The following is a 206,159-nucleotide window of genomic DNA, read 5'->3' on the forward strand; positions in this document are numbered from 1 at the left end:
ATGCTAAACATGCTAACACACCGCGTGGCTAATCTCAACAAGCGCACGGCGGATATCAATTCCACCTCATCGCCGTGTCATCTTTCCCTTCTCATTGATGATGACAAAAGCCTTGAAGTGTGGCCGCTGATAAAAGCGGGATGTGTTCAGGGGAGGGAGCCCATTTTACTCCTGAGGGAATGAAGATATTAATTCATCCCACTCAAAGAACCTCAGTGCGCCAAGTCAAGGCAGCCTATGGCAAGACAGGAATAGATTGCTTCATCTCCTTTTCCTGTCTTCCTCTCAAGCATCCTTACTCATGAAACACATCAAGTGGGAAAATAGTTTCAGATCGCAATACAGTGCAATGTTTCCCTGAACAAATGAAGGTGTGCACGGAATGTGATGCGCTCATTTATTCTCTGTGCCAACGCCACGAGATAATTTCATCCACAAAACATAACCATTATTTAAAAGGAGATATGCTCATTTCCCAAAGGTCAACTTCAGCCCTATCCTGTTTGCAGAATCATATTTTCTTCATTTATTTTTGCTATTCCCACCATGTGTTATAAATCGCTCCTGCTCCAATGTGTGCCTGATATGTGGATTAGATGCAAAGGACAAATTAAGATGTGTGTAAAAAAAATTGCAATCAAGGACAAAAATGATTCTTTCCTCCCGAGTGTGTTGTCATACAATATTGGGAATTTAGCTATCTGTGACTGTGTGCAAGGTTTTGGCCAATTCCACGGTTAGTTAGGATTTATTTTAATCATGGGACATGTTTCTATATGATTTATGGATTTAATAGCCAACCCTCTGATGAAGTATTTGAAAATAATCAACACATACAGAAGACATTTCAGCCCAATAAACATTTTTGTGTTGAATCTTAGAAGAGAGAAAAAAACACACACATGGAATTAAAAAATGTTTCTCATATTGAAACATTTCAAAAGTAAGCTCATTGGCAAAAAAAAATCACACCCGTTCTCGGAAATAAATCGGATGTCCTTAATCCGAACCTTGCCTCAAGTTCGAGTTTGCAATTGTTTGTTATGTTTGAGTCAAAACCCTTCGCCGGTTTTGTTTCTTTTTCAGTCATGAATCACATTTACTGTATATTGCTTCCTTTTTATGGAAACCAAAATAATGTCTGACTCATTTGTTCTCAGAGCCTTTTCTTTGCATCTATGGGGAAGGGCACATCTTGCAAATGGGAACGTCATGTGGAGTGCTGCCAGTTACATTGAGGAGAACCCTGGGGCCAAGTGATGAGCAGCCAAGCAGAAGGTGGAAGTGAGGGGAAGCCATTTTTGGCCAGAGAGGTCTGGTTGGTCGCAAGGCCAAGATGGACAGACAAGAAGAAGCAATCCTGGCACCTTGAAAATGCTGATCTGTTTTAAAGATGCGAGTTTTAATCAATAATTATAAACTGGCAGCAGGGAGAATGTCTTCAGCTAAGCTAAGGTTTAGCCCGTGATTGGATACTCCCAAGGTAGCCAAGCGTAGCAGCGGGGAACAAGCATGAGATTTCAAATTAGAGAAAATAGCAAAATGAGGATAAGCGTGAAAAGAATTCACAATGAGCGGAGGCGGAGACAAAGGAAAGTCACTTGAAAGGAAGAAACTTTTAATCATGACTCTAACAAAGCAGATGGTTCGGAAACTGGCAAAAGTCTCCTCGGCATCGGCATCGAAACTGAAGACTGGCAACTGAAAAGTTATGAACGTAGGTGACATTGGAAAAAAAAAAAAGTACACTTCATCCAACAACACCATATTAGGAGTAAGGCAACTTCCAGTTTTCATCTAATTGAAAACCGACATCTTCCCTCACTGGGCCTGCAGCATGTAAAAAAAAAAAAGCACAATCTTGCAGTAAAGATCAAACAAGCTCGAAAGTCAGACAGCATTTGCGAAGAATCTGGCCGATTTGGAAACTTAAGAGCTGGCTAGAAGACGGGAAATATTTTCTCTTGCTCTGCTTTATCATCAAACCCGAGGGTCAGTTCTGCTTGAGCCAAACATTTTTTTTTTTTGGACGACCGCATTTTCCGGACTATAAGGTGCACCGGACTATAAGGCGCACCTTCAATGAATGGCCCATTTTAAAACTTTGTCCTTATATAAGGCGCACCATTAATGCATCATGTCAGATTTTTAATCCAAATCAAACCATTCTCCATTTTATCTTTTTTATTTCAACTTCAGACGCAACAAATTACTTTATAATCACAAAATAATGATCCATAGTCTTTTTGATTCATGATTCATAGTCTTCAGCGGGCCATTTATGATTGATTTCATGACACAATGCTTCCGGCCAGTTTAAATTTAGGAATTTGGTCCATATATAAGCCACACCGGACTATAAGGTGCACTGTCGGCTTTTGAGAAAATGTTAGGTCTTTAGGTGCGCCTTATAGTCCGGAAAATACGGTAAGAAGCAAGGACAATTCTTTTGCTATAATTCCACATTGACTCCAAGATGTTTTTGTAGCTGTGGGTGGTGAACATCTTCAACAGCCTCTTATTTAAACCCGTCTGTGTTTATATTTGACTTTGACCGTGCTGTCCTCAGTCTCAAGCTGCTGACACGGCAGGCCACAAAGCAGCTCATCACTCGGCACCGATGTGACTCCAAAAGCGTGTTTACCGACAACAGGTGAGCTCGCTCCGGTCTCTAAATCCTCGCTGGAACACAGAGAGCCGTGTCCTGCGGGAGTTAAGTGTTGATCAATGCACCGAGTCCGTGTGGGAGGACAGAGGGAAGGGAGCCAAAAGAGAGAGAAAGGCCACTGCCATCGCTCTTCCAAGATGCTCAGGATCTGGATCCGCTGGGCTCCCAGGCTAAATTAAAACAACCGGCGTCTCATTGATTCTAGCGCTGACAGCGACCATACATCACCTCATACATAGCCAGGAAGAGGGGACAAGAAAGGTTGGAAGATGAAGGGGGGGGGAGTAACGGGTGAGGAACAACCAAATCATACAGGAGGACAAAGTAATACCGGGAGAAAGGGAAAAGAGGGACTTATTGAAAAAAATGATGGGGAACAAAGTCCGTCAAGCGTGGCGAAGGAAAAGATGGGTTGGTAGAGAATGATGAGGGGAGTGGAAATTCATACCTCTCTATATGGAAAAAATAAAAGCTAGGATTTCAGAGAAATGGAACGTAAAAGCTATTTGGAAGCTAAGCCAAACATTTTGATTGCGTTTTGTCAAGTCGCTGCTTTCAGACATGATGGGTTGTTGTTTTTGTTTTTTTGGAAAGCAATCAAAATTTGACTTTATCTCCTCCTACAACAAATCCAGCTTATTAATAAATTTACATCTGATTTTGATCACATCCTTCAGCCTTATCATTATCCCGTTATCGAAAATATAATTCTTCACTTTGGAGCCACAGATTAGAAGAATCCGCAGCTGCCGCGTGAAATCTCAATGGCCTCAAAAGTGCTGCCTTAGACAGCATTAGCTAAATGGCGCCATTACAGCACTTCCTTTTCCCAGTTGCCGAACATTTACTAGCCCTGAAAGAAACTGAGCGGGTGGAGAAAATGTTGCCTGATTCTTTTCACAATCAGCGCAGTAAAATGAAAGCTGCAATTTAGACTTAATAAAGCGTGACACTTGTTAACGCCGTGCTAAAGTGTTTATTTACAGATAGTCAAGTACTGCTTGTTGACATTTTCCAAAACACCTCTGTGTGTTGATATTAGGTTACTCTCATTATACACTTAAAAATATATCAATACTTTTGTCACAAGATTAAGACACGCGCTTTAACTAAGACATACCTACCGTATTTTCCGGACTATAAGGCGCACCTAAAAACCTAAAATTTTCTCAAAAGCCGACAGTGCGCCTTATAGTCCGGTGCGCCTTATATGTGGACCAAATTCCTAAATTTAAACTGGCCCCCGAAGCATTGTGTCATGAAATCAATCATAAGTGGCCCGCTGAAGACTATGAATCATGAATCAAAAAGACTATGGATCATTATTTTGTGATTATAAAGTAATTTGTAGCGTCTGAAGTTGAAATAAAAAAGATAATGATTTGATTTGGATTAAAAATCTGACATGATGCATTAATGGTGCGCCTTATAGTCCGGTGCGCCTTATATAAGGACAAAGTTTTAAAATGGGCCATTCATTGAAGGTGCGCCTTATAGTGCGGAAAATACGGTAGATATTGGTTCTGTGAAAATGTGCAAATTGTACCAAGCGAATCCAGACATGGCATATTGTTGCACTCCTATTGAAAATGTCCAGCTTTTGAAACAATGCATTTATTTACATGCCTATTGACTATGTATTGTTTACACCGCAGCCACTTAAGGCGAAAATCCCCGCAATTGTGAGTTCAGGCTTAAACCTTTACCCCCGTGGCATTTTCTAGTTTGCTGGAAATGGAACGCTGCCATCGGTCATCAGCATGAAAGCTATTCCAAGGCGGTTGGATGAGACTCTGGGGTGAAACAACAGCAAGCCGAGCCCTCCTTTCCCACCTGTCCCGGTTCTTTCTGAGAGACAAGCGATATGGTAATAAGGTGGATGCATATTTTGTGTGTGTGTGTGTGAGTGTGTATATCTGTGTGTCCAGCTGGTCTCCTGGCCACTGTGGCCATTAATGAGGAGTAGCAAGCGGCAGAGCATGACACACACCAGCTGGATGTGTGCATACCTCCGCTGAGAGAGGAGTGCCGTGCCAATGAGACGGGAAGAGAAAGCTATAAAGGACGAGAAGCGCTTATTTACAATACATATGGCGATGTAAGTTTATCCAACTTGACTTGGATTGTCATCACAAAAAGTTTTGCATTAGGTATAATGAAAGAATACTACGGTAGTTTTGATGTTGATTTTATTTTGTTGCCGCCATTGCAAAAAATGATAAATAAATAATAAAAAAACAATAATAATTAATTAGTATTTTTTAATATTAATAATAATAATATACCGTATTGGCCCGGATATAAGACGGTGTTTTTTGCATTGAAATAAGACTGAAAAAGTGGGGGTCGTCTGACATTCGGGGTCTCGACATTATACCCATTCATAACGCTAGATGGCGCCAGATATCTTTAAAGCGAATGCTTAACTTAACTCCCCAGTCCAAAGCGAACCCCTGTCATGAAGAAGAAAAATAAAAATAGCGGTAGCAGTTTGCATTATTTTATTGTATTATTATTATTATTATATTGTAATCATTTGTTTCAGATGTACTGTAATTATTTTCTGTATGAAAATTCAATTTGCTGTTCAAAAAGTCTTTTTTCAAACTTGCGTCATAAAAAAGAGGGCGTCGTCTTATAATCAGGGTCGTCCTATATTTCGGGCCAATACGGTATTTCTTCAATAATAATTAATATTATTATTATTGGATTAGTAAACAAGCCACAAACCGTTCAGACAAATGAAGTTGTCATTTGGATTTGAGTGGGTTTGATTTTCTTCACCGTGGCCGTGTTGTCGGATTGCCCGTGTGCCGTTTGTCTATGTTGTTTGGCTCACATTGACGGGTGGGGGGGTCTTTTCCCCTGGTGGCAGATCTTATTGGATTTTGATCCACATTTGAGCTAGGCTGAGGGAATCCAATCACATTTTTTCTCAAGCATAACCCAGTTGTGCCACATGGAGCAATTCGTCCATTGTTATGATTTTGCACACATTCCAGTCAGTGGACTGTCGGTTGGCAGCTTCGTGGTTAAAAAATGATTACAGTAGTGTCATGGTTACCGTGGCAAGATCTATAAATATAAAATGTGACATGCAGATGTATTGAATGAACCGTTTCTATGAGGCCCACTGAGGTTGTTGGATCATATCTGTGTGGCCTTTTGCTTTACTTTTTTTTCTTCTTTTCATTCCATGGTCACGCTTATATATTTTTTTTATAGATACACTGAAAAATATGGTGGAATATTAGAGCCACATTTCTTTTCTCAAACTTGACGCATTAGATTCAGTGTCTCATCTTTAAGAGAACAAACAGAAAAGCAAACAAGGCACGTAGAATCAATAAATATCAAAAAGCACAACTCCTACTTACAAACATTGGGTCAGACTCAACACCACATGACTTGTGACAATTGAGAAAAAACACAAACAATGAACCGAAACCAAAAAACGAGCAATTGACGAACTAACGAGAAAATCACGGAAAGGTAAACACTCAGAAGCGGCTTGGCGAGCACAGGTGGACCCAAAAACGTAACATGGACAAAAAAACAACAAAAGGAAAACACAGCAAAACAAGAAGCCAACATAACATTCACAAATGGCTTTTAAAAGCTGTTCCTTTTTCAGCGTTTTATCAACTAAGAGCATTCCAAAAGCACTCGGCTTGGCTCTAACAAAATCGTAGCCATTATCCAACCTAAAACCTCGCTATTCAAAAATTCATCACTATTGTGCAGCTAACAGCTCCTATTATCAACTCAATAGGCTCCACCGAGACGTAGCTCAGATCTACTCTCAAGTCCGAATCCCGGCTCCACCTTTCCAGATCAATGCTCACTGCTATCACCATTCATAATCTGACTCCTACTTCTCCATCTTTTTGCTCAGTCCAACTACAATTCATGCAAAGTCACAATCCCGTTCATTGCCGCTATCGTCTTTCTCTCCCTCATCTGTTTATCTGTCTGCTCCCTGAAACCCTCGAGGGCTCTCAATCAATGGCGATTCATCGCACCTCCTCCTAAAGTCACCTGAGGTGGACCAGGTTAATACTCTGGCAGTTTGAGATATGCTTGTGACATTTCAATCTGGCATCTGTTTTATCGTAGCTGATTTAAGGGATGGTGGAATGGACGATACGCTAATCATGCTAGGGATTGTGGAATACTGGGCGAGGCTCAAAAACCTGTTTGCTGTTGCATGCAAGAACGAAAGCATAAGGCCACAACGCCCCCAAGTGGAAGCTTGAGGAACTTTTAATCCAGTGATCAACTGCAGCAATGCAAAAAAATAAAAAATAAAACAGCTTTTGTGAGTTTGAAATGCGTGGGTAGTGTAAAAAAGGGAATCAGCTGCTTGGCTCAAATATGACCTTTGCGAGGATTATTAAAAACCGAATAGAAATCATAAAAAAAGAGGTAATGAGAATGTTGGATTTAGAGGCAATTACTGGAGAAATGAGCTGGAGAATGTAGTGTGTGAAAAATAGCAAGTGACAGAGCGGGAGGAGAAAAGCAGAGCCGTGTTACAGATGCAACGGAGGCAGCGTCGTGCAGTTTCCTTGAGAGGATGGAGAGTGTGTGAGGAAGGGAGGGGGGGATTGTAAGGGTCCATGATTGCCAGAGATAGCATTCTCTGGTTAAAAAAAATACAGTAAAGTGGAATCACAATTTTTCAATATTAAAAGACGAAATGAGGGGATGAAAGAGGAAGAGCGTCTGGCACTTTTCTCCTCCAGTTTGGTATGAATTCAATAAGAAGAGCTGTGTCTAATTACCTGCAGAACAGCGGGAGCTTTGTGAGCTTTGCTGCCGCCCGCCTAAACCCTCGCTCGCTTCCAGGTCAGCAAAGATCTGGTGTGAAAATGTCAATTATCAACTTACAGCCTGTCAAGGAGAAACGACAGGACGAAGCGGAGGTGAGGGCAGGTTAGTGATTGACAAGTCTTGACATCTTAAAGATGATGTCAGATTCGCAAGTCTTTGTTGATCCCTTCGGAAACGTATCTGCAAAATTAATTTATGATTTGTGCTCCTTGTACGCTTCCATCCACCCAAGCATCCATCACCAAATGTCCCTCCAGCTCTCCCTCCACCAATGTTTCCTACCACCCCCCTCGCCCCCTCCCCTCTAGTGCCTGCCAGTGGGAGTGGCCTGCCCTTGATCTGCTCTCGGAACAAACAGGCTGGTAAACATCATGAAACATTTAGAGGAGGCAGAGAAGCCTTCGCTCTAATTCGCACTGGCAAAGCAGAGATGCAACACAGACGCTGCTCCCTCAGCTCCAGAAGACAGATGGGTGATGGAGAAGAACCTACGAGTCTTGACCGCAACCCCTCCCAAAAAAAAAAAAAACCAAAAACTTGGAATCTTCAGCCTAATTTGATAAGGATTCATAAAAAGATGCCACATCAAATTTGCTCACCTGTTTCCTTCGGCAGAAAAAAACAAGCTCCCCTGAAATGTTCTCTTCAACTCAGCAGGCTGCCTCGTGCCTCATATAGAGCTATTTATGAATTTGGATTACCATCGAGGTTGTTTAAATGGAGCAGAGCTGCTTTGGGATCTAACCTGCATGTAAACACCTTGCCGCAAATGTTCTTATCCCTGCCAAGATATTTATGTCAAAAATGTGATTTCCCAAAGAAATGTTCCTCAGCGTGTTTCCGTGAGTTAATTAGCTCCGAGGAGGTTATGTTTTTCCGTGTCGTTTGTCTGTAGTGTCAACGAGATGATTTTGGAAGGAGGAGGGTGTTGCACGGATTTAAATTGGATCTGAATATTTGCTCTTTTATTGGTCGAAAAGCCGATCGGCCTTGGCTTAAGTTTGCAAATACACAATCCACGTTGTCCAAGGTTTTCTTTTCCGAGTCAATATGTTAATTACCTTGAAATAAATGTTTTCTTTGGCTTGGATTGAATGTTGGCCAGCTGGCTGATTTTCAGCTTTTTTCGAAATATCCACTCGAATCAATAAGTTAAGAATCCGGTCAAGGAGTTTATCTGCAGCTAATTAGGCTTGTTGCCATCATTGCTTTCATATAGAAATCAATTTTTTCTCCCTCCTGGAGCGTCATTGATTCACAGCTATGATCATGTTTATGCTGAGTAGAAATAAAAATCCTCTCAAAAGGCCAACCTAGTAAATAATAATAATACATTTCATTTGACAACGCCTTTCTGACATTCAAGGTCACCTTACATGGAGTCAAATAAAACAATATAGTGATAAAACAATAAAATCAGTAGATACCTAATAATGAAAAAAAATAATAATAATAATAAAATAAAATAATAATAATAATGAGTTGCAGGCAGATCTAAAAATATAAGTTTTGAGACCAAACCTAAAATGTAAAATAAAGTCAGAGTTTCTTAAGTCAGTGACAAATACAGCAAACTTCTGGTTTACTCTGCAGGGATGCACTGATAGATTTGCTGACAAGATGGCCGCAATGTCCAAACTTTTCTAGTCACTTAGCCTTGGCCTCCGATGGCGAGCGACACAGCGCCCCCTTCATCGGCCCCATGTAAACGAGCCATTGATTTCATGAAAGCCTCCAGCATCAATTGCAAAGGGTGCTGTGATCTTCTTGTGCACTTGGCATCCCTGTGGCAAGGCAGTTTGATTAGCCTCAAAGTGTGTTTAGGGATACCGAACTAGGATTAAAGTACTCCAGGAAGCACGCTGATTTACTTTGCAATCAATACGCTTGTAAAATTCATACAGATTGTAAGTAGGTTTTAGTTTAAGCTGAAAGGCTTGCCCCGAGCTTTGCCCCCCCTCTCCTCCCTTTCCTTATTTACTGGCAAGCTATTAGACGCCCGCTGCGAGCGGGTTAATGACAAACCTCACCGTGAAGTTCCACTAATGTGATGCAGAGCTCTGATTTTTGCTCCAATCGCTTTTGGCTCCGGCGTGCGTGTTTGCGGTTCAACGTTTCGTTTTATTCTGCTGTGTTGTGTAAGTGTTTTATGTACTGAGGGAATTAGCTCCAGAGCCACTTGAGGACACGCGTTCGCTTCGTATATTCTCTTTATATTGACTTACAAAGCTCCTTGTCAAAGCGGGTTGTTCATACCCAAGCATCTTATTTTTTTGCATATTTTCTATGTGTGTTTTAGCAATCTTCTAAAGTGCATTTTTACATTTGAAAGCATTTTGCTTTCCCATGCATATGCAATTAAGGCCAAAGGAGTCACTCCTCATACTCTTCTGGTTGTCGCCAGCCTTTTGAATGAAATACATTACTTCTTGAATCCACAATGTGAGAAGGGACTTTTTATTATCTATTTAGTTATTATTTTTAATCATTACGGTTTGCCTTTCTTTCTCAACTGCAATGCTGAATATTCAGTTTGCTACTAAGGCTCTGATTGGATAGTCAAGTTCTTAACTATTATAACTAAAGTCACTAACCTTAAAATAAATTTTAAAACCGAAATAATTAAATTAATCAAATATAAATAACTTTTAAAACCTAAATAAATAAATTAATCAAGTATAAATAATATACAAAATATATATAAAATAGAATAGAAAAATATATAAATATGAATATAATAACATTTAAAAAAATAATATTTTTTAACACATATAGACTTATATTAGGGTACCCAGCATTATGCCTACTACAAGATGGAGGAAAGAAAGAAACAGAGGCGGAGGGGAATAAAAAAAATAAGAGCCAGAAACTACATCAATGCTTCCCAGTCTTGAAATGGAAAAATACTGCTACTGTATTTCCGTTAGTCTTTTGTGTCTTTCATTTTCTTATTCACATCTAGTCAGCATGTTCCATTCACCCTCCCACCTTTCAAATGTTTTCTGTGGTTGGAAAGAATGAGACGGGGGAGAAATTATTACTGTGTTTGGGAATATGGGTCAGTTGGCAAAATCAGGTCCACGTGGCCCAAGTCTACAATGTGCGTTTTTTTTGTTGTCTTTCACGCACACTAAACAATTGTCCTCCTCTTTTACGAACGCTTACCCTTGTATTTTGCAGAACTCTATTTTTAACACCATCTATATGTCACCACAATCAAATGAGACTTTAATAAAATAACACGCCATCTTGCCACAGCCTTAAATCCACAGTGCGTGATTTCGGCGTACTGGTGCGATTATGTTGTAACTTCGAATGCTGCTTTGCTGCAGCAGTGGGAGTCTTTCAGCTCACCGCTTGGCATTTCAACTTTATTCCGTGTCTTATTGCTGTAATAATGTCGACCAGCAAGGCGAGCAGCGGTAGACACACAAACACATTTTTATTGATGCATGTCTTGCTTACACTCAGTCAACGAGGGTTGATGGGAGAAAATTAAGTCAATTTATCGGGTGCACGTATTTTACGCTGGCGCTAATAAAAACGGAGGTCCCTGGCGTTAATTCAAGGGTAAGATGGCTTGCACCTATGTGGTTATTTACTTTATCTTCTTCATTTCTTCCTGCATTTGTTTTTTCTGCTAGCGGGTTAAGCAGATCTACTTTGTATTTGCTTGCAAGAGTACGTAGGCCTTCACAAACTAAATTACCGTATTTTCCCCACTATAAGGCGCACCGGATTATAAGGCGCACCTTCAATGAATGGCCCATTTTAAAACTTTGTCCATATATAAAGCACACCGGATTATAAGGCGCATTTTTTAGAAAATTGGAGGTTTTTAGGTGCGCCTTATAGTGCGGAAAATACGGTCGCGAGATTTTGTGAAATTGTTACCATGGCAACGCAGTTTCCCAATAAAATAATTCTGACTTTGCACATACACTAAAACACAAAAAAACTAACAGGAAGTCCGCCGTTTTGTTTTTCATTCGACCCTTTTATAGAGATAAAAACCTCATCTGTCAATGTTTCAGAGTTTAAAAGCTGAAATAAATGGATGGCGGAGAGAACAACAAGCAACAAAAACTCTTTTTTTTTTAAAATCTTAACACAAATCCCTTGTCAGCAAACCTTAGCAGCGTTTGGCCCGCGGATAATATCCCCTGCCCTCTTTCATCGCTCCCTTGCGCTCTCATCCTTCATCCCCTTAGCGGAGCACGAGAGCATGCAGTGGAAATAACGGAGCCAATAAAGACAATGCCAGGATCCATCCCCTCCCTGCGCTTCAGATAGTTACTAAAGAAACGAGCGGGTACGGATGTTGAACGCCGACGACACTCGAGGAGGGACCCCTTGATATCATGAACGCTACACATGGTTGGCCATGTGACCGAGGTTAATATGATGGAGGAGTCGACTTGGGAGGAGACAAACCAGACAGAAGAGGCGAAAAGTTGAAAAGGAAAACGTTACCACTATTTTTTCCCCCCCAATTTAGCTGATATGCATTATGTTAGAAATTTAGAAATATATTTATCTGGTTGGATCATAGGTGTAACTCAAGGCCCGGGGGCTAGATGTGGCCCGCCACATAATTTTATGTGGCCCGCGAAGACAACTTTGTCATTACTAAAATTACTAATTGTCTTTAAAAAAATAGAGACTATGCTAGCAAATTTAGAAATATATTTATCTGGTTAGATCATAGGTATCAAACTCAAGGCCCGGGGGCTAGATATGGCCCACCACATCATTTCATGTGGCCCACGAAGACAACTTTGTCATTACTAAAATTACAAATTGTCTTTAAAAAATAGAGACAATGCTAGCAATTTTTATTACCATTAGTCTTTTTGAAATATTTGAACATATTTGACAGTCATAATGGCCTTCGGAGGGAAACTATGACTACGATGCGGCCTGTGACAAAAATTTGTTTGACACCCCTAGCTTAGATCATTAACACTGATGACCCCAACAGCAAACATTGAGAATGTTTTGAGATATTCCTTGGCCCAATTAGGCCACACCCACCCTTCTCACAGTGGGCGTGTCATGTATTATGGATCATACAGATACGCACAACTCAAAACCCAGCATGTCAGATTCTTGCAATCCCGGTACAGAGAGTGAATTTCATCATGTCCAATTTTCACCGCACCATGTCTCCTTCAAGCTTCTCACATCTCAGCCCTCCATGTTTTTTTTTTTCAAAATTATTTTCTCTTTTTCTTGATGATGTTCATGCGCCTGCATTACAAGTGTGAGGTCAAGAGAGGGCACAGGCCTGGAGGAAAGATCTTCAAAAGATTAGGAACAACCCCCCCAGCCTCCCCCCCGGTGATGTCATCGAGGGATCTCCCTCTTGAGAAACTCAGACAAGAGAAACAGACGGAAGGGAGAAAAAAAAAAAAGAGAGGCAGCGATTTGGGAATTAGCCGAGAGGGGAGGGGAAAAAAGTTGGACACCCACTCTCGCCGTGACTTTTTCTCCTCTTCCCTTTCTCAGTGGAAGACGCCTCAAGACAAAAAGTCACAAAAAGGATCAAACACTGGATTACTTTTGACGCACACCGGATCTTTACCAGCTAATATTTGTCTTCATTGCTGGATTCATGTAACTACAAGTTTGTGGATTTACTCAAAAGTTCAAGGTATGTATGGTATTAATGCGTGCGTAGAAAACGGAGCAGCAATGGAAGTCTTGGGGAACTGTTTTCTTGCAGCAAGTCCAACTTCTAAGTAAAGTTTCAAGGAAAGTGCAACTTAAGTTCACAACAACTTATTTTATGGCTGACTCAGCATTTTGCAACTAATAACAATGTAAATTTGGAGATTTCCATAATACTGCTTTTTTTTTTCTCCACATAATTTAGGGACATACCTGCTGTGCAAATCATTTTAAAAGTTGAAAGCACAACATGTGGGTCAGCTTTGATTGAGTCTTACAATTCTTTTTGTGGAGCTGTTGGGTAAAGTGACGTGGGTGGATGCTTTTTCTCCTACTCTTTCACAAAAGCCGCATTTGATGAAGCCAAGATGCATGTGGGCTGTTGCTGACTAAGGCTTGCAACCAGGCCATGCAAACATGGAAAAAGAGACACTCATGCTGTGGTATAGTCACACTACTCTTCCAATGGAATCCAAAACTACATTGTAAAAAAAAAAAAGTGAAGGTCACATCTGCTTTCTTCTTCAGTCAGCCTCCTCCATGTTTGCTTTTGCATCAATTTCTATGCAACCTATGAAAAAAAAAAAATCCAATATCTCCAGGTATCATGAGAACATTTGGAGTCATGAATTTAAAATTACATATGTGCACAGCAAATGTAGAAACCGCCTCCGTAGCTTCTCGCAGAAAAGTCTATTACCCGGTTGACTCATTGTTTATCCGGGTCAGTAGCGAATATATCATGAGAAATCAAAACTGATGCATATTATGGGCTGTGGGCCAAGCATCTTATGTCATGAGAGTATTTTTTTTCCTCTGCTCATACTGGAAAGTGTCTTTGGTAACTTGAGACAACGTGGAGTAGACTCCCACTGCCTGCGATTAACTGTCCAGCCTCTTTCTTTTTTTTCCTCTCTTCCCCTGCAACTGTTTCTCATTAGAGAATATTCAAGCACTTGGACACTACCCAGAATGTAAGACTCGTGAAAACTTGCCTCAGCTTATCCTGAGTACAGAAGACTTTAGAATATTGCCTCAGCTAGTTTCTACTGCTCCTCGTTATTATTGCTTATGAATTACCATATCATAGCTTGGAGGTATCTTTGTTAGCGTTAAATCTTGCTTTCTTTTTAGTGAGACCCTCAAATAAAGACGTCTTCTGCAGAACCAGCTGCAAAATATGTTACCTGACTGACAGCCACTTTAATTTTATAAATAGATTTTTTTTTTCCTCTCCTGCAGTGACCTAAACATTTGCTTGCTTTCTTAATGTGCTAAGGGACAGTGTGGCAGCAAAAGTCCAGTGGCCCAACTTTATCTCCTCTGGTCAGAAAGTATGGCTAGAAAAATAATCTCATTTGCAACACATAACAAGAAGCTTTTACATTTATTTGGATTGTAGCCAGGAAATTATAGCAAAGAGCTGTTTCATATGCATCAGTTTCCGGAACATGATGCATTATGTATTGTGTGAACTTATTTTTATGACGATGTGCTATCTGACCGTCTATAATGGCTGCAGGTTTTTTTTTTCTTCGAGTGCTCAAACAGCCATCTGAGGTTTTGATTAACCTTCTGCCCATCCAGCCGGTGGCGGAAATGTAGTTTCATGATGTTTCCCTTCACTGTTATTTTACAATAAAATTGTTTTGCACATGGCTGAAATGTGCCTGTAGAAATAAAATACCGCAAACAAACATTTTTATCAGGAATCATAAATAGAAAGCTCCTTTTTTTAACAACATACAAACAAGGCAATAAAGTACTCCTGAGTTAGCAGATGTCAAAATTAAATACACAAAATGTCATCGCTAGCCGCATTGCAGTAAAGAGGGCAGCTCATGCTAAATGCTATTCACGTGTGTGGCCTCAGGAGGCACAGAGGTCAAAGGTCATAGCTCTCGGAAGACAGTACAGGTGTGTCGACGGGAAGCGTGTTGCCTTCCGGGCACGACTGTACCTGTAAGCAGCGTTATGAGCTTTCCACATATGCTGAGGGCAAATATGGGTCAGTGGGTGATGTGTTTATGGGAGTGTGTCAACGTGGATGGATGGTGTGTTTATGTGAGCGCATTGTCATGTTTATTGTGAAGAAAAAGTACTGAGGATGGTGAATATAAATTGTTTTGTGCAAATGGCACGAGTGGATCTGGTTTGTGTTGAAAGCATCTGATTTAACAATTCCAAATGTTTTTTTTGTTTTGTGATTTGACATCTGTGAGACATAGAGCGTCCCTGTAGGTCATTAAAAAGCATTAAAAAAAATTGCTAAAATTCTTCTTTTCCACTTATCTCGCCTCATTTTCCAGCTAAATTGCTCGTAATTTAAAAAGAAAAACGTTTTCACCACTTTTACCGTATTTTCCGCACTATAAGGCGCACCGGATTATAAGGCGCACCTTCAATGAATGGCCCATTTTAAAACTTTGTCCATATATAAGATATATACATTTGGCCCGCGGGACGGACTTTGGACACGCCTGCTGTAGTGGCTCAATATTGGTCCATATATAAGGCGCACCTGATTATAAGGCGCACTGTCGGCTTTTGAGAAAATTGGAGGTTTTTAGGTGCGCCTTATAGTGCCGAAAATACGTTATATTATAAAATCTGAAAAAATTCCATCAACACAAATCTGACTCAATATTTCACACTCCTTTGAACTAGAATAGATTTTTAAATGTCAATTTCTTCCTCTACCACCCTACAGATGCATTCTTGTGTTTTTTTTATGTCACATATGCACAGTGAAAGGCCAACCAGATGGATGAGATAATGACGATAATGCGACTTGATAGACTCGCAATCCCTTATGCACAACATTCTGGCTAATTCATATGCGCCTAACAAAGGCTGCATCATAGTACATCATTAACACACTGACTGTGACCGGCTCATAAATAAACAACATCTATTTGAGTCTGACAGTGTTCGGCATCATTCATTTTGCAACTGATAACAAAATACTGGCAGAATACTGGGAGGAGTTTGATGTTTTTGTGTCTGCTCATTCATCAGGTGGTGAGGCGAGCTGCGTGAAACCATGTGGCTTCTTTGCTCCTGCCTGACTCTGCTGGCCATCAGCCTCGGATCATGTGAATCACTTCAAGGTGAGACTCCTATTCTTTTTTTGGACTTTAAAAAATGATGAGATGGTTCTAATGGTTCAAACAAAGTTGGCCACGCCCCTTTTTGCCAACATTGTCCAAATATGCCACAAAAAGGTGCGCCTTATAATCCGGTGCGCCTTATAGTGCGGAAAATACGGTAGCAACAAGTACACTAAGTTTTGTTCCAATCAAAATCATTTTGGTTGAACACACTGAGTCACCATGGCAAAATATAAACTGAGGTCTCAAGCATCTCTGCAAAGCTCATTGAGAAGACAAACTTGAACCAAAGTATTGCTTGAACAACTAGTTGAGCTTTACGATCTCTGAGGGCATTGCGGCTTCGTTATATAGAGCATGATTATGGCTTACTTTGTTTCACTTGCTGGCTCAGAGTGGCAGAGTGGTCAGCCTGTGGCTGAAATAAGCAGTTACGTTTCTTTAAAGGAGCCCTCAATCATTCCCGCAGAGTCCTGATTGACAGCTTTTTTTTTTTTTTAAATACAATAGACATCCGCTCTTTATACTGCAAAGCTAATGGAGCTCCATAAGAAGCTCTGAAGAGTCCCTCTTGGGAGCCCCTCATCATTGGTTAGTCAGACGAGACTGCGCCAGCTTGCAGTTCCCTCGAGTCTTTTTGCCGCAGTGGTTTGAGAGACTACGGCGAGCTACACAAAAACAACTGTTCTTCTGACTCATCCAAAATCTCAATTTACTGGTAATTTGCTGACTTTACTTCAGGGAGCAGGTTTAATTAAAAGTGGTGTTGAGAAATGGTGCCGCAGAACAGCCTAAGAGACTGGTCCACTCGGGCAAATCAAATTGCTTGGGTAAGGCGATATGTTTTTGTGCACGGCGGAACTCTCGGCAATCTCAAGTTATGATTTATGTTGGAATTATGCCTTTTGTCACTGTCTAAACTGCAAAGTCGCTGCTGTGTGTGTGCCAAACATTGCATTACCAATAAAGATATAAAAGTCATGATCTTCACAAAATGCTGCATTTCCTCCTCTTATGGAGGGTTTTTTTTCTTCCATTCAACAGCTGCTCCATAATGTGACTGAGTTAGGAAAAGCTGCTTATTTGGATCTAGGATATTTGAAGAATGTTTAATTTCCGTGCATGAACGGGTGACGGTTTGCCTCGCCAGCATTTTTCGGATCCTTATCAGTCTTTGGCTGAATGTGAGCTCTGGACACTTTTCATTCCAATACTCGTAAACATTAGTGATAGTTATCCACTGGCAGTCATACATGCCCGACTGAGTCAGACGTGAGAACAATACTTTTGAATGATCTTCTCCATAATCTTCTCTCATTTTGGTTCAAGGTCATCATGGTTTAAATTCTCCATAGAATGGCTTAAAAAAAAAAAAGTCAGACCAAATCTAATCCAGTCTTTCCATTCTCCAGCGTGACCACTGACCAATACTTTGAACTTTGGATGACTTTACTGTTCCACGGTACCAGAAGGCTTCGTGAGAGAAAGACTTTATGCTGATCAGCAGTCTCAGTCCAATTATCTGTGAATGCCACACTGTAAAGCACATTCAATAACTTCCCTATTAAAAAGCACACCGTGAGAGCCCACTTCTGACCTCTTCTCCCTAATGAACATCGAATTACCAAGTATCGAAAGGAAGCTCAAAGAACCCAGTGGGTTTCAGTGACCCCCTGCCACAAGTCGACAGAAAAGATAAGACCACTCTTACACCTTTGCACAAACTATTTTTAGCTGTTTGACAGATATTTTCCGAGTCCAGGTGGTTGCAGTGTTGTCATAAAAATTTCTTGGAATGTTTGTTTGATTAATAAAATAAAATAAAATAAATAATAATGAATTTTACTTATAATACATTTTAAATTTGAAAGCAAATAGAAAGTGTGAAATTATATTCTCTTGTTTTCATGAATACATGCACAACTACAAAATAAAATAAAAATAATAATAATGAATTTGATTTATAATACACTTTAAATTTGAAAGCAAATAGAAAGTGTGAAATAATATTCTCTTGTTTTCATGAATACATGCACAACTACAAAAGTTCTCGAGCAGAGCAAAAACTTTCTTGCCTCACTAACAAATTAGAACTCCGTATTTGTGTTCTTTTGTCTACTAACCTTATCGGTGTCTGCAGTCAGCAGAAAGCGTGCTGACAAGATATTGAGAGGAGAACATGACTACTAAAGCAGAAAGTTCTAACGACCTCAAATGTTTTGAGCAGCTGTGTGTTGTATAATTGCAAGTATTTTATTACCTACTTTGGCAAGACTCAAGCACAACTCTTTCAAGAAGACGGAAAAAGCAGCCAAGTCCGGTCCCATCCATTTAATGCCGCATGCTGATACTTGTAAGAGGGGAGCGCCCTTCCTAATTTCCACAAATAAACTCATCAGCGGGCAACTTGAATGCAAAGTTATGACGCATGCCATCTACCAATTTACAAAGCCTATAAATAAATTGTATTTTCTTTCAATAACATTTAGTCACTGTATTGTTGGACAAAACCTTGTGCTTGCAAAATAATAAATCAAAACCCCATTAAAAATAAGAATCTGGCAGAGAGTTGGTCACATGTCAAGACAATCAGGTGACACAAGATAAACAATTACTACAAAATAAAAGCAGACATGACAACATTGGAAGACCCATAACCTCCCTCCCCAACCTTTCCACTTTTTAATCTATTCTTATGTGACATCTTTTATCCACACCTCAATTTGTGCACGGAGGCTGCAATGCGCCACGCTTTAAATCATTGTCTTACGGCTTGGCAACGACTTGAGCAGATGCTTCAGGGCGTCAAGTTGAATAGGTGATGACTTATTCTCTTTTCCCTCACCAGCGGGCTTTTGTGTGAAATTAAATCCCTCCATCTTAATTAGGCTATAATTTCCCTCCTAGTTTTAGCCCCCCTGACACAACTGACATATTTGAAAGCAGCCTTAGCCTGCGTTTGCTTATTTCACCCAAACTCTCAATTACATTCAAGTCCATTAAATTGGAGAAACAAGAAATGAAATAGGTGCATATTTATTCACAGGGCCTAATAAAGCAAGTTATTTCTTCAAGCTCCACTCTGTCTTCTTGCATTTATTAGTCCCTTCATAATAAACCTCGGTACCGGCCTTATGTTTGATTTAGCATCATAAAGAAAAACACATTAGGAAAAGAGATACTTTGAGTTCAATTTCCCCACTGAGTGGCAATTTGTTAGCAGCTTTAACTACAGGACCCCGATTCCATTTTCATTTTATTTGCGCAATGTGAGCTCCATTTCCCTATCAGAAGAATGACAAAAGAGATATTTTTCCCAAAATGAAAGTGGGCTCGGTATACTGCCTTGCTATGATCCCCGGCCCCAAAGAGATCAATTAACTACACATCACAGTGATTCACAAGGTCCATGTCTGTCTCTAATAGCCCTGTTTTTCCACACATCTCACATAACCTCCCACCCCGGCCCCTTTTTAGACTGTCAGGCTGAATTGACAAGCACCAGTTTTCTTCTGTTACCCCCCTCCCTTCCCTTGACAAGGTGAGAACATGTCCATGTGAGACAACCTGTCAAATGGAGATGTGATCCTCACAGCTTTGACCTCATTTTATCGAGCTCAGCGTGTTTTTGGGACTTCATTTTCTCCCCCTTTAGATCTGGATCGATATTGTTTGCGCATCTCGAGTATATTGTAAATCATCTTCAGGCATTCTCAAATTACATTCCTCGCCTTCATCTTATAATTTGTCTCCCCAGATGTGCAGTGTCCATCTTTACAAGTAGAAGAATGGAAATTTCCACATTCGGATCGGAATAATATCACAGGTGATGCAACCTCACTTTAAAGTTTTTTTCCTATTTTTTTTTTGTTGACAAAGGTCAATGTCATTCGCAGGCTTTAATCTGGTGAGGCGCTTTTCTCTTCTCAAGAATCAAGACGTCAAGAAGATCCGTAACCCTCGCGGGCCCGTCATCCTCCGCTTGGGCAAGACTGCCCTCATTCGTCCCACCGAGTAAGCAAACGAACATTTTTTTTTTTTTCTTCCTCTGGCTTTATGTTTGCATGCTTTCGTGCTAAATCGCTCTCAGCAGGCCCAAATCGTATAACACATGGCACGCTGTCACTCAAGCGGCTTTTTAATTCATCCGCAACAAGGCCAACTAAAGTCTGAGATGGTTTACTTTTGTATTAGAAGCTAATCGACTCATGAATGAATGACAGCCAAATAAAGCCACTTATTTCTTGGAGGTCTCATTTGTTCATTGCCAGTGAAATTGGGCATTGCTCAGCAAAACAGGATTTGATTGCTTGAGGCTATTTTTTTTCTAATGTTGCTGGAGTGAAATCAAAAGAGAGGGGGGAAGCCATTTTCTGATATTATGGCTTGCTGTCCAGATTAGAATCGAAGAATGTCACATGTAGGGGGCGGGGGAAAAAAGCCTTGAGGCTAACGGATACTGCCTAGCATTTTATTTTATTTTTTACATTAAATGCATTAGTGAGGCTAATTAGGCAGAATTATTCAATCCATTTCTAGAACTTGTACAAAAATCTCCTCAACTTTTGACTTCAATTGGCTTTTCCTTCAGTCATAAATCACTTCACAGGGTAGAAAACCAACTGGCAGCATGGGTTAGTCAGTGTGTACGTGTGAATATTTCACAGTCGTTGCCATCTGAGTGAGCATACATTTCACCGAGGTTGTTTGTGAAGCCTTCATCGCTTGATACACCTTCATGCAATGAAGAATTGTCTGCGTGTTTCGATGCCCTTGACCAAAACGGAGAGATGCGGCTTGCTGGGCTGTATCTGCTATGAAAATGAGTGCCGAAGGGTTACGGATTTTTTTTTGGTGTGCTTTGCATTGTAATGTTGGCTCCATCCGCAAGGAATTTATGTCAATTAATTTTTTTTAGGATTCACATATGAACCTATTTATGTCCATGATGCTCTCTTGACTTAATTCAAGAGAAAAAAAAAGATATTTTAGTTTAACATGGAGCTCCTCAAAGAAGGCTTTGACATTTTAATGGCGCGATCCTTGTGGAATAAAATTAAATGTGAAATGCGATCCAAACAGGAGCTGCTACGGGCAATTGTTTTTCATGCTTTGTGAACATTTTGGATCGTTTCAGTAGATTGTTGCCAAACGCTGTCAGTTCATGTCACAGGTCGTCAAATAAAAGCAGGATGTGAATTTGAGTTACCGTCACAGTTGTCTTTAATTTCTTATTTAGCTTGTTTATGGTCTCCTGGTCAATTGTAAACCTTTCACCTTAGCTTTCTTATACTGCACATTCCCGTGAGAATCATTTTGAAATATTCATCCAGTCCAAACTTTGGTAGAAGTTTTAAGTTACACAAAAAAAACAATTGTCCCGCAGCTAAAATTAAAAATCAGCTGCTGCCAATCTCATTTTGCCATGAGAGACTAAAGTAGCTTCTTCCTTGAATAGTAATTAAATTCCAAAATGAAGATTTCATTTTATGGGATGTCAAGGTTATGCGTTGGCGTCGCATCATCAAGCATTCCGATTTTTGTCTGTGTTGTAGCGAGGTGTTTCCTGATGGCCTTCCTGAGGAATTCACTCTGATATTCACCCTTACATTAAAGAAGGCCGCCCTGAGGGACACCACCTACCTCCTTCAGATATCTGACAAGCAGGGATACCCTCAGGTATTTTTTTCTCTTCTTCGAGTACAATCTTTGTAGTCAGCCTTGCATCGACATTCCCTCGACAGCCTTACGTTCAGATTTTCCTGTCACTCTATCTGCCTTCTACCGCATATTTTCTCTTAGCGTCCTTTCTGATACCTTTGCTAACATTTTTTAAAAAACTCCTCGGAGTAGCTATAATCACCAGAAGCCAAATTTAAATACTCAATATGTATGATGAATGGAGGCCAGGTCCCCTCATTAGGAATGATTTATCGGCTCCACCGCTCGTGTGTGTAATTAATGTCTTCCTTTTTAAATCATCCCTGCGTGTGTGTGTGTGTTCTACACCTCCGTCAAGTGGTTGCCGTGTGTACATATTACTCTTTGGTGACACTGATTCCTGTCATATTCCTATTTAATCGTCCAGCTCATGTCATTTTTGAAGATTCATATTCTGGCTTCTATTCTGTGTTCTGAATATAGCTCTCGGTGGACCTCAACGGCCAAGATGGCACCCTGTCGTTGAGAACCAGACAGGCAGACGTCACGGGCGATCTAGCGAGCTATGTGTTTGCTAACGAGGCTGTGGAATCTCTGCTGGATTTACGCTGGCATAAGGTGGCCCTTAGCGTACAACGAGATTCCGCCTCGCTCCTGGTGGACTGCAACCATGTCGAGACGCAGACGCTGGAGCCCCGTGGGAATCTACCCACTGATGGACATACGCTTCTGGGCATTCGGGCTACGGACGCTGGGCCTGTACAGGTACGACAAGACGTTCAGTAAAAGTCTTTAAATGCTAATAGCTTCTGAAATGTCCACCATAAATATATATGGTGATCATGAACTTTATTCTAGGGATTGGTTTTCTACTAAAGTTTGATAGATTCTTAAATCCTTCGTCGAAAAGACGGCTAACTCCACCGTCATTGAATATTTTGTGGCTTGGTGGTTCTTAGAAGAACACACCCCTGGAAAACTCATATTTGAAGTCTTCAGACTAGCTATATGATGAGTACGAATGAAAGAATATCATGTTTGCACTGTTCCGAGGAATCTTTCTCCCCGTGTATTTGTGACCGCATGTTCCGGACCGCTTCCGAAAACTCCCGGGTGCTGTTTTTCGATGAGGCAATCTTTTTCAGTCATGATTAAAAAGAAGCAGACTACCTGGGAGAATGAGCCTGCCGTGAGCCAGGCCCATTACGGTTGAATAGATCCAGTAATCCCGGCATTTATATTAGTTTAAAGATCAATTAACTTCATTAGTCTGAAAGCATGCCGGGTATTTGGTTAACACGGGAAATGGGGATTCATACACACACACGCACGCATGCACAAAAGGCTCCCAACTTTGCAAACACTTGATCTAAATGAGCACTTAATTGGCTCTCGACTTTGTTTACCACCTAATTTACACTTCGATTATTTATCTTCCTCTCTCAGATGGACATTCAGCAGGTGGTGCTCTATTGTGATCCATCTCTAGCCAGCCAAGAGACCTGCTGTGAAATTCCAGGAGCTCGAGTAAGATTTATATTTTTGGTGGCTTGAATATTATTCGTGCTATAAGCCAAGTAGGCTTAAATGATTTTGGTTACAGTGCCCTCCCGATGCCTCCAAGAGTCGACGGGCCGCAGAGAATGACCTGGAAAATGCTTTTAGTCAGGTAACAATTTGAATGGCTTGCATAAATGGCTGCTGTCCCTAAGAAATTCTTCTTGGATATAAATTGCAATTGTTCAGAACCCGCAGGCCAAAAGTGCCTGATGCAACCTGAGGGAGTTATTTTTTCATGGTGGATTTTATACCTGTCAAATGCTGATATACGTTTTTTCCTTGACAACTTAAGGGGCAGTTTATTTCTGTTGCACTTGTTTCATCACTCTTATTAATTTAAGTTGGCTGATTGAACTTTCCATATAAGGTCGTATCTTGTTTTTATGACCTAAACCTAACCCTAACTCTCTACAACTTTTTTGTCACTAAAAGGAGATCTTCTCATCCAAAGATCTGGAAGAGAAAGTAAGTCTTACATTCATCAAAGTCTTCATTACTAAATCTTCTCTGTGGCTTCTGGCAATTTTTTATTTTTTTTTTAGACATATGCAGGTTAGGGTTTATATTTGTGTCCGCTTTTATTTAGTACTAGATGCATGTGGTTGGGGAAAAAAAAACCATTTTGTTTCTCTCCTCCCTCTCACCTTTTTTGACTGACTGAGGACTGATTTTCACCTCATTACGCGACTCACTCGGGAGTTGCGCCCGCTTGATAAATTTTGTCATTCACCTACAATGGGCATGTTCTTTTTCACAAATAGAAACACAAAACTCGAGATGCTTCATTATGTCGCTCTCGCCTGGCCACCTTCGCCGACTTCCTCAATGTAGGTTATTAGGGTTGGGCCCCTGCTACTGAGGGAGAAAGTCCTTGCAAAGACACACAAGTGAACAAATGTGGGACAAATTGTGCAAGCAACTGTTTTCCAGGGCATAAATATAAACTGCACCCACAGGAATCCAAGTTTCATATCTAAAAATTTGTTTTAATCTCATCTGAAGGTCGATTTGGCTTCTATCCATCTGCCTTAAATGAAATCAATTTTCGTCACATTGTTCCACTAACAACCGACTTCATTATGAAAGGCAAAAAAAAAAAAAAGTTTGAGGCTCAAAATTGGCATTAAATTGAATCTGAAAAGAAGACTCATATGAAAAATGGAGACACACTTTGAAGAGGCTTAACAGACTTGCGTAGATTTTTTTTTTTTTGCCTGTGAGGTTTAAACTGCAAGGGCTTGACTTCATCCACTATCAGAGACAAGAGCTTGGAAACAGTGAGTCATCACTGCTTCAGCTTTCAAAACAGCGCTAGGGGGGATTACGATACGTCTGTGCAAACTGGCCCGCGTGCAGAAACACATTTGCCGTCCTTTACCGTGTGTAAAATCTCACAGGTGGAAGTCGTGCTTTATTTTCCCCAAAATACTTGCGCTTTATTTTTTAATGGCTATCCACTTTGAGGTGTGTTACAGAACATCTGCTGAGGGAATCAAAAATTCCGAGTGATCGGAGTCTCCCATGGGTGCGATGTGGTCATGTACAGTACACACCTCACATCATTTTTTTACGATTACAGCCATCGCCTGTTTATTTTTAAGAAATAGTGCCACCACCTGGTAACAGCTGAAACTGAAAAAAAATAATATTTCAAAATTGGTAGCTACTGTCGTTTTTAAGTTACACGGGATGTATTTTGACGTGTTGGGATTTGTGTGTTTATTCCAGGTCATAAATCTTGCTCGTATTTCTGGGATGAAAGGGGAAAAAGGCAACCGGGTGAGTCATATTTTGTATGTACAGAAAGGTTAATATCAGCGGAATGTATCATGACCCGACATGCCTTGCGCTAGAAAATGGAACATGGAAAGTAAAACAATTATTTGTATTTTGCCTTCTAGGGTGACGACTGCTCTGGCGTACATTCAAGTCCGGTAGGCAACTTTCCCGGCAGCAACAAACATTGCCTATTATTTGCTTGCTGTTTGAAAATTGGCCAAAAATGGCCTCCAAGAATCAAACACGCCAACTGTGTGTCTCTAACCTCAGTGTTCAGCGGGAGCCAAGGGAGAGAAAGGAGAGAAGGGCGAGATGGTGAGTGCCAAGAGTACCAATTCTCCGCTACAGGTCACTGCGTCACCTCCTAGCGCATCCAAAAAACTCTTCCCCGACTTATCTCCAAACTACTTTTAAACTTTTTTTTCTTTGCTGGTGATTCAGCGTGTCGGCACTGCAAGTGTCAGTCCGGTTATGCTTGAGTAAGATTTTACTGCATCTAAATTGTAAAATATACTTCAGTGTCCTGCCCCGTGTTTGGTCTGCATTATGGATGCACCCTCTCGGCTCGTGTGTGTATATGTGTGTGTTGTGGAGCATGACTAGTCGCTGTGTTGTTTTGCTTTGCACCAGCGGTGTGTGTGATATGCACTTTTTTAGAATCAGGTCATTGATTTGAGCTGTTTCTTCTCTCCGTAGGCACTGCCTGCCAACTGGGCTGAAGCAGCTGGGTTCAAGGTGAAAGGATTTAAGAAGCGAATCAGACCACACATTTTTCTGACCGGTTTGTTTAGACTATTAAATTGTGTTTCTCATCCTATCTTCCTCTCATTAGGGACTCAAAGGTCAGAAAGGTGAAATTGGTCTACAGGGTCTCACGGGCACTCCAGGGAAGGATGTAGGTGTTTTTTGGTTTCTTAATTTGTTCTCAAGAGATTTTGTCCAACTGAATATTGACCTGCATTTAAATTGGTTTCCAAGAACATCTCCATAAATCCTCTAAGTGTGTTGTGTTTACAAAGTCATATTTTAGCACATATCAAGTATCAACACTTAATCTTCAAGCTCTGACATTGATACCCCCCCCCCCCTTTCTGCCACATCTTGAAGTCAGTCTAATAATGCCGCTTAGATTAGACTAGAGCAACAAAGCTTGCAGAATCAATGCCGCCTCATTGACCGGCCTCTCAGTCTGGCACGCATTGCAAGCAGCTCCCTATTCAGAAAGATTTAAACCTTTTAATCTTCCCTGTTCAGAGCGGTGATCCCGCAATGGAAAGTTTTGAGGAACAAATTACAACGTGTACGTTTGCTCTGAGATATTCCCTCGCTTCCAGCATCAGACACTCGCATTCGGTCGTTCACCGGGCTAAGTGGTTTTTGCGACAGATGGATTTGGTCGAGGATAGATTCTTCTTAAGCCTCCATCCATCTGACATAGTGAATATAAATGAGCTTGCTGATGTGACTTGAATTAGGCGAGGAGGAATTATCGCGAATGCAGAAGATAATGCTTCTTACACACCGGAATATTCATCTCGTGAAGGTTTTAAGATGTCTAAGCAAATGCACAATTTTCCGAGATACGACTGTCATCGATTGTCTTGCCGACCCGTACTGACGCCGTCGCATTTCTTTCTGTCTGTTATCATTTTTTAGGGCCGAGCAGGCTCCATCTGTGTTGTGGGCCCCAAGGGACAGAAGGTCCGTGTGCAATCCTAGACCCGTGTCTCGTATCCACATTCGTATGAACTAGTAAATCTGCACTGACCTTTTTACAGGGTGCCTCAGGTTTCGTGGGTCCTGAAGGCTTGGCAGGGGATCCGGGGTGGCCCGGACCTCCGGGTCCTCCTGGAGTTGGAAAACCAGGTCCAGCTGTGAGTAAATCAATGCGGATTTTCGTATCGTCAGCATATTTCTGAAAAAGACAAACATTGTATTGAGAGGGTGGATTGAACTTCATATGAGGTTAAATAATGTTCTTCTTTAGGGTCCTCCTGGTCAGCCTGGGGGTGCAAAGGGAGACACGGTGGGTTTAGGATTTTTTTTTTTTGCTTTCTATGTGCTTTTTTTGTTTTTAACTGGATAATGCTGTATTTCGAACAGGGTGACCCTGGGACGGAAGGAGTTGACGGATTGCCTGGAGATCCAGTGAGGAAGCCATTAGACTAGTTGCATGGGTTCTAAAGAGATTAATTAATTATATTTCACCCAAAATTCAATAACATCTTCCCCAGCACATTTGCATTCAATACATTTTGCATTAACTAAATTGTTGCCCAATACTTAGGGACCAAGAGGACCAGCAGGACATAAAGGAGAAAAGGTAGATAACAAACCTCTTTCTTTTGCCGTCTGTGTGATTTTTCTTCACAATAACGTGTGGTTGATTTTAATTTTCAGGGAGACCCATGTGAAGTGTGCCCCACGTTGCCCCTGGATATCGGCAACACGGTGGCTTTGCAAGGTGGGAAGGGCCCGAAAGGAGAGCCCGGACTCCCGGGAATTGGCGAGAGAGGACCCCCTGTAAGTTAAAAATACAAGATATAAAAAAAAACAGTGTTCTGAACATGGCCCTTTCTAATACTTTTCAAATTATTCCAGCCTTGCCGCATTTTTTTTATTACACGTACGGCCATCCGAGAAACCGAATCTTGTCTTTGCAGCGTATGCATTTCATTTTTCTCCCAATTCCGCAGAATGATATTGGCCTTGAGGTACTACCTGTCACTGTAACTTATCCCAAAGTATTGCAAAGACTCTAAGGAAAGCACTTTCTCATTCTGCTCATTTAGTAGCTTTTCAAATAGAATCAGAAATGATAGGAATGTGGGAATATGAAATTCTCTGCAAGAATTTTTCGGATTGCAAGTAGCCTGTCACCTGTAGTTACTAAAGTTGGACACTTTGGAGCAGCAGAGTAGCAAAATGGGATGTGACCTCACTCCTTGACAAATAACTTCCTTATCTCAATATTCACCAGGGACTTCAAGGTGTGGATGGAAAGAGCGGCCAGAAGGTATCGAGTTTTTACTTCTTCATTGACCGCAAGTGCTGCTCAAACACACCAATTCAGATATGCAGAGGGGGTCTGGGCAGATGGAAATGGGAATGCATTTCCTTTGAGTACTCTCACACATGGCCGACTCGCTTGATCTATGCCCGCATGTGCGCAAAACCCACCCGAGCACTTTGTCATGCTCACACATCCCGCATCTGCCTAATTACATTGACCCGTATGCTTTCCAAGCTGTGTCTAGACACCACATCTCCAAAGCCAAAAAAACTGGGATTATGATTTTTTTTTTCCTACAGGGAAATGCCGGATCAGATGGTGTTAAAGGAGAAAAGGTCAGAGTTGAGAGAATAGTTTGACTATTTCATCAGAGACATCCCTGACCCATATTTTTTTTCATTCAGGGTGAGGCCTGTTCTGTGTGCCCCACCTTGGGCGAGCTCGCCCCAAACCTGCTCTCTGGTGTCGCTGCTCAAACCCTGCAAGTGAAAGGCCAAAAAGGCGAACCGGGTTTTGGAATTCAAGGAAAACAAGTAGGTCTACCCGTAAAAGTTGGGTAATAATTACTCTTGCTTGTTATAGAACTTTCCGGGAAAGCAAGCAGAGATATGGTAGCATGAAATTGATTGGGTAATTGTCTTTCTTTGACTATACATGCATTTTTTTTTGTTTTTGTTTGCATCAGTGCTTTTCCTTGCATGTGTGAACCGCGATAAGGACCTTCATTAAAATGATGCATTGTTTCACTTTTTTTTCCTCCCCCATAGGGAGACGCTGGAAATGTAGGACCACCTGGCCTAAGAGGAGAGAAGGTAAGTAAGAAAGAAGAAACACGACTCGGAGTAGGTGACCTCAATAGCAGGCTTAAGAATTGTATGCGGGGAATTCATGCATTTTTATTTTTTTTTTAAATGAGACTTAACATAATCACTATGGTACACTAATTTTCATACGAGACAGTTTGACAGTTTTTGGAATTTTAGTTAGCAGGCAGGCTGTTGGTGAAAATGAAATAAATGCATTTGACACGCTTGTCTCCGAGGTGCATCAGAGGATGACCCGTGAATTACCAATTCAAAAGACACATCCCTTGTTATTAATTTGAAAAATTCATTTTTTTTGTCTGTAGGGTAATTCGGGGAGAAGAGGAGCTGACGGTAAGCCGGTGAGTTTGGATTCAATTCTTTCAAACAGAATGTTCTAATTCACATGATGATCCAGTCAAATCATAAAAAGATTATCGTCTGGAAAAACAGGGGAAAATTGGTGCCAAAGGATCGGATGGCAAGGATGGAGAAAAGGGTGAAAAGGTAGAAAATTGAATAAATACTTTCCTATTTAATATTATTTTTGGATCCACCAATGTTTTCTTTCATGCCATATATTTACAGGGAGAGATTGGACTGCCTGGTCTTAGTTTTCCCGGCCAGAAAGGGGAACCGGTAAGACAAGCTGTATGGACTCAACGCTTGTCAAGCCAACTAACCTTCTTTAAACTTTGACCTCCAAAGGGCAAGTGCGGCGTATGCGAGCCCTACGAGGTCGGCAGCGGACCTGCCAGCATCAAAATAGTCGAGGGAACGAGAGGCAACCCGGGCGAACCGGGCCCTCCGGGTAGCCCTGGACTCCCCGGGCTCGGAGCAGAAGGCAAACAGGTGCCGATGCTCACAACTCAACTAAATCCAAATAAATTGAAACGAGATAAATCTGTGAGGCTTTCAGAATGTGTCTTGGTACATGTTCACATCGCTGTGCTGCACTCACACAGGGCCCCACGGGAGCCGCCGGAGAGAAAGGAGATAAGGTAAGAATCCGAAAAGCTGTGCTGTGTATTCTAGGATATCCACCCAAGTCCCATCAACAGCTTCACACAACATTAAGCAGGCTTTGTCTCAGCCGAAAAAAGGAAAACACATAAATAAACCTGCTTTCTTCATAAGCTTCATAAAACAGGCTTCAAGGTCGTTAGACCATTGGAATTAATTAGATGTGATTAAGAAACTCTGTCCCCAAATTATCATCAGCTCCTTTTTGTGTCAGGGTGACCAAGGTGACAAAGGAGATTCTGGAGACGATGGTGTTCCTGGAGTTCCAGGTCTGCCTGGAGAGCCTGGTCGCGATGGACAAACGGGTCTCAAGGGAGAGAAGGTACTGGCAATTGATATATTACTTTAATTATGTGGTGTAAAATTCTTAAATGCTAAAAGGGGTCATCTTAACGGACTTGCTAACTGTAGCTTGGTCCTCAAGGTTTCTGCATCCAAATTTGACTTGATGTGTTTTGCCAGGGTGATGCTTGTACCAGCTGTTCATCTCTGGGCACTGCACTCGGTGATGGTGTGGCTGTGCCCGGGCCAAAAGGAGAGAGGGGAGAGCCCGGCACCCCGGGGACAGGCAAAACAGGCAAAAACGTAAGCAAAGCATCATGTCACTTGATAGTCGCTGAAGATTACATCACCAACCTCCTTTTTTAGGGTAAACCGGGCTTGCCAGGTGTGCAAGGCCATCCTGGTGTTAAAGGGAGCAAGGTATGGGTGTCCATTTACTGGCTGTGATATTTGAAAGTATTTGATTACATTGCTGTGCCCCATGCAGGGAGAACCTGGACTTGCAGGAGTTGGCCTACAAGGTATACAGGTAAGGCAGAATCAATGAAAGAGATGGATTTTTTTTTTAATATCACCCAAATATAATCATGCCCCAATCAATTCAATCGATTATTTGAGTACTTTTCTCAATGTACCTCAAAGGGCATCGAGGGTCCAAGAGGACTTCCTGGTATTGCTGTAAGTTTTTGCTTCATCGCATGAGTTATACTTTTTGATAATTCTAGAGTATAGTCTAAAACTGTTTTTTTCAGGGACCTCCCGGTTCCAGAGGAACACCTGGACCTGCAGGTCCAGTTGGGGAAAAGGTCAACTTTTCACAATCGGCTGCTATCCCTGATTTAGTTCTACAAACAAACAGAACCGTTGTTTTGCTATTCACAGGGTCTGATGGGAGAAGTCGGACCTCCAGGACCACAAGGACCAATGGGCTTTGGCGTAACTGGGCCAGCTGTATGATATGATTCTATATTTTCTAAAACCATTCATGTGCACATACTGTCGGCAGCCATTTTTAATTGTCACCCACAGGGTCGAGACGGTGCCCCGGGCTCCCGCGGATCTCCAGGAGCTGATGGTAGACATGTGAGTTTTCCCTCTTCATTTATTGTCTAACCTGACACGTCAGCTTCCTTGCGTCAGTGTCCTTTTGCTTATTTTCGGATCGTCCTTGATTTTAGGCAACCTTGATAACCAACATCTATCTAGAACAAAGACACTGTCTTCTACCATCACATCCAAGGGTCCCCCTGATCTGTGCTCAGCTCACGGCCCTGAGCTTTCTTCTTGATTAACAAACAAGTGTGTGTTTGTGTGTGTGTCCTCTTGCAGGGACTTGATGGAGCTAAGGGGGACAAGGTAAGTCGACCATTTTGTTTAGATGTAGTGATCTCTAAGGGGTTAGAATATGAGAGGGTGGAACAGATGCTAATTTCACACATACACACACACACATGGCTATGGGGCATAGCTAGAGAAGTAGCAGAGGTGACAAGTGTATTGTGGCTGGTAAACAAAAGTAGTTTTGGAGTCTTTTGTCAGGAATTGCCTTAAACTGTTACTTAGCATATTCATTAGATTGCCCAACCAAAAGTGTATGCAGTGTTGTTGACATGAGAGAATAGTCGTGATGTAGTTTTAAAAGTTAAATGGGTTTAATTTGCTGGGTAGTTGCTGTTGGAGAAAGTTTGGGTGAAGGATAATGTTATTTAATATAATTTGGGGAATTATTGGAGTGTTAACAATAATCAGATTTGTTTTATTTTATAATCCGATTTTTAGGGTGACCCTGGCGAATGCAACTGCATTACGCCAATGCAGTCTGGTGCAGGAGGACCCGTGAGTACCTGAATAAACGTTGCACCAAATTACCTCTACCCCGTGTAGTGTTTGTTGTTTTTCCACTCTTCAATTTATGATTGCTGTGTTTGATTTCAATTCCGCTCTCCTTCCAGGGAGCTCCTGGAGCTGCGATGGGGACGTGGCAGCCTGGCCCTCAGGTTTGATCTGTGTGCCAATAATCCTCATTGTTTTGGAATGTGCAATGTTTTGTTTTGATGTGACAGGGACCCCCTGGACCACCAGGCCCACCAGGCCCTCCTGGACCTCACGGTGCCAATGGACTTCAAGGACCTGAAGTAAGACACATAAGAATCAAGTGGTGGCGGTTTCTTTCTAAAGTTCAATTCAGCCGGAGATTTTGTTTTCCCTTTGAATTGAACTTGAAGCTATTTAAAGTTGAGGCTTTCAGCTTGCTTGGTTGGGCTCCTTAAGTGAGGATTTGACATGCTTATACAGCTGAGGGTTAATAAAATGCATGCTGGAAGTACTTTAGTAGATTGTAGCTATGCAACCCAAGCCATCAGGATTAAACTATAAAAATGCTTCTTGCTTTAATGCACATTGAAAGACTTTGGGGGAATGTCAGTCCAGACATGAACTGTTATTTGAAGGCAAGTTCATTGTTTCATTTAATTATAAAATACCTTCAAATAAAGTGTGCCAAGAGTCAAAGGTGTAAAAAAAAATAGTGGTGATGGGAGAGAAACTACTTTGTACTCCAAATTATTTTTTTGCTTTTTAATTGGATTCATTAAATATCAACAAGGAAGAGGCTTAATCATTTTTGGGATTCTCACCTTTTGACCTTGACCTCTGGTGGAGACGGGAGTGGTTATCCCTCAATTGGCAACAGATGGGTTCAACCTCAGTTCCTTCTTTCAGGGTATCCCCGGAAACGACGGGATACCAGGAAAACCGGGTTTGCCTGGAAAAAGTGTAAGTAAAAGTAGAAAGAGAGAGAGAAGGAGATGAGCTGGTATTTTTCTAACTGTATAAGTAACACAAGAACAATTTCCCCATGACAGGAGAAGACATTGTCGTGATATGCAGACCCCCTTAAGCTTTTTCGAGTATGTCTTGAAAACTCATACAAAGTCAATTTTTGCAGAGACACGACTCGCAGATGCCTCAAGATGCTTCTGACGAAACTACCGATGTGAGTCAATTTTTTATCTCGACGGTATCACGTTGAGAAATGCGATATAGATTTTGTTTTTGTCAAATTGCAGCAGCCCTGCGTTGGCGATTGTGCCCGAGGGATGCCAGGGGTGCCGGGTACGGCCGGTGCCAAAGGAGAAAAGGGAGACCAGGGCAAGCCTGGCGTAACCCCCGTGGATAATTGTGATACCGTAAGAACGATCATATTTTAACTTCTCCATCAAAATACGTCTCCGTTTTGATTATCGACGGCCAAACATAACTTTTTTTTGTTTTCTTGCAGTGTTTGGAGAAACTACAGGCAACAGAGCCAAGGGTCAGACAATTTACGGAATGAAATTGCGTTCCGGTTTCCTGGTATTCATTTCTTATCCATTATAGGATCCTTGCAGCTGTACGGGCTCGCCTGGAGTTCCCGGAGTGCCTGGCTCACAAGGAATACGCGGGGAGCCTGTGAGTATTTATTTGCGAGTTGACCGCCTGTGTGCTTTTCGGCTTTAGAAACATTCTTAATCTTTACGTCAGGGTTTGTCAGGAGATAGAGGACACGCTGGACTACCAGGAAGCTTGGTGAGGATTCAGTACAATCTAGATATGACTCATTGTAACTGTATTTAAAAGTATATATTTTTTGTTCACAGGGTCCTCCAGGTTTCCCGGGTCCTCCAGGCCCATCTGGTTCACCTGTAAGCGTCACCCATTTTTTATCCTTCATTTGACCCACATCTGTTGAATCGACTTAAAAAGTTTTGTTGTACTATTCGAGATGAAGGACTGATTCTGTTGTTGTTTTTTCCTGATGAGGTTGAGCCGCCCTCCTCTTCTCACTCAGCTGTTTTGTCATCCAATGTTGAGATGCTAAATGAATGAGCTGTGTTAGTGGAAGTCATTTGTGGTTTAGTAGCACTTCACGGCAGGTGCTCGTTCGATTCTTCCTGCATGTGTTGGTCTGTGCCGTTGGTGCGGCGCGGAGAAAAACAACACTTGAATACATTAGTCATCATAATTGCGCTGGAGATTGCGCACGTTGGCCAGCTGCCAATTTGTATTTCTCTTCAACAGTCATTTAGTAATCACTAATTCAGGGCCCTTGGTAATCACAATTATAGCCTACAATGCTAATTTTTTTCAACAGCCACGTTTGTTGTAATATCATTTCACCGTGCATCCTCAGGGTCCTCAAGGTGAGCAAGGGTCAGCTGGATTAACAGGACTCAAGGGTGAACAGGTCAGTATCTGCCTAGCAACATCTTCAAATGACATGTCCGAATGAAATGATTATTTTTCTTTATCTTGACCTCAGGGACCTTCAGGGACACCAGGCTATCCTGGATCCATGGGCCCTCCTGGACTCCCGGTAAGCTCCGAACAATGACAATGACGGAGATCTGATGGCTTGAATAGGAGCAAACTGTAGGTGGTCACCCACAATTGATTAACTGTTCTGCTTCTTTTCTTAGGGATTGAAGGGTGAACGCGGGAGCCCGGGGACGAGTGGTGAGAAAGGAGAACCGGTACAGAACAACGATATAGGTCAAATATAAACAATGAGTCACTCTGCCAGTGTTTTACAGTCCCTCTCTGTTGTAGGGTCCTTCTGGTGTCCCCGGATACCAAGGACAAGCGGGTGCACCGGTCAGTGTTAGCATTGTTTTTAGAAATTGAGTTGGCATTCAATATCTCATCGATAAATATATCAAAGTGAACCATTCTTTGTTTGAAGGGTGGTAAAGGAGAAACGGGACCAGCAGGACCCGTCGGACCAAAGGGTGATCAGGTCGATATGCTAACACACAGTATACAAAACTAAAGTCATATTTTTTCCAGAAAATGTTATATATTTATTTTCTGTTATCTTTGAAGGGCTTTCCAGGACCTCCAGGATTCCCTGGAACTCCAGTAAGATTTAAGATTTGCCTCGTCATGATACATTATTTTTTCAGACTATAAGGCTCAATTTAAAAAAAAAAAAAAATCAAGGATTTTAAAATGCACCTAGTAGTCTGAAAAATCGTCAATACTTTCTGTGTAACTATTAAATATTTCATTTGTACTCAGGGCCCACCTGGCCTTGTGGGCAAAAGTGGAAGAGAAGGATCCCCAGGACTCAAAGGTGAAAAGGTGAGAATATTAAATCCATTGAATCATGTATTATTAAAATATATAAATTGATTCTGTATTTTTTTTTTTTCTCAGGGCAATGATGGGGCCCAAGGTTCTCAAGGACGAACTGGACCCCCAGGTGCATCAGGCTCCCCAGGGCTGATGGTTGGAGCAATATTAATAACTTTTTAAATCTTAGCTCTTTTATTCCACTGTGAGATGTCAGCTGCTTGTTTTTGCAATCAAAGGGTCCTCCTGGCATTGAGGGAGTTGACGGAAAAGATGGAAAACCCGGCCTTCGCGTAAGTTATATGAAGACTTTATAGCCAGCAAAAGATATGGAAGAAAACATAAAACCAGTTTTGTATTTGCAGCTGTTCTGGGAAGCCTTTCTTTATTGTTGACATTTATTTTTTTGACTGTTGATTTTCTTGCCAGGGAGAGCTGGGCCCACCAGGACCAGCCGGTCCAAGAGGAATGCCAGTGAGTAGCACTTTTTGATTCCGATAATCTAATCAGGGTGATTTTGCTGTGTATATCAAAAATCCCGTTACGCTTAAATAACAGCGATCAAAGCACAACCGTAATTGAAGCTAATTTAAATGAGTAAATAAACACATTTGACTGTAGAAAACAGCTGTAAAAACAAGAAATAAAAAGAAAAACTATTTGCCAATCAAATTTAGCGAAGTGATCGCATATGCGCGGCACGCATTGTTCAATTTTCCGCTTGCTAAAAACAAATGAAGCATGTTGTGTACCGAATGCAAATAAGGGCGGTCGGATGATTAGCGCAATGTTTACAATTAGGGTGGAACGGCCTACGTTCTAATTCTCGTTAAACTGGAAAGTTTTACAGGAATTGAATTATGTTTAATTTAATGCTTTTGTTTGCATTACAAAAGTTATAACATGCATATATTTTCCGTATATTAAGTACCAGGAAAAATATTTGTAAGCAAGTCCTTAAATTGTGTATTGCATCCACAGACATGTTTGCGTCATTGCACTTCAATGTTTTCTCAGCAAAATAACCTCGTCAATTTTGTTTTATTACCAAATATTGTCCTAGCTAAGAAGATTTCCATCAGCCTCAGCTGCAAGGTGTTTTATAAGCAATTGTGCCAGCACAATTGAGATGATCATGATTTGGATCGTTATCAGCCAAGCATACAAGTATGCATGTTAAAAGTTGGCTTGTATGACCATTACTAGCTTAAGTGCTTCTGGCAATTTGTGATTAGCCATTTGACCGTATTTTCCTAAGCAGTCACCTCAGTCCCTGAGCAATACAATAAAGATTAGTATCAGCCTCTTCCTGATTTAATCATCCGTAGATTTTGTTTTATATAATTCTATCAGGTAGCGCACGACATGCACGACGGTAAGAAGAGCCAGAGGTATTAATTAAAATATAATCCATACCTAGCTGCCAATATCACATTTGTTAGTGTCTTTGCAAAGGCAAATTTTATTTTATCGAATCTCTTCGGATCAATTTTCCTCTTGACTAACTTTGAATTGCTTCGCAAAAAAATGGTACCATTGCTGAGATAACCTCATTTGAACCGAGCAGATGCATTTAGAATATGTAATTATAAATTGTCAGGTCTCATCTGGTTGTTAACTAGTATGCACAAATATGATTATTTTTTTCATACCAATTGTGTTTGCTAACAATTTTCCTCAGGGATTCAAAGGGAAAACTGGTCACACTGGATTTCCAGGAGCAAAGGTTGGCCCATATTTCATTACTCTGTCATCAGTCTTTTTTTTTGTCCTTAACAATGATAATAATCCAACACGATGCCAATATTATATAGTTTAAATTTCATTAATAATGCATGCTTTGTGTCCAAGTCATTATCACCATTCCTATTTTCACATTTTATTACCCTTTTGCTCTTCCAGGGTGAAGTTGGACTTGCAGGTCCACCTGGACCACCAGGTAGACCAGGACATGAGGTGAGTGTTTTTTTTTTTTCCCATTATCTATGCAGACAAAGCCCTCACAGTAATGACGGTGATCTCAATCTGTGACCTTTCCAGGGTGATCCCGGAACGCCGGGAGCTTTGGGACGACCCGGACCAGCGGGTCACATTGTACGATTATTTCTATTTTTGATTCCTTTTTGTGTGACTCCAAATGTGCTGCTATATTGTTTGATTTTTATCCAACAGGGTTCACCTGGTCCAGCTGGACCCCCAGGACCTCCCGGCCCAGCCGGATTGGTGAGCTTCTTTCAAGCTTGTTATCATGATGACCTGGATGACTCGATTTTTTTTGTGTTTGTGTGTGGGAAAAAAATAGACCATGAATTAGTATTCACCGTCTCTATGCAGGGTATAAAGGGAGACAAAGGTCAGAACGGAGAGAGAGGTGTCCCAGGAATGCCAGGAACCCCGGGTCCTCCTGGTCACCATGGATTAATGGTCAGTTCTGTTCAACAACCCAAAGCTACGTACATACAAATATGAGATTTTTTTTCCTGATTTTTAGGGAGAGCCAGGAAATGATGGCTCTGCTGGTAAAGACGTAAGTAATGACCTTAAGTTCTTACGTTCAATTCTTCTGTGGCTATTTCAGTTGTATTGTTTCTGTCTCTCTTCAGGGCGTGGCAGGCCTTCCTGGTGAGAACGGGAAGCCAGGTCAAAAGGTAAGCGCCATCTCAGCAAGTCCACATCTCAAAAAGCAGGATGATGATCCTTTTTTACTACTTTTAGAACTACTGGAGCTCAGGCCAATGTGCTGCACCGCTGAACATGCAGTGGTTCTCTCAGCATTTCTGTACTTTAATGCTCAGATCCTCCTCCCAAAATCTTCTTCACTCGTGACCTCACTTTACCCTTCTTCACACTGGCAGTCGGCCACCTGCGTCGAACAATCGCTTCTTAGACACGGGATTCCGGTCTGTGTGTACAGTGATATAGCTATTTTCCGTCTCTGGGCTAATACTATTAAGCATGAGAGAAGATGCTAGATGAGGCTATTTGTCACGCTGACAGGATGCCATTGTCAGGGTTTTAGCTGCACAGAGGAGAAAGACAAGAACTGACTCCTCATTTCTTCTCCTCACTCTCTGTTTCAAGAGACGCTTGTCTTCCCGTGACACGTAAACATTGCTTGTCCATTACGGGCAGCTTTGTCCTCGATAAATCACGATCACTAATGTGGCAAGTCTGTTTTTCCGTGTTTTTATGCAATCAGAGTGAAGGGTGCTGCTGAGAGGAAATTGATATAGTTCTGGCCGAATCTTTGTCTTTTCTTTCAAACGACATCCAGTTTGTGTTTATTTACTTGGAGCTGTTCGTATAAACACATTTATCCGTCTCTCTAAGGGTGAACAAGGAGCCACGGGTGAAAGAGGGTCTCCGGGGGAGAGAGGCAGACCAGGACCACCCGGTGGAGGTTTGGGATATCACTCCAAGGACGCACAGCCAATGGTTGGTCCAGCTGGGCCCAGAGGGGAGAGGGGTAACCCTGGCACAGCTGGCCCTCCTGGACAATCTGGAACTCCAGGATCACCAGGAAATGATGTAAGTTCTGGCAGACTCCAATTGGTTTGAACTTTTTAACCAATGTCCTCCGATATTTCACAGGCTGTTGTCAATTACGATGAAATCAAGAACTTCATCAGGCAGCAGGTCATCAAGATCTTTGATGGTGAGGAAAGACACTATCCACTATAAAGGATTAATATTTATTGTTCTTGAGAAATAATTTAATGCATCTCATCTCCCCAGAGAGAATGGCCTACTACTTGTCTCGTATGCAGACGCCCGTAGAAAGGGTGTCATCTCCCGGTCGGCCCGGGCCCCCAGGGAAAGACGGTATTCCCGGTAATCCAGGAGCCCCCGGCGCACCTGGCATGCCAGGGCAGATCGGTCGACTTGGTCGATCCGGACCCCAAGGTCCAGCTGGTGAGAGAATCACCCAACTTGAATCGTCATTTAAAAGTTTCCTGATTGTGCTTGAGATCATTCTTTCTTTCTAGGACCAAGAGGACCCATGGGACCCAAAGGAGATAAAGGTGTAGGTGAAATGGGAGACGCGGGACTGCCTGGAGCACCAGGTGATGTGTAGAACTGGTCTTCATACCATATTTTGAGATTATGGGGAAACAGAAAATATCATTTGTTTGTACGCAAATCTGGGACAATAGAAAGTTGAAAACAACACCTGACACTTTAATATGTTAATGCCTGAAACGTTTTAAGAGTTTGATATGTCCCTGATTAGAAATTGCCTACGTGATTATGCTCGTCATCATTCTGAAACGGTTATAATTACCATCGTGATTAAGTCAGGAATCAACATCTGGGCTACTTCACGCCGCATTGGCTCTGGTTACAAGTAGCCATCTGTAATCACATATTTGTGTTGTCTTATCCATTTCCAGCTTTTTGTTGACTGGGTTAAATCAAGTTTCTTTGCATTTCAGGTGTCCCAGGTTCCCCAGGCTATGGTAAAATGGGACCCCCGGGATCCGTTGGACAGCAAGGAGTTCCTGGAATCCCAGGTCCGCCTGGCCCGACCGGTTCAAAGGGAATCGACGGACGATGCAACCCTTCGGACTGCATGAGCCGTCAAGTAGAATATAGCCCCAAGGGACCGTCTGTCAAGGGCCCGTGGTAAATAAACGAAGGGCCAGAAGTGAGCTCGGGCAATCCGTTGAGAGGACAGACAGCTGGTATTTCTGACCACAATTTTCAATATGGCAACTTTCATGCTAATTTTAAAAGTGTAGTGTAAAAATATTCTTACCCCGACTTGGCCAAGACATAAGCAGTGAGTTTTGAGTGCGTCGTTTGTTCCTTATAAATTCCGCTTCCTTTTCATATTCTTCTTTGTTGTTCTTTTGTCATGCTTCATTCCTAAAAACAAACCACAGGGAAGTGAAAAGAGCCACGGTGATTTTTTTTTTCTTCGCAAGTTTAGAAAGCAGCAATATGTACTGTAGTGGTTTGCTTGCACGACCCCACCCCCCTAAATTTTATAACAAAAATCCTTCCTAAACCTTTACAATGACTTCGGTGCTATCCGGTACACCCTTTTTGGGGGGTTTACTGTTTTTGTAAATAATTCTATTTATATATAGCAGCTTTTTTTTTTACATTCAGAAAAATTTAATGAGCTATATAAGCCCTTAGCCATGAAAATATTGTATACCAAACATGCATAAAGCATTTCAAGCTATTTCAAGTGAAGAATTGTTTTAATTCTTTTTTATGTGGACACGGAATATATATAAAATATCTGGAATATTTGCAGCCATTTATCTTTATCTAAATACCACTTGACATTAAGAGTCGTCAAACCTTGAAAAGCAAAACTGTGGTCATACTTTGTCTCATCAAAAAAAAAAAAAAAATTAAACTGTGTTTTAAATGGCTGTACAATGTTACTCTCCATTCTTGCTGTGTATATGTTGTTGAAAGACATTGCTGTGCAACTCATGTTTTCATCCATAGGTTGTTTTATAAATCATTTGAGAGACAAGAAACGCAAAGCGAGGCTTGTTGTGTTTTCATTGCGGTATATTTATGCAATATTCATGCCCCCATGTGTATAAATTACAGTATATAAAGTATGTACGTGCGCTCTCATTTTGAAACGAGCGTTGACAAACTACCAACTGCATCGTGTTCACACACACAGACAAAAAAAAATGAAAGAAATTATAATAGGGGAACAGGTTTTTATACATAATAAAGAACATTGAATTTTACAAAAGGTTCCTTTTTATTGGTTTGACTTGAAAAAAAAAAGGATTTGACATTTGATTATGTTAAGAACAATAAATAACTTCATGACAATCGATCATTGAACTGCTGACACCCCGTTGAAGGTTGACAATGGTACAGGAAGCACATTCCAACTTTTCTGTAATCCTGAGATGTTATTAAACTCTGGATTTTTTTTTTTTTGTCGGCGCATATCGTAACCCATTTCTTTTTCGCTACATAATAATCAACACACATTTACAAAGATTTACAGCACTGCATTGTGGGAGATGGGAGTGCCCATTGGGATATGCCGTTGCCAGGCAACAAGAGGAAGAGATAAAGTAGTCGTTAGTTTCTAAAATGAGACTTGGGCAGAAAGCGGGTAATGGAGAAAGGATAGAATGAGGGATTTCACTCAAGCTGACAATTGGCAATAATACATGTTACAAAGGTTTTGTACTGAGAGTACATTTCAGAGATATTTATTAGACCTTTGTACATTTTTTTAAAGGCGAGTGGCCGTGATGTCGCATGAGAGGAAGGACATTTTTCACTAATCACAAAAAAAACATGGCGCAGATGTACCTTCTACTTTGCTGTCAGATCCTCTCGGAGATTCACACATGATCCGAAATACTGGAGAACATTTGAGAGGGATTGTCGGTGGGTGGCGCTGATTTGTCATTGTGATGTAAGGGATAAAGAAGAGAGAACGAACGTCCCATCAGGTTGTCTGAAAAAAAAGGGGTTGCAATACATCTAGTCAATGTACTTTTCCTCCCCGCTCCCTTGACGTTCAAGTGAGAAGAGTGGTCTCGGTCCTTCTCTCCCTCCCCGAACTGGTTACTCTAAATGCCGGGTCCTTTGATGGTTCCCGCCTCCTGTAGTCTCGGAGAAGTGTACGCCGAGGCGGCCAGACACGTCGCGGCCTCGCAGTAGCCCGGGAGACCTGGTGGACCCGCCTTACCGGGACGACCGTGCTCACCGGCTACTCCCTGAGGGCCTATTTCACCTGGCCTGCCGTTTCGGGCTACACCGTCAACACCGGGAGGACCTGAGAAGAAGACAATCAAGCACTTGGGTTAGCATGCTAAGTGTGCTCGTCAAACTATATTTAGAATTTTAATTACACAGGCACTGTATATACGCACATCGTTACATTGTGTGATGAGTGTGTTCGCCATAGTTTAAATTAGATTCTGCTGTTGAAATCCTATTACATTATCACTCAAGAGCATCTGTTCAATGGCTGAAGTTAATGATGCTTTTAAAACACTTTTAAGTAGGCTCTCCTGTGGCAAGAGCCGGCCCCCAGACTAAAAAAAAAAAAAAAAAGCCGTTTTATATTCACAGTTAAGCCAAGAGCACCACCACCATGGCTTTGACTCGCTTGCCTTGAATTCCTGGGGGTCCTGGTGGTCCCTGATGGGCTTTTCCGGGGTTTCCTCTCTCACCCTTCGCCCCTCTCTTTCCTGACAATGACAAGAAAGAAATTAAATGTGGATGTTCACGGGAAAAAATGCATTTTTTTCTTATCAACCTTTCAGCCCTGTGTTCCCAATCTGCCCGGCAGCTCCAATCATGCCAGGAATGCCCCTAGAACCAGGTACACCATGTGTTCCCTGGGGACCAGGTGCTCCTGCAGGTCCGGGAGGGCCTGGTGGTCCCATCACGCCAGCTCCACCAAGTACAGCTCTCTTGGCACTCACGGCAACTATTGCCAGCCTCTCTGTCATTAAAAAAAATAATTTAAGCTTAAAGTCATCGCAACAGCAAACTTCTGGATGCCCACCTTGCAACATCTTCAGCACCACTTCGATAATATGCTGGTCAGATGGGTCACGTCCCTGGAGGAGAGAAAATCCAGATGAGTCTTTACTCCTCAATCATTAGATTTTCCTTGACTCACCGGTCCCCCCTGAATGCCCGTCATGCCAGGCACACCTCGCACTCCATTCAATCCTCGGGGGCCAGGTAGTCCAGCAGGTCCAGGGTCACCTGGTTTACCGGGGTCTCCAGTTGGACCGTTGTGCCCGGGATCGCCCCTTACTCCTTGCTGTATGAAGACTATGTGTCATCTTATTGGTCATATTGAAAAAATATTCATGATCCAAAGCTCACCTGTCCTTTAGGTCCAGGTTCTCCAGACAAACCCTGAAAGCACAAGCAAGCATTTAATATTATGAGTCAATTTGTTTTCCCCACTAATATTCTTCAAATTTTTTTTTTACCTTTTCACCTTTCTCACCACCCAACCCCTCAACACCTGGATCACCCTTTAATAGAAAAAATGGAAGGGAATGTCAGACAATAGCAAATGTATTTTTTGAGGTTCAAACCATTAAAATAGCTACTCACAATATCTCCCTTTGGCCCACCTTTTCCTTGGAATCCCTACAAAAAGAAAGATATATTTATAAATTTGAATCTATGTAGTATCGATTTCACCACCGATACAAAACGCCAAGGTAAGAAGATGTGACCTAATTGTTAAGACAAGGACAATGAGGATGGATGTTGAGGTGATTAATAGTGCTGCCTCATGTTCTGATTTATTCTGGCATTATGACGACTCATGGATAAACACTGCCCTCTAGCGGATATAACTGATATGTGATGCAACTATTTCCCAGCTCACCTTATCTCCTTTGGTCCCGCTCAATCCCTGAGCACCCGGAACACCCATTGGCCCCCTCTCGCCCTTGCCTCCCTGAAATTCATAGATAATAAATCGTTACTTCAAAATTCAAAACAGATCACGCAAAGCAAACTTACAAATTTCCCGACGATTCCTTGAGGACCCACTGGGCCACGTTGACCTCGGTCTCCCTGCGGTCACACATAAGGTGAGTATCTTGGCGATTTTAAGATTAGGTTAAGTAGTTTTTACCTTAGGACCAGGAACTCCCACCATCCCAGCTTCGCCAGGAACACCAGGCTCACCCTAAAGACAAGTCATTTAATTAATACCACCAATAAAATGCATTAAAACATGTTTGTATTGTTACCAGAGGTCCGGAGGAACCGGGGTTGCCACTTTGACCCCTGGGTCCAAGCTCGCCCTATCAAGAGATGTTTGTTGAACATACAAGATGTTGGTGTGATATATGAGTTTCTAAAAGGTCTTACTTTAACTCCGGGGCCACCTTTGCTTCCTGGAGCACCAGGCAATCCCTGCAAATGAGAAAATTCCACATTATATCAATCAAAGGTTGTCGTAGAAATTAATTCAACTCTTTGACCCCCAAAATAAACTTGTGCCGATTGCTTTTATTTGTATTATCGTAAACCTTCAAGCAGGTTCCTCGCAGGGATTCTTCCGGCGCGGCTTATTATTCCGATATGCATCACGGCATTACATCACGGTGTTTGCGGCGGTGTCACCGTGACGACCACACGGCATCCCACGCTCCATTACCCCCGCGAGTCACAACGGCACACGCGCCGATGTGACTAGCTAGCGGTTTTTATTGTGATAAATCACTATGTCACGGCAAGGAGAAGGCTGTCTCGAGGTAGTTTAGATTCGAGAACAACTCAGGTCAAAAGGTCAGCGTTACCCTGGAGGAGAGCCCAGAAAATAAAATAGTCAAATATACCAGCTGCTTCCTGCTGGTATCCCCCCCGCTCGCGTTCTGTCCTTGTTGATTTGGGGAGGAAACATTGCCACAATTGCCTACGTGGCTCGAATGATAACGACCTTTTTCCAGACAATCTCGTTTGCGTGTGCCTTTCATGGCTTTGCTGTCATGAATCACTCACCGCTGTTCCCTGTGGCCCGGGGGGTCCTGGCATCCCGGCCTGGCCGGGCCCACCCTGTTGAAAGAGGAAAATGAGAACAGAAAAATCTTTCCCCGCGTCATAAAGCTTTCTATCATGATACCAGCGGGCTGGCCTCTTACTTTGATTCCAGGAATGCCAGGTGTGCCATCTTTTCCATCAATGCCAGGCAGGCCCTAAAAATGCAGATGACTTCAATTGGCACAGTCCGACTTGCAAAATAAAAAAAAAACTCACATCGTCTCCTTTTTTGCCGACTGCACCCTGTGGGCCCTGAATGCCGCGGCTGCCCTGCGGGAGAAAACCAAATGAATGTTAATATATTCAAATAACACATCAGGATTTTTTTTTTTCTTTTAAAAGCAAAAAAATATTCAGTGAAAAATACTAGAGGAAAAAAATACTTGCTTTATCTCCCTTGTCGCCTGCTTCTCCAGGTCCACCCCGAGGCCCCTCCTCACCCTGCAAATAAAATCAATAACCCAAAATGAGTGCGTCTACTTTTTCTGTCAACAAAATTCTGTGCTCGTGCGGGTTCTTACTGGAGGTCCGGGAATCCCTACAGGTCCGTTGATGCCCTTGTAACCGCGGGGTCCCTAAGGAAAGGTGTAAAAGGCGCTATTAGAGATTATGCTCACCTACTCTTCATTGTGATAAAGGGCCAATTAGAGTTTAGCTCAATCTACTAATGGGCGTTGCAAAAAAAAAAAAAGTGAGGGGTAGTTTGGCTTTGCCGCTAACTTAGCCAACACGGCTAATGTTAACTACAAGACAAATTGCTAGCGGGAATCATTAACAACATATGGAGACACCATGGACCCAGATAACCCCGACTCATTAGAGGAGGCGAGATATGTGCAGTGGCATCATTTCCATATGTCCCCATTGCTGGTAATGGATGATGTTTGCATAGAGGGGGCAGGTCCAACTGTGCCTACTTGGAGTTCATCGAAAAAAATGAGAACAGCCTTGCCTTGAAAGATAAAGTGGACAATAAAGATTATGTGAACATAAGAAGAAGTTATATTTCTCACCGCCTCTCCTTTGGGACCCATCATCCCTGGGTAACCTCTCACACCCATTGGACCCTTTAAAAAAAAAATAAAAAATTAAAATAAATAAATAAATCTAAAACAAAATAAAATAAAATAAAAAATAAAATTAATCATTGAACCAATTACTTGAATCAAAATAATTGATCTATTATTGTCGTCATACCGAAGGTCCTGGGATTCCTTGCTCTCCAGAGATGCCCACTTCTCCTTTGATTCCCTGCAGGATGAGAGTAAATCGTCAAGGCAACCTCAGAAGCTTAATCTCTAGGTCCGACTTGCTTCTCCTGAAGATTTCCTGGCGTGCTCATTAGATCTGCTTCACACAGCGAGGTGAGGCGAGCAGATGAACCGAGACTAGCTCGTACTCACATTTGACCTTTTATTCCGCTCGCCCTAATGCCGACTACACCGGCAGGCTCGACTACCACGGCCAGATTAGCGCCAGTCATGTGCCTCGTGGGACTTCATTAGAACTAATCCTCGCCTCTGCCGGTTCTGAATGTTGTCTGAGTAATTCCATAGGTTACCTGCTTTCCAATACTGCCGGGATCTCCAAGAACACCGGGACGTCCTTTGTGGCCCTAAAGAACAACCACAAAATGATCCAGCCAGTTTAATATCATGAAAATCCAATCAAGGGTGTAAATATGACAAATTGGATTATTTTTTCCGGCTCTTTGGAATCCCTCACTTTGACTCCCTGCATTCCCTGTGGGCCCTTTGGTCCTGCTGGACAGTTAAGAGGACACTGTTGTACAGAGAGGGACATTTGTCAATTATACTGAGTAAAAACATCATCAAGAATATATTTTCGGGTTCTACCTGGAAGTCGGCGCTTCCTTCTTCTCCACCGATGAACTTCCCCGGTGGGCCCTGGAAAGTTACAGACAAATGTGAGTTACAAAGTTGCCCAAGCAAGCCATTTTCTTTCCCTCCATTTATGGATTGCATCGGGAGGTAAAATATCTCTACGGAGGCCTGTGAGGGGGATGGGGGGGGGGGGGAGTATTTACCCTAAGATAGAACTAAAGCTAAACAAATACACTCCCCCGAGCTGGAAACATCACTCTCATTGAAGGCACCCCCGCCTGGATGCAAGCGGGGGAGTACATCAACCCCGAGAAAATATACTTGAAAGCCTCCTACTCAGAACTGTTGGTATTTCCGTGCTTTCTCCGCAGGGACACGTGCAAGATTCATGGGGGTCTTTGCCTGTATAGTGCATTTTAAAGATGGCGGTGATTCTGCTCAATGTGGGGGACATACAAGAACTTACTGGTTTGCCTGGTGTTCCAGGAAGTCCTGGAGGCCCAGGTGGTCCCATCAAACCCTATAAAAAAAAAAGATGATCCCAACTATTATTATTATTATTTTCTTAACAGTTTTGTGTTCATCATGCCAAGCGCTTACTTTCGTTCCAGTCAGTCCAATTTCACCAGGAAGTCCGATCGGCCCAGGAGCTCCCTAAATAATTCAGTGAGATAATCAAGTCTGCCCACCAAAAAAACAGTTGACATCCTAAAAGCCACAATAAACTTACTGCAAGTCCAGGGAGACCGGGTCCCTGCGTGAACAAGGACAAGAGGTCAAAACATTTCATGACAAGTGGCAACAAATTTCCGTTATAGCTTTTTGAAGAAGGAAGGCTGCTGTAATGTTTGTTTAGCTTTAAACAACGGAATTAAGTATGCAAGGACAGTCCATGGCACAAAATCTGTCAGATAGGTGGAGACAGCGCGCCCCCTACTGATTATAAACCGTGTTGCAGTTCAACTAGAGGAAAGCCTGGTTTTGATTTGGGGCACACTGATTGGATATATATATATATTTTTTTTTTTTGTGGATCATGAAATTAGGCTTCATCAGGAGAAACTTAACCCGAAAGGGAGGACAGCTGGTCGGGAATGATGTGTAAATGAGGACTTGAGAAGCTCCAATGTAATTTAAGTGACAACATTGCTAATTGCAGAGTTAATTGCCTTCTTCAAAAATGATCAGTATTATTAATGTAATTAATAATAAATGCATACTCACAGGTCTGCCAGGTTCGCCGCTTAACCCAACCTGACCCTGCAAATGAGAAAAAAAATAAAAATAAATAAATAAATAAACATATACGGTATATAGCAATGGAAACAAAACAGCCCAATGTTATATTGGAGCCGCATTCATAATGTAATCCTGCTACAAATGGAAAGCAGCAATCACCGTTTTCAATTTCCATCCCATAATGAATTAAGTAGAACACGGTAGCCACTATTTCACTTTAACGCCTCCTTATACTTCCACTCCATTACATTTCAGATGCTCTTTTTTTTTTTTTTTTTTTTTATGTTTCACAATGTTCTTCAACTGATTGATGTGTCAGCTATTCGGGTTACTTTGCAGATTGCTGTTATATATGGATATGAGCCGCTATAAATCCGATAACCCAGCGAGCAAAAGTTTCAAACACCTTAACGAGCATCATTAAACGTACCGCCGCTAAATCAGATCGGTAGTTATAATCAAATCCTCCAACAGGGAGACTTCTCCTATCATGACGACAAAATTATGAGTAATGGATTTTTATGAATGCAACAATAGTGGATAGCAACACTTGCCTTCGGGCCGGGGCTTCCCACTGGACCTCGGTCCCCCTTTGCCCCAATTAAACCCTGAAAAAAGGAAAGAAAATGCTAAAAAACATGCCTGGAGGTCAAAGTAAGGCTTGAATTCACATTGAAATAATCACAAATATGATTCGACTTGACACAGTCATTAGGAAACAAACAGGAGATTTAAGATTCCAAAGAGGATTACCGGCAGAAAGCTCCAAAGACGGCGTGTGGATGTGATCATGTGACCATTTGGCATGTAAACTTCAGACTTTTCAGTAAAGACGTTATTTCTTATAAAATATTTGTGTAATTTTTTTACGACATTTTTTTTACTACGGTCAACAACAAATACAACGACACATTAAAATATTTCACTGCAGTCATAAATGCAACTCATAATGTGCCTCCTCCCAAAAGACTCTTAAAAGATGCAAACATTGCGTTTTTCTCACATCAATGCCGTTATCTCCCGGTGCGCCATCAGGACCTGGCTCTCCTGGTTCTCCCTTTTGCCCCTACAAAAAGAACCCCACACACATGGCAAATTAAAATAAATGGAATTATAAATAAAATATTCATGATGGGAAAAAATGATGGCTTACTGGTGGACCTGGGGAACCAGGTGGACCTTTGTCTCCCTGCAAAATATAAAAATCTGTGTTATGCATGTAAGTGTTAAGACGATCATATTGAACATTCAAGATGAGCTCATTTTTGGAATTGCTGCTTTAATTTGCAGAACCTCTCCACTGCATTATATCTGAAATGTATCACATTACTGTGACACAAACCCCAGACTCCTTTCCACAGGTCTGCCAAGGGTCCCTTTCTCAAAGACACTTCTCTGCTAGGAAACAGAGCTCCTTTGTAGCACTAAATATTTGCATTTGCAGAGCCCTCTACTGGCTAAACTGGAGGACTGCACTCGAGATTGGTATTTGCCCAGCACAATGATGGTCTTTGTGGCAATAAGCGCCGGTGGGCAAACGCAGGGGGGGATACTCACATCAATGCCGTCTGAGCCAGGAGTGCCAGAAGGGCCTGGTGGGCCTGCCTGGCCCTGAGGTCCAGGTGGACCTCTCTGAAAGTGAAGAAGAAAAGTACGGAAAATTGATTAGAAAAATATTTCATTCAAAGGAGCCAATAAAGAGCATTTTCTTCATTTCTAACAACTCAATGAAAAAAAAAAAAGCGGTTATATAAATAGCATTAAAAGTACACTTGGGTTATTTATTCTAAGTGTATATTGCAACAAAATGATATTAAAATGTCCAAAATAATAATTATATGATACACAAGATAAATACATACGAGAAGGTTCTGTGCCATTGATGGCATTTTGTAAACACACAAAAACAAGATGCAACCATTCCATATAGAAAAACACAATTATATTTTAAATATAATTATTATAATATTAGGACAGAAAGAGGAATGTGGGAAAAACAGCAACCTTTGGGCCCCCCACCCAGATGAGACTTTTAAAAATCCCAAAATCCGATTCTTCAGGTATTCAAAAATAGAAAAAAGGAGCAAAATACATTTCCTTCCAATGCAACAACATCCAAGAGATTGCACGTAGGTGTCATTTTAAAGAAGGCCTTTCACACTTTGTAGTCAAAGTAAGTTTGGTTGTGTGCATGTTTGCCACTTAAGACTTCCATCCTCCATTTCCACAGAAAAAAATCTTCTTCGTTAGAAAAACGTACTTCTTGTGGAAAAACATCACCCAGGAAAACCCCAAATCCATCATGGTCTCTATTTAAAACCCCAGACAAGAAGCGAGTTCACACACGATAACAATCCAAAAGAAGAAAAGGCTCTTTCACTTTATGTCCACTGCTGAAAATCCATCAACTTTCTTTTCGACTCAAGATCAAGTGATGACTAAGCCTATCTCAAATATATCAGCATATCATTTCAATTTATAACTCTCCCAACGACCTAATAAAAGCCGCCCCCGCCCTTCCTCGGAATAAAGTTCTTGCAGGTGTTCCCTGTCCACTTACCACTTGGGCCAGAACCAAGCAGAGTGTCTGCAGAACTACCCAGGACTTCAGCACCACCGACAGAGAAGCCATGGTCCTTCTCCCCTGACGGTCTCTCTCCCCGCTTCACCAAATCCTCTCGTCTTGCTTCCCTATTGCGTCCCAGGCCGGCACAGTGAGAGACTGGTGGGGTAAAAAAAAAAAATGCCTCGGAGAAGGTGTGCAGGGGTGGGGGTTGTGGCTATGTGCACATTCATGAAAAAAGGGAGGGGGGGCAGCAGGCATAGGTTTGAAGATCACATCCTCGGAAGAAGCAAGGAAACACATATTGCATTTGTTGCTGTGATTGGTTACTTCATGGATATTTTTTTTTTTTCAAAGCAAAGCAAGCAAATCCACAGGAACTGGAGTACAGTAAAACTACTCAGAACTTTGGTCCAGTAAATTTTAAGAGGCGGGGAATACATCAGATCATGCAGGTAATAAATCTATTCTTCTATTCTAAAAAAGAACCTCAAGCATCAAGTGGTCATTTTTAAAATATAGTTAGTCTTTTTTTGCAAAATAGCAAGATTACTCAGAACCCGTGCAAACAAATTGGAACGTCAAAATGACCTTATAGTGACCCCTAAAGTCGTTATGTGAAATAACACAAAGTTCTTTTAAGATCCACTAGAGAGCAGCAAAGTCAAAAGATTCCAGCTTGGTGCTGTTGAGGTCTTCAGAGCAGACTGAGAAATAATTGCCCACATTATTAGAACCCATCAATCATCAGACAGTCAACTTTAAAAGTTTTAAAAGCTGCTTTGTGTTATCTTTCTTTTTTTTAATATAAAATACAGATCTTTATTTGGACATAATAGTGGTGAACTAATTGGAATAATTTGGCAGAATTGAGGACAATAAGGGAGGACAAGCAATAAATAGCATTGCATAATATAATAATATATATAAATATAAATAAACGGACAAGGCAATGAGTGACATCTGGATGAGGCCTAAATGACTGACATCTACAAAATTGTAGTTATAAAAAAAGATGTGAAAATTACAGAATTAAAATGCTGTTTAATTGAGACAAAAAAAAAGTGCAGAAAAGATATCCTCATAAAACTTGGCCGGGCTTATATACGGCACACGCTGAAGAATAACCGGATAAATATTAACCTCGAGTGTAGGTGGAAAGAGTCACGGCAAAGTGATAAAACAACCGGCCATTAGCAAATATGTCAGGCCCGAAAAGTAAACAATCAGTCAAGAGGCACAAAACGACATACGGATAAGGATATTTGTCCGTTTGCTATGAAATATTCATTAGGGGGTTTTCGTGCTTGCAATTCTGGTATGAAAATCACTTTGAGGGTTTTGTCTTCTTTGACATGGAAAATCAATGAGCGAATGAAAACACATGATTAGGTTGTCAGTCAAGCTGCTTGAAGGAGTCTAAGTACACTTCACTTGTTCGTGTAATTGTTTCCGTTGATACATATCATGTATGTATATTTCCATTTATCCTTTTTGGATTGTTCTTCTACGCTTCTTTTTTTTTTAAATTATGCATTTATATTTTTAGTGATGACACTTCAATCAAATTTAATTACAGTTGGGGTTATAAGGTCAGGTTTGGTAGACGTGGGCAAAAAAACAACATGCAGACATTAAACAAAATGAAAAAACTGTTATCAGTCTCTTAGAATTTTTTTTTTTTTTTTTTTACAGAGATCAAATACTGATTTCACCCGGAGAGGGAGAGGAAAAAATACTTATGAGGTGGTCCGGCTGAAAGCCGCGGTTGTAAAAGCCTTAAGAGCTCCCCGTGTGAGGCTCATCAGTTTCAAGCACCGATCCAAATAAAAGTTTTATTCTACCGTATTTTCCGCACTATAAGGCGCACCTAAAAACCTCCAATTTTCTCAAAGCGTCTTATAATCAGGTGCGCCTTATATATGGACCAATATTGAGCCACTACAGCAGGCGTGTCCAAAGTCTGGCCTGCGGGCCAAATGTATATATCTTATATATGGACAAAGTTTTAAAATGGGCCATTCATTGAAGGTGCGCCTTATAATCCGGTGCGCCTTATAGTGCGGAAAATACGGTACATCAAAAATAATTCAGTTCTATTTAGAGGACTTTTTTGAAGTAGATATCCTAGTATTAACTTCCAATTAAAGGTGAAACCTCATTTCCACTTTGACAAAATAGTCAGACTGTTGGATTTAAAAATAAATAAGTCGATAACAATTAATGGACTTTGTTCAGACTACTTTGTGTCTTCCATTGCATTGAGTAAATAGTTAAGTGGCGAGTAAATTAGTCTAAAACGATTGAATCGAATGCATATATTCAATCAAGACAGTTCAATCCAGAACCGAACCTTGACGTTAATGATTTGATCATTTTTCCCCTGAGGAAAAAATTTCTACACTTTGGATCCAGTCATGTGTCTTTCTGACAGGCGTAAGTTTTATTATTATTTCTTGGAATATGTTTTTAGTTTATCTGGCAAAAAATCATTCGACTAATGTGAAAATAATCACCCACGTATGTTTCGACAAAAGGTTTCGTCATCGTGTTGGCTGTTGATAAAATAGCACCAATCAGCGACGGCCATTTTGTTTGAAGACAAATATAAATAATCATTAAAACACATAAAAATCCATCTTTAGAGGTTTTTTTTTTTAGTCACATCAGGTCTCATGTGGAAATTCAAACCATACTTTCCAACACATGAACTCACTCAACAACATATTGTCAACATATTGCGCAATCCTAACATATCAATCTCTCGCCTCGCTCGTTCCCATCTGGAGGATTTTCCTTCATTCCCCCTCGGGGTGTTTGTGCACGACAACACTTCAACACCTCAATTCGTTGGTGTTGCTACAAAATAGGCCTTGTCCAAGTCACTTTTGTCCTTCTCGAAACTGCCTGAACTCTTTCTCTCACCTTCCCGCTTTGTCTTTGGGTGACTTATCTCCGACCGTTCCCCTTCTGTGACTGCTGTCCGGCTTCATCCATCTCTTTATCTTCCAATTTTCATCCCGTGTCATTCCGCCCTCAATAACCCTTGGAGGTCTTACGCTCAACATTTGTCAGTGACACTTTGGACACACCTTTTCCTCTCGCTTGATTGAAAACCTCGGCGCTGGTGTTCCGTACCGCTGACGGCGTTAGACGCCATCACCTAAACGACGCAGGTGGCTTACTGCATCACCGACCAACTCTATGTGAATTTACCTCCAGGTTGTTGACATCTTTTATTCTGGCCCGTTTAATATATCAGCTGTTCATGGACTTTTTTTTTTTTTTTTTAAGAGTCAAGCGATGTGCACGCCTCCAATTTCCCTCTCGATATCAAACATACTTTGAAGTTTCCATTTTTAGCATTATTCTTCCCTATTGTCGAGTTTTATTAGCATTAGCTTCTATTGTATCTAAATCTGCTTTGTCTTGCTTTTGCCATCAGGCTTTGCGATGATCATCCGCCGTCATCATTCATAACAGCTTCCTTCTCAGAACTGACGCTCGAGTACTAAAGCGGCAGCTGCTCTTTGTCAGCGTGGAATTGGGTCTCCTTTTTGTCCACATTTACATTTCATACAGAAACGACACATTCCATTCCACCTTCATGTTCATGGCTCTTGTCCATGAAGATATTGTTCTCCTTTTACAGATTTATTTGACGCCTTTGTGGTAACTGTGATGAACTAAAGGTAACTAGCAACCGGCAGCTGCTTCCAATATGTCTCCAATCCATAAAATGTGTTGTATGATCTAATCCCAGTGCACAACAAGCAACGTGTCCCCTAATTATAAACAGCTTGCTGTAGTTTGAAATCACATATGAAGTACCGTATTTTCCGGACTATAAGGCTCACTGGACTATAAGGCGCACCTTCAATGAATGGATTTCTAATCCAAATCAAATCATTCTCCATTTTATCTTTTTTATTTCAACTTCAGACGCAACAAACTACTTTATAATCACAAAATAATCATCCATAGTCTTTTGGATTCATGATTCATAGTCTTCAGCGGGCCACTTATGATTGATTTCATGACACAATGCTTCGGGGCAGTTTAAATTTAGGAATTTGGTCCATATATAAGGCGCACCGGACTATAAGGCTCACTGTCGGCTTTTGAGAAAATTTTAGGTTTTTAGGTGCGCCTTATAGTCCAGAAAATACGGTACATTAAAAGCTTTTATGGTCCCATTGGTCACCTGTAAGAAGAATGAAAACAGACATACTGAAGGGGCCCAAAATAATAATAGTGGTGAATGTAACAATGTTAATAATTCTGATTTCATCAAGAATCGGCATTAAATATTCACACACACAGAAAGAAAATCCCAGAGCAGCAGTGTTTGTTTTGCATCCATGGTCTGTAATCATTAAGCATCACATTTCACTTACAATTAGGATTTGGATGGTTTCACTCGTGTCATCTAAACATACCTTGATTAAACCGTGAGGGGGGGGGGGTGAGTTTAGTTGCCCTGAAGGTTTGAAATGAGCAGCATTCGTAAAGTTCACACAAGGTCATGTTTATTAGTCGCACAAATTAGTGGAGCTTGGCTTTGTTTTTTTCAGAACTCCCCCCACTGGGCTCTCTGTTGTCTTACTGACTGAGTAAACCACGGCAATAAAATTCTTGTGATTATAAATATCATCAATCTGGAAATAGTCAGCTTGAGCGAAATACTTTTTTACAAGGTTTACAGTGTGACGTTAAATGTTGGCTTCCCACCACAGGACGGATATTCCCGACCACTTGACTAGAATAGCAGATGGGTTCGCTGTGAACATTTGTTTCTGTGAAAGTAACTCTCTTTTTTTTTTTTTGTCTCCCGCCGGGATAGCCCACGTTGGATTTACGGTCACCGTACCAAACGTTTGTCAACTTCCCCGTTAGACACTGAGTGAGTAACAACACTTTAATTGGGCTTGCATCCACTCGTGGAATGCGTGAGAAAATCCAGACCATGTCCAGTGGGATGGACTGTGGTCATCCATGACCACGCGCAGTATTTCTCATCTTATCTTTAACATGTTTGAGTCCCATTTGCCTTTTATATTATTCCATGCATGCATAAAAAGCTCACATGTGGTTTCAAGCATGAATGAATATAAATTATCTCTGTGCGGGTGTTGTTTTGTTTTTCTTCAATCATTTTTGATGGGTATATTGAAGTTGCCAGATTTTTGTAGTTTTATGGATGACGAACCATTTAAATTTGAAAAAGTGGATGCAGGTATTGCTCAACTCTAATTGGTTGAATTTTGGCACATATTATTTAATGAAGTGGCCCGGGTCATTAAGCATTAACACAACAATGGCAGTGTGGAATGAGTGTTGACTGGAAATCCACTTCTGGAAACTTCCATGTTGTACCTTTGTCATATTATGTACAATTAGCATTCGCGAGAACCATAGCATGTTTGTTTGTTCTTCTTTGGGGAAACGCTAATGAAAGGATGCTAAAATGTTTGGCGGGCAACCATCAGTAACAAACACAAACACAGTTTCTCCAAGCTACTTTAGTTTTTTCAAGCAGGGAAAGCAAGAGTGGGAGGGGGCAACAAGTTGACAAAGTTCTGACTGGAGCTCTGCTGTTTCTTTTCCTACTTCTGTAAGCTGGACGAGTGGGTGAAAGTATCAGAGGACGGGTCACTGACCGAGTCTGAACGTTTGCAGCCAGGGAGACAGAAAGACTCCTCTTGAGACTTTAAGAACTTTACTGGCAGGAATATAAGAAGAACTCTGATCTTGTCCATACCAGCACATGGACAGAAGCAACTATTGTTTGTTCTGGATGGATTGAATAATTGCTTGTTATGTGGACCCCATCACGAGGAGAAGCAGGAACAAAGCAGAGAAGGGAAACATCTGGATGGAAGAGCAACCAGAAGAGGAGAGAAGAGTGAAGGAAACATGTGTGTTCTCTGAAGAAGACCCGATCCTGAGATGGGACGCATGCTGGGCCTGATGCTGGTCTACCTGGCCCACCTTGTGGCTGGCTCCGAGCGCCAGCAGCACCAAGTGCAGCACGGCCCCTGCCGCTACACTTTCATCCTCCCCGAGGTGGAACTTTGCCAGCCTCACAAAAACTTTGAGGTCTCGAACACGCTCCAGGGGGACTCCCCAGCCCAAGTTAAATCCAATCGCGGCAGGAACCAGAAGAGCAGATCCTCTTGGCAGGAAATTAAGAATCTGGAAAGTGCCACTGAGAATAATACCCTGTGGCTGCAGAAGGTACAATCCTTTGATTAGCTTCTAAATAAATTCGGTCTTCTACATGCCATGTGGAATGTTTATTCTTGTCTGCGGCGCTTTCAATATTTATTGTATGCATAGTTTTTAGATTGATCAAACATGTCCGCAGTTTTGAATTTTAAAATAGAATGTCATGAATACCACATATAAACATTCTCACCAGGTTTTTTTTTCCCCCGCCCGCCCTGTCTGTCCATCTCCATAAATTTTCCCAAGATTGTTGCATGCTTTGGAGATGCTTCTCATCTCACACCTTGTCTAACATCAGATCTCCTCTACTCTCTTTCTCTCGCTCCCTTTCCTGCAAATACATTTATAAAAACACACACACTAGCCACAATTCCCCCGTGCACTCTCTGAAGCTCAAGTGTGTGAACTGAGGACCTAACTTCCATGGCAAGCACCCCTTGAGACAGTTGCATGAGTCTGAGAGTCCAAAAAAGGTACAGATAGAAAGAAAGTGATTGTTCTTTGTGTGCTGTTGAAGAAAATGGCCACATTGATTTTTCTGTTGATGTAGAATGACTAATAAATAGTATCTTTGGGAAGACTGCCAAATATTGGTCATATATAAAAATCATATCCAACCAAGCCTAATGAAAAACAATGCAAAAAAAATAAAATACAATATGTCGTTTTGCTTCGGGATCAAAAAGTGAACACGTGCACCAAGGGGAACATTAACATTGCAAATTCCTTCTCTGCTGTTTTCTAAAAAGAAACTCATGTTTGTTTTTCTTTGTCCAAGCCCCTAAAGCAACCTTGCTTTCCCTCCTGCTGCTGAAGGTTTGCAGAGAAGATTGAGCATGCTTTTGTTTTTCTATTAATAGCCTCGACAGCTTATGCAAATATTGTACAGCTGATGACCTGGTGAAATACCACTTTCAAAAAGCGCCGCCGTGAACACACACAAAGGCGTATTAATATTGAGCGAGACATCAATTATGACCCAAACATGGCTAATAGCCACCCTGGTGTTCCTCTGCTGCTGTAATTACACGAACAAATGAGTGCAATGTCTCGACGAGTAACACACAAGATTCATTACGCTTCATCTCAAACGTGATTTTCACAATCCAGGGATCTTAAATTCTTCCGTCGGAGATTGCTTTAATCCGTGTGTTAATGGCTTTTTTTTTTTCAACCTTGGATTTAGATGAGGAAGGCTTTGATTGTTTAAAGTGGAAGATCAGAAGGACAGAATGGACTCAGTGAGAATTACTGCCATTATTCTACTCTCAATTATTCTTTCCTCAGCTGGAGAATTTCATCCAAGAGAACGTTCGCTCCGGCGTGGAAGAACTAAAAAGAACCGCCGTGCACACCCAAACGGCCGCCATGTTGGAAATGGGAACCAACCTTCTGAGCCAGTCAGCGGAGCAGACTCGAAAACTGACTGATGTTGAAACTCAGGTACGAGGAAAGTTAATATATTGTGATACATGACATAATTGTGTCGACACGCTCTAGGTATTAAACCAGACGAGTCGCCTGGAGATCCAACTACTTGAGTATTCACTTTTTACCAACCGTCTGGAGAAGCTCATCCTCCTGCAGACTCAGGAGATCTCACGTCTCGGTGACAAAAACAGGTGATTTTGTCTCGGGAGTTTAATCATTCAAAGTAGCTCAATGTAGTCCCGATCGTATCAGAAGTGGGAATAAAAGCCAGTCTAATCTGACCAAACATGGCATTCATAATATAATAAGCATTGTGAGAGCATGTGGAGGAAATGTGTGCAGTAAAATGGCTAGGAGGGGTTTCCTGTTCTTCTTACCAGAAACGCAGGAACACGAGGTCAGGTTTTGGTCAGCGTGGGTTAAAGGCGGGTCAACACGGCAGTCGGTATGAATAAAAAAATCTTACACCATAAGGATTTTTTTTTTTTATTCAGTGATCTCGAACAGAGACTTTTGGCACTGGAGGCTCGTTACGGGACGGAGCTGGAGAGCTCGCAAGGAGAAAAGCAACAGTTGCGGGAAATGATGCAAAGGCAGAGCCGATTAGTCGGCCAGCTCCAGGTCCAACTGGGTGCTGCAACTCTTAACAATACCTTGATGCAAAAACAACAAGCTCGTCTCACGGACACGGTCGAGCAACTACTAAACCACTGCAATGGTAAGACGCCAAACCAAAACATACAAAACCGTCAATTTAATCAATCTGCTGCATTTTTTTCCTCCTCCAGAAATTTCCAATTTCCCCAGACATGAGCCACCTAGTTTCAGGGATTGTGCAGAGATTCTACAATCAGGACAAAGATCGAGTGGGATATACAACATACATCTCGCAAACTCCTCCCACTCCATCAAGGTATTGCAACTTTAAAGGTCATTGATCTGATGATTGTGACAACGAATATATATTAAGGACATTGTGTTGGTGGAAATGCCATCGTGTGTTTGTTTCTTATTGTGGTGAGAATGTGTGTTGAATGTGATATCAGAATAAGTTCGGAGCTAGCTGTCAATCAACCGTAGTAACAAGCTCTTTTTAATTTGACTGTGGCCTCATGGTCCTGGTTTAAGATTCAAGTCTGGTGTCCTCACTGGTCTCAAGATAGCAGCATTTTTTATTCATCACTTCTACTTAGGTTTGCTGGCTGGCATTTAATCCTCAGCTTCTTTGTGTGTGTATTCTTCTTCAACCCTGGTGGGCAAAGCAGCCAGGTGTTAAGTTGTGCCATGTGTTTCCTGTCAACGGGGGCCAATGTTGGTGCTAGTTATAACACCCCAAATCACTACTGCTGCTTTCAATCTATGCCATGAATGAGGCTGGCAAGCTGGGTGGTTATAATAAAGTGGGCCAGATGCAGTTTTGTTCTATTTTTCAGAGATTTTGAGCTCTCTGTTGAACACGCTTCCAAAAGTTATAAAATGTGTCTCAATGATAGCGAGTAACTTTAGCAAAGACCTACATTTGAATCATTAACGCTGTGAGCAATGGGAAATATTTCAAACTAAATTACCGTATTTTTTAGGCTATAAGTTGGACTTAAAATCCTTGACTCATTTGCTGTACTGGTTTGTTATAGTCCTAAAAATACGGTACTGTATCTTACAAATGTGTACTCCTTAAAATTTCCTTTCTTGAGGTTTTCTGTGACATGGAGACCAGAGGTGGAGGGTGGACCGTGTTCCAACATCGGCGAAACGGCTCCGTGGATTTCCATCGCGAGTGGAAGGACTATAAATTGGTGGGTAGAGCCGATGGTTTGATTCGTATGTGTTTTAACATGGCGAGGCGTGGGATCGCCATCGTACTGTGTGATCGAGGGTGACCTGGCGGGTGTTATCTTTGGCGGCCCTCGTGTTTTCTCCCACCTCCCATGTTATTGCACCTGCTCCCGCTTTCTGTCAGACTCCCACACATCCAAGCATACACACGTGTGTTTTTCACTGACCCAGAAGGTAAGAATACTATCAAGTATGAAGATCTTAATGCTCGGTTAAACAAAATATTCCGAGTCCTTTCTTATCTGGCCCATTGAGTCAAAAATATTTTTCAACTTTAACTGAGTGAGCCTAGCCCAGATTTTTGAATGATTACCGAAGCAATTCATTTCTTAATTGCCACAACTTGGCCTGAAATCAGAAAAACAGAGATGGAAGGAGATTGAGGGAGCAAGAACAAAACAAATCCATGAAGATCCTTCAAGAATAATATTTTCACAAGATGGTAAATATTTGGCTCCAGTTGAGAGGCATGGGAGCAGAGAGACCCTGTTGGTGGCAGATAACATAAATGATTTGATCCAGTTTCCGAGCTCTTAATCCCACTGACTGCAATCAATATCACTAAACTGTTGTGCCCTGGTCTGCAGGTCACATGATAAATGGAACTGGGCTCTTACCTTATCTACAATATACTTGCACTAGCCTCAAAGCAATCTCTTGTAGGACAGTTTCATTATGTTTCCCATTAAAAGTGAGTCACACGTCCTTGTCTGTAGTGAACGAAGCAAGCGATTATTTAAATGCTGAGCTTCAAATATTAAAACAAATTTAAGCCTCAACTGAGTCATCACTAGGGCCACTTCCAGAACTGAGTATTTAGTCTTCCTGCCATCCGAATGATAAATGTGACTCTTAAATTTAGTTACATTATCGTATTAAGCACAAACACGCTTGGCAGGTTCTTGGCAAAAGCCACCCGCTCATTAGCTTCTTTGTCTTTGTGCCCGATCCAGGGATTTGGAGAGCCTTCTGGGGAACATTGGCTGGGAAATGACATCATCCATAAACTGACCATATCCGGGGAATATAGCCTGCATGTCCAGTTGAAGGACCGAGAGGGAAATGAGGCTTACTCACATTATCAGCGCTTCTACATAGAGGGGGGGGAGAATAATTACAGGTTTGAATCATGATGTACCGTATTTTCCGCACTATAAGGCGCACCTAAAAATCTCCAATTTTCTCAAAAGCCGACAGTGCGCCTTATAATCCAGTGCGCCTTATATATGGACCAATATGGATTCGTGGATGAGGACTAATTTATTAAACTAATTTTTACGCGTTTATTTTGTGTGTTGTGTGATATTAACGTTTGAGCAACGTTGAGTTATTGATATATTGTTATTGTTTTCACTATTTCGAGTGTTACTATATTGTGATTGCATTAACGTTTGAGCAACGTTGTTATTTATTCTATCCACTTTATAATCCGGTGCGCCTTATATACGGACAACGTTTTAAAATAGGCCATTCATTGAAGGTGCGCCTTATAATCCGGTGCGCCTTATAGTGCGGAAAATACGGTAATATTCCTGGAAGCAATTCTGATGTAAACCATACATGGATGACTCCACAATTTCAGCCTTCACGTTGAGGGGTTCAGCGGGACGGCCGGGCGGACAGACAGCATGGCACACAGCGGTACCCAATTCAGCACCAAGGACAGAGACAATGACCGCTGTACCTGCAAATGTGCACAGTTGGCGTCTGGAGGTACCCCAAAAAAATTCAAAATGTTCTCCCTGACTTATTCTTCACCATGTTTTGCTCCACAGGTTGGTGGTTTGAGGCTTGTGGACCTTCCAACCTGAATGGAATGCATTATCCCAGCTCATCCAACGTGGTTCGCTACAACGGAATAAAGTGGTACTATTGGAAAGGACCGAATCTGATGGCTACCATGGCGACCATGATGGTACGCCCAGCAAACTTCTGACTCTTCAGTTTATACCAGATTTCAACAAACATCAGCTCAATTGTTGCTCCTCAACTCACTTCAACATAGTTCCTTAGGCAACTCGATGGCATTTAAAACTTTACAAACAGCAAATTAAAGCATTCCTTTTCTTTCCTATCCTGGCTCTCATGAAATATTCATTTTTTGCTCATAAAATCCCATTACACATTCTTACTCGGGCAATTTATGGTACAAATAAAACATTTGTTACAACATCTTAGGACAGTTAAAAAAGAATATAGTACGTGTATTTTCTGTCGAGCCGGACTCGGGATATCTTTATTTCCGTCAGTAGATATTTTTCCACAAGAAACATCTATTTGCCGATAATGTAAAAATATGTTCTGCCCGGTGAGTTCCTCTGTAAATTGCCTTCCTTTGTAAGGCTTCACCGAGCCCGTGAAGGACTCAAGCAGACTTAACTGTCTTTGATTTACTACTCTATTAGGTCGGATGCTCAACACACTTGAATTGCTCCGAAGAATGCCGCGCTATTAAAATCGCCCGAGCATCGTCTTAATATACGATATGAGTGTAAATACACAAGAAAGTCATGTCATAATATGTATGGAAAATAAATGCACCACATATCGTCGCAAGCAGATGTGTGAATTGTGAATAGTGTTAAAATCAAGTTGTTAGTTTATTAGAGTCTCCAAGGACTGGACAAGCTATATATAGATCACAATGGGGGGGCAAAGCTGCGAATGAATCCATCAAAGTGACTTTAATAAAGTCTAGATTCGGCCGACTGGCTCAACAGATCAAATAGTTGCGTTCTGGTCCAGTGAAGATCATCAATCGTTTCTTATGAGGTGCAACATTATTCATAATCAATATCACAATATAAATACTCAAAATATTCCACTTTAAGATGAAGAGCCACTAAGAAATTCGCTTGTGAGTAAATGCATGTACTGTTGCACCGTATGTTTATCGATGACTCTCTGTTGCATGAGCAGTTTAGGCTTGACTGAGAAATGGTGCCGAGCTCTCATAAGTCTTTGTCTCTCCTCTTTTTCCTTCGCCGTCTTTGATTCATAACGGGTATTTTGGCCGACCGGGGCTCAACCCAGGTATGTGCTGGCAGGCGTGCAAAAGAGGAAGCGCTCGGGACTGATTTGTCCTAGTCATCTGTGCTACGTGGTTTACTGTGTCAGCATGCAGAGCATTTACCTATGGTCATCGAAAAAGCAATACGGGCCATATATCAGCCTGCCACTTCCAATACATCAGCTACTATTTCTTAGGCCTTTTTCTTTTCCCCAGACAAAAAGCATAACAGCACTTTACTATAGTGCTGAACAAAGCATGCAGGCATGTGATACCACTTGGGGGCGCTAGTGCACAGAGAATCTATTTGGAGGACCACCACAAATCTGCATTTTCTTCTATTTTAACTTATAGGTGGTAAACAAAGAACAGCACATAAAATTACAATAATATAATTTTGGAAAGAATTAAAGTTGCTGATCAGGCATTAAATATTTACTGTTAGTTTGAAACAAAAGAAACATTGTAAGAGTGGTACAATGATGGTGTGGAATATATAAAATGCTTATCAACAAAGAAATATAGTCTTGGATATGTATTATCTGCCAACAATTCTGCTGCCATAGTTGTTCGCTTAAACCGACAACCAAAACAGTTTAGCCTCACAGACTAAGTGGCGTGTAAAACCCAACCAGACATTGCGGTTTTCCCGAGATAACCAAATATAGCACACCTAGACAGCAGCAATTCTAGCGATTGATAATGCGTACATGCAACCAAAACAAAAGATGTCACTGAAAATGTACTGCAATATATACTTATGAAAGATTTTTTTTTTTTTAAATAGATCTCCTTATTCTCCTCTTTCAACACAATCTCATGCCCTCATTAATAACAATACATATTTTTCTCCGAGCTTCATCGATATATAATCGAAGGAATACTTCTTAGTGTTAACACAGTGATTAGTATAATAAGATCAAAATATGTCAAAAGTGTGTTCTACAAAGAGAATGACATCATTAGAACCTAAGATTCTATCCAATGAGTGTACATCATCATATACGTCCAAGCAAACAATAAACCGAGGTAACCTGTCATCTCCGGAGATCCCAAACGTCTCATGAGCTGATCTCTAAAATGTCACGGCCTAAGGGTTCAACTTGTTTCTGATGAGCAATTTTACTGGCGGAATCTGTCGAGGTTCAATGAGTGTGCTGCTGCCACTTGACGAGTGTATTTTGTGGCCCGTGAAAAGGACACGTCAGGTTGTCTCGGTCAATCAAGCTTCCCGAGGTGCGTTTGAATGCACAAAGTTTATTTCCCAGCTTCTCTTTTTGTTTCTTAGCTTAACAAAATCCTTTCTGTGCCAACACTCCCGCCCCCCCCGCTGAAGGCATCCATTTGCCCTTTCTCAACAAAACCGGGCCCGAGGGGACCCGAGTGCAAGCAAACACACAAACAAACAAACACTGGAAAGTAAAACACTAAGAACCATCGACGAGAAGCTTTTTTTTAATCTGTCTTCGGGCTACGCGGATGTGTGTTTGCCTGCGTGTGGGTGTTTGCCTTGCTTCCGTCGTCTGCCCGTGAAGGTAAAAGGTGTGCAGACTGAGACAATATGTGTCAGCGAGAGAGAGAGAAAGAGCGAGATGACTACTGAGGGAGAGTCGGTGGAAGTGAATGAAAAATTCATACGACTGCAGGTCCCAAAAGCCCTTCTGTCTTTGCCAGGAGTGCTCAGTTTCAAAGAGTCGGGCAGGAGCTTTGGGACTGTGCCAAAGAGATAGTAGGCACATGCATTCAAAAGGACGACGACCAGGGGATGTTCTTATCTTGGAATCGAGAGCGAACAGCACAACAACATCAGTACTTAGTGTTCCAAAACAGCTTTGCAAGACTCCCATGATTCGCTTTCTCGTATATCTTTAGTCACTCCAAAAAAGTCATGCAAAATTAATATGATTTTGCTCCTTGGCCTTTACACTGGATTGAATAGCGCAGATGAATACGTGCCGCATAGAAACCGCAGGAGCAGGCGCGGTAAATGAATAAAAGGATGCGCATTTGATTTCAAACAAAATGAAGGTGCAAACAGCCTTGAGATGAAAACAAAAACAAAGCGAGGGAGGATCCGCAGTGTTGCCATAGACACGGCTACAGACTTACAAGGTAGAAAGGGAGAGTAGGCTGAATTAAAAAAAAACTTTTACAGCTCTCCCGCACTGAGAAAAAGTGGGTCAGCAACATCCGAACGTCTCAGCTCAACTCGTCTGCATGCTGGGATCAAGCGCTCGGTAAAATGACGTCGTCAAAAACGGCGGATTTCGCCCAGGGCCTAAACAAACCACCAGAGAGACCAAAACACATGTCGTGTGTTTGCCAAACAATTACCAGATCCAAATTCACAGTGATTCCAATCAACACACTGTTTGGTAATCTAATTTCAATGGACTTAACCAAGCTTACTCTTTGGAATGCTCTCAGCAAACCTGGAACCTTTAAAGTTTGGAATCATCATAACCTCGTGTTGACATCTCACCCACCATGTTGGTTAAAAATAGGCCATTTACCAACACGAGTGTTGAGAGCATACCGCACGTCAAGAAAAAAATATCTCTAGCAATGAACGTGCGGCTAGATCCATCTCGGTGACACTGACGGGAGCTTCAGACTGAGTCATGGTCTCTTTGGGGGCAAGTGTGATGATCAAGAGGGGTCTTTGGGAGGTTCTTCGAGTCTTCTCAATTACCCTCTGGCAAACCGAGACTCATAAATCTGTGGAACCAAAGTACTCAAGTACATTAAGAAGTAAGAGTTATCATCACCACACTTCCACTTTGGCTGGAAAATAAGTTTCTTCTCACTACTGACCCTCCGTCCACAGTTGAGGCCAATGCCGGGAGATACAGCGACAGCAGCTGTGTTCTCCACAATCGCCCTTCTTTGCTTCATTTCATTCTCCTCACCCTTCATTTCACTGCATGCTCTGCCATTCCGCCATCCTCATTCCCCTTTGGCCCAAGTACCGTACCAATGCCAACAGGTAAAGCCACCAGAGCTTCTCTTGCCGTAAATCTACAGCTGCTTTTTCCTCCACATGGCTAAACTTCAACCACCAGAGACATCTGTCCCAAAAAGCCGCAAGCACGGTGAGAGGGAAGAACCCAACGAATCAAAGAAAGTATCTGGCAAGGGTGAGTTTGAGGAAGACTAAACTTCTCAAACTTTGATATATGTTGGGCAATCCAAAAATATTCATTTTCAATCCAGAAAGAAGCAAATAAAGACTGCTTCAGATAAATCAAACAAGCAGCCATTCAAATTTTGCTGAACCTTACACTATCAATTTCCAGTCCTGTTGAGTTTTACTTAAGATTCATACTTCTTTTTTTTGGGCTGGCAGGAGTTCCGATTTCACAGGTCAAGCAACCATTCAAATGGCTTTAATGAGCTTTCTAAAGCTAATGAGTTCCGGGGAACGATACAAATTGTTCTGTCAATGTTGACTTTGAGCCTACTTCAATTGTTTGGCTGTGAAGTCAAGAGTAAAAAAAAAAAAGAAAGGACTTTTTAATCATGTTCAGATTTATTACCCCCACCGAATTAGTCTAATTCTGCCCAATACGTGGACTCCGAGTTAAATCTTTGCTTATTGTTTTGGTAGAACTTCCATCATCATTAAATCGAGATGATTCTGGAGTAAAATGGAGCCCAGCAAAGAAGCTAAAAAGCAAATATGAGTTTTTTAAGATTAAGTGCAACCCCCCCAAAAATGTCTGTCGCGTAAACCGCTAACGGCGTTGTGCTGTAAGTGGTATTTTCAAAACCAGTTTCTGCGGAATTGAATTTGAGTCGTAGCAAATGAGAAGAGGATTTACGATGCTGTGCATAGGAAGAGGGGCAGCGGGACAGTTTGTCACATTGACAAAGACTGCATTAAGACTTTGACCCATTTCAAGCTGAGCCACCATGATGCCACCGCTCCCTTAATACTTCCATTATTGCCACTGTCAAATTCATTCTCACCGCTATTGTCATCATAGCCACAGTTAAATTTAGCTCCTCTATTATTAGCTTGTGAATACCGTCAATGTTTACTGGATACATGTGTCAGATTTCAAAATGGAAAAGTCATTTGGGGTTTTTTCTTCATCCTGCAAGAGCTCGGAGCAGCGCCACCCGCTGTCAAATCCGTACTAATAAAATCAACATTGTTGATGGATAAGCCGGGAGAAAATTTGTTGCCTGGGTACTGGAAGCCCTTCATCAACCTCTTTGTCGTATATGTGGCATTTATTTGACCTTTTTCCCCCTTCCGTCATTTCCGTATTACATATACCTGTAAATCGGCTTATATTTTTTTTCCGTGTCAGAAATATATAACAAATAAATCCACTTGAGAAAATTGAGTTTCAAGAGTTGCTCACGTTGTAGTTTTCATTAACACACGTGACCGTAGTTCAACAATCTGGACGTTTGAAATTGGTTTGGAATCTCATGTTTGAAGAGTAAAACATACAGTAAAGCTCAGGCTGTGACATTTACCTTTCACTGTTTGTAGAGCACAACAAGGCAGATGTTGGGATTGTGTTTAGGTTTTTAAAGGACCTTTACATGTGAGCCATAAAAAAATATTTTTGATTTTTAAACTAAATGATTAACCCTAACACTAAATAAAAAAATAAATATAAAAACAAATAGATAAAACATTCTTTTTGATTTTTAAACAAAATGATTAACCCTAACGCTAAATAAATCAAATCATGTAAAAAAAAAAAATCCTCCTGCTGCCGGGGATTCACGAGAAGGACCGTCGGTGCCAGTTTTGCTGATACCGTCTCATTTTCAGATTAAGGATCGGCACTTGTCTTGTTTGCAGCTCATTTAGCGACAGATGTACTGCACCCGTTTTCAAAGACTGATTTAATTTCCAAGACGCACACAGTTTACACACAACCGAGTGTTTCATACTTTGGTTACGTTAGCTCACAGTGCTACCCAGCTCCACTGGGCGCCACTGATGATCTATAAAGACAATGAAAAGAAATGAAGATGCTGGGGGGTAATTAAAAAAAAAAAAGCCTTGCTGGCTTTGTATAGTAACAGCTGCGCTCTATAAGCAACTCCACACGATTAGAATTCTAAAGCAAACAGGCAATCTACATCTTGGCTTGCTGAGCTTCACTTTATGTGACTTTGTGTCATCTGCAGATGAGACTGGGAGAATAATTAAAAAAATGACCGACTTCTAAATTGTGCTGACTGAATAGTATTTCAGGGGCTGCATCATACATTCTAAATCACAGGTGTCAAATTCAAGGCCCGGGGGCCAGATACGGCCCACCACATCATTTTATGTGGCCCGCAAAGACAAATTATGCATCAAATTTGTGTGTCATTACTAGAATTGCAAATTGTCTTCACTTTTAATATCTTTTTTTAAAATATTTGACCATTTTTACTCGTCTGATTTGAAAACGAGTTATTTGTCACTTTGTTTTGTAGCTTTTACTGTATAATATGAGGTGCTCATACATTTATTTGGGTTGACAGTCACAATGGCCCTCCGAAAGAAGCTATGACTACATTGTGGCCCGTGAAAAAAAATGAGTTTGACACTCCTGTTTTAAATAATCCCGGCACGATGCGTCACGTGAGATGTTTTCCTGTGCTGTTGTCTGCAAAGTGTTGTAGAAAGAAAAACAGAAATGACAGATCCACCATGTTCAGCAGTATTTCTCTCACTACAGTCATACAGTCCAAAAACATCCGTCCTCTCGCTCGCTGACGCAACACATTTCTCCTTGTTTACTTTGTTCTGACACAAATGGGACGTCTGACGGACGAGCGGCCCGATACGACGAGATTGCGCAAAGGGGCTGCCAGGTTAATTTGATTTTGACAGAAAAAGGAAAAGGCCCCGCCTCTTAAGATTCACCTACTTGTTTTCTCTTTGCCTCAATCATTTTATCATTTCTGACATTGTGTTATTTAGATTTGACCACATTCATCCTCACCTCAAACTGAACACTTCATTTAGAACCTGAACATTATAATTTTCCAAAGTTTCCAGACCGCTATGGGCAAAGTAAGAAAACAGCAAGAGAGCGCCTCACATATGCAAGATTCTTCTCGCAGCCTCGAGTAGGGTGAAACCTTGTCATGGAGTTCATCACGCTTCTTTCATTAACGCAAACGCTCCCAACGCACATATCTGACTCACATCCGAGATCCTTGACATATATTGAAGCACCCAGAAATACAGCCATTGAAATCGTGTTGAATGGGCATTTCAAACCTATTTGCAGTCATGGTTCGTTGTACTCTTAAGTAGTAACGATCTTCGTGTTGATCCAGAAAAATATTTTAAAGTAGTTTTTAAAGTGAAAAATATTCAACACTCCAAAATATGACAATCACCAAAGACGTGAAAGGAAATTGAGCTGGTCGTATTCGGCTAATTCTTAATTATCACTCGGCTTATTTACTCAGCATCCGAGCTTTTAAAGCCGTAGGGACTTTCCTGCCCTTAATCAAGAGCACTCCTCAGCAGGGTGCGGATCCGCCATTTGTCCTCACCCGGGTAATTGACTCCTGGTGTTCGTGAGTTGCGAGGCAATAAAAGTTTATGACGATTAAACATATCACGTTGTCGGTTATTTTAATTTATTTATTTGTTTAATTTATTTATTTAATTTATTTTAATAATTTTATTTATTTGCTTCTATTTTATTTATTTTAATTATTTTATTAAATTTTTTTTGTGAGGGGGCGATGGCATGTTGTGAACCAATAATGAAGTGCTTAGTCTAGGGATGACACCTAGGGTGTTTTAAGATTGACTTTTTTTTTATCCAACGAGTAGTTTTGCAGTGGAGAGTGTGTAAGATTGTTTTAAAAGTGATCCCAAAGTTGATAAAAAAGATTGTTTATTTTCCAAACAGTTCACACAGATAAAAAATGGTAGATATATTCTGACAGCGTATTACTTGTCACAGTCTTGTCACTTATTTTGAAATTCTTTATAGAGCACAATGTCACATTGAAGTCAAATAGATATATGTATGGTGGTGGTTTTTGCTTCTCTGTAGAATTGTGTGTATTTTTAGGGTATGGGGGGAAATTGATATGGGAGATAGGGGCGCTGCTCAGTGATCCATCCATTGGTGCCAACCTTGGGTTGGCAACAGTGACAAATTTAGACAAAGTGTTTCTATAAGCCAATTTAGATCGAGCCAATGGGCCGTGACAAACTTCTTTGGGAATAGGACAGCATTGAGAAAATTAAACCCAATAATAGCGCTCAGTTAGAAGAAACTATTTTACCATTCAATGCTTCACTTGACATGACTTCTTTGGCCAATGTTTGTCTTTGCTGGCATCTTGAAAAGCCGCCCGTAAACTACAAGTCCCAAGTCGGAAATATCAGATCCCGTCTAAGCCTTGGAGTCTCTGCAGAAAGCGGCGAGGCAAAGCCGTTCGAGCCACGACCCAGCTCGGTCTTGTTCAATTACCCTCAGCTTACGATCAATAAGACGGCCGAAGACACACGAGTGCAACTGGGCTGCCAACACCCATGCGTCCATTTTGAAGAAAGAAAAGCTGCTTCGTCAATAGATTTCCCCTTGTCCTCACATAGTCGGGTTAAACACATCAATGATTCTGAACAATACCTCCAAAAAAAAAAAAGAGTACCGTGACATAGGTACCAAGATATTCTGACAAGGACTACTTTCACAGTCTTCTTGTAATTTCGCAGACGGCAGAATCTGGTGGCGTGGCAGCTTTACAAGACCGGCGGCTCACTTTGCGTAGCACGGCAAGATGGAATCTCTGTCGAAAGCTTGTCAGCTCGTGAGACACGACCCGTCTCGCAAATGGTGTGTCGGCCGTGTGGGCAGATGTACTTGCCAGACGAGCCCTTGCAACCCGGCGTGAGTTACAGATGCGACGCTGAAGCCCAGAGCATCGGGAGGTCGCGATTTTAGAGTTGAGAATTGATGTATCTAGAGGGAATGAGAAGTCCGGATGTGTGTGTTGATGTTGGAGGTGGGAGACACGCAAAGCAAACACGGGTGCCACACATCAATCAAACTACTGTGTGTTGGAATCAAATATACAAAATAAGCAATCGAAACAGTCAGCAAACTGAAGATGAATCAGTTTATCCAAAAGGAGAAAGCCCCATCCTCCAAACGACTTTAATTACCGTATTTTCCACACTATAAGGCGCACTTAAAAACCTCCAATTTCCTCAAAAGCCGACAGTGAGCCTTATAATCAGGTGCGCCTAATATATGGACCAATATTGAGCCACTACAGCAGGCGTGTCCAAAGTCCGGCCCGCGGGCCAAATGTATATATCTTATATATGGACAAAGTTTTAAAATGGGCCATTCATTGAAGGTGCGCCTTATAATCCGGTGCGCCTTATATATGGAGAAAGTTTTAAAATGGGCCATTCATTGAAGGTGCGCCTTATAATCCGGTGCACCTTATAGTGCGGAAAATACGGTATATGTTGACTACACCCCCTCCGCATCATCCCTCGTGGATTCGCAAAGCACCATCGCTTGATGTCTTCCGTCGGGTATAACGGCGAGCTTTCTACCAGCGCAGCACCTTTGATATGTTAAAGCATTCTGACGAAGCAAGCGGCAGCGACGATTGAATTACATTGACTTTGCCGTGTACGAAGGAGGGTGGGGGAGTCATCAACGGAGGCAGAACGAGTGGGAGGAGAGGAAAGAAAGAGGAAGATGGAGGAAGACAGGTATCAGAAGAAGTGATGAAACCCAGACGACGGGGCGCTCGACATATACATATACTAAATCAGACCTATAAGACTGTCAGTGCTAGCGGCAAACACATTTGAAGGCACAGGTTGAGTCATCGAAATTGCTGCATTCCGGATCCTTCTCACTAGTTGAACTTATTTTGTTATTTATCAAAGTGTACTTTTCGCCGTGACTTTTCTCATCTACGGGAAATCGGGTGTTATCAGTCAATCGGCGAATCGTATTTTTCCATCTTTACACAAAAAGAGTCTATAAGGAACTTTTCTTTGCTAATACTAAAGATGGCAAAATGAGGAGACGTAATAAATGATCGCAAAGGCAAGTCGACCATCTGTTGGCCGATGCATTATTGATTCCGGGCTGTCGTCAGGGTGACAAGTCGAGCTTTCCGTGGGTGGACTATGCCGACCGTTCACAGTGACACATGGGCGGATCATTACAAGACTGCATCTCAGTCACCATCTTGCAAACACACAAAAGCTATTTCTGCTGTGATGTTGCACTTTTGTACCAAATAGCATCTGACATTGGAGACATCTGAAGATCTGCATTGAGCGTTTAAAATGAATCTCTCGGGAGATGTCTTTTATGACAAGTGATGGGATGTTACGATATACGCCGGGAGCGCTGGGGGCAAATTAGACAGCAGATTAATTACGTGGACGACGCGGCCATACCCCAACACACTATAAATGTGCTCATTTCCAGACTGTCTGCAGCAAACGGATGACTTCATAAAAAGACACCAGAGGACGATGCAAGAGAAAGAAAGTGGAACATGTATACAAAAAGCCAGAGCCTTACTGGATATCCATCCATTTTCTAAAGTGCTTGCCGTATTAGGGTCGTAGGTGAGCTCCAGCCAATTTCAGATGACTTCAGTCAAGAGGGTGCACCTGTGCGGTTACCAAACGTGGTATTCACACACACACACACACACACATTGCTTCTGTCATATTATATAATTTAATTATAAAGTACATTCTAATATTCAGCCAAACTAACATCCACTTTGAAACAAATTACTAAGAGAGTGTGTGTGTTTGTGTGTGTGTGTGTGTGTGTGTGTGTGAGAGGAAAAGAATAAAGGCACTTGACTTCTGCCAAAAATGTATTGAATTTTTCTTTGGCTGATCCTATACATCTCCAAAAGTTAATAATTAGTTTTGCGAAAACTTTGCTGGGAATCAATAAAAACAACAGAGTATGTATGTGGTTGAAGTTGCAGAACAGATGACAGCGATCCTAAAAGTTGATGGATAGAAGATATAGAGAACTTTTTTTATTTTTTTGGGTGAAAATATATATCAAATGAAAACCAGTGGGAAATATAAATTTAGAGTTCGTTTGAGAGCAGCCGCTTTGATATGAATTCAAATACAAATGTACCTCAATGGCCACTTTAAGCAGTCATAAGTATGAATCAGCCTCAGGCTACACTCCGAGATTTTTTTGCGGTCACACTCTGCCCTTCTTTTCATGCCAGATAATAGCAGAGAGGTGGACCATGTCATTGCAGTAATTTCATTGAAAATATCGTGGAATCGAATCCCGGTGAAACATTTACGGACACACCTGCAGCTTATAGCATTTCTGTAATGGAACTCTGTAAATAGCGGCTAGTTGGAGTTCAACAAGCTTCAAGATGAATAACACAATATGGGCTCCACGAGTCGACGCGTCCAAGAAATGGATTGGAGATTCATCTTTTCATTTTTCTGGCTTCCTCTTTCCTGTCTCACGAAGCTATGTAAGGTGACAGCGGTGGATTGGAGAGCTGCGAGGAAGGATTAGACGGACAAAAAGGGGTCCCGTGCTGTGAAGGATAATAAACTGTGTTTCTGTTGGGCCAGAGGAGAGATAACTTCGTCCTTGGCTCACTCATAACCTCATCAGAGTCGTTCAATGAAACACTGAGTGTCGTAACTCATGGCGGGGCATGGCAGGATCGGGAGTGAGCAAAAATTGATTTTTAAAATAATTACTTAAAGCTGCTAGTTACTTTCCCACCTAAAGCAATTTCATTACCGTATTTTCCGGACTATAAGGTGCACATTCAATGAATGGCCCATTTTAAAACTTTGTCCTTATATAAGGCGCACCGGACTATAAGGCGCACCATTAATGCATCATGTCAGATTTTTAATCCAAATCAAATCATTCTCCATTTTATCTTTTTTATTTCAACTTCAGATGCAACAAATTACTTTATAATCACAAAATAATGATCCATAGTCTTTTTGATTCATGATTCATAGTCTTCAGCGGGCCACTTATGATTGATTTCATGACACAATGCTTCGGGCCAGTTTAAATTTTGGGATTTGGTCCATATATAAGGCGCACCGGACTATAAGACGCACTGTTTTAGGTTTTTAGGTGCGCCTTATAGTCCGGAAAATACGGTACTCCTTCATTTATGTAATTATACCAGGAAAATTAATTACAGTGTGTGAAGACCCTTAAAAAATGCAAACAAAGTTTTTCATTTGATTTTTAAGTGCGCAATATACAATTTTAGAGTTCAGCTTATTAAAGCAAAAACAAAAACAATATATATTTTTGTTCAGCATGACGTTTGCTGTTTTGCTCGCCTGAAGTCATCCCATAGGGGACACGCCGCCTTACACTTTAGAAAAATACTGCTTTATTTATTTATATTTTTGATACAGATTAAGATCCCTCCAGGGGAAATTCGATTTAGACACTGCTGAATATTTTTGTTGCGCACCGCAGAGAGAAAATCAGACCTGAAAAAAAAAAAATGCAGGCTTCTAAGGAGAGATGTCACTCTGATGGAGCACACCGGGTGCTTGCCCTGGAGCTGATTTTCGAGAGGGTTCAGTGCCTTGAGTACTCATTGATTTTGTCCGTGAAATGGGGTTAGCTAACCCTAAGCAAAACTAGCCTTAACTGTGACCCAAATCAAAAAGCATTTGGCTAAAATTAAATTGGCTATCATCATCCTCAAAAAAATCTCTACACATGCCAAGTCTTTACAAATATATTTGGCGACGTTCCGTATTTTACCAAGTTTTGTATAAAGTATCAAATCGTCTCTCTTCCCCAGTGTAACATTTGTTCCAGTAAGTAAAACAACAAATGACCTGCAAAATTGCTGCAATAGTTTTTTTCCCAGACATTAAGGCTTACCAAATCTTTCATTATAGGTCCCATAAGAGCCAATTGTCGGCTTTTTCATAAAAATAGACGTGTTTTCACTGACAGATTTTCCCTCGCGTTGGATCGAGATGTACTTATTATAATGTCAACTGAATAACAACGTCTTTTCTGTGCCATGAGGGAGCCGCTATAAAAGTTGACGCTCGGTATAACATTGCTGTAAAATATTTGAAATATATGAATACAATAATAGTGAGACTTGACTGGCAAGGTTTGTAGACTACTTGAGCTGCAGTCATAGTTGGAATGTACCACCGTGTTAAATCTGCAAAGTAGCCTGTGAGCAACTTGGAAGAACCTCAGCAATTTTATTTCCCAAAACACGAAGGCTTAAAAAACGGTTGACTATTAAAATGAGGTTATTGATAGATCATTATAATAACGGAATTACAGCCTGATTGATTTTTTTTTTTTATTGCTCTAGCCGCAAAGATCCAACCTGGTCAATCACAATAACTTGTAATACTTTGGTAGAGCAAGCATATTGAAAAATGTATAAGTCTAAGAGCAAACACAAAAAAATACTGAATCTAATTGAAACAAATTCAACAACAACACAAATCACGGCGCACATAATTGGATAAAAATGTGAAAAATGCTGAGCAAGCTGATCTTAATGTTAATAGTTGCCCATCTCGAAGCAGCTGGACACTTAAAATAAACATTCTGTTCATTTCATCAGTTCATTTTAGCCATCCATGCAAAGCAGCCTAATTATATCCCGCTGCACTTTCATTGTTGGCAAAATAAAAACGTTCTTCTGCTGTCTGTTGTGTTTCAACTTTTATATACAAAAATTAACATCGAAACAGCATCTGCTTGCTTTATATATAAAAAAAAAAAAAACACTTCGGGGGGTTTACAGTGCAATTCTACTATTGAATCAGGGGCCAAAAATCCAAGTGACCAAATTGCCTGTTTAGAAAAGTACGATAACTTAAATTCTTGAGCGGTTTCTGCAGAGCGATAACCAGGTGTGGCTCTAAACACTCCCGGACAGACTCTTATCCCTCCGGCTTAACGTCCTTCCAGGCTGAGAGCAATGCACGAGATGGATGGCCCACCTCTTCCATCCCAGCTTGAGCAATTCATGATACTATCTACTATCTCTCAGTGTGTGACATTCAAATGGCCTACCGACCCCCCTTCCCTTCTCAAACCTACCTCCGACGAAACCTCTTGGATCGATTTATCTCAGCGAGTCAAATCCTTGGCCTCAGCAAAACACCGCCTACCCGACATCAGAGTTAGCGACACGTGTGTACAGACACACATCCCAATGACTGAGAATTCAAGCTAGTGCCAAATGATGGGCATAGACTGTATGCCAACTTTCCAGCTCGCATCACTCGCTCGCTCGTACACATCCTTGACATGCCATGATCAAATGGGTGCTTTCAGAGTTCAACAGTTGACCCAGACTTCAACAGGCCCCGATTCCATCATATCCTTGCCTGCATCCTTTAATCACTACACCCCTCCATCACATCCTTTCCTCCATCAACAAATCTAATCACTTCAGACTTTCATGTGAGGACCCCCCACCAAGTCTCCTGAAGTGATAACAAATGATTGGCAAAGTCGATAAACACCTTGAAATTCAAAACGCAACAAGCTGGTCTATTCGTTGGCGGTATTCGAGTCGACCGGCGTAAAATGCCGAGCTCAGTGTTAGCGATAAAAGAGATATTCATTGTAAATCTTCACCAGCCAACGAAGCAATAAACATCCCAAACACAATCAGCTGCTACTTTGCCGCTGCCTGCACATCTGTTTTTTCTCTTGGAGCAAGACACAGGAATTACTGCCTTGTTGTCGGATGCCTCAGCCAACACAACGTGCAGTTTAGATTCATGTCATCTCCAGTTCGTAATACATGTGCTGAGGACTTTGACGGAATGTGATTACATGAATTAAATATCAGCCTTCTGTTCACCAAGTCTGCCCTGGAAAGTATATCATAACATGTTGGAGTTGCAATTTTAAACATGTTGGCCAGTATACCGTATTTTCCGCACTATAAGGCGCACCTTCAATGAATGGCCCATTTTGAAATTTTGTCCATATATAAGATATATACATTTGGCCCGCGGGCCGGACTTTGGACACGCCTGCTGTAGTGGCTCAATATTGGTCCATAATAAGGCGCACCTGATTATAAAGCGCACTGTCGGCTTTTGAGAAAATTGGAGGTTTTTAGGTGCGCCTTATAGTGCGGAAAAATACGGTAAATTAAATTAAATATTTCTAATATTAAATTATTTTTAATTAAATGTAATTAATTAAATTAAATTTTGGTTAATCCTAATATTTCTTTTGATGGTATAATTGCCAATTTTTCATCTTAAAAAAAAAAAAAACTAATGCACAAATAATAAATCCACTTTATCCTGTCATATGGCAACAGTGCCAGCAAAAGAAGACTGATGACGTCGAGAACTTGACGAAGGTGAGAGCTTACCATCAGTGCCGCCTGCAATTTCTCACCTCACTGATCCACAGCACATTGACCCTTCTTCTCGCTCCTACCTATGACTTTCTCTCAGGCCTTCTCACATCCATCTGAAATACGCACACTTGGAGAACCATTCCACTGTACTCTGGCGGTGTGATAGGAGTCAATTTGTAGTTTGCTGAAATAACATGCTAGAGAAGCTGGATTTGAAATGGTGGATGGATTGAGAGGCAGAAGGAGTGCGAAGAAATTCGACAAGTGACCTTGATTCCAAGGGCTGCCCTACAATCAGCGATAAACATACCTTGGTGAAACAATGAATAGAGGACTCAGTGCCAGACGGAATGCTATCATGAGACAAAACCTGTCATCTAAGAGTGAGAAAGGAATGTCGAAGAGACTTATCTAGATCTCCTGTCATAGAGGAATTTAGATTATTATTGAATTAAATATTATGTTTGCAGATATCGCAAAGCAGCTTCGAATTTATCACCATAACTCACCAATCAGTTCGCGTTTGTTTTACACTTTTAAGTTGTGGCCGTCATTTCTGACATTGGAAGAAACATTGTTCAAGGGCAAATTGCGACAGATGAAGTTTGATGCAAGGTGGAATTATAATGGTGATGTTTTTGAAATGTACATTTTTTTATCACAGAGCCTTTCACAAAATAAGTTACCCTCATCAGGACATAAAATACTGACAAATTATTAATGGACTGATGATGAAATAGCATCCATTTACTCATCGGAATTGGCAAAAATCTGTAGCAAAGAGAAATGAATACTTTACCCAGCATGATCCAGTCATAGTAAATCAAAATTTTACAAGCATGTTTTTCAAAATCCAACTAATGAAAGCCTTTACAACGCCAGAGTATCGGAAAATGAGTTGCTATCTCAGCGGGTAGCTAAATCCTCAAGGTTATTCCCAAGCCTTGTTTTTCTTCAAGTACAATAATTGACTCTTAAATGAGGTATGACCGTGATTCATGTGGGAAGAGAATACATAATCCTCGCCATCTCGGCAGAGATTTATGACGCGATGTGGCCCAACTGATGGCCATTTCATCTGATTGAATGTCATGCAAAGTGCTCCATCAAGTCAAGCCCAATCAGTCACAGACTGTCCGAGCTGCAATGACAGCAGCTTTGTCCGTCCAAAATTCTTAACGGGAACTTATGACATGTCAACCTGGGTAAACGATGTGCTGCTAAATTGCACCCATTTCTGATCATGCACGAAACAGATGGACGGAATTATGTGAATGGAAATTGGAAACTGGAAAATAATGACTTGCTTTTATTTATTTATATTTTTTTATTTATTATTTTATACATTTTATTTTGTATTATTTTTTTGTATTATATATTTTTTTGATTATTTAATTTTTTATATTTATACTTACAATTTCGATGTTCAATTCCAAGCCTTCCTATTTTTAATCAAACTCCAGTTTCATACCAAGCTGTACGTTAACATGCTTCGGTTTCACTTCTCAGCGATTACATATTGATCATAATAATTCGGTGTCCTTACCCAGTCTTATTATCGTCTCCTGCTGAGCTGGAGCTTGAATGTTTTTTTCAGGGCATCTTACTCCCCCAAAACCTGAATAATGCATTTTGCCCCTTAAAAATAAATTCCACCTGCTATCATAGAGGGAATTATCATACCAAACCGATGTGATCTTCGCAATTGAGAATCATTTGAATAAATCTTCAGGTTGCTTTTAAAAAGCTGACACTACCTGGGGGGGTGACTAGCGCATATACCGTTTTTGCGTTCAGAGTGATCAGAGGAGTCAGCGCCGAGCTTGAAGCACTTGCCAAGTATTCCTTTAGTGGATTATGTGCAAAAAATGGAGGAATGTGATGAGAGTGGACTCGCGGGCTCTAACTGGATTTTTCAAAACTCTGGCCACAGGAGAAGTCTCATCTCAACATGGATTCAGACAGGTTATTTTTTTTTGCCCGCAGACACAAGTACTTGTAAGGAGTATCGGCTTTGGTCAGAGTCATGTGCTTGAAATAAATTGAATTATATTTTGGGTGTATTTTCTATAATAATTATTTTCTAAATATAATATAATATAATATAATATAATATAATATAATATAATATAATATAATATAATATAATATAATATAATATAATATAATATAATATAATAATCTATAATGTATCGAAACTTCAGGAGCATTATAGCCAGACATGCAAATCTAAATCCATCAATTTTAGTTGCTGTCCGACATCATGCTTGGCACTGTACTGCTCGAGTTTTTTTTTTTTTTTTTTCCATTCACTTTCTGAAATTGAGGGGAGACAAGATAATATCCCCATTTTCATGCACTGCTGGGGACAAGTGTGCTTGGCGAGACACATGACTACCGCTTTAAAAGATGTATTATACTCTAAGAGTGATGTGCTTTCATTCTCTGTAACATCGACGGAAACATCAGTCAAGTCACGACTACTTTTTATTTCATTCAGTCGACTGGTTACTGTTTGGTAGCAGATGGCTGGAAAATGGAACCAAAGGAAGCCAAACCAATAATCGCAATATCTCCAAATTGGACCTGCCATCCATCCATCCAATGAAATCCTACTCCCAAATAACTTCTGACAAAGTGAAAAAAAGTATCTGTGTGAGGTTTCCATTTTTTGGCCTCACTCCAATCCACCCCACCTCCATCCAAGTTGATACCAAGCCATCAATTCCATTAAGCACTGGCCTCAATCACAAAAACCAAAGCTTCCCATTAGAAGATGTCTCAGATGATGATAAGATTAAACCCAGAAATAATCCTGTAAACCACAATCTGTCACAAATTCAAACTTTGCTTGTCCACCTTTTCACTTAGTGATAACTCTTGACAGTTCTTCTTTGACACTTAATTATAGGCCGTGGTCCTGTTCAGATAAAGGAATTAAGCAGGTCATCATAAAAAAGCAAAGAATGGGATTTGGGTAACTTCAAATGTTGGAATACCATTTGCGTGACTGCTTTCGATTATATTTCTTTCATGATTTCCCAGGTGTCCTTTCGAAACTTATCCACTGATGCTTGTTTTATTGCTTCCCACTCAAGTCAGTAGATTCTTGTTTGTGTACTGACTCACTTCATAATGTCGAAGCCAAAATTCAAACACTCGGCAATCGACGTGGTTTTGTTGAATTAATTGGAGCTCATTTTTTGTTGACATTTTACCGCATAAGAAAGAATCTCTCCACTTCTATTGCGCTTTAATTTAAGAAGGTAAGATGATAAGTTAATTAGGTCACATCCCCTTGGGATAACCAATGCTAATATGAACTTTTATGCTAATTCTTAAAATTGCTTCTGGCCTATGTAATTGAAAAGCTAATACTAACATTTAACATTTCCAAAGGGAAAGTCAGTGAGCCACAAATGCAGTATAGGGTTTCCTCTGAGGACGAAAAAATCGTGTCTTCAATTGCAATCAAATTATCGAGAAATGCACTCTGGTGATGGAGTTCAGTTTAAATATGGACATTGGATGAATAGTGGTTAGAATATTGGAATAGTAGAATTGCAGTGTTGGAATTGGGAGAGTGGCTCAAATAGTAGTTGTTTGGGCCTCTCGACAAGATGATTCCCAAACAGCTCAAGATTATACAGCAAGGAGCTCCACTTTCTTATTTTGACTTTTTTTACATTCCCGGATTTTTGAAGCAGGTGATTATCAATGATGACGATGGAAGTGAAACTGTTAGGCAGCAAGTGGGGGGAAAAAATAGCAAACAGACTTTTAATTATGGCCGACTGAATTACAGTGCCCAGATTCAGTGGTGTCTATCGTTGATGGATTCCACTCACGCTAGCATTCTCTCGTCTGTCAACTCCCCAGTGCCCCTTGGCGGTGATTGTATTACTCATTTTTGTGGATCATCCGTCATTTCCAGTCACTGTGAAACATGGCCACATTTTACAACGAGAGAGAGAGCCAGGCGACATTTTCTATACACTCACCGGTCAGAAAATTAGGCACGACTGCACAAAGGCAAAAAAAAAAATGCTCATTGTAATTATTCAGGACTGAAATGTCGAAATATCCACGAGGAAAAAAAATCATTATTTCAGAATTTTTAATTCAGCGGGTTGATGAGCGTTTGGCTTTGGCAAGCATGGTGAAATGTTGTTTTAAACTGAGCGCTTGCCACAGACTTTGGGTCATCAGTGTGGTCATTAAGCAGACCGTAATGGGCCATGAGAGAGGCTGTTTTCCTCTGGCTTGGAGCCGGGTGACCTACGGATCAGACCGCTATTACCAGCTAACGGATCGCGCCATTATGTCTCTGATGGAGGGGAACATGACAAAATTTCCCAAGGAGAAGGGGGGAAAAAATGGTCCCTTTTCTGCAAAGTAGCATATGTCGTGCCAAACGTTTTGCATATTATTACCAGTAAATCCAATGATGCATCACAGTGAAAAAAATCCCATTATTGGATTGTAACTCATTTACTTAAGCTAATTTTCTACTTATTAAAATTCAATGAACGATAATGGCAAAATATGACAAACTTTGATCTTGGGTAGCAGGAAAACATTTATCTTGTGTTCTATTTTAGAATTAAGTCAATGTGACTAATGGCGTGTCAGCGACAGAGACATACTGAGGTGAAATGATCTTTCACCATGATGGGCCCACCATGCCCTTGCATTGTGACCTTTTGTCCAGTTCATCAATAACGCCAGCGCTTTTTCTCTCAAACTCATTTAGGGTGTACAGAACGCAGGATAGGCGACGCCACGAGGGCGCTCCCTCAGCCCATGCACGTCATGTACTCAGGTATATCCAGACATTTTGAATGATGAATGATCAGGTTGGAGTAGGTTCACCCGTCTATAGTATATGTCGCAATTCAACCTTGTACCGGCAGCCAACACACATAAGTTCAACTTATGTTGTCTGGGAATGAGAAAGATTGATTCAAGCATAGCTGCTCTTAACACCGCTGACTTTGGTCACACCATCACAACCGGGATCTCGACGTTGGCCATCACTCGAAAGTTGCAAGACTTACCGTAATTTTCGGACTATAAGTCGCGGTTTTTTTCATAGTTTGGGTGGGGGGGCGACTTATACTCAGGAGCGACTTATATACATATATATGTTTTTTTTCACTTTTTTGGGCATTTTATGGCTGGTGCGACTTATACTCCGGTGCGACTTATAGTCCGAAAATTACGGTATATAAAATTGCAAATAGCTCGCCTACATTTTCTGACAGGTACCTTGGAAAAAAAAACACTCAAAAAGCCTCAACCATTTGTATTGTACTGTGAAAAGAATTAAAAAGTCCATTTTTCAAAATATGTCACCTTTACGACATTTTTCAAGGACGGTAAAAATGTCGCAATAAACAGCCTTTCATCTTAACTGTATATGACTTTTCAAAAATTCAAAAGACACAAAAGAAGCAATGCCAAGCAGCTACAGAAAAAGTTTGCAATCCTTTTAACAGCACATCCAGTTAAGTCTGATTTTAAAATGTCACCCACAATTTTCCACTGGTGACTCATTTACAAGAGATGGAAAATTCTGGTGACTCACCAGCCTCCTTGGTTTATGTCAACGGTGTGTTACCACAGTTAACTAAGCATCTGGACTACCCCGCGGGAGTCATTAGCAGTGAAGCTCATCCTTTTTGTTACACAATCCAGTTTGTGTGCGACTCAACCCCGGGGCCTTTCGTGTTCCCTGCACACCTGGCTTTTCCCCTCCATCTTCCCCTTGGTTTATTTGTCCTCTATGACTGACTGCTCATAGCATCTACATACCAAGCAGAAGACCCTCAAGTCAGATCTGGAATTGGCTTATACACCCAATAACATCATTGCTCACAGCAAAAAAAATTCAAATTTGATCTTGATATTGATTAATATAAACTGGCCCATCTATCATCATTTTATATACCGTATTTTCCGCACTATAAGGCACACCGGATTATAATGCGCACCTTCAATGAATGGCCCATTTTAAAACTTTGTCCATATATAAGGCGCACCGGATTATGAGGCGCACCTTCAATGAATGGCCCATTTTAAAACTTTGTCCATATATAAGATATATACATTTGGCCCGCGGGCCGGACTTTGGACACGCCTGCTGTAGTGGCTCAATATTGGTCCATATATAAGGTGCACCTGATTATAAGACACACTGTCGGCTTTTGAGAAAATTGGAGGTTTTTAGGTGCGCCTTATAGTGCGGAAAATACGGTAATTTTCCTTTAGAGTGATTAGTAAAAATGAGACTTTCAAGGTTATGCCAGACTGTTAACTGAAAATCATATCTGCGGCATTTCTTTCAAAAAACAAACCGCTGGGATGAGATGGAAACTGATTTTCTCTTTTAAAGTCCATAATCATTCGCCATTATCTTCATGATCGCCTTCCTCAATTTGAGATAGATTTTCCCAGGCTAAAAATGAACTCCAAGTAAAGTCAGCTAGCATTAAATGCAATCCTCATTCTGGTGCAGTGCATACAATATTTAACAACTCTGTGCCGCGATGGACGTGATAAATATGTGAGAATGTACTTTTGATGAACCCCGAGTCTGCAATTTTCACACGTAATAGCTCTCCATTTTATGTAAGTGTACCTATTGTAATGTCCAACAAACGTTACTGCAAAGAGTGTCGCTACTACTCGGTAGCAAAGTACAATTAGGCAATTTATTCTCAGCCGCTGGAACATCAGCGAAAAAGCAAGAGTAGAATATAAATAGCACGCCACACACTAATGGAGCTCATTTTAGCCGAAGAATATGACCTACAGTATTTCAGAGAGAATCAAGGATAATCATTTAAGAGCTCCTTAAGTGAAGCCAGCGACTTTAATTACTCGGCGAATGTAATTATTCTCTCAATTGCGACCTAGCGCTCAAGAATCTGCAGATACTTGCAACATTAACATTGTTATCATGGATTAACTGAAGAAGAAGGTTAAAAACAGCCATGAGCGCCAGTCGGGATGAGTAAAATAGCTCGACAGATGGATGATATCCCCGTTGCCCACTTGACTGCATGTAATACGCAAAAGTGTCTATGAGTGTGTGTGTACACTATTTTCTAGACTAAGAAATCCACAGTGGGAGGGGCCAAGATCATATCAAACTCTTTGCTATTAGGAGCCAATCGGGAAAAAGGCTGACTAACTGTTCTGTAATGACCTTGCATCTGTTTTTTGGGATGTGTGTGTGTGGTGGTAATAAAGGTGCGGGCTTTAGAAGATGCTTAAGAGCTTTAAGGTTAATTGCTTGTGGTGGCAGTCAAACTCGATAGGCTGATCAATGGTCTGTGTATCCTCCAGGTTCATTTCCTCATAATTACAAGACATGTACTAGGCTGACGCATAAGTCTGTCATCGTTAAAATCTTGAGAATGGGCGGGGCGGATGGGAGGGGCGAGTGGCGAGTTACTGAAGGCAAAAAGAATCAGGAGGAATCAATAACGTTTCCTCACGTTGCACATTTAAGCGCTGTTTGATATTTGTTTGCGGTCGACTTGAAATCATGAAACGCAGGAATAATATATTTTCAATTGACCGATTTTTCCAGGTTTGACATTTTAATTAAAATGCATTTGTCGTCATGTATGGGAGCGTTCATCCAATTAATTTCAGTATAATTCTTTAGGTTGGTTTTTATCTTGACTGACCTGGGGTGTCATGTGACGGGTGTCTTCTAGTCACTATAATCCTTCGCCTTTATGATTTGCCTACAGGTCTTTCCAAAATGTCAAATTAAAAAAGAAGAGGGGGGGCAAATAGCTGTCTGCAGTTTGATTAGCGTGTTTTCACTCTGTGCAACAGTAAAAGAAGAGCGAAGGTCTGTGCAGCAAAGATAAATATTATAAAAGAGGCATAATTACATTAGCTGCATTATTTTTGTAATTACCAAAAGCCATTTCTACTGGGTGCTAATGGTCAAAGTATCAGAAAAATGAGAACAGATAGTGGACCAAACATCTAATCAGAATATATTGCCAAATGTATTTCATACGCCCCTCTAAAATACATTTTCATGCTACTGCTAGGGGAAAAAAATCTAAAAGGAAAAAAAAAAAAAAACTGTCAGAACACTCACAAAACTAGCCCCCCTTCCTGGTTGCTATGTCTGAGCTGCACATAAAGCACATTTTGTGGCTGCCATAGACCGAACATGTCAGAACCTCCTTCCGGAAATTCATTTCATGCCATTTTAGGGTCTTGCTAAAATGCCAAATGTCTTATACTTTCAAAAAAATATACATCAAACTGCATGTAACATTACAAAAAAAAATATGTTCAATTATATTTCTTTTTCATATTCTTTCAAAGTTCAGTTGTGCACATGTACACCGCCTTGACATCTGGAACATCTACAAATTAAGTTTGGGAATCCAACAGGAACACTTGATTATAAAGAGGAAGGAAAAGGTCAGGCAATTCATCAACTGCATACCTGGTCATTACAGCAACACCAATGGAACCCGTGACAAATGAACCCTTCTCACTTTAATGGACTTGGCCTTCTGCTATTCCGAGCACACCCTGCAGAGTGACTCTGAGTCAACAAGGCCCATTCACACGCTTGTAGAGACTCGGAAACACCTCTCGTAACCTCTTCAGCCAAGACCCGGGAATTAACAAGCACCCACTTGGAAACCGAGTGTACATCAGCTAATGGATGGAAATGTAGGAGGAACATGATCACTTACAGAATCTGTATTGTGTGACAAAATCGAAGATAATGGCATGTAATTTGCATCTGTAATATCCCGTACATTTATTGTACAACAACCCCAACACTACCTTTCTCATTGACTGCCCTCACTCTGTCCATAAGTGCAAAAACGAGACCCACAATATATGTATTTTCCACATCACTCAACAAAGAATGATAAATGAACAAATGTCACAAAAGCATGACCTGCAGTCGGAACAGTTTTCGCCTCACATGCATCGCGTAACACGATGCTCTCGGTTTGCGGGGGCGTTTGGAAAACTATAGAAAAGCAGCTCTGCGGATAAGCAGTGACAGGTGTGTGGAACATGGAAGCAGGGAATGAGACTGTCGGCAAAGCAGGTCGCCGTGTCCGGACTCGCCCAACACTAATTATAATGATGAAGTACTTTGGCTGTGTGTTATATGTTTATATGGCATCTGTGACTCAAGCCAACACTGTAGATGAAGGACTGTGAAGACAAGGACGAAAAAAAAATGGTCTCATTTGCCTTCACGGGGCACATAAAATGATGTCATGGGCCGAATCTGGCCCCCGTGCTTTAAGTTTGACACCTGTGGTTAAATCATGCGCATACAGTATGTAACTAAGGACAAAAATCTGTTGCAATTTTACATTTCTGCACAGCTGCCGTTTAGAAGCATCAGAAAGTGAGAAGATGAGCACTTCTATCAAACATCAAAGGGAGACACGGTGAGCTTGAGCACAATTAAGGATTCTCATCCTTGACACCACCGCAATCAAACAGGCCAGGAGAACGAGTTGAAATGAGGACATCAAATGCATCAGCACTTTTCTGCCATTTCGCAAGGGTAGAGTCGTGCAATATGTTGGAACTTTAAATTTAAGCTACCGTATTTTTCGCACTATAAGGCGCACCTAAAAACCTCCAATTTTCTCAAAAGCCAACAGTGCGCCTTATAATCCGGTGCGCCTTATATATGGACCAATATGGATTCGTGGATGAGGACTAATTTATTAAAGTAAGCTTTACGTGTTTATTTTGTGTGTTGTGTGATATTAATGTTTGAGCAACGTTGAGTTATTGATATATTGTTATTGTTTTCACTATTTCGAGTGTTACTATATTGTGATTGCATTAACGTTTGAGCAACGTTGAGTTATTTATTCTATGCGCCTTGTAATCCGGTGCGCCTTATATATGAACAACGTTTTAAAATGGGCCATTCATTGAAGGTGCGCCTTATAATCCGGTGCTCCTTATAGTGCGGAAAAAAACGGTACTTCTAAACAAAGTTCCTGGCACGCAATAAGATAAAAAATGGCTCTGAAGAAAAAAAAAAAGGCAAATACAAAATGATTTGTGGGACAATGGTGATCATTTTGCACAGACATGGAGTGAATAATTGATTTAAAAATTGAGATCTGGCAGCATATCGGGAAAGATTTTGGTGTAAAGAAAAATCATCCACATGGAGTTTTCAATTTCAGCAACACATCAACCGATTTGGAAGTGCAGTGAAAATATCAGCACATGGGAGAAGATGCGAGATTCACCGACCAAGCAAGAAATTAGGTTGGCACGCTAAAATCATACAAAATATGTTTGCTGTTCTTTTTTACAGGGAAATTATTCAGGGAGATTATTTCACCCTTTCTTCTTGTTAAAAGGATGTAATGGTGAATTTTTTGGTAACACAAGAAGAATTGACGCAGCACGTTGGGAAAAAAAAAAGTTTCTTAAAGGTCACATCTCAGGTCTGTAAAATAGCATGTAATAGTTTAAGAAAATGCGAAGCGGCATATTTTACTTTTTGACTAAAGTCTTTCTAACCTTTAATATGTTTGTGATTTTAATACATTTTTTAGGCTCAGTCAGTTTTTGCTCAATATCTTCTCATCTGATCCTCTCTGTTGCTGCCATGCAAAGGGGAGCCCTGTTGCCAGGCAACCACGTCGAGCATATGATTAAAACTTTGATTTCCAATCCATCACCTGAGATACCGATGGAGCTTCTTTTCCTGGATGATCTGCAAAGCGGCTGGGATGGACTCATGCATCTAACTGCTCGCTAAATGAATTCTTGAAATAAAACATTTGGTTCACGGAAAGTTAAACACCTCGACTCGTCTTGAAGTATGTAGTCAATTCCGGAGTCACCTTCAGACCTGAAGATGTCTGACTCTATTGTAAATGTTCTATTCTGAAGATCGGAAAAGGATTGAAGGGAAAATAAATGATTTTGGAGCAAAGTGTCTCAAGGGTCTGTAGCAATGAGCAGTCTCAAGTGTTGGAATTTTAGCCGCCGGGCATTATGGTGATAAACCGATGGCACATTTAGTCCTGACATGGGAGGGTGTGTATGTCCACAGGCTTCCATTTCAACTTCTTAGTCATAGCAGCAATCCAAGTTTCATCTAAATGGCCCCTTCTGGTATCCTTAGAGGAAGGAAGATTTCATCTAGAGGCCAAAGATTATAAAATGGTGGCACATAGGGGTTAAAATGAGATGTTGGGATAAGATAAGATGGGAGATGTCACAGACAGTAGATTGGGAGATAATATTTTGAACAAACGTTACAACGATGTATTTTCTGAACCGACGACATTCAGTCCAAAATGGCGACTGAGAATTTCTTAAAGACAGCAACAACACGAGGTCACCAAAGGGTTATTACAACACCCGAGGACATTCGTTTTCCCCCCATTTTTTATTTTCCTAAATATGCACGCTGACTGCTTCTACTTTCTTTTTAATCATCCCCTGCTGCCCTTGTTTTATTGCAATCACAGAATAAAGTCTTTGCTGCGGGGAAAGTCTTCCGAAATAACTCCATATCAGCTCGATCTAATTAGGGATGTCTTAAATACCCCCCCTTCCTAAATATACAAAAATAAGGACATCTTTTATAGATGATTATCCATAATTTATCTTCCGAACTGTGAGAGATCCTGTAAATAAGAACATCTCGCTCCATCAGCTCTACTGTTTCATGTGGTGAGTGAAATATTATTAGCATATATAACGCGACTTTATTTTCCATAAGAATAGCTTGAGACAAATGATTCAAGGCCGATTGTGTCAATACCTTCATTTGAGATTCCTGATACCGTATTTGAGAGATAGATGCAACTGTCGCCATGGCAACGTGGCTTACCAAATTGTGGTGAAGTGGGTCGTAGATTTTTCTGCCGGTGACTCTCTGTCGAGTGCTTATTACCTGTGTGAATGAACTAAGCCTCCCCGTGTCATACAAAAAAAAAAAACACTGAGACGGCGTTGAATCTATTCAAGGTTCTTCTGCAAAAGTGTCCACTACAAATATAAGCGGCAGGTGCCTGCTGAGTGTGCCATTTTTTTTAGTTTCTTACAAAAACTTGCCTTTATGTGATGTGAATATAAAAGTACACATGGAAAATAAGTGTGGGGGTTGTGGACACTATTTAACGACAAGAGTGGTTAGCCAGCAACAGAGGAATTTTGCGTTTCTATTTTTTCCAAGGGTCTCTTTTATGCTATTCATGGCAGGAGTCAGTCCTTGCCACGTGAACTGCAGCAAAGATTTGCAATCCTTAACAGGCTATTCATTTATTTGGTACAAAAAGTAGGAAGTTGCAAACTTCTCCTGAAAACTCTTTCTTTTTTTCAAAAGTGGCTGCTGCTTTTCAAAGTTGTTTACTTCATTCCTTTTTTTGTGTGCGCATTTTTTTAAGTGTTTGCCTCTTTGCCTTGATGTCATTTTAGTGAAAGGTAGCCAATATATTTTGTTGTTTTGAGTCTGCCTGATAAAAAGTATAAACCAGACTAAAAAGCCAAAGCTGAAAAACAGTTTTTTTTTTTAATAAAAATCACAAATGGCATCTTTGTTTCGCTTTATGCCTTATTTTACTGGGCCACTCTCGGACATGGAAGTAAACATCAGAGCAGGAGGTTTAACTCTCCCAAATCTCCCCCCGGCGAGCTCTGGCTAATATAAGTGCCATCCCAGAAGACATTGGAGAACGGATGAAGGGATTGTCTGATGAGACCAAGTATATATTTGCAGTGTCAGTTGAATTTGTCAACCAGGATCACCATTAGAGACCCAAGTGATTACCAATAAATCGCAGCTAGCCTTCAACACGTCTATGCGGCAGTGGGGACTCGCGGACAGTGCGGCATGCGAGTGTGGAGCCCCCGAGCAGACAGCCGACCACATCATCAACACCTGCCCCCTATATAGACCACCCTCAGAGGCCGGCCTCTTCGACCTGGGACCAGAGATGCTGGCGTGGCTCCACGACACCAAGTTGGAGCTCTGACGTTACACGAGAGAGAGAGAGAGAGAGAGAGAGAGAGAGAGAGAGAGAGAGAGAGAGAGAGAGAGAGAGAGAGAGCTAGCCTAAGCTTGTTTTTATCGGGACCAAACTATTTGATCTATTATTTGTCGTCATCATGAAGTTAATGTATCAATCAACAAAACTTTCTGCATTCAATGTGGTTTAATACATAACCAGAGAAATAACCGTTAATGACGTTTAATAAGCTCGCTGTGAGATAAACACTTAATTATCATACCTAATGAATGAGTCAAAAGAACAATCCAGACCTATGATAAGAGTCAACTATGAGTCTCTAATTACCATCTGTGGCAAAAAAAAATAAATAAGGAGCTGTCAGGACGATGACAGGGTAATAACAGCAGAAGCCTTTAAGATGCTTCTCCCCTGCTTTCATCTCCCTTTCAATTCATTTGAAAAGTGACGACTCTTTATCATTGCTGTCAAATTGATAAATTAGCATGTTTGCATCATTAGTAAGCTCCGATTATTGCTATCAATGGTTATGTTTTATTTTGAGTTTCAATTTTGATTGGCATACATGGAAAAAAAATCCTTTGCTTCACTAAAGGTAACAATTATGGAGAATGGAGAACTAAGTGTTGAATTGATCCGTTCCTCCTGTGAGTAACGTGCACACTTTACATCTCAAACATACAAATGCACCTTCGACGTGATCTCACAAATGGCTCACGTGGAGGATAAACCATTAGAAAGTGCATTTAAGCAAAATCAGATTCTAATCTGATGAAGAGGCAATTATAGAGAGCCTCAGATAGCAGTGCGTGTTTAATTTATCTGCCTGGAAATGAAATCAATAAGTTCTTTTTGTTCTGCATCATCAAGTTGGTCGAAAAAGCGGCGGGGTTGTTCGAAGAATAAGAACAGTGAGAAAGGGAAAGTGTGGATTTTTTTTTTTGAAGGCCGCCTTTTGGTTTGGATGTACAAATATTGTACATATGCATCATAATGAAGTTTCTTTCGGGAGGGCTGGTGCATCGTTGCAGCTAGCTACAGGATGGATCACGACTTTGGTCCCTGAGCAGCTTTCATGAGCACTTAAAAAGCAAGAATGCAGAGGAGGGCTTGTCTTCTTTTATGCTATGCGCATTATTGTTAACAGCTCCGGGAACTGCCTCCTCTTATCAGGCATGCATGTAAAGTTGATCTTCTATATAACAAGCACAGGAAGTTATGTCGGAAAAAAAAAAGATTTTGTCCAGTTTGTGGCTCCGAAGAAAGACTCAAACATGAATAAATAGTTAGTTTTTTAAGCGTTTTATTCCAAAAACCTTCAAAATAAGTTTCGAGTTCAAGAAAGTAGAATAAGCTTAGACACAATGCAAAGCATCATATACAGACGGATAAAATACATTTTATATATTGCAGACAAGCCATGGTGGGTCTTACATATGTACAATACTTATGTAAACTTTTATGTACACTCTTTTTACAAATACAAAAAGATTTGATTTAGTTTTCTTTGTATATATTTATATAGATTTATTTATAGAATTTTCATAGACTCCCCACTAGCATTTGTACTACAATGATGGGAAAATTATGTGTCAATTTCATTTTTTTTCCATTTTATATTACAAATGTATTTTCACAAAAATATATCTCTGTACAAAAATGATTTTTTTTTTAATTTGTTAATATTCTCTCGTTTTTTTTTAGCGACATTACATAGTTCTCTTGTCAGTGTTTCTCTCATTGCCCTTGGACCCGATCCATCAGTCCTTTAGACATTTTCTTAACTTTTGCAACAAAGAGGATTTTTTTTTTTTTTTGGCTGGTTGCAAAAGGAAAGCACACCGAAAAGTATTTTGTGCTAAAAAGCATTTCTTTTGACAATACCGGCAAACAGCGGATCTTGAATTCAGATACACAGTGAAATTAAACATATTCAAACAAATAACCGGTCCTTTACCAACTTAAAAGCTGGAGTCACTAATAATTTTTTTTTCTGAAAGCTGAAGATAAATTGCATTGAGTGGGACTGAATAACACAGCAGTGAAGCTTTGGCACGTTTGCCTACAACAAAATACGCTTTATATCTTGAATTTCATGATACGTACAGTACAAATTGTTAGATCGGAATTAGCAATAAAAATGGGGACAGCTCTTAATCGCATCCCCCACTGACAGGAAATTGAGCAAAGTCTACGGCAAGTACAGCAGAGGGTCTGCGAGATGTTGAGCTGAAGAGAGCTGTGCCTTGATGATAACAAAAATGTGTCAAGGATGGACGGAGTCTATATGTCTTTAAATATGCAAAGAGAACCAGGATGGTGCCAGATAGCTCTCAAACCATAACTCCTACTTCTTCACTTAACTCGAGTGCACTTTGTGAAAACTTTGCTGAATATTACCAAATCGCCCTACATAGAAAGTAGCTATCAAATTTCTTGGCCCCCGTCGTAAAAACATTATGAGTAGACGTGAAACAGAACAAAAAGCTTAACATGATCTTTGGTTGATACTTTGAAATCTCCCTCAAAACATGCAACGGCCAATCCAGCAAGCAAAATAACTATACACTAAAATGTCAATCGTTATGAAAAACTTTCACCTCCTTCATGTAACTGTGATTCATGCACATTATGACCCCCCCCCCCCCCCCGATTTATCCAATTTAGAATTCAGCCAACTGAAACTGTCAAAGCGCTATAATGAGGTCATGACAAGGCACTATGATGAACATAAAGTGCTTCTTGGAAAGAGGAGAGGGTAGAAAAATACGGAGGACAAAAGTTCGGTCTTTTCGACTGAGCCCTTGTGTTTACACACAAACAATCATTTGTATTTAATTCTAGTTGTCACGGTTGATTTAACGACTGTCAATCTAGAGTCCAAATGTTTCTCGTACTAGTTTAGTACAAACTCAATTAAGCTTATGAAAGGGCGTTATTATCTATTAAATATGTCACGGAAGAAATGTTAGGGGAAAAAAACTCAATTAAAAGGAACACAGACGATTTGAATGAATGAAAACATCCAAGATTCCGAACAATATGAAAAGAATAAATGAATATTCTAGACAACTTTGAGAAGTAAACGGCAATGAAGATAACGTAGACTTCCTGCGAAATCTCCAAGGTAATTCAATTGTTTCCTTTTCCATCAATTCACAAGTGAGCAGACCTGGCAAGGGGCAATATTCTATCTGTGGCGTTGCGATAAGTGAGGGCTGTAAAAGTAATAACATAGTAAAAGCAATTACCGGCCCACAGCCGCTCGGATTCAAGGAACATTACAGTGATTGGTTCTAAAGGGCGAGATTTTTGAGGGAAACTATGTACGTCGGTGATTATAAACATTGGGTTAAATGCCTTTTTGAATGGATGCTGATTTGTCAAAGTCAAACTTATTAAATCATTTTTTTTATGTGTACCGTTTTTTCCGCACTATAAGGCGCACCTAAAAACCTCAGATTTTCTCAAAAGCCGACAGTGCGCCTTATAATCCGGTGCGCCTTATATATAGACCAATATGGATTTGTGGATGAGGACTAATTTATTAAAGTAAGTTTTACGTGTTTATTTTGTGTGTTGTGTGATATTAACGTTTGAGCAACGTTGAGTTATTGATATATTGTTATTGGTTTCACTATTTCGAGTGTTACTATATTGCGATTGCATTAACGTTTGAGCAATGTTGAGTTATTTATTCTATGCGGCTTATAATCCGGTGCGCTTTATATATGGACAAAGTTTTAAAATGGGCCATTCGTTGAAGGTGCGTTTTATAATCCGGTGTGCCTTATAGTGCGGAAAATACGGTATATGTACTGTTTGTGTATATGCATGTACAAATATATGGAAAATTCAGTTTAGCATTTTTGCTAGCCGGGCAATTCTTTAGTTACAGATGTTGGTCTTCAATGAATTTGAGAAGACATTTTTAATATGATTTCCAGGAAGTATGAGACTATTCATTATGCTAGGAAATTGCTTGTTGTCAAATCCTTGCCCAAGCCTTCAGCAATGTATTCATGGAAAGTCAGGACAAAACAAATCATCTCAATGGTTTTTTTTTTTCGGAGCTGCCAGAAGTTAGCTTCGGGGAAAGATCACAAAGTAATCCGCCTGACGTTAATCACCGATTCATCCGCGTAATACCTTTTGTTGAACACGTCCATGTCAACTAGTATATGGTCTCAAAAAGAACAACGTGACATTAGCGCTTAGCATGTTGAGCTACATCCATGAGGACCAAAGAGAAAGTTGTGACTGATGTTTATGTAAAATCTGACTATTATTCCTTGAAGAATAAAGAGAACTCAGTACGCTAAATAAAAATACCGACTGGGGGTCAGGTTGCAGATACCAACAAAACACTAAGTGCTTTTTCTGCAGCCCTTTGCAGTCTCCACTGCCCAGCGTGGTGAACTCAACACAAAATTCCTCATCAAAGAATGCAAGCAGCGTAAAGGGCGAACGCAAATATAAACAAACAAATGAAAACAATGAATAATGTCTGTCTGCCGTTAGCTTGACTTGTATGTTATCTCAACAGTTTCAAGTCTTGAAATTCCCTTTGGGTTTAGGCGGTAGAGTGGTCACAGCTTTGCTTCCAGCATTTACTTTCTCTCGGAATGCACGTTGAGGTGCAAACGTTTCCTCAAGATGGGGTAAGAAGTTATCCAGTCACAATGAAGCATTTTGTTGTTGAAGAATTGCTGCGTTGTTTCATTTATAGGAGCATAGTTTCCTCCAACTGAGTTGTTTCCTGACTGTTTTTCAGTGACTAAAATATTTTTTGTCTTGCCCCCTTTGCTCAAGGAAGTACGGAGAGATGTCCAAGAAGATCGAGCACACCGCTCCTCCCTTGACTGGAAGATTGATTCAAAAGGGATGTGGAAATAATGGAATAAATATGATCAAAATAATGGGTAGGTGAAAATATAAATGGCATGGGAGGGATGAAAAAATCGGATATTTGAAATGATGCAAAGACATGACAAGAGAAAAACAGAGATTATTTTCTGAAATGTTCCACATCGGAGAATCTGTTTGTAGGTGGTGTGAGCAGTTTTGTAAAACCGTATAGCAGCAAAAGATTTCTTACCTTGAGTTGAAGCTGTCGCTATACAGCTGTGCACACTGTGCTAACTGTGAACTCCGCCTCGTTAGCCATGATGTCAGTAGGCTGAATGTTCCGATCGTACATGGGGTTCTCAAATGTAGCCCGTCCGTTGGTGTTCTCATGGCCCACGTAACCATTGAAAGGGACATTGGGTCTTCTTCTGGAACACCACAATGCCAAGAAGGCGATTCAATTAACAATACAACTGTAATTTGTTCACTCCCACAACGGCGCAAACGTCCTTCTCATCTTGAGTAAATATCATTTTGAGCGTACCTATGTTTGTAGAGGTACAGGGCGAAGCCTGCGATGATCATGGCTATAAAAGGCACTAATATGGCGGCTGCCACTGAACTGCTGTTGGAGGCAAAATTGTAGGCCGTGTTGTCTCTGCTGGGATCTAAACTCTCTGCAAAGAAGTGATGACATTAATTAATTAAGGCTGTCAATATAGAGAAACCCGAATGTCCTCTCAAAACTTTGTCAACAACCACTCAAAAATAAAAAAATAAAAATGAAACAAATATGGTCATTAATATAGTTGGAAGGGCGCTGGCAGCAATGTGGAATTTACATAATAGTTTGAGCAGACAAGTGACCTTTGAAAGTTTACCCCGCCGCTTTACTTTAATTCCCCCCTTTGGGAACGTCAAAATCCATTGTCGTAAAAATCACTCTCGGTTACAGGCATGTGTTACTTGTAAAGCATTTTCTAATTTAGAAAGGCGCGCGTGTGTGTCCGCGCCAATGCCAGCAGAACGACAGCCCACCTGTTGTTATTCAGCCCTTTTCCGAAATAAAAACAGGTGACAGGTTGAGAAGGAATTCAATTAGCGGCTCATGTTGTGCTTGCCAATCATCTCCCTTTGGATACGCCGAGCCGTGTCATTTGTCCGCAGTTGATTTCCAGTAAATTATGCGAGTTTTAACCAAGCTCTGCAAGACTATGAGCAGAACCCAACAATTGTTTTGTCCCGAGGCGACATATTTCTCCACCTGATCTTTTCTTGCGCCCTAAAGCCAGCAAGTAGAGCACTTCAGTCTTTCATCCAAACTGCAACAATCATTAATGGACTAATCATAAGTGGTGACCATCCATGACGGGATTGGATCAATGTGCCATTATCACAGTGGAAATTCAACTTTATGTCACATATTGGCCTGAGCACAGCTTGGCCACTGAGATGTGTCGGCTGCATTAAAAATTGATATATTATGTTTAATAAATTTAATAATTGTAATAAATATATATAGAAATATATATCGAAATTATTTCTCAAACTTTATCGAGTTAATAATGAAGAAACCCGTCAATATACTCTAATATGACCCCCCCCCCAATAGCTTTCTTCATCCTCTTAATGTGTCCAAAGAACAAACCAGGGTGTGGGAGGGACCGGAGGAATAAATCTTTCTTGTGTACACAGTGCACGACTGTAGCAGGCTTCCAGATTAATGGAGTGGAGCTGGAAGGATTTGTTGCGGCAAAAAAAAAAAAAAAAAAAACACGTCTTGGAGTATTTTAGGTGGTAGGCATGAAACAGAACACACGATTTAGGGGGATAAAGCTTCTTCACCTTGAAACTGCAAACTATATTTACAGTGTCAACTGTGAGATTACGCAACAGAGCCAAGAGAGAACACTGCAAACATATTCTGGCCTGCGGAGTAATTTTCAGCAGCTTTATTTGTGACCACATTATTGTAGATGTGGTTATATATTTGAAAACAAAAACTTGGGAATGCACGTTTGTTTTATAGAAGTGGGAAACTCACTTACCCAATCTCTGCAGACCAAACTGTCCAAAGCCTTTACCACGGACAAATCCTTGGTACACAAAGGAGTTGGATGAAGAGATGTAGGACACCTACCGAGGGAGAAGCAAAGAAAGACAGAAACATCCAATCATATCCAAGTGCTGCACAAAATGAAGTGCCGGCTGTCGAAAATATTTTACTTGTGCAACTTACGTGTCCATCCAAAGCCCAATTGTCGATTTTGAACTTGTTGACGAATATCTCCACGGGGCCTCGGATTTGGTGTACCTGAAGAAGTAGCTGGGCTTCTTCTCTTTTGTAAGTACCTTTAGAAAGAACCAATCAATAATGGACATTAATGAATAGATAACACATGCTGAATATTGCTTTAATCGTGTTCTGCCATCACTTAAGAGCTTCAACAACAGCCCCAATTTCAAATGCACGATTTTGTGTGTAGCGACAATATCAAGAAGCGAGAAGTGATGAGACCTAATGCAAATTTGCATTTTAATGATCACAGCTGCACAGCAAGTATGCCACGGGGAAAATGTTAAAGCTTTTCTATTTCATAACGGCGGCAATAATCCACATCATATAAGCGCCTTCAATGATTTCTTGCTCCTTGTCCACAAATGAAATAATCTGTTCAGTCTGTTAGGATGAGGTCAATGAGTTCAAAAACATTCTGCAAGCTTTGTGATTGCCACTTTTCATTTCTGGAGTACCAACCGGCGAGTTTGAGCTCCACGCCACTGTGGTCAAGTAATGTTCCGTTCACTCGGTTGCTAAAAGATTCAAAGGCAGTGATGCTGAGCATAGCTGGCTGCTTCTTCCCCAAATACTCATAGGATCCCCTCCAGAGAGAGTTCTTTGCAAATACCCCACCCGGTACTGAGAGAAGGAAATGACAAAGGTAGAAAGGTAAGTTTCATGTTGATAACCTGAAAAAGATTAGAAAGCAGCTTGTCTTACCTGGTAATTTGGAAGGAGGCTCCTGCACTGTCCCCACGGGGCTCTTACCACTCGGACGGTTATCAGCTGTGGAGCATAACAACATCATATCATGAAGAAGACATTTTGGGGCGAGCGTGCCAAAATAATATGACTTTGAAAACAATAAACTCAAAGGCAAGCCCATTAGCGGTGCATTCAGCGAGCGTCTAGAACTTGCGACCGAACCCGACGAAAGAGTCCCTGCTCAACTACGGAGCCATTAGGCCTTCCACAAAGGTCTCAACACTCACAAAGGGCTGCAGAAGTAAACATGTGAACTAAGTCTTTTCATCAGACGCCAGTATTTGATCCGCCCAGTCCATAATTGCACCCTACAGAAGTGTGAAACTCCCATTAGGGAGCAAATATTTTCAGCATACTTAGCCCTAACCACATTACTAGAAAGCTCAGGTTCTTAATATATAAAGCCGAGATGGAGTTTAATGCTATACCTCGAAAATTTACTCCTTTGCACATGTTTTCAGCAATTATCTCCAAACATGTATAATGTCTTTTGCAAAACAACTCTCTAATTTCACTTCACAAGGTCTTAAATTGGAAGTAGCAATCATCCGGACAGGGTTATTACTAGCAAGTTTTAATGGCTCTTATTTTCACTTTAATGTATTTAGGAAAACACTTAAGACGGTCAATTTGTCAGACGGAACTTGTTAACGCTTCCTCGCCATATATAAAAGAAGGAAAATCGATGGTAAACATTGTGCTTATCAGCTCATGTCCTCTTGGTAATGTTGCTAAGCCTACTTTGTATACATTAGATAGATTTCTACAATTTTCCCAAAAAGGTTATGAAACCTTTTGCATATTTAAGTAGGAATGAGAAGTATTCCACAATGGAAGCCTCATGAGATTATTTCTACCTGCACAGAGAGGTGGTTTCCCAGTCCAGCTCCCATCGGACTTGCAGGTCCTATGCTCTGATCCTTCGGCCAAGTAAAATCCGGGTTGGCACGTATAGATCAGCGTGTAGCCAAGGGATGGCAGTTCAATGGCTCGCACGTCCGATTGGGCTGGCAGCTCTGGCTGGCTGCAGTGGTGAGCTGGTAAGGTGTTTAAGCATGGAGATTGACAGAAGGTCAAAAAGAGCGATAGTTGACTATTAACACCAATGCATATATACCAATTACTGTATTTTCCGGACGATAAGGCGCACCTAAAAACCTAAAATCTTCTCAAAACCAGACAGTGCGCCTTATAGTCCGGTGCGCCTTATATATGGACCAAATTCCTAAATTTAAACTGGCCCGAAGCATTGTGTCATGAAATCAATCATAAGTGGCCCGCTGAAGACTATGAATCATGAATCAAAAAGACTATGGATCATTATTTTGTGATTATAATTTGGTGCGTCTGAAGTTGAAATAAAAAACATAAAATGGAGAATGATTTGATCTGGATTAAAAATCTGACATGATGCATTAATCGTGCGCTTTATAGTCCGGTGCGCCTTATTTAAGGACAAAGTTATAAAATGGGCCATTCATTGAAGGTGCGCCTTATAGTCCGGTGCGCCTTATAATCGGGAAAATACGGTAGCTTACCGATGCACTCAGGTTGAAATCCACTCCAAGTGAGGTTGGGCAGACACGTGCGAGAAATTGAACCCTGCAGCAAGTAACCTTTTCTGCAGCTGAAGAACACAGTGCTGCTGATCTGGAAGCAGCAAAACACAAGGACGTGAAAATATAATTTGGATAGAAGCCGCTCCAAATGATGCACAATAAATGCCATATAAAGCACACTATTTCTTTTTTAAAAGCAGACTATAAAAGTTGTTACTCTATCATTGGAGGCTATAAAGCAACACTCAATTGGACCCTGTTTTATAATTAAGACAGCATGAATCTGTTTTGGATTTGAAGAAAGTCTGAAAACTAGTACCAGATTAATGCTAATTCTGACCATTTACTGGATCACGATTAAATACCTAACATTGGATTTTTAATTAAGATTTTATCATACCTGATAGCCTTGACTGTTGTTTTGATTACCAAAGAGGGGGCTGCCCGGATCTGTGCAAGAGGTGTGAGTGGGATCTGCAACAAAGTTTTGTTTAATATTCATGACAGCCACAACAATCAAATGTTTCATCACAACAGAAATGATCTGTCTGCTGTGTTATGTTGGTCACGAATGATAATTTTACTGCAATTGTTGCTACAGTCACTAATAAAACTGAAGTTTGCAGCGGGTTGTAGTTTTTGTTTTACAGTTGCAGCGGATATATAAAAGTAAACACAAACCTCTTCAAGTGTAACTTTTTTGTGATATAAAAATGTGTTTACATCTACGTGAAATGTTATGTACCTATGCAAGAGGGCTGCGTTCCACTCCAGGTGCCATCATATTGGCAATACCTCCTGGTCGAGCCCACCAGGATCAGAGGGGCTATGCATGAAAAGGAGACCGAGGACAGATAGGTGAAACCTCGGTCTTCCCTCCTCCCTTGGGCAGGAAAGCCCGGGTCTCCACAAAACACGGCTGCAAAAACAAAGATCACGCTTAAAGAATGAAAGACATAATATTGCCATTGGATGTTGTGACTTACGGAAGCACTGTGGTTTCTCCCCACTCCAATTCCCATTGCCTTGGCAAGTTAGCACGGTGGGCAATGATAGCTGGTAACCTTGGTTACACGAGTAGCTAATGCTGGAGCCCCAGTTAAAATCCGTACCTACGACTTGTCCATTCGGAATGACTGGCGGAGAACCGCAGACTATTGCTACAAATGAGAGAGAACAAAATAATATCCGATATTCTTCCTCATGGAATCATTCACGTGGTGAGACAACAATACCTTTGCACAGAGGCTTGGTTCCATTCCAGGTTCGAGCCTTGGTGCAAATAAGGGTGGAGGCCCGATCAGCATCCATGGTGAACCCAGGAGAACACTGGTAACTAACGGTCTGATTGTAAATAAAATCACTTCCCAGTCTCACTCCATTAGCTGGAACTCCAGGGTCACCACAGTTGATTACTGAAAAAAAAAAAATTCAAGTTTAGCGTTGTAGTAACCGTCAAAGATATAAGGCCGGCATATGATTTTTGAGAAACTTTACTTGCTGGCTCTCCGGTCAGGGCAGTTAATTACCTGAGCACTCGGGCATGTTGCCGGTCCAGGTACCATTTATTGTACAGTGTCGGGTCAGCAGGCCAGTAGAGTAGTAGCCATCCCTGCAGGCGTAACTTATGGATCTGGAGAAGGTTAGCCCATCGTGGATCAGGATCTGGGCATTCCGAGGGGTTCCGGGGTTTCCACAGGATATGACTAAGATCGGAAAAAGAGAGAGAGATTTAATTGCTGGGCAACAATGACAGTTTTTAGATTTCATCCCATCCATCACGTCAACTCCAAATTTGCTTTCTGTTAATTAGGCCGGTAAAATGAGATCAGTCTATTGCCATATCCGACATTATTAGGAATTGAATCTGTTAATGTGATTCTTAATGGGATGTGTGACTTGAACTTTGGCGATCAGACACAAGCAGAGGTTCTTTGCATTGCAGTCACCAGCTTGCATCAGACTGTCAAAGCCCCGAGGGTCTAGGTCCTCCATAATGACCAGATGTGGTCCGGTCTTTGAAGCTGGCGCCAGCTAAGAACAGGTGGGTGACGCCGGCCGGCCGGCTCACATGTGCAAACCAAAATGGGAATGAGCCAAAAGGAGGCATAGCAGAGTGATGGTAGCAGAAGGAGACTGAGGTGAGCTGGAAATATTGAATTTCAGAAAAATAAAATAGAGCCCAAGAAGAGTAGTCAAAGGTAGGAAATATTTTAGGAATATATGTTCACTTTGCAAAATCAGATATCAATTAAAAATTCTCTCCCTATTCCCTTTCATTCAATTCCAATTTTAATTTTCATTGTTAGATGAGCACACACTGACTAACCTGATTTCTCAACCCGAGTTCAACATTTTCATGATAATGACATATCAGCAATGTAATTCGCTCCGGAGAGAAAATATTATTTTGCATATTTATTTTGCACAAGGCATCTAGTGAATATAATTTTCAACTTCAATAACCCCGCATCAACTCCCAAGCGTCTCCGTTAGAGACAGTGCTCATTAAAGACGACTTCTCCATCCGACACATTAATTTAATTTTACGCCACTTGTCAATATCTGCAGTGCAGTCGTCTCTTTTTTATTCCCGTTAGTGTCCTCCAGCTCTTTATTTTGAATCCCAAGGCATTTCCTGGCTGGTTGGGCTGTGTAATCACTCTATCGTCTTTTGGGACTGGCTCTGTGTCTCAAGTCAGATGTGTCCGGAATATCTTTGCAATGCGTGGAGGATTGCATGAGTAGATTGGCTATCGACCTCCAGTGTCTGCTTTGGGTGCAAAACGGGAAGTTGTTCTGCTCCATGCTCACAGATACCTAAAGTCGCCAGCTGTTTTTGTTTTCCTGCAGTAATATTAGAATTTTAAATTAACTTTCAGATTCCCACCAATCATTTAGCGTCTGCTTGGCCTGCGACATCAACATCTGCTGATCTAGTGACAAGAAATACAGTATCCATCTGTGTTCCTTACCATGGCACTCAGGTTGAGTACCAAGCCAAGTTCCGTTGGCCAGGCACGTTCGCTCTGGAGAACCTTTGAGCGTGTAACCCGGCTCACAGCTGAAGCGCACCGCACTGCCCACTGTAAATTCCTCCCCCAACCGGATGCCATGCACGGGAACACCTGGATCTCCACAAAGGCCTGCCGAGTCACCTAAGAAGCAAATAAATTGAGAAAAAAAATCCATAAAAATAAAGACCTAATGGGGAAAAAAGCAAAGGAACCACTTTTGGGTTTGAGTACTTTTTATGATGGCTATTTTCCGGACTTTATCTCTGTTGGTGCGTTGAAATTTGTGGATTTAAAGGGACTCCTCATATGTTCTTCCACAAAGTAGGAGTGCAAGGGTAAACATCTTTATTGAGCTTCATAAACAAGGGAGGAAACGGTATAGGTACCTCGCTCCTCCGTCTAATATAAGTTGAATGAAGTATTTTTATGGAGGGCACGTTTTGTCCTTGAGACCAGCAGCTATTGCTTCAGTCCACCTAAAGCACCACAAACTATTTACTTGGTGAGAAATGAAATATTTTGGGGGGAATTCAATCTACAATTTGAAGTTTGGACACATATGGTTCCAAAGTTGGTACCGGAGCAATGTGGTGGTGAGCCGCTCCATTGCGCATCCAGCTGGCACATACGGGTCGTGTTGCCAATGATGCTACGTTGGCCGATGCAGCTGTAGCGGATGACCGATCCGACGGTTCGCCGGTCGCCCGAGATCTGGGCGTAGGGTGGTATGCTCGGGCGCTCACACAACACCACTGTCAGAAATTGAGAAAGTACCGGTTAGCTTGGAAATATTAAATTCAGATGCTAATGGTACTCACAAAGGCACTTTGGGAGGGAGCGGTCCCAGGTACCGTCGCCTTGACAGGAAATAGAACTTGTCCCGAGTAGGTAGTAGCCCGGGTTGCAGCGGTACGTCACGGTGGTCTGGAAGCTGTAGCGATGTGGTCCACTGGGTAAGACTTGCCTAACGCTGTTTTCGACATGACCTGGCTCCGTGCAGTTCACAGCTTAAGGGAGATTGAGATGGAGGTTGACAGCACAAGTTGAACTCTACCAACAACAAAGCAGTCCCTTAACCACAGGTGTCAAACTCAAGGCCCGGGGGCCAGATACGGCCCGCCACATCATTTGATGTGGCCCGCAAAGACAAATTGTGCATCAAATTCGTGTGTCATTACTAGAATTGCAAATTGTCTTCACTTTTAATATCTTTTTTTTTTTTAAGTATTTGACCAGATTTTACTCGTCTGATTTGAAAACGAGTTATTTGTCAGTTTGTTTTGTAGATTTGACTGTATATAATATGAGGTGCTCATACTTTTATTTGGATTGACAGTCATAATGGCCCTCCGAAAGAAGCTATGACTACAATGCGGCTCGTGAAAAAAATGAGTTTGACACCCCTGTGCTAAACAGTTAAGCTTAGATGGGTTAGGTTTAGGGTTAGGTTTAGGGTTAGGCTTAGTCGGGCAGGGTATGGTGCAGATCGGCTGATCTTGTCAAATATTGATCAACATTAACTGCCTCGAACCATCGTGAGTTGCCTCCGTATTGTTTCGACAGTGTCAACAGTTCTAACATTTGGTGTTTAGTTGAAAATGCAAATTTAAATGAACTATGCAATGATGCCAAACCTCTAAATGGCTTTCTAAAAGACTGTCTACAACCTCCAGAGGAGCCATTATGCCCCACCATGCCCTATTTATTTGCCATATTCTCAATTGAGCTCATTGTATGCTAATAACCTCGCTCATTTCGACACTCCCAACATGCAGCAGAGTTGAATTACCCTAAACTTATTTTCCCTTACAGATTTCTGACCTGCATTATTTATAACCATAATAACTTTATGTTTAAATCACTTATAAAGAAACAGTTTGGGAACTTGAGTGTATTCATGTTTGTTTCACTTTATTTCTAAGACCTCACTAACAAAAGTTAATATCTTTTGTCTGACTGACTCACCTCCCGGAAAAGGAAAGCGCAAGGTTCACTGTGTAAACTGAGGAGAAATTAATCATGCCTGTATTTCTTTTTTCCCTTTTCAATCCCAGAGCAAGCACACAGCAGGGAGTCTACCTATAAAATTCGCCTGCAATGTTCTAATTAATGTGATATATCGAACTTACAGACCTCCAATCTTCTTATAGCCACACAAACAGTGAGAATAACAGAAACATCAACCCGATGTGAGATTTAAGAACATGGCACCATTGAAAATACAAACATTTTGAGATTTACTACACAATGAGAAATCTTTTTTCACCACAGCCAGGTTCATATTGCACTGCAGAGTGGAAAAGTCATGTCTAAAGCATTCTTGCTTGCCCGCTGCGGGTATGGAGCTTTCCCATTTTTTCGATCTCCCACTGAGTGTGATTTGAATCATTTCAAGTTGGACGGGCTTTATGTGGCCTACGCGGAAGGATGGAGGCCACAGGCGACTAACAGCCACCAGTTGCACAATCCTCTTGTACAATAGGAACCTCTTCACCTCCAGAAAAGTATGACCTCACCGATGCTTTCATAAATGTCCCAAAAGATTTTTTACCTTGAGCAAATGAAATGTACTCATCTAATTTTCTCCTTCATATTTTCGAGTAAAAACTCACAAGGGCCCTTTAACGGCTTTGCCATTCAGCTTTCAGTTAATACCAACTGTTTAGAAACTACTTCTTTATGCAACACACAACCCAATTAAACATTCTCGCCTTGGACAAAATTGAATTATTCAGAAAAGGATGAGACGTGGTTTTCAAAACGAAGCTGTCCTTCAAACAAGTGCAAAAAATGTTGATTGTTCTTGTCGCCTTTGCAATTGTGCCTTTGCTTAAATTTACATGGATCATGCCAATGCAAAATTTTATGAATTTAAAACTTTGTACTCACTTTTACATCGAGGGAGAGGATTACTCCACTGGCTATTGGACTGGCAGGTTGATTTAACAGCTCCCTGAAGAACATATCCGGTATTGCAGACAAAGCGGACGCCATCGTTTAAGCTAAACTGGCTTCCTTGCGTCATACCAAAAGTGGGATTACCGGATGACCGCAAGTTATAGCTGGAAAAAAAAATTAAAATGGTCAGTCAGTGTTGAGCTGAAGATGCTCAACAGTGCAAGTACTTACGAACACAAACTGGGGTTAGTCCTGACCAGCGATGATCCTGCTCACAGATCCGCACAGAAACCCCGATGAGACGAAATCCAGGGTTACACTGGTACACAACGCTACCTCTGTAATTGTAGTTTTCCCCATTTATTTGCCCGTTTACAATTGGCTCAGGGCTGCCACAGTGGCCAGCTATGGAAGAAAAAAAAAATGAAGGCCCATTTTCATTCTTTTTTGTAAATTAGCTCCACACATCAGCACTTTGTTAGCGGACTCACCCAGACACTGGACTTGTGTTCCGCTCCAAAGTCCATTGGACATGCACTCCCGAACACGGGAGCCGACTAAAGTGTAACCTGTATTGCAGGAAAAAATTGCAGTGGCTCCATACACAGTCAGCGTTCCTATCTTGTTACCATTTGGTGGAGTCCCCAAGTCACCACAGGAAATGACTGCAAGCAGAAGTACGTTGATGATTTTAGAATGTAAAACCTAAATATCCTTTAGAGCACAGGTGTCAAAGTCAAAGCCCGGGGGCCAGATACGGCCCGCCACACTATTTTAGGTGGCCCGCGAAGACAAATTGTGCCTCGAATTCCAAAATTTCAAATTGTTTTAACTTTTAAAAAATAGAAATATTGTTAGCAATTTTTATTACCATTCATTTTTTAAATATTTTTTATTTTTAAATGATTGATTTGATTTCAATATTCTATTTTTAAATATTCTAACAGTTTTTATTATTATTTTAAAATTGACAATTTTAATGGCCCTTTGAGGCAAACTATGACTATGATGCGGCCCGCGACAAAAATAAGTTTGACACCCCTGCTTTAGAGTATGTATGGTTGAAAACACAGCATGTCAACACTTACTATCACAGAAAGGTCGTGGATCTGGGTAGTTCCAAGTGCTATTAGCTTGACACTGAATGACCCTTTGCCCCCTGTAGTAATACCCCGGGTCACATATGAGCACCATGATAGCGTCATATTGGTTCTGGGATCCATAAATTAATCTCCATCGTCCGTGCTCTACCGCGGAGTGGCCGATATCAGGGCACGTCACCGCTAGTTGGAAAAAAACAGGAATTCATCGACAGGATTCACATTATTTTACTACTTGAATGTTTTACTTACGAACGCATCTGGGAGGGGCCTCGATGGGACTCCACCTTCCGGATTCCTGACAGATCATTGTCGTGGTGACCGGTCCTGCAAGCCGGAATCCGGGATTGCATTGATATTTCGCCCTGGCTCCTAAAGAGAAGTCCTGACCCACAATGCTACCGTTCACCGGAAGCACGGGCATTCCGCAGGATGTAACTGGCATGGAAGGAGAGAGCAAAAGATATCAAATATGTGTAAAACTTGCGAGGTGTATCACATTTGCATGTCAGATATTTTGCATCAAAATTAGATTTAGCTTTCTGAGCACCAACATTACAATCCATTTTCCATCTTTCTGAGCAATTTCCAAATCCACTTCATCAGCCCCTACCTTGGCAGAGTGGCACTGGTGCATTCCACTGATAGATCCCTTGGGCGTTGCGGGTGCAGGTGGCGCTGCTCTGGCCAATGAGTCGGAAGCCTTGGTCACAGTTGAAGCGGAGAGTACTTCCCAGTTTGGTGCCTGTCAGGCTGTGCACGCTGCCATTTACGGGGTTGTTGGGTGGGCTGCAGTAGGCCGCTAGGAGGAATTTCAAACACGCAATACATAAAATCAGCAAGAAAGCACACAATACAAATCTGTATACCGATAATCATATAATCCAATAACAATGTGAAATGATGCAAGTGCTTGCTGAGGGGGTGATGGATTAATGTGCAAAGACCCTCGGATTTCCTTTGCATCTGCCATCTCTGGATGGTGAAGTATATGAGGATACTACATATGGATATGAAATTGGGAAGGATGTTCTACTCAGACAGATTTGGATTTTGTCCAAAATGATTACCGTATTTTCGGGACTATAAGGCGCACCTAAAAACCTACAATTTTCTCAAAAGCCGCCTTATAGTCCGGTGCACCTTATATATGGGCCAGATTGCTAAATTTAAATTGGCCCGAAGCATTGTGTCATGAAATCAATCATAAGTGGCCCGCTGAAGACTATGAATCATGAATCAAAAAGACTATGTATCATTATTTTGTGATTATAAAGTAATTTGTTATGTCTGAAGTTGAAATAAAAAAGATAAAATGGAGAATGATTTGGATTAAAAATCTGACATGATGCAATAATGGTGCGCCTTATAGTCCGGTGCGCCTTATATAAGGACAAAGTTATAAAATGGGCCATTCATTGAAGGTGTGCCTTATAGTCCGGTGCGCCTTATAGTCCGGAAAATACGGTATAAAAATGGGCACACAATAATCGAAGCACTGCTTTTGTTTGTTTGCCTTATCGGGGGCCGCAATAATCGTACATGATTCAGGTCAGCAAAGAAAACTTCATAGACGGGCTATCTGCACATTATATTGGCCCTCTGTCACTCACCCTGAGTAAGGTCTTGGGATCTAATTTAAATTCTCCACTTCAATCATTGTCAATCTCATTTGCCTGCCTTTCTGTTATCCTGACTCCTCCTCCTCCTCTCCCTTTTGCCTTCCGAGAACACATCTTGTCTCTTTTCAATCATCCTTGCAGTCAAAGGACTCGGATCGACAGGGGCAGGTGAGAGGATAGGAATAGGTAATGGGGAGGGGGGGGGGGGGGGGTATGAAGCACAAAAGAGATAAGACCGGAGATAGTCAGGTGCATTATGAGGCGCCGGTGGCACAAAATGAAAGGTGACATGTTAAGAATGGAGGCCGTGATGGCAAAGTGCTCAAGGAGATGTTTGCCTCTTGCTAATGCAATAACTGACGGATTGCTAAAGAGGCGTGGAGGCCAAATCTGCCGGCGCCATCTGTTTCTCCCTCGCCACCACGATACTTTCATGTTGACTATTGCAAATTGCAGGTTCTTGGCAATCTATCTATCCATCTGTCATGGAACCTGCGATGGCAAAGTCAATCATCGGTGAGTAGAAATTGAAAGATGAGGTAAAGGGAGGGAGGGGGGAGTATAGGAATGATAGCACCAACACCCGGATGGGTAGCCGGAGAGCAAAAAATGAAAAAAATGATTAGTCAATCTGGCAGAATAGTGTTGATAAAGAGCTAAGGGAGTCTTTTAAATATTTAAAGTCACAATTCATTGCCAGTTATACAGGTGATATTGAATACGGCTCAACTTATTTCCAGCCATGCTCGGTTGCCATGGCGACATAGCTGTTGGGATCTAGTTGGATTCATTAAATGACATATAAACACAACTAACAAATCCAAATCTGACACTTCTTACCCGAGTAGCGTATGCGGAAACCTTTATGGCTTGTCGTGTGATCGAAGGACCAGTGAAGGTAGACTTTGTTATTGGAACTGGTGATGCTGAGGGGATTGGAGTAGTTTCCACTAAGTGTAATCAGAAGAGGACTCTGTCTTGAAGGACCTAAATTGAGAGACCGATCGACAAATTCAATTTCAGTTTTCTATATTTGACCAATTTCTTTTAACAGTCACATGTTGTACTCTATTTTCATGAGAGCAGGCACAGTTTTTTGTTTCACTAGTAATAAAATAAAAACATACTCCGCGTCTAATTGAAGAGGCGAAAAAGTACGTTCAGTAATTGGTTTGGCAGCCCCAAGGTTAGCAAATGTCCTCTGTTTTTTTTTTTTTGTTTTACAAAAAATAAATAAATAAAATGCACTAATCAGCAAGTCTTGCGTATACGACCACCATTTACTGCGAGAGGCCTGCCAGGCTTTGCTGACTGCCTTTGTAATTACAAGCAAATGCGCAAAGCAGATGTAGAGGAAAGACCATGTGAGTTCATTTCAAGCTTTAATTGCTTATGCTGTCAATTGCGTTAGGTAAACATTCAAAGTACATATGTCGGTCAAAAATGATCGTAATCTCACCGTCAAATATTTCAAGCTCATCAAATTGACGGCTGGTCTGGAAATGCTCGATGGTAAACGTGATGTTGTATCCGGGTTCCACTTTGATGACCCATGAACACGACTCAAAATGAGGGAAGCCGGTGCCTGGTGATTGGCTCATGATGACCCCTGTGGATGCTGTCAATACCTCATTCATGGGGCAGGTTACTGATGAGTCAAAACAAGACAAGAGGAAAAAAAAAGATTTAGACACAGGGAACATTCGAATGGATGTTTAGTCATTAGTAGTTTAACCGAATTGATCTTGAAGTACTAAATCGGGTGGATCCATAATACTGTTGGAGGGTGAATCAGTGTTGCCTGAAGTGCTATTGTAATTCAATAATTATTACAAACACAAATTTGTCTCCTAGGCAAGTGCAGAAATATCAGTTATTCTTTCTTATTCATGGAAAGCCTTAAGGAAAAATCTAGTCTTTTCTATTTAAACCGATGTCTAGTCAAGGCTGCCTGGAAGCAATATTTGTCGAGACAGGTCACATCAATTTGCTAATTGGTTTCCAAGTCCAATGTGTTTTTTATGGACCCTCTTTGTTACATGTGCTTGCTTTCAAATACACATAAGTATTAAAAGAAAATGCTGGACTGCTTTGGTTCAAAAGTGTTTACAAATTATTAAAAATGTTGGCTCTTATCATTCTTGGCGTGCCGACTAAGTGGGATTTATTGCATGAGGAAATCTTACAATGTCAAGTGTGTCGTTGGCTGAATTGCAAATGACTGCCAGTGTCATGGTGCTTTACCTTGAATACTCAATAGCTGCAAATCTCAAACCAGAGAAAGACGTGAAGATTATCATAAATTACGCAAATTGTTGATCTATGTATGTTTGAAGTGTTCACCCAGGGATATGTATAAAACATGATGGAAATTCATGTGTACAAAATATTTCTTTCACATTATCTGTGTCTGTCTGCATGTCTCAAAAGCTCCAAGGGGGGAAAGTGAGGAAAGGTCTTTGGAGGACAATTACGGCAACTCGCCAACCAACCGGGAGCTTCCAATCCAAGCATGAAAATCGGAATATTGGTTGATATTTATTTACCACTCTGAATAATAGCATTGAAGCAGAAGACATGTACTGCATTTTCCGCACTATAAGGCGCACCGGATTATAAAGCGCACCTTCAATGAATGGCCCATTTTAAAACTTTGTCCATATATAAGGCGCACCGGATTATAAGGCGCATAGAATAAATAACTCAACGTTGCTCAAACGTTAATGCAATCACAATATCGTAACACTCGAAATAGTGAAAACAATAACAATATATCAATAATTCAACGTTGCTCAAACGTTAATATCACACAACACACAAAATAAACACGTAAAGCTTACGTCCTCATCCACGAATCCATATTGGTCCATATATAAGGCGCACCGGATTATAAGGCGGCTTTTGAAAACATCGGAGGTTTTTAGGTGTCCCTTATAGTGTGGAAAATACGGTAATAAAATTGTAAGAAGACTACAAAAAAAACATGCAGCACACAGAGAGTGATTAAATACAACTCATATGTAGAATATAAAAAATACGCATTCATTACACGCTCAGTTAAGGTTTGCTCTCAGTGACCTCATTCATGCTAAAATTAAAGGATCCCCTTGTCTGCTCCGTTCCGCAAGCAAGCAAACGCTGCAGTTTGTATATTTATAGCCTCAGCACACAATTGCGGAATGAGCTCACACGTCCGGCAATCACGGGTATATTAAGCCTTTTAACCGCTGCGGTATTCTTGTCTCCTTTTTTTTCTAGAATTTAATTATCATATGCAGAAAGGTGATAAGGAGCTGATTGAAGGGAATGGACCACTACATGTGTATTAGCATGAATCAGGACCTAACTGCACAAAGTCATGGACGACAATGATGGACTGAGCAAGGGGCAGCTGTAATCCTTCCTTTGGGATTTAAAGAAAGGGGGCGGGGTTAAAAAAAGAATAATCTGTGGAATAAAAAGGGAGCCTGAAAGCTAAGTAGAGGGCAGATTGAATAATGTGCAAAGTGTTACTCAAAAGCCACTCATGTCTGGCAACGGTTCCCCTGGACTTAATACAAAGAAGAGAAGTGAATGTGTGTCACTGCATTTAGCTCAATCTCCCTCAAGTCGGACAAGAGCCCGCTGATAAATGTCAAAATAATGTAATTTAAAAAGAAAAAAATTGAGCACACGGGAGATTAACAGGTGCGTTACGCAACAAGAGTCGCAAAGTGTGATGCTGGTGAGTCGGCAGGAACTGCAAGAGGGGGATGGCGGGTTGGGTGGGACGGGGGGGGGGGCAATGCAGAGGATGAGAGACGATAGCGAGGGGCAAACAGCACTGCAGAACAGGAGGGAAGCTCTGGCATTTGTCTTTAGGGGACCACTGCAGTCATATCATCCATTACTTTGACTAGACACAAGGAGAGCTGGGTTCGTCATATATGTGCATGAATGTGCAATGGTGGGGTGGGGGGGTTGCGCTCATGAGAGCCAGAAGCGATGATTTGATAGGTGCAGCTGCAGCCGGAATGTCCCGTGCATTTCAATGAGCTATGCATTCCAAGCTCAGTCTCTCCTTGTCCTCTCCTTGGCTCCAAACTCCTTGTCCTGTTCTCAGTCATCCTCGTCAAACTGCTGCCAAAATTTATTTCGCCCAAATCCTGAAAAAAACTTGTCACTTGTCGAGTACTAAAAAAAAAATATGTAAAAAATGTGTGTTCATAATATTTTAAAGTGGAGGCACCAGTTTCTTCCTACCCTGAGGAAAAGGGATGAGTAGAATGAGTATGATAAGGGTGCAACTACAAGGTCCTTTGGGAGGATCATTCTCAGCACGGAGGGAGCGACACAGCAGCAATTCTAAGTCTCGCGGGAACCAAGCATCATCTGCGGAGATGAAAGGTCCCACCAAACCGGTATGAAGCTTTCCCATTATGACTGCAGGCTTGCTGCAAAACCCACGGGACTCGGAAATTTAACTCCCGACTGGAAGTGCGTCAATCCATTTTTTTTTTTTGTGTAGCCTTGATTCTGCCTATTGCTATTTTATTTATTTTTTTCCAACTGACTCACCATCACATGACGGTGGAGGTCCTTCAAACTCTAAGTGCGCCCCCAAGCGACAAGTGAGGATGTCATTGCCGCTTAGCTGGTAGCCTGGGATGCATCTGTAACGCACAATGTCACCTGGACAGACAGAGGTGGAGGACGAATTAATTTGTGGACCATACTTAAATTGACACTAAAATGATCACTGTGAAAAAGCAAATACCGTATTTTCCGGACTATAAGGCGCACCTTCAATGAATGGCCCTTTTTATAACTTTGTCCTTATATAAGGCGCACCAGACTACAAGGCGCACCATTAATGCATCATGTCAGATTTTAATCCAAATCAAATCATTATCTTTTTTATTTCAACTTCAGACGCAACAAATTACTTTATAATCACAAAATAATGATCCATAGCCTTTTTGATTCATGATTCACAGTCTTCAGCGGGCCACTTATGATTGATTTCATGACACAATGCTTTGGGCCAGTTTAAATTTAGGAATTTGGACCATATATAAGGCGGCTTTTGAGAAGATTTTAGGTTTTTAGGTGCGCCTTATAGTCCGGAAAATACGGTAATCAATAACAATGAACCATTACCTATTTTGAACTCTTTGCTAGCCATCAGGATCTCCGCATTGGGAATGATGGTCGGTGGCAGACAGAACTGCAGCCTATAAGCTTCATTGGTAAGAAAGAAAAATAATGAGTCACCATAAAAACAATGTACATTTCATAAAGAGCTCCCTACCTTGATAGTTGATGTGAAACAATCCACCTTTCTCCGTGTTGCTTCGAAAACGGATCAGGACTTGATTTGATGTGCTCCTCGGAGGATCATTGGACTCTCCATCAGTGAACACGCCGAGTTTCCTCGCCGATTCTTGTGGGCCGTCCCTAAAGACAACAAAGCTTTATCAGAGAGTGTGAAATATTACAAGCCACTGCAGGACCGCATCTGAGCATACAATGACTGATCTGAATTGGACTGCGGCTACTAACTAGCATCCGATGGGAACGCATTTGGAAACCGTAGCGCGATCTGAGCTGTCCCGAGACGCAAGGATGGCCGATTAAGACAGCTCCCGGAATTATACGGCGACCATTCAGTTTAAAAACCATCTGTCTTTGGCTGTCAGAGTGTGCATGGGAGATTACAAGCAGCTCTGGAAATGGTTGGCTCGGGACCGCTGCCTGACTGCACTCCGGCCAAGTTACCATTACGGGACCCATTTCCTTGGCTCGGTAATTCAGTGGCTTGATACACAGAGGAGGCGAGTTGAAACTGGGGAACATGATAGTCCACATCTTGGCTCTATGGGAGCCTACTGAAAAACATCCATTCAGTCGGGCCATTTATAAAAAAGTAACACAGTAGAAAAATGGTTTTCGACTCATTTTTGCCAGACAACTTGGCAAGAAAAAAAAGCTCAGTTGAGGTAAAATCTACACACTTGGTTAAATGAGCACCTGACGGAAAATTTAGCGAAAGCCATTGTCGTCATATTGCCAGGTTGGCTGGCAATGAAAATGAAACACGAGGTTTCTAGGGAGTGCAAAATCCCGTCTTTGATAATGTCAGCCGTGCAGACAGATGATTAAATGACCTTTTGCCCTTCAACACAGCCAAAACAAAACATGTGTTGCCACTGACGTTATTCCATACCAAACAGTTATGAAATCGTGCGGGCCGTGGACATGAAGTAGGGTGAAGTTGAGCTTGATTCCAAAACCAGGAGCTACGGTGATCAACCAGGAGCAATCGGCAGAGTTGAGGTATTGTTCTGGGTAGCGTGGAGAGAAGATGGTCCCGTTGTCCGATGTGATGTTTCCACCACAAGGCACTGAGATGTCGAAAAATTAAGAACTTTAATGACCCTGCATACATTCAAATAATTCTCATACTCCTACCTTCACAGCGAGGGAAAGGGTTGTCCCAATTCCGGGTCGTGCCGTGTTCGCAGGTTAGGATGGAATGTCCCACCAGCTGGTATCCGGGTAGACACTCGAAGGAAATGGACTGGCCCACGTTGAAGCCCGCCCCCACGACCACACCGTAGCGGAATGGCTCTGGATCCGGGCACTCCTGTAGTTCATAAGCTGTCGACAAGGCAAGGATATTCAAATTAAATTTTTATTCAGGGTTATTGTTTACTTCCAAAGTCTTTCTTCTGTGTTTGGCTTGAGCCGTTTAAAGTCGCTTTGGAGACAAATGTGGAGCAAGGGTTGAGTCTCAAAGAGCCAGGATGTAAATGTGACAGAAGAAATTGATTTCTACGCATCACAGATTCCCCATTGTAAGAGATATCTCATGCAAATGCTGCAAAGAGGGGTATTTGCAAATATAATGTTTGATTTATATGCTAATTTACACCGAGTTATGTAAATATGCATTGCTATTTTTCGACTTGCCAACGTTGTTAGAGTCAAACAAAAAAAACAAAAAGTGATCAACAGTCTGTTCTAAGGTGATTAAAAACCTAAAATGCAGATAGTTACTAAATTAACTTGACAGGGTGAGGGAAGAGAAATTATGACATGGCAGTCTGCCTTTACAAGTCATTACTCATCATTCCCTTTTATGACAATTTTATCATTTTCCAGGCAAATAGCTCAATATATTAAAAGTACTTGGGCAAAACTACGCTGAAGTGATTATGAGCTATATCGAGCTCGGCAGTAGAAATTAACTCTCAATACTGAGACCAAGTCGCTTCCACAATTAGCAAAAATTAATCCTAGTGATTATGTTCATTAAAATATGAAGTGCATATTAAATCAGACAGTTCAAAAAAATAACTCCAGGGCTCGGCTTTTAAAGTTCTTCAACCTCAAGGACACTTACCTTGGTACTCGAACCTGAACCCCGGCTTGTTCTGTGAATGGTCGCTATGGAAATAAACGGTGGTCTCATGCGAGGTGGTGAGAAGCGAGGAAGGAACATCCTGCCCGCTGAATCGTCCAATGACGGTACTCGTGTCCAGAGGTCCGTTGCGTATTTCCAGGAAATCGTGATTGGCTTCAGTAGAGAAATTGAGGAACTGTAAGTGGGCTCCTGGAAAGGACAGAACACAATTATTTTAATGAGTTTTAGTCCATTACGAATACTCTGAGTCATTTTAAAAGATTTTAGGGGTCATTGATTCTTACCGTAACCAACCGGCAGGTAGACTCTCCATGTACAGTCACTGTTGCTAGGGTAGTTGCCAGGGAAACCGGGGCTGAGTATCATGCCCTCCAGCTCCTCCCGAATTCCTCCACATTGGGCTGGTGGAAGGCAGAATTATATTAGCATTTATGTTACAATAAATGTGAATTTATTTCACAAAGTTCTTAAGCATTGTTGCATGCATTGCATTTTTTTTTTTTTTTCAATCTGGACGTCATAGTGGCGCATTCGTCAGCTATTTTGTCAGTGTTTCTTTCATCTTAAGCCACCGGTGGGTACAATTTCCTTGACTTGAATTCCAGGTTGAGGACTCACAATAGTTGGAAATAAAAAGTGATGATGGTATCAAGAAAGATGAAATGAGAGTAGCCCTGAAATAAGATGAAAGGGCGTTAAACTGATGTTAAAAGCATCAGCTGACGAAAGCAGAAAACAGTGAGTGGTGAGGGTGAAGGAAAAAAAAAAGAATTGTGAGGAGGAAGAAGAAAATAAATTAGAAAAACAGCCTACTTAAGACAAAGGAGAGTCACCCCGGAGGGAAAAAAATGCGGGCGATATAGCACTATTTTTCTCTCAGGAATAAATAACATCTCCGATTCGTATGCCGTATGGATGCTTGCAAACAGGAAATGCAGATATATGAATTCCCCAGACTTGACGCAATCGTTGTCTAAAATGGAATTTATTCGTCACGGCACTTTCGCATGATTCATTGGATTAATCAGTGATTTCCAACCGGGGCACAATTGTACGCCTTGAGAGGTCATCAGGAATGCCTGGAAATCACCTAATTTTGATTAATTAGTTCAGAATAATTCTTAATTATTAATCAAGGTTATGTCTGTTTTTTTTATAATATTTGTGACTGATTGTGAGAGGCGGAACAATTAATCATGGGTTACATTTTGCTTGGTGTTATGCCTCGGGATTTGTTCTCCACTGAAATGGATTAACACTGGATTAAATAACCTCAACTGCCCCGTTGTTTTATCTTTTGGGCTAACAAGAGTATCAACATTTTCATTTGCACTTCCCTGAGGGATAAGCATAAAACTAAAGTTGAATTTGAAGTGACAACGTAAAGCTGCAGCCAAGATCACAAGCCTTGAAAATGTTATTTTGGCCTTGTAGCGCTTTAAATAACGATCTGGAGAGCAAAGGGAGAGTGCGGTCCCTGAGGAAAACTTGTCAGTCCAAAGAAAAAGGCTAAAAGGACTCAATATGGATGCAAATAGGAATTCTTACCTATGCATAGAGGCGGAGGGTAGTTCCATCTTCGGACGGTTCCAGGCATACAGGTGATGTGCGAATTCCCCTTGAAGGTAGGCAGGCCATATGTAGCGGAGAAAATACAAGCGGCCGGCCGTGAATTAATTTGCACTCACTCACATCTGCTCCTCTAATTGTGTGAAGCAGCTGCCCGTTGTCTCCAAATGACTTCACGCAGCGACTAAATGACTAAATTTATCTGAAGTGACAAAAGATCGATGCAAGGGGGTAACTGCAACCATATTAAAACAAAAGAATGATTGGGAAGGTGCTGGGAGTTTGCCTTTTCCGTATTTTACCTTAAGCTGTAATGTGGATTTGGGGAAATTTATGGGTTTTAAGTGTGATTAGTGATTTTACCTGCAGCGTGTATCCGGGTTCACACTGAAAAGACACCACATTGTTCATTTGAAGACGCTCCCCGATTTTATTAGCGTTCATCGGAATGATCGGTTCAGGGCAGTTGGTCAGTGACACGGCTGAAGGGATGAAAGATAAAAAAAATGATTTCAGCGTTCATAAAATGTCACATTCTTGTCGATATTTTTAACTTACTTTTGTATTCCAGACGGAATCCGGCAGCAGAGACGCTAATATCGGAGAAAAAATGGAGGTACAGCTGGTTGGAAGTGCTGTTGAGGAGCGCTGGAACTGTCGTGCCTTGGGGAGAAAATAAATTACACGTATTTAGGGATCTTATCTCTTAGGTTGACCATGACTAAGTGCTTGAGTTAATTACAAAAAAAATAGGATAATAATGTGTCGCATATAACGGTCAACACAAAATCGATCACCCGTGCAATAAACAGAAAAAAAAAACATGGCTACAAGTCAATGCAAGTCATACCTGAGAAACTTCCAAGCAAGGTGTCAGTGTTGTCTCCTCCATCAAACACCTCCAATGAGTCCCAGTTCTGTTCTGTGACAAAACTGATGACCTGGATCTGAAAAAAGTAGAGTTGAAATGCATGAGTTTTGTCTTTTTAAAAAGTTATTTATTTATTTTTTAAATACATTAAGGAAATTAAACCAGTCCAGCAATTTTTTTTTTTCTTTAGAAAAATCAAATATTTTAAGAGTGGATTATAATCATAAAACTACGGCTTGTTGGTTCAATGTTTGTTTTGTTTGACAAACTTTAAGTAGCATAGACACACTTTCTAAACGTCTGACTCAATCCATGACTCTTGCATCAGCCCTATTGTGTTGTACAAATACACAAATGAAAACGTGCTTTTTTGTGTTTCCCCGTAAGACGTGAAAAACGTGACTGAGACAATGGAAACGGGGACAATGACTCGGGAACATAACAGAAGAGAGGATTACGTGAGACAGAATAGTAAACCCAATAAATTGGCACATCGCCTTTTCAAAGCAGAAATGGAGGCCTGTGGATGGAAAGGAAATACACACACAAACACACAACTGATGTGTGTACTACATTGATATTAAGGCTGTTGTGTCATATTTCTGACCCACAGATATTCAGGTGGGGTGGCGGGAGCTAATAGCTAAGGGACAGCACTGAGGTCATTAGCTCCAGCAGCTAAACTGTATGGCACGAAACTTTCCATCTGGCAAAACCCTAGCGGACGATGCGACAAACTAAAGACAAAGACGACTAAGTGAGGAGAAACGTGATGATACATTTATCACAGGTGCATTCGATACGACTATTTGCAAAATCAGCCTGTTTCGAGCTCCTTTGCATATAGAACTGCAATTGGAATTGTGTTAATTAGCTGTTAATTAGTGCTTAGTCAGCTAATTACATATTACCGTGCTTGTGCTGTTTTCTGGCCATTTACTGAAATTTTGTAAAACCAAGTCCAAATCTTATCCACATTTATTTCCTCTTCCTGAAGGTTAAGGAATTTTTTTTTTGCATTCTTTTTTTCTTTTCATGACCCTTAGCTCCGAATAAAAATAGAAATCAAACCTGGATTCCTGATCCCTCAGGAACGGTAATCTTCCAGACACAGTTGAGGCTGTTGAGGTAAGGCTCTGGAAACCCGGGTGATAAAATAGTCCCGGTACGATGGGTAAGATTAGCTCCACATGGAACTGCAGAAGAAAGCAGAAGAGAGCTCTACTTTTGGAAATTTCCCGATGGAGGAAGCATCAAGGTGCTTTTCAAATTTTATTCAAATTCAGTTTGACATCCATATATACAGTGCAACTTATTTTATGGCACATGGTGGATTTTTAAGTACCGTATTTTCCGAACTATAAGGCGCACCTTCAATGAATGGCCTATTTTAAAACGTTGTCCTTATATAAGGCGCACCGGACTATAAGGCGCACCATTAATGCATCATGTCAGATTTTTAATCCAAATCAAATCATTCTCCATTTTATCTTTTTTATTTCAACTTCAGACGCAACAAATTACTTTATAATGACAAAATAATGATCCATAGTCTTTTTGATTCATGATTCATAGTCTTCAGCGGGCCACTTGTGATTGATTTCATGACACAATGCTTCGGGCCAGTTTAAATTTAGGAATTTGGTCCACATATAAGGCGCACCGGACTATAAGGCGCTTGGTCGGCTTTTGAATTTTTTTTAGGTTTTTAGGTGCGCCTTATAGTCCGGAAAATACGGTACATTAAAAAAATATTATAATCCAAAAAATGCACAACTGTGAATATCTAATTTTAAGTGATACTTGCAGAATTATTAAATCACATCACACTGTCATCAAACAAACATCTGGTCAGGGCATCTGTTACAGCTTCCTGTTTGTGTGTGTTTGTGGGATGCCGTGTTTTTGAGCATGTGAACTCCTCCATATTTTTTTTTCTGCTGAGGTTTACTTCTAAACAGCCTGCCTGCATGCTGGATGGATTGATATTGGATTTACAGGCAATGGTTGTGTGTGTACAAGATCCATGTCCTACCTATGCAGCTAGGGATGGAGCTGTTCCACTGTGCCAGCGCGTTGGGCACTGTCAAACATTCAATGGCGGCCGATCCCTCGAGCACATAACCTGGGCTGCATTCAAAGCGAATCACAGCGCCAACGGCAAAATTATTGCCCATCCGTCTGCCATTCCGGGGCTCGGGGACCGAGCTGCACTGGGTTGCGCTGGTCCGTGGCACGGCTTTGTCGAGCAAAAGAAGGCACATTAAAGATTCCCGGTGTCATTTGAAAGAAACAATATTTCATATACACTCGCTCACCTTGGTAGACCAGGTGGAATCCCCTCGAGCTGGATTGACCTTTCGAGGTGAAGCGTATCAGGATTTGGTTGGACGTCGCCAACGGCAAAGACTCGCCTAAGATAGGGAGTGAACCAAAAAAAAAAAAACAATTTGCAATGTTATAAACTAAGTGCCCTCGGTGCATACTGTATATGCGTGAGTGCTGCACATTCTCATCTCTCCCGGTTTCACTCGGTTGAGTGTGAAATGCAGAATGCAATTCAGGCTCGGCTTTATCACCGATACCGTGCAAGGCTTTGGGCCATGTCGACATTATTTAAAGGACATTCGACACATTCAGGAGAGCGTTGAATGTCAGCACCTGAGCCATGGCTCACTAGAAGACCAAAATCGAGAGTGAACTAGAATGCGCTCAATCAATTGTCATCAAGTTAAGAGCAGAAATGAATAGTAACAATGATTCAAAAGTGTTACAATTTGACAATTTTTTCCCCTCGCCCCGCATCTTAATTACCTATTTTCCGGACTATAAGGCACACCTAAAAATCTAACATTTTCTCAAAAGCCTTATAGTCTGGTGCGCCGTATATATGGACCAAATTCCTAAATTTATAAGTGGCCCGCTGAAGACTATGAATCATGAATCAAAAAGACTATGGATCATTATTTTGTGATTATAAAGTAATTTGTTGCGTCTGAAGTTGAAATAAAAAAGTTAAAATGGAGAATGATTTGATTTGGATTAAAAATGTGACATGATGCATTAATGGTGCGCCTTATAGTCCGGTGCGCCTTATATAAGGACAAAGTTTTAAAATGGGCCATTCATTGAAGGTGTGCCTTATAGTCCGGTGCGCCTTATAGTCCGGAAAATACGGTAAATCCCTGTGATGTTTCTCACAGAGATGCAAGAACATGCTATCATGCTGGAGTATCAGTGCCTCTCAGGCTTTGGTGCTCAAGCTGCCGACTGCCTCTCAACGGAGGATCTCATTACACCCTGTCTGCTTGCTGTCACACTGTAGTGGGGAGGCAGACATGCTTAACCCCCTGAGGAAACATCACGCTATGTGTGTGTCTGTGTATCTCCCAAAACCCATGCCTGTCATTGTAGTCTGTGTTTAATATATCTGTTCCTGTATATCAGTTGCATCGTAAGAGAACTCCAGCCGCATATATTCTCGAGTGTCATGACGGCTCGGGTGCCACAGTTGAGACCCCAGGGGCATGCTGGGTAGTTAATTGCAAGAATGCTGTCATGATTTACATATGTTACCTGTGTGCGCTCCAGACAAGGAGCTAAGAACACGAGAAGACTGCGTCGACCCATCGAAAACCTCCACGACATCGTTCAAGGCTGTCTGGAAGAATGCAAACTGGCTGAAGACCACTAGAGAAAAATATACAGATGGCGGAATTAGAAATATGCATACTTTAAATCCACACTAGTTTGGTGTGACCAAAGGGAATATTAAAAAGGCTCGGTTGAGTGGTTTGTCAGCAGATTAAAGGTTTTCTGACAATGACAGCGAATATATCTATGTAACGTCGCCTTCATCCTTTAAACCTGTTGGAACATATTTAACCTCTCAGATTTAATCTGTCTCGGTTTTGCAAGAACAAAAAGGATATAGGAAACTGCAGGAGAGAATGAAAGGGCGCCAGAGGTCAGTGCCTTTCATCAATTGCCGGACCGGAATAATCGTGCTTCAGCAGACCCCATTAAATGATCGTCAATGGATTAGATCAAAACATCACTGACTACATTTTTTAAAAATCCCCCAATGAATAGCAGTAATAATTATTCTTAGGTCTTGGAGTCATTTCCTAGGAAGATGACAATGCTGAAGTGAGCGACAAGTGCCACAATATGATAAAAATGATCTTACCATAATCTTGAGGAACAACCACCGAGTAAAGACATGTCCTTGCACTGCTGTAGTTGCCAGGGTAACCAGGAGACAGGACCACTCCTTCCAAACCAGAATACTGTCCACCACAAAGTGCTAAAGCCAAAAGAATTTGATAAAGATCAACAATGATGAAATGGTAAGCAGAGAATAAAAGAGAATTTGTAACGTTTGATTAATTTCCTCTCTGCTTGCCCATCATGAATGACTTTTTCTTATCTGATTTGGCTTTAAGTGTAAAAATTGCCAGAGTGAAAAAAACATCGTCTTAAGTGAATGTTTACATGAGATAAATCTATACGAATTAGTAAGGAGTGTGTGCGCGTGTGTGTGTGTGCCACGGACTGTCTCCAGATGTCAGTGTTTACCAGTGCAGATGGGTTTGGGTTCGTTCCAGCTTGGCTTGCCATCTGGTCCCATGATGCATGTGAGGGTTTGTTCTCCCTCTAGCGTGTAGCCACTGTCGCAGCGGTAGTTTACGACGGAGCCCAGCTTGAGTTCGGTTCCCACCCGCGACCCGTTGCGTACCGCACCCGGCTCGAAGCAAGACTCCCTCGGGTTCTCTGTGTAGAACACGATGAAAAATCAGCCATGTTGAACACATAGGGTAAATGGAAAAGATTGGACTTATTCCTTTTTTTTAGCCCCTACACACGTTCCCTTTCTTCTGTTGCTTTTCCATTTTTCTATCTCAGCGGCTGTCTTTTGGCCTTTGACAAAACCGTCTCCTCTATTACTGCTGAAGGTATGTGTATGCCTTTGGAGATAGACAGTAAGCTGATTGAAAATGGCACTGGTCAGGGCCAAGGTCTGCTGAGTCACACAACAGCTTCTCTCCCGCACAGCTTTGTTGTGCATTTGAGTCGAGAAGACAATATCCACAAACATTCCCAACAATGTCACCACTTATAAGGGTGTGAAAAAGACTTACTGCTCAATCTGTTCTCAGGTGAAGGAGATCCAAGTGAGAAGCCAGAAGTCAGTTCTGCATAATTAGGTTTACTTCCATATCTGACTAATACATCTCAGCAAATTATGCCTGAGGCCCTGGCATTGGTTGTCTCCATCTTAGCAGGGCTTCTCTAGCAATTTCCTCTTATTCCACCACCACCTGCCATGGACTACGATGTTTCGATTCATTAAGTCTATATAGAATCCACCAAGCATTATGTCAACCATATACCGTATTTTCTGCACTATAAGGTGCACCTGTAAACCTCCAATTTTCTCAAAAGCCAACAGTGCGCCTTATAATCAGGTGCGCCTTATATATGGACCAATATTGAGCCACTACAGCAGGCGTGTCCAAAGTGCGGCCCGCGGGACAAAAATGTATATATCTTATATATGGATAAAGTTTTAAAATGGGCCATTCATTGAAGGTGCGCCCTATAATCCGGCGCGCTTTATATATGGACAAAGTTTTAAAATGGGCCATTCATTGAAGGTGCGCCTTATAATCCGGTGCGCCTTATAGTGCGGAAAATACGGTATTAACGTGTAATTTTCAGATTGTCCCTAAAGTAAATGCCATGATTGATTCTGATTATACTTGTAAATCTAAGAGTTGTAGTTGCGTACTAACTCAAGCAAACATTTTCCTGAGACATGCAAGAAAAAAATGGATGAGATCTTGTCTTACAACCAACCAAACAAAATATATTTTTTGTGATGTGATGCGAGGTGAAATGAGAATGAGCCCAAGAGTGAACGAAGGCAATGGATGAGACAAGCGCCAGGAGTGAAGATGCTTGTTTTGGTGTATGTCTGTTGATGTCAGTGTGCGTTATTCCAATGTCATCCAAACACGGAAGCATTTTTCCTACATAGATTTCCCCGGAGTGCCCCATCGGAAAAAAAAATAAAAATGCTTGATAAACAGAATGACAGCACCTCAGGCAGATTTTGCAATTTTTAACGACACCTTGACCAAACACTAACTGCTTGTTAGCTTGCTAGCTCTCCAAATACCCCGACCTGACCTTTTCTGTTTGCTTAAAACTAGGAAGCTAATTAATAACTTATCTTCTTATGCTTTCCTACTGTGGAAACAAGATTTTTTTATGGGTTTCATACTGGGTCCACCTGCCTGACCAGATTGTCCGTGCCTTATGACTCACTGTGTCACCTGATCCGAAAGAGGCAATTCTTGTGTGCTCCGTTAGAGAAAAGCAAATAACAAAAAAAAAGAGCTTAAGCACTACCCGCAGCCACCTTTTTGTCTTCTCAATCCATCGATTTAGTCAGCCTCCAAGGTAGGTAATGATCAATAATTCCTTCCGAGGAATCCCACTCACTCCACTCAACAGACCAAAAAGGAAGTGAGAAGAAACAATGTACACAAAGTGCAAACCTGTGTACTGAAGCACAAATCCATTGCTGCTGAGGGAGGCATCGCTGCGGAAGGCCAAGAAAAGCATGTTGGAGCTGCTCTCGATTCGCTCGGGAACATCCGTGCCATAAAAGCTTCCCAGCAAAGGGCTGAGGGAATTTGGCCCATCGTAGATATGCAAGAAGTCATAACTGGGCTCCAAACTGAATCTGTTAGAAGGAAAGAATATTATGATCATGTGGTTTAAAGTATCTCAATCTAGACAGTCAATTAATCTTACTGGTTGAAGCTGAGGGCGATGACATAGTCCTCCGTGACAGTAACAGTCCAGTCGCACTCCCTCCCATGAGGGTACGGTTCCGGATAATCCGGGGAAAGGATGAGCCCGCTTGGACCACTCAGGTTGCCTCCGCATGGAGCTTTGAAGAAATTCAAACAATTAGGTCAAACTCAAATCAAACTTTACTGAAGAAATATTAGGATTTTTGTTTTCTCCTCGAACAATCCCGAGACATTTATAGCTAATGTGAGGGTCTGTAACTTGCTAATCATACTCCTTCGGCATTATGAGCCACAGGTCACTTCTCATGCTTGAAGAGCGTAATACCGTTACAAGTCGGAGGGTCTGGTTGCCAGAAATAGCGGCCACTGATTTCAGTGCAGATGATTCTGTTGGCACCCTTCAGGATATAGCCGGGGTCACACTGGAAAACCACATGGTCTCCTGGTTCCCTACTGTCACCGCTGCGGGTTCCATTAGTCGGCATGCCCGGGTCATTGCATGAGGTGGCGGTAGAGACTGAAGAAGTAAAAAGGAACCTCAGTGAGATGAAAGCATCATTGCTATAAAAATGTTAACCAGTCGGGAGTCTGATCCAAATCCTCCTCTTTCATCATCACCATGAATGTCACGATCCTCACCAGAGAACTGCAGAGCAAAGCCTTGTTTGCTAGTGAAGAAGTCAGTGGTGAATTGCAGACTGATGGTATTAAAAGTGCTATGAGCATCTGGCGGTAATGCCGAGCCGCTCAACTCCCTCAGCAGAACCCCTCCGTCCTGGGGCCCATCCCAGATCCGAAGCACGTCGTGGATCTCTTCGGTGTGGAAAACCAAGAAATGGAGACTAGCGGAAGAAAAAGACACATTAAGATGAATCACGGCATAAAAAAAGTGGTTTAAAATAACCTTTAAAAGAGAATGGCAGGAATCAAACAGAGGGACAAATGTGATTTTTAAATATAATCACAGACACCAGACACGAAGCACTCAGTGGATGTTTTGCAGTGTCAGTCAAGAAGCTACTTCAGTCGCAGCATTTAATTTTCAGCCTCGACATAAGAAAGATGTTGTCAAAATATGGACTCTTCACTTTCACCAAAGACGGCTATCATCCAGCTGGATGTTACAAGCCAACAAGATGTGAACGTATTACAAAAGTAGGCCAGTCACAGCGCAGTGGATTTTCAATCACTTGCAGTCGTGAACATGCGTGAGAAAATATTTCACACAAACTAGCTTTCAATACTTTGTGTTCACATTTACTTAAGAATAAAACTTGGATCTTTTTTTTATCTATACAGCATGTCAGTCTTGATAACAATCCCAACTGTGCTGACTCATTCCCTTTCAAAATAAATCAATAAACATAAAATAAAATAAAAGGAGCTGTCCTGGGATAAGATGAGGAGGTGCAGGCAAATTATGTTGAGCTTGGCTGGTAGATGTAAATGAAATGCCAGTCAAGATGACACAACGTTCCCTCAACTGCTCTGCGGCATCTTGCTTGGATGTCGCAGATATAGTTGAACCAGCACTTTTTGTTCTTCTTCATGAAGATGCATTTGTAAATGTGGTCGTTCAAGACTATTATGTAAACATTGGGTCATTTTAATTGATGCCATTCTAAGGGAATAGTGGACACAAGCTATTTGGAGTGCTACTTCGAAATCCAACAACACATACATCGACACACAAGCAATGCCGAGGCTGAGCTGATGCATAGGAAAACCAGCAACCCGCTGATATGTTGACGTTTGGAAACAACTTCCCGCCGTGTTAGCATAATTGGTGTCAGAATCCGATTTGCACAAAGCGTGAGGCTCGGGCGGCAGCCAGCGGCTACTCCGCGATGCTCGGTGAAGGCCAATACGGCACCATTTGTCAAGTTGGGAACAAAACGCATATTCACGCTAATGGACATTAATGGGGAGCATTTAAAGCACAGGTGTCAAACTCAAGGCCCGGGGGCCCAGATACGGCCCGCCACATCATTTTATGTGGCCCGCGAAGACAAATTGTGCATCAAATTCGTGTCATTATTAGAATTGCAACTTGTCTTCACTTTTAATATCTTTTTTATTTAAATATTTGACCAGTTTTTACTTGTCTGATTTGAAAACGAGTTATTTGTCAGTTTGTTTTGTAGTGTTTACTGTATATAGTATTATTTGGGTTGACAGTCATAATGGCCCTCCGAAAGAAGCTATGACTACAATGTGGCCCGCGAATAAATTAGTTTGACACCTCTGATTTAAAGGGAAATAAAATTAATTAAATATTTTATAGGCTAATCCAAAAGTGTGAAATTAAGAGTAGTGGGATTGCATCACTTCTCTTTTAATTACATCAAGGCTCTGTTTACTAAACGTCAAAGATGAAAATAGGTTCTTCTCACATGCATTTAATTTGTTTTGAGCTGCTTGAGTGGTTCTCCAAAAAAGTAAGATGTGATATAGAAAAGCACCTTGGGGCGCTTTGCTAAGACGAGAGAGAGAAAAAGTGTGCCGGGCTTTTTGGAGTCATATTTGTACTAACTGGGTAAGGATGCGTTAGAGTCCAATTTGGTGTAAATGTTAGCTCTGGACACACGTAATTGGATGTGCTTGGGAGAAAGGCAACATATTTCGTCAAGGAAAAGGATTGCTCATCCAGTGTGCAAATTGCACAATAATAGAAAGTTGGATAATGAAGCCTTTATAGCGTGCGGTCTTATTCGTCAACTCTTGTCCACCTCTTAATTGGATAAAACGGGTCAATCAAGTGTCATGTGTTTGCACTGAGGAGAAGAAAGAGAGGCGAGGATGCAATTTATTGGCTCCCTTTTGATTCTTCTTTTACTGTTTTGTATTCATATGAGAGCAACAGAGAGAATTGGCGAGCGCTGTGAATACAAAATAGTCAAGGTGCAATCGCAAATTCTGTGGGGAGTGACATTTTTGTATTCATTTCATTGATTTACTCACCTTGACGTTATATGTGAACTTTTTTTTTCTAAGGTGTTGGTATTTTTTTATTGCTTGAGAGGGCATGCCACTCAATGCTAATTTCTTCTTTCTTTATAAACAAAAATGTTTTCCTACCATGCTACCTTCAGTAGCATTTGCTGCATGAGAAATACTTTGACAAATGCATTGCATATTTTTCTCAATAATAAATTCTGCACGATCAAAGGCATGTGCAGTATATAGAGGAGTCCTAGTATGTATGATGGCGGGGGGATGCCAGGGAATTAGAGGCGGCAAACTCACTAATGAACCTTTACAAAGAAGATGTGCAAAATATGCTTATATATGCTTATATATGTAATATAAATATATACATATATATATATATATACATATATATATATATATATATATATACAGGACTGTCTCAGAAAATTTGAATATTGTGATCAAGTTCTTTATTTTCTGTAATGCAATTAAAAAACAAAAATTTAATTAATAAAAGGATTGCAATATTTCAGTTGATTTGTAATGAACCCAGAATGTATGACATTTTTGGTTTTTTTAATTGCATTACAGAAAATAAAAAACGTTATCACAATATTCTAATTTTCTGAGACAGTACTATCTATTTATTTATTTATTTATTCAATTAATTAATTTATTTTTTCTTCCTAAGACAAGCAAATTCAATGTGGCAATTCTTCCACCTAGAAGGAAGTCAACGACAGGCCAATATCAGCTCGCCGGTGATTGATAACAGCGGGTGTGAGTGATGTGTGTGTACCACAGCACAAATGGAAGTACATTGAACAAAAGCCAAGAACGTAATCAAACGAGTAGCGAGTCCACCAAAGGAGCAAACCTAATGGTGCTTCCCGGAGCGGCCTCGATCGTCCACACGCAGTGCAGGTTGTGTTCATATGGGGCTGGGTAACCTGGAGACAGGATCCTACCGGTGGCCTCGTCCTTAATAGTCCCCCCACATTCAGCTAGAAAAAGAAAAATATATATATTTAAAATTGCAAGCAGTTTCTTCATATTTTCTGTGCCATCTCACCTGACAAGAGGAATACAAGTGTTACTTTGCTGAGAGCATAATAGCTCCTTACCGAGCACAAATGGCTCCGGAAGAATTATAACAATTGCGAAGGCGAACAGGAAAATTGTGCAGACCTACAACAGGCGGCTATGAGTGAGACACAAAGACCACAATAAAAAGCCCTGAGAGTGAAGCTAAAATAATAATAAAGGTAAAGAAACATCAGAGATTTAGAGAAATGTAAATGGAAAAACATTAGCAACATCACAATGAATGAATGAATGAACCAAAATAAATGAAAATGGATTTTCGCTGCATGCACTTCACTCCAGAGCCAGAGGGTACAAACACCGAATATCCGGCATTTTATAACCTCGACCATGAAATTATGACCAGACGTTTGCCTGAGGATCACCAGCTGTGCATATTAGCAAATAAAGCCAAAGATTTTCAAGCAGGACCGATCCGACTCACCGATACAAAGTGGCAAGGGGCTGTCCCATGCCCTCCTATCCCCCCTCAGGCAAGTGAGAACCTCGGGGCCTTTTAGAGTGTAGCCAGGGTCGCAGCTATACGACACGGTGCTCCCTGCAAAATGACCCTTGTCTTCTCGCTTGTAGCCAAATTGGGGGACGCCGGGATCTTCACATTTCACCAGCTCAAAGCCTGTGAAGAATTCAAACAAGGATTGTGGTTGGTTTCTTAAAGGTGCACTTAACATTGCGCCTTATCATCAGATTGTTGCTCACTGGTGAAGTGTAGCTCAAAGCCTTTGCTGGTATTATCTGCATTGGTGATGAACTCCAGCCACATGGAGCTCGAGGTGGAGTTCAGGGTTGTGTCAAGCATTTCATTGCCCGTAAACACTCCGAGCAGACGAGCCGAATTACTGCTGCCATCAAACACCTGTAAAAAAAATAATAATAAAGGAGGGGAGCTTTATTAAGATGATCAACAGTGAGCATGCTGTCCTCGCTAACATAGCTGGAAATACACAAAGAAGGGTGGGGGGGGGTCTCATGTCTCACTTTGAGTTGATCGTCCTCCTCCAGTCGAAAGTCTCGCGCTCGGAGCTGGATACCTTTCCCCGGTTGCGTCTGGATGGAGTAGATGCACTCGTGGTTGTTGCCGTAGTAACCGGGGTAGTTGGGGGAGAGCAGCACCCCTTGCATGCCGGTCACGGAGGAGCCGCATTCAGCTAGAGAGAAAGAGAGGCAACGGGGAGACCGACAGGACAGCGCAAAAGAAGAGTAGGAAGGGCGGGGGGGATTTGGGAGAGAGCAGAGAACATGTCAATCGCTATATGATTGTAACTCAATGCACGAAATGTGTGGAGTCACATTGTTGGCATGCAGATGTAAGGGAGATCTAAAATAAAGTTTGTGACCACCTACCAACACACCTTGGCAGAGGGGAGCTCCAGACCCGCCTCCGACCCCCTAAGCACACCACTCTTGCTGGACCCTCCAGTCTGTAACCCGGGAAACAGGAAAAGATGAGGGCGTCACCCACTCCATACTGAAGACCCTTTCTGGTACTGTAAGGCGGGATTCCCGGATCTTCACATGGTTCCAGATCATATTCTGGAAAAAAAACACAAATATTAATACAAACAAGATATCATCACATCTGCTGATTAGTGCAACAAAACTCACCAGAGAATGTGATGTTGAACCCCTCGTACGAAACGGAGAAATCCGAGAGGAAGCGAATCTGAGCCGTGTAGTTCCCAAAAAGTCCGGCGCTGAGAGGCGGAGGCAATGTGGAGCCTGTCAATCTCCAAAGAGGCTGCGAGAAGCTACTGTTCTCTGTCACCAATAAATGGTCGTGAGGGCTCTCCAGATGGAACGTGTGGAAGTTAAACTGGACACCTTCAAGGCACAAGAGGTAAAAAGTGATGTTCATTTAGTTTATATAAAAGAAAAAAAATGTCAGTTTAATGGTCATGCTATTCCGCCGGCGTTGTCGCCTTAGGCTAGCCTATCAGTGCTTCTCTTACATGACAGCTTGTTCGGCAACACATAAAGGACACTTAAGATGGAAGCGAGCTGACATTGTAATGGATTCCGACTGTCGACAGATTTCATCTGCTCACCTTTGCCGTGAGAGGTCTCGATTATCCAAGTGCAGTTGAGATTGTGCGGGTAAAAATCGGGGAAGCCCGGAGAAAGGATGGTACCAAAGTTGCCCTGGATGTAACCCCCGCAAAGAGCTGGTGTCAAAATGAGAATAAAATAAAACAAGTTGACTCCCTGGTGAGCAAATTGTCACTTGGGGTCAACATTTTGGACCGTACCATCGCAGCTAGGCAGTGGGCGGCTCCACTGAAAATTGGGTTCACATTCCAGAGGCTCCGGATCGCTGAGCGTATAGCCGGCGTCACAGCTAAAGGTCACCAGAGCTCCCACGTAGAAGTCATTTCCGTGGCGGAGTCCGTTGACGGGTATGCCCGGGTCCACGCAGTGATCTGACTGCAGCTGCAAAGCTAAAAAAATACCAAGGGACACGTGCAAAACAATTTTCTGAATTCGGTCAATCGAGGGACAGAGAATATTTAAATGCGGCACGATTTTTTTGAAAGCAGTCCAAATTAATTATTTAGCGTAGCATCCTTTTTCGACAAACCGATGAGAAGTTTTAGTCTTCTTTTTCCACTCTGCAATGTTTCCACATGAGTGAGCATAAATTATTCATACTTTGCAAAGATTTACCTACAGAGGAACTGCAAAGGGAAAATTACTGGGAGACCAACAAGATGGTCTCAGGGCGCCGATTTCAATTTACTAGGGCTTACTTTCGTAGCGTATTCGGAAACCGATGTCGGAGTGACTTTTGTCGGTGGAGAAGAGGAGATACAAGAAGCTGGAGGTGCTGATGAGGAACTGAGGAACTTGAGTGCCCTGGTAACTTCCAATCAGGGGTGAAGAGGGAAAGCGGCCATCGCGGACCTCGAGGACATCGTAGTTGACCTCAGTGCGGAACCTGAGGACGAGGAAAAAAACATTTAAATATCTGAATTATTTTTCCAGATTCATTGCACGCATTTGGTATGTTTCCCTGCGTGTGCTCATTCCCATTGTGTTTCTGGCTTTTTTTTCATGTCAAAGCACTTCATCTTCAAAAGACCCGAATAAATTGCAGTGACTCGGAGCTGCGTTATCTAAATGAAGTGTTTGGTGATATTTTATTGATGTGACATAAAAATGATAGACGAACAAACATTTATGTTGGATTCATTTTTCATGCCGTGCTATCAAGGCACGAGATGAGGACACGAGGATGAGCCTCGGTAAAACGCTAATGTTGCGTTTGATCCGACAACTCCCTCTCTCGCTCTCTCGCTGTCTCTCACTCTTGCACACAACCATCACAGCAGATTAGACCCCCCCCCATCTTCACAATGTCCCCTGACAGATACTTGCATAGAAAATGCCTGCATAACAACTTGCATGCGTGCACGCCGATTCCTGTTGGTGCAAGAACGTGGCGATCCCTCAGGGATTGAGTATCATATAAAGGGATCAAAAACTTATGAGGACTTATTCAATAAAATATGTCGTTGAGTGGCGGCGGGTGAGGGAGGGGGGGGGGGGGGGGGTTACACAATACTAGATCACTCAAAAAAAAGATGAAATGGCAACATTTGTATGACTGACTTGTCAAATATGATCTTGATGGGGTAGCCTGGAGGAGCTTCAATGATCCATTCACAGTTAAGAGCCTCCTTATAGAGTTCTGGCCAGCCGGGGGAGAGAATGATCCCAGTGGGAGCCTTCAACTCTCCTCCGCAGGGGGCTACAAGAACGAAAGACAAGACAGGAGATGGAAATGAGCTTCATCTCATTTCTTTTACTGCAAATGCAAATTGGTCACCTTAAGATGAACCGTATTTCCAAAGGAACATATGTGTTTCTCAATATATATTTCTCACCTTCACATCTGGGAAAAGCATTGTCCCAAACCACATTGCCATCCTTGAGGATGCACGATATAGTTTGCGAGCCGTGGGTTTTAACAAATCCCTCCTCGCAAAGGAATGTGATGGAACTTCCCAGCTGAAGACTCTCACCAAAGCGTTTCCCGTTAACTGGGACTCCCGGGTCGGGGCACTCATTGTGGCGAAATGCTGTAATAAAATCCAGAAGAGTGTCAGGCACAACAAACCTCCACTGACTATTTGAATCTTGCAAAAGTCTCATCCGAAACATTTGCTTGTTGCGAGGTTTAGATATTTGAGTCGAAACCTCGGAACAAAGGCGAGTTATCCAATACATCACCTGCGCTACTTTCACACTAACTTCGCAGCTAGGTGTTGATGAATCCCCACATGGATCCATTGAACCCAAACAAAGTGTGAGCCACACATCATCCATCATGCTGTTATTTATTAACACAGCCAAAATGGCCGCCATGCAGTTTGGCGTTTCCTTAATTAATGTGAATGATGGGCGGAAAAAAAACTGTCTCGTAGTCAGATGACATTGTCCTCTAGAACTCAACGGAAACCTTCAATTGACAGCTCCTGTCAGCGGGCTGTATTCGTTATATATTCACCTCGTACAACTTTCTCATTATAATTCATGAGCCGCCATGTGTTTTTCACAATTCCATTGGGGAGTCCCTTTCTGCGAAAAGGGGATTTGTGTTGCTTTGTGTCTTTGTAAAGGTCAGAATCATTTTTAAATTGTTGTTGAGAATATGACTTTGAATTGTTAAATTGACATACACACTATCAAACAAAAATGAAGTGAATTAAGTTTAAAGGCAATTTTGACAACAGAATATTTCGCAAATAATTCTGAGGTCAAAGTTGTCTTGCTTTCAGAAATTCAAATTCAAATAATTCCATAATAGTCCAATAAAATAAATATATAAATAATAAAATAGTAAATAATAAAATTCAAATAATTCCAATGAATTACACACTTGTGCATATGCAACAGCTGGAACAATCCTGCAGAAAAAAAAACAGACTACAGTAGAGTACATCCTGCTAACAGGTTTGCCAAAACCATCTGGATATTTCCTACCAAGTCAGCAGCGACGCAGAATAGAATATAATGAGCGCTGCTGCAATGTTTGTCGGCAAAGGATGCTTTGTCTTTGTTCTAGATTTATTTCGACGTCAAGCCTCTATATAGACAAAAAAGACAGCGAGTTTGTCATTTTCCTGGAGTCACTTGCAGTGTGTGAAAGCTTTGCCGCAGAGGTAGAGGAGTTTTGCAGATATGGGTGACTCATTGTTAGCTCACTTGATTTATGAGCTTCATTTGCATATGCATTGACAAGTATCTCGAATATTAAAATTCCAGCGAGGCTTTGATCAGCTTACTCGTAAAAGTGATGTTAAAGCCTCGGTTGGTATACGTGTGGTCGGTCAAGAACTCTAGGCGGGCGACGTGGGCACTGGTGGTCAATGGAGGTGGCAGAACGTCGCCCGAGAAGGTGCCCAGAATTGGAGACTCAGCCTGGCAAAAGACAAAGATTATCAGAATGATGAAAAGTTTTGAATTAAGGGTCAAATTACCTTTCCGCCATCTTTAATAGAGAGGAAGTCAAATTGTTTCTCCATGCTCAGGTCGTTGAAAGCCAAATTGATTCGACTTTCCGGGTTGGTTATGATCAACCAAACACAATGCATGTTGTTGCCGTACTCTTGCGGGTAGTTTGGGGATAGAAGAACTCCCGAGGGTGTGGTGAAGTTGAAGAAACAGGAAACTGCAAAGAGGGACGAGACAGACATTTTTAGCGCTGACGACATCGGGTTCATCAAGAGCATGTCTTGGTATTAGCTTGGAAAAAATTCAAGCCACGTTGCCTGAGAAACAGCATTAGCTAAGCTCTGTAGCGAATATTTCATGGCAGAAATGCCAACAGCGGGTTGCTTAAAATAGCAACAGCACTGGTGAAGATGACAATCCGTCAGTGTTCATTTGTGTTATTTCCAAAACTCAAATTTATTCAATAAACAAGATTTTGCTGAAGCTAATTTTAATCAACACTGTCATTTCTGTGTCAACTATAATTTGTGTTTATTTCCCCAAATTAAATGTTTATCTCCAGATTACAGCAATTGGAATTATTTACCTTTCCTTGACTTCCTCCATTTGTCTTTGCAATAATTGGGAAGCAAACCCAACGTATTGTTGGAAAATTCACATTGCTGCAAACTGCCGAGCTAATCCGACCATTTATTATGCAACAAGCCAGCGCTCATCCACAACCGTCATGCATATTAATGTAGACAAATTCATTGTGTTCCTGCGAAAACACGAACTTACAAACGCAGCTGGGTTTCTTGGCCGACCACTGGTTGTTCTTCTGGCAGGTAATGTTCTTCTTCCCCACCAGCTCAAAAGCAGGCAAGCATTCAAAGTACAGCCTGTCGCCGTGACGAAAACCTGTCCCCTCACGTTTACCGTAAGCGGGGATGCCGGGGTCACCGCAGCTGCCTTGGTCAATTTCTGGTGGAGACAAAACAAAACAAAAATTGTGTTGAAATGGGTTTTTTGGGGTAAATTATTTTGAGAGGATTTCAGGATGCAAATTAGACTTGCGAGTTGAAAGAATTCAAAGCATATCTTCTCCTTCATTAAGCAGAACTCATTGTTTTAATTACATTTGCTTTCTGCATACTGTTCCACTTTCTGGGTTATTTTTACTGAAGGAAAACAAACATCTTTGGGCCAGGGAGACGTCTTGCAATGCGGGGTAAGGTAAAAATTTATTCAGAAAGCAGCAGACACTTGAAAAACTTGCACAACTTGACCTTGATCACCCTTCAGTGAGTCGGCAAAATAAGCCATTTAGCTTCATTTGCATCAAACAATGAACACTTGACAATGCCGATATTGCAAGAACCTTTCAAGCAGCACTTACCTTCGTAAGAAACCTTGAAGCCCAGAGATCCGCTGGTATCATCCGTTTTGAAATTGAGCCACATCTGATGACTGGTACTGACCACCAGATCCGGAGTGGTGGTACCTGACAGACTAATAAAAAAATTTTTTTTAATATCCTTCATTATCTGACATTATAAAGTACGAAAGAGAAAATAAAATAGTTGAGGCTTAGTGAGTGGGAAATCAGTCAGTGGCTCCGAAGTAATTTGCCCCAATCTCAAAAGTAATTTCATTCAATTCTAATTAGGTAGGAATGCCAACATGAAGAGCAAGTAATTAAGGGTTCCAAATTCAGCGATGGCAATTGGAAGCTAGTCAGAATATAAAAAAGGTGCTGTATAATGGCGGTTACCTGCAATTTCCAATATGATATTTCCTAAATGGATTTTTGTTTTTTTTTGACAATACACAATGCCACACATGCGTCATTGCAGTGTTTGAAAAGGGGATGGAGGGAATTATTTTTGCCAAAATTAAAATGCTGCAAATAATAATAAAAACGACGGATTGCAGAATCCAACAAAGTTGTTTAGGAAGGGAGAAGTCAGAGTGGGTCAGAGTCGATACTCACACATGAAAGATGGTTTTCTGGTCCCCCACCACATCGCCATCCCCTACTGTCAGTGTGTCATAGCCTCGCTCCAGGTCAAAGTCCTCAAAGGTCAGCTTGATCACCTAGACAACATCAATGAGAATAAATTAAATAATAAATGCTGGACGATTTATTTCGATTGACTCCTACCTTAGACGTATCTGTCGCAGTGATGACCCAAGTGCAGTTAGCATTGTTGTCGTATTGGACCGGATAATTTGGAGACGTCATGACACCGCTCGGTCCTTTTAATTGACCTCCACACATTGGGGCTAAAATAATACAGATCATTATCACAGAGGAAACTGCAATGATCAGCATTAGATTAGAAATTTAGACTCCAATACTTCTTGACCCAAGTGCAGCCCAGATAAAGTTAATCATAAAAGCCTTTGGCTGATTCGCTGGTGATGAGGCCTGGAAGGCACATTTCGAAATTGGATTCCTTACATCCTTACAATCGTATTAGTACATCATTATCTGGTTCTCTTCGTTGAGTTAAATCAGCTGCATATGGACTCCCTCGAGGGTTAATTCTTAACCGTATATATTTTTTTTCCTGTTCATACTGATAATAATTGCAGCATGGACAAAATCTGGAACCTATTTTTTGTCTTTCTGTGTCTTGTCTGAAAATCCTTGAAGCCGTGCCAAAGTGTCCACTGTGATTTATGATTACAATCATAACTTTGAGGAAATAAAACTATGTGAAAGCGCAGAGACTTCCATTTATAATGTCAGACACAAGTAAGATGCTTCCCTTCACAGTGACGTTTCGAAAATGGAGCTTCAAGGTTTTGCACCAGTGATAATGCAGCTCAATATACTCAATATACAATACTCGCAGCTTCAGGGAAAAAAAAAAAAATGTCTATTTGGCTCCATAAATTCGTAAATAATATTTAATAATAATAAATCTTGTGAGCATTGCAGCGGCCAAATTTCCAGCTTTGGAAAATCGGCACATCCAGAGGGGAGCTTTGACATTTGTGGATATGCAAGAGAGTGATACGCAATCATAAGAAAGCCTAACTAACGTGTACACAACAAAGCAATCTGTTAGGGCAACAATGTGGCTCCTCAGTGCAGAGGGAGTGAAAACTTTGAAGCAGCCAATCCTTCAAAGGACAATGTGACTTTTGTTATCAAGGCCTGCGGGGATCTGCATAGAGGAGCTGTTAAACATCCTTTCAAATTAACGCAGAATTTCAATGAGTGCTCCAAGGCAAGTGTGTGCGTGGGTACCTTTAAAGTGCCGAAAATTATTTAAAAGGACTTGAACCAGTCCGGGTAAAACACTTAGTGAAGCCGCTACAAAGCAATTACCGTAATTGTCGGACTATAAGTCGCGTTTTTTTTCATAGTTTGGGTGGGGGGGCGACTTATACTCAGGAGCGACTTATATATGTTTTTTTTCACAAATTTTTACTTGATCATTAACACATCGCTTACTTACAAGTATAGTTGACCACTTCACATGTTATTTTTAGTATAGTTGATCACTTCACATGCTTTGATATCTTTATCTTGAACATATTCAAAACATGAAAAATAGAGAGAAAAAATCAAATAAAGTAATTAACACTTTAAAGCGCCATATCCTCTGGACATGTCCTCTGTCACCAGGATGACATAAAGGACGAGAAATTTGATCGATGGATTTAATGATTTGGAGTGACACAAATGGTTTGATAATATTGTTGTTTATATGATAGTTATTTAAAATATAGTTTATATATCGTTGTATGGGCCTGTGGAATAATTTGAACTGCGGCGCGGCACACGGCATTGTTGACAAAGGACGATCGATGGATTTAATGAATTGGAGTGACACAGATGGTTTTATAAACGTGTTAGTTTTTTTTAAATAACGGAATGTTACGTCAGGCCCGTTCTCAGCTCCTCGTTTGTGTTTGTCACGTTAGCATACCGTATCGTTTAGCCTGTTGTTGCTCGTTCATGTCTGTTCTTGGTGTTGGATTTTGTCGAATAAATTGCCCCCCAAAATGCGACTTATACTCCGGAGCGACTTATATATGTTTTTTTTCACATTTTTGGGCATTTTATGGCTGGTGCGACTTATACTCCGGAGCGACTTATAGTCCGAAAATGACGGTAATAATATTTGCTCTGACCTTGATGACCCTTATAAAAATAATACATGGCAAAAAAAGACTAGTCAGTCAAATGATGCAAACTTAGTAAGCAAATGACGTAAAACATGGAGCATATTGTGGTGACCTCCAGTTCTCCAGACACTTGCCTCTACAGATGGGCCGCTCGTCACTCCAGCCCACGTAGCTGTCAGTCACTCGCAGGCAACTGATGCTCTTGGAACCCTGCAGCTCATAACCCTCGTCACAGGAGAAATGCACGGTGGCACCCCGCCTGCGGCAGATGACGTACATTCAGGTGATATATTCATATTCCTATTTGAATATTCAACACGGTTTTTAGTTTTACCTAAAATCAGAGCCTTTTCTTTTGCCTCGATCTGGGACGCCAGGGTCGGGACACATGTTGTGTCCTTGTGCCACACCCATTTGAGACACTGGGGGAAAAAACAAAAATATGTCTTTATTTTGTATATTATTATTATTATTTTTATTATTAATTTTATTATTTTGTATTTTTTTTTATTATATATATTTTTTTATTATTGTTTATACTATTGTTTTATATATTTTAGTGAAAAACTTACAGACTGAGATCTTGTGATAGTTGTCTTTGCTCGGTAACATCTTGACACCCCGAGACTTCAGCTCAGTCATCTTCTTCACTGTAGAGGGGGGAAAAAAAAAATCCTGACATTATGAGTGGCATAATTTTTGCTTGAGGAGGGGGGGGAACCTGTTTAAATTTGCTCCGAAAACAAATGCTCATCGTCTGTCAATGAATATTTGCAGAGGAATTTCAAAAACCTTCATCAAACTCTCTCTGTTTCTTTTTTCATACTAATTCAGTTTGATGACTTTGTCAGTTCTTGACATCTAAAGTGTGTGCCTTTCTGATGACGCTGACAGAAAAAGAGAAAGAGAATAAAGACAGTGTCTTCATGAAACGTGCGCTGCTACCGGAGTCTCGTAAAACGCGGAACCGTGAAAGAGAGACATAATGAGTGCAAACATTAAGAAATGGAAGGATGGTATTTGGGCATTAGCATCCGTGTTTGTGCAATGTACAGAACATATAAAGTTAAAAATAGAAATAATTATGAAATCTACTGTGCACAGGTTGAAATGGAAAACAGGATTTAGAATGAAAAGCAGATTAAAAATGTATATGACAAGAACAGATAGAAAAAAAAATATTTTTGCTCATTTTCGCTGAAAATTAAAGCAAAAATGTTTTCCATCAGGTTTTTCTCCACTGGCCTTGACATCATCGTCTCTGTTCAGTGTCTTCTTGAGAGTAGGAAAATGAAAAGTAAGGTCATTAATATTTTATTTCCCTCGGAACACGCTCAGCAGATCTGTCGCCCTCTTATATTATGAATTATCTTTTGACACAAGTTCATAGGTTAAGATTTTGCTCTTGCAGCCACAAAGAGTCCAAAAATCTTAAATTGCTCATCAAAATCTACATGTGGACATTTTGATGCGATTCACATTATCCTACCTTGGTATTGAGCGCTGAAACCTTTCAGTTTGTGGTTGCCGTCCGATGTAAAATGCAGACGAAGCCAGTTCTTGCTGCTAATAATGGGAGAGGGGAGGTTCGGGCCAGTGAACCTGTAAGTACATCGAAACAGAACGGAGCTGAGTACCTTTGAGTATTATGTTGAGAGCTTTTTAAGCATGCCACAAACGGATTAGTTAGCACATCTTGTGCACCCGAATGCACTTAAATAAAAGACCCGGTGCTCACAGACACAGCAACAAAAGCACAAGTGCTTAAGTGCTTCGGGAAATCTTGGTAGACTCTTTCAAGCTGTATCATTTATTTATTTATTTATTTATTTAATATTTGTTTTAATATATTTAATAATAATTTATTTAATTTAATATATTTCATTTTTTCTATTTATTTATCCGTAGTGAAATTGAAATTTTAATTTATTTATTTTATAAATTTATTTTAATATATTTATTCATAATATATATTATTTATATAATACATAATATATTTTATGTAATACATTTTATTTTTTAGCATTTATTTATGCATGATAAAATTGAAAATCAGGTGTATGCATCATACGACAGTGGACTTGATAGATGATGCAATACTGATATGAACGGCCATATTTGTTCGGGGTGTGTGTTATATCGCCAAGGAGAATCGAAAAGAGTCAGATCATGATCACACTACTCACTCGCTTTAAATGATCCCCCACAGATCACTAACAGCTAGCAATATAATATTATATAAAAATGAAATATCATAAGAAAGAACGAACACATTGATTTGTCTCTCACGGCAGTTTGAGCACAAAATAACTTAAATAGAGTCTGACAAATAAAAAAAGCCAAAGACTCAGGTGACAACAAGCCTGTGCAACCCATAAAATGTGGCAGTAACGATAAAGTATATAACAAAGTGTTCATCCCATCATAACACCTAACAAATTTGGCAGTTTCTTCCCAGATTGCGCCACTTTTTTTTTTCCCATGTAACATAAGTGTGGAAATGAAGGGGACTACAGGGAGCTGTGCAGTTAGTGTGGAGCAGACTGTTGGAGGTCTTCTGAAGGATGGCGTGCTTCTTTGTGCTTTCTATGGTTCCATTGAACCTTCCCTGTATTAGTTTATTATTGTCTTGAGAGCACGGCGCTAAATCAGTTTTCTTTTGCGTGGTCCCGGAGCTCCAGTGTCTGAGACTTCTTTAATGATTTCTAGTCCAATAAAACATGTTTTGGTCCAGAGCAAGGTGAAAGACGAGGATGTTTTTTGATTGAAGGTGGATATTACACCATTATGGGACGCGACACGTTAAGGGTGCTTTCAGAAGTATAGCTCACTTTCTGTGGGTTTGATAGGGGTTGGTACCGTATTTTCCGCACTATAAGGCGCACCTAAAAACTTCCAATTTTCTCAAAAGCCGATAGTGCGCCTTATAATCAGGTGCGCTTTATATATGGACCAATATTGAGCCACTACAGCGGGCGTGTCCAAAGTCCGGCCCGCGGGCCTTATATATGGACAAGGTTTTAAAATGAGCCATTCATTGGAGGTGCGCCTTATAATTCGGTGCCCCTTATATATGGACAAAGTTTTAAAATGGGCCATATATTGAAGGTGCGCCTTATAATCCGGTGCGCCTTATAGTGCGAAAAATACGGTAGATAAAAATAGATCTGATCATTTTCATGCAGTCAAAATTTTCGCGTGGCGTTATTTTTGCATCATCTGTTCTCTATTCTCGGCAATCAAACTAAGCAGTGGGTGGAGTTTAGGTGTCAGAGGTGACTGGTTCCACAGCAGGATCAAACGTGTTAAATCTTAGGGGCATGACTGGATCTAATGAACCTGTTCACATGTGAGAGTTGCCATGGTTAGTTAAGTCGAGGGACCGTTCCTGGGCTGGACGTCGCTTATAATTGCAGCTACTTTGGAAGATCAATCAGATGTCTGCTCTGTATGCAAGTGTGTGTAGTGGAGTAGGGGTCACGGTGACTTTAAAGCAAAACTTTAGGCATTTTAATGATGTGTATTATAGCGCAGGACAGGCTAATCCAGATGAAGTATCGCGGATGCGGACACGCTGGAATGGCCGTATGCCACTGATAGTCACACAAAATCCCTTCAGTGAAAGTAATCAGTGTGAAAGTCTGGGGTGGCGGTTTTAGCGTGTTGGCTGTGACCTTGAGATGTAGCGGAAATGCACTATACACTCGAGGTTTTAACTTTCAACTGAACCGCCAATCAGTTCTTGATCGTGGTAAACAAAATCCATCAGCCGATAAAGTTTGCCGCGAAGCCCTCGAGGCAGTATTGTTTCATATAAGGCACTTTGGAACTTCATCATGCCAACATGTTCTCTTTTCTTACATCTCCCTTGGTCGGAAAGAAATAGAATAGCCGTTCTTCTATTTCAGTAGCTTTTGTATAATTTAAAAGCAGACTTCTGGTCCCAGCAGGGTGTCTTGTTAAATCTTCAGAGGGATTCCTGTGTTCCTCTTCTGGTCTAATTTTCTGCTTTCACTGAACATATGATATGGACACTGATTGAAAGAAATTTCCTTCCAGGGAGAGCAACACTCTTTGTTTCTTTTCTATCTGCTCTGCCTTAAATATGTCACATGAATTTAAAGTTAAATATATGCTGGACAGCGCATTGGGAATAAAAACCCCAAGATGGTGGAAAAAATAAATTTCTATGCGTAGCGCAGAAACATAAACCTCGAGCATCTCAATTCATGCAAGTCGAAGTTTCAATGCCACTTAATCGGCAATTGATTTCGCCACCAGTAAGATTCATGACTTGGGTTACAAAAATTTTAGGGTGTTATCAAGCAGTCCATGACGTGTTTCAGCCCAGTTGGCATCTAAAAGCCAATAAAGTTTGCAAGAGTGCGTATTATGCATGCTTGAGTTTTATACACTTCCCCTCTTTGGGTATACTTGGAAGAGGTTGCTCTGCACAATTGTTCTTTTACTATAATCCATTCCAGACTGATTATTTATAACTTGCGTAAAATAAATGCACCGAAAGAACAGAAATGTCACAAGTATTGTTTTCAGGTCCTTTTATCTAATGGTAACTTTCAAACAAATGTCATTTTCAAGGACTGATTAGCGCACCCCGGGTATTTAACTGACGGCTTATCAAGAACAAACAAATAAACCACCAGCGACAAATTGGCCGGCAATGAAAACATGCAGAGAAGCAAGGCAAACAAAAGAGAGCACATTGCCGAGATGAAAGCGTCTATTGAAACGGTTCAAGGTCAATGTTCTGATTTAAGTCGTTCCAAAATCCTTACAAAGACAGCTTGACATATTTTATTTGATGCGTGTTACTCAAACTTGTAAATACTAATATCGGTGTAAACGGATAATAGCCGACTTTTATAAGTCGTCTATTGTTGCGTTTGGTTGAACTCTGTAACGAATAGAAATAAATGAGAATCTCTTAAAAATCATTTTTGGAGGTTCCTGCGCTCATTAAACGTGTCCCTGATTTAACAACATCCCATTAGCAACGGTAACTTACTGACACTCGTAAAACTAAATGGCATATAAAACTGTTGCCATACAATCTGCTCATGTGCACTTTTTATAATGGACAAATAATGCCGAGTCAGAACCTTCCCTTTTAAAGAATAATTCCTGACAAGGAAGTCATGAAACAATATATAAAGGTCAAAATAATACAACGAAGCTAATCAACTTCAGGTGGGAGCATTCTAAAAAAAAAAATAATAGTCACCAGTTAAACCATCACCATTTATTTTCAGGGACTATTATTCATCCCGCCTTTTTCCATCAATGAAACAATACGGTCTTCTTTCACAGTCGGCCTCAATCTGCAGGGTGTGTGAAAATATGCGAAGCCTTAATCAATTTCCGACACTTTTATCGCCCAAAGTGCTTATAATTAAACATTTTTATTCTCCAAAGTCCAACATAGCTTCGGGATTTATATGGGATACAACCCTTAGGTTTTATTCTAAATCACGTAACTGCTGATATAACAAATACTACTTAAAACTAAGTAGGTTGGATAGAACAGAGAGAATTGTAGTTAAAGCATACAGAGTGGTAGTTTAAAGTATATTCTATCAATAAATGTGTCCGCCGTGTTCTAACGAGAATAATCTTCACCGTAGCAGCTCCAGCGCGAGAGACACAAGGGGATCGTTTACACTTCATATCAGGAGTTTATATTTGTGGATTCAAAGACAACAACTTGCTCAGAGGAACTAATGTGATTTTCGGCTGGCTCCCCACTCAGCCGCTTTTCACCTACGCAGAGAAGACTGTGTGCTCTCGCTGGCCTATTGTTTGATTTTCAGCATGACCGACTTTCAATGGATTGTTTTTGAAGCATTAGGGAGTAACTGGTAAGATGATTTGGAAACAGAAGCTGTGACGCGAGAGAAATGACACTAGCAGGCAGGTATAAAAAAAAATTACCGTTTGAACGCATCATCTGTGTTCCGCTGTTGTCCACCCACTTGTACGGCAGCATCGTGCACGTTCAATTTAATTGGTACGGGGGTCACACACAAAACCCTTCATGCATTCACTTTCATCCTGGAAGGTTTAACAGCAAAGGATGTAGTGCAAAAAAAAAAGTGCTTTGTTGTGTACACTACTAACCCTTTGTCGGACTTTCACAGACTTTTTAATGAGACTGATGATTCATTTTGCAGCCGGCCATTATTCGCCGCAATTCTTCAAAAGGATCCAATTTGTTTACATAACACTAGCCTAAATTTGAGTGAACAAAATATTATAGGGAATTTTCCTTTTCTTATTGTTGCAATTAAAATATTTGCAGTGGGAATTTCCAAAAATATACTGCATCATCTTATCTTGTGTCTTGAGTGAAAATGACTTTTTTTAAACTTCATTACAGACTGGGAACGTTCAACTTTGCCTTTTTTGTTCCATTAACCTTCAATTCACTCAGACCAAAAGTCATTTCAGAATGATAACATAGTGTTGGGCTTTTGGGATTATGTATAATATTTTATCCATCTATTTCAAGAAGTATATTAATATGTATTATTGTTCTACCCAATAGGGAGGAGAAAGTCATTTAAAAAAAAAATTTCACAACACCTGACTGTGGCCAATTTGTCACAAAAAAACCCCAATCCAATTAGAAGGAATCTTTCCATGTGCCAGAGTCAGCGCTGACCTTTCACCCCACCCCCTTAACCTTAACAGCTACCGCTTCTGCAGATGCGTGTCGATTCAGATGATAAGAAACCTCACATTTTAAAGCCTCCTAAAAATGGAACATTTGACAGCAGTAGCTTTTTTTATGTTACTTTGTGCGACTTCAAATAAAAAACACACAGTGTGTAGTTTACAAATTCAATGACGTGTAACTCCTGAGTGCTAAAATAGTTTCATGCATCACGTGCACTCCTGGCAGCTTTATTACAGTACACGTGAATATAAAGTAATTGGAAAGAGTTTTTTTTTTTTTTTGAGCCGCTGCTATTTTACCCGTCCATCCCCCAGTGACTTGAATTTCTTCAAACTATCACTTGATTAAATTGGGTGAGGCCCAATGAAGCCACAAGAGCATATTTCGGTACCACGGGGCACGGAATGAGATTTGTATCAAAATGAACTACTTCTTGCTCAGTACTCAAAAGCCCTTACTATTATCATTTCAGACATTTAATTATTTGAACAAGCTGTTCTAATATTAAAAATGTCTTTTCATAAGCCTATTTTACAAATAGTACTTCTGTTCCTTAAAATATTCTTTTTTAGAAGAAAAAAATTGGCAAGAACACATTTCTTAATGGGAACATTCCATTTTCAACCAGGGACATGTTTTGCTCGGCACACTTAGTCATTGTGTATATCCCACAAGTGTATTGTTCAAATATCAATAATTAATAGACCCTTGCTTGAATGTTGTACACTTTACACTCTGGGACTAACTAGGAAGATGGTGTAACAAGCCAAACCAATTTTTAGTCAAATTCCCGTAAGTAAAATTACCAATTGGTGTCATTAAAGACGTCAATCAGATTTGACAATGAGAATTTGCCACACAAATACAAATTGACCTTGCTGGAATCTTAATACACAAGCCATTAATTTCCTTATCATATCCACACATAAAAAAAAAAAAAAAATCTGAATCTTTCCTGCTGCTACACTTTTTGATATTCCGTCTGATTATTAGTGAGGGGAAATATTTGAAAAGTTGTGGCTGATAAACAACATGTGCACATCTTTAATTGGATCCCGCCGTTGCATTCGATGAATGTTGGTGGGGACAAAAGGATGAGCTCGATCCATATCGTCCATGCAAACAGCTCACTAATTAATCATGCAATGACAAATCACACAGCTTTACCCCAGTTCAGCGGACGCAGCACCTTCCGTAATCCGTCGCTATCACAGCGTCTGGGAGCATGATAGTCAAGCTAATAATGCCACAATATTAAACACTGATGTACAAAAAAGATAAAAGCTAGCCAGCAATAATTCTGCCTCTGTGTGTCCCCGAACCAGACTAATCCTTTTTTTTAATCATCCCTGCCACCCTACGAGCATTTTGCCAACTATTTAAAAATTCAATCAGCCAGAGAGATTTTTTGGTTAATTCTGTTCATATAAAAATCAATATATTTCTCCACAATCCAGAAAAAAAGTTTAAATCAGGATACACCCAACTGTCTTTTCCATTTAGGGTTGGCTGTCACCCTTGGGCTTCCCACGTTTATTGATGCAGTTGAAAAGAGTTTTTATGGGAGGCACATTGCCGTGCAGCGCCGGTAATTGCTGGTCAAGGCACGTTCACCCGAGTTCATAAAGGTTCCTCTGTAAATATATTCAGGTTGCCCTGAATGTCACCTCAAATAAAAAAAAAAAGTGATGAGTGGGAATATTTCACACGTAATTCACAGAGGACACTCAACTAACAACTTGTGGCTCTAAATATTCAGTTTGAAAAGATTTTTGGTATTATTTAAAAAGAAATAACATTGCGGAGGAGGATCAACTGAGTCATGCTGGCCTAAAAGGCACATTTGACGCATCCCTGCTCAATAAACCAAAAGTAGTTTAAGATTTATAGGCTCAATCTTTTTGACTCTTACAGTATAATATTATCCATGAACATTGCAGTCCTCAACTAATATATTCCTAATGTATGTTAATGTAAGTCAAGAAAATGATCTGAGTTGGCATGAAGGTGGGCAGTCTAGATGCTCTTGGCTGTTGCTGTCATTTTAAATTATTTGCCAACATGGTTAGTCTTGCAAAGATGTTGACTTTGCATGTGTTGCACATGTCTTTGTGCGTATGCTTTATCTTTTTGTGTGGATTGTATTATGAAAAAGCGGAGTCTCGAATATTTTTTGTGGAACTGGTTGTGGCTGAGCAGTGACCCGGAACAAAAAGCGACATGTTTGTGCTCTCGAGGGGGTTGCAAGTGGCAAGATGACATTGTTAGTGTAGCGACACAAAACCATGTAAACATTTAGTTGAACACGTTTGTCTGCTTTGAAAGACCAGTCGGAAATTTTCATTGAACTATTGCCACACATTAAATGTATTGTGTTTTGCTTATCTTTTAGAATACAACTAGATAATTTAGAACCTGGACCCAAATCTAATTCTAAAGGGATAAACATTTGTGATGTCTGTCTGTTAAGTAATCCACTCTTACAGTATTCCATCATCTATTTCCTATACAGCTTACCCTGCTCAAGGTCATGGTGAGCTGATGAAATAAGGAACCGATGGCACAGGGACAGACTACCATCCCTGAGATGAAATTGAATCCAAGGAAGTGAGACGAGTAAACCGTCAAACCAGTTTCCTAATTTCAATATCTAATAAAAATCTCCGGGCTTGGTATTGACTCCTGCGGGACGCCACAGGTAGTATTGCATTTCTGATGTTATTCTTGAGTTATATTTGTGCACACAAATCCGAAAGGAAAATACCTCAGTTGTTTCCTAGGCATCAGCATACTTGAAATAGATTTGTGTGTCGAGCTCATAGTGCATGCAAGGGATTGTTAAAAGTGACAGATTGGATCCCAGTGGTGCCGTGTAAACACAGCTAAGGAGACACCCAGTCAGGGTGCAGCGATGTGGCCCATTGCCTTTAACCTCTGCAAGTTCTGTTGCTCCCGCTGGAATAAGGTGTGACATGCTTACACAGGCACTTTGCTATAAGCAGCACACCTCCAGGGAGCCAGTTTGCCCGTTAGCCTAAACATTGTAAAGTCAATTCCCGCTCCTGCTGTTTCTTAACAAAACACAGATGATCAACAATAATTCACAATGTTAATCCGGTGTTGCATGTTTACATCGCTGTGAGAAACAAGCTAGAGGAACTTTGTAAAGTTCCACAAAAATGGCTTTCACTCATTTTTTGCTAACTTTGATTTCTATCCAACGCTCGGCTTCTGTACATCACCTTGCAGTTTTTAGTAAGAGCAATGAGACACGTGGGAGGATGGATTAAAGTGTTGGAGGTCTACGATGAGCCAATCTGCAACACGGCACAAGGTTTTTGGAGATAACATTGTTGATTGATGACACGTTGCAGATTGAGTCTTCAAGCAAGAGCTGCCGTTAATAAATCTTTAGGCAGACAAATAGGCTCGGAGGGGCATTGGTTGGCAGACTGGTGACGACAGCTATTGATCCATCGCTGCAGACTGATCGGCTAAACTTTTACAACTATGACGGCTAAATATTTCTAAAAAGTAAAACAAAGGTCTTCTCCAGTCAGGTTAGTCGTATCTGTAGACTTTGAAGGATATGATATCAAAGTCGACTGTGAACGACACATTTGACTTTCAAACACCTCTGCGAGGTCTGAAGTCATTTTATCCAGCGAGTGTGTAAGACTATCGAAGAAGAAGACGAGGAAAAAGATAATTGTATGATAACGTGGAATAGAAAGGGATTCAGATGCTGTGAGATGAGATCTTTGATAGCTAGTATATAACTCGGAGGTTGACGCAATGATCCTTGACATCCCTTTTTTTTAATCTTTAGATTACCTATGTAAAGTTGAAAGCCTCAAGCTGGAAAAAGATGATTTGTAGCACAAAATAAATTTCTAAGAAACTAAATAGAAACTTCCATTGCCCATAATATAATATAAAAAAGTATGATGGGAAATTTTTGTGATGGTTCAGAATGAAGTCACGCAAAAAAGAAATTGGAGGTGAGGCACAACTGCAGTCAGCAAAACTTTATCAAACACAACCAAACACAATTCACTATTAGTTCAGGTTTTTCTTGGATGATTCGTTTGCTTTTATGATGAGAGCACCACTTAGGCTAAATGACTATAGAATATGTAATGAAAGTGTATAGACTTTCATTAGACAATCAGACAAAACGATCTGCTCAAATGTTTTATGACTCGCGCTTGGTGGAGGGAGCGTAGGAGAAGGAGCAATGCCACAGTTGAGCCCCAAGGAGACGTGACCGGACTTATGATGCTGCAGTGAATTACCAGCAAAGCTCTGAAGCAAAGTGCACCCAATCCCGCCAGTCGGCGTTATGAGAAACAGGTCACAGCATAACAAACATTAACCCCGAAGAGCACGCAGCCAATCCACTACCAGGCTGAAGCCTCCATTTAGACACATTTGCGGCAAGTATCCGCCGTCTGCTAGGAATGGCTTATTGAAATACCGTATTTTCCGCACTATAAGGCGCACCTAAAACCTCCAATTTTCTCAAAAACCAACAGTGTGCCTTATAATCCCGTGCGCTTTATATATGGACCAATATTGAGCCACTACGGCAGGCGTGTCCAAATATATGAATTTATATATGGACAAAATTTTAAAATGGGCCATTCATTGAAGGCGCGCCTTATAATCCGGTGCGCCTTATATATGGACACCGTTTTAAAATGGGCATTCATTGAAGGTGCGCCTTATAATCCGGTGCGCCTTATAGTGCGGAAAATACGGTACTCTAAATAACTGCCTTTGTGTTGTTTTGTCATGACGAATCGTAAAACCATTTCAATAACTTTACCTGATTTACCAGAAGATGCTGCATTTAAATGTAAAGCTTGAATATTTACTGGATTGACTCAAATGGCAAGTTTGAGATGCAGTGGGTGGGCAATTCAGGGTCTTCCAGGGCTGCCATCCTGCCTAGATGTTTCCCTTTTCCATCATATTATTGTTGTAGATTTAAAGACATCAAACGCTGTCAGATCAACGCGACGCTGCGCTCGCTGTTTGATCGCATTTGACAGAGTTTAATTAACTTCCTGCACAAAGCACCTTTGCTCCAGTCATTTTTTCTTCTGAACGTCAGGATTTCCTGCATTAGCCACACATTTAGCCACACCAAGGTAACCCCATGAATCCGGTTTGTCTTTCTGCAAGACCTTTCCAGTGTGACGTTTAATCAGCATGCACATCTGCGCTACTGAAGGCAGCTTTCAAGGTTATCTTTTCTGTACTGCCTTTCAGAATCTTAACTCTGCAGGGCTGTCAATCAAAGTATGGGTTTGTGTGCGAAACAAGAAGGTACATAAGAGGATATGTTGTGAGTCTCAAATAATTACAGTCTGATGCGGGTAGAAGGTTATTCTGTCATAGGTTGGAACATTGTGTACGTTGTAATGTTCTGTCACATGGAGGTTGCTATTATATTTATCGATTGACGTGGGACAAGGGCATTTTTTTGACTATAAAGTGTACTTCAAACTTTTTCTTTTCTCCAAAATCAACAGTGTCACTTTCCTCCCACTAGTTTTCATTTAAGACAGTGAAGCAATTACACGGATCGACTCCAGATCACAACAACAGACTGATTCTGTCGAGATTTGTGTCTCGGTACAGCAACAGAGAACAAATCAAAGTCCGGGACAAGAGGCCAATGACATTGTATTGTCGGATGTACAAAAGAAGCACAGACTGCCACTTGAGGGAGTCTGCGAAGGGCTCAGCTTTCACTCAAGCAGGTCGTTATTCAGAGTCTTCTCATATGGAGCAGTTTTCTTTTGTTGGACAGTCCTAAGTCATCATTGTATGTTTTTTTCAGGGTTTATGCTGAACGACTTCATTATTCTTTGTGTTGACATATGCAGCTTTTAATTAAAAGTTTGGTTGAAGTGAACAGCTCATCGGGTAGATTATTCTTGACACCTAGCCGCTCCTGGTAGACCATATTGTATATTGTGCATGCTTTGTTGCTTGCATCTATACATAGTACCTCTCCTGTCTGCCCCGCTCACTAATTGCTTCCTGTGCTGAGAAAGTTGTCATTGCGAGTGGGAGCTGCCACAGATGGCGAGAAGACTACGCTGACATCATGATGTCCTACCTCCTCATCGTTAGAGCTGAACATGCGAGTTACCCAAGACCGACTAATTGAAAGGATAACAGTGTGTGTGTATGTGACAGACTTTAAAATATTAAGTACAGCCTCAGGATTTGAAGTGTGCCGTATAGTCCGAAAAATACGGTAATTGGTTATTCACAAAATGGCTTCGTTCTACTTGAAAATCACAACGCATCCTATGGTTTATGCTCTTTGCACAAATAAGCTGACTACTCACCACTGCGACGAGCCCTCGGTACCGCTGACCTCCAGCAGGTCGTAGTCATCCTCCAGATGAAAGTCAGAGAACACCAGGGCTATGGTGTCTCCTGGCTCGGCCAGGACGGTCCACGTGCAGTCAGCATTATTGTTGTACTCAGCGGGGTAATTGGGAGTGGTGATCACTCCACTCTGACCTCGGAGTGTCCCACCGCACCCGTCGTCCGCTGTGGGGAGTAGGACAGCAAATTGTTTTCCAAAATAAACTTTTGGAGCATACAAATAAACAGTTTCAAAGTCACACAAATACATTTTAGGGTTTTTTTCTTTTTTTTGGGTTAGATACACTAAACGTAAAATAGCGACCTGATTGTTCTCTCACTTTTATAATGCAAATGCAAACACTTCTCAAACTAGTTTTTGAATGAGAAAAAAAAATTACATCTGATTATTAAGTAGCTTAACAGTGGTGAGACAAGCTCAACATTGCAGTTTAAGATTTGCCTTGCTTTTTTTTCTTCACTGCTGGGAAAGCATCCTAATGGAAAACAAAGACGCACAGTGAGCATGTTCTTCCATCGTCCTCCATGATCAAGAGCCAGAAAGGATTAAATTGATTTTAAAACGTGCAAGTGGGGCAAAGAGTGCATGATGCAACATGATACAACTTGGAGAGACATAATTGCACCTTGATTAATTCATATTTATGTTAATCAAGGCAGATCTGTTTTAAAGTGATGCTCAAGAATGCTTTGAATGTGTTAAGCGGATTAATCGCCCGTCTGGTGACTGATATGTTCATCACTTCATGCAACATATCACTTCTCATGTGAGAATATACACAGTGTGTAAGGTACTGAAATGGACTAGTTGTGAATATGTCACTTCCCGGCTGATTTAAAGTGTGTGGCTTCGTCTCAGTCTAGTGTGCGACTCGTCAGTGTGTGGCCAACTCGAGCTGTCCGTCATCCATCCTACTTGTCACAACGGCGACTACCCCGCGGGAGAGCGAGAGAGTGTACAGACAAGCGGAAACCTGTGAGGTGTGAACTTAAATAGGAGGGAAACCAAGACAGAAGGGCAGCGAGAAGGAGAAGACAGGTGACGGAGAAAGAAGTGAAGGCTTGGGGGATGAAGAAAGGCAGAGATGGCGAGAGTGGTGATTGTTGCAGTGACAGTGGATGAGGGAGAGTATTAAAATTCCACACAAGCTGGCTTCTCCACCTTTGAAGGGCAGAATCTGGAACCAAACTTCACCTCGGTATTGTTTGCAGCATTCAGCAAGTGAATTTAAAATGTGGACGCCGTGAGCTTCGTGATACGCAGTCCAGCATCTTCTATCTAGGCCAGAATGTTATGTGGAATGTCATCAGAAAGGATTTCCTAAGTTGGAAGTCAGGGGCAGCATATACAATGAAAACAGTAGGGGACCTAAGATTGAACCCTGTGGAACGCCATACAGTATTACTGAACAAATATTTTGCAATTCTTAACTACAATAACCATGAATGCATTTTTAAACCCAATTATCATGGAGCATCTCATTTAATTGAGCAACCATACTTAATGTAGTGTCCAGCCACAAAACGCTAGTCATTTAATGCCACCGATAGATTACCCTCAATTATAGGTCAACTGGGCAAGAAGCATTTGGCAGCCGCGGCAAACAGCAGATTGTGAGTTCTGCACCAACACAAATGGGCAGCCATTGCCTGAAACTAGAGTATCATTAAAAATTCTCATACGCATTGTGAAGACGCCCGGAGGAGTACATGTTGAATTTCATGTGCGACTGGGAAACTTGAATTAATCACTAGGGAAATTGCCAGCTTCAACAACTTGTATGTAATTGTGGCTGAGTAGCTGACAGAATCACATCCTTGAGTACCCTGAGGAGTTTGGGTGAGCATTGTTGAGGAAAATGAAATAGCAGATTTGGGTTCTAAATGGCAAGCTGGTGCTGCATAATAAAACGTGCAAAAAAACAAAAAGAATTTTGAAGAAAATTCATTCCAGTATTGTTATTAAAATGCATGCATGCTAATTTTGCGTTGACCAGGCATGTAACTGCGTGTTCTGGCATGTGAGTGAGCCCAGCCATGTGTGCTCGCTCATGTGAGGACTTCCTGACTCCTGGCCTGGATGCAGATGGCACGGTGTCTCATCTCACGCTGACATAAACTCACATATTCAGGTGTAGCAAATCCTCAACATGTAAAGAACCTACATAGAGACTGACAACCTTTAATAACGGCTGATCACAGCTAATGAATTCTACAAAAATAATTGAATGATGCCATGTTACGTACCTCTGCAGTAGGGCAGAGGGAAATCCCACGCGGCAGTACCGGCTGAAGTGGCAAGACAAGACAAAGTTGTGTGACCCTCCAAAACATAACCCGGGTTGCAGCTGTAGCGGATTTTGTCTCCGATGTTGAACGTGGTCCCTTGCTGGTGTCCGTTGAGAAGCACTCCAGGATTGCCGCACGTGTAGCTAGGCAAAGCTGGAAGAAACAGACGAGTTTCGTCGAACATTGGGAAGGTGTCACGTGGAAACGTTAAAGACATGAATTACAAAGCCAAACCGTAATTAAATTATGCAAATTGCAGTGCTACAAATTAGCATCACGCCACCATTCATTCAGTCAAAATTGTCTCTTCTTGTTTATTCCTTCTCACGCAAGTCATCTCATTGTTGAGCTGGAAATTGTTCAGACAATCTTTACTTCCTGGGCCTATTTTGGCTTGGGCTGTTATAGTCTAGCAAAACAACAATAACAAAATCTGACTGCAGCTTTCTAAGCACCATTCAGTGGGCACATAATAGCAAAATGAATGTGCCTACGGTAAACATGCTATTCTAGAAGCGCCTTAGATTGCTGAGTCTTGAACAATAGGTCTTTAGAGCATGTGGATAAATCACTGTGCACATAAGCGTGTATTGTGACTTCGTGCTATAAGTCCTGTGCGCCTCCACAATAAGAGAGCAAGCTGGCCGGAGCATGTGCTGGACTTTGGATGCAACTCAGTATCTCTGCAGGGACTCGCTAGAGGACAGAATGGCTTTCATGCAGCTACATGATTTCCTGGCATCTCTCCATCATGCTTCACTTCCATTTCAAATGCATTTACCGTATTTTCCGCACTATAAGGCGCACCTAAAAACCTCAAATTTTCTCAAAAGTCGACAGTGCGCCTTATAATCCGGTGCGCCTTATATATGGACCAATATGGATTCGTGGATGAGGACTCATTTATTAGAGTAAGCTTTACGTGTTTATTTTGTGTGTTGGGTGATATTAACGTTACTATATTGTGATTGCATTAACGTTTGAGCAACGTTGAGTTATTTATTCTTTGCGCCTTATAATCCGGTGCGCCTTATATATGAACAAAGTTTTAAAATGGGCCATTCATAGAAGGTGCGCCTTATAATCCGGTGCGCCTTATAGTGCGGAAAATACGGTAGTTAGGATGTCGTGTCGCCTCGAAATCGTCCTTTTCAGTAATATTGTTTAAAAGGGCGGTGGGGCGTCACGGCAGCTCAATAAGTCACCAGGATGGGAGACAGAGACACAACTCGTCCCCGGGGTCAAGACGCTTTACGCTCTTCCCCTTGCTGAGACGGCAAATGATGCCCGTCGTCCATCAAGGCATCGCTGTCCGTGGAGCACGGAGCGGCCATGCAAAGGTGATCAAGTGCCCACAAAACTGGACGAACACACACATACACACAGACAAGTTGTGCGCACGCATGAACAAGCGCACCTTGCCATCCATCACCCTTTCTGCACTTCTTTATCCCTTCCCGTTTTCCTCTTATTTCTGGGGACTTGGACAGCATGAAACCAGTCCCAAAGGACAACCCCCGGACTTTACAAGAGTGATGGCGTCTTTCCGAAAGGCTTCCTTTGTTCCGCTTAATGTCGTAGCTATGTGGCCTTCAACTTTGAATGATTCCTCGGCTAATTGTGAAGGAGCGAAAGATTTTACGATATCAGAGGCACAGATGGCAATCGTAAAACGATTTACCAGTACCTTATTTTATTACCTTACCTTATGTTGTTTATGTATGTATGTGGATATATAGTTTTTTTTTTTCCAATGCATTTGACAGCAAATTCAATGAAAGAGTGGGTGCTTAGATGAGATGTAAAGATCATGCAGATATGATGTTTGCACAAGGAAATCACGTTCAATCCAATATGCTAGGGTTGATAGTGAAGCAAGGGAAGCCACAAGGGAAGTTCATGTCACGCCATCTGTGTGACATGATCTAATTTCAAAAAATTCCACAAACCTCATTTTATTTGCCGGCTGCAGCGATATATGTTGACTTAAAAATTGTTGCTGTGCAGAAATCAAGTTCTCTGATTATTAATAATAGGGACATATAAATACACGACATATAATTAGACACATATCAAATACGTCGGCAAACACTGACTTAATAAGCATGTTTGGATGAAATCTGCATGATCTTGCTTTCTTGCATTTTGTCCCGCTTTGCCCCTCCCTCAGCCAGACTTCTCTCCCTGGCTCGCCAGGTTGCCTTGGAAACAGTCAAGGCACACCAGAGAAGATTATATGAACAGGAAGTGCCAGACCGTAAACGTGCCGAGGCAAATGAAAATGCGCCCTGTTTGCTCAAAACGCTGGAAAACTGGAGCCCTCTAATTTGAACCAAAAAAAAAAATCTAATTTGCATTCTTCCATTCTACACCAGAACCATATTCCTTCCAATCACACCGAATATCACATTAACAGACACAGGAATGTCAATAAACAATGTTTTCGTAATTACGTTAAAAGCAGCAGTGGCTTGAGGTCGAAAACTCGCTGATCAATACCGTCGCTCAACCCTGTCCACCCCTTTAACATCCACAAGTTCTTGCTTCCCTTTCAACTCTTCCCTCTTCTCTCCCTTGTGGCTTAGTGGAGTGAATTTCCAGGTCCAGCCTATGCGCTTAAATCTTGTTGATTTGTGCGGGCATTTGTTATTAGGTGGGATGTTACGGCAAATTATTGAGGCTTTGCAAGCATCACAGCACTAAATTTGTATTGGATCTGGGATCAGTGATAACCAATACAATGTGATGTTGTTTATGACCACGTGTGGACACCTAGATTAAAGTCAAGCCGAGGTGACGGGAGGACATTACAGTTCAGATATTCATGTGGTTGTTTAATCAATCCGATAAAGAGTAGGTCCCGTTTTACTGATAAACACATTACCAACGCTCAACAATAATTAAAGTAGATGCATCGTCAAATTGTTTATTCCCAATTAATTTTCATGACCTTTTCCTGACATTTCCCATTTTTTTATTATTAAATTATTAAACTCACACATTATCAATGTCTGGATTTTGTTTTAATAAAAACTGCACATACTTAAAAGCGAAAAACTAATTATTTTTTCCTGGTATTGTTCAGAAACTCATAAAAAAATAACATTTATCCTTTCAACTTTTCTGCATATTATTTTTGCCGAATATGTACGCAAGATTATCGAATAAATGAATCAGTCTAAAAAAAAATGTAACCTATTGCGCTTTTTTACTTGAATACAATACAGAAAATGTAAAAAATCCAATCTAGTCAGCGAAATCAAATCAATCATCTCAATCCATATTCTATATCTTTTGTGAAAACCCCTTGACGATTCCCTCGACCTTCTGATTGACCTATGATATTTCGCCGGCTAACAAGTGACTATTCTCGAGTCAATATACCCTGAAAGGGACCAGAGAACGAAAGAGGCGATGTTTGATCGATAACTCTTTCCTGATGAACGACTACATATTAGACTCCAGCTCGTACACGGACAAATGATTAAACGGCGCGGCCGAGTAGGAGCTGGGTCGGTTGATATCAATTATAGAGCGGCTGAAAATACACACGTCCCTGTTCGTAAGCATCTGGGTATTTAATCAAAGTAGATAACACGTCTGAAATCTTAATTGGATTTATTGTGCAGCTTCGTAATTATAAGCAGGGGTTTACCGAAATTTGCCTACTTTGCTGTCTCTGACTATTAATGGTTACGTATTCTAATCAGTCTAACTGCGGAAATGACAACTTCGAAGACTATCGGAAACCGAAGCAGTGCTAAATTACTGTATTTTTCGGAGTATAAGTCGCACATTTTTTCATAGTACGTAGAACTGCAGAGATGGGGCATAGATGGTCAATAAAAGTTTAAAGTATGTGAACTTGAGCATTATATTATCCAATTAAGCCCACTTCTTATTTTTCATAGTCAGCCATTAATACAATTGAAATGAATGAATGATGGGAGGGTGGAGATTTTGAATTTGAGAGGTGGGTGGCGGGTTGGGGGTTGAGGGCTGTAATTACATCAAAGCCGACAATCCTGAAGCGCCGAGTAAGATTATTAATTATACACTCATGGAAAGTCGTAAATTTGATATTGTGAGCTGGTGAAAACAACAGACGAATAAATGCAAACATTTAACGAGGTCAAGAAATATACATGATGTCGAAATGTTGAAAAGAGGGCGATCATTTCGAGCACTTTTTGGGTGAGGGATGAATGAGAAAAAAAAAAGCATGGCTGCAGAGAATTCTAAGCACTGCGCAGGAATAATGATGCAGGAACAGTGCCGCTGGGCTTCCAACCTGCTCCCCTCCTAGCTGCATTGTCTCACGACTGTGAGTCATCCTTGTCTACTCTCGCTAAGCCTTTCACACCTTGGTTCTTTTAACTACTTCTTCTTCATTGCGGTTTACGGTGTAGATTTCACACCAGGCGATGACCTAACCTCACCACCGCCGAAATAAATTGCAGAAAATCTAATGTCGTCAAAATCCCGTAGCCTCGTGGCGTTCACACATGCCCGGATAACAGGATCCTCTTGCTTGTCAATCAAAATTTTAAACCTCACACGAAGGTTTTCCTTTGGCTGTGTGCAACGATCGTGCGGACTTAGACACATAGCGGAACAACAACACGTCTCGACATACCTGTCCAGCCACCCAGAAAACCAAAAAAAAGCCCAGAGGTCCAAATAATGATAAAAATGTCGTCAGTTCAAATTTGGATTCAATGCCCGCAAGTGAGACATTTAAGTAAACGTTAATCGCCACAAACAGAGATATCGCTGCCGTATAACAATAAGATTTCAAAAGAAGCATGAATGTACATTGTTATAGTGAAAACGAGAAGGGGCAGATGGCTGCTGGGTCGCGACTGACCTTTTTGGCTATATTATGCTAATTTATATCTTTTTATGAACTAATATGTCATGCTGCAGGGTAATGGTCAAATTTGATGTAGAGAAAGAAAATTAATTGATAAAAAAAACTATTTATTCTCTATAATTTCCCACTCCATAGGTCAGATTAAAAATTAAAATTAATTAAATTAAAAAAAATTATACAATTAATAATGAAATCAAAGTAACAAAATAAAATAAATAAAAATTAAAATTAGAGATATAAAAACATGACCTCCTTATACAGTAGGCTGCTTCAGTCGTGCAGAAATGTTTGTTTATTGATGCAATTTTCTCTTTGGCTGACCCAGTTGGGAGGCGCCGGTTCTCTACGCAGCTGATGAAAGACAAAGTCCGCAAGTAGATAATCATCCCTTTACTTCGGAGAGCGCTGTTTAGGAAAGAGTAATCTTGTGTCGGGAGGGTCCCAAGATGAGAGGGAAAATAAGAAATAGAGTGCACTCGGACAATAAAAAGTAATAAATTATACCCAAAAGACACTGGAAGAAATTTGCCAAATGTGCCAAATTCCCTTCTGTCCATTATCTAGTTTATTTGAAGCTAGTGATTAAACATGAGTAAATACTTTGTAAAAAGACGGAGGTGGGAGATGCCGAGAAAATGGGAATCTAGGGGTTGTCATGGTAACGGGAGATTCTCCAGCGGTAGGTAGTTTGGATTACATTTGTATTTCAATTTTATAACCTAATGAATTATAGACTGAAGTTCTGTGTTTTTCTGAAACGTTCGCAGCGGTTTTATGTGGCAACTAATCTCAATCGAGCAGAACAGAGGCTAAACTCCCTCTGGTCAAGCTGGTTTCGTGGAACTAAAGACACAAAGCGCCACTTCAACATCCCTCGTCTTATGGTGGGATTTACACTGCATTTCCAACTACTTAATTTCAAGCAACACGTCGGAATTACTTTCACCGAAACATTTCCTTTCTGTTTCGCGGTCTTAAAACCTCCCTTGGGAATCGACGCGGCTCCATCGAGCCACATGCCGATATTCGCCGTACCTCGAAAAGGCTGACAATCCCTCTGTCAGGTAATTAGCCTAATTAGTCGGCTGACTCATCTTCCCCAACCCCTTCCTGGGTTGGCTGCTCCACCAGCACAGGCCTGGGGAGTTCAGTCGTTAATATCATTAAAGCTCGGGTCATAAAATATCTCATGTCACTGTGATGAAGCTTCACATCCTTCGCTGTGAAGGAAACGATAATAACCTGGCTGGATGGAGTCTTCTGAAATGAAACTACGCAGGATGTTTTATCTAATCATGTCTGAATCGTCTCCGTCATGTCGGTCACCCTCGAAAGATGCTCAAGTGAAGGACAGCTCAGCTTAATGTTTTCCTTAACAAGCCATCTTGAGATAACATTTTTTTTCCCCGTCCTTGGAAAGCGTATTTTCTCCCTTTTAGCACCGTCTCTGGATGATATATAGCGTCATTTGGTGTCCTAATGGGAAACAATGAAGGAATGTTACCTTCGTAGGATGCTTTGAATCCCTGGCCGCTCACGGCGTAGTCGGACAGGAGCCACAAAGTCAGCCTGGAGCCCGTACTTACGATGGGCGATGGTAGCTGGAAACCGGTTAACCTAAAAAAACAAACCAACAGAGGGACGATAACAATCAGAATCAACGACATAGGTCACGTATTTGGCCAGCTGCTTCATGACGCATTCAAGGCAATTTTTTTTTTTTTTTCCGATGTGTCTGTGTTTAATGAGGCCCTGAATCATCGAGAAAGCAATTTAAAACGACAAGTCGTCGAGACAGAGGTGCTCGATAGATTCTTCTCCATCAGCACAGACTGAGGGACCGCAATCATGCGGTGAATCAGACACCGTGTAAGAACGAGCAAACAGTTGAGTAGACAAACATAAAACTGTCAGGCCCCGAGTCAACAAACATCTCTAATAACCACGCGGAACATTTTAGCCAGAATAGAAAATATGTTTGCTATTTATGGAGCAAAACAGAGGACAATTTTGGCGTCTCCTCCATCATGTCATGATTGCTTTCATATTCAACCATTGTTTTGGACCAAGTCAAGAGTTGCTGAATTTTAAAATAAAAAAAAACTAAATCTGATCTACAGCTGAGCCAGTGTTAAACCTTTAGGAAAAATAACCATAATTGATTTCCGCTTTGTCTCAAAAGATTCCTGTAATGAGCATCTCAAGTGGATAAAGCAAAAAATGTAGCTGCTCTAACAACGATAAATGTTGAATTCCTGCGTGTTTGTTTTGCTTGAGTTCCTCGAATAAATATATAACATTTATAAGTCCTTGCTGACTTCTTGTGCTTTTATTGAATTGTGCATAGCTTTGTTGTGCTAAAGATCCACTGTGTGTAATTTAGGGAGCAAAAATTGAATATTACACTTCGATAATTAGTTTTAATTAGAGTGCATTGTACTGGAAAAGGCAATCGGTGTGTTTTTACCGATCCCGTTCCCTTTATAGCGAGATTGGCCCATTTCGATTTAGCTCAGATTGTACATGATTGTACATATATTTATACAGTACACGACTGACATATCGTGACACATTAGCATCGTTATCTTAGTTGCGCAGCTCGTCTGTGAAAGGAGGCGGGAGCAGCATCTGTGCCAGCTGCATTCACAAAACCATCCACAAGGTCGAAACGTGGACGTGTTTCATTCAGGGAGGAGCAGGAGCTCAGCGCCCAAACAAACCGAGGTCCATCAAGGGCAATCCATCCCAAAGCTCTCTACGGGAAGGCAGATCTCATTTTCCAACACAGTCATCCAGCTCTGCTGTCGTAAATAACAGTGAGGGACATCATTCTTACCCCTTTCACTATAAAGCACTCACCTTTGTATGACAGGTGGACTCATCATTGCGTGCACACACAAACACACACACAAAATGTCTTAGCACACTTGGTTTATGTCCAGGTTAGAAGATGAATCCATACTAAAAAGACAAATTGCATAATTTTACTCTTCGCAGTGGTGGGACACATGTTCATGCAAATAGCCCCTTCACTGACCACAAATTGAATTGGAAGGCAGCCATCTTGATTCTGCAGCGCACTGCAGGGTATGAGGAGGGGTGATATGGAGCACGTTGGAGGAAACTGAAAGGAAGCCGCCGATTGTTACTGCATCAAAGTCGAGCTCATCTGGCCCAGGCTTGACACCAACCCCCGAATCATTTACAGCCAACAAACCAAAGTGGATACCACGGTGAAGCACAAAGAGGCTGGCTCGACAAAAGAAGGGAGATTAAAGACTGCGATGGGATTATTGGATTGCCTACATATGGGCCATGCTTACTGCGTGGTCCAGGTTTGCCTGATTCTGAGGGTGGAGATGTGAGAGCTACAAAATTTCTGCAGCTCGTCGGAGGAAAGGAATGGAGAAGCTCAGGCGATGATGATGATGAATCATCATCTCCTTCATTAAAAATGGAGGTCATTTGGATTCAACACCTCACAATCGTGCGTTCGCACTCACACGAAGGTTGACTCATTGGAACATCTCAGTTTGAGTGTGTTTATGATCTACCTTGTAAATATATGCGCGTTAGCGGCTGTAAACAGACAACGACTGAAGGGGGTCATTCATCCTTTAGTCGCATAGCTCAGCGTGTGCGTGCGTCTTTTCGGTGTGTGCGCCGGCTCTCGGGATAGAAGAGTGCTGAAGCAGCTGATTTCGAAGGAGGGGGAAACAAAAATGAAAAATAGATAGAGCAGCAGGATTTTGATGGCAAAGAGGAAGGGAGGTATTAGCCAAAATGATAGGTTGGATGAGACACAGACGTATTTTTATATTTTATTATTTGTTATATTTATTATTTATTTATTATTATATATATATATCATATTTTATATTTATTTGTTTATATTATATTTATTTATATTTTATTTATAATATGCAACAAAAAGAAATGCTGCACCAAAATATTTAAAAGCTTAGGTTCAGTTTGAGTGCATTTCTATGACCCATTGCAAGTAACTTAATTCTTGCAACTTAATTCCTAAAGCTTATAAGAGGAAATTCACAAGCAATTAGTCAGACTTCCTTACGTGCCAGTTGTATCTTTTCACGTCAAGCCAACTGTAATGTATAAAGTCACTTTGCTCAAGGCCAATATCATAGCTTTGATGTTACCACTGGGATTGAAGCGAGAATTCTTTTTATCGAATCCTTAAATAAAGCAAATATGCTAAGACTTGTGGTCCTGCAGGTTTCTAACACGTTTCCGTATTTAAAAGGTTTATTACCTTTAAGTTTCCCACTACTCATCAATGCACCCAAAAAGGGCAAGCGGTTCACACAGCAAAGGTGAATATGATTGTAGCTGGAGGCAAGGAGAATTTGTAATCCTCAGGCGCTGCTCCCTACCCATTCCACAACTCATCAACATTTCAAATAACTTTTCAAAAATGCATTCCTTTCTTCCTCTATCAAGAGGGCCCGACTCGTCAATATTCATAATTGCATGACATCGCAAGGTGTTTGCACGAGTGAGTCTCTCCCATGTCACTGATGCGGAGTGCTGATAGTGATAATCAAGCCCCCCCCCCCCCCGAGAGATGAACCACGGTGAAGTCATTAACAAAGCGGTTCCACCACAGTGACGAGGGGTGTTTCTGCTAAAAACAAATGTGCGAGAAAGCAAGCCAAGGTGTGAAATTAGACTGGAGCTCACCGACAAGTGGAGCTTCAGAAAAGACTGAATCATCGGCATTGTGGCAACACACTACTGAGTATTTTATCATTTGCTCAGCAGATTTGTAAAAGTCATCAGCGGGTCGAATTAATAGACTCATGCATGCGTGGGAATGGGTGGAGGAGTTACAGACGAATGCACACAAATGGCACAGCTTCACTCCAGATAACCTGCATGGAGTCTTTAATTTGGTGCCTGCTTTTGTTTCATCATTATTCTGCTAAATTAAGAGTCCATACATCTATTCATGCATTCATGCATTCATCCATCCATCCAATCCATCCATGCATTTAACTTCAGATTTGAGAAAGCCCTATCGTACAAATATGCATTATCAAACATCAACACCGAATCAATAAACATGCAGATTAAATCTCGCAGTGAAATAACTGCATTGAATCGTGTCCGCCCTTGTTCCGACATATCAATTAATCGTGCAGCAAATAAATAAAAGCTGGCAAATGAAATGAGATGGCGTTCGCATGTCTCTTGTTCCACACCAATCACCTTGCAATAATCCTTGGGGAGAAAACAATTAACGAGGAAAGAACATTGATTGTCTGTCGCATGACTCATATGAGCAGGTGAGCTTGTGATAGAGATACGTCGAGAGACATGCCATCTGTTTATTCGCTAGTGCTGAGGTGTCAGTCGGTGCAACAGGATTCATCAAGTGAACAAGGTGTGAAAATTAAGACAAAACAGAGTTGATTAAAAAATGAGAGGAGGAAGAAACGTAAAATCAGTGTTTTAACTCGTATCAGTGCGTTTGAACTACCGTATTTTCCGGACGATAAGGCGCACCGGACTATAAGGCGCACCTTGAATGAATTGCCCATTTTAAAACGTTGTCCTTATATAAGGCGCAGCGGACTATAAGACGCACCATTAATGCATCATGTCAGATTTTTAATCCTAATCAAATCATTATCTTTTTTATTTCAACTTCAGACGCAACAAATTACTTTATAATCACAAAATAATGATCCACAGTCTTTTTGATTCATGATTGATTCACTTATGATTGATTTCATGACACAACGCTTCGGGCCAGTTTAAATTTAGGAATTTGGTCCATACATAAGGCGCACCGAACTATAAGACGCACTGTCGGCTTTTGAGAAAGTTTTAGGTTTTTAGGTGCGCCTTATAGTCCGGAAAATACGGTAGTCTAAATATTCGGCGTCTCTGACTCAGCACCACACTTGCAATCTATATTTTGGATTCCACTATTAGGACGCCGCACACTGCAATGTTCAGTCTCACATCACAGGAGGGCCACCAATAATAAACTCCAAACAAGGTTGGGAATAAGATCCGATTATCCAGCGGGGATAACAGGGACACGGTGACCGATGGTGCGCCCGAGCAGGGCTATTTACTTTCAGAGCGGCGCACGTCTTTGCTTCCGCCGGCGTAGCTGATCAAACAGCAGCAGAAAATAAGGACATGGCAAAGAAAACGTGAGGAGAAGATAGGAATAAGGATGAATTTCACAGTATTTCCTTTCGTCTTTCTCTCTTTAGAGCTATTTGAATTATTTGTTGTCACATCAATCCAAATTCCGGTTATGTTGGCGACAAAATATGGCGTGTTCATCTTGACCTTGGTCACACTACAAGTGTCCTAATTACATGCCAGACAAATCATTTAGCCACAGTTAGGCTAGTGGGTGTATTGGCAGAGCTATTATACTTAAAATATTATCACATTTCACAAGGTACTTGGAATCACTAATTAAGGGGATATGCTTAATGTCTCAGAGAGCCCAGAAGGGCAAAAGGATGAAATCAAAGAGGGAAATAAATGTGACTGCTTCCGTGCAAAAGAGTAAAAATAAACAGATGCTAGAAATAATGGAGGTTTATATATAATTTAATTTAATTTAATTTAATTTAATTTAATTTAATTTAATTTAATTTAATTTAATTTAATTTAACAAAACAAAACAAAACAAAACAAAACAAAACAAAACATAACATAAAATAACGTAAAAATAAATACAGAGATATCAGCTAGAGTCGAAATCCATGCAGACCGCTGACGTGACAACTAAATTTGCTCAAAAGAATGTGAGCACCAAACTAGGGCAGAAACTCACTGCTGGACAGTTGCCACCTGTTGTGTCCTTTAATCTCTTCTAGAAAACACTTTTTTTTTTTCTCTTGCTATAGCTGACGTGCAGCAAAGACGCTTAATAGGCCTAAGGCTTGGAAGACGTCAATAGCAATACGCACAATGAGGAGCACCAGGGATGTGGCAAATAAATTCACGGCCATCTAGTTGATTATTTCTGTAATCTGAGCCCAGTAATTCTGTCTCACAAGTAAGCACCTGACACCCACAAATCCCTTCCGCGAGATGACGGAAAACAGACGATCACTCTTTCCCCGCCCCTCTGTTTTTAGTAGTCTGCTGTTAAAGCTGGCGTTGATAAGTGGTAGCCTTTCCATTAACAGCCCGAGCTCAAAGGAACCATAAATCCAATAGGCTGTGTGTGAGTGTTAATGTGTGTGCTGTTTTTCTTGTGTGGCCTCCACAACAATTGATTAACATGCAATTCAAGATGCGACCATATCGGTACCTGTATCGGTAAAAACATGCAGCAAGATTTTTCTCAAACACAATGGCTCTTAATGTAATTTGTTCTTGCAAGACACACAATGGGAACACACAACATGCAAACACAAGCAGTGTTTACAAACAGAGGTCAATTTCCAAAGTATGTGCTGTGGGAGATTAATGGCCAATGTAAATTATAGCAGCAGTCGGCAAGCGGCGTATGTCATCCCATTTCTTCACCCCAACTACATATATCGTGTTGTGTGGGCACACTTATGGGCACAAGTGTGAGTCACTGCTTCCGTTTGCCATGATACCAAACGTGAGGGTCACAGTGTGTCTGGTTGTGAAGTCGCCAGAGGGACAAGACCTCTGAAGTGACTGATAAAAGGTGTCGGAGACCTTCTTGCCTTTGTAGCGACAGTTGCTTTTGTTTGACTGTGATAGCTTCTGTCGCTCCAGATTTGCCATTGGCCTACTTTGCTGTACACTGAAGTATTTTCCTAGACTGCCTTTTTTTTCAATTGGGATTATGGCTTTAATGCTTAAAATTAAGAATCATACCCAAATTTGTATCTCTCTGCTATTCCCAGCCCCATGTCGCTTGCTATTTAATACAAATTCAACTTTCTATAATTTTAACATGAAGTGAGCCAGACAGTATTTAAAAGTGTGTTGGCTCAATTCAAATCAACAAACAACATGCACAACCCAGACCTGGAGCAGGTTTTAAAAAGAGCTTTAAAAGGATTGGATGGGGATCGGACTGAGAGTGTGACAGACAATTTCCAGAAAAGGACGCATGAGAGATGGAAGGAAAATTACATGTGGCACCAACAGGAAATGAGAGCACACGAAGGGCAGCTAAATTATCCAACTTGCGCATTTTTATATTACGGACGTGGACTGGCAGGGCGGGAGGGTGACGCCACTTCACCCTTGCTTATTTGTTTCCTACACATAACAAACATGTTGAATATGAAAAGAACCATAACATCCCAAACATTTGTTATACCATGTGCAGTACGAACTGACTAGACGCAATTAAGAGCATCGGTAAAATACCTTCTATGAATCAGGAAATGGACTCTAATTACAGATAATGGATGTGTGTGATGGAGTGCCAGATCTGCAGGCAATAACAGCTCAAATAGCATTAGCGTTGAATGCTAGGTTCGTGGGTGCATCTTAAAATGGCAGCTAATATGAATTAAACACAGGTAATGCACAAAAGGGGCTTGTCAGGTTTTTAACTTGTGGGTGTAATGATGTTTCAAATGTGAACCTCGTTTGGCACCGAGCTCAGTCTATCTGTGCTTTTAACATATTTGCATTGCATTGATTTTTATCAAACATCTCATTCCATTGACTTTGAATGCAGCATGGTTGTAATGATGTAATGATAGCTACCTTGTCCGCAGGTTCCCGGCACTGGATGGTCCATCATAAATGGACAAGATGTCAAAGTCTTCTTCCAGGGCAAAGCCTTGAAACACCAACTGTATCCGATTGTGCTCATCCGCCACAATCACCCACGTGCAGTTGGCGTAGTTGGGATAACCGTAAGGGTAGCCGGGGCTCTCTATCGTCCCGTTGGGACTGTGTAGTGTGTAGCTACAGTTCTGAGCTGGAAAGAGAAAAAGGAAAAGACTTTAATTGGGTTGGCTTAATTAATAGAGAAATGCAGAAAAAACACATCAAAGTCACTACCGTATTTTCCGCACTATAAGGCACACCTAAAAACCTCCAATTTTCTCAAAAGCCGACAGTGCGCCTTATAATCAGGTGCGCCTTATATATGGACCAATATTGAGCCACTACAGCAGGCGTGTCCAAAGTCCGGCTTGCGTGCCGTAAATGTATATATCTTATATATGGACAAAGTTTTAAAATGGGCCATTCATTGAAGGTGCGCCTTATAATCCGGTGCGCCTTATATATGGACAAAGTTTTAAAATGGGCCATTCATTGACGGTGCGCCTTATAATCGCCTTATAGTGCGGAAAATACGGTACTTTAAATTCAAGAACGTGTAGACGGACAAAAGACGAATGTAAGCATTCGATAATTTTAACAAAATAATGCTACTTTCACTCAACAGCTGTCCCTTTCAACATCAGTAATGGATTCCCATTCCCACGATAAAAACTGAGGAGAGAACATAATGGCCAATGACCAATTTTACTTTGGTTATTGCTTTCTGATTGCAGCGAGTCGAGACAACCGTGCGACTCATATTTCTCTTCATTAGACCCGCTTTCATTTAACCAGGGAAAAAAAAGACCAAAGCAATCAATCACCGTGTGTTCTTTCATTAAAGTTTTGAAATAGGCCCAGCAAGTCAGTAGCTAGCCTCCCATTAGCATCGGGTCAATACTAATATCCAGCTAAAACCTCCACATCCACCTCTATCTTATTTTCATACACCCAGTTAGGTCAGTAAGCTCGCTTCATTATAGGCCTCCATCAGATCAATCAATTGCTCCTACAAGAAGGTTGAAGGAGGGTCGAATGGGGTCAGACAAGGCGGCGAACTCCCTTGTAAATAATAAGAATAAATAATAGAAGATTCTGTAGCCAAAAATGATCTGTGATCTGAAGGTGAATGGATTTCCAATCCTCTGTCATGAATTTTATGCTGTCATAAAATTCCAGAAATCCAGAGAGGCAATTTATGCCAATGTATTTGCAATTACAAGATGGATTAGGCAGGAGGAAGAATAAATTAAATATGTATAATAAAGATATTTCACAGTGTGAGCACACGTGCCAAGTGGCCGATTTTAGCATCGATACTGACACACAATATTGACATTAAAAGGAAGTAAGTGCTTTTAAAATAGCCACTTCGTCACTTGTCCGACGGCAGGAACTTTATTCTTTGCTGAGAAGTCAACGCTTGATGAATGACTACAAAGTGTGAATAGAAAAGAAAATAAGGCCAATTTACTTTAATGATATGCAAAATAGATGACTTGGAGCAATTCCATGGATGGTACAAAAGTGCATTTGGCTTCGGCTCACAGGACAGACGTTTTGGATTTGAATCTAGCTTTGGGTCTTATCTGTGGAGAAATATGGTAATCCTCTTTAACTCAAAATTCAGTCAGGGCATCAGTTATTGTTTTATGGATTGGTCGGTGAATAAAAAAAAAAGAACATAAAAAAAAATCTAACAAACATTCTGCTCATATCAATTTTTTTCTGTGTTTAAAAAAAAAAAAAGAGGCATCGCCACAGTACTCTGTCTTGCTTTGAAAGCCGAAAGGCTTTGATTAACAGAACCAGCACTCGGGGCATGGATGAATAATTGAAACTTCACCTGAAGGTGCATTATGAAATTAGCTGCTGGGAGGATGCTGACCTACACCGAAGCCCCCCCTCCATGCAGATTTCAAGGGAAGCGCCTGGCCAGCAGTCAGCCCTTATAATCTGCCATTAAATGAATCCTGGCTGTGCTACAAAGTAGAATGTCATACAAGTAGTTTCCCCAAAGTTGCAAAAACGCTGATTCAGCAACCTGTGTCAACTTTCAACAATTCACAGCTACTCTGCAACTCCAGTGTGCATTCTGCCAAATGAGTGCACAGGGAAAAAAGTGTGACCTTGCCCGAGAAGCACTCCGGGGCTTTTACTTGTATGTTTATTATGTGTGCGAGAAGAGCTATAGTGTTTGCTTTGCGGCTCGCTGTGCCAATTTGATGAATTTACTTTCCTTCGCTATATCAGGACATGGTGAAGGAGAGAAGTAGCAGAGGAGAATGAGAGGTTGAAGAAAATGGCTATTGTCAAATATAGAGGACAGGAGGTTTCATCCAGAGAAACATCTGAAGGTAATAAAAAAAAAAGGTGTCAGACTGGAAGAAATGAAAGTGAACGACGGCGGCTGTGTCCGCGAAGGTCAACAATGGCCAGCGAGAGTAAATGAGTTTGAAAGAGGAAAAATATAAACAAAGGTATTTTGGGCTTTGCCCTTCTCGACTGAGGTCACATAGGAGCGACGAGATATTTGCAGCATGGCTGCAGTTTGAGATTGAAAAAGAAGAGTTTCACATCTAAAATGTCTTCACTGGATCAAATTGGGAAGCCCTGCAGCAATTTATCCGCCCACTAAACTTAACAGGCCACAATGCAGTCAGCCAGGTAACATTCTCCTGGCTAAGGTCGGAATTGTCCATTAGGCTGCCAAATAAAGATGCATAATTTGTCACTTCACGGAACACCCTTGCCACTGCTTTGGAGTCCAGAGACGACGTGCATCCAATACTTGGCATTGTGCTTGGAAAGCAATCATGAGCACACCGTTGATGCCAGTTGCATTTTATAAACACTTCCACTTTGCACATCTCTAGATGATCACACCAAATTTAGCAACCTGCTAATGCGAAAAAGCTAGCTGGGTAAAAATAATCCACAAGAGAGTATGTGTTCTATCAGACTGAGAGGAAAATGGAGACAAGGAGCCTATTTCTCAATTTTGCGAAGCCTTCTATTAAATTGAGAAGGAGAGTCAATAGCGGTATTATTTCTCCTTATTATCCCACTTGAGCAGCATCATGTTTATCTTGTGCCACAATGAAGAACGGCACTCCTCGGCAACCCACGCACAAAGCTTAGAGATGATAAACAACCCCTTTAAGTGTCAAAGGCATGTTGGACTTGATGATCCCTCCCCACTTTTACAAAGACTCCCGCTTCTGTGGGAGTTTTCTTTATTATCACGTTAAATAATTGCAAATCCTTTTGAAAAGAAAAAAAAAAAACAGGCTTAATGCATGGTGCAGCTCAAGAAGCCTCATTAACGGCTGCCTTCATTGAAGATGCATGTTGTTGCCATGGCGACGTCACCGAAAAAGACAAATCCCTTCTTTCAATAATTTATTATTGCCGCAGTCCGCCTTAACACTTTGCGCTCGCACGTTTGCGAGACCAAATGCACATTTCGCCGTTTGTTTTCCACGCCGGCACTGTTTGATGCGACACCTCGGTTAAACGTGGAAGTTAATTAGCAGCTCATTTTCACTTCCTTCACTTTTAGCATCATCAGTGTGGTGATAATGAAATGAGTTATAGTCGGACAGGAAATGCAAAAGAAGCGTCTGCGTCCACTTAAGGGGAACTATTTCGTGTGGCTAATCCATAAATTAGTCTTATGATCTTCGGAGCAGGATTCTTTCCGTGCAGTGTAATTGCGTGCAAGTCTATAGAGGAACTGACCACACAGCTCAATTGATTTGTCGGTGCAGTAAACATTTTCCTATCAGAGTTTATGGTCTCGGTCATGACGATCAAGTCTTCATTTGGCTTGTCATTAAATTTAGTTTTTGGAATTATGGCTCAGTTTAAAAGGGGGGCTCGTTCTACATGAACTGGAAATGCTTGAGGTGCGGCTTACTAAGATCGTATTCAACAAAGACAAGCTACAAATTCAACAAACCATGACTATAGACCTTCAGAAATTCATAAAAACTAAAGAATGATGCACAAAAGCATGAGAGTAACCATATGAGGTAGTGATGGGAAAATGAAGCTTCAAAATTGCTTCATGAACCAGTTGCTGTATTCTTTGGCTTCTTTAGATGGCAATGTGGGTTTAAAGTGAGGGTTTTAAGAAATGGCAAGTCGGTGGGCTTTCAGCTCTTCTAGTGCCATCTAGAGGGCTAAATAAACACAACAAGGGGTTCATGAATCATCTTGAAGCTTCATTTGCAAGTGTTCATTGATATTGATGCTACATTAAGTCTATCATGGAGTTGGAGACTCTTTTGAATAAAGTTGATGTATGCATAATACGTAAGCAGCAGGAGAGGGTAAACAAGGACCCTCCTAACTGTAGTATATGAAACCCAAGAGGGAGCTGGGATCCAAAGGCCGGGTCATGAGTGCCCCAGCCGGAGAATTCCATCTATCACAGAGAGATGGCTGGGAAGCACATGATCAATCAGCTCACTTCAACTTGGGGATGGCTTTAACCTTTCGATTCTGAACCAAGTGCCCCCCTAGAAGGCTTCCGTGTGTGTGTGTGTGTGTGTGAGAGAGAAGTAGAAAACAAAATCTGCTACATGAGCTCACACATGCTGTTTAAGCTCGATACCTAGTTTGACGGAAACATCCTTATTTGGGTTTGGCTTTATGGTAGACTGATTTGAAATACGCCGTATATATTTTTTTTTGTAAAGTCACTTTAATTGTGAGTGTTCAGGTAAAGAAATTCCACCTTCTCTACCTAGGACGTCGAAAGTAATGCAACCAGACCACTAAAGCAACACGTTTTCTTTCCACAATCACCATTCCAACAAAACAAAAAAAAAGACCTCAGACCAGATTGCGACGCGCTTGGAAATAAGAGAAACAGCACGGGAAAGTAACAAGACAAGGACAAGTTACCTGCCCTGGATCTAATCTCCTATCTCCTGGATCATTACAGTCAGATAAGAGGAGGCAAAGTCAGGAAGTCAATGAAAGCGTTGCGTCTTTACAAGACAGTCTACATCAAGCCTTCTTTATGGGAGGATTTCAAGAAAATTCCCTAGCAGCATCGGAAGGGAAAAGGGGGGGGGGGGAAAATCAAAATCATGTCTAGCTTATTTTTACCTTAAGCTAGAGAATTAATTTTCTCGAGTGTGACAGGAGTTGCGGAGCGGTTGCAACGGCCGCTGACATCAGCCAGCTGCCCGCAGCAACCAAATATCTCCACTGGGAGATTGGGCGAGAAAAGATGAACATATTGTAGGATTCCGCTACCAATGCACAGTGGAGAACACAAAGGTGAGTGCAGTCAAGTCATGTAATACAATGCAATACAATATCGTACATGAAGCTTTTACCGTGGTTGCTTCAGATCAAGGAACGAACAAAAAGCTACAAGCAAAAACAAGAAACAAAACTCCATGACTTGCTAACATAGACAAGCTAACAAATAGCATTCACGTCTAAGTAATGTATGTAAAATAATGCCTTGCCACGATCCAAGAAAAAAAGCTTTTATTTCATTTATTTCCCGTCACTGAACGTCTGACTTGTTCAGACACAAAATTGCCTGTTTCTACTAGTATTGCGCATAATATTGAATAATTTTTTTCTAAATTTTACCGCATTAAAGTCAAAGTACTTAGAGGAGGAAGCTGCTAAAAGAAAATTTTGTATGCGATGTTCTGCCTTCTCACTGAGTGCCACTTTAATCAGACTTTTAAGTTACGAACCTTGAACTTGGTGTGTGTGTGTGTGTGTGTGTGTCTATAAACGTCAATGAGCCTGCGCATAGAAGCAAATGGCTGCATGAATACATTTAGGAATATTGTGGGGAGTGCGCATGAATTTGTAAACCACTGCGAGTGTGTGAGTCACCGTTGTGGCTAAGATTTGTGCGACAAAGCGCGACAACAGAGCTTGGACCATCTGGGAACGGATGACAGCGTGGCGAGAGGGTGGTGGTTGGTCATAGTCAAACAGCACAATTTGAGGAAACACTCACAGACACTTGAATCATCTAAGAGTCAAGTTAGGTGACAGCTTGTATAGACAAACAAGAACACACACACACACAGTACTCCTGTACGTCCCAATAGGTGAGTACCTAATGACTGATAAGCAAATAAGCGCTCCAAATTGATCATTTACTATGCAGCAGAAAATCACCCGACACTCCAAAGGCACATTGTCTTCATCATCACCATCACTCACCTTCCCACCCGCATTGTGTATTCAAGACACTGCCTAGTTTTGAATAAAAATGTTCAGTTAACCATTCCCCGGCTCCCTTCCTGCATTTATTGCTCAGCGGTGAACGTGGAGAGCAGATGGAAGATGGGAGGCGGCGGAGCATGCGGCAGATTGGAGATTGAATGTAGCAGGAGGACAGGTGGGAGAGAGGTGAGATGAAGCAATGGCAGCGTTAGGTGCAGACGACATATGAGAGCGTTGGGCCAAGACGTCTTCCAGGAGGTCAAGAGCAGAACGTGCCTCCATGACATTTTCTGGGCAAAACATCAGATGTTTTCTAACTTGGCAACATTTCAGTCAGGTGACCATATCGACGGTGTGCCTCAATGATAAATAGGTTTTAATTTGGGGGTTGATATTATCACTTTGCGCAATTGCGCAATGACTTTAATAACATAATCAGTCAGTGTCACATTGATGATGGCAACTAAGATTAATGAAGTAAAAGTAGTTACTAATAATACTAAAAGTATGACAAATCAGTAAGTTTGACCGAGATTTGCCTTGAGTTCACTTCCGCTCATATGTTCCCTTCATTTAAATGACTCGCATTTGCTTAATTTAGTATGAAATTAGAGGCAGAAATCTGATCAGATCTTATCAAATAGGCTTCTAAAGTGTGACTGTGTCTAATTGGGAGTGCAAAGCCATGGAAACATTGGAAAAAATCCCAAATTCAAGAGCCAGTTTGTGATACAGCGAGCAGCAGTTGCTGAGCGGACTTGTTGGCTGCTGGCGCTGTCCGTGGTGCTGAAATCACGATTGACTTGCACTTGCAATGTGTTCTGCATTAACGTTTGCTAAATACAGTTAAACCTCGTTTAATCCGCTTCAAAACATGTGACTAAAACTGAAGTGGATGAAAACTGAAGCACTACTTCCCATAGAAACTAATGTAAATTCAAATAATCAGTTACAGGCACCCTAACATTTATTGTAGTAGTATTTGTTTTTGGTATTGCAGTATACGGAAGATCAAAATATCATTTGAGAATTGTCATTTAATTTACTTTATGAGCCTATTTATTGACAGTTTATTTTTTTTATTTATTTTTAATCAAAAACTAAAACCAATACAAAAACTAATAAAAAGTCTCATTTAAAAAAAAAATTTAAAAAAATAAACTATTGTAAAACTAAAAGTATTTGAATTTTAAAAAGCCAACGTCAAAGTAAGAATCAAAAAAAGAAAAATAATGCATAACAACTGCTACCCTGTGCAGCCCACTGCAAATGAATCACTGTTATCCTTCTGTTCCAACTCAACTCATCTTTGGATTCGAAGTGAATTTCCTTCCTTCGATAATGGGAGCATTATCCAATTAAAGATGATCATGTAAAATTTCCACGTTGTAGCAAAACTGCAGCTGCACTTTTGAGTGCCAAAGTAAATAAAAATGAAGCATCCAACCTCCATTGCATTTCTCGAGCTTGCATCATCATCATCATCATCATCATCATAACACATCAGCGTGAAAAAAAACAAAAAACAAAAACTGTGATGATGCCTTTCTGGAGTCACAGACAGTCTGCAGACGTCATCGTCACTCAGCCTCCCTCCGTCCCGCACCGCCCTAGGGTTCTCTCCTCTGTGGCTTTGAGCTTGATTACCGCTTATTGAGCGACAGGTCCTCCGGGAAGGTTGTTTTTGATCGCTCCCAGCTCTCTTTGACACATCTCTATCTCCTCACCTCTTGGGAGACACCCGCAGAGGCTACAATGTTGTTTTAAAGTCACACACTGTTTGATAAATGAATACCTTTTGTACACCTGAGGCGAGTTAAGCGCCGCTTGTCAAACAGCCCACAGATGACGAATATTGGCTTGTTTGAATCAATGCGTTGAGTCCATGCTGGGACGGGACACGAGCTATATAGGAGGCATTTCTTTACGCTACTTCTCGGCAGAGTGTGGGGCTCTGGTGCCCCTTAATGGGGGGAAGGGGCAACTGCCGGTGGCTCCTATGCAGGGACGCAAGACGCACTGACCTCCAAGTGTTCGACGAGGTGACTGAGCGCTCTGTTTTCTCCAAACAATCAAATAAAATAAATAATAGCAAGCTTGATGACACAAATTTGCTCACCTTGTGGGTGGAAGTAATATATTTTAATCAACTACTGAAGCTCAACAAGCACTGTCCCACTCACTTGTGGATTATGTGCCAAAAGTTTGAGTGGGCGAGAGCCACGGCGGATTGCTATCAAGTCCACTCTGGCTTCAGCACTTAGCAAAATATAAATTTAATATCCAATATATGAACCAGAAAGCCAATAGAGAGATGTTTCTAAAAATCAGAGCAAAGAAACATGGTATATCATTTAAAAACAAAATCTGTTGAATGCTTGGCTACAAGACTGCATAAGAAATGAATGCGTAAGAGGGAAAAACAAGTCGGGGGATCTTCTGACGTCGGAAGGCGAAGGAGGATTCAAAGAAAGACCCCCCCTCCCTGCCTCTCTCTCTGCGCTCATGCACTTATGGATGCTGAACGCCTGCTTGCACTCTTTTTTAGGACACCCCCCCTCCCACTGCAGCTTTGCTTTGATTTTTTTTTGGGGGGGGCACAGTCAAATTCACTCCTTTTTCAAGTTCCTACAGCTTCACTTCTCACTGTGAGAGAGGGGGGGGCTCTTGTTGCAGTTCAACAGTTACCAAAATAGACACAGCGACTCCTTTATATAAACCCAACACATTTTTTTTTCCGAATCCGTCTAATGTACGACATCGCTGATATACAAAACACCCCTGTAGTGTGAAAAGCCCTTGATGCAGCAATCATCTCCCATTATAGTGGCAAACCTCACAAGGCGCATCCTCATGCGTCTTAATGAAGGTGCTGATTTGCATTCAGTCAGCGGTTGCAATGTGTGTGTGTAAGCCTGCCGCATTTGACTTGAGCTCTTCGACGGGGACTCACCCTTTACTGACGCGCTCAGAAGCCACATGTAGAGCACAAGCATCACCCTGCTCCACCGACGGGCTCCCCCTTTCAAAATCCAAATCTGGCATTCCGTGGGTCCCGTTGCCCCGTCCCGGCTCAAAGCGGTGTCCATGGCAAAGCTTCCTCCGCCGGGTCTACACTGTATGGATAGTTCTCAGATGGTCAGAAAAGGGTGATTCACTCGGTGTGGGTGCTGAGAAAAATCCCAATGCATGGAGGAGGCTCGGATCTGGCAGCTGGTATGAACCATGTCTTGCAGGCACCGAGTCTGCTTGGTATATATTTCACACCTGGGGAGAAGAGAGTGAGGGGAAGGGGAGGGGTTGTGTGTGGAAGAGTAGAGGGGGGGGTCTCCAAGCCAAAATGATACGCTGCAAGTGGGAGCTCGTCGACTCCGCACGGGTGTAAAAAAAAAAATCACGCCAATCGCTCGGCTGCTCCGCGGAGAGGCACGACGCACGTCAAAAGCAAAACGTTCCTCCACCGGCTTGCCGCGCGGCTCCTAAATCTCCATCCAGACAGTCACCAATTGCAGGCATGATAATCCACCTTAAACTAGGTTCACATACAAATGAGCCGATGGGAGCATGTGATCCGGGAACGGCAGAATAAAACCCGAAAGTTCTCCACCCAGCATCTGCGTGCGGAAATGATGGAATCTTGATGTATGGAGGAAAAATTGGAGTTATTCCTAGGATGGTCAACGTGGCGTCTGACAGCGTTGCCTCCGCTCTGTGTGACGCCAAGATCTGACTGCAGAGCTTCTCTCTCCTCTCGCTCTCTCTCTCTCCCTCCCTCACTTACTGTTGCCCTCTCTCCTCTCACTGCCAATCCACGTGGACTCCCTATTGTAATATAAAATAGTTTACAAGCAACAGTATAATGATGGTAAATAATCATTCCATTGGTTATTTGGACCTAAATGAGAAAGCCACACACACATATAGTTTGCTGTAAAATATTAATCAAACTAGCATTTTGTTTTTGCAATTCGGATAATAATTCTATTTTATTAATAACAATAATTGATCATCAATGGCTTCAGCTATGACCAATGTATCATTCACTCAGCGGAATGGAAGTCATTTTAACATAGACGTGTTCACGCCTAATTGTGAAATTGCTGTTTAATAGTCCGGAACGTCCATTGGTGAAACTGAATGTCATTTGCACCTCTTGCATATGGCTGCTATGATTAGTTTTCCGCAATGCGCCGTGGAGGATAATGAAATGTGCAACGGCCTCTAACCTCAGTAATCATAAACACTCGCACAAGACGGGGATTTCAACTTTGCAACTTCTTGCACTGCTCACACAAGATGAATTGATGATCGTTACGATCATTGACGGGATGCATACGGTAGAGGCGTGAAATGTGGGAAGGTTTTAGAGCAACACTGCCTGTATTGTAAAGTATTTCTTTATGGCTAAGCTGGTGACAGGAAAATATTAGGGGACATTTTGTACAAAAAAAAAAAAAAGGCCCATGGCGGTGGATCGTATTGAACAGAGGCAGGTAAAATTTATTTGTCACTGTATTTTTGTCACTTGCTATCGGGGACGGGTCCTCTGCCAAAAAAAAGTACCAATAAGGGTGTTGCTACTTTGGCTAATGCCAAAACGCTCGTGAGTGGAGAAATTAAACTTGCACATGTAAACCGATGTTCCTTCTGACGTCTGTTTGTGGGAATGACTAAGTGGCAGAGACGGACTAAATATCTCCCTCTTGACATTCATCTCTCTTCTCAGTATGCTCTGCGCTGTTGCTAGGCTACATAGGTTGGTTTGGTCTCGAGCATGTGGCAAATGATTCCATGTTGATGTTTGCGTATGTTGATCTTGGACATCGATGTTACCGACTTAAACTCGGATTGAACACTGACAAACCCGACACCCGACTTTCTTACATTGTGATTTTTTTTTTTTAAGAGGTAATGAAAAAATATGTAAACCTGGATCCTCCTCTATCAAACAACAAATTTACCTAGAATATTTTAACTTTAACTTAATAGCAATCGATTGCGTCAATCTTACGATAAAACAAAAAAAAAACATCGAGATTGGTTTTGAGTTCGTAAAATTAATAGATCAATAGTTTCGAGCAGAAATATATGAACCTAGGCACAGGCCTTCAAATGCCTAAGGCCTGTTCAAATGTCACATTAATATTTCAATAGAGGAAAAAAAATAGCAGCTGCTAGATTTTTTGATACAAGCTGAGAGAATTTTACTGCACAAATTAACATAATCTGTTTGAGGGAATTAGTTGTCATGCACTGAGTCAACAGCAACCTGCCAAGTGTTGAAGATGTTTTGGCTGGGTTCGAGTTTTTGGATCAAATCTAAAATGCTTCCATAATAGAAACGGCACGGTTGAGATAGTAGCAAGTGATGACGTAAGTGCAACACACCACCCCGCACTAGGGGTGACAGGATGACAATTGGCGTTAGGATACTTTTTCATGATAGTGCAGCGTAGGTGTTTTGCGGAAGCAATTTTCGCAAATGGATTTTACCGACTGCATTTTTTTCTTGCACTGTACTTCCCGTTCTATATCTGAATACACAGTCGGTTGAGGGAGATTTTTCTCTTCATTTATTCATCGGGGTTGCTTCTGTACAAGCTCTTGTGCAATTTACCAAAGAAATACCTTCAAACTCCACCTCATCGACACTTGCTTGTCTTTTAAACTAGCTAAGCATTGATTTCCACAGTTTTGTTCCGCAGGCAAATTACTTACTTGTACTTTTTCGTCTCCACCTTCTGGCTCTTTTCAATGTTCAATCACTTGTGCACTTTTAATCCTTTATTTAATCTGTTCTTCCCCTCACTTACAAATTAGAACCCGGCCCGTCAAACACACTTAATTCCAAGATTTAGCATATGATGTCTATTTGTGAAAGAGAGTACCGTAAATTTCGGACTATAAGCCGTGACTTTTTTCCCAAATTTTGAACCCTGCATCTTATAGTCCGGTGCGGCTTATATAGGTAAAAGGTATTTTGGACAAAAAATGTAATGTAAAATAATTCAATGTTGACATCTTGCCTACAGAAGTTGAAATACAAAGTGACAGTAATTTCTAATAAAAAATATATGAAATATTGAATTACATTATATATTAAATATATTATTATTTTATTTAGCATTTTTTAAACATGGACTTGTGAGACAAACTTGTAATCCTTTCAACCCATGATCATAAATTCACATTCATCTCCACATTAATTTTACAGCCTCTTCCAATGTGTGACTTTCACTTTTTTGAGTGTGCAGATGGGACTCAATCTTCCACTGGATCTTATTTTTACTCCAATAACTCGCAATATGCACCTAAGTGCTGCCTGTCTATAATACAATTTATTATATGAGATTCAACTATTTCTGGAAGGAAAGAAAAAAAAAATCATGCTAAATGTAAGTCTCACATGTGCTGCACAAATGTTATTTGTCCTTGTGTCACTCTTGATGGATTCCCCTCATAAGACAAGGACGATCGGGGATCATTCTTCACTTCTCCTCCCACTCAGTCGGTTTGGTCTCCATCATTGTATTCCCTTAACGCCACACATGTTGGTTTTTTCCACATTCTTCTTCCTGCAAGTGAGAAATGGAGATGGGATGTCGTGGATGGAGTGAGCAAGGAGTAGTTCAAAATCTTGTATGATACATTCATCACAAAATAATATTTTCCCCTTCATAATTATTAGTCAGTAAGCCGCAACTAGGTGTTAAATTAAATTGAATTAAATTAAATTCTATAGACGTGCTCCTGGACTCAGTTATGATTCTAAAAAATACACATTTATGCAAAATGACGCATTAAAGTGTGAAGAAGAGGCTATGTTGTTATATTTTTAATCTATGGAGCAAAATTAAACTTTTTTCACCTGCGTTGAAGGATTTGAAGACATTGAATTTCCCCATTCCGGGACTCGGGACCGATGAGTCAAATTTCAGCTTTGTCCTGGTTGGGTTGAAGAAAGTTCTCTGCCATCCAGAGTTGAAGAAAAGATGATTTGTAATATGCAGCGCCATTGGTCTTGATGCTTATCCAAAGTCTTTTCTATCCTCGCCAAAAAGTGGAAAAAAAGGCCTCTTCACCTTCATTGTGCCGGTGTAATTTAATCCTTTCCCACAAGTAAAAAGGATTTGACAAAGTTTTCTCAAAAAGAGCACCACTTCAAGGGTTCACGTCAAGATACACAGTAAGAGCAAGACATCAAATACAGGGCAAAATCTTAATTTGTTATTTTTGAAGCATCCCTTAAAGTAAAAGTGCATAATCATTTTGTGAAAAAATAATCGCCAAATGCAGACGGGACCCTCTTATGATGATTATGACTCATGGTGCTTACGGACAAATGAAAGGGGGCAATTTTAGTAAAAGTATGAATTTTAAAACCAAAACATCAAATTGTACATAATGCATTGTACTGCAATTTCCAGATTATAAAAAGCTCCCTAATCACCCTTGAAAAACATTTTTTGTCTGCGTGTATAATTCGGTCCCCCAATTTGCTGGGGGGTGCCTATTCATAACTTACTCCAACTGACTTTCTTATAGTCATTGATGCACAGAAATAATAATAATAATAATAGATTTTATACAATCATTAGATCCTTGGGTGACTACAATATGCAAATAGCAAATAACATATCTTTATCATATGCGCATATTAATGACTGCTCTGGACCAATGCTAACGGACTAACACGACTCGTAAATCAACACACGCACTATTACTGCATAGCTGCGGAATACGAGTACGGAACTTGTACTTACTTTTCATCATTGACTCGGTACTGAGGAGAATATCAATGAGCATAATAATAAGGAATAATATAGCAACTAGGCACCAGCATGAGTTTCTCCTTAGAACCGTGGTGCCACGGGTATCAGGGCAAAAGAAGCCGGAGATGAATCAAAATCCGCAACAACCGCCAGGGCGAGTGTTTGTTTCAAATTGCATCGTGCCGATCTGTGTTTGGCTGACTATTGCAACATTTTGTGGTTCAGCAGTGCCACTTTGGGAACACAACATGGGTTAAAAAGGTGGAGGTGTTTTTAAAAACCATCTTCTCATCTGGAGAACTGCTGACCTTCTTTTCAACTCTTTCACACAGTGCCCTTGCATTGGCCTTTTGGTCACAGTGCTTAGCTCACGAGAGCTGATAATAAAAAGCGCTAACGATGATGCAATATACAATTTACAGTCAGGTCAACAACAGCATACACACAAAAAAACAAAATTGTTTTAACTCATATTGAGTAAGTGCAAACAGGCTAGTCCTATTTTTCACCATCTATAAAAGTGACACCGTAAAAGGACAATATTTTTCCACATGCAATCATGTATTATGTTTTATTTGAATGTCAGTGATGCAGCATGCAGTGTTGTGTTGCCATGCACACACACATGGATATTTATGAGCTCTTTCTTGCTCTGTCATCCACGCCCAAACACACACCGCAGGCAGGGAGGGACTCACAAGAGTGTACACATTGAGCTAATCACTCCCACAGACACGTGCACAAGTGGCTGCAGGATAACACTACAAAGCGAATTGGCATCGGTGAGGATAATCAATCAATAATCCGCCATCCTTTCATTTCTCGCACTTTTCTGCCTGCCTTTACCCTCAAGTGTTTTCAAATTTTTTGACAGTGTGACATCAAATGAATACATGAATGCCAATGAGGCACATCTCAGTTCCGTTAATGTCACACAGATCACAAAATATATGCAGAAAAAATATCAGAGCTAGCACGAAACACGAAATGATTCCCCCACTCAGAGGTTTGCGTGTTTCCAGACCGCATTGAGTCTTTTGTGTGAATTGGAAGGTTAACATGCCGGCCAATGCCTCATCACTGCAATATTTTCGACTTGTCAAAAGGTCACTGGAAAAGATGTTCCCGTTTAGTTGCCTATGGGGAGAGCTGACTGCGCGAGCAGCGGGAAGCTCACCTTACCGGTCCTGCGGCGGTTTATCCGGGTGGCTCCAACCTCCAGGAAGCAACGACAAGACAAGTTCATTCATCCAGCTCTGTGGGAGAAGCAGAGTTGAAATCAGACAGTGAAGAGTCACCCTAGTAAAACATTGAATAGTACTCGGGAAGGAAACCCGTCCCGGAACACGGCCTCGCCCTAGGATAGACCTGCTACATCAAATTACGCTCCTTCCCTGCACATAGCGTAAAAAACAATGTTACATTCTAATTTGAAATATTTCCCAAATCTGGTTTTAGCCCTGAAATTCACACAGAATTATTGCAAAATGGTCTCAGTACATTCACCAACATCTAATAAAAATAATGAAAGTAATAACAAAATAATGAAAATCAACAAATAAAAGAATAATAAAAGTCATAAGAAATGCACCTGTGAAAACAATTTTAAATTCTAATTTTAAATATTTTCAAAATGTGGTTTTAGCCCTTAACATTACACAATTATTGCAAAATGGTCTCAATACATTCACCAACATCTAATAAAAATAATGAAAACAATGAAAAGTAATGAAAAAATGAAAATAAATAAATAATAAAAGTCATAAAAAAAATGCACAAGTGACGGCATCTCACTGTGCTGCAGTGGCAATGGAATAGTGATTATTCAACAGTGCAGTGTCTTTTTTTTTTTTTGCCAACGGACCTCTCTCATACATTATGCATCCAAATCATTGCATTTTTTTCCTTCCTTCTCCATTCTGGGCTACAATGCATATTTCATCAAGCCAGTGAAATATTGAGCAATCTTATGATTTGATATTCTCTTCCAAAGAGGATTTCAGTTTATATATTTTTCTTGGCATCATTTTGCTTCTTTTCCTGAAGGACCAAACTTCTGGGTATGTCTCCTTTTGCTTGTTTGTTTACCGCATTTGGGTTTTATTAGTTAATGCTGGCATAATGATCAATGAGGTGGAGCCATCAACGCCACAGATTACTCAGGCTCGGAGGTCATTGATCCAATAGAGGCCTGGATTCACGCTGGGTTGAACATTAAACCTAATTTGAGTGAAATTAGAAAACTCAAACTGCCTTTTCTTCATCTTATTTATGTGGAGGATGGGACATTGGGTCAGAACTGAAGATAAAGTAGATCTCATTAGCTTGCCTCATTATATATAAAAAAAAAAAAGATGGTGACTTGGAATAAACTGTGAAACGATTCACTTTATGTTGGTAGTTTCGAAAAATAGAAACCATTTGAAAAACAAAATGCTTAAGGGGTTTGGTGTTGAATGACAGTAGCTGCAAGTCTTGTTTGCACCAAAGTGAATCAAAGACAAAACTAAATATTATAACTTTAACAGAACGTCAAATAGTTTGTTACTTTAAGCAACAGGGCTGGCGAGAACAGATGTAGACGGAAACCTAACACGTAGAAAATATAATAATGATATATGCCGTATTTCCGCACTATACGGCGCACCTAAAAACCTCCAATTTTCTCAAAAGCCAACAGTGCGCCTTATAATCAGGTGCGCCTTATATATGGACCAATATTGAGCCACTACAGCACGCGTGTCCAAAGTCCGGCCCGCGGGACAAACGTATAATTCTTATATATGGACAAAGTTTTAAAATGGGCCATTCATTGAAGGTGCGCCTTTTAATCCGGTGCACCTTATATATGGACAAAGTTTTAAAATGGGCCATTCATTGAAGGTGTGCCTTATAATCCGGTGCGCCTTATAGTGCGGAAAATACGGTAATAAAAAAAATATCATTAACTCATGTTGCTGCCAAATAGTCCATTTAAAATCCAATTCATCTTTTTCTATGACTTTAAACGAAATTCTCATGAGAAAGCGCTGTTTCAATTAAATTAACTCACAAAGTGACAATGTGAAAAGGGGAACGTCAGATTTCATTTAATACAGGCCCGTGATGGTTGTGATCACTCGGGATCGGTCGCTTCACGCTCAATTAACAGATGTCAACGTACTTACGTCGGAGACAACCGCGTGCAATATTCAACCTGATTTTTTTTTAGTCATTTGGGGTCATGCCTTCATGACATTGCAAACTAACCAGGACTCAGAATAATGGCACGTTTTTGGCGAGGCTGAAAGTTTTTTTTTGAAGAGCGCAGTCACTTAATGGCATAATGCCCCGTAATTAGCGCCATTTGCAAAGGCACTCTTATGTATCGAGCTCAGAGTCAATTTTCACTCCATTGTAGTGATTGCATGTTGACAACGACTCACGTGTTAGCAGTTAATTATCTAAATGATGCATAAAGCAAATATCTAATTAGTCAAAGTACTTGAGACAAATTGAGGGATTTACGTCATTTAGATGGAGATATTTTATTTTGTTCCGTAAAAGTAGATGGGCTCAACATTCTTCCGATATTATTATTGTGATGACATTTCGACGTGACGAATAAAATCTGTTGTAGCATTTATCTGTTATTCCATTTTTTGTGGCGTGGCTATCATTTTCAAATATGGCCGGTCGTAAAGGAAGCATAGTATCCTCTATAAAAATTTAAAGTGTAGATATGGCGTGAGTCAGCATAAATAATGCCGTTCACACATTCTAAAACTTTGCAGACACCCTGCGAGATTAGTTTCTTGTTGTGGGTGTCGAGGTGCCTTGTACTGTATTATATTCGGAATAAGCTTGGCATTTAATTAAGTTCATCGTTGACATTTTGAAGCACAAAGGGCCTGTCACACTGGCCTAATCTACATTTCTCTCCTGCAAAACAATTTATATATGTAAAAAAAAAAATACTTTGGAGTTTGAATGGCAGCTTACATGCTAATAGCTTGAACAGAAAACTTGGTTTCTAATTCCTACCCTTTAAGCAAATCATTGGAATCAATTCAAATCTGTCATGGCTGCCCTTTCAATAAAAGCAAGAAATATTTGATTGCAAATTATAATATGCTTTAAGTGCTAATTAGTTACACTTGAAATGTAAGTAAAGACCCTGTACATCTATTTATAGTACTACTGGTGCCTAAGTCAGCCCTTCCAAATTTGCATTTTTGACTTGTCGTTAGAGTTAATGACATGGAATTATTATAATTATATATCATTAGAAAAGTAATTAGCACCCTTGAAATGTCATAAGTATAGGATTTCACAAAATTTGACTATTTCTCAAATAATGGCTTCCATAAGTGCCTGTTTGTTTGTTTTTTGACTGCAGTCTCCTGCATCGTAGATATTTTATCACCTTACGGAAGTAAAAATCAAATAAATTCTTCCCATTTGCACAAACTGAGTAGTCCCACTGGGAGTGAGCAAAGTGCTCCTTTGCTTCCTCTCAAACTAAAAACTTCTTGGGTACATTGACCTTAGGCACAATACGCTAAAGTGACATTTGCAGTTGTGCTTAAGCTAGTTGTAGAGCGAAAGAAAAAAAAAAACATCATTATTAATTAAAGGGTAAATAAGTTGGGGAAGAAATGATTGAATTTCCTCAGGCTTTACACACTGACAAGCAACGTTGGGGGTTTGAAGATTTGGATTTGTAGTGCTATCTGAATTAAATCAGTCATTTAAAATTGTCATTAATATAAACAGAATAGTAGATGGCCGAATCCAAACAAAATATTTAAAGTGGTTGCTGCTTCTCAATAGCGTCTGAAAATGATACAGTAAGTCAACAAGAGTATAAAATAAAATAAAATAAAATAAAATAAAATAAAATAAATTAAAAAAGACTGCTCGGGGAGGAGTGCGAAGGCAAAGTGCCAAGACGAGTCGGGACTCTCAGAGTGAGGATAGAAGAAGATTAAGAAGGCCAGGATGAACATTGATGTAAAGGAGATCACCCTCCAGGGATAAACCCTTTGGTGGTCGTATAAATAGTCATTAACATTCCCATTCCCTGAAGATGGCGCAACCTCACTGTGTACCTAATGAGGTGTCCGCTGAGGTGTATCAGGAAGGAAAGTGCAAATGCTTTTCCATGCTTGCAATGTAACACCCACACAAAAATGCTCAATATGCAAAACTGTACGCTACTGTACATGCAGAGTGTAAACACAAAGACGCAGATAGACCCGAGACTCTACTGGGGAGATGAATCGACGAGAATAAAATGAGGGGGTTGAAAGCCTGTGCTACAAAGTGGATGGAAGCTGAGCGAAAAGCAGCGGCAAGAATCGTCTTCTTTGTAGATGTTCAGCTGTTATAACCGTGAAGCCAATTAATACAGAGCGAGTTATATTTAATAACAATGGGTGGGATGTTTCCCTCCATAAACACTTAAGTGGATTGAGTGCCAAACAGTATGTAGATGGAAGCATCAGGCTTCAGATTTACATATGTGGCTCATTCAGACATAGCGCAAAATTTATTTGTCCTGTAAAACACAGTATGGTGCGGTTTGCAGGTGAATAAAGATCACGGCGGTTTCTTCAAGTCTATCATTTGTTCATATGAGCACACATGAAATGAAATTCACGCCTCATCTGCTGATCTCTCAACCTCAGCGTATAGCGCCATGTCCGCCGTAGAAGCCTTGAGGAGCACGGATCGAGTGTTTAGTGTGCCGCTCACATTCACGACGGCTGAGAGAGTGACCAAAGAGGGCCACCACCCCCCCCGGAGGGGCACTATGCACCTCTTAAGTGGATCACTCTGCGTTGTCACAACGTTTTCATGAAGCTCAGTGGGATGGGGCTCCGCAGTCCTTTCATCACCAGCAGACCTAAATGAGCTTTGTCAGCTGGCTAATGCAACGCTGGTGGCTCTGCGACTTCCATCCAGCGCACGTCTGCTAAACTCGGAGAAGAAACGGTCATCGTCGTACATTACGTGACATCGTTAACATCTCGTCTCCATCTGCTTTTTGTTTGTGCAAATCTGGTCAAGGGCAGAGTTTGGCGCAGCGGGTCAGCCGCATTAATTGGTCACTGGGTAAATTTTCCCCGTGTTCCTTTGCTGTGCACATCATGGATATTATACTAATGAGGGGAAAGGTAAAAAAAAAAAAGGCGTAGGATGGAGGCAATGAAATCAGGAGGGAAAAATAGAGGAGACATGGCATCGGGGAGATTAAAGTCAGGGCGTAGGGGTTGATGGTGCATCAGAGAGAGAAAAGAAAAATGGCGTGACAATAGAGCTTGACTGGCTGCAGAGAGCAACAATGTTGACATCCCACTGATAAACATTAGTAGGGATAAAAAGATCACAGGAAATTAGTGCCGCAAATTTAAAAAAAAAAATGCTCCTGCGTGTAATTTCTGAAACACGTCTACCTACCGTTAGCAAGTGGCTATACGCACATTATGTAAATGAAGTGTTTGTGCGGCGAGATCGTAAAAGGATTGCAAATACGATGCCACTCAAATAAATCCCTGCAAGGAAAGGGTGATGATGTTGCGTCGCGATAACCAGCCGTGGTGACATTCAGCGTGTCACTTTGACTTAAGAAAAGTGCACTTCTTGGCCCGCTGCACATACACGCAGCTGTTGGGTATAATTTTAGCTTAGCGCATAACAGACGCGCGGGCCTTACGCGCTAACTACTGCTTTAATGTGCCCTGACACAAACAAGCAGTTTTGACATAATGCTTTATCCTTCATAGTGTGCAACAAGTTTGTTCCCACACTTCAATCAAAGCGTCACAAAGGAGATATTTAATTGACTATTATTAAATACCACCTAAATATGGTCGATACATTGTTGAGGTTGCCCTCATCCAAACCAATGGGCGGAGTCAAACTACCGTATTTTCCGCACTATAAGGCGCACCTAAACACCTCCAATTTTCTCAAAAGCCGACAGTGCGCCTTATAATCAGGTGCGCCTTATATATGGACCAATATTGAGCCACTACATCAGGCTTGTCCAAAGTCCGGCCCGCGGGCCAAATGTATATATCTTATATATGGACAAAGTTTTAAAATGGGCCGTTCATTGAAGGTGCGCCTTATAATCCGGTGCGCCTTATATATGGACAAAGTTTTAAAATGGGCCATTCATTGAAGGTGCGCCTTATAATCCTGTGCGCCTTATAGTGCAGAAAATACGGTAATTAAATGTCTGAGGAAAATGACAGTAAAATGAAGTTAAAAGATTTTAAAACCAACGGAGTAGGTGTTGTATAATTCTTGAACTGTGACATGGTTGAACCCCCTATCATAAAAGACATGACAGGGGTGTGTAGACTTTTGACATCCACTGTATCCAACTTTTGCATCACGCCATTGCTGCTTCGTACCATTAGGCGGGAAGTAAAGATAAAAAAGAAGTGGCGGTGGGCATGAAATTCAACAGCGATTTCGATCGTTGCGCAAAGCTCCCTGAGAGGACGAGACCTCTCCTTGACCTCGCCGTTCGCCTCGCAGTTGACTTGATTAACTGGAGCACAACAGAGGCCGGCGTTATCGCCGTCGCACAGCCTCCTTAGCGCCCATGGGCCATGCCAGGCGTTGCTACCTCACATGCGGAATATTTTCTGTTACTTACAGACGTGACCTCTCGTATATAGTTAGATCGCAGACAATGAACTCGACGCTCGCTCTCGTCGTTGCGCCTCGAGGTTCATCAGTGACACTGGAGTTACTTCAATATGTGGTTGCACTTTCAGAACATCACAGCCACACAAGTTCATACACGCTTTGCTGATTCTATATGCACAGAACAACGTCTATTCTGCATGTATAGAACTTTGATTTGACTTGCGTCAAGATCGGGTTTTTTTTTGCTTTCATCATGGCGTACGGGGAACCGCAAGCTCGCCGCATGACTCCAAACTTACACTGGACCTCGTCATATAAAAAAAAAAATGATGTCGGGATCAACAATTCTGCTCCTTATTACTTCAAGGTCGATTAAATGCAAAGCTTTGAAGTTTAGCAACAGCATCAAAAGATGTTTTTTTTTTTCTCTTCTATCTCTCACCTCAGGATTTCAAAGCTTCACTGATGAGTAATGGAACAAAAAGGGAGGTTGTGCAAATGAGCCAAGACTGTATGCTTACATGATTTTGATGCAGTGGCTGCTATATCAAAATAGTTTGATGTTAGAACATGGCCGTGCTATTATCACCCTGTCAAACAAAGTAGCAAGAACATATTTTGCGTTGTTTTTAACAATAATTTACAGACATGAATGAATCCAAAATTTGTTTCAATGTATGCCTGACAAGAATGTTATCTTGCAGGTTTGTGGAAGTACAGTGACAGTTGCCATGTCAACTGAACGAGGTGTATAGGCCTCCTCTGTGGAGCTTTGAGGTTGACATCTTGGGAAATTAGACAAATCACACACCATCTGACAACAAAGATCCTTACAGGTGCAGTTTCGAGTCCCCTGTGCGGAGAGTGCCCCAAAATAATTGTAGTGCTCTGACATCTATAAGCTTTTTCTCAAGTCTTGTTTGCACTGTAGTACTTTGAAATTTGGTGTCAAATGTAAAGTGTGTTATAAATAAAATTTATTATTATGATTTTCTTATTATTATTTTATTTTTTATTAATTATTATTATTATTATTATTGTGGCAGCTGATTTTCATTTCTCAACTCAAGTCAAAAGACAAAAAATAATAATTAATGAAGGTAGAATCAAACTATAAAAGAAAATATGCCCATAATGAGCCTAAATTGGAACTTTTGGGGTGATAAATAGCGAATGCGATACTGGTTGTTCTGCACAGTAAAGACATCAAGACGTGAAAGCTGGCTGAGTTCCATAAACCAAGTTCATTTAAAATTCGGATGTGCAGGCCGTGTAATGAAATGAAAAATGATAAGTGAAACTTTGAAAGAGGTTTTTGTTCAAGGGTACCAATTGCGATTCTAGTCACATTGTGTCGCAAATCTTCGCTGGGGTTAGCCAAATACTACAGAGCCAGGCAGGCGCCTTTCCAAAATCCATTAAAAATGAAATATCAGTGACACCTCTGTTTAGGTGCAGGGGATATTGGCAATTCATTAAAGACAGTTGTAGATTTTCTTTTTAGAGCTCTGCTAGTTGTGGGAACAATGCTGAGATACGGTCAGATGGAAAATGCGAGGTCAGTGTTGTCTGACCACACACATACAGGTTTGTGAGTTATTAAAGGCTGCCAATACTGCCAGTTATTTGGCATCTTGGTCAAAAAATGTTAGTAGAGCACAAATCCCTGACACACTTTTACATAATCTACTGCGCATATCTACATTTGCATGTCGGCTGGCAGGCACGTTGACCTTCTCTATCCGAATTCAAGACACGGTACAAGTGATTTTTCCAGATACAGCAGCATGGCTGTCAGGAAGAGTCATGGAGGTCACCAATTCCCATGCATTATTGAACAGAAAAGTGCGCGAGCAGGTCAGAACCCGAAGACCCGCTGCTCTTTCCGCATCGGCTTTGGAACCTGCAGTCAGTGATTGTTGTTTTCAAATTGGCACTTTTTGTTTTGCTGTGGAAGGCGGGGCAGGAGTGAAAATCCCCTTTGATGGCAAGAAGAAACAATGGATCTCAATTCAAATGAATTTTTAACCTAAACGTGTTTGGGGGTCACATGGTCCAAGATGGACGAAACCTCGACAGATGAAGAGTGTCATGGTGTTGGAAAGGTAAGGGGATAAAAAAAAAGTCCAGTCTGAGGCAACGTGCAGTAAAAGAGAGAAAAAAAAGTCATCCGGTGGAGGGAGTGGCGGAGTACCGCAGGGATTGTTAGTTTTAATTGGGCCTCTGGCTTCGGGACAAGCAGTGACAACATCAAAAGGCCAGATATACATCAAGCAGCGCTGGGAAATGTCGAAACATGCGGGGAAGGGCCGCGGGGCAGAGAGGCGGAGAGAAAAAGGGCATTGTTAGATTGTTAGCAGACACATTTTCCGAGATGTTTTCATAGAATTGATGAGAAACAGCGAGAAACAGAGAAGATGTGGGTGGGAAGAATTAATTTCAAGGATGAAATGTTATCCCTGTGTTTGGTTAGTCAACAAACTATGACCAAAAACAATGATAAAAGGACTTAGCCTGCTGTATTTTACTTTTACTTTCTTCACATAAAAAGGTTTTTTTTCCTCTTTTAAATTGTGCTGAATGTTGTGTAACTTCACCATCATTCTTTAATTGGAACAATAATCTACTTTATTAATGTAATTCAAAATTTTCAGATCCAAACAATGAACTAATTTTGGTGTGGGGAATATGTGTCATTTTTATTATTTTTTGATTTTATTTTTTATTTATTTATATTTATTTATTTATTTTTGTATGTTTAAAATTGACAGTGCGCTTTTATTCACACAGAATCCGGTGCGCTTTATAATAAAATAAATAAATAAATAAATAAATAAATAGGGTATGCCATAATTTCATATTCAATACAAAATGCATGTTTGCCAAAATATCGGAAAAAAAAAACGTAATTTGTAGATTTGATCATGCATCACAACACACATCCGATTGAAAACTCCTCCGACCTCTAAGACTTTGTTCTCGCTCTCTCTTTCCATCTTCTATCTGTTTTTTTGGAGACCCCAGGCTCGCCCAGAGATTATAGCATTCATCTCCTCTCGGAAACACTTCTTGGTCCCGGAGGAGGGGCTAGAGGGCATTGCTGCGGAGAAGGACATCTCCACACCAAGTCGGACTGCTGTCACACTGACGTGCCCCTGATAGGCAGAAGAAAATGTCTGCTAAAGTTTACATTCCCCAGAGTATTCAAAAAAAAGTCTGGCTTTCAGTGGCATAGATAAATTGTGGGTTTCTACTTTAGTTTTATCTATACAGAACAAGCAGCTTCTATTTCAGGGGGAAGCAAGCTGACATAATTTGTAACCAACACATCCCTGATTTCCTTATAAAAGAGTGAGTTGTAAAAATAACAATATCATAAAACGTGTCTGACTTGTAAAAAAGGATGCTTAATATGCTTTATTGGGCTTAATATTGTTAGACTGATGTACATTTGGGTTTGGGGGACTTTAATCAGAGTTACAACTTTTTGTTGTTGTTGTTGTTTTAACGACAGGCTGGCTCTAAAATCAAGCCCTTTAAAGTTGTACAACTTTAGTTTTATCACTTCATAGTTTTGATATAAATCTAGTTGCTTAATGTCCTTTAATTGCATGTGGATATATATTTTGTCTATTTTTTTTCCCTCGACAGCTAAAAGAATGGAACCTGTTTAGAATCATTTTGGAATGGAGAGCGAGTCTTCTCCATCTATAAAAAAGTCAGCTGGCTGCCGGCCGCCACTGTGCGGCAAGCTCCAGCTGCTTTGTGCCTGTATGCTTTCGAAATCACTTTTGGTCATCTGGCAACAAAAGAATGGGTATATTTAACAAACATGAGCTGCTCAGGCAACACAAAGAGATTGCTCAACAAAAGACAAGAAGACAAACATCATTTTTGAACAAAAGCAGCATACGGCGCCACCTCAAATGCGCCTTGAAATGAAGTCAGAGAACTATTTACTTGCAGAAATTGTTCAAGGTAAATAAATGTGGGTTTTTTCTGGGGGATGGATGGAAAAGTTGATTAAAATTAAAAATTTAGGATGAAATTCTGTGACTGGCGGTGTGCATTGGAGTCCATCTGTTTGTGCTTTTAGATGAGAAGGAGCACTCAGAGAAAAAGTGGACCGCTTTGTTCACCACATGCTTGTCGAGTGTGAGCAAAAAGGTACTCTGTGTTTTTACATTTTACTTTACATAAGTGGTGGATTTAATTGAAACTTGTGTCCGTCTGTGATTTTAAAAAAAAACCCGATTATCCCAATTCTAGCTTTTACGATAAAGCGACAAATATCAATATAATTTGGACAATTTGAAAATTGGCAAACTCTCCAATATCATCTTTCAGGTTGCGCTTATTAATTTTTTTTCCCCACAGATCCACCCAAGTCATCTTCCCAGTTCTATATCAGCCACCATTATTCATTTGTCCTTTGGAAGGTCAATTGATCTGGTTTGAGACTCTGGGAAATGTTTCAACTGATTGCTTGTGACACATTCGTTCTCACACACACACGCGTGCCTGCGCACGCACACGCGCCCACGGTCACAAACCCTTCACTTTATCAAGCCCGGAAGATAAACAACTTTGGATAGGCTGAGAGACAAGGTGGGGATGTTAAATGTGAGGCCCTTCACACATGGCCTGTTAAGTGATGCTGAATAAGGGCATCTGTCCTTCTCGGGAAGCTCCTGTGGCGTGCCAAACGTGCACGTGCGTACGTGCTTGTTTGCCCTTTACAAAAAAAAAAAAAAAAAACTCGCTGTGTCTGCAGTCTTTTTCTTTGTGACACAATGCGCCAATTAATCAACAGTTTTGCTGCACTAATCATCACATTGTGTTGGGTCGCACTTGAAACAATAGTGGACATATAATGATGAGCTTCTTATAGGTCACCAAAATATGTGAAGACACCAAAAAGCATCACTTGTAAAATCAAGGTACCGTATTTTCCGGACTATAAGGCGCACCGGACTATAAGGCGCACCGTTAATGCATCATGTCAGATTTTTAATCCAAATCAAATCATTCTCCATTTTATCTTTTTGTTTCAACTTCAGATGCAACAAATTACTTTATAATCTCAAAATAATGATCCATAGTTTTTTTGATTCATGATTCATAGTCTTCAGCGGGCTACTTATGATTGATTTCATGACACAATGCTTCGGGCCAGTTTAAATTTAGGAATTTGGTCCATATATAAGGCACACCGGACTATAAGGCGCACTGTCGGCTTTTGAGAAAATTTTAGCTTTTTAGGTGCGCCTTATAGTCCAGAAAATACAGTATATTATTTTGCATGGACGAGGAGTTCTTATTTTTTTGTTTTATATTGAGAGCACCGCCGCATGCCGCCCACCACCTGACTTTATCTCCCCTGGCTTGTCCTCATATCACTTCTGTGCCTCCTCCGAAAGCAACAATGGCTGCACAAAGCCTCATCATGCAGAAAGTCGCCCTGCCAGCTTTCACTCATCTCAAGATAGTAACACGCAGGTTCGGTACGCTGCGGATTTCTCAGCTTTTAATGGGATTTAATGTTAAGACACTGAGCAATAATTTGAGAAGAGCAAAAAAAAAAAGTGAAATATCAGGAGAGCTTCGTGACATATAGTTATTTTTTAAATATCTGTTCTTGATCTATAGGCCTCTGCAGAAGAGGGAAGGTAAAACTGTAATAACTAAAATGGCACTCGGTGGACTTTCACCATGGGAGCAACTTCAATTATTATTATTATTTTATATCTTCTTCTAAACTCATGTCCTCATTTCGCCTTTTGTCATTTATATCCAAGCATTATTCACTGATAAATTGGGAAAAAAAATGGTAGTTGTAATAAAAAATGCGTCCAAATGGAATATTGAAGCCTTTATCTCCATTTTTTTAATGTTCCTCCATTCGAGTGAGGTTCACTAAGCTGCACAGCACTGTTGCGAAGGTCCTGAGCAGAGTTGGCACCGGTGTCAAAATATTTTGTGCGGAGGAAAAAAAAAAAGCAGTTGTCAGAATAGATCTGACATCTCACTGTGATAGTTTGCACAAGTCTAAAAATAAAAATCCCCTTTTTTTTTTTTTTAAATCAGATGTCAAGGTGTGAAAGCCACTACACCAATTCCAAAAATGGGATCAGGATTCACCCACAGTCCTATTTTGAAAAGGATCAAACAGGATCCAATTCCAAAAATAGAATCCCGATTCACACACAGTCCTATTTTGAACAGGAACAAACTGGATTCATCATTTCAACCCAAATTTAGACGGCTCACTGAACTCCGACAAGTCGGAAATTAATTTGCATAATTTTGTTTTTTAAAACATTTTTCATGTTTCAAAGTAGGACTGTTCATTTATTTTTGTTATTTGTATTCATCACAGGAAAAAAAATGGACAGATTGACTCATCACATATTTGAACCAATTCGTGTTTCATAAACATTTCTCTGTCAACATTTTTTTTCACTTTGGTGAGATTGCATTTGTGAGTGAACAGTTCCATTTGCTTCTGTTTAATAGTTTTTATATGTCCCAATCCCATAAACTAATTTCCCTCAAAAACGCAACAGATGTTTGCACGCTACACACACACACATGCACATTCAGCCGATGATGGCGAGGTCTGCACAGCAATATGCTGCTCACTTGTGTTAAAGACCCTTGTTGGTATTCCGTGCATGGCTGCTGGATGAGGTTAGCAAGCGGATCACATCTATTACCTTGCTAATTCTGCAGCTTGGCCTTTGCATAATAAGATGAGAGAGAGGGGAAATGTGCCGGGGCGGGTGTTGAGGAGAGAAACGAGTCGGGGTAAGCAATCAAAACGTGTTTGCAGTGGCGTCACGAGTAAATTGTAATCTCACAACGGAATGGTAATTGAGTAAATTAATGTTTTTATTTCTTCTCACTTTGACTCCTGGCATAAATATAACGGTCCCGCTAATGGACGTATTAATCGCCGCCGATACATTGAGCGTGAAAATTGTAATGTTTCCACCTTCCCGACTTCAAGAAGGCGAAATCATTTTTGTTGCATTGTTAGTTCTTCAAATAGAAACTAGCAAGTTCAAATGATAAAGTTCCCATCTACTCTCTTGTCCTCATAGTCAACTCACTCCTGTAGTAATATTTAATGATGTAGGCAGGTACTTTGAAACATGGCTGACATTTTTATTTTTTTATTTTTACTAAAGGTTTGTAACTAGCTCTTTTAATTTCATTTTGATAAAAGCAATGCATGATCAGTCTGTGCCTTAATGGCTCTTTTAGGGGCAGCGGCTTTATTGCCATTTCATGCTTCTTACACGAACACTGCTGCTTCAGAGCATCTGAGTCAGCATTATTTTTTTTAGATCTCTATTTGGCCCGACACTGGAGAGTTACTACAAAATTCTAGAATAAATACAGCCTTCCCATTTTAAGCGAGATAGCTGCTGAAAGATTGAAGGGAAGTGGACAATCCAATTTTAGGAAGGACAAAGCCGAGTTTGAAAAGAACAGTTCGCTTTCATTTTCTATCTAGGTAGGAAACCGTTTTTAATTTCAGAGCAACATCTGAAAAAAAAAATCACCTCGAGGTTAATGAAATCATGAATGGGCAGCTTCTTTTCAAAACATAATGATGGCCAATTTGAAACCATACAAAATATTCAAAGTCGAGCATCACACTGTGAAAATGTAAAACTAAACTTGATATTGTTTCTGGTTAACGCAATATACATCTCCATGATGGCTCGTCCCTGAAATTCTTTTTATTGTTCTATACTGAAGATTTAAGTGAATTTTCACAATAGCCGTGTCAGAAGGCACCGGTTGATTGGCTTAGAAAATTTACAAAGGTCTTTGATTGTGGAGGACGATATCTGATGATAAGGCATAGAAAAGACAAGAAGACAACGGAAGTGAGCATAATTTAACGTAGGCGCTGTCAACATGTTAAGAATTTTTTATTTTTTCCTTTTGGAATTGGTTAAACCGCAGCACCCATGTGCATCTGGCCTTGACTTATCAACTGACTGATTCAAAGCAATCATTGGCTCGTATCGATCACATGGATTTGACGCTCACCTCTTTTATTGTCTCGACCTCAGAAGGGTTTCAATCTCAGGTTCCTGTCTGGTTCTATAAATTGGCAGAACTGCTCCTCACTCTGCAGAATAAAAAAAAAAAAGCACAATCATTAATTGAAAAGAAATAAAAAAATACATCATTGTTGGTTTAAAACTGAATGAAATAAAAATAAGTCTTACAATTATTGAGCAGAATAGAGTGCATTGACTTGAAAGGCAAACAAAGATAACGTAATAAATACTCAAAATGAGAGTGCCGAGCCAAATGAAACCAAAGGAAGAAATGTGAAAACTGTGAGCATAACTCATGATTACAGGCAGTAAAACCAATGGAGACCCATCAGCAGTAAAATATAGCCAGCGGGATGATTAAGCTCATTTTCCTGTGTGCCAATCTCTCTCTCTCTCGCTCTCTCTCTCTTCCCACCTCTATCACGTTCAACACTTGGACGTGTTTCCTTCTCTTAAAAAATGAAAATCATCAGGCTTCTCTGTGAAAACAATTTTGTAATGAGCTATGAGGAGGGGTGATGTATTTTATTCATCTGAAAATATTTTGTGGGATTCCCCAGGGATGAGTTCTTTGACCCCTTATGTTTAGTTCCAACTTAATGTTAACTTTAGATTATGATTTTTTTAAATTGTACAGATACACAGATATTCCAACGAGAGTGAGAATAAGTGCATCAGTAGTTTGAAAAAAAAAATAAATAAATAAAAAATGCAATGAGGTAAGTACCGACTAAGTGGTTGTGTAATGCGCATACAATTGCAAACAAATTGCGGCAGCAGAGCGCCTTGCGCCACACGACTTCCCCTCATGAAACTTTCAGCAGCCATAAATGATTAAATTTGGAGCAAGTTGTTTGCCCTTACATAAATGCATAACTTTGTCAGCCAAATGTCGCACGAATGAAAGCTAATATCACCCAGCCAAATTTTCTTCCTCATTTCTCTTGTGAGCTTAACACACCCACCTCCAGATAGATGCATGTGTTACAAGGCAATTTTTTTTCATTATCATCACATTCAAATCCAGCCAATCTTTGATTTTTTTTTTTTTTTTTCATGACTGATGGATTTTAAAATTAATCTCTCAAATTTAACGTCAAAATGAGTGATTTTCCGGCATCGCTTGGATAATAGTGTGAGCGAAAACAGTGAGTCATTTCTCTTTGGGGACAAGTGAGCCGAGGAGGAGGCGGAGAAAGGGTGGACTGATGACAAGGGAGAAGAAAGGTGGAGGACAGCATCTTATGAGGTTATTAGGTTTTAATCAATATGGTATATGGCCAGAAGGTGATTGGAAAACAAACCTAATCTGGAAACTAATATGTCTCCCGAGCTGTCTTGCCTGCCGCTCATCTGCTTTGCTTTTTATTCTCCATAGCATGCACACCATATTTGTTAATTCACCATTTAAACAGCATGAAAAATGCAAATATTAAAAAGTTGATCAACAGGAAATTGAAGTAATTAAGACTCACGGGGATCAAATTAATGGCAAGCGTTGTTATAGACTGCAGTTTTGCATTCTCCCCTCGGAGACACACAATGCTTAAGTATTAAGATGACAGAGCTAACTAAGATTAGTCGGTGGTGACATTTACTCGAAGGCACCGCTCGAGTACCCCCCCCCCTAGAGAACACAATGAAGGGCATTCAGAGTGGCTCAAATGGAAAGCTATCCACAAACCATGAGTTTAGAATTGATCAACAGTAAATATGCGCTACTTTTACGAATTGCTACCATTTTGTTATGGTTTGCACAAATACACTCCCACGTTGGAGGATAAAAGTCAGTACATACGTTGAGCCTGAATAGTTCATGTCATCACATGGCTTGCAGATTTCACATTTATGTAACTATACATGACATTTCGGGGGATTGCTTAATATTTTATGGAGCCGTCTCAATTAGAATCATAGATGTTGTTTGTGCTAGTCTTTTTTTTTTTTTTAAACTACAATGGTTTTGTATGAGAAGAGATTTAATGCTGCCATGGACACTTGCAGAGTTTGGAATAATTTGGGGGGGGAGTGGAGCAGAAAATGTATTCCCGTATTTTTCTGACTATAATGTGCATCTATTTTTGGAAATGGAAACATTGAGGGGAAACAAAGCAGTACAGCAAGTGACTAAAATATGAAGTGTGCCTTGTAATGGGAAAAATACGGTAAGTTGAACTGATTTGTATTTCTCGTGCATATTGTTGTGCACAGATGTGGACATGACAGCGCCTTTTTTTGCTTGCCTGCACCGCCAGTACGGCACAAGCCTCTTTGCACGTGGTAACGGAGCTCAAGAGATGGATGCTGCAACAGAGCATGACTAAATATTTCAGCAGAGCAGATGGCTGGGACGTTTTCCATACTCGTGGCAAATGGGAAAATATCTACAATAGATTCTGAGCTCATTTTAGGACAAGTTTGCGGAATTGCCATTTGGAAGCTGGATCAGAGCACTGATGGTTATATAATTTGAGTTGAAAATCCATTTATTGGAATCGGCCTTTCAGGGCAGCTCGGCCAATCTCGGATTTAGACGGTCACAATGAGCCGTTTGAAGCTGTAATTTGTTGTTTTATTCTGATTTGTAAAAGTGAGCCACTTGCCATGAAAATAATGTCTCTTGAAATGATGTGCTAAGAAAAATAATTCCGCTTTTGGCGAGATGACTTTTGTAGATCATTTTGACCGTTTTGGATCAATATACATATATATATATATATATATATTTTGCAGCCATACTTGTCAGAGCTACAAACAGTATTTCCTTGAAGGCCTTGGAGAAATTCAGTTGCATCAGTCACTTTTAACGGGTCAGATCATTACACACTGCAGCCGGCAAGACTTTCTCTTGCAGCAGATTATCTACATGCTGGTTTCAAATGTTTTCACCCCCCCAAAAAAAATTCAACTTCAATATTAATAATTGAATTTAATCGTTGTAGAACAAAATTTAAAATGCGGTGGCTCAGCAGGATGACAATGAATCATAAATAAGACTTTGAGGATGACTGAGCATGTTGCCCACTGTTTCCTTTTTTCTGTCTCCTATTCAATAACAAATAGCGAATTTTAGCCATTTCAACTTTCTTTGAAGCAAAGTATTGGCTATGGCAGGAAAAGGCAGAGGAAGATGATGAGGGGAGAGAAATGCATTGAAAAAAGTTAAGAGGCTGCAAGCAATGAGTCAGCATTGGAAAAAATGAAACGATGGTGTGCATTATCATCAAGTGCATTATCGTTAGTGTAGCTGCAACCTCCATCCATTTATGTTTAAATTATGAGCATCAGTAAAGATGCCTTTTTACGCCTAATACCACTCACCCATTCTGACTTACTCAGCTAAGAAATTTACGAGGCAACTTTTGTTGGCATGGACAGCCGATGGTTAATAATGGAAATGAACGACTACAACAAAAAAACTGTCCCTGTCTCATGACAGGTTTATTATCGACGGTAAATGATTGAAATAATGAGGCTGATTTGTGAATTAACTATCAAGGGCAACGCTACAAATTATGTTTAATAAGCTGAGTTAATATGATATCTGTGTTTAATGTATCAAATAGTGAATGATTGGACCCTATGGTACACTTGCACGTGTGAGAGGATTACCAAGTACCGCTCATTTGTCTAAAGCAAATCGTGTTGAAATGATGAAAATTCATATTTTCAGTCAAAACGAAAAAAGGTAACAGGAAGCTACTTTATAGTTCCCAATGGAAAGTCCAGGGTGGGGTTGTTCGTGTTTTAACAATCCACAATGGGCCTCATTTATCAATGTAGATTTTATTTTCTGAATTTGTTTCTCAGAAGGTTAAGTAGTATTCATGAAGAGTTCTTGTTGCAGGATTATTAGCATACGTTCCTCTCATATTGGAGATGTGTGCAAAGGGATCAGTGTTCATCTCACGTTTTTTCCTCAATGCGTATACGTGAAACACATACCTGAGGACCATTTAAGCACATGAAACAGAAAAAAGAGAGTACCGTATTTTTGGGATTATAAAGCATCCCGGACGATAAGGATTATATATATTTTTTTATAGATACGTATATATTTATAAATATATGCTATATATAGATTATATACCGTATTTTCCGCACTATAAGGCGCACCAGATTATAAAGCGCACATTCAATGAATGTCTCATTTTAAAACTTTGTTCATATATAAAGCGCACCAGATTATAAAGCGCATAGAATAAATAACTCAACGTTGCTCAAATGTTAATGCAATCACAATATAGTAACACTCGAAATAGTGAAAACAATAACAATATATCAATAACTCAACGTTGCTCAAACGTTAAGATCACACAACACACAAAATAAACACGTAAAGCTTACTTTAATAAATTAGTCCTCATCCACGAATCCATATTGGTCCATATATAAAGCGCACCGGATTATAAGGCGCACGGTCGGCTTTTGAGAAAATTTGAGGTTTTTAGGTGCGCCTTATAGTGCGGAAAATACGGCATATGTATTATTCAGTGACCTAAATCACAGTCATTTGTTCAGAAGTGTCTGTCCAAAAACCGCTTTGTTTATGGCTAATAAAACATTGGTAAAGGGCGAAAATGTCAGGAGAGAAACTGAATAAAAGGTGCTTTAAAATGTAATTTGATCACAAGAACTGTTGACAAAGACCCAATGCCTTGTGTCCAAACATGCCATTATTGATCCCAGGGAGATTCAGTGTTGTGACAACACACTGACACGCTGCTTTGACCACAGTTTAATTTCTTTCCCCCGGGCAAACTAATGGATATGTGGAATGACACCCACCCTAATGGATTCAGCCTCGGAGATGGCGCGCAGAAGGAGAATATGCATTTTGTATTCCCTTGCCCTCTACAAACTCTCTCTAAAAACTCATCACGTTGCAACACATTACAGGAAGGTACCATCCGGCATAAGGCAACCTTTAACAGGAAGTCATTAGCATTAGCAGCCCCATAGCGCCGGGTTGATGCCAAAGTGACCTTGCTGGCTAATAAACAGCGCATACCGTTTATCAATTCACGGCAACAAACCGGTGATGCACACATGCCAGCATCACATAAGCAATAAAGCGGGCTGCTTTATTTGACCGCACGCCAGTCACTTGGAGAGAATTTGCAGGCGATGGTTCTTAACACGTGTAGACTGTCTTTTATTGAGATCGCGTCGGGGATAAAACGTCAAAGAAGACATCGCAAAGGGCGAACGGGTCAAAGATTGCTTCGGGTGACTGATGAAATGTGTAAAAGCAAGAAAAGTGAAGAAAAAAAAATAAAAGCCCGGACTTCAATTCCCCCTACTCCGAGTGGAGATTGATGACCAAACACGAAAATGTCATTTGCAGTGATTTTTGCAAGGCAATAAAAAGCTTCGTAAAGCAAACTGCTTGGAGAGCAGTTCCTCGGTCACTACCAAATGAGATGTACTAAGACTTGGTAAAAGGCTTGACTTTTTTTTTTTTTTTTTTTACCTAGCCCTAGGAGTATATCATTTAATAGACCTCAATAGATAACACATTTACAAGGCGGGAAAAAAAACGGGTTGGACACCAAGAAATAAGCACAAGAAAAATATTACATTAAATGCATTGGATGTGCTCAGTAGTGATATAGTGGTACACTGCAAAATAGAACATCCCAGCACATTTATTTCCTTTTTTTTTTTTTATTATTGAACCAAGGTCTCTTAGGTAAAGCGAGTATTTACACTTTAATACTGTCGCAGCTTTCATAATATGCGGAGGTGTCAAACATGTCTACAGTGAATTGCCTGATCGCCTAAAATCCTGGTTTTTTTTTTCTACCTCCTCCCAATTGTCACGCAAGGCCTTTTAAAGACATATTTTCCAAGATTGGATTTCACAGCCTTGCTAAGAAAAATGGCTGCTTACAGCCCTGACTAAACATTGTGTAGCTGCAGTATGCAATTCTTTATTTACTATTATTTATTGTCTGTTGTAGAGCTACAAAAGGTACATTTACTGCAACATGTGGGATTCGGGGGGAAGGCAGGGGGGCTTCCATTCGGCTTATTCAAGGAAGCCTGTGTTCTTATAGCCTGCTAGGAAAAGAGCTAATGAAGTAATCCATAGTCATTGCTCAGCCATCACCCTTTGTGCGCACTTAGTTGGAATCATGTCCAGGGAGTGTGGCGGAAAGAAGCCAGCGAAGGAATTAGAAGTACATTAGCTGCATAATAGGTCATCATAGGATACGGGAGGATGTTTGACCACGGGGGTGTTTTAAAGGACGAGGATAGCGGCGGGGTGTCATCAGGGGCGACTGTGGTGAACTGTAATTGTATCTGAAAGATAATCTGAACAGTTATCGATTTTCCATTATTGATGGGGAGGGGGTACATTTTCTTTGTTATGCTCTGCCGGGTGGCTAACAAGGAAGGTGGCACGACAGAGAAAGTTCAGGCGGACAATAAGAGGAGGTTACGGCCAGCGGGGCAGGCGAGGAGGCTTAATGTTGCCATAAAGTTCAATATTATCACCCTGACCGGCTGTCCAGGGAGTGAACCTGTAAATAAGCGACGCAGCACATGCTCTCACTAAGGATGCTGATTTAAAGCTATTTGCTTTGCTGGCCTATTTATTTTGCAAGATAGGGCAATATACAAGAGACAAGGAAGGGCAAGGGGTCTTGCTGGCCTGATACAACATGAAACACTGGCGGCAAAAGCCAATCCCCAGATATGAGAATGCTTTAAGTTTTATGACCCCCCCCCTTCCACCAAATATAATTGCCCTACAAGGGCATTCCGTCTTTCAGCTTCATGGTGTGAAATGAGGAGGGAGGGGGGGGCAGAGGTGGACTGATGAAGTGGCTACTTGGGAGTTCCAGTTTCATTTGTATGGGTGTGTTTTTTAAAGCACACATAATCCTCTCATCATGAAATCACACCTTAATACCTCTCAAAAGTGCCATAATAATTTTTACTTAACATAAAAAGTCACAAGACTTGCTGCATCAGTGCTTAAGTACATCCTGAAGGTCAACATGTCACCTTCATGTTGTTGCATGAGACTAGCGTGATTAGCTCTTGTCACTGTAAACATAAGTTATTCCCCCCTTTGATATCTCTATCTCTGTGAAATGTGAAGTGTGTCATCGGGGCCGCGAGTGATATATATTATGCATAAAATAAGCATCGTTAGGATATTCGGCGACGCTTTATCGCTTTTGCTTGAGATGGTCACGGCAGTCGCAAAGGTGGTGTTAGGAGGTCAGAGTTTGTTTTGATCTGTGTTCAGCTTTCTAGAGGTCAATCGCTTTTAGCAATTACTCCATTACTCCCATTGGCACGTTTATCCGCCGGCAGGAAATTGGAGTGTCTCTCATCTATCCATCATTGTGTGTTCTTCGCCCGGTCCGAAGCTCGTTTCAGCGCACGTTTGTCTGCCTCGCAGCTTGGAGGTTGGCATCAAAAATTCACGTGGAGATAGAACTGCAGAGAGCGAGGAGGACTCGAATGACGGCGAGATGGTTTACATGCCAGATTTGGAAGTAATTGTGTTTGCGACATGAAACGCGGACATTCAGAATCCGCTACAGAGGTGAAGGCATCATGAAAAGCCTTAACGGCTGGCGGGCATTTGTCTTTTAAAAGGTTAATTACATCTAATCGGAGTGGGAGACGCTGTGTCACAGAAAGAGACGTTAATAAAGGATGGCAAGGTAAGGGAGAAGTCTTAACGGATGAGCGGGATCTGCCATCCGCACAAACAGGACTGGTGAAAAAAAGACGAATCAATCAGAATGTAAGAAAAGGAGTTGTCGATGAAGCGTTGAGTTGAATAGACTTAAAGCAACAATATGTCGTAAATTCATCCAACAATAACCGTTTTGTGGATGCATTTATTCATGGTAAAGAGACGAGTTGGTTCTTTTATTGCCATGGCAATCACGGAGCTCCAACTTATTTAGAAAAAACAGTTTTGTGGGAGTATTACTCATCAAAATTGGAAGAGAAAATAATCAATCACAATAATATACAAATAAATACTGTATCAGGTTTTCTGCCTAATTTTTAATATAACTGAAAACAAATGTCCAACAAGTTTTTAATACCGTCATTACCATTAATTATTTTTAATGCCAATTAGTTTTTTTCTTTTTTTTGCAAAATCCATTTAATGACTTCTAATGCTTTTTAATAATCGCTGGAAGGCAAATTTAAAAATGAACAAATAAGCAATGTTTTTTGTCCCTCCTGTTGTCATATTCTCCCAGTTTGAAAGATATAACAAATCCTAACAACATATTCATACGCAAATTACGGTGATTACAAATATTGTTATGGTACATAAAAGTAACAAACGTGCAAAATATGAATACATCACAGTGCTTGTTTTTTTTTTTCTATACGTGTTCTGGCACAAAAGGAATACAATCAAGCTTAAGATTGCATTTGGTTATACAATAGCTAATCTTAGCGTTGTGCAAATATGTTCTTACTTAAGAGGGTATCTAAATTATGA

At 40.9% G+C, this 206,159-nt stretch overlaps 4 protein-coding genes and 1 long non-coding RNA gene across 7 annotated transcripts; 3 read left to right on the plus strand and 2 right to left on the minus strand.

Annotated features, from left to right (window-relative positions):
- Positions 1-12,961: 12,961 nt before the first annotated feature.
- On the plus strand, positions 12,962-41,164 carry col16a1 (collagen, type XVI, alpha 1). Of its 2 annotated transcripts, XM_037263507.1 has the most exons (70): positions 12,962-13,154; positions 16,190-16,281; positions 20,039-20,107; positions 20,178-20,295; positions 21,837-21,960; positions 22,426-22,707; positions 23,389-23,469; positions 23,546-23,611; positions 23,935-23,967; positions 25,231-25,281; positions 25,404-25,436; positions 25,552-25,596; positions 25,978-26,016; positions 26,114-26,176; positions 26,938-26,982; positions 27,060-27,155; positions 27,269-27,307; positions 27,385-27,429; positions 27,569-27,604; positions 27,682-27,804; positions 28,262-28,297; positions 28,594-28,629; positions 28,699-28,827; positions 29,062-29,106; positions 29,424-29,459; positions 29,551-29,604; positions 29,686-29,736; positions 29,806-29,949; positions 30,063-30,098; positions 30,335-30,442; positions 30,583-30,705; positions 30,769-30,822; positions 30,890-30,931; positions 31,045-31,080; positions 31,155-31,208; positions 31,285-31,353; positions 31,432-31,485; positions 31,732-31,758; positions 32,182-32,238; positions 32,355-32,399; positions 32,466-32,537; positions 33,124-33,177; positions 33,350-33,397; positions 33,471-33,590; positions 33,683-33,715; positions 33,781-33,852; positions 33,925-33,969; positions 34,041-34,085; positions 34,574-34,627; positions 34,703-34,756; positions 34,860-34,913; positions 34,990-35,034; positions 35,123-35,176; positions 35,263-35,298; positions 35,458-35,520; positions 35,596-35,667; positions 35,751-35,804; positions 35,941-35,985; positions 37,193-37,237; positions 37,414-37,467; positions 37,552-37,605; positions 37,684-37,734; positions 37,846-37,935; positions 38,003-38,038; positions 38,115-38,159; positions 38,842-39,039; positions 39,103-39,166; positions 39,247-39,423; positions 39,498-39,575; positions 39,945-41,164. In XM_037263507.1, the coding sequence occupies exons 2-70, from the start codon at positions 16,215-16,217 to the stop codon at positions 40,136-40,138; spliced, it is 4,797 nt and encodes a 1,598-aa protein (XP_037119402.1). In that variant the 5' UTR covers positions 12,962-13,154; positions 16,190-16,214; the 3' UTR covers positions 40,139-41,164. The 2 variants fall into 2 exon arrangements, with proteins under 2 accessions (XP_037119402.1, XP_037119404.1); XM_037263509.1 differs by lacking the exon at positions 33,124-33,177 and having other exon boundaries at positions 12,963-13,154.
- Positions 41,165-41,420: 256 nt separating this feature from the next.
- col9a2 (procollagen, type IX, alpha 2) lies at positions 41,421-95,793 on the minus strand. 2 transcript variants are annotated; one of them, XM_037263510.1, is made up of 33 exons: positions 95,675-95,793; positions 50,674-50,835; positions 49,671-49,745; positions 49,267-49,302; positions 49,117-49,179; positions 48,668-48,721; positions 48,099-48,134; positions 47,605-47,628; positions 47,475-47,528; positions 47,341-47,394; positions 46,887-46,937; positions 46,756-46,812; positions 46,592-46,645; positions 46,228-46,281; positions 46,044-46,097; positions 45,552-45,605; positions 45,418-45,471; positions 45,247-45,300; positions 45,132-45,185; positions 44,992-45,045; positions 44,359-44,403; positions 44,238-44,291; positions 44,120-44,173; positions 44,005-44,058; positions 43,868-43,939; positions 43,588-43,623; positions 43,461-43,505; positions 43,351-43,383; positions 43,139-43,285; positions 43,022-43,076; positions 42,770-42,958; positions 42,624-42,701; positions 42,078-42,283 (listed from the first exon to the last, which is right to left on the minus strand). In XM_037263510.1, exons 2-33 carry the CDS (start codon positions 50,743-50,745, stop codon positions 42,078-42,080), a joined length of 2,076 nt encoding a protein of 691 aa, XP_037119405.1. In that variant the 5' UTR covers positions 50,746-50,835; positions 95,675-95,793. The 2 variants fall into 2 exon arrangements, with proteins under 2 accessions (XP_037119406.1, XP_037119405.1); XM_037263511.1 differs by lacking the exon at positions 95,675-95,793 and having other exon boundaries at positions 41,421-42,283; positions 50,674-50,745.
- On the plus strand, positions 56,255-62,727 carry angpt2b (angiopoietin 2b). The gene is made up of 9 exons (XM_037263512.1): positions 56,255-56,913; positions 58,192-58,347; positions 58,405-58,526; positions 58,830-59,053; positions 59,124-59,248; positions 60,030-60,131; positions 61,125-61,291; positions 61,754-61,884; positions 61,947-62,727. Exons 1-9 carry the CDS (start codon positions 56,626-56,628, stop codon positions 62,105-62,107), a joined length of 1,476 nt encoding a protein of 491 aa, XP_037119407.1. The 5' UTR covers positions 56,255-56,625; the 3' UTR covers positions 62,108-62,727.
- csmd2 (CUB and Sushi multiple domains 2) lies at positions 94,600-177,903 on the minus strand. Its single transcript, XM_037263489.1, is given in 73 exon segments — positions 94,600-95,438; positions 95,675-95,852; positions 95,969-96,101; positions 97,473-97,560; positions 97,664-97,776; positions 98,183-98,344; positions 98,426-98,491; positions 99,328-99,507; positions 100,009-100,120; positions 100,430-100,503; positions 100,775-100,948; positions 101,016-101,189; positions 101,265-101,444; positions 101,559-101,735; positions 103,005-103,187; positions 103,625-103,798; positions 103,865-104,053; positions 105,936-106,088; positions 106,091-106,108; positions 106,176-106,349; positions 106,436-106,609; positions 107,033-107,227; positions 107,297-107,482; positions 107,658-107,846; positions 109,507-109,653; positions 110,126-110,314; positions 113,224-113,337; positions 113,806-113,886; positions 113,957-114,102; positions 114,872-115,049; positions 115,117-115,305; positions 116,051-116,260; positions 116,356-116,472; positions 117,620-117,689; positions 118,004-118,122; positions 118,199-118,303; positions 118,491-118,587; positions 119,583-119,707; positions 120,547-120,750; positions 120,830-120,925; positions 122,088-122,201; positions 122,701-122,817; positions 123,090-123,284; positions 125,075-125,262; positions 125,334-125,472; positions 125,661-125,852; positions 125,975-126,177; positions 129,144-129,270; positions 129,795-129,986; positions 130,070-130,226; positions 130,349-130,518; positions 130,715-130,903; positions 130,976-131,191; positions 131,416-131,532; positions 131,617-131,805; positions 132,115-132,302; positions 132,977-133,115; positions 133,252-133,446; positions 134,653-134,788; positions 134,848-135,038; positions 135,602-135,784; positions 136,200-136,312; positions 136,794-136,897; positions 136,965-137,086; positions 139,078-139,202; positions 139,278-139,365; positions 139,516-139,593; positions 140,433-140,545; positions 152,003-152,210; positions 154,293-154,487; positions 160,712-160,824; positions 167,902-168,118; positions 177,131-177,903. Coding segments are annotated over 72 exon segments (10,764 nt in total). The 5' UTR covers positions 177,267-177,903; the 3' UTR covers positions 94,600-95,438; positions 95,675-95,692.
- Positions 177,904-191,642: 13,739 nt separating this feature from the next.
- Positions 191,643-194,558, plus strand: LOC119130028. Its single transcript, XR_005099341.1, has 4 exons — positions 191,643-191,698; positions 193,245-193,571; positions 193,690-193,760; positions 193,971-194,558. It is a non-coding gene; the product is annotated as an uncharacterized LOC119130028 (long non-coding RNA).
- Positions 194,559-206,159: the final 11,601 nt, after the last annotated feature.

This window comes from Syngnathus acus, chromosome 11 (genome assembly GCF_901709675.1).
Source record: "Syngnathus acus chromosome 11, fSynAcu1.2, whole genome shotgun sequence".
NCBI lineage: Eukaryota > Metazoa > Chordata > Actinopteri > Syngnathiformes > Syngnathidae > Syngnathus > Syngnathus acus.

What these genes read in the sequence shown, in the direction of transcription:
- col9a2 (XM_037263511.1), bottom strand. Translation starts at nt 50,745, where the DNA reads ATGGCTTCTCTGTCGGTGGTGCTGAAGTCCTGGGTAGTTCTGCAGACA. An exon ending in CTGGCTCAGACGGCATTGAT is followed by an intron (nt 49,303 to 49,670) that starts GTGAGTATCCCC and finishes TATATTTTGCAG; the next exon opens with GGAGACAAAGGTCCACCTGG. An exon ending in CTGGTTCCCCAGGTCCACCA is followed by an intron (nt 49,180 to 49,266) that starts GTAAGCCATCAT and finishes TTCTTTTTGTAG; the next exon opens with GGGCAAAAGGGAGAACCAGG.
- col16a1 (XM_037263507.1), top strand. Translation starts at nt 16,215, where the DNA reads ATGTGGCTTCTTTGCTCCTGCCTGACTCTGCTGGCCATCAGCCTCGGA. An exon ending in TTGGAAAACCAGGTCCAGCT is followed by an intron (nt 27,156 to 27,268) that starts GTGAGTAAATCA and finishes GTTCTTCTTTAG; the next exon opens with GGTCCTCCTGGTCAGCCTGG. An exon ending in GGGACTGCCTGGAGCACCAG is followed by an intron (nt 39,576 to 39,944) that starts GTGATGTGTAGA and finishes TTTGCATTTCAG; the next exon opens with GTGTCCCAGGTTCCCCAGGC.
- angpt2b (XM_037263512.1), top strand. Translation starts at nt 56,626, where the DNA reads ATGGGACGCATGCTGGGCCTGATGCTGGTCTACCTGGCCCACCTTGTG. An exon ending in GGGGGGGAGAATAATTACAG is followed by an intron (nt 61,292 to 61,753) that starts GTTTGAATCATG and finishes CCACAATTTCAG; the next exon opens with CCTTCACGTTGAGGGGTTCA. An exon ending in TGCACAGTTGGCGTCTGGAG is followed by an intron (nt 61,885 to 61,946) that starts GTACCCCAAAAA and finishes TTTGCTCCACAG; the next exon opens with GTTGGTGGTTTGAGGCTTGT.